General features: G+C 41.7%; 9 protein-coding genes across 19 annotated transcripts; 5 read left to right on the plus strand and 4 right to left on the minus strand.

Annotated features, from left to right (window-relative positions):
• Window positions 1-3,334: 3,334 nt before the first annotated feature.
• pabpc4 (poly(A) binding protein, cytoplasmic 4 (inducible form)) lies at window positions 3,335-10,565 on the plus strand. Its single transcript, XM_068339454.1, has 14 exons — window positions 3,335-3,857; window positions 6,028-6,221; window positions 6,968-7,083; window positions 7,953-8,092; window positions 8,180-8,274; window positions 8,361-8,498; window positions 8,607-8,702; window positions 8,819-9,088; window positions 9,382-9,472; window positions 9,594-9,689; window positions 9,799-9,929; window positions 10,012-10,102; window positions 10,184-10,314; window positions 10,401-10,565. Exons 1-14 carry the CDS (start codon window positions 3,665-3,667, stop codon window positions 10,500-10,502), a joined length of 1,884 nt encoding a protein of 627 aa, XP_068195555.1. The 5' UTR covers window positions 3,335-3,664; the 3' UTR covers window positions 10,503-10,565.
• Window positions 10,566-15,768: 5,203 nt separating this feature from the next.
• Window positions 15,769-19,620, plus strand: ppie (peptidylprolyl isomerase E (cyclophilin E)). Its single transcript, XM_068338570.1, has 10 exons — window positions 15,769-15,911; window positions 16,373-16,471; window positions 16,555-16,598; window positions 17,614-17,640; window positions 17,781-17,862; window positions 17,950-18,053; window positions 18,177-18,300; window positions 18,457-18,642; window positions 18,717-18,859; window positions 19,247-19,620. The coding sequence occupies exons 1-10, from the start codon at window positions 15,881-15,883 to the stop codon at window positions 19,313-19,315; spliced, it is 909 nt and encodes a 302-aa protein (XP_068194671.1). The 5' UTR covers window positions 15,769-15,880; the 3' UTR covers window positions 19,316-19,620.
• A 205-nt stretch (window positions 19,621-19,825) lies between these two features.
• Window positions 19,826-21,916, plus strand: gjb10 (gap junction protein beta 10). The gene is made up of 2 exons (XM_068338728.1): window positions 19,826-20,005; window positions 20,403-21,916. Exon 2 carries the CDS (start codon window positions 20,468-20,470, stop codon window positions 21,257-21,259), a length of 792 nt encoding a protein of 263 aa, XP_068194829.1. The 5' UTR covers window positions 19,826-20,005; window positions 20,403-20,467; the 3' UTR covers window positions 21,260-21,916.
• A 2,760-nt stretch (window positions 21,917-24,676) lies between these two features.
• gjb3 (gap junction protein beta 3) lies at window positions 24,677-27,767 on the plus strand. The gene is made up of 2 exons (XM_068338206.1): window positions 24,677-24,903; window positions 25,543-27,767. Exon 2 carries the CDS (start codon window positions 25,610-25,612, stop codon window positions 26,471-26,473), a length of 864 nt encoding a protein of 287 aa, XP_068194307.1. The 5' UTR covers window positions 24,677-24,903; window positions 25,543-25,609; the 3' UTR covers window positions 26,474-27,767.
• Window positions 27,768-27,914: 147 nt separating this feature from the next.
• On the minus strand, window positions 27,915-32,949 carry hmgcl (3-hydroxy-3-methylglutaryl-CoA lyase). The gene is made up of 9 exons (XM_068338205.1): window positions 32,813-32,949; window positions 32,518-32,601; window positions 32,207-32,314; window positions 32,029-32,124; window positions 31,761-31,909; window positions 31,596-31,659; window positions 31,285-31,473; window positions 30,895-31,020; window positions 27,915-29,130 (listed from the first exon to the last, which is right to left on the minus strand). The coding sequence occupies exons 1-9, from the start codon at window positions 32,906-32,908 to the stop codon at window positions 29,029-29,031; spliced, it is 1,014 nt and encodes a 337-aa protein (XP_068194306.1). The 5' UTR covers window positions 32,909-32,949; the 3' UTR covers window positions 27,915-29,028.
• A 980-nt stretch (window positions 32,950-33,929) lies between these two features.
• Window positions 33,930-37,670, minus strand: zbtb8a (zinc finger and BTB domain containing 8A). Its single transcript, XM_068338202.1, has 4 exons — window positions 37,307-37,670; window positions 35,316-36,187; window positions 34,959-35,128; window positions 33,930-34,759 (listed from the first exon to the last, which is right to left on the minus strand). The coding sequence occupies exons 1-4, from the start codon at window positions 37,369-37,371 to the stop codon at window positions 34,445-34,447; spliced, it is 1,422 nt and encodes a 473-aa protein (XP_068194303.1). The 5' UTR covers window positions 37,372-37,670; the 3' UTR covers window positions 33,930-34,444.
• Window positions 37,671-37,800: 130 nt separating this feature from the next.
• gale (UDP-galactose-4-epimerase) lies at window positions 37,801-41,559 on the minus strand. 2 transcript variants are annotated; one of them, XM_068338204.1, is made up of 11 exons: window positions 41,427-41,559; window positions 40,706-40,834; window positions 40,481-40,593; window positions 39,757-39,870; window positions 39,359-39,535; window positions 39,162-39,275; window positions 39,005-39,071; window positions 38,776-38,861; window positions 38,588-38,665; window positions 38,291-38,405; window positions 37,801-38,168 (listed from the first exon to the last, which is right to left on the minus strand). In XM_068338204.1, the coding sequence occupies exons 2-11, from the start codon at window positions 40,824-40,826 to the stop codon at window positions 38,104-38,106; spliced, it is 1,050 nt and encodes a 349-aa protein (XP_068194305.1). In that variant the 5' UTR covers window positions 40,827-40,834; window positions 41,427-41,559; the 3' UTR covers window positions 37,801-38,103. The 2 variants fall into 2 exon arrangements, with proteins under 2 accessions (XP_068194305.1, XP_068194304.1); XM_068338203.1 differs by having other exon boundaries at window positions 40,481-40,596.
• Window positions 41,560-64,188: 22,629 nt separating this feature from the next.
• insm1b (insulinoma-associated 1b) lies at window positions 64,189-66,755 on the plus strand. Its single transcript, XM_068339112.1, has one exon. It carries the CDS (start codon window positions 64,308-64,310, stop codon window positions 65,748-65,750), a length of 1,443 nt encoding a protein of 480 aa, XP_068195213.1. The 5' UTR covers window positions 64,189-64,307; the 3' UTR covers window positions 65,751-66,755.
• Window positions 66,756-68,510: 1,755 nt separating this feature from the next.
• ralgapa2 (Ral GTPase activating protein catalytic subunit alpha 2) lies at window positions 68,511-187,833 on the minus strand. 10 transcript variants are annotated; one of them, XM_068339640.1, is made up of 42 exons: window positions 187,600-187,833; window positions 165,691-165,801; window positions 165,273-165,322; window positions 146,273-146,330; window positions 144,469-144,512; window positions 144,157-144,337; window positions 143,902-144,017; window positions 143,521-143,659; window positions 143,103-143,311; window positions 141,844-142,089; window positions 141,433-141,615; window positions 140,887-141,021; window positions 140,590-140,738; window positions 140,387-140,498; window positions 139,900-140,137; window positions 138,862-139,041; window positions 134,946-135,068; window positions 134,677-134,762; window positions 134,506-134,596; window positions 134,149-134,322; window positions 133,434-133,622; window positions 125,414-125,607; window positions 125,227-125,325; window positions 124,174-124,329; window positions 118,877-119,005; window positions 117,286-117,414; window positions 116,972-117,030; window positions 112,170-112,278; window positions 110,188-110,298; window positions 109,508-109,576; window positions 109,125-109,262; window positions 106,769-106,946; window positions 104,541-105,375; window positions 103,875-103,946; window positions 102,758-102,881; window positions 102,512-102,667; window positions 99,152-99,310; window positions 94,788-94,915; window positions 76,015-76,133; window positions 73,946-74,005; window positions 73,026-73,068; window positions 70,936-71,075 (listed from the first exon to the last, which is right to left on the minus strand). In XM_068339640.1, the coding sequence occupies exons 1-41, from the start codon at window positions 187,703-187,705 to the stop codon at window positions 73,064-73,066; spliced, it is 5,949 nt and encodes a 1,982-aa protein (XP_068195741.1). In that variant the 5' UTR covers window positions 187,706-187,833; the 3' UTR covers window positions 70,936-71,075; window positions 73,026-73,063. The 10 variants fall into 10 exon arrangements, 5 of the variants coding, with proteins under 5 accessions (XP_068195739.1, XP_068195741.1, XP_068195743.1 ...); XR_011038631.1 differs by lacking the exon at window positions 73,946-74,005 and adding an exon at window positions 71,397-72,025 and having other exon boundaries at window positions 70,951-71,075; XR_011038627.1 differs by adding an exon at window positions 71,397-72,025 and having other exon boundaries at window positions 70,951-71,075; window positions 73,026-74,005.
• Between the last annotated feature and the right edge of the window lie 63,179 nt (window positions 187,834-251,012).

Genomic DNA, 251,012 nt, shown 5'->3' on the forward strand with positions numbered 1-251,012 from the left:
CAACCTGCACATTGAATGAAGGACAGTCACATAAAACAAGCCATCGGAGCACTGAATGATCACCATTCCACAACAGTGTACCGACACACACATTGCGTTCCCTGGTACTTTGCTAATAGGTTGTCATTCCTGGGGAGGTATGTGCTGAGTTTCTGAAGGTACAGGATGTCACAGGTCAGTTCGGACCCTCATAAAACACACACACACACACACACACACACACACACACACACACACACACACACACACACACACACACACACACACACACACACACACACACACACACACACACACACACACACAGGGATGTTTTGAAAGCCCTTAAATGTAGTTCTTGTGCAAAATGCACATAACCATGTTTATTGTTTTATTGTTTAGTCATTTGACCATGTAGGTGTGAAGTGGGTCTTGACTTCAGGAATCTACACACAGTGAAAAGGAATGTCCCAATGTTAAAGTCTGGAAAATGTACTTAAACTACATTTGACCTTACCTGTCAGGGTCTGTCACAAGCCAAAAAAATAATACGAGCAACATACAGATTCTTTTTTCAGTTTTGCTTCTAAATATACAGTTCTTCTTGCCACTGCACCTTATGATGGACACACCTGTACCAGGAGCGTGAGCAGAGTGGGTTGTCCACTTTTCCTTTTGTACAATGGAGATGTGTCTTTGTGTTTTGTTTGGACATTTTATTGCTGCTGAATTGACAACCTTAACAAATCAGCTGGATGCTGCATGTCCCCTAAATATTCCAGGACTTCTGGAACATACAGTGGATGTATTTTTCATTCCAAAGCAATTTTGATTTCCTTCCATATGACACACTCTTTGTCTTGCTGCACATTCAGGCCCTTGGCTCTGCTTCTTTTTAACTGTTGCTTAATGAGGATTTTCTGAAACTGTCCCACAGGTCTAGAATGGCTTGGAGAGGTTTCACCAACACTCTGCTTGAATCTCATTAAAACCTCCTCCTTCCTGGATGCAGAGGATCTGCTGTCCAGCTGAACGACCTTTGTGAACCATCTCACCAGGAGCTGTCTGTCCACTGTAATGTCCACATCAGACCAGCGGGTCCACTTTGGTTCAGAAATCTGTAACTACAGTGAGATCCAGTCAAGGTGTCTGGGTTTAAAACAATAAAGTAATCTTCATATATTGTACATATTTGTTTGAGAGAGTCAAACTATTGTGATACCTGAGTAAACATGTTTCAATGTTTTCTCAGTTTTATTGACTGTGGTGTTTACTAATACATGTATTTCCAAATTACACTTATATGCATGCGTGCACAAAATACATCTGATGTGTTTGTATGCAGGATTTTAAATGAACAAAGTGGTTAACTAATTGAAGTCCCTTGTATTTAAGTCTTGACCTTCTGTCACACATTATTCACATGTGTGACACACTGTTTCTGAATAGTGACGTTGTTTTTCTTTGTCAAACATTCAAGTCACGCCCACCCATGAAAGATTTACTGTATATTTGAAGTGTGTTTCAACGCTCCAGAATGTCGTCATCATGGTCAGGTGATAAAATCAACCCAGAATGACTCCACCACTGAGACACAAAAAAAGGTGTCATTATAGAAGGGTGTGTTTATACAACTGGTTTGGATGAGAGAAGAAAACCAACATACTGTATTGTATACAGACTTCCTTACAAACCTGAATAAGTTGTGTACTGGAAATAGGATGAGGTAGTGATTCAAAAAGATGATTCACAACAAGAACAAACTGGTTGGCAAAAATTTTGGCTGAACTATCCAGTTGAGGGAAGCAGATACGAATGGAACAGCATCGTTTCAGTACATTACGAAACTATCAGCCTTCTGAGGGCAGATGTTATATATAAAGCTTTGTCTCACATGGGAGGATCTTGCTGGAATTCCACATGTGTACCACTGAAGCAGCTAAAAATGTAAAGGCCCGTCAGTCAAGCACCTTCTTGAGGGTAAGTGCCTTGTGAAACTGTAAAAAATATTTGAAGTTTCTTCTAGCTTCATATCAATGATGACATTTCAGGTGGTAAGGCTGCCGCCAGCATTCGCCCTTTAGTCACTGTGAACGGATCTGCTGACAGGAGCTGAACTAAAAGAAACTCCCAGCCCTCCTATTCAGGACTTCACGCAGACTATAATGGTGATCATCTCTATATGTTCATCAGGGAGCTTCATCAGGGATGATGACGATCTAGAGTAACCTTTACTCTTCATCTCATGTGGCAGAGGTGTAGTTAGTAATGGACTGACACTTTGGCTACCGCTACAGGTGCAGGACAATGAACCCAGGCAGAATCTATGGCTGGAGTCTGAAGACATTGAAAAGATTTTTTTTGCAAATAAAGGACGCTGTGTCAAATAACCTTTCTGGGTTGCAGGATCCACGCTCAGATCAGTCACTTTCAAATACAAACACAAACATGAGTAAAGGTGAGTCGAATGCCATTTCGCTGGTAGATGGTTGGGTACATCCTCCACAACTGAAAACAGCAGTGACAGCAGATGACTACAAAATACAAACAAGACTGAGTAGATTTGGAATCTTAAGAGGTTGATGAGATTGAAAATGTCACCACAGTGACTTATCCAAATGATAATGTCTCCACTCCTGGCAGATTCAGCTACGATGTCCCAAGAAAGATCAAATGATGCCAAGGATCCTGCTGTAGACTTGACCTTTCTGAAGGCATAATGGGTCCCAGACCCTGGAGTTACGAGGAGGAAGCTGACCTCCAGGAGGGAAGTGTGATCAGTACAGTTTCAATGAGTGAAATTAAAAGAAAATGACACCAGATACAGAAACAGATTTCTTAGGTTATACAGATTAATGCATTTGAAGATAATATATATTTTATTCTTTAGGAAAAATGGTCACAGCAGAGCGATTAAAACTTCATCAGAATCTATTTTAGATTGTCACTAAATAAACATATAGAGGATTCCAGTCGTTTTTGTTCTTATTCCACATGTCATCAAATTTTGACTTAAGAACCAGCAGGATTTGGCTTGAATCTGAAGATGGCTTCCCTCTTCTACTAAATTTTGAGATCTAAACGGCTTTTCGTGGCGTTTGTGTTGAGGTATTCCCACCCAGATGTCGCTGTGGGGAGCGGGTCTGTGTAGTTGGGGCGGGACAGTGTGCGCTCTCCCTTTTACACCGCATGCTCAGTGTTGATCCTTTCCAAGTGTGACCCTGGTTGGTTACTATTTCCTCCGCACCGCCGCCCACTATAAAGTGCACATGCTGTTCTTCAGCCGGTCTCTTTTCCCGGCCACAAAACAACCGTGAGTGTCTAACTCACTGTTCTTGAAAAACGTAAAAACAATATAAAAAAATATAAAATCCACAAAATCTTAAAAAACAAGAACCGCAATACTTAAAAAAAATAGAAACGAGACAAAAAAAATAGCAAAAATAGGAATTTTAAAAAATACATAAACAAAAAGCCTCGGTTTTTACCTGAAGTTGGCATTTTTAGGAAGAAAAAAAAACTTGGATTATTTATTTTCTTTCGTCAGTTTGACATTTGTCAACAGGCTGGATCAGAGAGCTGTCAGTGAGATCAGTCGCACTTGAAGCGTAGTTTGAACACGGGATTCTGTTCACACCGGCATTTGTGAGGAGAGCTCTGCGTTCACTGGGATTCAGTCCGGGACATGAACACAGCCACTGGGAGCTATCCGATGGCGTCTCTCTATGTCGGCGACCTCCACCCAGACATCACGGAGGCGATGCTCTATGAGAAATTCAGCCCCGCCGGACCGGTGCTGTCCATTCGTGTGTGCAGAGACATGATCACCCGCAGATCCCTGGGATATGCCTACGTCAACTTCTCCCAGCCGGCTGACGGTAAGAAATGCGTGACGCGATTTGACACGAACACTTACGGGTGTACAGTAAATACGCACAATGTCACCATATGCTTTCGATGGCAGTGCTTATGGAGGAGACGCACACGCGTGGATCCGTATGATCTGTGCGCTTTTGGCTGGATTGTGGTTTGAAGTGATGTTGCTGCTGCAGGACAGACACAGCTCCACGGACTGGCTGGAGAACTCACTTGACCCAAATAAAATGTCCCACTTACTGCATGACTGGGACAGTGTCAGGAAAGCCTTCACACATGACCTTGAATTATTCTCCAAAGTTAACAGAAAATGTGTTTAATGCACAGTTTGACTATCAATTTGTATTTTTCTTCATTTTCAGCCCAAAACGACCCACCTGTCCATTTTTAAAAGACCACTGGTTGAAAGCCAGCCTTGTTTTTCTCTGCTGCTGCTGCACCCCCCCTTCAGACTTTTTGAGTATCATCTCCAGAACACAGCAATATCCAAGACCTGATCCTGTTTCTGTATGGATTAACAACTAGTTTTATTTTTAATTATTTGAATCATTTATCGTTACCATTTAATTTTAATCTATTAGTCTCTCATACATGCGGTATATCTACGCAGCTACAAATATTATTATAATGCTCATCCATTTCCTGCTGAGGAGTAACAGCAGGTGTTGTAATCTCACTTGCGAGGCCCGGTGGCGGTGTTTACATTGCCTAGACTTTTTATTTTAACCTCATATCAGTGTTAAACATCGTCACACTTTATGTGAGCCAGTTCCCAAAGGGCTGGAGGAGTAATGGGTTACAAGAGGTTCTCTTCGAGGAAGGCAGTGTCACTCACTTGAGTAAATGTAATAAGAACCTCAGTGAGATGACACCATTTGTTACAGGAGGTGGAGACATGGGGGATGGTAACCGTTGGATATTTACATGCAGTCCTAAAACGTGCCTGAGGGTAATACCTAGCTGCCTGCAAAAAGCTGTGAAAATGTTTGGAGCAGAAAGTTGACTGCTAAGTGCAACAGGTTTCACAGAAGGGAAAGTTAAATCATCATGTCGCAGCGGCACAGGTTAATGCTCCTTGGTGTTGTGCATCTGATCATTCTTGGTGAGCGTGTCCCCTCCCCATCAACAGCACAGAATGCTCTACTCACACTCCAAGCCAGCACATACCTCCCTGGACCCCTTACTAAATATAGAAGGTCTTTTTTAGCGGTCCAAAATCTGCCTGCCTGTAATGAATTGAAGTCCTCACCATGAAAGAAAGGGATGACCACCAAAATTCAGTAACATTTTACACCATCATTTCTAAATAGTGTTGGTATTGACCTCCATGTATTAAACTTGACTATTTAAACACTAAAGATTCTCTTGGGTCCTTGCAGTGTCCACATGTCTAACAGCAATCACACTTTCTCTGAACACACCAGCTACCAAGTACAATTGTAGGCCAAACTGCTGATTCCAGCAGATGCAAAGGCAGCTTTGTTTACCAGACACTTTTAGCTGGAAAGCCTGGCCGGTGTGTGTGTGTGTGTGTGTGTGTGTGTGTGTGTGTGTGTGTGTGTGTGTGTGTGTGTGTGTGTGTGTGTGTGTGTGTGCGTGTGTGCGTGTGCGTGTGCGTGCGTGTCTGTCCATTACTGTGAAGCGAATGAACAAAAGGATGTTTTGGCTCCTGTGCCCACATTGAACATAGGAGCCTGTAAGAGAGTTAAAGCGTTGGGCTTTTAAAAAGTAATCATGTTAAACTGGGCTCAGAGAAGACTATTAACACCAGAAACTTAAGCACATTTGTGTTATCTAAGTGTTTGTCAACCGGTGTTGCAACTCGCCTAAATGGGATGTGGCCTATCAGCATGGGGTGAGTCTCAGGAGGCGGCCATGTGTTCCCAGTTCACCCAGTGCAGCTGGTGCTCACACCTGTCCCAGCTGCTCATGAGCCTCATGGCCTGCTGCAGCACTGTAACACATTACGGGTTCCACACTAACACACACTACTGTGAGTGTCTTACTGCAGTCAGCTTCAAATGCATGTTATTATTGTTTGAAGGTGAAGTCGGTTTGGTGTTGGTGCTGCTAACTGGTGGGTAGAAACATGAGAGATGACAAGTTTTCACCCATTTGAAGCTGTGTAAACAACTACGTTTCCTTCCACCTCTCCTCCCCTCCTCCCTCCAGCTGAGAGAGCCCTGGACACAATGAACTTTGACGTGGTCAAAGGGAAGCCCATCAGAATCATGTGGTCGCAAAGAGACCCCTCCCTCAGGAAATCAGGAGTGGGCAATGTGTTCATCAAGAACCTGGACAAGTCCATTGACAACAAAGCCCTGTACGACACCTTCTCTGCCTTTGGCAACATCCTCTCCTGCAAGGTACAGATGTTATGAACGTGACTGAGGAGAAAACAAAGGATTGTTTATTTTCTAATGTTCATATTCCTAAAATCCAGTCCTATGTGAGGGTCTCATTCACGCTACCAATGAGTATATAATGTTACTGTACTGACACACAGGGATGTAATGAGGAAATTTAAATGATTTCAATTGAACTAATGACCTATAATCCCTTATAGTAAAGAAACAAAAATTCCCTAAATTCTTGGAAACATAAGGAAACATGCAGGTTACATTTGAACTCAGTTTGATCTTTGAACACGGTCAGCCAACTTGCCAAGTTAATTTTATTTGAAGGTGCCAGAAAGCCAATCAAGCCTACTTTGACCACTGCTTGCATTTATTTGCTATCTCATTCCAGCAAAGAAAATAGTCAAAGCACCCCAACAATAAAGTTTGTAAGATTCTCAGTCATCCAGTTTATGGTGGATCTCTGTGTATTGGCTGTTCAGTGGTTACTTATGAAGATACAGCCAGTTGCTGCTTATATTTTTTGGCTTTTGGTTTTGGTGGATTTAACAAACAGAAATAAGCACTTTAATTCTTGCTGTTTCTGGTCTTCATATTAGCTGTGCTGACTGCAGCTTCAAATTTAAGTCACATCTGAGAGTGGTTTTAATCTTGACTCTTAGTGAAGAAGTGAACAAGCCTGTTTCCTAAAGTCTTTCTGCCTGAAAGCGATGCCTCTTCTGCCTTTATATTCAGCCCTGTGTTCCTTTCTCCAGGTGGTGTGTGATGAGAACGGCTCCAAGGGCTACGCCTTTGTCCATTTTGAAACCCAGGATGCCGCTGATCGTGCCATTGAGAAGATGAACGGCATGCTTCTGAATGACCGCAAGGTGTGAGTGTCTGATTTTCTAGGAACTGTGAATAAAGGGGCGTTGAAGGATGTAGCTTGATGTTTAAATGCATTTGAAACGTATGACATTGAAGACCTCATGTAGAAGGGGCTGCGCTTACTGAGCTAAAGGTAATGGCATGTGTAACATATAAACCTGACTTGTGTGTTCTGTACTTGTGCGTTGAATGAACTGACTTTTCATGTTTTTTCCCAGTTGGTGAGTTTGTGTGTAAATTTGACTAATTAGCTCATTTCTCACTATCACCAATATGAAGACTCCTTAACTAATGGATAACTAACTATAAAATCTTAGTTACTCCTGCCCTCTCTACCAGATGCATTCTCTTTGCCTCTTTTGCTTGCTGGTCACCCATCTTGGAGTGTTTGTGTGTGTGTGTGTGTGTGTGTGTGTGTGTCTGATCACACTTGTGTGTTTTAGTGATGGATCGAATGCAGAAATGCAATACTGGATGGTGGAAGGAGAGAGGTCATCATAGCCAGGTATATATGTTGTGTATATCATATTCTAGTGGGCCTAAGATTGTCTTTGTGCTGTGAGACTCTGTTCCTCCACGCGGCTCCGTCCACCTCCTCATCAAGAATTGAGCCAGTTGTCACTGCGTCCTGTAGCATGCTGACACATCAGCCTGCCTCTGGTGATATTAACTGTGAATGATGAAATACTTCGTGAAATGTTTGTGGATGTCGTCTCTTTTGTTTTTTAAGTAATGTACTCTTTCGCTCCCCAAACTTGTGTGATCCGGTCTTCAGTTTCATCCCCGGAAAACCCGGATTAAGAGGTTTTATCTTTCATTTCTGTTAGGACTGCTTTAAAAGAGTGTGTATTGCTGCTCTCTCCCCATTGTCAGGTTTGTGGGTCGTTTCAAATCTCGCAAGGAACGAGAGGCTGAACTTGGTGCCAAAGCTAAGGAGTTTACCAACGTCTACATCAAGAACTTTGGGGATGATATGGATGATGAGAGGCTGAAGGAACTCTTTGACAAATATGGTACAATAGAACTGGATTCATGGGCAGTAAGAAAAGTAATAGCACTGACTTACATTTCTTTATTAATGTGACCTTTTACATCTGCAGGTAAAACACTCAGCGTGAAAGTGATGACTGACCCCACCGGTAAATCTAGAGGCTTTGGGTTTGTCAGTTACGAGAAGCATGAGGACGCTAACAAGGTACTTGTGCCTAACGGAAATGTAGTGAGTCAGTCAGATAGGCCTTCTTGGCAATTCCCCTCTGGTAATAATGATTTCATGCCAAGGCCGTAGAGGACATGAATGGCACAGAACTCAACGGCAAGACTGTGTTTGTGGGTCGGGCTCAGAAGAAGATGGAGCGGCAGGCAGAGCTGAAAAGGAAGTTTGAGTTGCTGAAACAAGAACGAATCAGTCGTTATCAGGTCTGTATGACCTAAGCCTTCCATAGCTTGCATGAATCTTGAATTTTATTCTGTTCCTGTCAAACAAGATGTTCTGTATGTACAGTGACAGTCTGGCCTATCTTTCAGGGTGTTAATCTTTACATTAAGAACCTGGATGACACCATAGATGATGAGAAACTACGTAAGGAGTTCTCTCCATTCGGGTCCATCACAAGTGCAAAGGTGAGAGCCATCAAGCCATCTATGTAAAACATTACTGCTATAGAAAATGTAGTACGGCAACGTGTAGAGGTATTGTGAGCTCAAACCTATTCAGACACTACCCTTCTGTATTGTAGGTGATGCTGGAGGAGGGTCGCTCCAAGGGTTTTGGCTTTGTTTGCTTCTCTTCCCCTGAAGAGGCCACCAAGGCTGTGACCGAAATGAACGGTCGCATCGTGGGCTCCAAACCCCTCTATGTGGCTCTGGCACAGCGCAAAGAGGAGCGCAAAGCCCACCTCACCAACCAGTACATGCAGCGCATTGCCGGCATGAGAGCCATGCCAGCTAATGCCATCATTAATCAGTTCCAGCCCACCAGCGGCTACTTCATGCCAGCCGTGCCACAGGTCTGAGAACTCAGTCTGACAATTTGTGTGTGTGGAAATTGTTGTATCCTATAGTTCAATATAAAAAATAGTATTGCTGCTAATTTTTTTTATTAAGGAGTGAGTAAAACTTTCAGGGTAGTGCTGCTTAGTAATGCTGTTTGGAAGTAAATTATCATAATATTTAAAATGAAGAAAATCATAATTCTTGTCAAACACTCAGAAGTTGTTTATTTCAGTAAAAATGCCACATTTAGATGGTTGTTACTGTTTCAATGGAGTTTGATTGTAATGCACTAACTTGAACCCACCAGGCCCAGAATAGGACCACATACTACGCACCCAATCAGCTGGCGCAGATGCGACCCAACCCCCGCTGGCAACAGCAAGGTGGCAGAGGTCAAGGTGAGCACAATGGCACTACATGATGTTGAATCTCTTTGCTGTGCCTTCAGTTACTTGATATAGTAATATGACCCATCTACAACATTCAACCTTAAAAATTTATATTGTTTGTCACTGCCAGGTGGCTTCCAAGGGATGCCCAGTTCCCTCCGTCAGCCAGGACCCCGATCCAACCTGAGACACATGACACCTAACACTGGCACACAAGGCCCACGAGGTGCGTCCACCAAGAAAAACTGAACAAATCATCACCATCAACTCACTGACTCTCAACCTGGTAGGATTCAACTGGATAATTCTTGGACTTCTTTCCTCTGTTCTGTAAGCATCTGGCCAGACCATGGCGCCTCGCCCCTCGATGGGAGTCCCCGGCCCCCGAACCATGCCTCCTTACAAATATGCAACTGGTGTCCGTAACCCCAACCCCCAGGTGGTGCAACCAATTGCATTGCAGCCGGTATGGGCAAAGGACAAGTCAGATCTTATTGTGGTCCTGTCAGGTCAACATATAGGTAAACTGTGTTGTCTTCTGTGTCCAGGCTCAGCCAGCTGTGCATGTGCAGGGCCAGGAGCCTCTCACCACCTCCATGCTGGCCGCTGCGCCTCCTCAGGAGCAGAAACAGATGCTCGGTAAGCATCATGCTGTAACGAAACAACGGTAGTGATTGTTAGTTTATGTCAGCAACATTTACCCTCCATTTTTCACAACAGGTGAGCGTCTTTTCCCGCTGATTCACTCCATGCACGCCAACCTAGCAGGGAAGATCACCGGAATGCTGCTAGAGATAGACAACTCCGAACTGCTTCACATGTTAGAATCTCATGAATCTCTGCGTTCAAAGGTGTGTAGCTACCGCTGTCTTTGTCACACTGATGGGTCTGTAATCCATAGAATACCCTGTGTCACATATGTTTTATGTTTGGATAGGTGGAAGAAGCTGTTGCCGTGCTACAAGCCCACCAGGCAAAGAAAGATGCCACTCAGAAAGTGGGCGGCATGGCTACTACTGCTGCTACTGCCACATCTTAATGATTGTGTACTGTATTCAACTGGTTCATATGACAAATAAACAGTCAAGCTATTTATATTTGATGATTTGGTCATACATAATTATGATTTGTTGGAGTAATAAGAGTTTTTGTATTCATCCAGGTTACAGAAAAATGAGCAGAAATAGGGGGAGAAACGCTAAACTCCAGACTCTACTCATCTGATCAATTATGCAAATATAGAGAAAAAAGAAAATGTAATTTTAAATAAATAATCCATTTCATGTACCGCCGCTGTAACCGCCGTAGCGGGTCACGTGGAGCTGGAGCCTATCCCAGCTGACATAGGCCGTGAGGCGGGGGACACTCCGGGCACGACGCCAGTGCACCGCGGTAAATAAATAATTGACAAAACATAATTTTTGTATATCTACAACTCTTTTGCATAGAATACCAAAAGCAATGCAGACTAATCTTATATAGAGGCCATTAATAGGGAGAAACATTTTTTATTTAAAGAAACGTGAGATTTTTATCGTTTTCTTGCCTGAAATTATGATTTGAAATGATGGAATCTTCCTTCCTACCTTGGATGTGTGGTATTCTCAATAAAGGGACAGTATACATATTAAGATAATCATGTGTGTATGTGTAATACAACCTTCACAGAATGCAGATAAGGGCAAAATATCCGGCTCACTGAAAATTGAACACAAACAACAGTCCAGAGTATCATAAGTTCTGCCTGAGCTAACTTGGTTGAGTTTAGTTTGTTCCCTGTTAGTATAGATATTTGATACATGAAACAGGGAAAATAAAAACTTAATCTGACTCTTGAAAAATTCTTTTCGAAGGACGGAAAATTTTTCTGGAACCAATCATCAATAAGAAAAATGATTATTGAGTCCTTGCACCGAAACCTTAAGGTCAAATGTGTTTTAAAGACTTTAAACGGTGGAGAGAGGACGGAACAAGCAACCACACTGACAAGAACAAAACATCTCTCACTCTGAAATGATGCATAGAACATTTATTTTGTAAATATTTGTAAGAAAATATTATTTGCTATAAAATTACATTTTGCATGTTTTCCTCAGTTTGCTGATACTGAATAAGACACATGTAATAGTTTGTGGAATTCTGTGATCAAGAGATTTTTGATATCCTGAAATCTGGAAAAAAATTAGCCAATTCCTGGGATAAGCAGTAAGGAAGGATGGAAAGCTGACTGACAGCAGTCAAGGGAAAAAAGTTTGAATTACTTTATTAGAAAATGAAAAACAGGAAAAAGAAGATCAAGTAGAAACCTACGCTCAAGACTACTTTTCTCTCTCTCTCTCTCTCTCTCTCTCTCTCTCTCTCTCTCTCTCTCTCTCTCTCTCTCTCTCTCTCTCTCTCTCTCTCTCTCTCTCTCTCACACACACACAGACACAGTATACTATATACTATATATATACACACTGTATATATATGTACAGGCCCTGGAACATGCACACCCAAGGGGCCTGTAAGCATGCAGATAAATAATAATCTTGACAAGTCCCTTTGTAGTGCTGATGTCTTCCATCAGCCTCATGAAGGGGGCAAAATTAGTCTTCCATCTTCCAATTAATGAGGAAGATGATACAAAACTTGTTGATGAGGACTTCTGCAAAAAGAGGTCTAAAGCATTATTGTGTTTAACTTTCTATTTAATAGATTCACAGAATCAAAGATTACCTTTGTTTTACTTAAATACATTCGATATTATAACTAAAACAAAGGTCTGGGATATTTTCTACCACTTGGTCACACAGAAATAAGTTTAACTTATTCACCAAACACTGAAAATGTACTAACAATTAACTAACCATTAGGTAGCCACAATAGGGCAAGAGGGCACAATCAGTGTCTTATTTACTGCTCCCAAGCCCGGATAATACAGAGGGTTGTGTCAGGAAGGGCATGCGATGTAAAACTTTTGCCAAATCAAACATGTGAATCAAACCTATGATTTCCACACCGAATCGGTCGAGGCTTGGGTTAACAATGACCCCCATCGGTGCTGTTCATCTACAGGGTGCTGGTGGAAATTGGACGACTGTTGGTCGTCCAAAGAAGGAGAGGAGGAAGTGTTCGTAGGAAGAGAGAAGAGGAGCGCCAAGGGACGTTGAATGTTGGAACTATGACCAAGAAAAGTAGAAAGTTGGTCGACATGATGCAGAGGAGGAAGGTAGACATACTGTGGGTCCAGGAGACTAGGTGGAAAGGTAGCAAGGCTAGAAGTTTAGGAGCATGATTCAAGCTGTTCTATCATGGTGTTGATAGGAAGAGAAATGGAGTAGGAGTTATCTTGAAGGAGGAGTTTGTTAGGAATGTCCTGGAGGTAAAAAAGAGTGTCAGATAAAGTGATGAGCTAGAAATCGAAGATGTGATATTCAGTGTTGTTAGTGGGTATGCTCCACAGGTAGGATGAGAGCTGGACGAGCAGGAGAAATTCTGGTTGGACTTTGATGAAGTGATGCAAAACATACCTAGAAGTGAGAGAGTTGCCACTGGTGCAGACTTCAATGGACATGTTGGTGTAAGAAACAGAGGTGATGAGGAGGTGATTGGCAGGTTTGGTATCCAGGAGAGGAATGCAGAAGGACAGATAGAGCTGCATTGTGTTTTTGTAGATCTGGAGAAAGCTTGCGCAGGATGCCCAGAGAGGAACTGTGGTATTGTATGAGGAAGTCTGGAGTGGCAGAGAAGTATTTTAGAGCAGTGCAGGACATGAATGAGGACTGTAAGACAGTGGTGAGGTGTGCTGTAGGTGTGACAGTGGAGTTCAAGATGGAGGTGGGACTGCATTAGGGATCAGCTCTGAGCCCCTTCTTGTTCACTATGGTGATGGACAGGCTGACAGATGAGGTTAGACAGGAATCTCCATGGACTATGATGTTTGCAGATGACATTGTGATCTGCAGTGAGAGCAGGGAACAGGCGGAGGAGAAGCTAGAGAGGTGGAGGTTTGTCCTAGAAAGGAGAGGAATGAAGGTTAGCCACAGTAAGACAGAGTACATGTGTGTGAATGAGAGGGACCCAAGTGGAAGAGTGAGGTTACAGGGAGAAGAGATCAAGATGATGGAGGATTATACTGTAATTACTTAGGGTCAACAGTCCAGAGCAATGGAGAGTGTGGAAAAGAGGTGAAGAAGCGTGTACAGGCAGGATGGAACAGGTGGAGAAAAGTGTCAGGTGTGATGTGTGATAGAAGAGTTTCAGCTAAAATGAAAGGAAAGGTGTACAAAACTGTGGTAAGACCAGCGTTGTTTGGTCTAGAAACAGTGTCACTGAGGAAAAGACAGGAGACAGAGCTGGAGGTAGCAGATATGAAGATGCTGAGGTTCTCTTTGGGAGTGACCAGGAAGGATAGGATCAGGAATGAGTACATCAGAGGGACAGCACATGTTAGAGGTTTTGGAGATAAAGTCAGAGAGGCTAGACTGAGATGGTTTGGACATGTCCAGAGGAGAGAAAGTGAATATATTGGTAGAAGGATGCTGAGTTTTGAACTGCCAGGCAGGAGGCCTAGAGCAGTGGTTCTTAACCTGGGTTCGATCGAACCCTAGGAGATTCGGTGAGTCGGTCTCAGGGGTTCGGCGGGGATTGGGGTCAAGACAAAACACCCGATGCGATGTGTCAGGTGTTTTTGCCGAACATACACAAATCACTGTGTACATTTGACACATCGTGTCAATTTGTGATGACACGTCCCCCTTAGCCATCACTGGCTGCAGGTGATCACGCTACAACAATTAGCCTACCTGTGCTACATGGAATTTTGCGCACTCAGTAGTCAATTTATGTCTGACGTGATGGTACGTCATCTGATTGCTTTCTTAATATTTTAATTCATAGTAACTATGTTGAGCAAAAAAAGAAAGTGATCGGACGAATATGTGCAACGTGAATTTACATGTACTGTATAAGGAAACGAGATGGGAGTCAACGTTCTGCATGATTCGCAATGTCAAGTTGAGCAACTCTAGTCTCGCACTGGCAAAAATAAAGGAACACTTGCTTAAGCTGCATGGAAAACAAAAGAAACACACTTTGCTGTGAAAATGACAAGAGTAGCACTTGCCGAAGTGAAGCCATGCATATCTGAACTGGTCTCTCAATAACAACAGCTGAAGTCACACTGATTTGCAGGTAGGTCATTTAATGTGAGTTCATGCACTGTCTTGGCTTTGTTCTTTGAAAAAGGTGACATTAATGCACAATTCATGAAATACATCAGTAAAACATATAGTTATGTCTTAAATTTGAATTTATTTATTTTTTTTTACAAAAGAAGGGTTCGGTGAGTGAGCATATAAAACTGGCAGGGTTCGGTACCTCCAACAAGATTAAGAACCACTGGGTTAGGGGAAGACCAAAGAGGAGGTTTATGGATGTAGTGAATGATGACATGAAGGTAGTTGGTGTGAGAGAAGAGGATGCAGCAGACAGGGTTAGATGGAGGTAAAGGATTCGCTGTGGCGACCCCTGAAGGGAAAAGCCGAAAGGAAAAGCAGGCGATATACAACCATCGTGTTGCTGTATGCACAAGTGCATTACGTTCTAAACTATGTGACTATTTGTATTAGAAGGGTGTTAACTTTACAAAACTGGAGAAACTGGTCATTCCCTTGAATTGAGTATATGGTATATTTATTTATATATATTTATATATACAGTGTGTGTGTGTGTGTGTGTGTGTGTCTGTGTGTGTGTGTGTGTGTGTGTGTGTGAGAGAGAGAGAGAGAGAGAGAGAGAGAGAGAGAGAGAGAGAGAGAGAGAGAGAGAGAGAGAGAGAGAGAGAGAGAGAGAGAGAGAGAGAGAGAGAGAGAGAGAGACATAGAGAGGGGGGAGCCTTGAAGCGGTTCATGGCACAAAAACGAGAACCAGGATCTTTTTGTATTTTGCCAGGAACGAAAAAATTTATACATTTAAGTATTTTGGAACAGAATAGGTTATTCAAAACAATAGTAACCGGTTAATACCTTTTTTTTGTTCTTTAAAAAATATTGGACTATGTTTCACTTCTTGTCATTCATTCAATGCGTGATGAGAGTGGAGTGAAGTTGAGGCATATCACCAGCATTCAAAGAAAAATCAGCCCTCCCAACCTCTATTATATTCACAACAGGTAAACACTGCAGTCTGTCACTTATAAAAAGTGCTTCATTTAGACATTAACTCATGACTACAAGTCATTTTCAGAGCAGAGTTCCCCGGACTCTGCTCTAGAACTTTGAGGCTTTGAAATGTTGAAACTTTGTTGCATCTATCTGCTGTAGAAGAATTCCTCCAACAGGGGGCGCTACAAAGAGTTGTTCTACACAGGCGGACGTTAGTCTCTCTGGACCAATCAGAAGCCGTCGGTGTTAAAGTTGAAAGGTCAGATCCAATATGGCGGCAAACAAGCGAGTCCTTTATGTTGGTAAGTTGCTTTTCTTTTCCTTAAAAATCTTAAAACTGTTGTTGTTTCAGTGAAGACAGGAATCGTGTCCCGGTCAGCGCTGTAGAAAATATCAACATAGACTCTAATATAATGTATGGAGTGGATTAAACGTAAAGAAACCCCTGGTACGTACAGATTTAGCCGGTTTGAGGAACGCGTCCCCTAAAAAAACGTCTCTCATTCCAAAGTTTCACCAAAAACATTCATGATGTTTTGCTAAATGTGAACCCTGAACTAAACACAAAAACAACAACAAGTCTCAACACAGAATCTCAGCGGGTTCCTCGTGGCTCCTGTGTGAACGTAGCAAACCTGCTCCGCTGTCCTGTGACAGTGTGTCCCCCACTGAACACACAGTCCTGGAGCGGTGTGGTTCTGCTGGTCTCAGTGTGTGTGTGTGTGTGTGTGTGTGTGTGTGTGTGTGTGTGTGTGTGTGTCAGGTGGCCTGGCAGAGGAGGTGGATGAAAAGGTGCTACACGCAGCCTTCATTCCGTTTGGAGACATCACAGACATTCAGATCCCGTTGGACTATGAGACAGGTGGGACTGGCTGCTCTTTGTCCGTGACATTAAACACTCAATGTCTGACTAGCAGTGTGATTTGATTTGTGTTCTATTTTCAGAAAAGCACAGAGGATTTGCCTTCATTGAATTTGAATTGGCTGAGGTACGTGTTTTCGGGTTCAAGTCCCGCTCTGTGCGGAGTTTGCATGTTCTCCCCGTGTCTGTGTGGATTCTCTCCGGATTCTCCAGCTTCCTTCCACTTTCAAAAACATTAATTTAGGTTAATTGGCCGGTCCAAATTGCCTGCAGTGTGTGAGTGTCTGTCTGTCTCTGTGGCGCGCAGTGCACTGGTGTCGTGCCCGGAGTTTCCCCTGCCTCACGCCCTAAGCCAGCTAGGATAGGCCCCAGCTATCGCCACAGCGGATGAAGCATTAGAAAATAGATGGATGAATGTATTAAACACTTTGCAAAGGACTGCACTTACGCTTGCACTGTACGCACACACACACACACACACACACACACACACACTTTAATGTCCCAGTTTTGTATCTTAATTTTAAATAAGGTGTGCAGTTTCATTGTTTGCAGATAAGTTGTACACAACTCAACCGAGCTTTCTAATAGATAGATAGATAGATAGATACTTTATTAATCCCGGAGGAAATTATATATATCCACTGCTCAGGCATTACATAACAAATAATACTGGAGAAACGCCGGGAGAAAAAGGAACACTGACATCACAGGACATACCACAAAACATACACTACACTAACAGACACATGCAGCACTAACAGGACTTGTATAATAAACTATAACTACAATATAAACAGTATAAAATTAAAATATAAACAGTATATATAATACATAATAATATAATATATAATACACTGGACCCTTCTGTTTTGTATGACATAGACATTAATTAAAAGATAGTCTATTAATTAATAACATAAGAGGGGAGCAGAGTGTGTGTTAGGGTGATTCTCATCAGTGCGGCACCAAAGGGAACACAAAGTTTGTGTCAGTCTCTATACTGTTTTATATACAATAAAGTTAATAGTACTGTGGTCTGAAATGTGAATTCAGTATAAACATGGTCATCATGAACAAGTAGACAGATTTCTTGGTAAATGCTTCTTTTCTCATAACCTGTTAATCCACTTTCTCTGCAGGATGCTGCAGCAGCGATTGATAACATGGTGAGTTAATCACTCTATGATACATTAATGTCAGTTTTTATGCCTGTATATGAGACCAATTACACTCAATTTATCTGAAACGTCCCAATACGGAGCATCTGTTTTTAATGTTATTTTTCTTTCATTCTTTTGTCTGCTAGAATGAGTCTGAGCTTTTTGGACGGACTATCAGAGTAAACACTGCCAAGCCAATGAGAATCAAGGAAGGTTCTTCTCGACCAGGTCAGTGATGAAAACTAAGTTTAATAAGCCTTTTCTACGCAGTCTTTGAAATCATTGGTCCTAACCTTCAGTCTTCTTTTCCTTCAGTGTGGTCAGACGACGACTGGCTGAAGAACTTCTCTGGGAGAACCATAGAAGAAGCTGAAAGTGAGGCAGCGGGCGGAGAAGCAACAAAAACTACAACACAGGAGGTGAGAGGTGGTGGTCAGAGTGGCCATTGGAGCAGATTTGCTACCATGTTTTTAAATCTAATCTATGATTACTCTTATTATTTTAATTTTGTTTGAGTGGTGACCTCAAGATTTCTTTGTCAGGGTGAGCCCCCAGCTAAGAAGGGCAGAGTTAATCCCCAAGTCTACATGGATATCAAGATTGGAAACAAGCCAGCAGGAAGATTACGCTTCCTACTTCGGTCTGACATTGTTCCCATGACAGCAGGTGTGTGTGTTGTAAAGCTCACATTCTCAAAGGGTGTAAAACCTTCTTGTCTAATAATTAGAAAAGTTACTAGATTTCTAATGGTTTAAAACAAAACTGCATCATGCTTCATGCCATCATCATCCCCAACACAATGGTCTTTCATATCTTGTACAGAGAATTTCCGCTGCTTGTGCACACATGAGAAGGGGTTTGGCTTCAAGGGCAGCAGCTTTCATCGCATCATCCCTCAGTTTATGTGTCAAGGAGGAGATTTTACCAACCACAACGGCACCGGTGGCAAGTCCATCTACGGCCGCAAGTTTGACGACGAAAACTTTGTCCTCAAACACACTGCTCCAGGTGAGGTTTATAAGAATCTGTGTGGGAATAAACTTGCAGGTCATAAGTTTAACTCCTCCAACCTGGTCTCACAGGGCAGCTCTCCATGGCCAACTCTGGACCAAACACCAATGGCTCTCAGTTCTTCATCACCACTGACAAAACAGACTGGTTGGATGGCAAACACGTGGTGTTTGGAGACCTTGTGGAGGGGATGGATGTGGTCCGTGCGATGGAGGTTGTGAGACTGCAGAATAATTTTTTAGTTTAGAAAACAACAATAAACTAAAAGTCACACTAAGAAAAGAGTTGTAACAGTAAACTTTTGTCATTCCCACAGTGTGTTTAGCTATCTACTTCACTGTTACCAAAAATGACATTACAGCTATGATTAAAGATTTTTAGGGATCCAGGAAAAAAACCAAAACCCTGTAATATTTTTTTTTATTTCATGAAAATAGCTGTTGTTACAACAGCTCATAGAACTGTTGTAATTGGATTTAAAAGTAAGAACTCATACAACTTCAGTTTCTGTGTTAATTTATTTTAATATTAATTTAGCAAAGTCTACAAAACAGTTTGTTGGATTTTTCACATCTGAGTCTTATGAATCTCTTTCTTTCAGGCTCAGGGAACAAAAGATGGCAAACCAAAGCAGAAAGTGATCATCTCTGACTGTGGAGAATATGTGTGAATGAAAAGAAGAGCGAGCTCGTTTGTCTGGAGCCGGTTCATGTTGTCAGATGTCATTTCTCATATCTGTCATGTAAATAGTTAAATAAACATAATTTTTAAGAAACTGCGGCTGGATGTGTCTTTTATAACTTGTCAATATTCGTCATTGATGCTGATTGTTGGTCAGTCCTTTTGATTAGTAGAATAATCCATGAAGATCATACTGTTTCCGTTATTTTATGATGATTTATAAAACAACAGCTTTGTCAATGGTTTTCATTCAAATGATTAGACTCATTATTATTTACTCAAGTTTGAGTTGATTTCATGCTGTATTTACTATAACATTACACCAAAGTAGAATAGTGCTTGTTCTGAATATTGACCATAATCTTAACGGCCACGTGGAGGCAGCTCCTTTGACCAGGTTACAATTTTCCCCGGAATTATCCTAATCTGAGAAATAGAAAACCTGTTGTATAGTCAGCCTTTAGTTCTCATTTGAATGGACAAACTAGTGGAGTGGGGTAGCCACACCTGATCAGGTTGAGTCCTGAGGGGAAAAAAAAGATGGTAACAAACCTTGAACAACTCCACCCACTCTACTCTCGTCGTCTGCTGAGGAATCCGCCGCGATACTCATCGGTGAGGTTTATCCCGAGTCTGTAGCTGCGCGTCGACTCTGATCAGCAGAACGAGCGTTTATACTGTGAGTACATGAATTAATGATTTTTAAGTGAATAATATCCCCGATGTGTTCGTTCTTCGCGGAATCGTTAGGTTTTGAAAGTGGCTGTTTGGGATATGCGCAATTACGCACGAATGTATAAAGTTGAGAGCGTAAGGCGGTGAATGACAGTATAGAGTAAGCGCTGCTAGTAGTTCAGAACAGATTCTGCTCGGATACTGTAATACATGTCTGTGTGCTTCTTTTGTTTTTTTTTGTTTTTGTTTTTTTGTCTTAAACACGTTATAGTAAGTATGTATGTAAGACCTCGCCCCACCATTAGTTTACTAGTTGTCTCTAACGCCTCTCATGAGAGTGACATGAGTGTTCCTTTTGTTCTCGGCTGGTAGATACCTGACTTTTGTCTGTGCCATTACAGTTGCGAGGAGCTTCCTCTGTCTTCCATCAGCAGGAAGAGAAGACAGGCTGTGAACAAACCTCGTCATGAACTGGGCATTCCTCCAGGGCCTCCTCAGCGGGGTGAACAAGTACTCCACGGCGTTCGGCCGCGTATGGCTTTCCATTGTCTTCCTCTTCAGGGTCATGGTGTTTGTGGTGGCGGCTGAGAAGGTATGGGGTGATGAACAAAAGGACTTCAAATGCAACACGGCTCAGCCCGGGTGCCACAACGTCTGCTATGACCACTTCTTCCCCGTCTCCCACGTCCGGCTGTGGGCACTTCAGCTCATCTTTGTGACCTGCCCATCTCTCCTGGTGGTCATGCATGTCGCCTACAGGGAGGACAGAGAGCGTAAAAATCGTCTCAAGTATGGAGAGAACTGTCGCCGTCTCTACCAGAACACCGGCAAGAAGCGAGGAGGCCTGTGGTGGACCTATGTTCTCACTTTGGTCTTCAAAATAGGTGTGGACGCCACCTTTGTCTACCTCCTCTACCACATCTACGAGGGCTATGACTTCCCAGCGCTCATCAAATGCGAGCAGAAGCCCTGTCCCAACATAGTGGACTGTTTCATCTCTCGACCCACTGAGAAACGAATCTTCACCCTTTTCATGGTGGTCACCAGCCTGGTCTGCATCCTCCTCTCTATTTTAGAAATTGCCTACCTGATTGGGAAACGCTGCCGTGAATGTCTCCACTCAGTCCAGCACTCTCGCCATGGCATGACCAACACTATTTCCAGTGGAAGCAACTTGATGGAGTCAAACAGTGTGAAAATTAAAGACAAAAATTCTCCTCAAACACCCGCTCCCTCTTACAGCGTTGCCGTATCTTGAGATATTGAGAATAAAGGCAAACACTTGAGAGACAAGGACATTACAAAGGGAATTTGCTTTGCCTGAATTTACAGGCACTTCCGTAAGTGACTTATCTGCAGACATTTTTCTGCTTTGGCACTGAACTACAAAAGAAGCAGTGATTGTTGGTGCTCTCAGACAGTAAGGAACTCTGGATAATAAGTCTTAAATCTAGAATCTCACTGTTATGGGTTTGGGGGCAGATCATGAACAAAAAAAAGCAGGTTTGTGTGGTGCACTGTCAAATCTGGCCTTGATACCAATTACATGAGTCACCATGGTTTGAAAAGTACTGGTTCTACAAACACGTGTGGTTTCTCTCTGTAAGATTTTCCTTCAGCTCAGTGCCCAGTCTCCAGACATTTACTTCTGCACTGCATCTCTTCCCCTCAGTCACGTGGTCATGTCTGATTTTTTTTTGTCGATACTCTATTTAGTATAATTTATCAAGAGATTTGAATCGCGCTGCTGTACATGTTACTGTTTGAAACTGCTGCCAGCTGAGGAGATCAGTGAAGTTAAATTTCAGTGTTGTAAACACAGTTAATGACATCAGGATGTGCTCATTTCACAACATCGAAGTGCTTTTTGAATGTATGATTGTTAATATTTGTGATTAAAGATCATTTTCATATTTTAAAATGTGTTTCCTCTCCTGTCATTAAAGAAAACAGCTTTTAGAGGTTGGTTCACAGTAGTACTGAAGTACAGAAATGAAGTACAATGTAGAGCAGCCAAGGCCTTGTTGACTCTGCTTGAGTTCTGTGGTTTGACTGAAACCTCAGGCTCTCTTTCCTCCCCAACTTTTTCCACGGGTTCCGTGAGGTCGCTGGTTCTGTGTTGCTAGGAGCAGCAACCTTATTGTTTAGGTTGATTAGTACATTTAGAGGGGGGAGGAGGAGTCTCCCCACTCCATTTGATTCATCCCTGCTGACGTGTATGAGCCACCCAGTGCAGGAATTTGTTAGCCCATTCAGCCTCTGACCAACTATTTCCACTATTTACACTTGTGATAGGAGCAAGAGTAGAAAGTCAGGGTCTCTTAGGGTGTTGAGGCATGTTAGTATTTTGCTAAGGTTTTGAGATGTCTGAAACTTGAGTAAAGCATGCAGGAGTATGAAATACAGTCCAGGCTGCTGAGAGCGATAAAGAATGAGATTATAAAAAGGCAAACAAAGCAAAGTGTCTTTCAACAAACAGTGAAAGGATCACCTGCATGCTCCACTACCAACGGATTTCATTGGTCCCATTAATGTCTATTTTAGTAGACAGTTGTTCCAATGAGTTACATTCACAAGTGAGGCCTGCCAGTTATCAGAGTAACCAGTGCTACATTTCAGGAAAGACATGTTGCTGCTAGAAAGTCATTTTTCTTTTCGTCTGTGTTGGGGAGGCAGAAAGAAAACAAAAACATCTGGAGGGCGAGACTCCACTAAGAGTCAAGAAGTTTTCTGTGGCATTTGTAATGATGTCTTTTCTCTGGGGATCAGCTGAAGTGGTTTAGTCCCTTTTAGAACGTCTAAATCATGTCCCAACAAGTTTTAAGCCCTCAAATATTATATCAAGACTTCGAAACAATAGTAATGACTAAAAACCAGAGTGTGCTGCTTTCCGCAGGTCCAGCCAGACTGGGCGGTTCTCTAAACCCGCCAGCAGTCATTATAACAACCAAACCCTCCCAGCTCATCTGGGATTTTATTTCTCTTCTCTCCGTCTTTGCTTCCTTTTGGTCATTTCCTCCTTTTCATAGTATTCACAGTGATACGTCTTCATTCTGTTGTGCTGTTCTGTCTTGTTGAGACTTGTAAGGAACTGAAGTTGACTCACTGGTGCATTCCAATCCAGGTGTGTCCCAACAGACTGCCTGGACCAGTTCTTCATCTGGATTCAACAAGCAACCCCCAACATCCGTACATCTGCTGTGTTCAGCTGTTCTTAGGTAATAAGTGAATAAATTCAAAACTCAAAGCTTCTTACAGTAGATAGTTTTTCTGAAAAGCCCGTCTGCTGTAACAACACCCTGAGAGTTTTAGCTTATAGCTGCAAGACTTGGAGCTGAAGAGTGTCGTCCAGAGGAGTCAGCTCCGACATCTCTTTACCTGAGCTTGCAAAGAATTTATTATTTGTTAAAATGTATAAAAAAAGACACTGATTAAATTACTGTGTGGACCTATGCTTTACCAGACAACTGAATTACTACCAGTGTTACAGTTTAAAGTACGTCTAAATAATGAATCTTCATTATCATATAGAGATTTAAGGTCAGTCTGTTGGACAGCACCTAAATTGAACTACTAAATAAGAACTCGGAGCGCGTAATCCTCAGAAAATATAGCATCAAAGTAAGTTTCAATTATTAGGATTTGTCGACTTTGTATGAGGTATCCACTGACACTGTGTTTGTGAATGTACTGAGTAATGCTATACAAATAAACCAGCCTTGACTTGAGAACAGTGATGCATGAACACGTCCTTTATACATTTATGCTATGATTTCAATAGCTGACTGCTTGCGAGACCTGGCAGGCACTGGCATGGAGGTGGTGTTTTAATGATAATCATAAAACCATGGGGCATGAGGGGCTGTTTTCACTACAAGACATATCAACAGATAGTAAGGTGACTATGGAAAGTCTGGTTGTGAAATCAGGGGCTTTGTACAGTGGAGACAAAAGCCATGGCATGATCTGACAGGAAGGATGAGCACAGAAGCAGAGTGTACGAGTTACGACAGTGTCACCTGAGTAGAGTGTGGTTTAAAAAGAAACCCAAAGACAATATACTGGTATTTAAGGGTGGTGTGAAAAGTAAAATAGCGTTGGAGATAAATGCCTCTGGAGAAAGGAAACTGAAAACTGTAAAAACAGCTGCAAACATAAATATAACCAGCTGCATTCCATGATTATAAAAGTTGCCCCAAACTCATAAGACTTCAGGAAACAGTAACGGACAAGATACTTACAATCACACAACAAAACAGAATGAATTCCCCCGAGGGTGTGGCTGGTTCTGACATTGTGACATCCTGGGGAGAAGTTAGAACAAGGAGACAATTCCTACTGGAAATCTGGAGGATAAAAAACTTTTTTTTTTTGTTTCTAAATGTTTTGACAACCCTCAAATCATTATCTAACTTAACCCAGCCTTTGTATGTCTGTGGTGTGTATAGCATGGGCAGTGCAGGAACATGTTAAAAACATTCATCTTTGAATCTATTGTGAACTTTAACTTAATTGTCCTCTAGTTGTGGTCCCCGTTTCTGAGTCATGTAGCCTCTGGCTGGACTGCTCATGTGTAAATATACCTCCATGTTCCGTCCAGAGTGGAGGTGGGTTCTATTAAGTTTGATATGATACCTACCAGCGGCGTGTGAGTGGGAGAGAGAGACAAGAGAGGAAGACAGAGGGAGGGAGGGAGAGAGAGACAGACATCTGGTTCAGCTCCAACCTTTCTTCTGTAACCACACCCACAGGCGCAGTTCTCAGCGCGGAGTTTCCTTACCTGTCGGAGTATCCAAAGCCGCGCGTTAAAAAGACTAAAAAGACATTAAAGAAACAATTACTGCTCCGGAATTATATACAGTAGCGTGTCTATTAGTTAATAATGGACTGATGCGTGTTTTGGTAAGTAAAAAATTCACTACAATGAACTTATCATTGGTATAACATAACTTAAACGTCGCGCTTGATCCAGATGGATTGTTTTAGGATGTGTTACTATTTTAGGTTTTATACGGCAGTGACCGAAATTTTAAATATGAATTACTATTAGTAGAAGAAAATAGAAAAAAAACATCTGTATGTGTCTAAAAAAATATTCGCAAATAACGCACCCTGCCTTACGTAGAAGTGTTTTTGCCGTTGACTTACGCTGACAAATGGCCGAAATCTTTTTTTCTAGGAGCGTAGGCACAACATCCGACCTATATTTACTTAGTTAAAATAAATCAAACATCTGTGAAATTACAAGCTGTTTCTGACACGTTTTAAATTGTGATTGTGTAATTAAGGCTGGTTGGACTCCTCTCATGAACAGTGAGACCATAACCACTGCCGATGGCTATCTTTGGTCGGGATGACAAATGACAGCGGTGGGGAATGTTTTCACGTTAAATCAGCTTTGGAAGACAAATTGATTGACTGTTGTGAGGATAGAAGGTCGCTATTTAAAGCACATGGGGTTGAGTGAGACATCACTGAGTGAAAGAACATTTAGCTGACAATGAAAACACGTTCACTCATTCTTCATTCTGCCACATCCAGGTCTGAAGAACAACCACACATAAGACCAGAGTCCCAGAGAAGATTTATTTGATTGCCAGCCAAGGACATGGACTGGAAGACATTTCAAGCCCTCCTCAGTGGGGTGAACAAGTACTCCACAGCGTTCGGGCGAGTTTGGCTGTCTGTGGTCTTTGTGTTTCGGGTGATGGTGTACGTGGTGGCAGCAGAGCGAGTGTGGGGCGATGAGCAGAAGGACTTCGACTGCAACACCAAGCAGCCGGGCTGCGCCAACGTCTGCTACGACCACTTCTTCCCCATCTCCCACATCCGCCTGTGGGCTCTGCAGCTCATTTTCGTCACCTGCCCGTCCTTTATGGTGGTCATGCATGTGTCGTACCGTGATGACCGAGAGCGCAAGTTCCGGGCCAAACACGGTGACAATAGCAAGCTTTACAACAACACGGGGAAGAAACACGGCGGATTGTGGTGGACCTACTTGATCAGTCTCTTCGTCAAGACGGGCATCGAGATCGCCTTCCTCTACATCCTTCACCGAGTCTATGACAGCTTCTACCTTCCGAGGCTGGTCAAGTGTGAGGTGGCGCCCTGCCCCAACCAGGTTGACTGCTACATCGGCCACCCCACTGAGAAGAAGGTCTTCACCTACTTCATGGTGGGAGCTTCGGCACTGTGTGTCATCCTCAATATCTGCGAGATTATCTATCTGATCGCCAAGCGCATTGTGCGAATTGCAAACAAGATGAAGAGGCGTCAACGCAACTTGCCAGTGCGTGAAGAAAGCTATGGTGACGACCTGTTTAACAACTATGACGTATCTCCCATGAGGCAGCCGGTGAAGGATATGCCTCCATCCTTCAAGACTGCATCCAAAACACCATATAAACCACCTGGAATCAAACTCGAAGAGAAGATTCGGGCCTCAGCTCCAAATCTTACCTTAACTTCATGATTGAAAATGAAGCTGAACTTGTGCCGAAGATCAACAGATAGGCAGTGCTTGGGTTGTAACCCAGTGACAAACCTCAGAGAGAACTCAGAACTACGAGCCAAACTACAATGTGTGTCTGGAAGTTGAGTCATCTGTACTGGATTCTTCCTGTGGGCCCCTGAGTCCACTTCCAAGACTCTGTTTGAGCACCAGAACATTAGTTTCCAAGTCAACATCCACAATATTTAAAAGCCACCTACGGTCGAATTGATTTGTTGTTGATATGTGGGGTGTTTTTTGAATACAATAAAAGTCTGTGGGCCTGTTCCACTTCACCCTTAACCTGCACTGGAACATTCCACTGAAAGCTCTGTCTTGTGATTTGAGTTTGGACACGGGAGGGGAAGGAAATGGAACGCTGCTCACAAGAAGGCAGGACACACCTGGCAGAGGTATTCACCCTCCCTGTGGTGTCAGTGCTATGTCAGGGTATTGTTGTCACTGAATGTCAAATGTGCATTTCAGTGGGCTCTCATACAAAGGTCCAGTCTGTGGGATTTAGTGGCATCTAGGGATGTGATTGGAGATTGCAACCTCATCTCACCCCACACCCCACTGCAGCAGACACTAAGCTGCTTAAACCTTCTCTAGAGCCGGTTACAGTTTCTGGGCTTCCATAGAAACATGGCAGCTCAACATGGTGAATTACATATTGTCTGTGCATGAGGTAACATAAATGACATGTACTGTATATATGAATGAAAACTACATTCCATTTCTGCCCTAGAATCCCCCTTTAACCGAGCTGACGTCAGCTTTATTTTCACATTTTCTGTACTGATGACCCAGATCATTTGAGGATGTAAACAGTTGAGGAAACTCCAGTCAGAGTTACGGCTCTGAAATACTTGAAGGTTCACAAACTGGCCATAAAATTAGTGTTTTTACAGCAATTCTTTCTCATCATCATTAATGTCTTTCTTTAACTAAATCCTTGGAGGGCATATGCTTGGTCTCATTGCTGCTCAGCCACGCGTTGTACATAGTTTGCCTGTGTTTTGACGTTCTTGTACACAAACTGGCCTCATCCAAGACCACTGTTGATTTGAATGAGGCAAAAGGAATGCTGCCATTTCCTAAGTAGTTAGAGCTGCAGCACAGTGGAGGTGGAGGACGGGATGGACAACAGACGACTCACTCAGCAGTTACAGTCCCTAATCATCTACCTGGACATCGGATGGAAATGTATATTCTGCACTTGTTCATAATAGTGTATTTTTTATACATTTAATTATATTAAATTTATTGAACATGAGTGTGGTTGGTATTCAAAGTGTTTTGATGCCTCCCTTATTGATTTTCTGGAATATGGTTTCAACTTGCAAAAGGACGTTTCATGCAAAATTTAAAGTAATTTAAAATAATTGTGGGCAAATGGTTTTCTTAGTTACAAATCAATGCTACATATAATACTAAAAAAAACATTTTCGTATGCTAATATCTAATAGGACGTATTATGATTTGGGGGTGTCATACAACAGCTTTTTTCCATTGCTGCCTACTAAAAACATGTACCTCATGTCTGGTGTGACTCTTATAGTTTACTATGTAAATTAGGTGAGTCATAATGACGTGTTGTTATCATGTGTCTAATCCATAAGATGCACATTTACAAGTTTTGTAGAGGCTTGTGGCAAGAATCTCGGTCTGCCAGTCAGACTTGTCCATCTTGTTTTTACAAGGTGTGGCCAAGGAAAGAGTTTTTGTTTATTCTGAATCATGTAGACAACAAATACCAAACCACTAAACCAGACAATGTAAGAGATTGTTGTACACGAGTGGTAATGGCTCCAAATTCTAATTTCATTGTAGAAATAAAATTTGAAATATGGATAAAAATGATATTGATCACACACCCAGCATTCAAGGCTCGATTTTAGTCATGTTTTCATACACTATACATTTTTTAAATCTATGTTTCAGATCCTGTAGATTTATTGCAATTTTACACACTTAAACACCAGTGGCACATACAACATGATTCAAGATTTTTAAAGTCAATGTTTTCTAAACATCGATTTATAAAACTTTCATATAATCCAGAAATAAAAGCTAAAATCTACAGATCATGGAACCATGGTATTTTTCACAAGCCAATGCAATACCCAAGCTCAAAAGGACTGGAAGTTTCCATAGATGCTCCCTGTGCCAATGATTAGAATGAAGACTGTGATACATACAGTAGGATGAAGTCCAAACAACACTTCTGTCTCTGATATAAACAGTGAGTTCATCATCCCTTCTGAAAGTTTTACTGGCTAATTTGTTTTAAAGACGGCCTGTGCTTCCCTTTGGTTTACCCTCGGCCCAGGGAGAACATAAGCACACCATTAAAGAAACGCTCGTTCATAGGTAGGCTCAGCATGATCAGCTTTACCTAAGGCACTGTTCCAGCTAAGCCATCATGTAGTAAAGGTCTGATTAGACCATCATTCCTCAAAGGAAGGGGTCGTACCATCCAAATCTCACAGCAGACTGACCACAGACTCCATGGATGATTACGCTCTGACGACTGACTACAGTTTGCAGGTAGCCTGTGCTACTTTGGAGTTGGTCTTTCTGTTGAGGGTCCGACAGATAAAAGCTCCAGCATCCATCACCTTCGAGAGGTCAACGCCCTGAGAAGAAGATTGAGGGATAGACACACATTTAACAAACAGCAGTCGCTCTGTGAAAGAAACATTAATATATTGGCAGAGCAATGTGGGAGTTCTGGGTTTCTATTTTGTATTCAACCGTTCAAAGGTTCATCTATTGAATTAATATTTTATCTTAAATAATGACATTACACAGAAATTAAAAACAGTATCCTAGACTGAATCTGTCAGATTCAGCATGTTTTTCGTTAAATAACAGTTTAAAACATTTTTCACATCAGTAAAAGTGAGTGATCCAGATAATAATCAGCCATAGTAATGCTAATTCCAGAAAATATGTAGAGCAGTGGTTCTTAACATGGGTTCGATCGAAACCCTAGGGGTTCGGTGAGTTGGTCTCAGGGGTTTGGCGGAGACGGGGGTCAAGCCAAAACTAACGACACGATGTGTCGGGTGTTTTTGCCGAACATATATGATCACTGTGTACGTTTGAAACATCGTGTCAATTTGTGATGACACGCCCCCCTTAGCCATCACTGGCTGCAGGTGATAACGCTACATCGATTAGCCTACGTGTGCTACAGGGGATTTTTGCGCATTCAGTAGTGGATTTATGTCTGACGTGATGGTACGTCATCTGATTGCTTTCTCAGTATTTAATTCATAGTAACTATGTTGAACAAAAAAAGAAAGTGATCGGACGAATATGTGCAACGTGAAATTACATGTACTGTATAACTGAACGTGATGGGAGTCAGCGTTCTGCGTGATTTGCAATGTCAAGTTGAGCAACTCTAGTCTCGCACTGGCAAAAATAAAGGAACACTTCCTTAAGCTGCATGGAAAACAAAAGAAACACACTTTGCTGTGAAAATGACACAAGAGTAGCACTTGCCAAAGTGAAGCCATGCATATCTGAACTGGTGTCTCAATAAGAAGAGCTGAAGTCACACTGATTTGCAGGTAGGTCATTTCATGTGAGTTCATGCACTGTCTTGGTTTTGTTCTTTGAAAAAGGTGACATTAATGAACAATTCATTAAATACACCAGTGAAACATACTTATGTCTTAAATTTGAAATTTTTTATTTTTACTAAAGAAGGGTTCGGTGAGTGAGCATATAAACCTGCAGGGTTCGGTACCTCCAATAAGGTTAAGAACCACTGATGTAGAGCCTTGTAATTTCTTAGCGTATCATTATATTTACTTAACATTCTGGTATCAGATTCCACTCGTGCTAACCATAATCTGACCTTGTATGTTTATTGAAACCCAGTGTCTCTAAACAATGAATGGTATATTCCTTATTCAGTTTCACGACTTTTATCTATTTTGTATTACATGTATAAAATATAACTTATGGAAACTCTAAATTTAAAAATAGAGAAAATTTAACAAAATAAAAGCATAAAAGATCATTTTGTTGAAGATAGAGGTTATTTTAGTTATCACTCTTAATTAAACCCTTTGTTAACTGCACATCAGAGAAGCTACATTCTGACAAAATAAGAAAGGGGACCTACCTGTATGTTTTGAGAAATTTTGTGAAAAATACTGAATAACGTTTGAGAATTTATGTTCTGAAAATTAATTTTTACCATGAAAATAAAAAACAAACAATTAAAAAAAATCAAACAGCAGAAGCGACCTCATTAGTAGGTGAACATAGAGTAGTCTTGGTAGGTGAACATAGAGTAGTCCGTTCAGATATTTAATCATTGAATCAGGCAGATTGTTCTGAAAGGGAGCTAAGAGAGTGGAGGCAAAGACAAAGTGCTTTCTTACTGTCTGAATTCCCAGTCCATGGAGCATATAGACCACGTCTTCAGTAGCAACATTCCCAGAAGCCCCCTGGGCATAGGGACAGCCTCCTAGTCCAGCTACGGACGAGTCCACCACACTGACCCCCATCTGAAAAACAAAGTAAATATTGACATTGAAACCAATAGTTATTCCTGTTCTATAAACAGATCACCCCCACAGACACGATCACAATGGGTCCTGAAATTTTTTACTTGAAGCACTTCTGGACTGAAGCAAATGAGATAAGCTTGTTCAATGTCTGTTAAAAAATATGGACAGATTTATCGTGAAAATAAACCACTGCTCTGTTGCACCACATGCGCTACTCAGACATTACATGATAACATAATAATCACAAAAATGAAGTCAGACCTGTAGAGCTACAAGGATGTTAGCAAGAGCCTGGCCATAGGTATCGTGACAGTGGACTGCCAACGCACTGACGGGAACCTTCCTGCTCACTGCTTCTAGCATTTTCCTCATGCTCCCTGGAGTCCCCATGCCGATGGTGTCCCCGAGAGAGATCTCGTAGCAGCCCATGGAATATAGCTGATTAGCTACCTGCATGACAGGACACAGTCTGAGCTGCTTTCATGACCCACTTTCTGTTTTCTGCTTATGATTTTGCCAAAGGACCATGGACAACTTTTCATATGTAAACATATAGAAAAGTGAAAACTCACTTGTGCAACTTTTTCAGGCGCCACCTCACCTTCATATGGACAACCGAGAACACATGACACATATCTGTGGTGAAAAGAAACAGATGAAAAGTTAAGAAACCAAAAAAAAAAGACAATTGTGCAATCGTGATGATTTGTACATTTGTTTGGAGGATGGTGGCCTACCCTCTAACTTTCACACCGGCCTCTTTAGCGGCTTTCATGACCTCGTTGAAGCGCTGTAAACTCTCATCCACGGAGCAGTTTATGTTCTTCTTGCTGAACTGCTCAGATGCAGCACCAAATATGGCTACCTCTGAAGCGCCAGCCTTCACCTGTATTAAGCAGGAGAAGGCAGCTTGAGCAAAAAGCTGTAGACACACCATCTCCAGTTTGAGTAGTTGGGCGTAGGTTATGTCTACACAGCTGTAGGATTAGGGTTCCTGACACTCACAGCAGCATGGAAGCCCTTCAGGTTGGGGGTGAGGACTGGGTAAGACACGCTGGGGCTCCTGTGGATCCCCTTCATCACCTCCACCTGGTCTGCCATCTAACATTAAGACAATAGTAGGAGAAACTGGCCAACAAGACATTTCCCCTCCTACTGCTTCCAGTGGCGTGAACTAGCTCACCTGTGGAACCCATCTTGGAGAGACAAAACTGGTGGCCTCGATGACGGGCAGCCCTGATGCTGACAACAAGTCGATCAGGTGGATTTTTATCTCTGTTGGTACAACAGTCTGAGAATGAAGCAATAACAAGATCACGAAACCACCGGGAGAAGTTTGTGATTTCACCTGATGAGAAACCACATGAGCAAAGCAGCTGCCAACAACAACACTGATGCTACAAGAATATCTACTCAGAAATGACGTCAAACATAGACTCTTCAAAAGCTAATTAATGAAATAAAACAGAGTTTAATTTCTAATGAATTAGTTACCTTTTCATTCTGAAGACCATCTCTAGGTCCCACCTCCACTATTTTCACCCTTTCTGGGAGAGCCTTGCCTGTCCTGGCGCCGGTCTACGGACATAAACACATCCTGCGTTAATGACGTAGCATTAATGATCCGTCTCCGTCGCCGGCCTGATAACGGGAGCCCCGAAGGGACAAAACCAGGTGACCGTGGAGGAAGCTATCAGCTGTTAGCTGACTAGCGGTGACGTCCGGCACGCCGGCTGAAAGCCCGGTTCCGCCCACCCGAAGCCCAACAAGAAGCAGCAGAATCCCTCACCACTTCTGCTCTGGCCGCGGAGCTAATCGACAGACACTGCCGACCCATCACTGAGCTAAAAACGCTTCTGTTGACAATCCTCATGACTGCCGCCATGTTGGTCCAACCTCCAGAGTGACGTCACTCGCTCGTCATGGTGAATTTCGAATCGTACTATGGTGAACACGTTGCCCGTCCTACTCTACCTCTGATTGGCTAATAGATAATATCATGTTTAATTCAAAGGGTAATCATTGGTTAAGAGTTAGCATGACGGTATAAGCCAATCAGAGACAGAGTGAGGAGGGACATAGTGTCGCCATAGTAAGATCAGTGTATTGGCAGGAATCATGGAGAACTGGACGTTATTTTAAAAAAAAAACCTCAAAGGCGCCATCTATGTGCTGTGATTTGCATTGTTACTTAAATAGAAATCCCTTTATTTGATTCATCAGTCTGAGTTAGAGCCCCATCACCTTAAACATTCACTATTCAACAGGAGACAAAGCCTTCTCATCTCATAGGATGGTGTAGATTCTCATTCATCCATCAAGCTCATCTGAACCGAGTGGACTTCTGCTTAGGGCTTTCAAATGTTTTGCGTTCTGTCCCAGACGTTTCTTCATTTTTAACTCCAGGGTATTACACAGATTCTTCAGTTCTTAGCTGGACAGTTGACTCACACCTCATACATGTTCTTCAGTATCTCATGAACGGTGCTGCCATGTGAGCTCTGAGGAGAAGCAAAGACACAGTAAGATTGTCTGTTTCAACAGTATCAACACAATTTAGAGTGTATTTTATGAGTGTGAATCAGTATTTTCAATGCCAGTTACTTTATTGCAATTTATTTGATTTTATTGGGATTTTTTTATTTTAATTACCTTTATTACTCTTTTCCTTTATGATTTTAAGGAACAGAATTTTATATGTTCTCTAAAAAATTTTTAAATGCAAAAAATATATATACAAATAAATATTGTAGTAAAATTGAGCTGAAAACACAGTACCACTTTGTTTTCTTGCTTTTTTGTATTTCAGTTGTTTTCCTGTCCTGAATAAACTTTTCTTTCATAAGAATGCTTTGATTCTACTAAAAAGGACACGGGGGCCGGTGAAAGACACAAGCACAGAGATGTACAGTATAAAAATATCTTTAATGTGTCAAAAAGTTTAAAAAAATGAACAAATAAATTATAATTGTATTGTATATCATATACATATATCAATGTGCACTGTCACTGTGACACTGTGAGACATTTAGGTATGAAAAGTCTGCTCTTAACTTTACAGCAGTCATTTTGTCCTTGTTACATTGTGTCGCTCAGAAGAGAGCAGAGTCCCACAACATAGAAAAGCTATTCCTCCATGCATATGAAAAAACATTAAATATCTTTGAAAGAGTCAGCATGTAAATATAATGAAGGAAGGAAAACACTGAACATTCATGCTTTGGACATGGCATACAGTTCATGAATCTTAACAAAAACATTCCGTTTTGATCAACAATATCATTGAAAGTAAAGTTCAAGAAATTCTAACCAATTAATACACAAATAATATATTACAACGTAAGCATTATCATCAGTGGATCACATATTTTACGCATTTTCTTGCATGGCTTTAGCAAACCAACACTTTGGTTTTGTGTCACTACAGCTCCTCGTCGCTGTCATCCACTTGTTGGATAATGAGGTCGGCCCCCGAGTCTTCAGCCAAGTCATCTTCATCAGTAATCATCCAGCCCCGCTTGGTTTCCCCCTCCTCCTCCCCGTCTACTCCCAGCAGTAGGGCTGGCTCTTCATTGGTCCCCTCTAGACTGTCTAAGGTCATGTCATCACAACCCACTTCCTGTATGCATGTGTTACATATGCGATAGCGTCGTGTGCCCTCACACACGACATGCCCTGTGTCCTCCGTCACCTGACACTTACACTTCCTGCAAACCAACTTCCTGGCTTGGTGGATCTGTGGCAGAACAGGAAACAAACAAAAAATGCACACAGCATAAATAACAATCTAAACATGTTTGGTATTAGTAGCAAATGTCAACACATGAGAAAATTCAACTTTTACTTTGTTTTGCTGCAAAAGTTGTTAAATCAATAAAGAATAAGAGAAAGTGATATCTGTGTATCTTTCACTTCCTGGTTGTAAGCAAACATACCGTTTCAAAATGGCTACGAAGATGCTCCAGACGGGTGAAGCGTTTATTGCAGGCTTGGCAGGGGTACGGCCTCTCGCCTGTGTGACATCTCAAGTGACGCTTCAGGTCTGCCTTCCTCTTCACCGTGTGTGTGCAGAATGGACATTTGAAACGCATGACAGGATTTGAGTCTGCAAAGAAGAACGTAAAACTGTTCAGAGCTTCTGTTTTCTGATGATTCCCCACATATCCCTGTTTCTGGTCAACTATGAAGGTGAAGTTCAAGCCAGTCTGAATATATTATTGCTTTGTTTAGTTCTTTAAAAAGGTAAAAAAAAACCATTTCCTTTAAGTTTTTTCCCATATAGCCCAACTAACCTTTATTAAAGTGTTCAATAACGCCCACTATGGACGGAAGTGTTGCATACAGCTCCTCTGCCTTCTCAGCCTTTTGTGTTCTTGCCTCTTCAATGTCTAAGTCTTCATGGTTGTTTGACCGGACGCTGTTTGGAGCTTTCCTTTTGGTTCCCCCTTTACCTCGCCGGCGTTCTGTTCCAGGCAAGGTGTACAGAGGGTCCTGAGGGTCCTGCAGGTCCTCCGCCTCTGTGTGGAGTTCATTGGCAGGACTGCGTGGGCTCGTTTTGATGGCTGTGACAATTGCATCCTGGTCCAAGTCCTTCCCCATGAAGCTGGACTGGGATCTGGAGTTGTCTCTGGTCCAGAGCGCTGGCGGCGGACTATCAGAGCAGGGGCCTGGCTGGTGCTGTTCTGAGCTGTCTTCTACACCACTGGCGAAGCTACAGGTTTCAGACAAGTTTAAGCAGCGCTCAGCATCTTCCTCTTTCACACTAATGTCCAAGGATGATTTGATGAAGTTTTTGCAGTAGTTGATGACATTATTCATCTGCAGGTAACTGGCGGCAGACATCACCTCGATTACATTGTGACTGGAGAGGTCCAGCTGGCCGGAGTAGATGAAATCCAGGATGACAGTGAAGGTCTCTGGAGTGAAGACATCAAAGGTGGCATTGACTGAGTCGGACAGCCTGTCGGGCCCCTGGGACAGCAGCATACGAAAGTAGCCGCTGCTGGCGAACAAGACGTTGCGGTGGGCCCTGAAGAGCTGGCCCTCCACCAGCAGGCTGCAGTCACAGAAGAGCTCCTGGTGGCGCTGCTGGTTGAGCTGCTTCAGCAGGTTGCTCTGGTGAGCCACTGTGATGTCAGCAGTGTTGAACCACCTCTGAGGCTGCCTGCAGAAAATAACATGACAGAATGCTGACTGTGAAGGCGCCATGGTTTAAGTCACTCTGCAGGAAAACTAGATAAAATCACAGTGGCCTTGAGACATGATTGAAAAGATTATTATCTTGCTGAATTAACAGCATGTATGAGTCTGACGACTGACCGCAGGATGGTCAGAGTATTCATTGCTCTCACAGTGGGGACAAACCACTGATGGATCCATCAGTGCCCCCCGTCTTTGTTTCCGCACTGGATCGTCTCCAACTCCGCGATGCCCCGCCCTCCAGGACTTCATTCTGCACGATGATTGGCTGAACGAGCCTTCAATCTAAACCTTCCTCTAATGGACTACACCCGACTCCAGATCGGAGAGCATCGGGTGACAAAACCCTGTGCTCGTTCCGACGTGACGCTAAAACGCGCATGAAAATTTGTGAAATTTCAAACACGGCGCACCGATAGGAAGAGTAAATAAATAACAACCCGGCTCTGCCGTCAGGAGAAGGAAACACATCGCGACCCCGTTTGCAGAGTAATTCTCCTTCAGTAGTAACCTACTTACTACCCTCACGTGGATTCTGAATTACACGTTTTCAGTTTTAATTACGTGATTCTCTGCGGACAGGGTCCATAGCGCCCGATCACCACGGCGCGTCGCCCGTCCGATAGACCCCCTAATGTTCCTTATGTCATGCGAAAGCAAGTCTTATTTTTTGCCGATTCACACAATAATCGACCAACGCCACCAGAGTGCTGCAGTCCTGCGAAAGAAAAGCGGGTAGCAGCGCGCCGGAGCGACCCAGTGTGTCCTGGAGCGACGCCCACTTCAGGCTCCATCCAGCACACAATGGAAAAAACAGACACAAGCCTCCGGCAGGGCAGCGTGCTGCAAACTGAGAAGTGAACACGTTCAAATCTGTCACACCGTCGACAATACGCACGGATGCGCCCGTTTTCATTGTCAAGACGACCCCCCACTTCTCGCCGGAGGTCCGGAGCGCAAAGCGAGCAGCGGGGAGGATTTGCCTGCTGCCCAAACAGAGGCGACTCCTTCCCTGGCGTGAGGCGCTGCGACGACCCGCTTACGCCCAGCACCATGAAACCCCCGACAATCCATCGATACTCACTGGTGATTTGATTCACCCGACGCCCGGTAGAGTCTGCTCGCCCCCAAGCCCGCCACCATATCCATTTTTAATTTTTTTTTTTTGCTTTAGGTTTTTTTTTTGTCGTCCGGGTTCCACAGTCAGGCACTTCCTGCTCAGCCCTAAAGACCGAAACCCGGCTGGAGAGACGGGAGCAGTGTGCTGACGTGGGTGTTTATTAACAGGGTGCCCGGAGGTTCGAGGAGCCATTTAAAGCCCTAGTGTCCCGGTTTAACGTGGCATCTGAACAGGACCATAATGAACACCACAACAGTACCAGCTTATAAATGCAGCAATAAACAGCCTCGACTGAACACTTCCTAATTGGAGATTAATTTAATGAATCTGTCCTGGCATCACTTATTTGTTACTGTGTTCAATAGTTACTTTACACTACCTTCATTGTATTTCAATGAGAACTGAGAGAATATTCACCAGTTTGTTTCCAGCATTCAATATTATAATGCAGGCGAGTGTAAATTAGAAAATGAATTTATTCTTTCATTTTTATGGATCACAGGTGAATACATTAATCATGTTAAAATTTTTTGTTAATCTAAAGTAACAATTTACAGGATCCCAAGGCACTGCTATATGTGTCTTTGCATTCAACAGTAAATTTAGAATAAGACAGCCATGAATAATGAAGAAATAGAAAATTAATCATGATAAAACATTCAGCTCCCCTGGAGGTCTCATTATTTGTTTATATGATAAGCAAAAATGAGAGATGATCAGCTTTCAGTGATTTCACAGCGTGACCAAAGGCTGCAGTTGCATCAAGAGACTGTTCCTTTGGAAAATCCAGTGGGGTTCTTGGACTGCCAGCGCCACAGATCCTCACCTGCAGGGTGCAGAAAGAGCCTTAGGCACAATATAGTATAGATAAATATTTCACAAAACAAATATTTTCCATTTTTTAATGAAAAAGGATCAGATGAGATTTCATAGCATGGTGGCCCTTACACATTTTTTCAAGGTCAAATCTGGCTTTCCAGCCCAGTTCCTCCTCAGCCAGTTGAGGGTTAGCGTAGCACGACGCTACGTCTCCTTCTCTACGAGAAGTAATTTTGTATGGAATCTGAGAAGAGGATAACATATGCAAAAGCTCAGAAAAAAGGAGCGTGGTTTACCCCCAAAAATGTGGACTTCAGTGGTTCAGAGAACACACACCTTCATAGTAAAGTTCATCTGTGTTAAAAAATAAAATCTCAGACACTGAACACTTAACTTTGGAGCCAAAAAGCCTCTCCCATCACTCACCTCTTTCCCTGATGCCTTCTCCATGGCTTTCACCATCTGGAGCACAGAGTAGCCTGTTCCCGTGCCTAAGTTGTAAATCTTAAGACAAAATAACGCACACATCAGTCCTATAAATGTATAATGGAACAGAAAATAACTTGCAAGGTATTTTAACAAAATACTTGAGTTTACCCTCCTATCATATGTACCTTGCATCCACATTTGTCCTTTAGCTTCTTCAGAGCAGCTATGTGTCCTTTTGCAAGATCCACTACGTGTATATAATCTCTCACACCTAGCAAGAAAAAGAAAACCTTCTTTCTTCAATTCCATGCTTGAACATTAGCAAAGACTTGTTTTGACAGGCTGTGTGCTACTGAGGGGAAGAACAACAAACCACAATTTGTGTACACTGTAGTTGAAGGTTTTTGCCATTACCTGTCCCATCAGGTGTGTCATAATCGTTCCCAAACACACTGAGGCACTCTCTTCTCCCAATTGCCACCTGGAAGTAAGATAAATTATGCAAAGAAACCATTACATGTTGGAATTACGGCTTTCTGTGTCCTTGCAGAGTATTTGGTAGGCAGTTTACCTGGGCAACATATGGCAGCAGGTTGTTGGGGATACCCTGAGGGTCCTCTCCTATCTCACCAGAGGAGTGAGCTCCGATTGGGTTGAAGTAACGAAGAAGCACTGCATTCCAGTCCTGCTCAAACAACAATCAATGATGAGACATCATTTACACTCCACAGATGAGGCATGTCTACATCTGTGACTCCTTCCTGGTACCTTCTCAGCTTTACAATGGTCCCTGATCATCTCTTCAATGAAGTATTTTGTCTTGCCGTAGGGGTTGGTGCAGCCGCCCACAGGGTGTTTCTCATCAATAGAAAGATATTGAGGGTCGCCGTACACTGTGGCTGAACTGCTGAAGACCACATTATGTACCCTGTGAGCCTGCATCACCTAGAACACATACATATGCAGCAAGCCGCTGGTTAGTTAGTGAATTCACACAAATCTTTGCATTGACTCGGAGTAGGGACAACATGGAAGTGATGCAGTGTTAGAATGAACAAACTCTTAATCAAATGAATGCAAAAGGTCTTTCAATGAGCAAAGATGACAATCGGTACAAAGGGATGATTGAAAAGAAGAGTGTAAATAAATTATTTCTTCAAACTGACCTCAAGCAAGTTCATGGAGGCGGTGAGATTGACCCTGTAGTAACGTAAAGGCTGCTGCACTGACTCTCCAACAGCCTTCAGTCCTGCAAAGTGCATCACTGCACTGAAAGAATGCTGTAGAACAGATGGATGTGTAATCATTCCTGATAGCTGTAAACATTGAAAGACTTTCTACAACCCTGATGTCAAAAGTAGGAATGGTGCGTAAAACATAAAACTTAAAATGGAAAAATTGCTCAACACAATGAAAATACATTTACATTATTTTGCCATTATACCATATGAACCTTGTTGATTTTTCTAAATTTTAGGCCAAAAGGACTTTTTAAACAGTTGGGAGCGGGGACAAAAGAGGCAGAAAACATTGTGGGATGCAAAAAAACCAAACCTGTGGGTTAGTTCATACAGACCAACCCACAAGTAGACGAATTACATGGTGACATAAAAGATGGTTATGTCATTCATTTGCCATTTCACTGATGCGTCATCTGTTTCTATATATAGTTTACACAATATACCGACTGATCTGCAACCTGGTGTAGACCCTTATGCCACATGGTTGCTGTTCAATGCTGTCTGGCTGTAAGATGGCAGTAAGTACATTTATGGTAAAAACAAACAAACAGATGACTCATATGTAAGTGTAAAATGTTGTTGCCTTAATTTGATAGGGTTTCCATTCATGCTAATTTTTAAATTTACCAAAAAACGTCTACCTCATTACCTTTTCGAAGAGTTTTTCCAAACCAGGTTTGTCCAGAAGATCCAGTTCATGAAACTCAATACTGGTGTCCAACAGCTTCTCTATCCTGCGTATGCTTTCAGGCACTCCCCCTTCTCCTCCATTCATACAGGATGTAACAAAAGATATCTCCGTCACTGCACTGAACAAACACACTTGGACAAACATAATGCATCAGCAGTGTGTGTCTCCTGTGTAGCACCATACCTCTAACAGCATTACTGTAGTTATCCACTACGATGGGCTGGTAACCTGCTTCAAGGAGCTCCACCACACAGTGGCTTCCAATGTAGCCCCCTCCACCAGTGACCAGAACCTTCTCTGCCATTCTGTCACCTGTGAAAATAATCAATCTTGTTATTTTATCTTATTTTTACGAGTTGGGATTCCTTATGAGTCGAGCAGAACAGCCTAGATCTGCTCTTGAGAAACCAGTTGTACTTTTGTCTGGAGGACTTCGTACAGATTTATAACCTGCCCATCATGTCCCACGTCAACAAGTTCCAGCCTTTACCTGCTTTACAACATGACAATGAAAATGCCCTGAAGATAAAATGACAGAACACATGGAAAATAGCTTGTTTATCAATTTTCTTGTACGTAGTATAACTAATGTCATCCAATCTAAATTCTGGAAGTTACTCTAGTTTTCCGTTCAGTGTTATTTAATCTTCTGTGTGTCTCATATGAACAAATTGAAAAGGACGACAATAAGAGTTAACAGATGGCCTGTTTGTAACTTTAGCCATTAAAAATATAAACCATTGTAAACATTTTCTGAATACTGTAATATTTTTCAAACACCGAAGGCATCATCGCTGACTGTTCTTAAATAAAGCCAAGCCGGTGAGCAGACGAACTTCCCCGATGAAGTGTTAAAATGAGACGAAGCCGGGAGAGATGGTTGAAACTATTAAAAAAGACTTACTCAAGAGTTCTGATTTTCGTTTTCAGAAATGCCGACAGGACAGACTGAAATGGAGATGGACGGACGATTAATGCCAGTCAGTTCATTATGAAAAGTGTTCCTGTACTACAGACATCTTTCCACTTCCTGAAAAACGTGGAACTCTCAAAGATTGGTTTATGACTTCCTTGTTCTTTCAAAATAAAGTAACTACGTTCCCAAAGTGTCATTGACTTCACTTTATATGAAGCCTTAACCTAAACTGACTAATTATGAACAAACTATACTACATTTTACGATAAACATATCCGATTAATAATATTAATATTGTTATAATTATACGTTAACAATTTATTTTGAAATGTAAAAGACGTTCACACTCGGTATTACAGCTGCCTTCACGGATTCAAAGGCGTCTGCCGGAGTACGTGGGCGCCTCTCATGTAGTGACGTCATACGTCAAACAAACCACTTTGACCGTTCACACAGAGAGGCAATTGTTCGCATCACGTGGGTGCAATCATAGACATATAAATAGAATGTGCCACGTTGCTACAAAATTTTTCTGTAGTCAATGTTAGTTAACCAATGGGCCTTCATATATTTTATTAATATTACCACAAAAATAGAACCCCAAAATCATCAACCAGTAACTGATAATATTTGTGCATTCAGTCAGATCGTACAGACATGGAGTAGATGCATTGAAAAAAAAGTGATCTGTTTTGTAATGAATGATGATCTTATCATTCCAAGCAGATACAATCACAGAATTACCAATTCATTTCAGCAACATAGGACTATGTAGATTATATACAGCACTATATAGAATAGGGTGGTGGACATGATGCTCCATTTTTGTTTTCACGGCAACTATCATGAATAAAAGTTGCTTACTTTTTTGATTTTTTAAAACAAACCCATCTGTAATTCACAAACATTATTTATAAGTGGTTTCATATTTTGCTTGAAACATGAACACTGCCAATAATAACAAGGCAGTCAGAAACTGCAACATCCCGTGACATACCCTGACCTCCTTTCAGGGTAGGTCAGGGTACCCTGAAATCAGTGCCTGACTAGTGCATAGACTAGTGCATATGGAGAAGGCTAGTGTCAGTAAGACCATAGATCAGAGCTAGTGCATAAGTAGATCAAAGCACTAGCTTTGATCTATGGTCTTACTCACACTGGCCTTCTCATTCGTCTTTCTATCTTATCTGGTTCCTGAGTGTACAAAAGTTGAAATTTGACCTTGACCCAGTTTTCTCAAGGTGAAAGTCATCACATCATATTCATCCCCTGTGCCGCCCGAGTAATCTGCTTTTTGTTTCATCTTTCTACCTGCAAAGTTGCAAAGATATTTGGTGGACTAACGGACGGACGGACGAACCAACAAACAAATGAACGGACAAACACTGACAATTACAATACATCACCACTTTGAAGTGGGATGTAATAAAAGCTAATGTTTACTGTAGTACAGGATGTAAGTCTTCATGTGATATGGTCATATGGTTATAACACATTTCATGTTGTATTTAAAACTGATTTTCTCCTTGTGTGATATTGTTCAGAGAACATAAATCTGCTACTAATTTGGGAACCCCATCTACTGAGATGGTCCCTCTTCATTATAGGTACAGAAGTACCATTGGAGCTCATAAATCTAACATAAGGTCCTAATTTATCAAAATTTTACGATTTCACCATGACCAGTTAAATGGTCTTTTGGTGTGATGTAATTTAGTTCTGATATCAGCATTTTCACTCATCCATTCATTTTTCAAGACAATTCCAGTTGTCTTGTCTACAGCACCTTATCTGCCTTGTGGGTCATAGAGGGCCCACACAAAATAGCATAAAAGCAGCACTGAGCAGGTTAAAGAAAATTTTAGTACCGTCAGATTTTTATATTGGTTATAATGTTGTATATACTGTAGATATAATAACCCAAAGTTCATAAAATGTTCTGATACGTGCATCATAGATAGATAGATAGATAGATAGATAGATAGATAGATAGATAGATAGATAGATAGATAGATAGATAGATAGATAGATAGATAGATAGATAGATAGATAGATAGATAGATAGATAGATAGATAGATAGATACTTTATTAATCCCGGAGGAAATTGCACATATCCACTGCTCAAGCATTACATAATGAATAAATATTGGATAAACACCAGGAGAAAAACTGACACTGACACAACAAGACATACACTACGCTAACAGACACATGCAGCACTAACATGACGTATACTAAACTAAAACTGAAATATGAACAGTATAAAATATAATGAAAGTGAAAATAAAATGAGGCTAACATGGTGGGTAAGGTACACCCTTCTTACATTGTAAGGCATGTCACTATCTAATGTCACAACATCACACCTTGGCCCCACTACACTCCAGCACAGGCTGACATCCCATCTCCTTCCCTCCATTCAACTACGTGCTGATCTCGCTGCCTCTCCCCCGCTCCTCCTGAGAGAGTCATTGTACCCCCTGATGGCACGGGGCACGAAGGAGGACCTCAGCCTCTCTGTGGAGGTGCTGTGTGACAGCAGTTTGCCACTGAAGGTGCTTCTCTGCTGGGAGAAGGTGGTGTGAAGGGGGTGGCTGGTGTTATTCATGATAGCCCTGACTTTGCACATGGTCCTGCTCTCCAGAAGCATCTCCACAGAGTCCAGGCTCAGCCTGACCACTGAGCCTGTTCTGCGGATGAGTTAAGATGGTCCATGTCTCTTTTCCTGGCCCCGCCGCTCCAACACAAAATGGTGTATGTCAGCACACTGGAGACTACGGACTGATAGAACATGAGAAGGAGCTCGGGACAGATGCTGAAGGAGGCCAGCCTCCTCAGGATTATTATTAAAATGATGTCATACCAGAGGAAAAATGTATCAATAATATGAAATAAATAAGGAAAATAATGAGTTCGCCCTCATTTTTGACTTATGCACCTGATAAGTTAAAATAAACACAGTATTTTCCACAAATGTAGCCACAAGAGGACACAAACCAGTGTCTTATTGTGCCGGTCCCAAGCCCGGATAAATACAGAGGGTTGCGACAAGAAGGGCATCCGGCGTAAAACTTTTGCCAATCAAAGATACGAATCAAACCTATGACTTCCATACCTGATCGGTTGAGGTCCGGTTTAACAACGACCGCCATCGGCGCTGTTGACCTACAGGCCGCCGGTGGAAATTGGACGACTGTTGGTTGAAGAAGGAGAGGAGGAAAGTGTGTTCGTAGGAAGAGAGAGAACAGGAACACCAACAGTACAGGACTGAGAGTAGGGACGTTGAATGTTGGAATTATGACAGGAAAAGGTAGGGAGTTAGTTGACATGATGCAGAGGAGGAAGGTAGACATACTGTGTGTCCAGGAGACCAGGTGGAAAGGTAGCAAGGCTGGAAGTTTAGGAGCAGGGTTCAAGTTGTTCTATCATGGTGTAGATGGGAGGAGAAATGGAGTAGGAGTTATCTTGAAGGAGGAGTTTGTTAGCAATGTCCTGGAGGTAAAAAGAGTGTCGGATAGAGTGATGAGTCTGAAGCTAGAAATCAAAGGTGTGATGTTCAATGTTGTTAGTTGGTATGCTCCACAGGTAGGATGTGAGCTGGAGGAGAAGGAGAAATTCTGGTTGGACTTTGATGAAGTCACGCAGAGCATACCAAGAAGTGAGAGAGTTGTCATTGGTGCAGACTTCAATGGACATGTTGGTGCAGGAAACAGAGGTGATGAGGAGGTGATGGGCAGGTTTGGTATCCAGGAGAGGAACACAGAAGGACAGATGGTACTTGACTTTGCAAAAAGAATGGAAATGGCTATAGTAAATACTTTCTTCCAGAAGAAGCAGGACCATAGGGTGACCTATAAGAGTGGTGGTAGGAGCACACAGGTAGACTACATCTTGTGTAGACGGTGTAACCTGAAGGAGATCAGTGACTGCAAAGTAGTGGTAGGTGAGAGTGTAGCCAAACAGCATAGGATGGTGGTGTGTAGGATGACTCTGGTGGTGAGGAAGATGAAGAGGGCAAAGGCAGAGCAGAAGACGAAATGGTGGAAGCTAAAAAAGGAAGAGTGTTGCATTACTTTTAGGAAGGAGTTAAGACAGGCTCTGGGAGGCCAGGAGGTGCCTCCAGATGACTGGACAACTACAGCTAATGTGATCAGGGAGACAGGTAAGAGAGTACTTGGTGTCTCATCTGGAATGAAAGTGGATAAGGAGACTTGGTGGTGGAATGAGGAGGTACAGGAGTGTATTCAGAGAAAAAGGTTAGCTAAGAGGAAGTGGGACACTGAGAGGACTGAGGAGAGTAGACAGGAGTACAGAAAGATGCAGGGTAAGGTGAAGGTAGAGGTAGCAAAGGCCAAACAAGAAGCTTATGATGACTTGTATGCTATGTTGGACATTAAGTAGGGAGAGACTGATCTATACCGGTTGGCAAGACAGAGAGATAGAGATGGGAAAGACTTGCAGCAGGTTAGGGTGATTAAGGATAGGGACGGAAGTCTATTGACAGGTGCCAGTAGTGTGATGGGAAGATGGAAAGAGTACTTTGAAGAGGTGATGAACGTGGAAAATGAGAGAGAACAAAGACTAGAAGAGGTGACTGTTTTGGACCAGGACGTAGCAAAGATTAGTCAGGATGAAGTGAGGAGGGCATTGAAGAGGATGAAGAGTGGAAAGGCAGTCGGTCCTGGTGATATACCTGTAGAGGTTTGGAAGTGTCTAGGAGAGGTGGCAGTAGAGTTTCTGACTGGGTTGTTCAACAGGATCTTAGATAGTGAGAAGATGCCTGAGGAATGGAGGAGAAGTGTGCTGGTGCCCATTTTTAAGAACAAGGGAGATGTGCAGAGTTGTAGTAACTACAGAGGAATAAAGCTGATGAGCCATACAATGAAGTTATGGGTAAGAGTAGTGGAAGCTAGACTAAGGGCAGAAGGGAACATTTGTGAGCAGCAGTATGGTTTCATGCCAAAAAAGAGTACTACATATGCAGTATTTGCTTTGAGGATGATAGAGAAGTACAGAGAAGGCCAGAGGGAGCTGCATTGTGCTTTTGTAGATCTGGTGAAAGCTTATGGCAGGGTGCCCAGAGAGGAACTGTGGTATTGTATGAGGAAGTCTGGAGTGGCAGAGAAGTATGTTAGAGCAGTGCAGGACATGTATGAGGACTGTAAGACAGTGGTGAGGTGTGCTGTAGGTGTGACAGAGGAGTTCAAGGTGGAGGTGGGACTGCATCAGGGATCAGCTCTGAGCCCCTTCTTGTTTGCTATGGTGATGGACAGGCTGACAGACGAGGTTAGACAGGAATCTCCATGGACTATGATGTTTACAGATGACATTGTGATCTGCAGTGAGAGCAGGGAACAGGTGGAGGAGAAGCTAGAAAGGTGGAGGTTTGTCCTGGAAAGGAGAGGAATGAAAGTTAGCCGCAGTAAGACAGAGTACAGGTGTGTGAATGAGAGGGACCCAAGTGGAAGAGTGAGGTTACAGGGAGAAGAGATCAAGAAGGTGGAGGATTTTAAGTACTTAGGGTCAACAGTCCAGAGCAATGGAGAGTGTGGAAAAGAGGTTAAGAAGCGTGTACAGGCAGGATGGAACGGGTGGAGGAAAGTGTCAGGTGTGATGTGTGATAGAAGAGTTTCAGCTAAAATGATAGGAAAGGTGTACAAAACTGTGGTGAGACCAGCGATGTTGTTTGGTCTAGAGACAGTGTCACTGAGGAAAAGACAGGAGGCAGAGCTGGAGGTAGCAGAGATGAAGATGCTGAGGTTCTCTCTGGGAGTGACCAGGAAGGATAGGATCAGGAATGAGTACATCAGAGGGACAGCACATGTTAGAGGTTTTGGAGACAAAGTCAGAGAGGCCAGACTGAGATGGTTTGGACATGTCCAGAGGAGAGATAGTGAATATATTGGTTGAAGGATGCTGAGTTTTGAACTGCCAGGCAGGTTAAGAAGCGTAGGAGGCCTAGAGGAAGACCAAAGAGGAGGTTTATGGATGTAGTGACAGAGGACATGAAGGTAGTTGGTGTGAGAGAAGAGGATGCAAAGGACAGTGTTAGATGGAGGCAATTGATTTGCTGTGGCGACCCCTGAGGGGAAAAGCCACAAGCTCATCAGCTTTATTCCTCTGTAGTTGCCACAACTCTACACATCTCCCTTGTTCTTAAAAATGGGCACCAGCACACTTCTCCTCCATTCCTCAGACATCTTTTCACTATCTAAGATCCTGTTGAAGAATCCAGTCAGAAACTCTACTGCCACCTCTCCTAGACACTTCCAAACCTCTACAGGTATATCATCAGGACCGACTGCCTTTCCACTCTTCATCCTCTTCAATGCCCTCCTCACTTCATCCTGACTAATCTTTGCTACAGAATATCATCCCAATATAACCATATAATATTATACATTTATAATTAAAATGAATTCAATCTTGTTGCCAGGCAATTAAAAAAAATTTTATACAAATTTTGTTGTGAATTTTGTACACTTGATTGTTCTTACATACCATGTGCTAAAATAGTCAACAAGAACATAAAACTATAGATAGCATATAAAAGCAAACTTTATTATCCTAATAAACAAAATTGAGATTCATTAAGAATTAAATTAAGAATAGCACAAAAAGAATTGATAAAACCAAAAACACAGCATTTTAGAGATGCAAAGGAGCAGAGGAGAAAAGTGTGAGTGCACGAAAAGGTAATGTTAAGGTAAATGTTCATGTAACAAGATAATTGTTAAAGTTTCTTTTGAAAATATTTGGTGAGCTGACTTCTCTGATATCCATAGTCAATGTTCATAACCTCCAATAAACCAGCAGCAGATGTTCAGTGTGTCCGGAAGGCAGAACCAGTGACTCAGCAGCACAACTTGGTGATCGCACATAGACAACCAAAAGCTTCGCATACAAGGAGGAACAATTTTAGATTTAAGGAGGATAAAACTAGACTAATACTGGAGGTACAGTGCCTTGCGAAAGTACTGGCCCCCCACAAGAACTTTTTGACATTTTGCCACATTTCAGGCTTCAAATTTAAAGATAACAAACTGAAAATATTTTTCATGAATCAACATGTGAGACACAATCGTGAAGTGGAACCAAATTTATGCAACATTTTCTACTGTGTTTACAAATAAAAAACTGAAAAGTAAGATGTATTGGCCCCGTTCTCTCAGCTCAGCTAACGGACTCCAGAAGTTCTCTGATGACATCTGAATGATCCAATGTTGACCTAAATGACAACAATGACAGATTGCCCCTGTGTGTCATTTGGTCTCACATTTGTACATCGTACTTTTCAGTTTTTTATTTGTAAAGACAATATAAAATGTTGAATAAATTTGGTTCCACTTCATGATTGTGTCTCACATATTCTCAGTTTGTTATCTTTAAGTTTGAAGCCTGAAATGTGGCAAAACGTCAAAAAGTTTTGGGGGTCAATACCAAAATATTCTAAATATTCTAAAGTCTCTATGGTTCTTCTTATTGTTTCTTTGTTCTTTTGGAAGGAGCAGTAAATAGTACCCAACAGTAATCTAATTATTCAGCATATTTTTGGTTTATAATGGTCCAACTCTAGCTTTATATTGAATATGACAAAAATCATTCATTTTGTCAGCTTGATAACATGAAACGAGCTCAGATCTGGGTGTAATTTGTAAACTCAGATTTAATCCACGGAATTAAATTCCCCAGATGATTAAACTCTATGTCTTTCTCAGTTGTTGACCCAGTTAGTAGGATTTCATTTTTACTTTAAGAACTTTTTACATTTATTCGGACTGTGCTGGATATACAGTTAAGCATCATCTACAGTACATAACTATTCAAACACATTGTGCTTTAGAATGATGCCACCAAGTGGCAGAATATGTTATAATGGCTCGAGGCGACTCCCTTGTGTGACTCCATAACAGCTATTAGGTTTCTCAGCCACATGATCTCAATTTCTGTCCTTAAACTGTCTCCCATTGATAGAAGCTTAGAACCAGTTTAAGTTGAAACAACCTAATGATAAAAAAAAAAGACGGTGTCCTGACAAATCATGTCAAACCTGGCACATATTCTCCTCAAACTTGATCTGAGGTTATCTTGCTCAGAAGAATTTCATTTGAATTGAAGATCTTTTCAAACACTTTATCATTGAGTTTAAGGTTGAACATCGGCCTTTAGCTCGTTAGTGCATTACCATCATGGTTGGGATTCCTTAAAAGAGTTCTGAGGATAGGTATCTAAAAAGTTTTAAGGATGTGTATCTAAAAAGTAAGATCCTGTACGGAAATCTATTTTCTTGTTTTTAATTGTAAAAGATTTGTGTTTGATCATTTCATATATCAGCAGTGCATATATATCTGTGGTAAGATTAAAATGAATATGAATTACTGTATATGAAAGACACACACACACACACACACACACACACACACACACACACACACACACACACACACACACACACACACACACACACACACACACACACACACACACACACACACACACACACACACACACACACACACACACAAAGTTAAACTGCAGAACTGGAAGGACAGAAAGATGAGATAGAGATGGATTCTTTCGACATGAAGAGAGATAAGAGAAGTTTGCTGACGTCATTCACTGCAAATTCTGTCTTTTTGTTCAAGAGGACTTGGAACTGAAAAAGAAATCTCAAGGGGAATACCAAAATGGCAAAATAATGCAGCAGGGGCAAAAAGTAATAATAAGCACAAATACCAGGCTAACCATTTAGAAGAGAACAGAGGAGACGGAAACATTCTAAAACTCAGTGGAGGAACAACATGTAACTATGTGACTGATGGATAACCAGGGCTTCTGCTTCCTTAAAAAGGGTTCAGTTTGTAACAAATCATAATTTTCGAATTATTATGTTAGGAAGACATTTTTTGTTTCTGACTATATATTGATGCTGGAAAAACCAAGGTTTTAACTCGGCTTTTCAAGCATCTTTGTATGTGCATGAACATGTATAAATAAAGCTCCATAAACATTGGTTTCCTACCCCAGCAGCATGGGTCACTGCATCCTGCAGTCAGCCCCTCTGGTCTGCAGGACTTGTGTGGATGCTGCAAACAATGTGCTAATGTAAGGGTCAGCGTTGTGTAACCAAATGGTGCTCAGATGTTCTACAGCTGCTGTGAGAGCGTCTGGTTTTCCAAAGGAAAATGCCAAAGTTTGGAGATGGGCCTTTTCCAGTGTGCATCAGGAAATGAGCCCATTACTGTTTTCCAGTTGGGAGAAGCTACCAGTCACTGTGAGAAGAGAACCCCACACCTCTATTTGCCAGAATTTTTATTCCACCTGTTATCTGTCCAGTAGAGTTGACATATTTCAGTAGCATTTCAATGCAAGGATAATGTTGCGTTTAGGTGTCCTAGGACTGAACCTCTGGGTTATTCTTCTTTTTTTCCCATTAATGCCATAGAAGCCTGTCCAGGTACATCAGGGATGACACTGTATTTGACGAGGACTGCCCCCTTTCTTCTAGAGTGGGAAACGATCCTCAAGTTATTGTCTAGGTTTGGTAGGATGTTAATTATTAGCCATTAAGGACAGATTTATCGGCAGCATAGGTTTTTCTTAAAATGTTTGCTTTTGCATCTTTAAGAGGACCATTACCACAATTTACCATGTGGATAACCATGTTTCCAATGACAAGCATGTTCCTCTATTTGACATATGTAGTTCATAAGTAAACTTCAATCTTTGAATGGATGTGTGATATCTTCAGTGGGAAAGGGCCACTGTTTTTTTAATCTTTCCATGCTGTGATGAGAATCACACTGAACCATGAAATATGCTGACAAACTTTCACATCACTACCTAGGACATTTTCATGTTTTGCAGTTGAAGAAGCACTCTTCTATGTACCACAAGTCTTTGGGACAAACATCTGCATCAGCTCAGATTACATACGGTAATCTTTTCACTCAATTAAAACAGCTGCCAAGTCATGTTTTCTGTTTGTTCATTTGTTTAAAAATGATTTATATTTCCATATCAAATTTTTTAAATCTGGTTTCCAGCTGCCAAATGCTCTCAAGGCCACGCAGAGGAAGAACCGGAGACTTTTAATAATTTGAAGAAGCTGCAAGAATCTGGGAGAACAAGGAGACCAATTGAAGATGTATCTTTGAACTAATACAAAGCTATATTTCGGAAATATATTTGAAATTACATTTCATCATATTTATGTATCTTTAGTTACATTTAAATGAAACACCCCACATTGTCTTACCTTATTTAAGATGAATATAATAAATGTCTTAATTGCTATTCAGAATCTCCTAGAGTTGTGTAATTACAATGCTGATTAAATCTAATTTTTGAAATAAAAAAATAACCACAACTCCTTACACATTGGTATATTCCTCCAAAGAAAATTTGGAAAAAAGCAAGGAGGGTAACTCATCTTTAAAACATTTCATCTGACATACCTGAAAGAAATTTCAATCAAGAACATAAAAATCACCCCCCCCCCCAAAAGAAAGCTTCAGTCATGACCTCCTGCTTCCACCTCTTCACACAGAAAGCACAGAATACAGTAAGATCTGTTCACTCAGATAACAGAGTGGAAGGAGCGAGAGGGTGTGTGACTGTCCGCAGGGACGCCGTCTGATTCTCTTCATCTCTCTCCACCTGAGTGCCAGTTAATCCTCCCCTCATCCCCCGACTCCCAGCTGGACCAGCATCTTGTGAAAGGCAGGCTGCATTAACAGTGAGGGACTATCCCCCACTGTCTGTTAGTCAAAGCTGATTGGAGATTACAGGCCTGTGGTGAAAACACAGCCCTCCATCTCATCTCAAATCACTCTCCACCTCTCCTTTCCTTTATCTCTTCATTTCTTTATCTTCCTAATCCCAACTCTCTTCCTTTTCAATGTCATCAACTTTTGCCTGCTGCTACATTTTCCAGCTTTTGACAGCTGAATGACCAGAAAGATGAAGAGGAGGAAGAGAGAGGAAGGAAAAAAAAAAAAAAGGTTCTCCTCCCAATTGGAGCCAGAATGATGTCATGGGGGCATTTGTCCTCCTGGTCTGGAGGCTTCCCTTCCCCTGCTAATTACCTTGTACAAACTCAAATCTGATATGGCGGATATGAGGCCCAAATATAATTATTGTGGGCTAACAAAGAGATATTGAGATTCGGGGAATGAGAGAGAGACTGCAAGCGAGATAGAAGGAAAGACACACGCACAGCCATCCATGCGCACACGCTTGCATACCCACCCACACAAACTCAACCACTTGTCCTTCCCCTCCATTCCCTCAGATAGGCTAATGTTATTACTGGGGTAATTATCCCCATTAGTGCCAGCAGCTGTAGAGAGCCCATTACTTGTTGTTCAAACTCTATCCCAAACCTTTCTGTCTTCACATCCCTCTTTTATTCCACAGATCTCATTTTGGAGACCTTACCATGCTAAATGGAGGCTGTTGTAAAAATAGGGCCCCATCAAATACCTAATGAGCCAGAGTTGTGCCTGGTTTCTAACTTAGTAGAGTCAATTTTGTGGATGAGGGATGTTGCAGCTCCACAGAAAGCTACATTATGGGAATGAACCTCGTGCAAAATTTGGGAAATAATTAGAAAGTGGATCAAATAGAATGTATTTGAGCATGTACAACTTTCCATAATCATCTGTGATTGGACTGTGGTGGGCATACTACATAAGAGTTGTGATTTTGATGAAAATTACCAGCAACAATTTTCCTCCTATTCCTTAAATTGCTACTTCCAGGTTCCGAGGTTAAAAGAGTGAACACAAGATGGCACTGTTTAGTCAAAAAAACCCAGTGCTTTTACTCAGACAGCCAGACCTTTGGAGACAGCTCTCTCCCCTCTCTCATGTTCTTTACATCCCAGCCATTCCTCATCAAACAAAATGAGTTGTAATTTTTCTGCCTCCTTGGATGCAATGACGCTTTCCCTCTGGGATGGCGGCGAAGATGTGAGAACAATCGTGCTTGTAAAGCTGAAGGTGCTCCCAGTGTATTTGTGTAATCTTTATACAAAAGCCCCCTGAAATGAGCCCCTTCACGCTTTTTAACATCGTGCTCTGCCTGCATCTTTACACACAAATTATTAAACTGAGTGCAGAAGCAGGCAGCTTTACACACAGCATCCCAACCGCTCTCTGAGATTGCTTTTGTTTTATTATCAGGGGCTGGTGTGGACAGTAGGTAACCTGTACACTGCTAAGCCTCGCATCAGGCACTAAATGTCATGCATAGTCTGTTTTTATTGGCTGATATAGCCGGTGGTGCCCTTCTCCTTTTCCTGGAAGCTATTGTTATAGAGCTGGTTGTTAATGCTGCTGACCAGATGGGCTCCTTAACCCTGCAGCTCTAACTGAGGGTGTTTACCATGCACTGGGCTGTGGATAACAGGTGAGACTGCTGCTGGCGTGTCAACCAATCAGAGAGCAGCAGATGTCTGGCCTCTGCTTGTAAACCTTTATGTGGCATTTGGGGCAGTAGGTTGATAATGACACCAAATCAGAGTGAATTCTGGTGTATGCTTTGACAGAGGGCTGTTATTTGAAATGGTTCTGCAATATATAGGGTAAGGGTCTCTGCTATCCCCCAAGACCTTTACCCTATATTTTTTTTATAGGTACAGTATCTAGTCAAGTTTAATCATCTTTTCCTCAGAGGAAAAGCTGTTCAGCTAATTATTTTTCCCCTCATAAAGTTCAGACATTTTTTTTCCAGAGATGTTCCCTTGTCCCTTGTGTGACAAAATGTTTCCACAATTATCGAAGCAAACACTGAACATTCCTTCCTGGACACAGCTCATCTTAAATTACTGCAATTTTCACAGCAGCAGCAGAGGTGTGGTCGAGCTTTCAAGGCTTTGAATCAATCTGCCTTAATGGATGTCCAAGACTGCAGCATGCATGTATGGATTAGTTTGACTGGAGCACCTGTCCCTGCTCTGTCAACATCAGATCCGGTTACTGGCTACACATTCACCTGGCTGACATAACTTCCAGTTATATGCAATATTCTGGCCTTTGTTTGCTGCTGCCCTCGTAATTCTGGTGTTTCACCTTGAATTATGGACAGAAGATTTTAGAATTTATAGGTTAAGTGTTTTAATTATACGTCCAAGTATAAACACTGGATAAAGCCTGTTTTGTAAAGAGAAAAACCATTATAGCTTCATATTTCCAAAAACAATTCCACCATCTGGCCCAACATTCTAATTCATGTAGATTATGGAGTTAAGCTGCCAGAGTGACCCAGTGGAGTGAGGATGGGCTTAACCTTATGGGAAGACTTCTCTCTCCAAACTTTACTCCAGATATTAAATGTTTAAAAATGCATTATTGTGTAAGCATTAACCATTTTCTTCCCAGTTGTATATTGTTTATTATGCATATCCGGAGTCTTTACTAAACAAGAGACGGAAATTTAGAGCAGCCAACAGTATGTCAAGCATATCTTCTTCACATTAGACAGGGATTCGTTCCCCACTCAGGGTGGACATCTCTCCTGATGTTCTGAGTACAGTATGGAGGGAATCCCATCAGATTCACGACAGGTTAATTAAAAACAATGAGGGTGATCTTTGAAAGTATCCCGCTACCTCCATGGTCTGATCAGGTCTAACCATTAACTGATGTTCAATCACACTCTGTTTGTGCGTAAACCTCTAATTCAAGACTCCGTCTGAGGTCTTTTGACCAATCACATTTCACTCAGTAGTATGTGATCATCTCCTCCAGTAGTAAACTCATTCTGTGTGGCCTCATGCTGTCATCTCCGTTATCTGTGATGATGATACAATTGGTTAGCAACCATTATGCTAGTGAAAAAGCTGAATGGGTGATGGATGGGGTAAGCGATAGACTCAGGCGATTGGTTGGGGTGACCCTCATCTTCTGTCTTGTGAACCATGATAACACCCCCAAAGTTTGCACCCAAAGCCCAGATCCACCCTCGTTACCCCCACCAGCTGCCTCTGACCTTCCGTCATAGTCCTGCCTCTGCTTGCCATGTGTTGAGAGTCAAAGGGTTCCCACCTATTGCTCACCAGAATGGAACCCCACAATTTCCTGTCCCTCACACAATCAATCGCTGGACTGACAGAGATGGATAGGGACGTCCACGACCCTGTACCTTTCAGGGGGGGGGGGGGCTCCAAAGGGCCGCTGTCACTGACAGATAATAGAGGAGGTTCTTTGGAGGAACGAGCAGGTCAAGTCTGCCACACTTGGTAGGAAGTTATCACAATGCAATGGAGTGAAATTCTTTTCTGTGCAACAACAGACACAATGTCTAACAGCATGTCTACCGGGTGGACGCGTGGTAGAAAAAGGTTTTAATTTAAATCCATCTAAATGTAATTCGGCACACATCAGATATGTTCTTATGGGGCGAAATTGAAACATCTTACAGGGTATAAAATAATGTAGGCTTTGTTGCTCATCAGCAGTTTATAAATGTCTTTTTACATACACAAACAATATAATCAGATATTTGTACAGAATATAGAATATTTACAGCTTTTGTTGCCATTTGTGACTATAGAAAGAGGATATGCAGCTATTCAATGTCCAATAATAAAATTTGTTAACCCAAGAGGATATTTCTTTAAAATAATTAATTCATCTAAGGTACACACTCAAATACGTTAATGAACATTGCGTCAGCTAGAGGCCCTTTAACTGTTAGGATGATCTTGCAATGTTGACAGTAGACTGAAAGCTTTTACGGTTACCTCACATTAAACTTTCGGGTAACCAAAGAATATAACACCGAGAGTGAAGTCATGCAGCTCCTGGAAAATTCCTCATTTATAATTTTATAAGAGTTTTATATTTAGATTGGCTCATGAAAGCTACTGACAAAGCTGGGATTAATATGGGTGATGTTGTTAAATATTTGTTAATTAAATAAATTCCAAGGTGTAGTTAGGAGACCTTGTTTGATCTGATTAAAAACTTAATTTTAAATATGAAGCTTTGCGATGATACATAAATAAAAATTGCATCTGTCATTCTACCTGGGATTCATGCACGCTGTCCTTTGTTTGATTGTTTTCTATCAATAACCTCGCTCTCTTCTACTACCGGGCTGCTCTCCCCTTTTTCCTCTCTCCAAATCATACAGTCTTGACATTCTGCCTCACATCGTTGTGTATTTGAGGAGCTGTCGTCTAGTTGTTCCTGATTGATTGCATCATTCACATGAGCATTGACAACAAATATCATTCAGACATGTGAAAGTCTCTGCAATGTCATAACACGATGATTGGGAGTGGAAGATCTTATTCTGTATTCACTGCCAAGGACTCAACGAGGATCATTCACATGTAGATGTGTCCTTCTGGAAGTGCCTCGGCTATACAATTTCCATTTAGATAAGGTGTATACACAAATAAAGAAAGGACATTGGGTTCTTCATCTGATTAACTAATCATAGTCTTTGTAATTCCACTCGGGGACCTGGAAGGGCAGTCCTGGGCTGTGCATCCTGATTAGCCTATGCATGATTGCTGCTGCTGTGGCACAAATCAGTTCAAGTAACTAAACTCTATATACTACACAGGGGCTGTGATTTAACAGGCAATTAAGACATAGAGGGTTTCTGTCTTTTTAATCCCTTTTCCCATTGTCTAAATAGATAGCTACAGTATAGTCCCTGATCAACAATAACAGAACACCGCAAGAATCGGAGTGAGAGGCGATTAGAGCCTTTAAAGCTCCCTGGAGTGTAGATGCAGGTTGTTTGTGATTAGCTCGAATTTAAACAGACATTCTTTTCTTATTGCCTCTCGCTGGAGCAGAGAATTCATTATCTGATGCTTAAGCTGAGAGGGAAAAGGCGCTCACAGCCTCAGGGCAGATCTAATATCTCCGAGAAAGGAATAATCCACATTTGTGACACAAAACAGGCCTCGTTCGCATTCGCCGCATGTTGACAAACCAAACAAAACACTCACAACTCAAGCCTTGTAGCGCTTTAACCCTCTTTCCACTTCTACAGTAACCCTCTTCATGCTGTGTAGTAGTGTGGTAGTGTCTGCGTTTCATCTGAAGGCTGGTTAAAAACTCTACAGCTCTTCTCCATGACTGATCTCTTTTGATAGAGCTCATTATGCAAACTGCTCCCAACTCCCACTGCATAATTAGTGCTTAATTAATTTGAGTGAAATCTTTCATCTGTCTGTGTCCGGCCAGCTCCTTCCTTCCATTTACAACATGATATTAATTTCAGGGGGGGGGGGTGGTAGTGCAGCTGATGAAAAGGCTGATATAATTAATCAAGTACTGTATCTTTTTCCTTCATTTTTTGCAGGAATAATAAGTGTGATGAGCAGAGTCTGATTAACCCTATTATGCACCCTAATTAGGGTGATCATTTAAAAATCAAGGAAGCAGTGCAATTACAAGAGAATGCAAATTATGCCATCCAATGAAGAGTGTGCAAATGCTAGGAATTCTTAATTTGGAAAATGTGGCATTTTAAAGTCAAAGGTCAACAGAATGTTTCCCTCTTATTACACGTATGTTAAGGATGTACTTATATACTTGAGTACCATGTGTTTTTTTTCCTCAGAAATCTCAATAAAAGAAGCATAAAATTATAGCATGAAGACTTATGAAGACAAATGCATTTGTTTTATTATGAAATAAACTTATTTGCCTTTTGTGAGGAGTGTTTAGTTAGAGAAACCAGTCAATTAGCTTAGCTAAGAAACAGAAGGAAACAGGTTGTCTTCCTCTGGTTAAAAGAATTTTCCCAACAGTAACTTCAATGATGATTAATAATTGTAGCACAAACAAGTTTTGGTGTTATGCTTTTATGTGTTAAGCAGGCCATTAATTGTTTCACCTTACATCAAATGTTATTTTTAGGGATTCTACTGGAGGTAGTTTTCCTGGGATACAGGAACTGTTTCCAGTCTCTGTGCTATACTTAGTCAAGCTACCATACCGACAGGTTAGCAACTTGCAACCAATTTTCTTCACCACTCATCCATAGAACCAAATACATGTACTTCCCCACTGGATAAATGAGGTTGTGGTGTTTTTAAAAATACAAATTTTGAACTACAAAATGTTCACCACTGCGTTAAAACAAACTCATCTGAGAGCACAACAAGCTGTGAATCCTTGTTTTGTTGGTTCGTTCAGATGCAGAGACACAACTTTTTTATTTCCCAGGGGTCCTGTGTGTTGCATACAGACAGAGGCAGCTGCCACTGTACACTGAAGAACAGGGGTTCAGCACCCTGGACAGCGACCAGACTTCTCCACAGGTACTCCCTCAGATCTCGCAGTTTATATTTAAAGTGGGTATTAGTTCAAGAAACGGGGCAGTTATGTAGTTAATAGACATTTCTACATGTGTGAATAAATGAGATCAGCTGACTGATCGTTTAAGATGATAAGAAAGGTGATCAATATGCTCTTTTTGTCAACTGATGAAGTATATGGTCCATTAAGTCTACCAGTCCATTGTTCATGCTTTTAGATGATACAGATGCTGTCTACACTTTCATCAAGATAATGGTGACCTCATATATGGAGTCTATGAGCAATGGGCCCAATTTCTTTATTTTTTTCCAGCAGAGTCATTATCAGAATCATTACAAAGCTTCAGTCAGCCAATGAGCAGCAGAGAGGGGAACTTTTCTGTTGACTTCTTGCACAAGAAATGCTGACTGCAAAGACCGATTAGTCAGATGACATGTTTGTGTCTGCATTGTGTGTGTGTGTGTGTGTGTGTGTGTCTTCTCTACTTCCTTCTATCTGTAGGCTGTGTGCATGTGTGTTTCTACATGAACGTACCTCAATTTGCTCCTCTTCAGCCCCATATTGCAGCTGTGCCTCAGAGGGCTCTTGTGAAGTAATTGAATGAGCCAGGGCAAGGGGAAACCTGTGGCAGAGAATGTGGTGCCCGCTGGCCTTATTATCTGTAATACGGCAACCGCTCAGCCTGAACTCTCTCATCCGCTCATGAATACAGAAATGAATGTGGCAGAAGAGTGAGGACAGAATGTAGAGGAGAGAAACGCGCCAGAGCTGTTTTTAATCAGCTCCCAGATAGAACAATCCCTTCATCCACCTCAACAGCTCAGAGGTGAATTAGTATTTAACATTCCAGGGCATGCTTTCTGACCAGGGACACCACACCAAATAACCAATGGACTGTGAAGATTATTGAGAGACACTCTGATGTTTTTGATGAGTAAATTAGAGCTTAACACACCCCTGAGACTGCAGCAAGTGATATGCCTGATATGCAGGAAAGCGTCCTTTTAATAAGAGGCTCTTTACAGGGAAAAGAAAAGCTCATATTGTCCCTTTAAAGCCTTTGTTCTTATGTCTGTGCACATACAACATAACACAAAATTTTCAATTGCTGAAAACTTATCCTTTTTTTGCTAAAGAGGATTAAAAATTTCATGAGATGCTGTTAAGGATTTGTATCTTGCAAAACAATTGTGCTGGCTGGACTTGCGGAGCATTTGCACAAATAACATGAAATTCCAGATGCATTCGTGTTCATCCTCAATGAGTCATCAGCATCACTGTCAAAAGTACAGATGACTTCAGGGATATTCCAGGTTGACACCATGGTCCATTAGTTGTAAGATCAGTTCTATACCACTTTACAGGCCTTCTCTCCTGGGTCTCGTGAGTATCTTTCTAAAGTACACTTTAAAGTCTAGACTGTGACCTCTGTGTTGCTCTCATGACCATCCAAGCAATTTTACCATTGATCTTCTGGATACTACAGCCTTTTCCCCCTGTAAACTCACTACAAACCTTTCACTATTGTTAACTATTGTTACCAGAACTGCCCCACTGCTATTTCACAGTGATATGCTGACTCTAGTGAGATTGCCTACAAATGGTTTCCAGGTCCTTCAAGAGAAACCTGTCATCGAGAATCAATAGTGCACAACCTGAACAGTACACAACTGACTTTGGGAAAATCAGTGTTTCCATTGCTGTCCCCTCTGAGAACACGAGATGTAACTTGTTCATTCAAATTCCAAAATATGTTGTCAGGACAGATTTTATAACTAAAACCTTTTTTCACTATGGAGATGACAGGGAAATGTGTTCAATTACTCAGACAAGGGATCCATATACTGCAAACGACAGTTATCCTAAAAAAGTGGCCACCAAACAGCTTTAAAGACAGATCAAACACAATTTTCAGTGTTGACAGCAAATTGAATCTACAACAAAATCTTAAGTTTAAACCTGTTTTATTACTATTTATTATCTCACACCACCAAGTTTTCCATGAGTCCTATAAATTGGCCATTCTACTGTAATGCATATATTTACTATAAACGCACTGGTCCAGATCAGACTTAGATTTATGATAGGTTTTATGCTGGTGTCATGATGTTAAATAATTACTGTGCATCATCCATAAAGTTAGAAAAAGAAAAGTCTTGTCTTTATTCTTGGATTGCACTTAAAAATCCTTTACAATTATGTAATCCAGACTATGACCTGCATAAACATCAAAAATGTGTGGTTTATTTAAAAAGAAGTATATTAAAATGTAGCCAGAACATTTAGATTTGCTGAAAACATAGCCCTGAGGTTTCTAGTAACCTATTATACAAAAAAAGCAAAGAAATACATGAGTGTATGCATATAAACTTTGAAATGAAAGCATATACTCAGCAAACGGACACGTTAATGAACAAAACCAAACACTTCATAGTGATAGTGGAGAACTGACATTCTCTCTGCAGAGAAAGTTTGAACTAGTTTTGGACCACCTCGTGTAGAACTATATTTAAAAAGCAATCACTTCATTAAACTCTGCCACTTTTGTTCCACTGTGTCATTGTTCTGTTTTTGGCGGCTGCCTGCTCCTTGTTTGGAGGACAAAGGCTAGAGCTCAGGGTGTTCTGTGTCCACAAGCAGCCTGATTAGATCTGGGTCCCTCGCTGGCTCTCTCCATGGTGCTGAAAGAGCCTTCTATCAGATTACAACCAGTCAGAATAGGACCTCAGATAATCCATTACAATAATTGATTGACAATGCATTTAAGGTGGCCGTGTAGTGAACACCAATTACAGTCATGTCCCATTGCACTTTTAAATTGGCTTGGGTTGGCAAAGCACATGGAGATAGTCAGTCATCTTTGAAATCCTGGGTTTTCTACATCTGTGTTGAGAATAAAGATAATGTAATCTGTGTGAAAGCACAAAAACAGATCCACGGCCCACTGTAATCTGGTCAGTGTTTCACAGAAACTGTGGGAGATGCCTGCAAAGAATTCTGTGAATACGCAGATTAAACTTTCAGTCCATTGTCAGAATGAATTTTTCTTCCTGTAGGTGGTGCAGTGAAGTAAGAATGAAGCTTTCAAGCCAGAAACCTCCATCAGATCTCTCTATTTATACTCAACTATCAGGCCTTCAACACTAAAGGCATTATTTTCAAGCAAGTATTAGCATAAAGCTGGATATAGAGCCAAAAAACATGATTCAACGTCACATAAATAATTTAAAACATTAGTTATTCATGCAGCTTCGACTTTTATCACATAATCTCAGTAATTACACTGGCAGCATCGCCTATAGGCAGGAGGAGCAACATTTAAAATGCTTTAGCATGCGATAAGGTTCAGGAGGGTGTAGCTGAGCTGATGCAGCTGTATGCTAATGAGGCGCCAGCGCTTCCCTTCCGCCAGGGCCGCACGCGCCACTGATCAAACACGCGCATGCGCGGTCAGCCGGGACCGGCACGCCGGCCCACGCGCCCCACTGAAATCACCACGGGGAAAGAGGAACTCGTTAAGATGCCATCAAAGCTTGTTCTCCCAACAAACCACGACTAATACTAGTAGATGCAGGTTGGAAGAACACAACAGAGGCCAGGAGGCAAGACAAGACAACACGAAACTAGAGTCAAAAGTTTAAAGAGCGAAAATAATCAAATGATAAACCCGCGAAAACAACAGTAAAAAGGTGTCGTGAAGAAAACTTCAAAAAACAGAGTGTGAAAATCACTTTCGGTGGAAAATTTTAAATACAAACTTTAAAACGGTGAAAAGTCTGCTTTCTGCGTTTAGAATAAATGAAATCTATATCTGTCTTTTCAGTTGTAGAAAAGGTGACATTTAACCTAAATAACGGTGTGCGCACAGGCAGGTGAGAAGGCACGACACACAGAGGCCCATTGAAGGGAAGGCGCAGGCCTTCCCTTCAATCAGCTCCGATTGTGTAATTATTTGACTTGGTCATACTGCAGCTTTATGCAAATGAGGGGAACAATGAACGACGATGGAGATTAATTCCTCCCTGGTCTGCAGACTGAAAGGAGAAAGAATGCACTCTCTGCCAAGTGGCGCACTGCAGCCTACATACAGTCATTAAAAGAAAAGACAAGACAAAATATGGTAAACAATGAAGCGTATGCAGAAAACACGGGGAAGTTACAGAAAATAGTCCACAAAGTTTTTTGTTTTTGTGTTTGTGGCGGACCGGGTCCTGCTGAATGAGACTGTTAAAAAGTGAGTTAAATTCTAATAAATGATTATTGTAGCTCGTAACAAATCATAAAAGAGCTCACATTTAAATCAATTTCACTCCTTTTACCTTTAAAAATAGAATGCACCAATCAAGAAACCCCCCCCCCCCACCACGAACACAGAACGTGTTTGTACAAACGATAGTTCCAGCAACGAGAGCAGCTTCAATTTTAGCTTTGAATATCTCCACGGCATTTTGCAACACAAGCCTCGGCTGCGGCCTTCTTTGTCTGGAGCGCTGATTCCGCTCAGCAGGACTCTAGCTGTGGGCCAGATTGGTCGTGAGTCCCGTTTCACAGTTAAGAGGTCAATTTGCCTTTCAAACGGGAAAAAAAGACTGGGATATCCAAGCACGGGCAGACGTGGCTATTGTGCACAAAGACCAGAGGGCCTTCTTATTACTTATGTATGCAGCGAGATGTCTGATTTATATGTGGAGTTAAACTACCGAGACAGACACGTGCCCTAAAATAAAGAAGCACTCTCTACATTCTGTTTATTTAAGACATAATAAAATGAAAGGTCATAAAAACTGTCGTATTTTGTTTGTTGGAAGTCCCGTGACGTGCGCTTAAAGGTCGTGCGTAAATTTTTTTTTTAATACCCTAAATTCAAAAACGGGCTGATAAAATAAACAAACAACTGGCGCCTGAGCCACAAAATAATTATTGTGCAAAAAAAAAAAAAAAACTCGCTAATTATCTTACAGTTGGGTTTTAGGTGAATTCCCTCTTTACGCAACGTCACAGCAGAAAGACATACAAGAGCTTTTGGTTTGTGTTTAAACAACCTCGTCTCATCCCGGTCTTAATTCTAAACTGTGAGGATTGTGGTGCTGACGGACATTTCCTTTTGGCAGCTCCGGGACCCCCAGAGGAGAACCACAAAGCAGTGGCACGTGTGCAGTTGTGTAGGGGCCCACCAGACCGTAAAAATAGGAGGGTCCCGACGTGTGCCTCTGTCGGGGAGGGGCTGAGCGCACACATTAATGTAATAAACCGCCTGTACATCTGCTAAGCTATCTGCACATCCTCCAACGAAATCCACCAAACTCAGACTCAAAGCCCTCCCATAATCAAATCCACTGGGATGCTGGTTTCATCCGATTGGTCGGGGATGCTGCAACAGGGGGGGCGAGAACAATAGCACCATTCCGGCATAAAAGAGTGGAGCTATGCCTTGGAGACGAAAACATTTCAGCAACAGAAGGATCGATATACTGGGGAGATAAAGTCCCACAAGCTCAGTGTTGCCATATTTTTAACAAACCTGGATACTCGAGACTTCATCCACCTCCCTGAAGTGCCTTTCCGCTGTTACTCGCCAAGATGCCCAAAGGATTCCTGGTAAAAAGAAACAAGAAATCTGCACATGTTTCCTACAGGACACGGCCAGACGAAGATGACCTCCAGGAGCCCCCCACCCCAGCTGCCTTGCCGTTTCAGGCGGACCCTTCCCCTCCAATGTCCGTGGCGTCCAGTCCGGACCGCACCGCAGCATCACCGGATTTCACAGCGGCTGAGGCGTCGGTGCCAAGATTGGAGAAACCGGCACAGTTCGGCAACCCGGAGGCGGTGTGCCAAGTCCTCTACAGCCCCACCCGGCCCATCAGCAAGGAGCACGACAGGGAATATTTTGAGCGAAGTTTCAATCTGGGCTCGCCTATTTCTGCCGAGTCATTCCCGACACCTGCCTCCCTCTCCGGCCTCGATCATCTCATTTACGCCCCAGTCGACCTGAAAATCGGCACCAGCAACAGCAGCCGCAGCGGCATCACCAGCAGCCTCCCGGCGCCGAGTAACCGCGTCGTTACCAAAAGACCCGCAACGGACGCCACGGATCGCAAATCTAAAGCCGCCTCCAAGAAACCCAAAGCCATTAGAAAACTCAACTTTGAAGACGAGGTGACGACTTCCCCAGTCCTGGGTCTCAAAATCAAAGAGGGGCCGGTGGAGATGAAGCCGAGGGCGCAAACCTCCGGAGGAAGCAAGCCTTTGGGGGAGTTCGTGTGCCAGCTGTGTAAGGAGGCGTACGCGGATCCGTTCTCTCTGGCGCAGCACAAGTGCTCCCGCATCGTCAGGGTCGAGTACCGGTGCCCCGAATGCGACAAGATGTTCAGCTGCCCCGCCAATCTCGCCTCTCACCGCCGCTGGCACAAACCCCGGGGCACCGGCGTATCCACGATGTCTCCGTTACAGGGCATCAAACACGAGATGGCAAAATTACCACCGTTAGGAGTCAAGTCAGGCTCCGACGAAGCCAAAGACGCGAGTGACAGAGACACCCCGAGTCCGGGTCTGTCCGAGTCCGGCTCCGAAGACGGTTCCTACGACTGCCAGTACTGCGGGAAGAGGTTTAAGCGACAGGCATACCTAAGAAAACACATCATGGGACACCAGGCCCTGCAAAGAAAAGTGGATGAGCCCGGGTTTCAAACCAGCGATCGTGCACCAGAGCAGGTTTCGGTCTCTTCTTCTTCCTCCTCCTCCTCATCCTCGTCATCATCCTCAGAGGAAGCATCAAACCAAAGCCCTCTCAATCTGAGCCCGGTGGACTGTCTGCTGTGCCCGGTGTGTGGGGAGAGCTTCACCAGCAGGGCCGGTCAGGAGCGACACCTCCGCCTCATGCACTCCTCCCAGATTTACCCGTGCAAGTACTGCCCCGCCACTCTGTACAGCTCGCCCGGGCTCACCCGGCACATAAACAAGTGCCACCCCTCGGAGAACAGGCAGGTCATCCTGCTCCAGATGCCGGTGCGCCCCGCCTGCTAGAGACAAAACTCGTGCCTTTCTTTCACGAAGGAGAATAAAACGAGAGAAACAAGAAAGTGGCTTTGGTGTTTTTAAAAAAAAACAAACAAGTTTGTGATGCTCACTGCCATAACTTTAGGCCAATGAAAGGCAGATGGGTTTAATGTCTAAGTGGTGTTTAATGAGGTGTCTATTCCATGCCAATCAGTGATCGTTGACCGCTTCTCTCTATATTTTAACTACATATTTTGAGATTTTATTTCTCAAATTAGAGTATCAAGGGGAAAAAAAAGAATACAAAACGTTAGTTTGACTGTTAAAGGGTATTTTTCTAGAACAGCACATGAGTTCAATGATAGCTTCTAGACCTAAGAAATGTCTTAAGATTCTCAGAAATCCTTTTCCCCATCAGAGCCTTCTTAATTCACCGACCGTGATTGCTCCATGACTGCAGCTTTACGCTAGTTTGTGACTTATTAACTTCGTATTGGTGGGAAAAAAGAGTGACTTAAGCATTCCCTGTTTAGTAGAGCCACAAATGCCTTTAGTAGCTATACAAATAGTGCGACATAGTATACATCCAAATCCTGCTGTATAACTGCCTTAAAATGTCAACATGGACTGTTTTAATTTTGAATACTGGCACATATTTTATTATTATTATTATTATTGTTATCATTATTATTATTATTATTATTATTGAAGATTGTTGCAATATTTTCCATCATATGCTTATTTATTTATTTATTCTAATTATTTTATGTAACTTATTGTTGTGTTTGTTGTGATTTCCCCCTGTGAATCGGTCTGGCAGTTTACATGTCGTATAGCCAAATGTTTTCTGTTTTATTTTGTTTTGTTGTTGTTGCTTTCTTTGTCAAAATTTACAAGATGAGTTGTGATAATTGTCGTGGGTCGGGTTTTAATCTCCAATCTCCACAGCTCTTGTAAAAAGAAAAAAAGAAAAAAAGAAAAAAAGAAAAACGTAAAGCTCTTACCTTAGATGCAATCTTTTTTAAGGACAAGTTATTTTTCTTAAATGTTGGCTTTTATAGCGCTTTGATTGTATGTGTAATATCGTTGTTGTCTATCGAAATAAAAAATATTTTCAAAAGGACACGTCTTCAGGTGGTTTCACTTTTTAAGACACGATTTAAAAAAACAACAACTATACGGTAAAGGCGTGTACAAGACAAAATCATCGTTTTTTCCTTTTCCTGAAAATCTAATAATATTATTTAAGTTCTAAAATAAGTTGATAATAGACTTAAAATAATTTGAACCATTTTGTTCACTTTACAGAACTCTGAACCTGACAGAAATTTGTTCCTGAAGCATATTTTCATGTAAAAAGACAAATTATGAAAAATGTAGATTTAAAATACTTTGGTATGATTTGTATCAGTTTGATTTTGTAGTGTCATTCCCAGTGTGCTCATTTTTATTATTTTACCAATATGAAAATATTCAGTTTTCAAGTTTATTTATTTAACCTGTGGACAACATAACAAACTCTCTATACCTCAATCATTTTTAAATTTATTAGCTGCTGTTTTTATCCTGCTTTTATTGTACTGTCAGGTGGTTTACAGGTGTGGAGCCGCGGACCTGTGGAGCTCAAAAAGAGTTGGAGTTCACTCCAGGAACCTGTGTCTATGCACCATCCCCTCACCTCCACCGGGTCGCACTCCGTGTTTGTTAGGAGTCTACGTCCTGAACAGCTAAAAGAAACCTCTGAAGGCCTCTTGGTCAAACCTTTGCCTTCGATTCATCAGCCTGATTCACTGTAAATCATCACTGCAGTGGCTCAATAGATGCTGCCATAGAGAAGCACTTAAGGGCCTATTGTAAATTTCCCTCTTTAGACCATGTCAGAATGAGACAGGGGGACAAATAGGTGGCGGAGCACAGCTCACCTCTGCAGCAGTAAAACATCTCTCTGCTTCAGGAGACTCATGCAGCTCGATTTTGGTTGGTTTTGTGTTGATTTAGATTTTCCTATTTGACCTGTAAAGCACAATGTCAGCTGTAATTTAGCAGGCAGCCTCCAACTGTGTCAACCCAGTCTTACAAACACATGCTTTCAGCGTGGAGCTAACCTCAGAACATTATGAAACTCACTTAATCAGCCTTACACTGAGATTAACAATCTTCTTTTAAGATTGTCACAGCTCATTAATCTCTGCACCTGTCCTTACTGCCCCTTAAGGCCTCAGTGACAATGCATCAAGATATCTGAAGCGTGAAAATAGATCACATCCAACGGTGTTAACACATAAAATAATACAATCTGGTGGTAATCACACAATGTCAGCCTCAGAGGGGCCGGGACAAGCAGCCCCTGTCTGCTCTGTTGTAAACAGAGCCAATGAGGACAGCGATGAGTCGGGTGAAAATGAGGTAGCATTAGGCTCCTTTCTCACCTTTTCTTGCACACACCGTTTTAGGGATCCAATTACGGTCAAGTGCTTTTCTTGCGTCTTTATGTGACCCAGGCAAGGCAGGGCACCCGTAGGTGCTGCAACCATTGCACCTGCAACTCCTGGCGAGGTTCATTTATGCTGGCCTCTCCCAAGTGGGGCTGAGCAGCAGGGGAGACAGATGGGAGGAGGGTCAGGTTACTCCTGCTGCTGCTGCTAACACTGCAGGGCCAGGGTCAGAAAGCCCATGGTAACAGCACCATCATGTCAGCACACACATACACACACGGGAGTACTACACAAAATCTGAGCTGACGCCACTGGCTGATATGTAGAGAAAGGAAAAAACAACAACGCTACATAGAATTTCAAGTTGATTTAATGAAATGTTTCATTTTTCACATTTCTAATAAAGATAGCAGGACTTCGATCGTTAAAAACAGGTTGATATGTTGACAAGTAATGTCGAAATCTTCAAGCTTTTTTCCCTCTTTCTCTTATACAAAGATTATATTACAGGCATTAATATATTTATATCCTGAGGGCAACGAAGCCCTCAAATTTGACACAATGTACAAAGATTTCTAAAACGAGAAGAAAAGCAATTCCAACTTAGCACTAGCTCATTTTCTTCTTGTAAATAAGACATGATCCTTATCTTGGTCCAAACTAACATCTAACTAAGCCATCAACAGACATCATCTAGAGTCTACAATCTTCAGATCAGCATCCTGGGCAGTTCCTTCAAGTGGCTTTGGGGGAAATAAAAACCCAAGATGTGATCCAGGCCTGTAAATCTATACATTCTTCAAGAACATAATAAACAAAAGCACAAAAACAGATCCATAAATCCTCTCACTGCTGAGTTAAAAGAAAAAAAAAAGACAGGAGAGCGAGGGGAAAGTAAGGCAGAACAGCGCAACAGATGGGGATAATGTTGCAGGTTGGGTGGAGCCCTCAGAGGGCCTAAGTGTAGAGTGTGTGTGTATGTGTGTGGGGTGTTTATAGGCTACCATGACGACACAAGCAGGCAGGTTGGAGACGGCCTACCTTGCTGCTGCTAGAGATGCTGTTAGAGTGCAGCTCTGGCATGCCACCTTCCAAATAACAACCCCCCAGTCTCTCCTGTATAACCTCAGGAGACAACATGAAGCAAAGGATCATGGGAAAGAGGATGAGTCTGTGCTTTAGATTTCATTCACAGATAAAGATGGAGAAGTACAAAACCTATACTAAAGAGTAAAAAGAGAACTAGAGAACTCCACTGTTTTAAATTCTTTTGTTTTTTAGGTGGGGAACACAGTGACGTGACCTTTAAGGGGTGGGAGTGAGTGGTTGGATGGGGGGGCACTTTGTTTCAGACCAGCAATGAGGACACGTGATTCAGGTGTGTCCCACATGAAGAAAAGACTAAAATCTGATTGTGAGCATGATGGAGGGGGAACAGCATCTTAGAGGACGCACACACGCACACACGCACACACACACACACACACACACACACACACACACACACACACACACACACACGCGGAGTTACGATTCACCTGAGGCTCTGGTGGGATTTTCACAAAATAGCATATGAACACAGAATACAACATAACAGCAAAAACACAAATAGTCCTTCTATGTACAATTAATAAGCCCAGCCATAAAACTTAAAGCAGTTTACAACAAAGAACCAGGAGAAACATTCGACATAAGTTAATCAGAGTGCAAAAAAAAAAAGAAAGTTGGGTAGGAACGTTGGAATGTCGATGCCTTAGCTTCACCGGACAAGGAAACTGATGGCAGAGGAAAGAGACAGGAGGAACTTATTCAATTACCGGACATGAGCCTATGTTAACGACATCAGAATGCAATTACAGACGCAGTCTTTTCTCATTCCAGCAGAGTTGCATAAATCAAATCACGACAAAATCCATCGGAATTCATTTAAAAAGGAAAAATAGAGTGATTAAGAAAAAACCCAAACAAATTTGTATTCAGCACAAGTTAGAAAGATGTCATCGATTGTCCGCTCCAGGTTCCAAACCATTAACCAGCCCCTGACTGCTGAGCTGCAGGGACAGCGTGGCCTGTCTGTGTGGGCAGGTGTTCCACGTGCCGTCTTCTCGTTGCACAGAGATACGTCTCCAGCCGGGTCCAAACTCAAGAGGCTACTTGTTGACCGAAACGTGCTGACAGGTGCAGCAGGAGGCAAAAAGGTAGACACATGTACAATCACATCAATCTCTTGTGCAGTTCTAGCATGATGACATGAACAGCTGTTTCAATAAGCACTTTGTCACACTAAGTGTTCCACTGGACGCAGAAACAGGCAATAATAGTCTCCCATTCCCTTACTATAGTAAGAACATGAGTCTCTAGTGCATCAGGTCTGTGCCAGAAGCTGAGAAAACAGTGATGTTTCTGTCACAGGCTACTTTAAGACTCATCACACAAGTCTGATTTTTAAAGTGAACCCACCAGTAAGAACATAAATAGCTTAAATCATGTGTCAATCTTGATTAAATATTCAAACATTATGACAAATGGAAATGTGTCAACAAAATCAGTGGGTGCTTTTTAAATAAAAAAACAAATGCATTAAGCTCCAGTTGCATGTATATACGGTAATTATACAGATTGAAAGAAAAAAAAAAACACACCAAAAAACAAACCCCAAAAAAAGAACTAATGCTTTGCAGTCACAGCTGTGTGTGTGTGTTTGAGGTTCTTTAAGAAACAATCATAGACTACTCTTGGGTGGACGGGTGATGGAGTTGAAGAGTTCAGTTGGAGGATTTGCTTATAGCGCTGGCGGATCGGCGGAGTTTTCCAGAAACTCGGTTCTTCGTGGCACGGGGAATTGTGGGAGACACCTGGTCTACAGAGTCGGCTGCTGGGGTGGTGTTTCCAGGTTCAGTGCTGCTGCTGAAAGAGCCTGGGGGTGGGGAGAGATGGAGGGACAGTTTGTACCCAGACTGATGCAGGTAGGGCTCAGAAGGCTGCGTGTGATAGCCAATCCCAGCATGCGTCGTCATGCACATGGCTGCTCCCATAACAAAAGATTAAGCAGTTCAATGATTTCCACCAAACCATCAAAAAATTTGAGCTCCTCCTACCCCTTGATTCATTAAACATTTTGAGACAGTAAATAAAACATTTAAGAGATAACATGCTTCTTTCACATGCTGTAGATAAGGACAACTTGTTGCAAAAGCAGCTGTCTATCTTCCCTACGTTTTTTTTCTCAAATGCTTACGGGATAAAAAGGAGCGGTAACCTTTATAGCCACAGGCGGAAAAAAAGTATTCTCTTCACAGTGTGACAACAGAAAGCCTTGAATGAGAATAAAATTACACATTATGCTCTTGTTGTGAACATGCAGAGCTTTCCTGTTGTCAAATGTCGGCACCTTTCAAATATAAAATAAAGAAATCAGTGATTATGGGATGGTAAATAGTAATAAGGACACCTCAGCATCAAATGCTGCTGAGGACAATCGAGTGTTGTAGATGTTGGTGAAACTTCCTCAGCGTGCCCTTGACCAAACCCCTGACTGCAGGCCCCCGCAACACGCCTCTGCCCCATGCCTCGAGTTTAAACAACTTTTCTTCTTTGTCAAGATGGCATCTGGTTGCCTATTTTTTTCCCCCTCTATCCTTTTATTTCCTGCCATTTTTCGGAGGCATCTCAAGTTGCAGCAGCTAAAAGGAATGGCAGATGGCTGGAGTAACAGACACTCAGCAGCACAGTGGACACCAGCAGCATCCAGGGTTGCAGCTCGCTGGGAGACGAGGGCCGGGCTGCGGATGAAACATGGGAAGGGGGGGGGTGCATTGTGATGGTCCATAGGGGAGGTGAGGGGCTTCCGCACATGAATTCACAAATCTGCATATGAATAGAAAAAAGGGAGGGGCTTAGCTAAAAAGATGGTCGGGGCTTATGGACAGAACAAATCCGGCATTCCCGTATTCTTCCAGTCATTCCAATAGTAAATAATGGTTGTTTTTTTTTTAAACTAAACTCCAGCTGTAAGGACAGACAGACAGGAGCACGGCCTCCACTTGATGACATTAACATTCACTTTGTGAATTTGCTGTAACAAAAAGACGATATAATGACTGTGGTTACTTCAGATATTAAATTATGTTTGCAGCTGCGTGGCCTTATGAAAGATTTATTTTCCTACAAATTACAGAATGTAAAAATCTATCTATATCCAGAAAAGACTTTTACATCATCATCATCATTATTATATCTCAGCATAGCCACTCCTTACTCAAACAAAACTCTGTTTCGGTGAGCTTGATTTTAGATGGAAAGAAGAGGGCGAGAGAACGAAAACAAAGGAAGTCTTTAAATGGCCCTGCTATCCCATTGGTCCCTTCTGCAAGCAGTTCAAACAAGGCTTTAGATGACAAAGACGTCTTCCAGTGCGGCAGGTGTTAGTCTCAGAGTCTGCCCCAGGCAAACAGGCACACTCCAACAGGAGGAAATTGGGGGGGGGGGGAGTTGAGGGAAAAAAGGACAGAAAGAAAAGGGAAAATTGTTTGCTGATGGTAGAGATAAAGGCGCTCCGCATGCAGAAGCGACGGCCAGAAGTGTAGCCGTATTGTTCATGCTGTTACTTAGTCAGGTGCTAATTGTCCCCACCGTGCATCACTTTCAATTACCAGCTTGGCCCAAACAGTAAGACACACCCCAAATAAACAGCCTGTCTTCTCTGTCCCCTTCTCTTTGTCAGAGCACTAAGTAAATAGAGCGTGGTTAGTACTGAATAAAGAAAAAAAAAAAGAGGTGGGGGGGGTGGCAGCCAAGAAGAGTGAACGAGCGAACGGTAGGTAGTCCGCTGGACGGAGACAGGCTTCTGGGCTGACTCGGGGCTTACCTTCGCCATCTACAGTATTTGGACCTTAAAGATAATTTTTAATCTAAAAGGGAAAAACAAAGTAGAGCATTGTGTGAGAGAGAGGTTGACACACAGACACACACCAGACCACACTACTGTAGAAAACACAGCTAATGAAAAGTTAGTGACGTAGAGGGACATTCAGACAGCATGTGAGGCGTCACACTGCTGAGGATTTAGAAGACAGATGAGGTTCATCAACGAGTCATTCAGAAGAAATCTGTAGTCTGATGGTACCTAATAAACCTGTACAGCTCACAAATAACATCATTTTGAAATAGAAATCATGAATTGCGGTTTATAAGGCGACATCAGACAGACAGACTATATACCACCTCTGTTACAGTCAGGGTTTAGGGTGAGGAAGGAGAAGATGTCGGGAGGCATCTCTGTCACAAGAGCTCCAAAGTCGTTTTCATTCAGCAGAGAGAAGTCTCTGCTCCTTATTAGAACAAGGGTTAGAGGACAAACGCAAAATGATAACACTGAACAGAGCAGGTGTCACAAAGCAAGGGCAGAACACGATGGCAAGTGGATCACAGATGGAGTAGCTCGTGCAGCATGGCTGGGCTGAAATTGCAGGATGAGAAGGATGAGGGGTTGCATTCACGATCATGGAGGGCGGGGCTGTGGAGGACGCCGACGAACCAGACGGGTTAAAAGACTGGTGGTGATGGACAGGAGAAGGTCGAGGGTTAACACTGAAACATTGTAGCAGTGCTTCATTTAACAGGACGCCCTCTTCAGCTCAACAACTGATTTGGTTTTACAGCAGGGCCGAGTCAAACCCAACCCTCAGTGATTCGATGGTGGGTTCAGGGCGATCCAAGTGAACAAACGGGTGGATGCTGGTGGAATGGGTGTCATGCCTAGTGTGGAGGAAGCAGGCAGAGTCTTACAGTCCAGTCTGGCCCAGGGGTAATCCATGTCCCAAACCATCCCGGGCCAACGCCTGCACGCTGTCATGGAACATGGATGACATGTTAGTGGCAGCAATGGGACTCAGAGCATTATGGAGCGGATGCTACCACACGCTACAGGTACAGGGGGGCGGAATGTTCCACAAAGGTGACAATGAGCAGCAGTGTCAGCCAGCCATCATGCATCGAACCTGTATGCTTAATGGATGAAAATCTACAATCATACAGGGTGCATTAAAGTACATATTAAATATACATAAATATGACAGTGTGATTTAGCTCAGACAAACCTCCAGATTCTAAATATAGCAGAGAAAGATACCTGACAACACAATTCGAGTGGCTGCTGGACGTTTTTAAGTCAAGAAATAAACTAAATGATGTCTAGAAATATTAACACTGAATTAACACTGAACGATTATTTAAGTCAATAGTAAATGATTATGGGTTGCAGCCTAACAAATGGGAACTACTGTCTTTGCTGGTTGTTGGTTTTCATAATGTTCTCTAAAATGACTGTTTGAATATGTTTCTTTGGGGCCACATGGAAAACCCTAAGAGGCATTTTAAAGATTTAAGATGATTTGTTTTAACATGTAAAAGAAGTGATAATGTGATAACAGCCTTACCCAGTCAGTGTGTTTTCAAATGAACACTTTAGGTTTCCCAATCTTAATGCCTTAATCTATTCTGCTTTGGTAAAATATAGTTTAGTTTATTTAAATATGTAATTATATTCTTAAATTTATTCTGTTCCTCCTCACAGATCCTCCTCACAGAAACTTGCAATGGCTCACACACACACACACACACACACACACACACACACACACACACACACACACACACACACACACACACACACACACACACACACACACACACAGAATGAGTTTCTGCCACACTGAGGTCGACACACCATCCTCAGACTTCTGGACTGCTCAGGCCTCTCTTGTTGGCCACAGACCATCCTATGGAACACGATTCTCCTACCAGGCTAACCTTTATGCTTTTACTCTGACCTGCCACTCACCACAGAGGAACTGTGGTTAAAATCTTCTGCAACATGAAATACATTTCCCTCATCTCTTCTTGCCAGCTCTTCCTGCCTCTGCATCTATGATTCTGTGTCCTTCCACCTTGCCCTGCAGCTGAGTTGGTGCTGGGGATCAGAGTAAAGGTCAGTCTGGGGAGATTTTTATCACTCTTGCCTGCCATCACTCTGAATGTTACACCTGCCTACCGAGAATATGAACCACACTGTCCACAAAATTCAGAAGTTTCATTTTCACATGCCGACATACAAGGTAAAAATATTACACTTTAAAGCCATCCTTAAAACTAATAAGCACGGACAGATTTGAAAATGACTAGATGGTTTGGTGTTCTGAACACTTTCCTTGTCAAAACAGTCTGAATGTCTGTTGGGATTCAACAGAGTGGAAAAGTGTAATCCTGTATTGATTTCAGTGCTGTTACCAATCGATCTGAGCTGGTACAAGTAGGAAGAACAAGATAAGACACATTTTCCATTCCATTCATCATGGACTGATAAGACTGCTGTGCTGACACCCATGAGCTGCTGACTGTCAGTCGGATCTGTGATGTGTTTGTGAAACAATGGAACTGCTCATTTAACAAGGCAGCTTACAGTCAAGGGACACTAATTGCATGGAAAGATGCAGTTTTAAATAAGAAGAGGTGAACAAACTATTGTGAGTGAGAATTGAGGATGAGGAGAAAGCAGAGTCTTTGAAGTCAGTTGGATGGCGTGACGAGGCCGGGCCGTTGTTTGATATTCATCAGTGAGTGTAGGCGTGGAAGAAAAGTGGAGAGAATGAGGGGGTGGCGAATATGATAGGGTGAACAGGTGTGGAGGAAGAGGAGGAGGAAAACAGGCCAACAGAAAAGGTGGAAAGGAGATAAGGAAGAGAGAAAGGTGAGAGGAGGATGGTCATATGAGGAGGTAACAGTGGGATTATGGGATGAATTTGGGCTTAAAAGAGACATGAAAAACATGAATTTGAACAATGTGGTTCATTCCTCACCTGTTCCACCCACTGGATAACCAGAAGGGGAGAAGACCTGTGATGCAAAGTCCTCAAAGGTCATGACTTCTCTGTGGTTCTGAACAATGGCCTCCAGGTAGAGCGCTCGCTCCTCATAGCTGGTGAGCTCTTGTCAAGGAACAAAACACAATGGCAGGCTGGAGACGCAAACAAGGCAGCAAGGTGGAGTTAGCCTTAGTCAGTAGTAAACAGTTCATTAACCTAATGCTCACACAATCAGAACATCTCTGCCGTAAGCATGCATCTGTTTATAGCACAATTTATCAACAAGGAGGGAAAGAAAGGAAGCTTTACTGAGCAGAGCAGCTTCACCATCAGCAGCTCAGCCAGAAGCAAAGATGGAGCTATCAGCCATGTCACACATTCCTAAATGAGAAAGCAGTCTCCAAAATAATCATAAAAAAATCGAAATAATACATGACTACTGGCATTATGGTCTAAAAAATCTCCTGTCCCCCTCTCTCTCCTCTAATATAACTCCTGTTGCAGGCAGCGTGTCTGGGATTACCCTCCCCGATGTGCTGCCTGCCACTTCTCCATGCTATTGGGGGAAAATTGGAACCATTTGAAATTCAGAGTGACAAGCAGGGAGTGGAGCATGAGGTGCTAGCATGTAGGGTGGATAGCTGGATTTGAAATGAGAACGCTCCAATTATTAAATAAATAATTGGGTCAGCAAAATGACTTCTGGATGGGATTGGGAAACGCTGATGACCGATCCTGATATCATTATGATAAACATGTCCAAGTATATCTGGAGATGAGCAGTGGTAAAATATGGTTTCAGTAGAAAGCTATCTCTGATGGCTTAATGAGAAAAGCACTTTTTTTTTTTGATTCAACAGTGGTTGTATGTTTGACAGTGATTCTTATTATTCTCACAGCAGTCTGTTGAAGCCATCCTCATTGACAAACAGCACCAAACAAATTGCTCTACAAACAAATGCTTTCTCGCTCTCTCACACTCACACACACACACACTAACACACACTAACACACACACACACACACACACACACACACACACACACCTCTTGCTGCTCTACACAGGGGTGCCCTCCCTCTCATCTCATTACGGTTGCCAGGGTGGAGTGGCACTGGGCTGCTGCTGACGCCAATGCTGAAGCAGGCTGCACGGAGATAGGCTGGAGGGGGCTGAGAGCCTCTGGTCTGGGTTATATAGATAGGACCAGACAGTGACTGGGCAGCGGGCCTGTTGTGGGCACATGCCGCCACAGCAGGGGCCGAGGCAACCATGACCAATGGTTTTGAGAGAACCATGTCAAAGTGGGGGCGACGGGCACCTGAGCCTTCAGACACTAGAGAGCTCCACAGCGAGCTGTTCCCATAGACATTCATAGATGGACAGAGGGTGGGATAAGACAAAGGACAGAGGACAATAGGGGGCACAATGGGCTTGAATACTTATGTGAAAGGCAATAATATTCAGTTCCACGCACCTCATGGCCCATACAGTTTCAATCTTCTAAATCTAATGTACTCTATTCATATATTAAAATGGTTAAAATAAATCTGAACTCATACAAAAATGAAAAAACAACTACACAATGACTTTTTTTTTGTAGTTTTGTATCAGTGCATATACTGTAATCTGGATGCTAAATACAAAAAAACAAAAATCCATGAATGAAACATTTGCATTTTTCCTACCTAAAGTGAGCAAAAGTGAACTGAAAGGAAGTTAATGGGTAGATTTAAAGATCACAAATATACTGGAGCTTTTTCTGGAGCTTTATATAGAAGTATGGTACTCCAGGAGTAGCACTCCTTTCTGTCACTTGCTAAAAACAGTTTCAGAAAACAAAGGGCATCCCAGTCAGCAGTGCTATGGTAACTTGGGCCACAGCTCTGTGAGGTCTGTGATACTGATGCAGAGTCCGACCTGCTAGCTCCGCAGTGCGTTCGTTAGATGATCAGGGCATACCTAGGCTTTTATGGAGGACGGAGAGAGATGAAGGATGTCTGCACAAAAACCAAATGTCCTCTGAAAGGTAATAAAACAAAACAAAAAATACTTTTTAAAAAAAAAAGGTATTGATGAACAGAAATGAGAGAAGTGGATGAATGAAAACAAGGAAAGACAAGGAGACAGAATGAGAACTTGGGCACAGCGTGGGTCAACAGAGCCATATGGCTGTCCATTATCAAACATGCAGATGACTGGAAGCTTGTTATTGAGATTCCTAAAGCAAATATTGACTCCAGCTGGAGCCCACGCTCCCTCGGACTCTGGCACACACTTCCCCTCCACTTCTTCCTTCCACTGATCTCTATTAAGATTAGACAAATGGATGATACAGGGTGAGATGAAAAAAACCCAACAACTTCCAAAGACAAAAATGAAGCAAGTGAAGTTATCAAGAGGCAAGAGAACTATGATGGGCTAAGTAAGAAAGCAGCGAGGGAGGGAGACTGGTAAAAGGTATTTCAGAGACGAGTGGTAGCAAATCAGCTCACTTAAGTAAATGTATGATGCTATCTGTGGATGAGAAATTACTGCACAGAAAGCAGACCTGATGCATGCTGAAGGGTAATCTCACCTCTCTTGCACTTCATGCTTCTGTTTGTCTCTAATTACTAAGCCATGGGCACATCTTGTTCTACTGTGTATGTACAGACTACTGCCTCCATGGAGTAACTTAATCAAGGGATATGTCCAGAACGGTGACGCAATACTATGCCTATGTCACGGATACCAAACCCCGGACCTATTTTTATGGAAAATGAACTGCATCTCTTTGTAAGCTTGATGTTTGTGAAAAAAGTCCCGAGTATTCTAGTGTTATAAGAAGAAAATGTTGTAAAAGCCTTTTCAACCGAACTGCATTGCAGCATACAATGCCGCTCTCATTCAACGTTATAAAAACTCCCATAAAGCCAGGGATGAAGTGTATAAAAGGAAAATGTAGACAGGTCGCTATTTCCACAGATGGACTGCAACTTAAGTCACCCATGACATAACTGTCATTTACAGCTCAACTGAGTGGACAAGCAATACGTGCTGGGGTGTGTGAGTGTTGGGCTACTTTGGGAATTTCCAAGAATACCCTATTTTCCGAGTAATCGTATTCCAATTTGGAATTTTTGCAATACAACATGCACGGAGTGTGACATATTGTAACGAGGAGAAAAATTCCAATATCTCAGCTAATGTAAGAAAAAATGACAGAACACTGATATCTAGAAACACAATACTGCAGTTATTGAGTTATGAGTAGTGTGGTGGGGGTTTCAGTTGAGTTAGCACTAAAAACAAAAGGTGAAAACCCAATCCATTATCTACATTTGCACTTTTGGAAAAATACATTTTTGTGGATAAAGATCCTTACCCATCTTGCCCTTTCTATTATAGGACAACAGCAATAACTGAAGATCGTCATGCGGTAGCTGACCATAGTGTAGGTTTCCAAAAACCTACACAGAACACAAATCCGTGGTTTGGTCATGCAAACATTAAAAAACACTCAAGACAACCGCTTTGTCAAACCTGTGAAAGCATATGTGCATGTGTAAGGGTCAGCCTGCGTGTACATGCATATGTATCTGTGCATGCATGTATACATATACATCTGTGGGTCTGTGCATGCATGTATACATATGCATACATCCATTCCAGATGGCAGGGGGTGGAGAGCAGATCTGGTTGGGGTCAAGCATCTTTGTAGATCAAAGCCAAGGTCAGGGCAGCTGCAGTGGCCAATGTTCAAGGTGAATGGAGGCCTCAGATGGCTGTTCATTAGCAGGCTGCTACATCCCTGCTGGACCCCGTCCGCCAACATCCACCACCTCTCATCAGCATCATCCTCTCTTCCATACTCTGTCCACTGGGACTGGTCCTGAAACTGCCTGTCCACTGGGATCATTCCAGTGCCTTGTGTGACCCCACCCGACACATGGAGACACACACACACACATGCTCTCACACACGCACACACACTGCCAAAAGAGCCTCTTTTGACCTCTGAATCTGGAGAGCAGCATCCTGAACATACACTCTCCCTCTGTCTTTGTATTTCTGAGTCCCTGCTAACAAAAGGTCTCAAACACCTCCGGTCTCTGACTGACACACACATCATACTGATATCTTTTTTTTAATATTAACCTTTGAACATAAGGCAACCAGGAGTGACACTTACTGTATGTATTGAGGCTTTAAAACAATCCTTTTTCTCATATTACCAGAAACATCCATCCAACCATTTTCTTTCAAAGCTTTATCTGCTGTCGCGGGTCAAGGGGAGCTGGAGCCTATCCCAGCTGGCTATTGCATGAGGCGGGGGACCTCTGGGCACGACGCCAGTGCATCACGGAGCCACACAGAGACACAACCACGCATGCTCACGTACTATGGACAAGAACATGCAAACTCTGCAGAGCGGGACCCGAACCCGGAACCATCTTGCTGTGTGGCAACAGCTCTACCCACTGTGCCGCCACACCAGAAACATGATTTGTAAAATGTAGTAACATAATTTGTTAATATTCATGTTAACAAATACTAACAGTTTCTTCCCTGTGTTTCACTGGAGCACTGCAACATTTATTAATTGCAGAATTCCACCAACTGTCATTAAAGAGAAAAGACCAAACCATCAGCAGGCTATGTCAATATTTTTTTTGCCTGCGATACATAAAGAAAACTGAACTGTAAAGTTCAGTTGATTGATAATTTGGGGCGATGGGTTCTACTATCTCTACAAGTATGACACCCTCCATCTTTACAGCCTTGATTTGCATAAGGAAAAAAACAAAAGAGACGATTATAGTTTTGTTGGCTGTATAAACATGCATTGAGTCCTAGATCTAACAGTTTTATTGGAACTATGATAACAATGATTTTAAATGAGGTGTCTGTCAGAAGGAATGATATTTTGGAGGACACAAGATGTTGAAAGACCCTGATTTCTTCGGTAATGATAGTGCTCCTTTATTCAGAGACAAGTGAGCATTGAAGATACACTTTAAGAAGACATGGATGAAAGGACGTGCACTTTTCAAATTTAAAGTCAAAATCTGCATATGATAAACTTTTTTTGTAGTTTTAGTTGAAAGATTCTGAACAATTTGAATGTTTTTAGTACTGCCATGTGGCAGACCAGAGCAGCACAAATGAACAGTAATCAAGTCTGAAAAAAAAATGCTGCAAAGTCATGTCTTTGCCTTCTTCATAGACAGAATTTACTTGAGTAAAAACAACAGCTTTTTATTTCTTCAGTGAGCTGAAAACATGAGTGGATAGGATCAAACACAATTTGTGTGTCACAATTTTCTGCCATCAAAAATTGTGAATTCACACAGGGAGTTACTGTTTCTAAATAAAAATGTAGTCCATGTCAAGGGGAGCTGGCCCCTACTTCAATGATTTAATTAAATTTTTTAATTTAAATTCAACACTTCAATAATTGGTAATAAATTTTCAGTTAGACTCAAATCTGTATTGTTAGATCAAGGGTTGATGTAGAAGGAATTAGAGGACCAAGAATATAGCCCAGAGGTAATCCATATTTTAGATCAATAAATCCTGATGTATTTCCAGCGTGTGATTTGTCAAACAAACAAACAAACAAAATGGGGGGTGGGGTGTATTCATGAAAAAAACTTAAATATGCTTCAGGACCATCGATAAGGCTCGAACTTGGTAGGAGGATTCAGCTTAATACTAATGGTCTGTAAAACGTAGCATTAACACCCCATAGATTGAAGATTTCATGTCATGTCAGACTGAGGCCCCGTCCACACGATGAAGGATTTTTAAAAAAACGCAACTTTTTTGTTGCATTTACGCCTTCCATCCACACGACAACGCAGATATCCGGAACGAAAACGTAATTTTTTTAAAACGCTGGCTGAGGTGGAATTTTTTACAAACGCTGGGTCTGCGTTGTCTTCTGGACGGCGTATCCCCGGGAATTTTTAAAAACGCTGACGTCTTGCCTGCGATGAAAACCGCTGCAACGCCATATTTATGGGCCCATGTGTTGTGACAACAAAACACGGAGGATTCCTATTGGATAAAATTTGACTCAATCCTGCCACCACATGGTCTGGCATGCTTATAGCCGTCTTCGAAAACGCACTGGTGCGTTTACGTGTGGACGGAGATTTTTTTAAAAACGCTGTCGTTTGGACGTGAATCGTTTGATGAGTTTTTAAAAAGTTGCGTTTAAAAAAAAATCAGTCATCGTGTGGACGGGGCTTAGTGAAGTTTGCTCTGATGTAAGACTTCATGTGTTCTTTTCTTCTTTACTGTTGGAGGTGTCATCTGCAGCTTTTTGTCCTTTTATCCACATGTCTGAACTTCTGAGGAGGAAACGAACCCACAATAAATTTATTTCACCAACATTGGGAAAGACGCCCATTTGGGTCAGTGTCTGGTTGAAAGTTAGAGCAGCAATGTAGACATTTGACCACCTGTAAGATAACTCTGTCATAAACTGAAAGTTATTATATATTTTTTTAATTGTTAACGGCGTTGTATTTGGTTTCTTTGTGTTTACGATATTGACACAATTTTCAAAAGCGTTACGTTACTGCAGTAAATTTGGCGAGGACCACAAATAACTGCGCTATGGACAAAGAGATGGATCTCCCAAACAAGTAAGAGCTCCAGATGACTAGAAATGTTAAGCAATACAACCCCATTGTGGTAGTTGGTGAGGGAAAGTTGATTAAGCCTAACAAGAACTTTCAACAAACTAAAATAATGAACATTCATATTTACATATTCCTCAGAGGAACATTCTTTACTTGAAGAATACCAAATTACAGCTGCAAAAAAGGAGCTTAGCCATGCAAGAATTACTCCTGCAACTTGGGCCTCGAAAGCAGCAGCCAAGGTTAATCCAGTTTGTAGAAGTGCTGCTGGTTAAAAGGGCTCTTGTGGTGAAGAGGGACAGTTGAGAGATGAGGTAGAGGCCGCCTCTAGGTACTTGACCCCCTCCTCTCTTAGCCCCACATCTGCCGATTAACCTGGGCCAATCAGCTTGACCTTGGTGACGAGAGGAACTCAGGAGTAGCTCGCAACACCATTGACTCTCAGCAGTCACATAATTGGCCTGTTCAGAGGAAGGTGTGTGAGTGTGTGTGTTGGGTGAGGGGCTAAATTGGGGTACCAGTGTACCCAAGGTAAAAAAGCATAAGCAGTCTTTATTTTTTTTGGTGAAAGCCACAGTGCATTACTTCCTCATACTGAATGTGCAATACCAGAAAACCCCATTCATCCACGGTTGAGTATGCTGCTCACATGGTTTAGCAAAACAAAAAAATAAATTATAGTGATACTTGAAAAGTATTGTGGAAACAAGGTCAAAAAACAATTTTTAGAAGACTTGCAACAGGGAATCCCAGAGCTATCTCCAGGAGACACTGGTATGGATAAAGGATTTAACTGTATATGGATGACCATCCATTTCAGGTAGATATAAGGGCAAGAAAAATGGCAGAGATTTTACACAAGCAACAGAGAACATGATTGATGGAGCTACAAAATCATGCAACAGAACTATGGATAAATAAAAGAAAATGACAATGGGGAGAAAAAGGGAAGGAAAGAAAGAGGGATAAATCTGAGCAGGTGTTGATTGGAGAGAGGCCAGGCAGAGAGTGCCAGCGGTACCTGTTGTCAAAGCGAGGGCTGAGGTGTGAAGCTTGTCTTTGCAGAGGCCGATCTAGGTGTGAGGTGATTATGGGAAAGCAGGGAAGAAGACAGAGACATTTAGAAAGAAAGTCACTGAAAGACAGAGAGAGTGAATGTGGCAATAAAGCTGTCTGAGGAAGTAAAGGTGTAGTGGGAAGGAATAACAGACTGTGATTGATTAAGTGGGAGCATGAATGACAGGGAGTAGCCAGCAGGGTAACCACGTAGTGTTTGTTTCATTCCCTTTTTACATGGCAGCTACTCAAACCTTGGTGTCTCATTAAACAGCTATTTGCTTTCAATATATAGCAGGACAGAAAATGCCTGAATGTGTCACAGGTGCATTATGATGAGTGGAGGTGTTTGTGTCGATTCTCTGAGCGCATAGACATACACTTCATCATAAACTCTAGAGGAATAGCTAGTTTCTGAGAGTTATAACAAGTAACCTAATTAGGAGCGGGCCTAGGAAACCTGAGCTTGGGAGCCTCAAAGGAGTTGAGTCAAACTGTAAGCCCAGGTTAATGACACCTCCAGAGGGGTGCGTTTCCCACAGTAAGAGCTTTCGAAGATCCAACCTCCACACCTCTCTGCCGTCCATCTGGCATAGAAACAGCAGGATGGGAAGTTATGGCTGTGACATCATTCCTAACCTGTGACATCATCACTGCCCATCAGTGATTTCACACAGGTTTACAGCAGCTACAGACAAAAACTGATTTCTGCGAACTGGCATGACCAGGTTATTTATGAGCTGACTGGAGGGGGTTGCCACCCATTTTCTAAACTCTCTGGCAGCTCACTAGTCCACTGGGGGACACTAAAATCGATTTCTGCTCCACAACAAATCAAAAGAATAGCTCCTACACCAAAGTCAATGTTGACCTCTAAACTATCTAAAGACTGACTGATTGCTGAAGGTTTAAAGAAAAAAACTTGACAAAAACAACAAGATGCCCTATCAACACACAGAAACAGGTAAGAGGAAGATACTCACTTATATCGTAATTTGTGTAACTTGGGTTTGTCCAACACAGACCTGACAGCCATCAAAGCTGTCAGGTCTTGTACATTCGCATGAGCCGAGTCTGTGACCAATCTCCTTTTCAAAGGACTCTGGTCTCTATTGATGAGTCCTATCGCAGCAGCCTTAGATGTGAAACACAATGGATCAACATGATTAATCAAACACAGGCCCATTATAGCCGGACAGTCACACAGGCCTCTACCGTGCATTAACAAAAAGTCATAATAAGATGAGAAAAAGGCTCATGGGATGAAGATAAACAGATACAGTTCTGGGTGAGAGTTCTATCTAAAGGTCCCCTTTGTCAGTGATGATGGCCAGAGTGCCTCAGCCCTCTGGAAACATTATTAGGTTAGGACAAAGGTGTGCATCTTATGAGCTATCTGAGGTGCATACGCAACATGTTTTTTTCCTTCACATCCTGATATTTGAATTGTTCGGAATGGAGCAAAGGGAAAAAAAGAAACATCTATCTGATCTCAATTTGAACTTTTAATAATAAAATGTCAAAGATGAAATTGAACAGGCCAGAATGGACTTAGACTTTCATTGAAACCCATCCGATTGCATGTGAGGCATTTCATCTCCTCTTCCTTCCATATTTTAAGAAGACATTTATAGCGAAATAATTATCATGTGACTTTAGAGTCCAAGTCAACAGTAAAACAGCAAACTTCAGTTGTGTTTTGGCCCTTCGTTTCCATGACAATGGTATTTAGATTATCTTTTAACACACCACTGTATAAATGTGAACGGGCAAAATGCAACCCCTCTGAAAATAATGACGACACAGCCCTGCTGTGCCACAATCAAGGTCCCTGAGCAATCTATAATTTACTTGACACAATAAAATCAATCTGACACTTAAATTACACAAGGAGTGTGCCAACTCTGGGTCATGCCAAATGACTTTGATTTTAATCATACAATAACTCTGTTCAGAAAAGCACTGATGAAATATTAAAACAGAATTAACACAGGCTTCTGCAATTTTGATGATGCTTGTGACATGTGCAACAAACTAACTGTGATGCGTCAATGCCAAGCACCTCCATTTCCTTCCCCCCACAGAGACACGTTGAAGTCTCTTGTTCTTCCACTGGCCCCTCAATGTAAGGTTCATCGGGCCAATTAGAATGCCTAGCATTATGCAAAATGCCAGGCATTTAGTGGGAATAATAATGATCAGCACCAGGTTATATACGACAGGTTGAATGTGGAGTGCAAAAGGGGTTAGTTACCCTGGGGGCAAGAATGAGTTAATCTGCATTCATATTTTATATTGGACATATTTCAGTTAAAGATGCAGACTTTGGCTGTAAGTTTGTTCATGTAAATAAAATTACACGCAGTAGTGTCAAAGAATTTTTATGACGAATGCATTGTAAAAAAAAAGAAAGGATTTGAAGTGAAAGGTATTTCTGTTACAATGCAATGCAAACATCACCTGTACTGTCAGTAGTCAGTATTTAGGTTGAAGTGTACAAACTATACTCTACAACATGCAGGTCTCACTGGTGAAGGAAGATGCACACACACACACACACACACACACACACACACACACACACACACACACACACACACACACACACACACACACACACACAAAACTGGCAAAAAAGAAAATGGACTTCTGTGTTGGCAACAGCTTTTTCCTAATCCTCGGCCCTGGGCTATATTGTGCAGTCAAGCAGGCTATTACATGGCAACAATTAGGGGGGCTGGAGCCCAACACCTGGTCGTCTCCCATTCTGGCCCTTCAGTGGCAGCTGACTGTACAGTCTCACAGCCAGGTGGCCCTCCTTCAATGACATTAGCTAGTCACTCTAGGGTTAATCAGGAGCCTGCCATCATCCAGTGGGCATACATACAGCCCCATTCAGATGGGAAGCTTTTATTGGGGGAAAGGGACGATGGAGACAATGATGCTATGAAAACTTGTTCAACTGAAGACCTCAGACAGCGAGCTCAGACAATCAAAATGAATTTGGGGAAGGGGTTAGGGGCTCTTCGATTCTGCCTAAGTTCAGGACGCAGCTTTGATAGGCTCAAGCGAAGGTAGCGCTACATCAACTGTGCATACTGCAGATAATAATGGACCTTTTCACGGGTGGACAAAAACAGATGGAGGAGCAGGGAAGTGCTATACATCCATGCAGGCGGGTGATAATGTGTGTGTGAGTGTGTGTGTGTGTGGGGTGTAGTGGGGAGGTGGGGTTGTCAAAGTCGGCAGATACAAAAACAAGTGGGTGTATCTAGAGCAACCCGGCAATATCTGCGTTCACAAAGCCCCACTCTGAAACCCACTGGCCAGGAGATCTGAGGGTAAATAAGACTCATTAGAATAACAAAAGCTATAGATTTGTACCCGAATCACCTAGTCTCATCAATAGTAATTAGAGGCTATACATAACTAATGAAGATGTGTACACTACATTAAGCAAAACGAAAGAGAGCTGTTGTGTATCTAAGCATAGTTTTGGATAATTGGACGTCAGCAATACAAAACTGTTCTTACAATTTAATCACACAAATAAGAATAATGATTAAAATATAAAGATACAAGGTTAAGGAGGAAATTGATTTTGGATATAATAATTATACAACCACCCCTGAAATAAAGAGACTGTAAAGCCATGAGACGAATCTGCAAATGAACAAAACAGAAATTCTTCTATCTGTATGGATTGCAACATTGACTCGTACAACATACAGTATGTTTAGTTGCATATTCTGCCTGTGTTTTCGACCAACAACAGTGTCACTTTGCTTGATGTCAAACTTAACAATAATGCAGCCTGTTGCAGTAGTGAGACATAGCAAGATTAGGATAATATTCCTCAGTGCTTCACTGAGTCACAACCAACACTTGACACTGAAGCGCGGACTGTTATTGTGAACACATCAAAGGCTGCTTTCTGTACAAAGAGGCAGACATTGCACAGCAATGCATACTTAGCTGTTTTATTTTTGTTATTGCTTTGTTTGCCTTGCCATGTCTATTAATGCAGAAAATTCCATTTTGTAGAAAAATGCAAATGCTGCCAGGCACAAGGACATCCTTTAAAAGACAACAATGGCTGCAGGACAGGAGAGGAGCAGACACTGCTTTTGAAACATGTTAAGAGGCATTATTGTGCAACTTATAAATAATCAACTAATTCCTTCTTAAAACAGCCAATTAAGTCTGTGACATTAAAAGCTATGCAACCTGATTTAAAAAAAAGAAAGAGCAATCTTGCCTCAACAAAAAAGAGAATAGAAAATCCAATGGCCATTTAGGGACAAAGAAACCCAATAATGTCACAGGGTGTCTGCACAAGAGTCCCAAAAATCCAGGGCCACATCAGAGACCACCAGATTCCAGTGGAGTGACATTTTACTGACATTTCCCAGCAGCATTCAACACAGGGCTGTCTCAAGATGGCATCACAAATATCTATGGATATGCTTGCATGTGACACAGGCGTTAAGGGATGCGGGTTCTTTCAGGGGACGGCCTCAGCTATGGGGGCCGGTGATGAGGAGCATGGGCCCTGGGAGATTGAATGGTAATCACTGGAGCACAGATAATGGATGATTGAAGGCTCTTTCTACGCCGCTGTTGGATTTCAATATCAGAGAGGCCCTAGAATTGGGATTCTTATCAGGGGCGGTGTGTCAAACAAAGGAAAGCTGAGCATGAAATATGGGGTCCAACTCAGGCACACGACCATGGCGATTAGCAAAGGGATAAAAAAGGCCGCACAAACAAAAGACAGCAGCTTTGGCAGGACAAAAGGGCTGTCCACTGCCTTGTAACGAGAGACACGGAAGGAAGACGGGACATAAAGGGAGGGGAAAAGTAGAAAAGGAGGACAGGACAAGACTTTTACTGAGACGGCTGGAGGATGAATAGTGACAGAACTAACTCTTGCTGTTCCTGATTCCCAGTTTTTGATAAGGAAAAATAGACCAGCAGGGATGAGATGCAGTATAACTCGGCTTTAAGCATTCAAACAGATCCAAGCAAACACACATGATCATTTAAGCACTGCACTCGCACACAAAAACGCACTCGGTGGCACGAGGCTTCACATCTCTGCCAAGTTCGTCACGAAAAAACAATACAAACAAAAAAACAAAATTATTTCCATTTATCCTCGGATTCCAAGTGCCATAGCTTGCCAGGAAAGCTCATTAACCCTCCCTTCAAGAACCCAGAGACAAAAGAGGGGAAAACAAAACACAACTAATCAATGAGAATGCACCCATTTTGGAGGGGGGTCGGGGTGGAGGACAAGAACATGCATCCATTTGGATAACCTGAGAGGGCTAACAGCTTTTGCTTTAGTGTTGCGCTGGCTGGCTGTGGGGCGGAGAAAGAAAGTTCATTAATTAAACAGGGCTAGGGGGAACAGATGGAATGGCTAGCTGGATGCTTATCACTTAAAGCAGACAGGCAGGTTTTCACACCCGTGCTAGAGGCAGCAGCACCACACATCAATCACAATGAACATGTCTCCTTAACGGCGATGCAGCCGGTATTAGTCCACTGCTAGTATTGGGGTCAGCAGATTTTTTTGCTGATGGGCATAGAGAAGATCAATCAACAAGAACATCATAATCACTATTTCTTGTTTTGTTGATAAATAACAAGGATATCTGTGCTGTATTTGGAGTGATAACACCCAAACAATCAGTCTGTACTTCACATATGACATTAAAAAATAGGTTCTGTTGGTGTGAATATAAGCTCAACATGTTGTAATTTCTACAAATGATGCTTTTCATTTTAGAATATCAAATATCACATTAAAAAGTGCAGAAAGCTTTTATATCCAAATTGCCTCTCAAAGATATTATTTTTAAAAACAACAAAAAAAATACATCTATATTTCAGAAACATGGAATAGTGAATGTTTGTTTCACAATTCACTGTTGCAGTGGAATTTAAAAATATCTAAACATTGTACAGATAAGTCACAAAATGGATCAAATTGTGATGGTCTTTTGTGATTCTAACTGGCACCTCAAAGCCTGAGCTGGAGCTGGGAAAGAAGATCACTCCATCAACAAGCACATCATCTTGCTGGCTTTCACATTGCTGCTCATAAACATACAGATGTCAGAATAGAACATCTGACCGACTGACATGAGGAGGGGCAAGAGAGGTTCAAGTTTAAAAGTACACAGAGCTCTGCAGGCTTTGGGTTACACTTGTTTATGTAGAGTCAAATGAATTGTCAGACTGCTTTATTATTGACTGGAATCTCTCTTTATGATATAAGAAGCATTTTTTAAAGTAAAATTAAAGGTAGCTTCTTGGTTACAAACACACCAACATGCACAATAGTTTGATAGCAGTGGTGCGTGTCACTACGGCAGCCGGGTCCCCGCTGTTGGCAGTCTGCTTCCACGCCTGCTCTACCTGTGTTTAAAAAGGGCTGGCCCCATGAAGCCCAGGCCTCAGAATGCAGGCTGGGCTGTGCTGGGGTAGGCAGGGATTGGCTGGGCCCCCAGGGCTTTCAGGGTGTTGGTGCCATGCAGCGAACGCCTTTTGTTAGAGGCTGGGTGGCAAGGGGAGGAGGAACCGATGTGGGGTGGGGAGGAGGGTAATGGAGGAAAAAAAATTTGTAATGCTATGAGTCATTCTGCATTAGCAGCAGGGGAGAAAGACTGGATGGGGGACGGGGGGGGGGTGGATGAGGGAAGGCTAAGAGAGAGAGAATACTTTTGCATGTTGTATGAAGCTAGACGCCATATGCCATCCGAGCCAGGCTGCCTCCTGAGTCAGGGCTCTGGGTTTGACAGGCCTGTGCTCGCCCCCTCCTAACACCCAACGCTACCCCCTTTTCCCCTAACTAACACTTCAGCGTTGGGCCAGGCAATTGCTTTGGTTGTGCTTGAACTGTGTGTGTGTGTGTGTGTGTGTGTGTGTGTGTGTGTGTGAGGGATGGGGGTACTCAGTGATCTGAACACATTGGACATTGTCGTGAGTCTCTGCAGGAACAGCTGGTCAGCTGGAGAGAAGGGTGGGGATAAAGAGGGGGACGAGATGGGAGGCAGTGCGCTACACTGATAATGGGATTAGGTTAAAACATTCAGTGGGGGAGAGACCCCTCCTCTCTCTGTAGTCCCCCCCGAATACTGCATAAACTCTCAACCGCTCTGTCAAAGCCAATGCCGTAACTGCCTGAAACACGGTGACTTCAAACTCAGAACGGCCCCAATTTAAGCACCCAACTTCCTATCCACCCAACGACAACCACCCGCCCCCAACTAAGTTTGCATCCAGTCATGAAATGACACATCTTGGCACTTAATGCACACTGAGCAACAAAAGACACTCCTTAAAACCTTCCTTTGAGGCCTTCAGCGATGTATTTTTGTTGCTCAGCCTTGTTTTCCCTAAACAGGAAGTTAGCTAGTTATTCTCACATCAGCTCAGACCACTACATAAACCCAGCATACAATAAGTAGCTTGGCGTCTTACTGTGCCCAGTCAAGCACTGTGTTCAACAGCGATACAGACTGCTGAGTATTATCTATGAAGCTGCAGACAGTTATGGCACAACAGCTGGCAAATTAGACCTATCAACGATGCTAAATAATTCATGTGAGACAACACTAACATGGCAGATCCCATTCGTGGCATCCTGTCATGCATACAGGCGCACTTTCATCTGTGCTAGGTGAGGAATCTTACAGTGTACAAAAGGCTGTACTGGCCTGTGGACAAAGACCAAGTGAGAGTGGGACAATAACTTGCTCAGAAGGGGTGTGAGAAGATGTCAATGTCAATTCATTGACTATAATCATTATTATAGTGTGTAGGGTGGGGGCAGAAACACCAAACAAAAGGATATCATATCCATCATGTTTTCAGTTCACAACCACTGAAATGTAGATTTTGGCTTTTAGTGGATGGGGGGGGGACTAAAGTTATTTGTCTATGAGTTTTTGAAGAAACATGACAGACTTCAGCAGTTTTCTGGCTTCCACTGAAAGGACAAAGCCCTCCCACTCCTCTCTCATTCTGTTCCTGCTCAGACACAAATACACACTATCACACACACACACACCCTACCTAAAAGCCTGGCTCGCATGACTGGCGATGGGCAGAAACAGATTATGGTTATTGATCGCTGCTTGGAGATGGATCTGTGTGTGTGTATGTGTGTGTGTGTCAGAACAGAGGATGGGGACTGAGGGCAGTGCGGAAAAGCTATTGATCCTGTCCAGTAGGGAGGCCATGTCTCTGAATCAAGGTCAGTTCCGCACAGTCTCACCTATTAGAAACTTGCAATGGCTCACACACACACACACACACACACACACACACACACACACACACACACACACACACACACACACACACACACACACACACACACAGACACAGACACACAGACACACACACACACACACACACCCCTAACAATACCCCCATTACAGAAAATGATGGGCAGCTCATCAAACTCAAGAGCTTGTTGAAGACAGAAATTAATCCCGGCTTGTGGGTGAAGGCATTATTCTACAGCGACAGTATGAAGGATCTTCATCATGCAGTAAATGGCAGCAGACAGCAAAGCCATCCAGTGAAAGGCCGGGTTGGGGTGACACAAACAAACTTATTGCCTCCTAGTCAATACGTGCATGTACGATATGCAATATTCTACTTTATTTCTGAAGATTCAATAAAAATAACGGTGTTTTAATAAAAAAATAAATCGCTTTATTTTGTGGTCACAATGACTTCAAATTCAGCCTTGAATGCTGCAGTAGTTACAAACCATCCACTCTACAAACAAAGCCAGACCAGCTGCATTTTCCATCCGGACTATAAATAATAGATGATACAACAGGAATTGTCTGTGAGAGGGTTGTGATATGATGTCTTTGGGGCCATGGTCATGTCTTGACAGATGAAGCTGACACAAATTCTAACAGACAAACAGAGCTGGATGCTGAACAAGTAAAGAAATGCAAGAGCATAGATGGAAGAAAAAGAGGGAATGAGAGAAAAACATCAAGGAGGTAGTATCTGCCTGGAAAGCACTTGCAGCATTTCAGTGCCGGTATATTTTCTGAAAATGTTGCTGGTGGTCATTTTTTAATATCAAATCTTATTAGCTTGAGAGATCCTGTGAGCATTGCAGCAGACCGCTGGTGTCCTCTTGAGCCTTGTGACAGTGGGAGAGAGGGGGCCACAGCACCATACTCGGCTTTTATCTGGACACACAGGGGTCATATAGCTTCCCTTTGAAGAAATATTCAACTAATTACCTTGGAGAGTGGCCTAAGGCAGAAAGCGGACTGTGGATTCTTAAGGCATTGTGCTGGGGTAAACTAAGGATGAGGATTTTCATCTTGTGCAAATACACATATCCCAGATGAAAAAGACTGTCATTGTTCCAACCTGTGAAAGATAAAGAGCCACATAACCTGGGAAGATGGAAGAATGAGGAGTGGAGAGGGAAACACACACAAGGCTTGTATGACAGCAAATCCAATGATGAAAGCATATAGGGAGCAATTCCACCTGCCATTCACGATCGTGTTTCATTTCATAACACCGTCAGGCACAACATTCTGTGACTTCAATTCTTTTAAAACATAAATACTCATTTTTGGTGCTTACTTCACAGACCCTGTAGCTAGGCAGACCAACAGCAGAAAAAACAGACATACAGAGTCTCCTACTGGCAGTGTGCTCTGCCTGGCACCTTCATCCATCTCCTCTGGTGGAGTGCATGAGCCCTGGCAACGTATCAGTGCCAGAACTCCAGAGGCAGCGCTTATCTGCTCTCATAGATCATGCCTTTGTGATGTCCGCTCCTCTGCTATGGAATGCCAGGTAAGGTTTTTGAGGGCCCGGCACTGGCCCAGTACTACCCCCCCCCCCCACAGACACACACACACACTCCCTAGAGGTAGGCAGGCCTGTAGCGGCCCCCCCTCTGGCACAGAGAGTCACACTGGGCTAATTCACTTGGCGTCGGGTAACAGACATCTGTCACTCAGGATGCCCCTGGGGACACACAGACAGCGCCTGATATATGGGTGGGGGGCAACGGGATGTGATGCACTGTGAAAGGCTTACAGGCAGACACATACTTACACACACCTAACTGTACACAACACACACACATACTGTATGTTATGGCATAAATAAAGACCAAGAGCTACAGCCACAGATTATGATTTTAAAAAAGTAATTTAAAAACAACCCTTTGAAGCGTCAGTGTTTTAAAAACAATAGATACTTGTTTGCCATACATATGAAACCTCCTTGGGGGAGGTTTCTATGGCAACCGCCAGAGGGACAGCGTGGTTCTGGTGAGGCGGTGCTGTACATGCTGTCCGAGGAGGAGCAGGGCGTTGAGGGATATCAGGTTTCCCCTCCAGGGGCCGTCCCGATCCCCCCACCTCCCATCCACAACTCTGTGCTGCTGGCATTCACATGCTAATTCATCTCCATTGGTAATTACACTCCCTTTAAACCAACTGACAACTACAGCTGGAGTCAGGCTCTTAACGGCACACTGTTGGATGGATGGGTGGAGGGCACAGAGCAACCGCATACTTGTTTATACACTTGTATGCATTTCTTGATGTTGCTCTAATTTCAGTTCTCCTTGTGCTTGATTAAAAAAAAAAAAGTAATAGATGATGAAACATTATCTGTTTGTACTGAAACATCATCACGCAACCACCCATGAGGCTCCAGGCTGTGAAACAGCCCCAGTCTGATAGCTGTATGTAAATCAGACAGCCCATAAGGATCAGTGTCAGCGCTCAGCTGTGTGCGTTGGCTGTCATGACAAGCACGCCACATGTCTCACTGAGTTTACTCAAATGGGTCACTGGTGGTGCTAAGAGTTTAAGCTCATGGGTGGTAAACAGTGCATCTAATGATATCATTCTAAAAATTCTCAGAATGTATATTCATGACCTTAATGGTTTCAGCTATATGGGTAAACTCTGGATAATTTTTTTTAATTGGTGTTTTCCATAATGAACCACCGTTATATGGGATAGTGAACAGGAAATGAAGCAGAAGGCATACGGAGTCAAGGATACAAGCTTTGGTAGAGAGTCAGCCGGGATTTGACAGCTCTGCTGGCATTGATACAGGTGGCCCGCACCAAGCTTGGCAGCAGCATACCAGTGATGATGGCGCCATTAAACAGAGGCCCGAAGAAGGGAACCTGGGAAAAAAAAGAGAAAAACACAGAAAGGACACAAGTCACCAAACCTTCGAAATTAATCCAAGTTAATTGGTCAATGTCCGGTCATTGAATGTTTAAATGCCCCCCTAATCGAGAAAGGTTGATTAAAAGCTTTTTTGTTCTTTCTCTCTTATTTTTTTTAACCGTTTTGCCATCTGTTTAGGGCAAGGGTTAAAGTTGAAATTAGATTTTTTTTTTTTACTTAACTTTGCATGACAACCAATGTGAATCATTGTAAGGTAAATGAAATTAAAATAACAATAAAAACAATGGCATCATATTGAGCTACCAAACAAATACAAAGGAGCAATATGCATTTTAGCGCCAGCGCGTGACTGTGTGCTACACACGTCTGTTCATGCATATTGGAAGGGGGCCCTTAATCACTGAAGCTCAATGGTCATTGACCTGGAAGTTGACGTGAATGTCAAAGTCTCTCCAAAAGGTCCTGCTGTCTTCAGTTTGGGGTTTCAGCTGACATGAGCAACAGTCAATTTATGCAAAAATTGGACTTGAACCAAGAATGTAAAAAAAGACACGATAACTGAAGAATGTGCCATAAAACTGTGGCATACGACATACAGTAACACCACAGAATAGAGTACTTAGCATTACAGATTTTGCGGAGGTGAAAGCAGCTTAAGATGAGTATTTGGGTGCAAAGATTGGGGGTGGGGGAGTTAGATGTGCTGTAGCAGCCGCTATACTACTAAGGCCCCGTCCACACAATGACGGATTTTTTTGAAAATGCAACTTTTTAAAAACGCATTGAAAACTATTCGCGTTCACATGACAGCGTTTTCAAAAAAATCTCTGTCCACACATAAACGCACCAGTGCGTTTTCGAAGACGGCTATAAGCACGCCAAACCATGTGGTGGCAGTATTGAGTCAAATTTTATCCAATAGGAATCCTCCGTGTTTTGTTGTCACAACACACGGGCCCATAAATATGACGTTGCAGAGGTTTTTGTCGCAGACAAGACGTCAACGTTTTTAAAAAGTTGCGGATACACCATCCACACGACAACGCAGACCCAGCGTTTTTAAAAAAATCCACCTTGGCCAGCGTTTTCAAAAAGTTGTGTTTTCGTTCCGGATATCTGCGTTTTCGTGTGGACGGAAGGCGTAAACGCAACAAAAAAGTTGCGTTTTCAAAAAGTTCCGGCATCGTGTGGATGGGGCCTAACTCTGCTATGGTTGTAGAAACACTCTGCTGAGCTGAAGCAGGAATGTGTTTTATTTGTTCATTTGTGAACCATCTGCAGCTAGTGAAGTCTTTAACTACTGTGTACTACTGCATAAATAGTCGTATGCCTCTGAAAATAAAACGTTCAACTGTTTATTTGTCCAACAAAAATAACCTAATGAATGCTGTTTGCTAAGAGCACAATTCAGATGATTTCCACAGAGATAAAAACACTGTAAATTATTGATATTGACATTTGTACTGCTTTTCACTACTGCTACACACACACACACACACACACACACACACACACACACACACACACACACACACACACACACACACACACACACGGGAACCTTTGGAAATTCCACAATAAAACAATAATATCAGAATGTTTGTTTTCTTTTTTTCGTCGCTGTCACAAGAAAACAACCCACAGTGTCCGTTGAAGTCGTAACTGCTCCGTGTGTGTGGGACGGGCGAATGCGAAGATGAAAGCCGCTTCGGCGTTATGGTCCAGCCATCCGGATAGATGCTGGCTTTGTGAATTTGGTCCTGGTGAATAAATCATTGGGGTCCACCCCACAACAACGTGAGGTCTGTCACAATTAAAGAATATAAACCGCTATGTTTGACGAAGCCAAAATGTCTCCATAAGTGAGAGACATGGACAAATGTGAAGACTGGAGCTAACTTGGCTAGTGGCCCGAACTTCCAGGTAGATGCCAGAAGCGTGACAGCATGAGGTTTTCAAGTGAGCTTATTCAAAATATAGGTGGGGAGATATATTGTTACCTATATATTAGCAATAGTGAAAAGCAGTACAAATTCTCATAACAATAATTTACAGTATTTTCATCTGTGGAAATCATCTGAATTGTGCTCTTAGCAAACAGTATTCATTAGGTTATTTATATATATATATATTAGGGCTGTCACTTAGATTAATTCATTACGCTGCAAATTAACGCGCTATAGAAATTAACGCTATTAATCGCATGTGGCAAGTCAATGCGCAAGCATTTTAAATTTGGCCCATTGAGGGACCCATAGGCTGCAGCGGCACGTCACTTCCTACCTGCGCCACTAGTCAAAAGTAGAGTGACTTACAACAGAGATTGACGCGACACAGGAGAGCGAGGCAAGCCCACTCGGACCTTTGGGCGGAAAGTAGTTTATTTATAAAAAGAACAATGACGGGACTATCAACAAAAACGCAGTGATTCTGCGCTGCCAATCTGCGCTATAGACGCCTCTGTCAGTCTGCCCCAGGGCAGCTGTGGCTACACACGTAGCTTACCATCACCAAGTATGAATGAGGAGTGAATGAATAATGGATCCGATGTAAAGCGTCTTTGAGTGTCCAGAAAGCGCTATATAAATCTAATCCATTATTATTATTATTATTATTTTTATTATTATTATTTGTATCTTTTGTAAAAGAGAATTTTCATATCACCGAAGCAGCTCCAGCCTAAAGTATCATTTAAATGCAAAACATGTCAAGGACAGAGTTGAACTTTAGCTTACCCTTTTAAAGGAAAAGTCCGTTGGCATCTTGCTATTTAGTTTCCTTATTAAGAGGCATGATATACTATTCATTTTGAATTGCTGTATTGAGTCAGCTTTAGTATTCATTTTGATTGAGAGTCTGCTTATGTGCCTATTTGAGACTCAACCTTATTTTATTTCTCAATTTTATTTACTTTATTTAACTGTATTCGTATTGCATTTTAGGGAAATGCACCTGGCCTAATTGGTTTGCTGATGTGCTTGGCCTTTTTTCATTTGAATTTCATTCATAAAGCACACTTAACCAATAAAAATGTGGATTTCAAATCTTCTCTTCTTTGTGCATTCTATTGATTAGTCACGCACTACAATTTTGTAATGTCCTAGAATTCAAATTCTTTATTTGGGGGCCTGCCTTCAGTCAACCATTCTGGGTGCGTCCCATCCCTTAGCAGCTGGTTCATCTGTGCTGCTAGACGCTCATGGAGTGCTGTCAGCTCTCTCAGCTTCTCTCACTTCTAGGTATGCTCTGCATCACTTCACCAAAGTTCAACCAGAATTTCTCCTGCTCGTCCAGCTCACATCCTACCTGTGGAGCATACCCACTAACAACATTGAACATCACACCTTTGATTTCTAGCTTCAGACTGATCACTCTATCTGACAATCTTTTTCCCTCCAGGACATTCCTAACAAACTCCTCTTTCAAGATAACTCCTACTCCATTTCTCTTTCTATATACTCAACGCTAGAACAACTTGAACCCTGCTCCTAAACGTCTAACCTTGCTACCTTTCCATCTGGTCTCATGGACACACAGTATGTCTACCCTCCTCTGCATCATGCAGACCAACTCTCTACCTTTTCCTGTCATAGTACCAACATTCAACGTCCCTACTTTCAGTCCTATACTCTTGACATTCCTCTTCTCTCTCTTCCTACAAACACACTTTCGTCCTATCCTCATTCGACCAACAGTATTCCAATTTCCACCGGCACCCTGTACGTGAACAGCCCCAGTGGCGGTCGTTGTTAACCCGGGCGTCAACCGATCCGGTGTGGAAGTCATAGATTTTATTTGCATGTTTGATTTGGCAAAAGTTTTTAAAAAATAGGAAGTTTAAAAAAATGTGAAGTCATGCATTGAGTGTTGAGCAGTAAAAATGATACGAGCTAAGAATGGATGGAAGTCATCGTAAGTGAACATACCCACAGTGCGGTTAATAATGCACCGCTTGAGAGGGGGCAACTAAAAGCCTTCAGAGAAAAACCACAATAGGAGAAAAGACCGATAAAAAAGAAAAAACCCTGAGTGAATATGAAGCATGAAAAAGACTTAACTCATGAGCAGCCTGGAAATTAATGCAGTGCTGCTCATGTTTAATGCCAGGAAAATGAAACAATTCGATAGCAAAAAGCAGCAAAAAATTCTAAAGAGAAATATAACTAATTTCCCATTGTTTTCACATGGACATAGTCGAGTCTTAACATCCCCAGAAAATATTGCTTTACCTGTGGCTTCTTCATGATCTGGATGAAATACATGTGATTCTTCATTGGGTAGATGATGATAAGCACATCTCCAAAATCAGTTGGGATGATGCCACGTCTGTAGTCTCTGGTGTGTTCCGACCACACTATGTGCACCTCATCATTTCCCAGGTGACGCAGCTATCCAACAAACAAAATCAGTTTAATCAATCAGCTGGTGAGGGCAGGTAATGTTCTTTCTCTTTCTGCCGTTTACATGCATTTATGTTTTCCAGTTAAGGAAGACATACAATAATGTTACATACAACATAAATAGCAGTATTACTTTTGTGATAATACAAACAAACACTTCTAATGGTTACAACACAAGCACACAGTACAGGTTTGGTTTTGGGTACCCCTGAGCTCTGAACACATAAAAGAAAATGCAGGATGTAAACGCTATATGCTTCTTGATGGGAACATAGAGGGGCCATTTGGTGTCAAGGAAGTGTTGTCAGCATTTATTATCAATTTTTACCAGTTAATAGTATGTGATTCACATACTATTGCTTTTAAATTAAAGTTAATTTTGTTAACTACTTTTGATTTTTTCTTTGTTTTAGTCCTTTGTCCAATGGTCTTTTAAGTGAATAAAATACTGAGTCAAAATTATCCTATTTTATTCAGGTTTTAGTTGATCAGAAGTCCGGGGATTAGCTTATTTGAAGCAAGAAGGTGTTGGCATTTTAGTCTTTTCCATCAGGTTATTATTAACATTTCAGTGAATGCATTCGTGCTAAAATACATTTGCAAATTTATGTTGAAGCCCATTGGAAAATTTGAGAATGAATTGGGAGTATTTCAGCCCCAACACCTTCACTAGCTAAACCTGCAACACTCCAGTTCCATCAATCACAAGAAAAATGCTGGTGGGAACCACTTGCTAGTAGCCTTTGCCTACAGAAATACTTGATTCCAGTATGCGCTGTTGAGCATCCTAAAGACATAACAACCTGACTACTTACAAGTACAATCACAAACTCTGTTTTCCAAATAATGGTTTAAGTAAGGGTCTGAGAACTTGTTTTGACTCTTTTTATAGCCTTTTCATTATGAATTCAAAATGCAAACACAAAATTGAGCATTTCAAAAACAAACAATTCAGATCCTATTAACTTCCTACATCAAAGATTAAATTGCTTTCCATTTCCATTCTATTCACAAAGACAAATGAACTGGTCCGAGCAAAAAGACACACTTAAAAGACAGGAAATTGTATGTGGAGAGTTTAAAACAGGTACTAAAAAATAAAATGGACTGACACTGCTACCTCATATTTTCTGATGCAAGCTGGCGGTCCACTGAGTTTTTTTTCCCGGGGTATAATAGACAATGAAAAGTGAGCCTCTACTCAGAAGACAACATCTGCCAATGTACTGTGGGTCTAATGAGCCATTAAGAAACATGCCCTCATCACCAAAAATGCAATTAGCACATTCTATTATCAGCCCTTAATTATGGTAATATGTTAATCTTAAACAAATCCACGGCATGCTGATTACTGAAGCTCGTCGGTCCAGTTTGTCTGTTCAAGGATCAGCAGGTACCAACCAGGTCAGTTACTAGGACAATTTCTGAGAAAATGTTGAATATGCATTTGTGGTAGACAATCAACACTGGGATGTTAATTTGGATTAAGATATTAGCATTTGGACAAGCTTAATCACTAGTTCAATGAGGATGCTTATGCTGTAGTCAATCAGTGTCTGCACCAATCTATTTATTTCCTTGTTAATCACATCCAAATGTTTGAGACTTCTTTAATAAAATATAATTTGAGTCAAAGAATCTTGTTCAATTAACTCTCTTTGACCTCCCACCCAGAAAATGAGCTTCACACACAGGGAAAGAGCAGAACAGGACCTCAGAACACGAGAGGCTCCTTAAACGTACGACCTGCAGCAACCGAGTTAAGCTGTGGTGCCTGGAGGGTGAATGTGATAGCCAAGGCACACGTCAATCTCTTTCTTTCACAGAAACACACACACACACACACACACACACACACACACACACACACACACACACACACACACACACACACACACACACACACACACACACACACACACACACACACACACACACACACACACACACACTCTCTCTCTACAGTGCCTGACCCCAACCCTGCAGGTCATTTCTCTAACCGCATTACTGGAGCCAGCTGCTACTGCTGCAGCCTGCACTACTCTAAAACCCACAATTGGATTGAGGAATTCATGGTTTTCCCTCTTTTCTTTTTTGGTTTAGACCCCCCTCCTCCATTATCTTCAAACAGGCAATCTGCCCAGTGAGACCTCCCCAAGCCATCATAGTATATGCTTCTGCGGTTGCAGGCAACAGAGTGGGTGAATGCAAGACTAAAAGTTTTATTTTCAAATAGCCATTGAAGCATGTTTCCCATTTCAAGTCTCATCCTGTTGTCAAGCACACATGCTCGCATGAGCTTAACAAATTTCTATTTGACCCGTGGCTAATGCAGAGATCTGTGCGAGGTGACCATTAGTAATCAGAAAAGTTAGACAAAATGATTGGAAATCTCTCTGGGCATGTCCATCCCTCCAGCGCCTCACTCTGGCCAACCACAGCCAAGAATCTTTCGTCCGTCTAATTTTATAAGTCACTAAGCACACGTTCAAAATAGGTTAAGATGAGCAGGGGGTTATTTGTGAAACTGAGAAGGGACAAATCTGTTGAGGACTGGAGGGGGGTTGGATATGCGGAGAGCCTGATGAATTTCCCATCTCAGTGGGGTACTTCATGAGAAGATTGGCAGCATGGGCAGGGGCCTCGCGGCTCATTTCTTCATGCTAACTGCTACTGGTGCACTACAACTCAGAATCCCACTGCAGAAACCAATCGATCGCTCCTGTGGCGGCAGCAGGAATTGGATAAAAGGATCCTGCCGGCATCCGGCAGGCGCCTGCCCTAGCAGGGAGAGCTAATGGCTGAATCCAGGCCCTGGTCACAGCACACAGGCAGGGGGCAGGGGCTAGCAGAATCATACTCATTACTGCCACGGCACATGCCCTCTCTTCAGTCGCGCGCCTGCAACTCTCTACTCCTCAGGCCTGCCTGGTTGGGGTCACTAATCAATGCCTGCACTCCAAAGTCACATTTCTTGATCACAGTTTAATATAGAGCTGAAGGCTACAACAACACACGGCTATGTAGCCATTTCATTTCACCAAATGAGCAAAGTAGTACGTTGTCTTTTCTCTCTTTTTCTCTTGGACAAACTCTGAAGTTGAGGTGCACAATTAAAAAAGAATATGATCCAAATATCAGATACAGGCAAGCATGGACTAATTGGATAACAGGACTTGACATTTTTACCTTTTTGGTGAGGCAGTCTTCAGAATCAGATGGCATACGAGTAGAGACATGGAAAATGGCTTCCACCGTGGAGGTAGCATAGTAAGGAGCCGTTGTACCTGTGCTGCCATTTCTCTGGAGGCCACCCATAAAGCCACAGTGTGTGGCCAGGTCCACCTGAAGTATGGATGTACAAGTTAGTGTCTGAAATTTGTATGTGCAAATTAAAACTTGATCTATTGATATAGGGAGTACGGTTATCTGTACCTCCCATCCCAGTCCAGACACAAAGTCCTCATAAGCTTGGCTGCCTGTGCTGCTGGACAAGATGGAGCACTTGTCCTCTTGGCCCTCTCCAATGTAGAACACAGCAATCTTATGTGTCTCTCGACTACAAAGCAAGATATGACACATGCACAATTAAAGGAACAACGATAGTGTTCAATTATGAAAGCACATCTGAACTTGAAAAGATTCTCAATATTTTAGTCACTAGATAAATTGTATTGAAATGTGAATGTCAGGTCTGAAATCACTGCATCTTGCTAATGAAGGTGAATTGAACGTGTATGTGTAATTGGGTTAAATTAAATCAGGAGAGCAGAATGTCAAAAAAAACAACACCAAGACAAGTTGGTCTGCAATTTTTTCCTCCATTATCTCTCAGGCCTAAAATAATTAAAGAAAGAATGGCTGCAAAGTCCCCCTTTACTTGCTTGTTGCCATGGCAGTACAATGCAGTGGGGGAGGTTTAGGGCACTTTGCAAGCTTGTACACAGGTTGCCCAACCAAGTTGAGCAATCTGGGGGAAAGAAGCTCAGTACTGATGGAATCCTTTAATAAGCTGATGTCATTAGCATTCTATTCAGTACTTATTGATTGAGCAGAGAGAAAAAGAGAAAGAAATTGACATCAACAGTAAAAGTTGGAGATGTTGAAATCTATGATGCTCATGGGATGACAAACACTAGAATAGCATGGCAGAGGAAAATGAAGGATGGGGAAATACAATGCTACGTTTAGCAAATATATGATAATGTTAATACTTTTGTTGAGCCAAGTTTATCAAAAGGCTCCAAAGGCAGTTTGTCGACAATCCTAGGGTGCTAAATTAAAAATGTTTCAGTGTTGTCTGTTTAGGTTTTCAGTCATCCAGGTCATGGTTATCCAAAAGCTGTTGAGTCGATCTACTGAACGTTAAGTTCTTGAAGACGTTTCGTCTCTCATTCAAGAGACTTCTTCAGTTGGAGAAGAAAAGAGAACTTTCTTAACGTCCAGTGGATCGACTCAACAGCCTTTGGATTTCAGTGTTGTATTTCATACAATCCCAGTTTATAGAGATAACACTACATAGAATTCAAGCTTATTTTTTAATAGGAATTACCACTGCCTGGAATCCAAGTTCTTCAGTTCCCTCAGAAGTTTGGAGTTTTTCTTCAACAAGTGGAAACTCTTCCTGTTTGACAAAATGGTTGTTAGTAGACATATTTTCAACTGCAACATGAAATTACAATAAAAAATGGCGACAATAAACAAATAGCAAACTGAAGTACACTGCCAAAACATTGTTTTCAAGCCAAGTTTTGTTTTGTAGTGAAGCTCAACAAAGGCAAAAAAGGCGCAGGTGCAAACACCAATCTCCTGTTAGATGTGCACATGTTGCACCATCACCATTAAGAGGTGTAAGCTTTTAATTTACAGGGAAACAAAGATGTGGCTCTGCAAGGTAGACTTAAGTGAAAACAGCTGGGTACTTTTACCCTGTGGAGAGGAGATTAAGACACTCCAGACTCCAGTGTGCTTTTAAGTCGCTCGCTCTCTCTTTCAATATGAGTCACAAGCGAAGTTACTTTCGAATTACAGAAAGTAACTTGATTTCGAAAAGTATTATTGGATGGCAGTGTTTTTTTGTTAATGTTTCATGTAATACAGACAGTTGTATGTGGTATGGAGTGGAAATCAAGTGACGCCTTTATGACTTCATTTTCCTCCATTTCTCTGCAGCTTTCTTTAAAATCATGACAACCAGACCAATGATGGTAGACCTCACCTGCGATCCCAAGAGTTCATGCCGAGGTCATTAAGCAACAGCCTGCAGAAGTAGAATGGAGCTTTGGGTTCTTGTTGAGAAGGTTCCTTCTGGCAGGTAGCCTGAAAGCTTACGTCAGCATCCCACCTCTTGACTTGCTCCTCCTCTTGCTGGGTCTGACGCAGAATGGCCTCCAGGATGGTGCTCTCTTGTTCTAGGTTCATGCCATGGGGAGACGGGGCTGGCTGGTTGAGCCTGAGTTGTGGCTGTGGCAAGCACTCTGGACTGCATTGGCCAAGATCCTCCAGAAGCTTATCGAGAACATCTACGTCTTCTTCCTCACAACAGTCAGAGAGGGAGTCCGAGACTGAGGAATGTTTTTTGTCCGGTCCCATAGTAGAAAGGTCATGCTTATTTCTGCGCTGAGTGAAAGTAGTGGCCGTAGGAAGAGGGTGATCAACTGTGTGAAAACCCCCCGTATCAACAGAGTCGTCCTGGGCAGTACAGTAGAGGATTTTTCCATCCCACGAGTATTTGCCCGAAATGTCCCGCACAATAATACGCACTTGGGAGGAAGGTTGAGGCAGCTGTCCAACAGTCAGGGTTTCAGAAGGAATCTGTAGGTAGGACACCAAAGTGCTATCGTTGAAGACAAACAGCTGCAGGTTGGGGCTTTTGAAAACCTCAGAGGACAGCTCGGACGACTCCACATAAGGGTTGTCATGGTTTTCGCTCACGAGGCTGTGGAGGAGGGCGGGGCCACCGCTCAGTGGATGATGGCCCAGATGGTTCACCAAGTGAGTCATGATCATCCTTGCTGTCAAGGGAATCAGCTCCATGTTCCTTCGACGCTTTTCTGGTGAAACATTGAGGTGGGGGGGACGGGACGTAAAAACACTGAGAAGATCCCACGAGGAAAACTCGTTTAAGCAGCTGTAACAGCACTGTCATCCTGGCTAAAGTTACCAATATTTTTAAGGTAAATACGAGACAGTTTTTCCAATGTATCCATAGCAGAGCCATACTTTACAAAAGCCAACATTTGCGTGTGGATGTGCTATCATGTCGGTTACCTCTTTTATACAGAGCCAAATCTCATTTCTGACTACTAACATGGGTGTTTTATTCATATCTCACAATAGCTTGGCCAGCGCACCTCTAGGTAGGTAGCATCTAATCATGAGAGACAACACTGAAAGGCCCATTGAGTCTTCTTACAATGGACAAGTGTTGAGACTGGCTGAGTGCTAATGAGAAGTGCTATCTTTAAAGGCTGCTTAACAGGACTACTTAGTGAATTGCATTTATGTAAATGCACAGGTTTTTACTCCCAAGTGAAAGGCACGTCATGCTTTATTCTGCAGTGATGTGGGACAAACAAGGAGATGCACTCTTGCATTGTGACAGTGCTATCAATACCATCATCCTTCATCAAAGTGGAGAAAGCTCTTTAGAAAGCAGGCCAAGCTGCATTCGAGATGCACTGGCCCTTTGATGTGACTTGATCAATATGAGGTGGGGGCATGAATATAGTAGACTCTTTGGTTTGCCCTTTTGATAGTGTTTTGTTATTTCGACTAAGACTGTCTAGCTGGAAACCAAAAAGCAGCGGTATGGTGAAAATTTCAAGCAAAAGCGGCTATTCAAATTTCTTATATTGCCTTAGCAGACATATGCACTGTCTACTTGGGCTATAAAGACTTTTCTGAAGTTGAGGACACGAGGGAGACAGAGGAATACATTGCCTAATGGAATCACAAGGTCACAAAAAGAGGAAAATAAACCACAATTTTATCTAAACCCCATAATGGGTCCTCTCTCTGGGGCTGAGTACTAATGTGAACATTCCAGTTGCTGTGATGGTTGATTTCCTTTTTCCTACTTTTAATAAGATACTGACATTTAATGGAGAGGCTCCAAATGGATGGGCAACTCAGAGTTTGATTTTCCCATTTATATTATTCTTTCACGTTTTTGATGGAGGACTAGAATATGTCTCTGTGGTTTGAGAGAAATACCGTAAGGACTAAACAAGGTTTCCTGATCAGGCATAATTTGAAGATAATGTTAGCTATCACTGACATTTCTTTATTTCTTATGCCTATCCATACAAACATACACTACATGCACATATATTACACACCCACATAACCCAGCATCACTATTTTGTCTGCCAACTAATTGCAGCCTCATGTGCAGCAGTTTGTAAAAGGCTATGAGAGGACAGAAGAATAGTTTCACATTCTTACCCTCAGCCACGGTAAGAAGGTTACCAAAATCAGTGGTGTTCATCTGAGAGAGTGTTGGCTCACAGCTCTTCACCTGACCCAACATCAGGTCATAGTCAGTCCACAAGTCTGAGAGGCTGAGGAGGTAATGGCTCTGTTGGGTGTGCAGGTTTGAGGTGGACACACAGCAGTGCAGCACCTGTGGAAGAGCAGGAAATGACAAAGGTTAATTGATTAGAGCAATTTGAAACAGGGAGTAGTTTTCCTACAATAGCAGTGACAGGCATTTTGAAGCTGAATGTGTCAGTTGGAGGTAGTGGTGTCTCATGAGAAGATACACAGTGACACTTAAAAAAAGGCCTGTCCTATACTGACATGATCCAGGAGCATGTGAAAGAGGAATATATGTCCATTTACATCATAATGCAATCGGGAGGGGAGAGAAAAGAGGGTCTTTATTGCAACTAATCCATTTCTCTTGTGATGTGTGAGTGTATCGATCTACATAACAGATGGCAGGGCATCAGTTGGCAGGGCTAGATAAGGCGCACTGGGGCAGTTGATTACAGCCATTGGACAGGTTTACACTGTTTGATTTAATTAAGACTTTATCCTTCTGCTCAGCTCCCACTACAAACACGCACAACCAACCATACACACAAACAAACACAAAGAATTCTGTATACTGTATAATGTCAGTGTAGGTTAGCTGCTACATATGAGTGTGTAAAACATATGCCTAATGTATTTAAATGAAGGGCCTCTCATTCAAAGTGGAACAACTTGGGAAAAGCCATGCAAGGGCTAATCCCATTCAGAACGCAGATACGCTCAAACTTGGCTGAGACATGGAGAGGCAGGCCGGTCCTGCCATGTGAAACAGTATTGTGTTGGACAACAGGGATGATTCTACTGAGCAGCTCTCTAGGTGCACTGAGGGGTTTTAGGCTGGATGGTGAAAAGATCCGAACCCAACAGCTGCTACGCCAAAGCTCAAAAGAGGTTTCACTGTAGAGAGGTGGAGAGGCGGAGTGGGAGGGGGAAAACCCACAGCTGTGCTTGACAACTAAGTGGCTGCACTTCACATAGCAACAGTTCCTGGAAGGTAACGCACAACGAAACAAGCGTACCGCAGGGAGGGGGGCACGAATTGTATGAATCCATGGGTGTACCTATTTACACACATAAATCAATTAATAAAAATACAAACACAAACAAAGGTGTGCAAATGCACAATCGTACCTGTCCTAAAGCTCTGACATGAGGACACTTTATTTTCCTTCTTACACATATACACGCACACTTCAAACAAACACCATACACACAGAGGGTAGGTGCAGATGGCTGCTCAAGCAGGTGGAGAGAACAGATGGAGAAGCTCAAACAGAATTTCTGTTAACCATGTTCTAGTGCGATGTTACTTTTTGTAACAATCTGTATGCTGCTGGTCACCAAATATAACTTTTTTCACTTCTCAATCTTTGAATGGACAGCGGAGTGTGTCCATAATTTCTGTCTGAGGGTTGGAGCTTTTTTTAAAAATGTATTCATTTATTTTTTATCTAAAACTATAATTAACTGAAAGGGGAGCATGACTCATGATTCTATTCTTTGCTCCGTAAGGGGAAAATTAGAATCCAGTGCATCTGTGTGTATGTATAGATTTCAGTTGTGATATTTCATTAATACGGTCACACCCAGTGAAACCCAGAGGAGCTGTCTTTTGTGTGCCGATAGACAACCAATCACGCCTAATTGTCTTTGCATTCATAGCAGCTGCAGTTTCTCTCATATTAAGACATATTCCATTCAGATTTTTCAGGACAAGCATTTATAGGCTGAGGTTATCAAGTGGACAAAGTCTTGTTTGAATAATTGGACCATTTCTTATGAGGGGTGACATCCTTACAAAGATCTGCCGTTGACCGCATCTGCCCAGATAGGAGGGAATGAATAATACCTCATTCATTTGTGCCAGAAGCTTGGCCCTCATCCTCAGGGTCAGGCCATAAATAAACGTTTAGAAGGAAAAATGCAGTGATATAGACAGACAACTCAAAATTTTACCTATTTTTAAAAAATGCATTGTGAACAACAACGCGAATAGTTAGTGTTTCTTGCATATACACTAAGTATCAGATGCAAACACAAGTTATGGTGGTTACTGCCAATTTGTTGAGCCAACATAATGCTAAATGAGGCATCGTCATGAGGTCACAGTGGAGGTGAGTCTAATTAAGGGGGCAAGTCCATTTGGTGGGGTGGGGGTTTAGGATTAAGCTATTGTGTCGCCAAGGGGAGACCGCATTTTTTCAAACAGGCATTTAGCTGCAAATTTGAGATTTTCTACCTCCCACCTGCTAGGGAGCCTACCCACCCTGTAGATGTAGTCTAGCAGCGGGGCCTTATGGGATGTGCGGTCCTCCAGCAAAGGTATGGTGATGGGTTCCAGCAGCAAACTCAAGGGAACAGCCATGCACCAATCCAACAGGCAGAGCAGCAGTGACACCATCAGCTGACGTGGCAACAACAGAGAAACAAGCTCCTTTAGTTCAATGAACAAACATTAAAACAATGAAAATGTAATATTGCATCTGTAAGAAACAACAGGTGATAGACAAGAACTGCAAAGACAGGAAATATAGATGAGGCAGAACAGCACGGAAGATGGAAACATTCCTCTGCAACTGCACCATTCCAACATGATAAGAGAGCCTTTAGATCTCAGCCATTACACATCCTCCCTTTTCCAACATGTACCTTTTTGTCTGCTTCTACCGTTGAGTGCTCTGTGCTCGGCAACAAAAAGGCTATTGTTGCCACAAAGATCTGTGTTGGGACAAAACAAGAGGAATGATAATTGGATGACACACTCCTATTCATCAGCTGAGTCAGAGCTGTGTGGCAAAATGAATGCAGGGTACACATAAGCATGAGGAATGACTCGCGTAAGAATTACATTTTAAAAGGTAATGTGACATGAAAGGAAAATCTTATCCTAATCATCATATGGTCTCGCCCCTTACGGCTACTGAAAAAACACTGATTCCAATCCCATTGGGATGTTAATTTCAGTAGCATCTTTAGACACTGGCTTTCATTTTGCATGGGTCAGTTTTAAATTGTGTTTTTAGATTGTGTTTTTAGATGTGGCAGTAAACTGGTATTTACTGCCACACATTTTCTAAATTTACAACATCATATCAGTTTTTAATGGATTCTTGCTGATTTCAAAAGGCAAGGGCATTACTTGCTAACTTTTACCTTTACATATTATGATTACTGTACGCAGTAAAAAAAAAAAAGCCACTCAGTTGGTGACTGGTCGAATGTTTGTTATCATTGATTCATACACACTGCATCGCTTTCTTTAAATTCTTTAAATTTTACTCTAAATCCCACCTTTTTTGAGGAAAAAAAAATTTGTGAAATTGTGTTACCTCAATGATTTTTTTCGGCAGAGTGGACTCCAACCTCTGGAGATGATCCCAGTGGGAAATGAGTAGTTGAAACACATCACAGGCTGCTTGAGCCACTGCTTTGTTCCCAAACTGAACAAAAAACAAACAAACAAGAGAACAAAACAACAACAGATCAATGACGCAAAGGATTTTCCCCCTTTAAATAAGCAACGATCACAAAATGGTTGATGTATTTTCCTGTTACACGGTACAATGTGATCTTATGCAATTTTCATATTATTATTTTTTTGCTTATTTCCATGTAGCCAAATTGACCACACATTTTCAGTCTAAAAATATGTAGAGAAAAGAATCATTAGCAAAAATTTAAAATATAGTCTGTTCTTTTTTTGGTTTTACATATTGTATTAAATTTTGATGATTACTGCTTATTTTATTTTTCATGTCATTACTATAATCGTCCTTTCTGCTTATTCTCCAGTTTATTTTTATAATTTATTCCTGTTTTTTTCATGTAAACTCAGTGTGACGCAATCTGAAGAACATATCATTTTTTGAAAAAAGCTATACAAATCAAGTTACTATATCTATAGTCATAAAAAATAATACAGTAACATTTTAAAGCACTTCAAATCTGTCAGTACAGATACAAATGATCCAAACAAACAAAAAACAACAAACAAAAACCTTTTAAGTCACCCCAGTTGCTTAAAGATAAGCTATTAGGATAGAAATTGAAGATAACAGTGAGAGGTTTGGCTCACAAAGCCTCGATGGCCTCAAATTAGACATAAAAAAGGAAGTACGATAATGAAAGCATGATAATATAATCTTTACAGATGGGACATAACATTTGAATTATTGACATGCTACGTACAAAATATGGCCATTACTTTACAAATGTGTCTGAACTGTGTGTTAGCATCTCTAATTTTCCAGTTTTTAAAGTTAGTGTAAATAAACTGATCTTCCAGGAACACTTCCTGTTAAGGGAGACCGGTAATCCTACAGTTTCTCTTGCTGCATGAATGTCATCTAAATACAGAAATTTAAAATGGCAAAGTGAAAGTTCAGATGCATACTCACTGTGACAAAATTCTGAGCAATTTTCCTTAAATTTAGCTTTTCACTTTAGTGTGTATAATCAGCATAATTTCATTTCCACTCCAAACTGTGGCTCATTTTCTCCAGACTCATTGGAGAGAATTGAGCTGTTGACAATTTTCTTTCAAATGTGGATTTCTTCAGTGATTTGAAATTCTTTGTGGAGAAATAGAATTTCCCATTTCTTCCATCTGAATGCCTCTCAACATGTAACAAGAGGAGACATTGTAGGGAGTGCAGAAATGGACAAACACAAAAAGGGGCCCTGGGAGTTCAGCACCTGCTTTTAGAAAAGAGACTCTCAGTGCCCCTCTTCCCCCCTACCCCCCATCCAGCATATACCCTCTATTTTGGGGCTGGCTGAGTCTGTGTCAAGTTGTACAGGGGAGTGATTACTGCTCCATTAGGGAGGGAGGGAGCGGGGGGGGGGGGGCTCCAGCAGGAAACTGGGAGATGTGGCTGCTTAAATTGGCCCACATCTACGGAGATCCAGCAGCCTGGAAATTACGCCACCATCCCAAACCCTTTTCCATGGAAGTAAAGAAATAAAAACCAGCACCAACTGTTTCGCTGCATCTCTTCACTCAGGAAAACAGGGCTCTTCCAAAATATATATGAGTCATCACTGGACAAGTTTCATTTTCACCTACACTCACTATGTTGAAATTGATTTGTAGTCATTTTATATGATCAACGATATTTTCCTTGGAGATCAACACTATGGGGCTAGTGGGAGAAAACAGCAACAAAAAAAATGGTGAAAATTCCAGCTGTCAACAAAGTGTAGTAATATTTTGAAATAAAACACTTGGAATTTAGAAAGATTGTGATCTTTGTGGACATTATTTTACATATTGTAAAATGATGAGGCTTACTTGCCTATGAGGGCCACTGACCTTTAGTGTTACTCCCAGAACACTGATGGCATCTTTAACCTGGGTATGGATGTTCTTTTGTGTCAGTTCTTCACACACCCACAAACCCAGACTGCACACAGCAATACATCTGAATAACAGGAATTATTACACTTACAAAAAGAATAACTAGTCTCAATGCATTATGTATATATACGCACTAAAATACACACACATAAATACAGTATTTGCAGATATACACATATGCATGCGTACACACACACACACACACACACACACACACACACACACACACACACACACACACACACACACACACACACACACACACACACACACACCTTGGCTTAAGTCAATTAGTTCCAGAGGAGGCAACGTAAGTCCAGAAACGACCTAAGTACAATTAACCATTCCCACTTCTGTAATGTTTTTTTTTAATGAATGCATTTTCAATGATATATGGTTAACATTAATCTGTTTCAAACTAGCAAATATATTTTTTTAATACAGAAAAAACATCCTGTCTGTAGCCTATTGTTCCACTTTGCGGGTTAAGGGGGTTACGGAACCCCCTTAACCCAGCTGAATATGGGCTAATATGATATTATACGTTTATATTCTTTTTATTATATCAATTGTAGTCATTTCTTCCACTTGATGCAGCCTATCCCAGCATATTTATGGGCAAGACAGGGACATGCTCCGGACGTACCACCGGTGCATCGTGGAGCCTATTTTGTGTATATTAACATGATATTATTTGCTTTTAATGGTTTACTAGTCATTTTACAATTCCAATATTTGTGGGGACAGATGTGAAGTCAAGTAAAATGATGCAAACTTGATTTTTACCTCTACTTACGAACGTCTCTTCATATGAAATTTTCAAGTTACAAAACGCCTCAACTGGAAAATCTTGCTTCTTGTTACGAAAGAAATTTCAGGATACGAAAAGTAGAATACAGTATGGGCTGCTACTCGCAGCTCCCAAAGTTCCCTGAAGGCAACATTCTTATAACTGCTCTGCCACTGGCTATTACCTAGCATTTTCCTAGCATCCCATTGGCTAAGAGGGACCTCTATGTGTAGCTACATAGGTGTCTAGCAGCGTCCTCATCATTTGGCCCTGGACCCATGCGGTGTTCTGGTAGTTTTACGTAAATATATGAACTTTTAGAGTATTCACTATGGACCCCAAGAAAGTGATGGAGAAAAGAAGAAAAGAAAAGAAGAAGAAAAGAGTTTTTTTTGTCCATCCAAACAAAACAACAGATAATAGAAAAGCATGAAAAAAGGATGCGTAATGCATCTACAATCGCCACATTATTAAAACAAAAGGAAGCCATAAAACACCGGGAGTTTAAGGTATCGCGTCGGTGGTTCGAGAAGTTCAAAAGGAGGACTGGGATTCACTCTGTTGTTTGGCATGGTGAGGCAAGTAGCGCATGAACCAAAGAGGGCAAAAAACGATAAGGACAGCAGTTCAAAGGTAAATAACCATCATTTTTATTCTTTCCTCTATTCTGTTTTTTACATTATGCACAACTCTCATTTATTGTGTAATAATCTAATTGTAACATGTATTTGTTACATGTTTTGATGCATTTTTATGCTTTATAAAACATTTATGTCTGAATTTTGGGGGGCTTGGAACAGATTAGGGCATTTGCATGGAAAAAGTGTCTCTACTTACGAAATTTCTTCCAGAACCAATTAATTTCGTAAGTAGAGGTACCACTGTATTTCTTTTTAAATACAATGTATAATAGAGAAGGACATAACTCAAAACGCTGTAAGCCAAGGTATCCCTATATCTACAAAATACATAAATGTACAATATTCACATTTATGCTGTACATATACCAATATACAGTTATATGTATGCACTATATATATAGCGGTGTGAAAGTGTTTGCCCCCTAATTGATTTATTTTTTGCATGTTTGTCACACTTAAATGTTTTAGATCGGGTGTATCAAACTCATTTTCACAAAGGGCTACATAAGCGTAATTGCTGTAATCAAAGGGCCAGATGTAACTTATAAATGTAACTCAATGTAACTCAAAGTAATTTAAAATAAATGTAACTACTCTGAATTTATTATTTAATTTGCAAACATTACAGTTACACAGACCAAATATTTTTGCTTGTTGCTCTGTTATATCAACTGCTTTTGTCAGGTTATGAAACCCACATAACTCCATCAATCATACATTTGGCCCCCGGGCCTTGAATTTGACATGTTTTAGATGATCAAACAAATTTAAATATATTAGACAAAAGAAGTTAACACAAAAATGTGTTTTTTAAATGAAGGTTTTTATCTTGAAACGAGTACGAAGTCCAACCTTAAATTGCCTGAGTAGAAAAATGATTCCACCCCCCCATAACACCTGAGTTAAATTTCCATAGCCACACCCAGGCCTGATTCTCAATCAAGAAAACGCTTCACTAGGACCTGTCTGACAAAGTGAACTAGACCCAAAGATCATCAAAAGCTACACAACATGCTGAGATCTAAAGAAATTCAGGAACAAATGAGAAAGAAAGTAATTGAGATCTATCAGTTTGAAAAAGGTTTTAAAGCCATCTGTAAAGATTTGGAACTCCAGCAAATCACAGTGACAGCTATTACCCACAAATGGCGGAAACATGGAACAGTGGTGAACCTTCCCAGGGGTGGCTGGGCAACTAAGATTAAGAGTCATCCAAGAGGTCACAAAAAACTCCACAACAACATCCAAAGAACTGCAGGCCTCACGTGACTCAGTTAAGACCAGTGTTCATGACTCCACCATAAGAACACTGGGAAAATAATGGCCACTCATGGCAGAGGTCCAAAGTGAAAACCACTGTTGAACAAAGAGAATATTAAGGCTCCTTTCAATTTTGCCAGAAAACACCTTGATGATCTCCGAGACCTTTGGGAAAATACTTTGTGGTCTTACGATATAAAAGTTAAAATTTTAGAAGATATTTGTCCCATTAAATCCAGTGAAAAAGTAATGCTGCATTTCAGACAAATAAAACATCATACCCACAGTACAATATGATGGTGGTAGCATGATGGTCAGGAGCTGCTACGCTGCTTCAGGAGCTGGAAAACTTGCTGTGAATGGAACTATGAATTCTGCTGTTTACCAAATAGCCCTGAAGGCCATCCATCTGTTTGTGACTTCAAGCTGAAATGAAATGACTCTGTAAAGATGAGTGGGCCAAAATAACCCTAACCCTCCACAGCACTGTTGTGACTAATTGAAAGTTATCACAAATGCATATTGCACACCATAACAGACTATCTTCTATTGGCATCACCCACACTCCATTAGCCTGGTTTTCATCTTACCTTTCTCAGTTCATTCAACTCAAGTCCGTTAAATCGTGCCCCACCCTCGTCACTTCAGGCATGCCCCAGGGTTCACCTGGGGCCCCTCTTTTCATCACATACCTCCTTCCCCTTGGCAATATTTTTCATAAATTCAACATTTCATTTCCACTGTTATGCTAATGACACCCAACTCTACCTCACCACTAAACAGTCGTCCACTCTTCTGGCCAACTCCGTTACTGATTGCATCTCTGAAATAAAAATCTGGTTCACCCTAAACTTCCTTAAATTAAACAACAATAAAACCAAGGTCCTCCTCATTGGTACCAAAGCCACCATTTCCAAAACGGACAGCTTTTCTCGTATCATCGATGATTCCACCATCTCACCTTCTCCCCAGGTTAAGAGTCTGGGTGTCATTCTTGACAGCACTTTATCCTTCCTTTCACACATCCGCAACATTACCAGGTCTGCCTACTTCCACCCACGCAATATCAATAATCTCCGCCCCTGCCCTCACTCCCCACACTACTGCCATTCTTGTCCATAGTCTTGTCACCTCTCAACTCGACGATTGCAATTCTCTGCTATTTGGGCTCCCTCACAAATCCCTTCATAAACTACAACTGGTCCAGAATTCAGCTGCCCGCATCGTAACTCGAACGCCCTCCATTCACCACATCACTCCTGTCCTTCAACAGCTTCACTGGCTTCCGGTCCAGTTCCGAATCAATTTTAAAATTCTCCTCCTCACCTTCAAGGCCATCCACAACCTCGCCCCTCCATATCTCTCTGACCTTCTTCATGTTACCACTCCCTCTGGCTCCCTCAGATCCTCCTCCTCCTTGCACCTGTCTGTCCCTTCAGCCCATCTCACTACCATGGGGTGAAGAGCATCCAGCCGCTCTGCTACCCGTCTCTGGAACTCGCTACCAGCCCAACTTAGAAATATCGATTCACACCCCCATTTCAAATCACAACTAACCATAATGCATTTGAATAATGCACAAATTGCAGTTCTTGCTGCTAAGAGTAACCCAAACAGTTACTGGGTTTAGGGGGCAATCACTTTTTCACACAGGACCATATAGGTTTTGATTTTTTCTACCTTAATAATAAAGACCTTTATTTAAAAAATGTATTTTGTGTGGACTTATGTTAAATTTAAATTTAACTAATTTAAATTTACTTATAAGATTTTCAACATTTAATTACGACAAACATGCAAAAAAATAAGAAAACAGGAAGGGGTGAAACACACACACACCCACACCCACACCCACACGACAAACAAAATTGCATTGTGTAAAAATGTGCAAAGATAATCAAGATTCTTTCTATTGTAAGTGTTCAGGAAAACAGCTAATTACAGATAATTACTTAATCCAATAGGTTTTAGACTCACAATGAATACATATTAAACAACTTTCAAATAAGCAGGTGATAAAATTCCATCTCAAAAATACACATTAATACCAGTGTTTCCAATCATACCTGGCCCCTTCACAATGTTCCTTTGTTGCCGTCTCCAGCAGGATGTTGACCAGATAATCCTTAACAAGAAGACATCATGTAGGCCAACTGCTCAATCTTGATCAAATTCATTCACTTCATATATTAGTATTTGTTAAGTGTTTGCATCATTTGATGCGTCAAACTGTCATGCCATTCAAGGGAAATGTATAAAATGATTCATATGGCACACAGCAGGTGACTAATCCAGAATACACTCAGCATACAACGCAAATGTGACGCATGTGTCACATCATACCATAACTGTCCATAATAAGTACACATTAGTCATTTACCTTGATATCCTCATTGCCAACAACAATGTCATCAGATCCAAGCACGCACTGCAGTACAGGTATCTGGATGTAAAGGTTGGGAAAACACACCAGGGAGCCGAGGATTGTCTGAGCCTCCATCCTTGGAGCCTGAAAAAACAACATGCTATCATTAATTCTCTGAGGCTACATGTAAACAACCCAGTTCCAGGAACGATGGACATGTCTATCCGGGGAAAAAGGATTGGAGGAATCCAGCATTTAATTTAACTGGGTGTTTATTACATCCCGCTTCAAAGCGGAGATGTATTGTAATTGTCAGTGTGTGTTTGTCCGTTCCTTCGTTCGTATGTCCACCAAATATCTTCGCAACCGTTGCAGATAGAAAGATGAAACAAAAAGCATATTACTCAGGCGTCAAAGGGTTGAAAATAGGATGATGACGTTGACCTTGAAAAAACTCGGTCAAAGTCAAATTTAAACTTTTGTACACTCAGGAATCAGATAAGATAGAAAGACGAGGGAGAAGGCCAGTGTGAGTAAGACCATAGGTTTGATCTACGTATGCACCAACTTTGATCTATGGTCAAAGCTAGTGCATAGCTTTGACCTACCCTGAAAGGTCAAAGCTATGCACTTGTCAGGTACTACTTTCAGGGTACCCTGACCTACCCTGCACGAGATGTTGCAGTCTCTGACTGCCTTGATCATGATGTTACTGTTAGACATCTCCCTAAGCAGGTATTCTCGGATCAAATAGCTTTAAGTGGATGCAGCTTAATATCAGACGGCGCATCTTCTGGCACCTTTGGAGCAAACAATAACCTGAAAACAGATCTTAAATACATATAGGAAGAAAAACCTTTAATAACCAAAACATTAAGGAAGCACATGTCAAGTGTCCCTTCAAACTATTCTTGATAGATACTCTAGAAGCAGGACAGTGTCAACACTAACTGTCCTATGTCTGTGCAAGAGGAAGTGGCTGCTGCTGATGTTTGGTTAGAAGTTTCATATTTAAATTCAGTTTGATTCATAGGAAATCAACACAGCAAAATATGATACTAACATCATATGTGCTTCAAAAGATTAAGAAAACTTTAATTTTGACTTGCAGTTGCACATTAGCTTTCAACAAAAGAAGTTTTTTCATTTTTGAAGAATGCCCTCTTGATTTTCTTCTAAAGACCACTGAGAAGAAGGAATGTCAGTCATTTGTGTTATTTTGTCCCTCAGACTTTTATTTTTCTGGGTCAAATTCAAGCCAATTACTACAAAGACAAATAGCTACGTTATTAGTCATGAGCAACTCAAGGTGACAATGGCTCAGCATCAACAGGTGTGCAGAGGAATTTAGTTTGACCTTTTTTTCAGTTTCTTTTGTTCCACAAAAACATTTTTTAAAAATTGATTGCATTGTTGAATTTGAATAAACAGCACGAATAAAACATCAAGACATTATGTTGTTGGCAACTTGTACAACAATGATGATGCTTCTTCACAATTTAATCAAAAAACATTCTTTTGTTGGTGTTACATGTTATGTGTGAGCAATGTTTAACCTTTTCCTAACATTTTTCCAGTTGGCTAGACATAATGAAGCCGTTTGTACCTCGGAGGAGACAGAGCTGAGGACGCAGGCAGCAGCAGTGATGAAATCTCCGACAAGCAATGTGAAGCCTGGCAGGCCGAGGAAGAAGAAACGAGGAGAGCAGGAACGAATGATGGTGTTCAGAACATCCTGATGACATGCACACACAGACACACAAAACATGTGTGTTAATAGGTGTCAAACAGCATTTTCCACATTTCTATTAGTGCCATTAGCCATTAACAACTGACCATCTGAGCCGTTCTACTACAGAACGTTCACAGCTGGGGTTTTGTATTTGGTATGAGTGCAAGTTGTCATTAGTATAAGTGGGGGGGGGGTGTAGAAATATTCCATCACTACTCAAAAGTATGAGAGACATGCTAAGGAAAAAAGCTTTTTCCTTCAACAGAAAGGCAAAGCATTGAAATGTTAATAAGAGTGACTTAATCAACAATATATGTCATTAAAGAACAAAAAAACAGACTAGGACAGGAGGAAAGAAGAGAAATAGGCAGCAGATGGATTGTTCAGTAGTGGGAGAACAAAAGATCTCAACTTTTCTTCAGTTATGACACATGCACTCACCAACAGCACACAAACAAAAAAACCTGTAATTAAAACCAAAGACAAGGTGCTGTTATGCCGAAGCAGAGGCAGCTTAGTGGCAGATGGGTGCTCTTTCAACAGTGACATATGCACTTCAGAGGGCTTTGCACAAACTGCTCAAGTATGTACAGAGTAATGTCATGCTACAAAAGACCATAAAGAGATGTTAACAGGTTTGCTATTTTTAGATGGTGAGGCCATTTCATTTTGGGAATATTCTTGGAAAAATACACTGGCATGAAAACGCATGATCTAGGTAAGGCATACTGATTGTTTTCTCTCTTATCTGAGACAAGCGTGTCAGCTTGTGTACAAAGGCAAGGTCCAGCCTAGAAACACCTGCCTTCTTGGCCATAAACTGTGTAAATCAGACAGTTCAAACATTAGCCTGTTCTAGCTGAAGGGAGGGTCACCTTAACAATCACTCACACACACACACACACACACACACACACACACACACACACACACACACACACACACACACACACACACACACACACACACACACACACACACACACACACACACACACACACACACACACACACACACACACACACACACACACACACACACACACACACACACAGACACACAGAATTTCTCTCTCTAGAAAAATATTAATCGCCTGAAGCTTTGGTAAACAAAGAATGCAGGTGAACAAAAGGGGGATAGAATAAACATGTGGAGCCAATAAAGAGAAAGTCAAAACAACACGACTGCACTGTATGAGGAAAATTGGTAGGAAGAGCTTTTAGATTGAGGACCCATTTTACCCTCATTTTGTTGGTAATTGACCTTTGAGACATAATGTGTAGTGCAGTCAGACATAATTAGCATGCAACAAACTGTTGTTTGATTGCCTGAAATAAGCAATTTGAAGAAACTCACAAATGTAGAATCCAAAGTGTTTTCTATTGTATGTGTAAGTACAGGGAACCTGATTTGAGGTATGCACACAGAAATTACAATTCAGCCCCGCATGTGGTTCTGTACTGGCAGTAGGATGGCTCCTGCACCAACAAAAGGTGCATTAACGTAACTCTGAATAGAACCAGCTCAGGCTTTTTCATTTTGCACCATCTTTGGGAAAGCACACACTGTCCACCTGCTGCCCCACCCCTCACAGGTTTACTGGTGCTGCGTCATTAGGTGAAACATCAGAAAATGTATCACTGACTGAACACAGCTCCAGTTTAATATGACCTGGAATTCTGCTTCAAATCACACGCCCCCAACACCATTATGGATCTTCTTCTCCTTTCGGCTTTTCCCTTCAGGGGTTGCCACAGCGAATCCGTTGCCTCCATATAACCCTGTCTTCTGCATCCCCTTCTCTCACACCACCTACCTTCATGTCTTCTTTCACGACATCCATAAACATCTTTGGTCTTCCTCTAGACCTCCTGCCTGGCAGTTCAAAACTCAGCATCCTTCAACCAATATATTCACTATCTCTCCTCTGGACAAGTCCAAACCATCTCAGTCTGGCCTCATTGACTTTGTCTCCAAAACCTCTAACATGTGATGTACTCATTCCTGATCCTATCCATCCTGGTCAGTCCCAAAGAGAACCTCGGCATTTTCATCTCTGCTACCTCCAGCTCTGTCTCCTGTCTTTTCCTCAGTGACACTGTCTTAAGACCAAACAACATCACTGGTCTCACCACAGTTTTGTACACCTTTCCTTTCATTTTAGCTGAAACTCTTCTATCACACCTGAAATGTTTTTCCATCCGCTCTATCCAGCCTGTACATGCTTCTCCACCTCTTTTCTACACTCTCCATTGCTCTGGACTATTCACACCAAGTACTTAAAATCATCCACCTTCTTGATCTCTTCTCTTTCTCCCTGTAACCCTACTCTTCCACTTGGGTCCCTCTCATTCACACACACATTCACACACATGTACTCTGTCTTACTCTACTAACCTTCATTCCTCTTCTTTCCAGGACAAACCTCCCCCTTTCTAGCTTTGCCTCCACCTGTTCCCTGCTCTCACTGTTTGTCGTCTGTCAGCCTTACCATCACCATAGCAAACAAGAAGGGGCTCAGAGCTGATACCTGATGCAGTCCCACCTCCACCTTGAACTCCTCTGTCAAAACCTACAGCACACCTCACCACTGTCTTACAGTCCTCATACATGTCCTGCACCGCTCTAACATACTTCTCTGCCTCTCCAGACTTCCTCATACAATACCACAGTTCCTTTCTGGGCACCCTGTCATAAGCTTTCTCCAGATCTACAAAAACGCAATGCAGCCCACTCTGGCCTTCTCTGTACTTCTCTATCAACATCCTCAAAGCAAATACTGCATATGTAGTACTCTTTTTTGGTATGAAACCATACTGCTGCTCACAAATGCTCACTTCTGCCCTCAGCCTAGCTTCAGCTACTCATCAGCATTATTTTTCTGTAGTTGCCACAATTCTGCACATGTCTTGTTCTTAACAGTACATTTCTCCTCCATTCCTCAGGCATCTTCTCACTAGTGCCTTTCCATTCTTCATCCTCTTCAGTGCCCTCCTCACTTCCTGTGCCCTCCTCACTTCATCCTGACTAATCTTTGCTCCTTCAGCTCACATCCTACCTGTGCAGCATACCCACTAACAGCGCTGAATATCACACCTTCGATTTCTAGCTCACCACTCTATCTGACACTCTTTTTACCTCCAGGACATTCGTGAGAAACTCCTCCTTCAAGATAACTCCTACTCCATTTCTCTTCCTATCTACACCATTATAGAACAACTTGAACCCTGCTCCTAAACTTCTAACCTTGCTACCTTTCCACCTGGTCTCCTGGACACACAGTATGTCTGCCTTCCTCCTCTGCATCACGTCAACCAACTCTCTACCTTTTCCTGTCATAGCACCAACATTCAACGTCCCTACTCTCAGTCCCATACTCTTGGCATTCCTCGTCTCTCTTCCTACGAACACACTTTCCTCCTCTCCTTCGACCAACAGTAGTCCAATTTCCACCAACACCATTATGGATACCTGTGGTTTAGTCTTCCCAAGCAGTTGGGAAAGAATGTGATCCACCTGCAGGACAGTGACGTGAGGTTTGATCAGCCACCTGGTTCATGGATTGGGGAGGTCAAATGCCACATTTTTATCTGGCAGTACACAATTGTACAATGCCACTAGATTTGCAATATGCATGAAGTTGTTTTGATCTGAAAGCAGAGGTTTATATTTGGTGTTCTTTCACTTACGTAAATTGAGTCGGAACAAAAAAAAATTGTCCCCTAGTGCACAAGCCAGCCGGCCTCTGAGATAGATCATTGTTGTAGTGCTACGGTCGAGCCCTTGTGAGAGCATTGACCAGGAAATGATAGTCAGGACAATAGCCCTGACCTTGACACTCTGTCAGTTGGAAGGAGACTCCCTCCAAGGAGTTGTCATTTTATTTAAGCTTAGCTGAACTGAATGACAGGACTCCCCTTGTTGTCTAAAATGTGGTTGTTTAAGGCTTATATTATTATTTGATAAACCAATAACTACAAAAAAATACATAACCTGCAAGGTATAGAATGTGCACAACTTGCATGCAAAACAAAACAACATAAACGTCCTATTGAACAACATACTACTTATATCCACTGTTGAAAAGATTGTATTTTATAATGTGTTTTTCATGTTGTTTTTTTTAGGTGGGATGGGGGATGCCAGTGAGGGCAGAGAGGAAGGAGGGGGAGTAAGGGCCACTTTCTTATGTTAAGCAGGCGTGCGGCTGTCCTCTATTGTGTGGAGTGAGGACTCTTTTCTCTGGCCAATTTGAGCATGCTTCAGTGGCCAGCCCAGCTCTGGCCCCTTGACGCATTATACAGAGCTACAACAAAAGCAGGAGAATGTTGCCTTGCCCCCCCCACCCCCCATTGCTCTACTCTACATTACGTTCCACAGACTCCCCTCCCGCTCCTTCACACACTTGCAAACATACACAGGCAGTCAGGCAGGCCAGCCCCACTCTGGGCCCCCGGCCGGCGTGTCAGTCTAACGGAGCGCGACAGACGTCAATCCTTAATTAATCACGTATACGCGGCAGGGGCTCAAAACATTATTTAACGACATGGAAAACATTCTAATAAGCTTGTCGCACCGCCAAGGAGCAATACAAACCCTGCCAGGAGGGCATCCATATACACACACACTTGCATCCAAATCCCCCACCCACACGCGCTTTTATCCCTGTCCTTTGTTTTGGGGGGGACTCCATTCATCTTCACTCAGCTTCGTCTGGAAAGGAATGGAGTGAGGCCAAATTTAAATAAGAGGAAGGGTGAAGCTAAAGAAGGCGGAAGATGCCAAAGCACCGAAGCATTCTTCATCACCACTGGTTGGCATGCCGTCTGCAGAATTACAGAAAGAAAGCCAGCTTCGCCAACCTTAGGTTGGCAGTGCACCTACGTGATCTTTACTCACTCCTGTCAGTTACTGGAAAAAGACCTGGACACTGGACACATAGGAGGTGTGAATGATGAGCCAAGTGTTAATCTGTCTTCCATAAGAAGTAACAGGTGGATGGAATCAACAAGAAAAACAAATTAAATGGGAAATTAATAAAAATAATCTATCGCTTTTCCGTTTCAAGCAGGACCACTGAATGTATGGAACATGACACTGACTGATGCACCCCCTAGTGATGAAAAGGGAAAATTGGAAGCCGTACTGTAGGCGCCTCCTGTTGGGTGTACCTGGTCATTGCTGGTGATGCCCTTGTGCATTATGTGGTAGAGGTGCACTAAGAAATCACTGTTGGGGAGTACATCCTGGTGCCGGGTCATCATCTCACAGATCAGCTTGTAAGCCTGCAGCTTTCCAGCTTTGTACTCAGAGGGCAGCATGGTGGCCTGTGAAGCGGTTCAGAATGAGAAATTACAATTTAAAAAGATTTTTTTAAATAAGATTTTGTTTTATTCAATTTCTATGTATATTCTGTAAATATAAAGTTCAGAACTCTCTATTAGTACCTAGATTTATTTATCTATTAGTAGATGTTTTGATATACAGTGTGAGGGAGGTTGTGACACCCGAATTTCATTGCCAGAAATTGCCCTATGTGATAAAATCTTGACTGGTTGAATGATAGATAGATTAATAATTGGCACCAGGATAAGAAAAGGCAAACCCATCTTCCAATGTGCTTGTCATCTGTCACAATACAGTACATTAAGCAAGTTATAAGGAATGTCTATGCATTTACTTGCAATAAAGTGTTAATGTGTGTGTTTTTATTTTCTCGTACATTAACATTTTGTTTATAAAGGCTCTTCTCTTTAAAAATGATTACAGACTGTAACAGATGAGCTGGCTGGGATTTACATCAGAACTAATAAGTGGAATCATATCAAACCTGTTTTAGCCTCATTGTTAAGCTTGTCCTAACTTTATCTCAGCTGACTGATAATTGTGTCGTGTTTTTCTTGAAATTTAAGTTTAACGCTGTTAAACATTTCTATTATTTATCACACAACTGGCCATTTTGTTAATTTTTCTCTGCTTTGTATTGATAAATGTTTCACAAACAAAATTCATTACTATGTGATACAAAGTAAAATGGCTCAAAAAAGTCTAGTACTTTTACAACATGCCAGTTCAAATATCAACACAAATGTGCCCACAGTGTTGTGTGCATGCTGGAAACCCACTAATCCTCAAAGCATCTTTTTTGCACATTAGTAACACTAATGAAATGAAAACTATACATTGTGATTCATGTTTAGTAATGATGTCTGCTGTATCAATACCCTAAAGAGCCAGGAGGCCAGCATTCGTATAGGTGGGATGAAGGCAGGTTGGGGAGGAGAAGACTGGTTGTCTACACTGATCCCAAGATTGTCCCGGATCTGGAAGCACATGTTCACTTTGAGTCAATAATAACATCTCTGTCTCTCACACACAGACAAGCTGATGTTTACTGCCTCTCCACCTTACCTTGGCGAGTTTGTGCCAGAGTTCATAAAGATAGGTAAAGACCTTGGCGTGGATTTTGGGACAGCGGATATTGTTAACGTCTCCTAGGATACCCAAAATCCTCCTCCACAGAACGAAGGCTGAATCCGCATGCCAACCAGTCAGGGTCCCACCCGCAATGATGCTTACATCATCGGCCAGGCATTCACTACTATCTGCATGTTCATAAAAAGAATAAGAGGTGGATTGCATAAGAAAATTAAATACTTGGTAACATCAACAAGTAGTTTTTTGGTACCCAACACAAAATGAACCTGATTTTAATTCATAGAATATAAAGGAATTGGTCAACAACAGCCAAACCTTTTCTGGAAGCACTTTTAATTTTGAGAATAGTCACACATATCACAATTAACCTTAATTAAGGCCTCTTTCCATTGCTTTTGGCAGTTGGTGACCAAATACAACTTTCTCATTTCCCCAAATGAATAAAAGCACCGAGTTTGTTCTACTGGGATTAGAGTGCTCAAACTCTTTTGGGAAACATACACTGCAGTGACGTGCGGTGAGGTTCATGTCTGGTGAGGCACTGACTTCATCATAATCAGATGAAGAGGTTTACAAACATACTAACCCACAGTGTAGCTTATTCACCATTTAATAAGCAATGGTGAATGTTATTTTAAAGTCTCATAGCAGTTTTACTTACACATACAAACTGTAACACACAAGCACATTTAATGAAAAAACTTATGTTTAACTACACTTTTTTTATATGTTATGTTTACTTATAAATGAAGTCCATGCCCAGCTCCTTCTGAACAAAAGCATCAAAAAAATTTTGAGTTGAGATATATAATCCTCCATTTTTAAAGTAAGGCAAGACAAGCAGAAAACAAATGAATGGCTGCACTTGACTCGCTGACTATAGACTGTAGTTTGCTGTCACTTGCTCTATGGCCAAGGAACAAGAATCCTCGGCCGAATCCCTGAGGTCACCAGCACCCCTACCATGAAGCAGGAGAACTGCACGCCTCACTTCCTGCCTTTTCCCAGCGGTTTCAGGACCGCTCAAATCAATAAAGACGTTACACACATGCAGTTGTTGACAAAAAAACACTGCACATTATATAAATTAGCTAAATTATGGGAATTTAGTTCATTGACCAAACGTGTTTGAACATTTTAATAGCGACATACAGAGAGATAGTATTACGCCCTCAATTGTACAGCATGCCAGCACAGCTAGTCGAGCCATTGTGCAATCCATGGTAAGGCTCGGCTGGCTGATGCCTCACCACAGGTATCTTTTCAGTATTTCAGCGGTAAATGTGAAAATTCAGCGATTTTGAGTAAAAATAATGAAAAATTGGTGACATTAAACAGAAAATAACTATATAATATATAATCACTGGATAAAATCTACCTAACTATATATTTAGAATAAGCTCGCTTCAAAAAGTCTAACGCCGTCACCAATTCCACCCACTACCTGTCAATCAAGTGCCCAACCAATCATGCCAGAAGGAATCACAAGAACAATACGGTGTACAACATCTGCTATGTTAGGAGAAAAAATAACTATACATGGACTTCCAGTTAAAATAAAATTTAGAGTGTCATAAATGTTGCAACAATTTTCATGTTTTTGAGCATAGTCCAAACAGCAGGAACGACACAGAAAATGGCAACGAATTCTGAATGAAACTAGCTGGCTAGCACGAACAGTATGTCCAGCTATGGTTTCTGTTTGGAAGCATACTTAGTGCTCTCCCGTCACTCACTCTGTTAGCCACTACACTTTCACTTACTGTACTGTCACCCACTGTACGCGCCATTGAGACTGTGTCTGTCCCTTGACCGTTTAAAGTTAATTCATGTAAAATTAAGTCATTTCAAGTCCAGAGGAAAGCAACTGGACATCCAAATTTAATAAAAATCAAAACCAAGACTTCAACAGCTCCGGAGTACAAAACAATAAAATGTGGTCTCCTGAATATTAGATCTCTGTCTTCAAAAGCTGTTTTAATCAATGACATTATATCAGATTATATTGATTTATTCTGTTTAATGGAAACCTGGCTAAGTGAGGATGAGTATTTTTACTCCTCCTAGTCACCTAAATTATCAGATCTCTTGAGTCTCAGGAAGAGGTGGAGGAGTTAGATAGATAGATATACTTTATTTATCCCAAACTGGGAAATTTAGGAAAGTTGTATCTATTTTTAATTCCTCGCTAGAATTGAGCCCTAAACCAAAAATGATCTTCAATTTATTTGTAAGTCTTAGTCTGAGCCGATCAAACCCAATCCAGAAACTACTTCAACCTCTATTATTTGTCATAATTTTATCGTCCTCTTGGTCCATACAGTGACTTTCTATCTGAATTTGCCGATTTCTTAACTAGTTTGTTTTAAAACTGATAAGGCCATTATTGTTGGTAATTTCAATATTCACATGGACGACTGTAATGATAGCCTCAGTAGCACATTTATGTCATTACTAGACTCCATAGGCTTTAATCAGTGTGTACAGGAATCTACCCACCATTTCAAGCATATTCTGGACTTAGTGCTGATTTATGGGATTGAAATTGAAGAGTTAGTCGTCTTTCCACAAAATCCCATCCTTTCTGACCACTGCCTGATAACTTTTGACATTCGGCTATTGTGTAATTCCCATCCTGCAAAAACATTTTGTACTAGAAATTTATCAGATCATGCTATTTCTAAATTCAGGGAAGAAATCCCAAGTACGCTTAATTTAATCCCACAACTGAACTTCCCAGCGGGTCATTTTCCAAACTAAGTTAATGTTAGTCCATCTCAAATTGATGAGTTTGTTGACATTACTACACACACTCTGCGAAAAACCTTAGATTTAATTGCTCCACTAAAAAATAGGACTATAAAACAGGGGATGCGAGCTCCCTGATTTAATTCTAATACCCACCAATTAAAGCAACAATCCTGAAAACTTGAGAGGAAATGGCGTAGTACTAAACTAGGAGAACACCGCTCTGCATGGCAAGATAGTTTACATAAATAAAAGGAGGCACTTCGTTCTGCTACAGCAGCATATTATTCATCATTAATCGAGGACAACAGAAATAATCACAGATTCTTGTTCAGTACTGTATCCAGACTGACAAAGAACCACATTGCTTTTTGGCCTAGTATTCCATCAAGTCCCCACAGCAATGATTTTATGAATTTCTTCCAATAATAAGATCCTGCTCATCAGAGACAAAATTAATGGCGTCCTGTCCTACACAAACTCTGGTCCTTTAGGTCCCTTAGATCCGGAAAACACACAGCTGACTCCTGAACTCTTTGGTTCTATGGATGTCTTTTCTCCAATTCCAACTAAACTCATCAAAGAAGCCTTACCTTTACTTAGCAACCACTTCCTGAATATAATTAACCTGTATTATCAAATGGATATGTACCACGGTCCTTTAAAGTAGCTGTAATCAAGCCACTTCTTAAAAAACCTAACCTGGACCGTGCTGTTCTAAATAATTATCGACCCATCTCAAATCTCCCGTTTTTAGCTAAGATCTTGGAGAAAATAGTCGCTAATCAATTATGTGATTTCCTTAAATCCAACAGTTTATTCGAGAATTTCCAGTCAGGTTTTTGGGAACATCATAGTACAGAAAAAGCACGACCTTCTAACTGCTTCAGACAGAGGACTTGTTTCTATATTGGTTCTCTTGGACCTCAGTGCGGCTTTTGACACAATTGACCACAATATTCTTCTGGCACGACTGGACAAAACAATTGGTATTAAGGGATCAGCATTGAGGTGGTTAAGTCCTACTTTACTGACCGTTCCCAGTTTGTTAACGTTAATAACGACTCCTCCCAGTCAACTAGTTAGCTATGGAGTTCCTCAAGGCTCAGTTCTTAGTCCAATACTGTTTATCTTATACATGCTTCCTCTAGGTAATTTGATAAGGAAACACTCCATCAACTTCCATTGTAATGCCGATGATACGCAATTGTATCTCTCGATTAAACCTGATGAAGTCAATCAGTTGTGCAAATTACAGGTGTGCATCAAAGATATTAAAGATTGGATGACCAATAACTTTTTGCACCTCAATTCTGATAAAACTGAGGTCATTGTGCTCGTTCCAAAAGCCGTTAGGGATGTAGTGCCAAGTGATGTAATAGCCTTGGATGGCATCACATTTGAGGCCAAAACCACTGCGAGGAACCTAGGTGTCATCTTTGATCAGGATCTCTCGTTTAACAAACACATAAAGCAGGTTTCTAGGACGGCCTTTTTCCATCTCTGAAACATTGCTAAAATCAGGCATATTTTAAAACGAAATGATGCAGAGAAATTAATCTATGCTTTCATCACTTCCAGACTTGATTACTGTAACGCACTTTTTTCAGGCTGCCCCAAAAAGTCGCTGAAGACTCTTCAACTAAATCAGAATATTGCTGCCCATGTTCTGACCAGGACCAGTACCAGAGACCATATTGTGAAAGCTAGGATAGATTTTAAAATACTCCTCCTCACTTACAAAGCCCTTCATGGCCAGACACCGACCTATCTGAATGAACTTTTAGTTCCATACAATCCATCTAGAGCATTACGCTCTCAACATACTAGTGGTTCCTAGAATATACAAAAGTAGGACAGGGGTTAGAGCCTTTACCCATCAAGCCCCTCTATTGTGGAACCACGTCCCTTCCTCAGTTCGGGAGGCAGACACCCTCTCACTATTTAAGACTAGACGTAAAACATTTATTTTTCAAAAATTTTACAATTATGGCAACTTATGCTGCTATGTTTTTTTCTTAGAGACCTACACTGCTGGAGACTCAACATCCAGACTTACTGAGTTCCTCTCTCCACTTCCTTCTCTCTGACCATCTCTTGTTACTCCTCCTCCTCTCCAATCTCACTCTCTAAGTCTCCAATCACACCTCACTAACTCAACTTCTTCCCTGGAGTCTCTGTACTATATGTCCTTTTAGGTTTTCTCAGGTTCACCCCTCATCCACCCATCTGCTGTGGACCTGCTCATCCCATCCCACCAGTATCACCTCTAACCTAATCATCGATTGGGGTCCGGCTTCCTTTTTTCCTCCGCGCCACCATACTGTTCCACCCCTCATCCGCCCATCCGCTGTGGACCATCTTCTGTGGACCTGCACCTCCAAGCCCACCAGTACCACCCCTCATCTATCCATCGGCTGGGGTACTGCTTCCTTTCTTCTTCCGTGCCGCCATACATTCATCTATGCAGCTTTAATTGTGTCTTGAATTTACCAATGGGAAACATTTATTGAAGACCCCAATAGTCTAACCATATGAACACTGACTCTATCTGGCTTATCTGCCACTCTCTCTCTGTCTCTCTTTCTCTTACCCTGTTCTTATCTTCCTTTTATTTATTTTCCACCCAACCGGTCAAGGCTGATGGCCGCCCAAAAGAGTCTGGGTCCTGCCCAGAGTTACTTCCTCATCGAGGGAGTTTTTGCCCGCCACTGTCGCTTATGCTTGCTCTGGAGGGTTCAGTTAGGTTTCTCTGTCTATTAAAGCGCTTTGAAATGTCTGTTGCCATGATTAAGCACTACATAAATAAAACTTGATTGATTGAATGGGTTTCCTGCTCTCCAAGTGGGGACTGAGGTCCTTCCACAAGTGAAGGAGTTTAAGTATCTTGGGGTCCTGTTCACGAGTGAGGGAACAATGGAACGTGAGATTGGACGGAGAATTGGGGCAGCAGGAGTGGTATTGCAGTCGCTTTACCGCACTGTTGTCACAAAGAGGGAGCTAAACCGAGAGGCAAAGCTCTCTATCTACCGTTCAATCTTCGTTCCTACCCTCACCTATGGTCATGAGCGATGGGTCATGACTGAAAGAACGAGACCGCAGATACAAGCAACTGAAATAGGCTTTCTCAGGCGGATAGCTGGTGTCTCCCTTAGAGATAAGGTGAGAAACACTGCTGTTCGCGAGGGGCTCAGAGTAGAGCCACTGCTCCTTCGCGTAAAGTCAGTTGAGGTGGTTTGGGCATCTGGTGCGGATGCCTCCGAGACGCCTCCCTAGGGAGGTGTTTCTGGCACGTCCAGCTGGGAGGAGACCTCGGGGCAGACCCAGGACCAGGTGGAGGGATTATATCTCAACACTGGCCTAGGAACACCTTAGGATCTCCCAGTCAGAGCTGGTGGATGTGGCTGGGGAAAGGGAAGTTTGGGGCTCCATGTTGAAGCTGCTGCCCCTGTGACCCGACTACGGATAAGCGGTGGAAGATGGATGGATGGATGGATGGATGATTGAATGGGAAATCGATGTAGTATCCAAAATGCTCCTTGAGCATCTGACAAAAAGGATCTGTAAGTAACTATACAGTTCTTTTCATGTAGTCAGCTAAAAGAACTATCTTCTTCTTTTCCTTTCGGATTTTCCCTTCAGGGGTCACCACAGCTAACAGAACTATCACTTCTCTAAAATTTTCTTTCCAATTGCTCTTTTCAAGGGTGCCTTTTCCTTTAACATTCGCTCCTTTCCCTATCTCACGATTAGTTAGCTTTCTTTCTCCATTTAGCCTGCTAACATTCATCTATGGCTCCGCACTGCCCACCCAGCGCAATCCATGATTTGCCAACACAAAGTCGTTACGTCACCACGTTGATTCTTGACTAAATTAGGTGCGCTTGGTTTATAATACCAATACATTTTGTTTTGTTTTTGTTTGGTATGAAGTCTGATATTATTGTTTTATTGTGAAATTTCCACGGGTTCCCACAATTAACCATTTATTCTTTCCATTTTCCATTTTTTTATTTTATAATAGCAGGTGAGGCAATGCTTCACCTGTACGCACGTGCTGATACGCCAAATTAATTCAGGTAGAATTGTGGGAAGATAGTGTCACCTAGTGGGCAGCTGAAGAACCACCAGGGGTAGATGGCACTTAAAGACAGCTCATCCATGACACAATGATACATATATTTCCACTAATTTAATGAGCTATCTATATATCTAACTTGTTAAAGTGTGAGTTAAGTTTAGGAGATGTTAGTTGTAGAGATTTTTTTTTTCTTGAAATTAATTAAGTGGAGGAGGCGCAGCGGATAGTGATGTCACCGCACAAGCAAGGTGGTTCCGGATTCCTCTGTGTGGAGTTTATATGTTCTCCCCGTGTGTGTGGGTTCTCTCCGGGTTCTCCGGCTTTCTCCCACCTCCAAAAAACATGGGCTTTAGGCAAATTGGCTAGTTTTAAATTGCCCTTAGATGTGAGTGTGTGCGAGCATGTTTGTCTGTCAGCATGTCGCTCCGTGGTGCACTGGCGTTGCACCGGAGTGTACCCTGCCTCACACCCCAGTCAGCTGGGATAGGCTTCAGCAACACTGCAACAGCGGAAAAAGCGGGAGTAGAAAATGAATGAATTAATTAATTAAGTGGCACTTCAATGTGTTTCCAAATCACAATACTGTATTTGAAAAACTTAAGAGTCAAGTTTTACAGATATTACGAGGGCTGAGTCAAGTTAATCCAGTTAATCTTTCTTTCTATTTTTGTTCTTTCTACTACTAATTTATCTTTTTGGGGGAAAACTATTTTTCTGTCACAATGTTCAGGGGATGAAGCTTCTGAATATATGGATGTGGTGTATATTTACTTTATATACAGCATCTGTGACACACAGCCTAATTACCGAGAAAGATAAATAGCACAACAAGGCAAAAGGAGGAAAATTGTTTGGGATTTTGGGGTGACCTGTCCCTTTAAGCAAAAGATGGAGATGGATAGCATAGTGTGGCATAGGGATGCAAGGATGACAATATCTGAGCAAAATGTCATACGTAAAATGATATGTAAGCAAAATTTACTTTAAGGAACAAGCAAAAAAGTGATTGTACATATCAAACTGAGTAATTAAAAAGACTGTGCATCTGGGAGACTGACAAAAACACAGCTCGGAGTTGTGTAAGGAAAAGAAGTCAAGGAAGGGGGAAGAGTGATGTGAAAGAACACAATGGTTAAATGATGAGTAGCAGCTGGGGAGCAGTACCCAAGTGGTGTGGCATGTGTAAGACAGACTGATGCATGGTGTCATCCAGGGGGCAGTCCTGCGGGCACTCTGTGTGCACCAGCAAGGCCGGTGAGGTGGGCAGGTTCTGGGGGTAGTGGTGGTTGTGGTAGTGGTAGTGGTAGTGGTAGGACGGGGGTGCAGAGTGGGGAGGGAAGGCACACTCAGGACCTAAAAAAAAACAAGGGGAAAGGGATCAAACTGGTTTTAAGGAAGGTGAGCAGGAATCAAAGGAGAGTGATAACTTCATGCTGACAACACAATTCACACACGAGGGTGGGAGGGGCAAAAGGGTGACAATTTATCAATCAAGAACTGATCACCACAGGTCAAACAACACACAAAACAAGATGTCAGCAGCAATAAAAGATTAAACATTTTTGCCGGGAAAAGACAGCAGACATGCAGACCAAATTTTCTTACTGGGTCACACCCAGTATGACTAATTCATCCAAAGGAAAATCCAGAACTCTAAATGAGACATCTCATTTATTGAACCTCTAGAGCTGCTTAACTGTGTCAACATCTTTTCCCCTCTTTGTTGAACATTCACATACAATATGATTGCTCTGTGGGTTTTTTCCATACACTGTCACCAATGAAAAGTTTTTTAACTGAAAAAGGCATTAACATCTACAATAAATACATTGTCATTTATTTTAAGGTCCCGAGGTTTTGCTGTTGCTGGTTCCAGTACCTGCCAAAGCCTCGTTGTGGCTGAGCAGCAGACTCCCCTGGCTCTGGGGGTCGGTGGTCACGTCCATGTGGGCTGACTGCGTGGACTGAGTGTCACCCTCCTCATCTAAAGCCTGGCAGGCAACCTCAACTTCATTGAGGTAACCATTGGATGTTTCACTGCTTATACTCTCACCTATGAGAGGGTGAGTGAGGCAGACGTTTAGGACAGAGCAGAGAATAAAGAAACCAGCACTGAAAGCACATCTATTAATCAAAGGGAAGAGCGTTCTTGGTTCTTTTTTCTGATTCTACTTCAGTTCTACAGAAATGGAGTGATTTGCATTTCAAAGAAAGAATCTGTGATGGAACGGCTCACTTTTCTCTCTGGGCTTGGTTCTTGTATGGCTTGTGTGCCCCTCAGTACTGGACTCTGTCTCAGGTGGGCTGCTGCTCCGTCGGATAAGAATCTAGGAATACAGAAAGAACCATCGGAAGTATTATTTCATTGTTTTTACTCAATATAGTCAGACAAGATGAATGTCCTCACCACTGGTGGCTCATTGCTCTCTCCCCTGCCCTCAGATGTTCTGCCATCAGAGCCACAGGAGATGGGGGAACACTCCCTCTTCTGCGCTGAGGTCGACAAATGATATCATACACAGCCAGAAAAGTAAGTATCTAGAAAAACTTAATTCTCATTAGTACATTCATATCCTTGTGATAAAGTCTGTTGCTTCTTTTTTACATCCAGCCAAGGTAAAAAGACGATCAGAAGGTTTCAAGGTCAAAACAGACTTAATAAAATCTATTCCATACCTGGCATTGTGTCAGACAGGGGTTGGGTGATGTCCGAGGTGCTGCTGCTTCGCGGCAGAGGGCCGTCCCCTCCTCCCAAGTCATCCTCTCCCCCACATTCTGACAGCTGACATTCCTCCACGTCTGAGACAGAGGAGAGGACACGGTTAGACAAGAGTCGTCTGTATAGGTTCTCAGTTATCCAGGTCATGGTTATCCAAAGCTAATTAAGTCATTCCACTGGACTTTAAGAAAGTTCTTGAAGATGTTTCATCTCTCATCCAAGAGACTTCCTCAGTTCTTTTGGATGAGAGACAAAACGTCTTCATAGGAAAAACCATAAGGACCTCCCTAAACCATCAAATGTCAACGCACCACGACATGTATTACTTTTAGGGATCTGAAGACAAAGTAAATTTGAAAATGTGACACAATTATGTCAACAATGGAGAGAAATTAGGACATGCAACATGCAGTGGGAATGAACATACAGGCCCGAAACACCCCCCCCCCCACGTCTGCTTGTACAACATGTTCACATGTCGATGGTGTGTCCTGTTTCTTCAGGGGAAGGAGGGGTACAGGACATCATTGTCTCCAAAAAAGTGTTTTCAGATTTAGGCTTACATCATTGATTGAAGATAGTGGAAGGATATCCCACAATGCTTTGCATTCAGAAGCATTAAATAAAAGATGGCTATCCTTTAAAGTAAAAGTAATCCATAAATGTTCTGTATTTTGTGTCCATGGAAAATGCTAAATCATCATTGGAATGTCTGATTAATGATCAAATAGATGTAAATGATTGCGATTGGCTAATTTAACTTGCACTTAATAAAAATAGCTATCTATATGTTATTATCCAAACTATTCTCATTGCATTTTAGGGTAATAAACATGAATTTTTCATGCATTTCTTCTTATTTTTGCCTATTCTTTTATTCTGTCCTATGAATGAGGTCAGATTTGTCACTATTTGATAATGGCAGCAGCAACAGGCTTGCATAGATCAATATTACTATATAAAAAGCCAAGCCAGAGTAAAACAGGCATCTAATCTGATAAAAAGCAGAAAAGATGTCTGCTGCCAAACTGCACCAGACAAATGTATTAGTTTGAGAACATATAAATGTCTGTGATAATTATCCTAGTCAAAATTACAAAATCTACTGATGACATGATGAATGGCGTCCCATTTCCTAGCTAAACATGTCAGCCACTGCCCCATGAAACTTGGTTTAGAGAGGAAAATCAAAAAGTTATGGGCTCTTGAAAATTAGGGGTTAGGGTTACAAAGACGAACTTGGTTTGAGTCACACTTATGTTAAACAGCTGCCAAAGAAAATGTAACATTCTTCTGTAAGCACAAGACAAATGCTCTGATGAGAACCATAAACTGGTGGCACATGAGAGACATGACATACGAATGAACAGGCAGAATGGAGGTCACACAATCATGCAGCTCTCAGAAGGCACTTTACCTGAAAGTCTGTGAGAACAAGCAGAGCTACCAGAGGAAATACCAGGCAAGAAAGAGCTCACAGTGTGGAGCAGCATAGGAACGCTTTTAGTAGCGGGCAAAGCCTCGTACAGATGAACACAGTTGCTGATGGACTGGCTTCGCTTAGCTTCCACAAGAGTAAAAGCAAGAGGGGGGAAAAAAGAGACAGTGGAAAGAGAGAAGATGTAAAGGGAAGAACACAGGATTAACAGTCAAGTAGAGGGCTGCAAAAGTACTTCACAGAAACATCATTGGTCAGGAAAGCAGGGAAATCATGTGTCTGTTCTGAGGATTTCAATATCCGATAGAGGTCAATGAAACTGTCAAAAGGTTTGTTAAAGGTATTGATGACCGTGATGTGCCGGTAGATGCTGAGAACACCTTTGCACACCTCGACCTGGTTATCTAGGAGTTTGGGTACATCCTGGCATGGCTCCAACAGGAACACATTGGATCGTCATGTGGGAGGGGCATCACGTAAAGTCTGACTGCTACTTGGTGACTGCATTGATACTGGAAATTTTAGTTTTGAAAGTAAAAATGTTGAATTCAGTGATAATTCAAACTTGTTAAATGTCATATTATGTAATCCGTCTTAACACTTACACATCTTTGAAAGATATTTGACAATTTCCTACACACAGTTATTGTCAACATTTTTAAAAATTCTTCTTCTTTTCCTTTCGGCTTTTCCCTTCAGGGGTCGCCGCAGCGAATCAATTGCCTCCATCTAGCCCTGTCCTTTGAATCCTCTTCTCTCACACCAACTACCTTCATGTCTTCCCTCATTACATCCATAAACCTCCTCTTTGGTCTTCCTCTAGGCCTCCTGACTGGCAGTTCAAAACTCAGCATCCTTCTACCAATATATTCACTATCTCTCCTCTGGACATGTCCAAACCGTCTAAGTCTGGCCTCTCTGACTTTATCTCCAAAACCTCTAACATGTGCTGTCCCTCTGATGTACTCATTCCTGGTCACTCCCAGAGAGAACCTCAGCATCTTCATCTCTGCTACCTCCAGCTCTGCCTCCTGTCTTTTCCTCAGTGACACTGTCTCTAGACCAAACAACATCGCTGGTCTCACCACAGTTTTGTACACCTTTCCTTTCATTTTAGCTGAAACTCTTCTATCACACATCACACCTGACACTTTTCTCCACCCGTTCCATCCTGCTGTAGTTGTAAAAACGTAACTGCTAAAAATTCCAGCCATTGTGGAGTTAGAGCTACTTAAACAGTTGAAGACGGTTACTAATAAACTATTAGTTAATATTTACACACACACAAGTCCAGTCTGTTGACAGCTGTCAGTGGTGGTGTATCTGAACAGCCCTCCAGAATGAATCTCAAAGCCAGCAGTGAAAGAGTACTGCTTCATTCTCTGCTTTCCACACACTTGAATTATGCTTTTCAGCAAGACATGCATCATCTTTGCTCCTGCCAGCCAATTCTCCCCATCTATGCATATTAATTAGCATTAATTACACCCTTAATGAAACTATCAAATGATGCCGAGGGCCTTCTCTCGCTCTCTCTTGAGGAGGAGGAGGAGGAAGGACGTCTGTCGAACCTTTGAAGATCAATGAAGGAGAAATCCAATTAGGGCGAATAAAGGCAGGAAATTTGAAGTACTATAGTAGCATTTAATGTCCCCCTTTGCACACCCACAAAATACAAATAAAAGCTAACCGAGTAGGTGCATTAACATATACATGTTTTGTGTGTTTGTGTCAACACAAATGTGTACACCCCTCCAAGATTTCTTCCACAAATAAATCTCTGAGCTCAACAAGGTTTCCATCTTGGTGGTGACTAGAGGGGTGGAAACTACAAAATGTCTTCTATCCTCCACATTAAGATTCTGTCTAGACAAAATGAAGACCAGCAGTACGGGTGCGGAAGCCTTTTACACCTCTACTGCCTTCCAGCGTGACGTAAAATTAACCTGTCACACCGCTATCAGATAAGGGCTGTTTGCTGTGTCTGAATTGTTCTAACGGTGATAATGTCCAAAGGTGGCCTTTGAAAAGCTGCTGGGGTGGGCTGGAGGGGTATTTGCTTTGTATGCCTGCAATTGAGCTGAGATGGCAACATGTTGACGTTGGCCACTGACATGCGAGGCAAACAAAGGGGGCCATCTGCCGGCCTCTTTGTCTTTGGTGTCGGCCCTTTCATGGACACCTGGGCTAGCGTACACATGACCTGTCTGAAGGCTTTCACAAGCAGTCAGTAAGTCTGATAAACCCTGCAGTCTGAAGCTGTGGTCCAGGAGCTTATCGGTTCTGTGCTGTTGGCCCACACAAAGCCGACAGATTAACACTGTAAGTATAATCAACGTACAGACATGTAAAAGCTCTTGTGAAAGCCCCCCCTTCGCATTTTGTTTGCCTGCTCTGTGTCACACAGCAACAATGCTCACATTATGGATACTCACCAGAGGCCTTCTGTCGGACATTGTTTCGGGCTTTCTCCACACAAGGAGCTCCTGATGTGGTTGCAGAGCGAATCCTCATGGGCTCCTGAACCCCCGACCCGCCCTGCTCCCCTTGATTCCTCCAGCTCAGAGAGAAGGAACGTGCTACAGCTGCTGCCTTCTGGGAGTCCTGGACAACTCCTGATTCAAAGGGGGAAAAAATATGAATTTTTAATTTTAACTATTAAGTTTAGGGTTTAGCATTCATAAATTCCGTTATCTTTTATCCAGATACAAATAAAGTTTAATATTCCACTCTACATGTCCAACCCAAGTTCCACGAAAATCCATCCAGCTCCTTTTGTGTAATTCTGCTAATAATTGAACAAACGGGTCGGCAAACATAAGCAGTGACAACACAACCTTCTTTGTGATTGCAACAAAACAAACATGAACAAAAAAACATTACTATCAGCCCAGAATATCATAATTGGCGCAACCCTAGAAGTTGCACATTGTGCACTTGCATCCATCACACACACTGACGGTATTAACACAAATCAGTTTGCAGAGTCTCCCTGTACAGCTCTTACTGTCCTCAATCAGAATTTTTCACATCTGGCAGCCATTTGTGGTGGGATAATAGAAACTCTGGAAGGTGGCAGGACACAATGACGGGTGGATGTTGTAAAGACAGTATTATTCAGATTACAAAGGCACAAAACAAATCCATGTAACAACTGGAAAAACATTCCACTTTTCTCTTTAAAATCGCTGACTGAAGCAATGAATCATCTGATGTCATTTGCAGTTGACCCTGGGGAACCCTAAAAACACACCCTGTAAAAAGCGTTTGCTCATCTGTATCCATTTTTATCATTATTGTGACAGAAAAAGAAGTGACTGATCAATAGGAAGGAGTTTTGAATGTTAAATTAAGGAAACAATCTTGTGTGTAAAATAAGCTAAACTAACTTTAAATCTTTCATTATCTAAATTCTGGCCATCCCATCTCACATTCTTCTGTTTCTCCCCATGCCCCCCAACCCCCACCCTCACCACGTCCTCGCTGCTTCTTCTCCTTCTGCTCGCTGAGTTTGTCCAGAGGCAGGTTGGCCATGTCCAGACCATAAACGGTGCGGGCCAGCACAGCCGTCAGTGAGTCCATGATGCTGGCCCACTCTGTCACCAGCTCCTCCCAGCAGGTAAGAGACGACAACACTGCCAGCAGCTCGTCCCACAGCTCCCGGGAGATAAATACGCACAGGTTGGCGCGCACCCACGCCACAATGATGGTCTGAATGCAAGATGAGGCAAGCAAAGATAATGAATCACTGACAAGAACTGCTACAGCTTCAAGTCCCATAACATAACAGGACGTTGGCTGAATATATTTGTTGTCTAAAATCTTACACACACAGGAACAATCATGGTGGAATAATGCAAATAACATGCAATAGACATGAACCTTCAGTCCTTCATCTTTTCTGATATGAATTCATACCCGGATAAAGTAGTCATGTTACACTGACAACTGTGGACGTACCCTAAAGAGCACTGAGGCTAAACTTTCAGCAAAGCTGTCTTTTCTTTGGTTTTCCAGAGGTCTCTTCATAACTGCCTCTGTGATCCTCAGCAGCACCTGTAGCAGCTGCTCCCTGCAGCAAACAGATGGCGAATCACAAAAGTGTAAACAACTCGCTAAAAAAATAAAATAAAAATGTGGCAACATCTGGAGATTTCACTGACCATGTCTGCGTACTCATTGTGTGCTCCATGATCATGTGCCGGTAGATGCTGAGAACACCTTTGCACACCTCGACCTGGTTATCTAGGAGTTTGGGTACATCCTGGCATGGCTCCAACAGGAACACATTGGATGAGTTGGTCAGGAACACCTACACATGGGACACAGCAGGTTTTAGCAAACATTCAGAAAAAGCACGACAACAGTGGTTATAGACAAGTAGACATAAGTTCTGCTCATTGTGGGTACCAATGCTGTCATCTCAGGATACAAACACAACTCAGGGCACAGGTACAGACCTGTAGTGTGGGCTGGATACCAGCCTTGATGGCCCTGTTCTGCTCCTCTGTAAGAAACCCCCGGCTGATGGCGCTACTGAAGGAATAAGTCCTCCCCCAGCTGGATGTCCGTCTGTGGCCCTGGCTCTGTAAAGTCTGGCAGGAGACAAAGCAGGCACGACAATTAATCAGCACATAGAAGCCTCGAAATTACTGCACTCATAGGAGTGCTGCAGATGTGTGTGTGCTGTTTAGATTATGGCATGATTTATAGGTAGGAATAAGTCAGTATGTCACATCATTTTCATCAAAGTTAAAAAAGTATGAACAGATAAATTTAAGATACAGTTTCTTAATAAATGACCATGTAAAATAATTCAAATATATGAAATAAATAGCTAGGCTACAATGCAAATCCTTTTGGATCCCTTGACAATTTCACACAAAGTCTTAGCTGCATGTTTAGCTTGTCTGGTGTTTAGCTGATGATAGGCTAATAATGACACTTGTATATTGCATATGCTCAGTTAATCTGATTTCTTCAGCTCTTTGATTCAGAGGTTTCACCTGTGCAAGGATGTTGTTTGTCTCTGTGGTGAGAATTCGTTCAGCGCTTTCATCTACTTCATCTGTCTCAGTAATTGCTTCAGGCTCCATCATGAAGCCTGGCTTCTCTTGCAGGATCCACTTCCTGTACACTTTGATGACTTTCCGTGTTGCCGATGCCTCGCAGGAAGGCAGCAAGAAGGCCTTCAGAGAGAGAACATGGACTTAAAACATTACATTATAAATACATTATTATACATTACAACATAACGGTTGCACTTTTATTTGAAAAGCTCCCATTAGTAAGACAATATTCCACCAATAAACATTCATAAAATTACCAGCAGAGGGCGACACAGTACATGGTATCACTTCAAGCCTGTAAAGTATTAGAATCAGAAGTGAATTTACTTCCAGGTGACCTCAATTTACCTGATGGAAAACCTCGTTGACAAAGTTAACATTGTCTCTGGTGGAGAGCAGGATGCCTTGCACCATGTCATAGACATGGCGGTGCTCCTCCTCAATGCTACACAAACTGGAATCACTGGGTCGTCGATCTGACAGCGTACTGCTGTTGGAATGGCTCTTCTCAGACTCGCCCGGTGGCCCGTTCACATCTCCATCTGATGGCTTATCCTTGTCCTTCTCCTGGCTGCTACTGCCTGCAGTGACAGTCTGAACACCACAGCCAAACACACAGAAATCCGTGTCTAAGTGCACTGCAGAGCTGCCTCTGAACTGAAAAACAACTGGTTCCTGTGGTCTCACACAAACAAATGATTCTGCTTCATAGTAATTTGGGTTTTATGAAAGTTTTCTGAAAAATGGGTGACAGTATTGTTATTATGAAATGATTGTAACCTACATGTAATAATAATAACTATTTTGTATTTCATTCCTCTTTCAATGAATACAGTGCGCCTCTTTACTCACGGTTAATGCGTTCCAGGAACCACACACATAACAAATTCCACAATAGAGCGACAAACGATTTATCTTATTATTTACGGTAATTTAAACGTTTATGATCCTCTTCATACTGATATTAAACCACCTTCTATCAGTGTTACCTTTTCCAAAACTCTTGATAGACCATTTAAAGCACTTTTGTGTCTCATGGACGTACTCTGTGTTCCAAGACTCACGGACTTCCAGATGCCGTCAGCCAATAGTGTCACATGACTACCTACTAAAAATCAACGATGAGGTGAAATCGCGAATGTTAATGCGCGAATACGTACTGTGCAGTCTTTAAACAACTGTATTGTATATAAGTAACCTAAAGAATTCCACACACTTGTATACAATAATGAATTTGTTTGTTTTGAATTTGTTGATCAGCAATTTAATTTATTTAGTTTCTCAAGCAGAATTACATTCAACCTAAAACATATTTTTGAATGCAATTATATCTAGTAAGTATTAATTATTATATTTAACCGGCCACAAGTTCCATAGCATATTTTTCCATACTATGTCTATTAAAAAGCACAAACACTGTTACACTGTGAAAAATGAGAGGATGAAAAGAGTACGGCAGAATTTTAGAAGATTAAATAATGACGTGTCAGTGAATTTTTTTGCACAAATGTTGTGTTGGTATGGCCAGCTGTCTTTATAAAGACATGTGATCAGAGGATTTGTTGTAGAAATAAATGAAAAATCAACTGAATGTCCCCTATGCTCACCTGGATGAGTTTAGGAATGACCTCATTGCCGTTCCTGGTGCTCTGCACCGCAGCAGCACTGCTGACATACTTCTTCTCCAGGAAGAAGGTGACCAGCCAGGTGATGAAGGCCACACGGGGTGACAGGTACTGGTCCCTGGTGCAGAAGGTGCTCTCATTGTTCCGTGTCACTGGCACATAGAGGGGTTTTGGTCTGTGGTGGGGGAGATCTATGGTGAAAGAGAGAAGGTTAAAAAAAAACAGAAAAAGGCAAAGACATTTGCTTGTTAAATGTTTGTTTCTTCCCCTTTTATGGCATGGCAGCACAAAACAAACATTCTGCATGTATCAATCTAGCCATCTATACCTTTGCAGGACTAGCACTTTAATTTAAAGAGTCAAATTAAGTTTACAGTGTATGTACTGTGTGTCATCTTACCTAATAAAGGCTTGTAGAGGTTTGTCAGCTTGGTGAAAGAGGGGAAAAGATGTGGCAGGTAGTACTTCTTGAAAAGACTGAAGAGAAACCTGAAGCCTGTGTCCTGGTTCTCTTTGTTCTTCCATTCTAAGCTGGATGCCTGGCAGAAGGAGGACAAAGGCAGACAGGGTCAGGCTGCAGGGAGAAAAGGAAGTTCTAGCATCTCTCAGACAAAAAGTTCATAGAGGGGAAGAGTGATAAACTCCAAATTTGCACACTTGACTGATATAGTGTTTAGTTTTTTGTAGTTCTAAAAGGATTTCCAAACTTTTGCTGTGGGAACATTCCCTCAGCAATGCATGTTATGCTTATGTTTACTGTGAATAATTACGTAGTTATCACCTGGATGACCATGTACTTGAGCAGGGTTTCAAGGATGTAACAGGTCTGGTCGTCAGCAGCCTTTTCTCCTACAACAGCTGGAACAAGTGGGGTAATCTCCTCAGGCACCACCTTGGCTGTTTAGACACAAACACTTTAAATTAAGTGTTTTAAACTAGATTAGGAACCCAGGCAATCTGATCATTTAAATATCTTTTAGAATTACATCAGTGACTATGCTTATCACTACATTTAGTTTCTCAGATTCACATTCACCATCGGGGGGGTTGGAGAAGGGGTTGTAAATGATGGTGTCAAGGGTGCAGGGTCCTCTGGAGGACGGCACAGCAGGGAATCCTGGGACCAGACAGGCAAAGATAAGGAACTGCTCCTCAGCACAGTTGTCCCTCAGAGCCTGCAGCCACAGCAGGAAGAGGCGGATCCCCTCGCAGCGGATCTAGAGGGGAGAATGTTGGGACACGTCATGAATGCACAACAGAGGTAAACTCCAGCAACTGAGATAAAAGCGACACGTAGAATCCATTTAACGTAACCTATTTTGTAGTCTGATCATGTCCGGATGTTTACCTTAAATGAATTTCCAGTGTGTAGAAGCTTCTTTAAAATAGAACCTGGAAGAAAGCCGCAAAAGCAGAGACAGATGGTTAAACATGTTTGGAACTCTATATCATGAGCTAAGACCCCCCCCCCCACCCAAAAAAAAAAATAGCATAAAGAAGAGGGAAGTAGGTATTCTTGTCTCTACAGAGGTAAGTTGACCTTGATGGATGGTTGCGACAAACTAGCAGGGAGAAAAGAAGGGCTTCTGATTTTCCTGATGAAAATTAAGATCAGCTGGCAGCGAGAGGCATTCATGAAGGCGATCTAGTTCCACTATAATCACATGAGACACATTCACATTCCTCTGATTGCTAAATACCTTGGGTGGAAGAGGTGTGTTTGTCTGCGCGTGTGGGCGCACACGTGTGCATGTGTCCATGTGTGTCTTCAGACATACTTGACAGCCTGAATAGCACTGCTCTTAAACATCTTTTCGTGCCTTCTTATTTAAGATTTCACTTATAAATTCTGGTTTTGTTGGGGTAAAAGTTGAGCTTCTGCAGGTGTGTTCAAATTTTGATCACACTCACAAACATTTCACTGGCAGCCATGAGTTCTCACACTCCATCTTTCTAGTATATTAACATAGTTCATGCTGACAGTGAACATATTCTTCAGATGGGTACATATACTGTCTCAAAAATTATTATTATTATTTCTATTATTATTATTATTATTATTATTATTAAAAGATTATTATTATTATATATTCGCAGTGTCAATCACGCACTCACAAGAAAATATCAGTATCAAGTAGCTGGCTGGTCCAAAATCAGCAGTCAGCTGTTTAGCTTTCTTGTGCCAGTGCTAATGAAGAGACTGGGTTAGGAAATCATTCGTTATTGGGTTCCAGCTGGAGATATGAGAAGTGAGCAGCCAGAGGATGGAAAAAAGTTTTATTCTGTTCCTTCTGTAATGTCTGTGTCAAATGGGCATTAGCTGAGAGTACTCAGCTTGAAAGAACATTATATTTAACTCATCAATGCTATTCCCGACCAACTCTACAATTTGAAATGAATCTGCAGCAAAGGTCTAGACGTGAACTGTTGCTGCCAGTGGAGGATAATTTGTGATTTCATGGCCATGTAATAATATATATCATAACATGAGATATTTTCTGAATTCAGTAAATAAATACTTCTTAAAAACTGATGACTGTGAAATTTTCCGAACAAACTTTTAGGGTTTCCTGTCTGTGCCCAATTTTTCAGACACAAACCACACTAAAGTGATAGAAGGTGAGAGTTCCTAATTTTCCTCGGCTGGTTGGAGTCTTTCTCCTTTTGGGAACCACTTGACTATTTCTTTTATGTAAATTTCCATGGCTACTTCTGAGCGGAGCAGCAGAATGCAAACCATCGTCTAAATGATGCTAAATGGTGTAAAGAGTGATACGATTAAATAATTGATAAGAGTGTAATATAAAACAATAGACATTCTTTCCATTATCGTTCAGCGCTGGCTGACATACAACAGTTATAATTGGGGTTATCGCTTCTTGCAAGGATTCTCCTTTTCTGTGCATGTGGGACTGAAATCATGCCAGCATAATTAAATTACTTATTTGCATTTCAAATAAAGTGCTCATTTGCATTTACATCCCTTCTAAGACTTCTAATCATTTTCTGTTTATTACGGAGGGTTTCAGGCATAGCTTAAGTGTTTTTTAGAGGTGACAGAAACATTGGGAGAGACAGACACACAGAATGACCTCTGAGGGGTGATGGAGAGACAAAGCGTAGCATTCAAGTTAAATAATCAACACTCATACCTATACTGTGAAACTGCCATCGGTTGTAGATTTTCTCAGGCAGATGCTGTAGAATTTTCTGATTAAAAAAAAGGTTAAAACATGATTAATAGTTGTTACATTTCAGGAATAACAACAGTACAACGGTTGCATCAGTTTATGTAGAAAGGCCATTGAACTAAAGGAAAATCTGGTTTTCCAATTTGCCTTTATAGATTAAATGAACCACTCAACACAATATTACTAATTTAATACAAAACTGACTAACATACACAAAAAAAAACTCTTATGTGATAGTAAATGAGATTTGTGCTCGAGCCAGTTGGTCTGATAACAGAAAACATTCGAGGTTGTCAACTTGTTTCTTGGAACATCTGTTGATTGCCGTCTATTGTCATTAATAGATCCTAAAATAAAAAGGAAAAACAATAATTGACTTTGCTTTAAATAAATCAGTATACCCCTCATGTGGAACAGTGTGTCAGCATGACAAATAAAGATTCTGATTCTGAATGTCATGTCTGTTCCCTTTACCTTTACTTGGCCAAGCATGCCTGTTGATCTGAGTGACACAGGATAGCATGGAGAAATGTCATCACCTGCCCGTAATGGTATTACGGGTCAATTAGTGCACTCTAACATTTCAGCAGTCTGTCATTATTCCTGAATGCAGCAACAAGTTAACTGGTTCACGCTGCAAGGATTAAAAAAGGCTTGGAAACCAGCAGATTTGAGTATACGCATTCACACCTAGTTAATAGTCAGAGCACTGATGGCCTAATAGCTCACTTCTCCTCATTCCTAATCACTGACCCAATGAGACTTCATAATTGCAATTTGAGGTCAAGTCTCTCCTCTACTGCCTTAAGTATGCTGTTCTGACCCACTACACTGGGAAAGCAACTCAGATCGACATGATAAAAAGCTCATCTACCCTGTAGAATACATCAACAGGTAGCTAAAAGGAATCAAAGAATGGCAAAAACATGCAAGAACACAATGCATATTTATGTAGGTCCACAGCAGCCACAGACAATTCAAAAAACACTTAAGGAGGCCATGAGACATTTAAATGTAGAGGAAAATAAGACTGCCACGATTTTTTCTTTGTTAACATGACAAGAAGCCTTATGCAGATAAAATGATGCAATCAGAAACTGAAGTTGATAACTGTGAGCACACAAATGTCATGTGCCTTATCAAAAGAAATGTCATTTTAACAATAAGATTTAACAATAAAATATAACAATAAACGTGCTATTCACATAACATGGGTGAATATCTTTCCACTAAATGATCCCAATGTACTGTAAAATATAGATACTATCAGAGCAGGACTGCTCTGAAATGTTGCATGTGGTGACATCATCTTTGCCTGCGTTACGCAGAGCTGTGCTGGTCCAGAATTCTTTTCATGAGCATTTCAGTTTGTCAACAACTTCTTTGTTCTCCATCATCCTCCATAACTTTCCCTTCTTGTCCTCTAGGAGTAAATCCTTAACATTATCAGTCACAGAGGAGACACTGAAAGACATAAATCACTTAAGGGGTGATGGATGACAGTCTGCTCTGTTCAATTTCTCTCTGATCCACAGACGTGATGGTATGCTCGTATAGGACTGTGGCTGCACCTTGCCATTGATCCTGCATGGGATTATTATATCTCTGTTCAGGCCTCTTTTATGCCATCTCCTTGGGGCAGCAGATGCATTATGCTAGGCGATAACACAGCAGGATAGCCTGCTAAAGCTTTTTCCATGTGCATGTGTGTGTGTGTGTGTGTGCGTGTGCGTGCGTGAGCAGATACAATAATTTGGCCTTTCTCCCTCCTAACAGAGCACAGGGATGGGTGAGGGGGATGGAGATGGAGAAGCTAGCTCCGAAAGACTCCCTGCAGAGCTGGAATGCTGCAACAATGAGGAATTTACTGGCTGACATGAGGCGAATGCAGAGCCTGCTGGACTGAGGGTCGGTGGAGTTACTCTAATCTGCAGCTATACTCCAGCATAAAGATGTGGGCATTACTGTGGTACAACTATAGCCTTAACACATTTACATGATCCGTACTTAGGCTTCCAGTTGCAGGCCTGGAGCATGACACAGAATATACTTCCCCTGAGGTGGTCCACAAGGGCTTTTTAATGGTGATAACAGACATACAGTGCTTCAATGAGAAATGAATTGTTCAAAGATGATTTCATTGTCTGAGGACAATGACATTTCCTGAGAGAAGAAAAGACACTAGAAAAAAAGTTTTACCTACTAGCTAGTAGATCTAGGGGAAAGGGTTTATGATTATATTATCTTAGCAGTACAGCATGTTAATGGTTTGACCTACAAAGAAAACAAGACATTCGGCTGTAAAATCCTTTGTAGATGTCATGTCAGTTACACAACTTGCTTTGTTTAAAATGCTGTTATTGTAGATAAAATTAATCTGCTGATTAACATACAAACAAATTACTGAGCATGCTGTCATTAGGTGATTTACATTTAAAATACATGTCACATAGCTCCAAATATAATCCAATTTAAAGCCTGAAACAAGTGTTTTTTGTTGTATTTTATAGTCATATACTGAATTCACTTCGGGCGGCACGGTGGTGCAGTGGGTAGCGCTGTCGCCTCAACACGGTGGGTCCGGGTTCGACCCGCTCTGTGCGGAGTTTGCATGCTCTCCCCGTGTCTCCATGGGTTCTCTCCGGGTTCCCCGGCTTCCTCCCACCTCCAAAAGCATGTGCTTCAGGTTGATTGGCCCGTCCCAAATTGCCCATAGGAGTGAGTGTGTGCATGCATGGTTGTCCGTCTTTGTGTGTGGCTGCGCGGTGCACTGGCTTCGTGCCTGGAGTGTCCCCCGCCTCATGCCCTATGCTGCTGAGATAGGCTCCAGCTCCCTGTGACCCGCTACGGCGGGTGAAGCGGCAGAAGATCAATGAATGAATGAGTGCACTTCATTATGACTGCGATAAAGAGGTGTCTCATCTGGGATATACCCCACCTCTCGCCCACAGCCAGCTGGGATAGGCTCCAGCATAACCTCTGACCAGCATGGATGATTTCGATACTTTGTCCTTCAAGAAGAAGATGATGAAGAATGAATAAATGAAAAGATTGAGATGAATTATTGTGAATCTTAATTCTTCATTGCAGCCAGTAGGTGGCAGCAGCACAGTGCAATAAAACTCCAGCAGCAGGTCACTCATAAGTCATTCTCCCCTGTGCTCAATTTGTCTCCGAACTGGAGCAGACTCTCTCTAGGATCATCTTATTTTCATGACGTTTAAATACACAGGACCAGTAAAAAGTTTGGACAACCCTCCTTCACTTGTATAAAAACATGTGCCCCAACTTTTGTCGGATATTTTTGGACAAGAAAACAAACCCATTAAAAAATCCATTCCATTGCATGTGAAATAAGTAGTTGTCAATATCTAGAACTTAATGGAAGTTCAGCTTAAATGCTAAACATAAACACACATTAAAACATAGCCTCAGACAACCGCATTGCTTGACTCAGTCTGTTCCATCTGCAGAGAGAGATACGCTTCAACTATCTCTGGGGATTGTGGGGGTCGTGACAATAAGGCACTGTTTTTTCAGAACTCCTGAGCTGAGTGGCACTGGCATTTTTTAGTACGGAAATATATAAAGTACAATTTATTTCCAACCTAAGATTTTCATCTAAAGGAATATGATGCAATGACACCCCTGAGAATGAGACAACGGGTGTTCATGACACATAGAGATGTGTTATTAATTAGTCAATTACTGACTTAATATTTAAACTGAACTTAAAAGTAGCTTTTTGGTGCCGTATTTATAAGATCACGATACAATACATACATACTTTATATGACTTCCAAGGGAATCTAATATTTTATATTCTATTTATATAATATAACTGCTTTGTCTTTATTTGTGAAAGCTAAGGTTTTGGCTCAGTTATATGCAAATTAATTTATCTGCAGGAACACAACATGTTTAAAAATATTTATTCCTTTTTTTTTGTCTGCATGTGTTCTCATTGTTTGACCCCATAAAAGGGGGTCAACTTTTTAAGAGATCAATGCTTGTTTTAGTTTTGCAGCAAAATCTTTTATATATTTTAATGCACGCATGTGACCATCACCAGTCCCCTCTGGGATCTAAGTTGTCATTCTTTATTAGGATTTCCTATTGTGAGCCAGAGAGGGAAGTGCTGCACCTCTTAGTTGAGGGGGAAGCAAAAGAAGACAGGGAGAGAAAAAACACAAACAAGGTAGTGGATAGGCAGGCAGTGCTGTTGGAGTGAAAGAGATTTGACCTGTTTTATTATATTTCACAACTGATACCTTAATACCAATGTTATAAAATATCAGAGTAGGCCACCAGAGGAAAACAGTGTAGAAGGAAGATAGTGGGCATGAGATTGTGATGTCTGAAGGGAGACCCATCACATTCTAACAAAACCCAATGGTTCTCAACAATTGGACTTGACAGAAGCTGGTAAGCCCTGAACCAACATGCATGTGTTATGGAAACCGATGCCCAGAGAGGCTACCAGAACCCAGCAAGGCCAGGCTAGCTGAGTGCCCCCAACCCCAGTAGCCAGGAGCATCCAGAAGCCAAAGAGCCACCCGGGGCGCCGAGAGCCACGTAGACCCAGAGACCAAGAGGAGGCAGTGGCTGTGGCCACCCAGGACAGGCCCAAGAGGCACGGGGTTATTCTTATGGCATTGTCCATGCCGGTCATGTCGTTATTTTTGCAAAGTTTTTGGTGGTTTTCGGAGGATAGTTGTGCTGCCACTTTGACCAGGACAACCCTCTGATTACAATCTCAATCCATATTTCTAGTTAAATGGTTCAAATAAGTAAAATGTCACTGCCTGGAAATAAATGAAAACTGCTTTTTGCCACGACTGAGCTTAATTGAATTTACAATATAAATGTTAATAACAATAACAATAACAACAATAATGTTACCCCAGAAGAAAAAGCCATATAACTCACTGTCAGATTGAGAAACAGGGCCTTTCCACGGAGGATTAGGACGGAAATGTGGCTCAAAATGCTGAATCAGGTCCACATGACAGACTAAAAGGTCACACTGAGGTCACATCCTGGAGAGAAACTGGGTATGCACATGCTTTCCTCTGAGTGTCGTTGGTCCCAGGGTCATCCCTTAACCTGTCCCACAACCTCAGTGGCTCCATAATCAAACTGCAGTCGGACAACTACAGTCATACAGGAGTGTAAACAAACCAAGTCCCTTGAGGCCACAGAAGCTCGATCTGGTCTTGTGACAGCATAAAACAGTCTTCTGTTACTAACGCTGGTCTTGTAGCAGCGGAATTATAGCTAAAGACTTTTGGCATCATTACCATCTGGCAACAAACCTTTGTGTCACAACACATCTAAAAAATTTTTAAATTTAACTGAGTACCAGGATGACAGAATTTGACAGAATACAGCTGGAATCTACTATAATACAGATATGACAAAGACTTTTGCACTAAATCTTAAGAAACACACAAACTGTCTATGTAGATCATTGTGCTTTGGATGTTTCTCCTGTAAAGCTCACTAAAACGAAATGAAGCTCCACCTGGTGCCATTGCCTGCTGGGGGAACTACAGATGCAGATCTTCTTCATTCACTTCGCTGATGAACACCTTAGTCAGTGAAGCATGAATGATCTGGATTAAAACCAAAATCTGGTACATTGTTCTTTAGGCAATACCGTACATCACCAAAATCTGTTCATTTTCAGCTATTTCAAACAAATGCCGGCAAAAGCCATAATCTCCTTGCTGGGCTTGCACCAGGAGCTAGTATGACTAAGCCACTGTGGCTCAGTGTAAACAAATTGAGTAAGCCACAAAAAGCCACATTCTGTGTCCAAGACAGCAGCTTGCTATAATAGCAAGTAAAACTTTCAAGTAAACATTGAGTAATATTTTGTATGACTGTATTTTCACATAGTGAATGCAAGTTTTCAATTGTTGGGGGGTGTAAAACCACACTTGTCGTGGAGTATGTGTGTGGGGGGGATACCCGGTCCGGGGGGCCTCCCCCGGGAAATTTTTTAGAAAGTGGGGTTGCTTTCCTGCATTCTGGTGCATGCTGAGGGCAAAATCTTCTGTTCAGTTTACCTACAAAAACACACTGAAGTCAATAGTTCAAACTTAACTATCTTTTAATTTTTTTAATTCAATCCTACTTTATGCAGGTATAAATGTGAGATTCAACAATTGAAAACTTGCATTCACTATGTGAAGATACAATCATACAAAATATTACTCAATGTTTGCTTGTTAAGTTTTACTTGCTATTATAGCAAGCGAGGTGAATACACATTTACATGCATCGCTGGTTATTTCTTTCGGTCATAGGGATCAAAGGTCTAAGACTACAAAAAAGTATTGATAATATCTTTCATTTACCTTCTGATCGGTCTGTCACCACTCCTACCCTCTCTCAGCATTCACCATTTTTGATTAATTAGTATTTTTACACAAATTCTACTGTATGACACTGGATTATTAATTTCTTTAGATCGATCGTCCTCGCCTTGTCGTACACCAATTTGCGGGTTTAGCTTGTAAAAAAAGAATCTTTTTGTTTTTCATTGGACGAGAGGAGGTTATGACCCGAGTGTATATTTAATGATCGGGAGCGTTCGGGTCACTTCGGCTAAATTCCGTCGGCATGCGGAAATAGCGGAGCTAGTGAGCGGAGCTAGTGAGCGGCGCTAGCGAGCGGCGCTAGCGAGCGGCGCTAGCGAGCGGCGCTAGTGGAAATAGCGGCGCTAGCCAAAATAGTGGCTCTAAAGAGCGAAAAGTTGTAAGTTTTAGCCTTTCTTCCATAAAAATAAGAACGCCACTGTGGCTAGACAGTCTGAAAATCTCGTAGCCAATCTGGAATTTACTTCGCCTATGGCGAAGTGGCGAATGGCTAGCGTGAGCCCAGCCTTGGTGGAGCTCGTAAAGCTCTCAAAATCTCTAACTGTTCACCACATTTATAGAAATCAGATTCATTTCCATCATGAAGTCTCTGAGGCTGCATTTAGACTGCAGGCATATTGGATTTCTTGCCTTATCTGATATTTAGGGTTGACTATTCACACTGTTTTTAGCAACTGTCCAAATGCGATCTGGCTCTGTTCAGACTGGGCAACATTATCGGCCGATGTGACAGATTGCCGTAACAACAACGTCGGGGCGGAGGCCTCGTTCAGTGCATGTAATGTGTGAGGTCATATAATTGAAATGGTGGCAAACATGAAGTTTTGTTACCTTAGTGTATTGGAGGTATCATTGACTGGTAGAGGTGGAGAAAATCTCACACACAACAACATTGTCAACTTCTTCCACCTTTTACCAATCCCTAATGCGCGACACTCTCGTCTTGCTCTCACCTCGCGGATATGACGTCATGGTCCACTATATCCGATCGAAGACACATCTGTCCATATCCGACACGAAACTACCTCCCCAATGTGATTTCAGTCCGTCACGCAAATATCGGACATCATGCGGATATCACTGTTTAGACATGCGATATAAATCTGGTAAAAATCGAATATAGGCGACCTGTCTGAACAAGGCCCGAGTCGCACTCATACCACTGCGGGGTATCATTGAAAGTCTGTGGTGCAAGTACAACTCTCTTAAACATTACATAATCTATGTACAAAGTACATCAAAATAGAGAGAGAGGATGATGTCTGTGTTAATATGATATCACAAAGGCATTATTTGCACCACTGATGTGAGCAAAAGCATAAATACAGTGGAGGAAGTAAGTATTCGATTCCCCACTGATTTCAAAAGTTTGCACACACAAATAACTAAACAGTCTATGATTTTTGGTCGCTTTATTGTAACAGCAAAAGATAGACGAAAATCTAGAAAATGCTGTAATATTTTTTAAAAATTGCATTTCATAGAGGGAAATATTCGATCCCCAACTAATCATGAGCAATGTTGGCTCCAGTCCTGTGACATATTCATAATTCCAGTTGTTAACTGCATGAGAGACATTCATTCATTGTCTACCGATTGCTCAGCTTGGCGGGTTACAGTTGCTGGAGTTTAACCCAGATAACTTGCGGGCAAAAGATGGGGGACACTCTGAGCATGATGCCAGAACACTGCAGAACCACATGAAAGACAAACAACCAGTCCTGCAGACACTCACGGTCAATTTGGAGTGATCAATTCACCTAAGGTGCATGTTTTTTTGTGGGAGGTGGAAAGAAGCCGAAGGACCCGGAGAGAACCCACACAGACACGGAGAGAAAATAAAAAATCTGCAGAGCGGGACTGTATAAGAGATGCCTGTCCCAAATTGTCACCTGTGTAAAAAGCCATCTGCCCAGACACAGTGACATCTCCACCATGGTCATGACCAAAGAGCTGTCTGAAGATGTCAGGGACAAAATTGTTGACCTACACAAGGCTGGCAAAGGCTACAAAACCTTAGGTAAGAAGCTGAGAAGGTGAAACTATTGGTGCAATTATTCTGAATTGGAAGAAGTACAACAAAACTGTCAATCGCCCTAGGGTGGGGCCCCATGCAAGATATCAGGTTGTGGGTCTCAATGATCATGAAAAAAGTTAGACCAGCCTAGAACTCCATGGGAGGAGCTGGTCAATGATCATAAGGCAGCTGAGACCACAGTCACCAATAAAACTATTGTAATACACTGAGAATCAAATAAAGATAGTTAATAAAGATAGAAATAAAGATAGTTAAGTTTGAACTATTGACTTTAGTGTGTTTTTGTAGGTAAACTGAAGAGAAGATTTTGCCCTCAGCATGCACCAGAATGCAGGAAAACAACCCCACTTTCTAAAAAATTTCCCAGGGGAGGTTTAAAATCCTGCAATGCACGCAAGGCACCTCTGCTCAAGAATGCTCACATCCAAACCCATCTCAAGTTTGCAAATGAACATATTTATGACTTCAAGAGAGACTGGGAGATGGTGTTGTGGTCAGAGAAGACCAAAATCGAGCTTTTTGGCCACAACTCTCCTCGCATTTGGAGAAAGAGAAATGCTGAATGTAAGCCCAAGAACACCATCCCCATCAGCCAGCATGGTGGTGGAAGCATTCTCTTTGCCTCATCGACGGAAAGTTTCGGTGAAGAGAATCGTGTGTGATAACCTTTTTGCCTCTTCCAGGACAGAGAAAATGTGTCATGGATGGGTTTTCCAGCATGGCAATGACCCATACCATACAGCCAAGAAAGCAAAGGAGTGGCTCCATAAGAAGCACATCAAGGTCATGGAATGGCCAAGCCAGTCTCCTGACCTTAATCCTATAGAAAATCTACGGAGAGAGCTGGAGCTTTGAGTTTACAAACGCCAACAACAAATAAACAAAGTCAATGAGTCTGCTGCAGAATTGAAACCAAACGTTGTGCCATTGTATTTTTCTTGCTGTGCTGACAATAGTAGCCTCTTTGCTGTCTGTGGATGCAAAAAAGTCTGACCGGGGCCGTACTGCGCTTACCCAAAGGAGCTTTGTCATCATCATTTTCAAACAGTTACTTTTTCCTTGTTTACACAACACTAATTCAGTGGCATTTTGAAAAATTTCCACTCTGGAGCCCGTTCACAAAAGATTGCAGTTTCAGTCCATGAAAATGCAGTTCTCGGATCAACACACGGCCAACTGCAACAAAAAGTTTCCATTTTTGATTGAAATGGGTCCCAAACATAATGTTTCGTAATCTAAAATTACAAATAATTTGTGGATTTTAGTGTCTACAGTACACAACAAGATTTTGAAATTTGTAAGTAATCTGTATACAAAACGAACAAGGCTAATAACATATCAGCTGGACATGATCTTCAGGACCTCGGATGATATAACAAACTTGATTCTGTTGTGACATCACTGCATGGAATCAGGAAGCCGCTCCTGTGAACATGGGTCTTGCAGTTGGACGAGGAAAAATTTGGACAAAAAAATTTGGGAATTTAATTACTGAAATCTTGGATGCAGAGTCCTCCAAGATGAGGGGCACATTTAAAAAAAAAAAAAAAAAGCATCTGTGAAGTATGCGGGTGAAGAAGGAAATTTTTAGCCCATCCAGATTAATATGGGACGTCTCTTCTGTAGTCTGAACAGTCACACACCACATGAAAACTGATTTTTGTGGGACAGCTTGAAATCACACTCGGGAGGTAGTTTCATATTGCATTTGGACAGATGCGTGTCAGTCTCCAAACACACCTAACCGTTCTGACTGTCCGTGACATCGCGCCGCAGGAGCCAATGTGCACTATGGCGAGTGGAGGACACCTCCGCCCTGATGTCGTTGCTGCGGCAACCTGTCAAATCAGCTAATAATGTGGCCCAGTCTGAACAGAGCAAGATCACATTTGGACACTTGCTTAAAACAGTGTGAACAGTCAGCCCTAAAAATCGGATTTTAAAGGCTTGTAATCCAATTCGCCTGCAGTCTGAAAGCAGCCTAAGTGCACACCGCATAAATAACCTGCCATTTGTGTGCTAGGAGACAATTAATAATAAATGAGATATACAGTGTTTAGAGGAACAAGTGTTGCCAGGTAGACAACACTTTTTTCAGGGACGACAATGCCAAACCACATTCTGCATGTATTTCTACTATATCACTCTGTTGTAAAAGAACCCTGGTGCTAAAGTGGCCTTCTTTCATGTCTGACTTCTCATTTATTGATAATGTTTGGCATTGTAAAACAAAATATGATAAAGGGGACCCTGAACTCTTTTGCAGCTGAAATCCTACATAAGGAAGGAGTCTGAAAATCCCTCTTTCAAAATTACAGCAATTATTCTCCTCAGTTCCCAAACACTAAGTGTGTAAAAAAAAAAAGTGAAGCAACACAATAGTAAACACGACCTCAAACAATGGCAAATTCAAGTAATACAAAAGGAGATACTTTTTAAAACAACAACAACACTCCCCTGTTTCAACCTTGTGCCATTGTCAACTGTGTTGTCTTTGTGCTATTTTCAATTACATACATATTGTAATGATGTTTTGTAATGACAAAACAGTTTTTATTCACATTTTGCACAGTGTGGCAACATTTTGGAAGCAGGCTGTAATTGCATTACCTGCAGCAATCCTTCAGCAGCAGAGACAATAAGTACCGTATTTTCCGCACTATAAGGCGCACCTAAAAGCCTAAAATTTTCTCATAAACCCATAGTGCGCCTTATAATCCGGTGTGACTTATATATGGATTAATATTCATATTAATATTGGTTAAAACATCATCGCTGAAAAAAAGCCGGTAGTCTGGCCGCCAGTCATGTCGCACTCCGCCACCAGAGGAGCACCTTCACAAGGCACTCAGGCCAACGACCCCTAACAACGGTAGTCAAGGGGCGTCACCGAAGTCCCATGAATGCAATCATGACTGCCTGAGCAGCGCAGCTCAATCTAGTGGACGGATTGCGCAACTACAGTCGCTACAGTTTATCAAATAAATTTTATTTATTTTTTATTGTGTGAACTTTATAATCCGGTGCGCCTTATATATGAAATAAATTATAAAACAAACAAATTATTGAGGGTGTGCCTTATAGTCCAGTGCGCCTTATAGTGCGGAAAATACTGTACATCCCTGATGACTGCCATTAATCCTTAAGGGACAGTAGACTAATTTTATTAATGATTAAAATCTTCCAACACACTGATGAACATTAAATCCCATGTTGTTAATATAGGCATAATGGTATTTAAATTCCAATCACTTGCCACATCTTGACTACACACACTAGTCCCTACTGAAAATGTTTTGCAACTTCTAAAATCCAGTTAAGAACAAAAAATATTTTTAGGTGTGTCTCAGTAGAAGGGAATTAATATCCGTGCAATGCAGTATTTACACAAAAGGTAAATTAAACTGACCCTCTATAAAAAAAACAAAAAAACAGTACTATTAGATGTGCAGTGAACGTAAGCCACAAATGGTAACATAAAGAATGTTGTTCAAGAGGACAACTATGAGGACTACAATTCAGCTATATTTTCCCAAACGCTAATGTAAAAGACGAGGAGAAAATTTTCTAGTACAAAAATGGTACCTTGTTGGTATGCAAATAATGGGAGATAGAGCAACAGGCAACTTCCTTCTGTAGTGGGAAGATGCCTTGGACACATCGGCAGTGCTCAGGAGGTAAACTGGCACATCCCACTGCCAGTTCACACTAACTTTTTGTTATAGTTGAAAATAGTTGAAAACTAATTTAATAATTTATGTCTCTGATACTTGTGTATAGTACTGTAGTGGAAATCCGGGTCAGCCTTGGTGTCACCCGAAGTTATACCAGACGGGCTCTGGTATACTGGTGGATACCCGGCGGCAACAAAGCTCTGATGTCAGTCACTCAGTCAGTCATCTTCAGATTAAAACCACTGTATCCACCGCAGCAGGTCACGGGGAGCCGGAGCCCATCTTGGCGGCATAGGGCGTGAGGCGGGGGACAATCCGGGCACGACGCCAGTGCACCGCAGAGCCAAGCTCTGATGTATGGATGCATTTTTTTTAAAAATAAAAGGGAAAGTGTGCAATGCAATATCTGCAAGACAGAACTTGCCTAACACGGCAGCACAACTGGGATGTACAAGCTCTTGGAAAGGAAGCATGCTGTGGTTTGTGTCAATGATGAAGAGGAAGTGTTGTCTTGTAAGCTAACTGGCTAGTTAGCTGCAAATATTAGCATAAACAGAAAGCTAACTTACTACTTAGTCATATAGCTGTAAACATAAAATTAGCAATGACGATTTGAATCATTAGCTGCCCTTAGCACACAAATTTCATGCGTGTCTATAACATTAACAATATTAATAACACCTTGATTACACGTGCCTACCTCATTGTTGCTATGTTTGATGTCAAACACAAATTGAGGGGGAAAAAACGTGAAATAATATATTTTTGTGTTGTTGAGGCAAGTGCTTTTTCCTTATTTTACTCAGCTGTTTGCTCTTTATGCTACACAGTAAAACAATTGTTTGTTGCTACAAGCATATTTCATAAAAGGTTAAATGAACTATCACCTTAATTGTCTTTGTTTTTAGTAAGCATATCCTTTAAACACTTCATGATGAAAACTAATGATGCTTGTATAAGAGCAGCTTCATGCTGGTGGTATAAGGTGTATGTTTTAACATTCATCTTACATATGATCGATTATAAAATTAATCATTTGTGGCAGCACTACAGCAGACACAAAAAAAAATCCCTGAAGGGATTCCAAAGCTGTTAAAATTAATCCACTGGACTTCAAGAAAGTTTCGCCTCTTATCTAAGAAGCCTCTTGGCTTCTTGGGCGTTTCGCCTCTCGTCCTAGAGGTCTCTTGAAGAGAGGCAAAAGGTTTTCAAGAAACTTTCTTAAAGTCCTGTGGATTGATTGAAACAGCTTTGGTGATAGCTGTTGATCTTGATGAGGGGGGGTTTCAGCAGAGTTCAGGGGGAGGGACAAAAGATTATTCCCTCTAGATATCCATTACTCAAACAGGCCCAGCATCAGTCATGACACACCCAGTCAATAACACACAAATAAGGAGGTATATACCTCACCATGACAGCATTGTAATCCTCACATCTGCTATTAAACCAGACAGGTGAATGGAGAAGGACTTACATTAAGTGTTGTGCAGGAGGGGGTGTGTGCGTGTGTGTGTGGGTGGGGGGTGGTACTGACAATGATCTTGGAGAGATGAGGAAACAATAACTTTTTATAAATTGTTGAACTGAAAAAGCTGGTTGGCAATGCTGCCATCTGTGTTAAGTACAAAAATGGCATTATCCTTCAACAGTCCTTTTTCCATAACAATCTGAAATGCACGCACGCACACACATTTTGATTGTTTAGTGTTATTTGTGTTTTTCTTGTGTGTATGTGTATGTGCTATGATGGGGTCCCCCATGGCATTGTCTTTACTTGAGACACACTGAGGCTGGTCTCGCCACCCAGCTCCACGGTGGAGATGTTGCTGCTGGCTATGAGAGATCAGAGGCCTGTACCATAAAGCTGGATTACGGCTTAGCGAGATAACTTCAGGCTTAACCCTGGCTTTTTGGTGCCATAAAAGTGGCTGACTTTCTATCGGGCTACACTGTCGCGGTAACCTATGCTGAACACCTAACCTGCTCCGGGGCAGGATAAGTTCAGGATAAGAGCTAAGCAGGTATAACAGCCCCACCTACTGACCAATCAGTTCTCTTGGAAAATGGGCTGTCCGTTTTATGAGAACCCGGTGGATCTTAATGCACAGCTTGTGCGAAGAGCGCTCAGGTGCGAGAGAATATTTAGAAATCGCTGTAATCCTTTCAAATTGCCGGAACAATCACTATACGAAAGGTACAGGTTTTGGGGAGAGGGGTCACATCACATCTGTCAGCTGCTGGAGCCTTAAACCAGTAATGTAACGCACCGCAACCACGCGATGACAGTCCTGCAGACAGTGCGCATTGCACTGAGATTTTTTGCCACAGTTAATATATTTCTTAGTGATGTTTGTAATTATGATGTCCTTAAATCCCTCGTTGGATGGGTTACAAGCAAGCCACAGATAAAATGCAATTAACCAATTATTTGTTTAAGTAAATCATGGATTGATTCATTCATTCATAGGTACTTTTATGGATTCTGTTGGCGATGCCGAAAACCTCGGGAAGAACACAGTATGTAGAGCCATTCATAAAGTCGCAGGGGCTACAATAACATGCCATAACGAAAAATGTCATACACACATACATTTATGAAACACACAAATGTTACTGTAGTCAGATATACAAGTGCAGTCATAGTGGGGAAGTAATATTATAATGGCACTAACTTCCGCATTGACACAGTCGGCAATTTTTTGCCAGCGATCCTCATGCCGTTTGGCAGCTGCAACTGTGTTGGTTTTTGCCTGGATTATTGATTTGTATTGCTCGTATTTTTTAATTATTATTGTTTGCTCCTCCATTGTGAAATATGCGGCTCAGGCCGGTTTGCTGCATGTTTGAGATTGGTCGCATGCAGCAACCTTCGCCCTTTTTATGTGAGTGCACACAGATCTAGAGTGGACAAGCCTGAATTGAATTAGTGAGTTGATAGCCGGCTTTATGGTACCGAAAATCCGGGGGGCAGATGTCTCGGTAAGTGAAGCCAGATAAGTGAGAGGAAGCCCGGCTAGGTTAATCAAGCTTTATGGTACAGGCCCCTGAGGCCTGTACCATAAAGCGGATAGCTGGCTTTATGGTATAAGTAAGTGGCTGCGGTGCGTTACATTACTGGTTTAAGGCTCCAGCAGCTGACAGATGTGATGTAACCCCTCTCCCCAAAACCTGTACCTTTTGTACAGTGATTGTTCAGGCAATTCGAACAGATTACAGCGATCTCTAAATATTCTCTCGCGCCTGAGCGCTCTTCGCACAAGCTGTGCACCAAGATCCACCGGGTTCTCATAAAAAGGACAGCCCATTTTCTAAGAGAACTGATTGGTCAGTAGGTGGGGCTGTTATATCTGCTTAGCTCTTATCCTGAACTTATCCTACGCCGGAGCAGGTTAGGTGTTCAGCATAGGTTACCGCGAAACGTAGCCCGATAGAAAGTCAGCCACCTTTATGGTACCGAAAAGCCAGAGTTTAGCCTGAAGTTATCTCGCTAAGCCTTAATCAAGCTTTATGGTACAGGCCTAAGGTGGAATGTTTTACTAACAAACATGCTCAGTTCTTGAGAGGACAAGTCGTCTTGTACCTGGATTCTCCCAACAAGACACTGGAAATTTTCTTTCAGGGTGAATCATAAAAATATATCCTACGGTGTTTCGAATGTGGGTATGTGGGGCACAAACAGGTCAGATGTCCTCAACACAAGCCAGTTAATGTACCTGCTGTTAATGGTGGCAGCCTGAGTGGTTCAACAGCTGGACCAACATAGAGCGAGGCTGTTAAAGCCCACTTGGCTCCAGTGAAGGTGCACCAATGTCCGTCAGCTGAGACCGCAGTTTCAGAACCAGAACTTGCTGTGGATGACTTGACCGCTGGTCAGCAATCAACAGTGCACTCCAATGACAAGTCATTGGGAGGAAAATCCCATTATGGGGCCAACGGCACAAGGCACCAAGAGTTCCTATAGTAAAAAACAGTCATACGAAAGCTGTGTGAAGGTTTTGAACCTTCAGACTTTTGATAGAGTCAGGGAATCAAGGTAGACTGTTGTGTTCGGCTCTAGCTTTTCCCCTAATGGCAGCTGCTTGATCTATTCTGAAACAGAAACTGGGGGGGCTCTTTGGTCTTCTGACGAGATTGGTGGATGGGTTCGGAGAGGTGATCTCCATTCCCCTTATTTTTTGAACCAAATATATACAAAATTATATGACATTGATTTCAATAAATTTATCTTTGCTACTGCAAAATTCAGGAGAGGATTCTTCTGACCCTCCTCATATTTTCAGTGTTGGTTGCTGCTTGGCTGAGTGTCGAGTAGGCTTTTGACAAGCTCACAAACACCTCTAGTTTTAAGGCAGTGTGGTCTTGTACTCATGGGGTTGCATTTTTAATTTTAAATGTGATGGAAGTCTGAACGTGTAAGTATAATAATGTCAATTCTTGCACTGATAAGAATCTATGCCATAATTTAATGTTTTATAAATCTGTGTGACAAGCCGATATACAGCACAATATCTTGTGTTGTGATATTGGTTATTCATAATAGTTCTTATTTCAGTAAGGAATGTTAGGATACATTTCTTAATCATCTGCATTTGTCAAGACCCTGTGCTACAAAATATAACCTCTGGGATGACACAATAAATATTAGAAGTGCTTTTATGTGAGCAGAAACTCGTGAATTGATATCACATTGATTTCATATGGTCCAACATGCCTGATCTAGCATGATGTGGAGAGCAGCAGAACCCAAGATCAAAGCCAGCCTGTATCTGTCCTGTACACAGCACTCAAAGCAAGCTTATCTCTTTACTACACGGGTAAAAGCACACATCATCACAGGCAGGGGCTAAAACAGGACAAATGAGAGTTAAGCTGCTTTCAATGTTAGCTTCTCCTGGAAAGATGAATCCATAAATATGTAGAAGGCATACATCTAGGCTTTATTTACAGGTTAGATGACTGCCAACTCAAACGAGCATCACAAGACCAACAATATAAAATAATTTCTAAAACGTATAACAAATTAAAGAACAAGGCATCTATGATAATATGAAATACAAATTGTGCAAGACTTTTTAAATGTGGGTGAACGTGCGGAACACGTAAATTTGCCTTTGTGACTTTTGTGTCATAGTTGATATTTAACCTGTGATAGAAAATAGGTAAAAGTAGAAAGCAGCAGCATAAATTCTATTTCTAAATAGCAATATAAAACATATAAAAAGTATTAACCCTTGGCTAGTCCTCCACTTATGACTATAACACCAATATGTTATGAGGCGGGAGTTGGTAAAGAATCTGAAAAAAATATCACCTTACATTTATTTACATGTAATCGTCTAGAAAAATACAGATGGGTCATCAGTGGAGTGCCAGTGTCCAGAATTGCATAGTGAATTTATTTTCAAATGTCAGAAAAAGGGCCTAAATTTCTTCATCTGGATGTGATCATTACATCACACCATAGGAACTATGGAGAACGCCAACAGCAGTCATTTGATGACAAAAGCAAAACAATCATAGATTTGATTTCCACTGTACTTTTTGTATTGCAAATTTCCTAGTTCAGGATCAATGATGTATATCCGTCTATATCTATTTCTGTGGACACTCAAAGCGCTCAGAGTGATTCCATTATTCATTCAATTCTCTTGCCCCAGGACACAACGACAGATGACTGAGGGAGCATGATTCAAACCACAGACGATCTTGCTCTACCACCTGAGCCACTGCTGCCCCCAAATCAGCATTACTGTGTGTTTCTCAGTGTGACAGAACTACAAAAGGAATCCATGTTACAATGAGCAATCCAAAGCTAAAGACAGAAAAGATGCACGATATTAACTGTTTCTGCTAATATCAACACCTACTAGCATCCCATTGTCAGTATCTCTAAGATAAGGTATAGTTTCATATTTCTTGCACCAAAAGAAGAAAGTGAAACAATATGTTTGGCTTTTTAGGCCACACAGCATGACTCTACATTAGAGGTTCAAACCTCCCTGCACACCTTTTGTTTGATTAATTTGACTTTATATTAATGTGTATTTATTTTCTATAATTTGATTACTTGAGAAAATATATATTCCCCAGTCATATAAATTATTAGTCTGACATATACTGTGTATATGTAAACAAAATTGTCTGGCATGATAAATCAGTGATAAACAAATTGGTCAGTGGTCCTGAATGCAGTTACACCTACATCCTGCTTAAAGACACGTTAAACATAATGCAAGGGACACTCCCTGACAGGGGTCCCAAGTGAGCAGAAAAACGAGGACAAGATATGCTTCACACAGAGGAACAGACAGACTGATCCACATTTGTCTAATCTGCAGCCCTGCCCTGAACAAATGTAACAGGAGAGCTGTCTGTTTGTATTGGAAACTGGAGCTGCCTTTGCACTCAGAGGGGAAAACAAGGTAAGGGACTTTAACCTGCAAGTGCAACAAAAAGACAGTCAGAAAAGCAGAGAGCTGGATATAGAGGCAAGGTGCTGTGCACACAGGCACATACAGACACGCCTCATCTGATTTGCATGGGTGTACAGATGTTAAAAAAATGTATCACACACACACACACACACACACACACAACACACCACACACACACACACACACACACACACACACACACACACACACACACATACACACTTTTTAACAGATTGTGAGAATGTGTTATTCCTTCAAAATCTCCAAAGGAAATTACATACAGGCTACTTAAAGAAAATTCATAAAGACGACAGGCTTTCAACATGGGACCATGCAAATTACGTTCCCACCACAGTGTTGGGTAGTAAACAGACTGAGGCTGATGAAGCTTTCACTGGAAAGGTAGACAACACCACAGAAAAAAGGACTTACTTCAAAAATAAAGAGGATAGAGTCCAGCTCCTCCCTTTGAGATTTATTCCCTGAAACAGAATCAAGCAGTTGGATTTAACCACATAACCAGGAGCTACACTGCATTAGCTTCATCAATAATGTACAGATATACAGGCCATTTTGCTAACACTTATTCAAAACAGCTTGTGTTACCATGAGAGCATACTCCCAGTGAGAATGAATCCCCAAACACCCAGTAATGCTGGAGTCAAGCACAACACATCAGTATACTGGACATATACAAAAAATACTTCTCTGTGGATTGATACTCATTGCCTTTGTAAATGTAGGGCTGAGGGAAATAAACCAATAACACTTACAGAGTAGGAATATGATTCATTATTGAACCAATGTGGGTGTTGGTAAATTAGTGTGCAATTAAAATGTATGCACTCACCTTTCAGTTTTAAGTTGCTTTCCAGTGTAATGAAATTTTCATAGAAGATAAAATAAATCTGAGAACAGTTGCTCTCGAAGAATGCCTTCAGTTCACCCTTGTCAATGTTATCTGTGGAAGGGAAGAACATGCAAACAATGACATATTGAATTAACATGAGACAGATAAGACATATTTCCAGGATTTTTCTTTGCCCTTTTAGCTAAATTAAATACATGCACACCAGCAAAGATACATTGGTGTTGCAGCCAGTAGGACAATTCAAATTTTCTTATCGCAGCTTGAAAGAGTATGGTGACTATCTCTGATCTGGATTACGGCCAGCCTGAGGTGCATCAAGGGCCACATGGGCTCAAGCCCATAACAATTATAGGTTGTACAAGTGTAATATCACAAAGAAAAACACTGACAAAGTCAGAAATTCTTCATCAAAAAGGACCCCTGCCATCATCCATAAATACGGAACTGTGGTAATGAGCTAGGTCTGGTCCGAGTAACCAAATATCGGCCCAGAGGAGTCCAGGCATATTACCAGCAATTAAGGTTCACCTTCTGTTCTCCCTCTACCACATGGCAAATTAGCAAAAGTCACAGAGGCAGTCATGGGGCCTGCCAGATTTAAGAGGTAAAGAAGACTCAGAAGATATTACACCAAAATTAAAGAAAAGACACTGAAGATGCATGATGCGAAGATCAAAAGAAAGAGTCAACTGCCTTTAATTTTTAGCCAAAGCAAGCAATTGTCTGAAGATCCCAGTACACAAGAAGGTCTCTGAAAAGTTAAAAGGTCTAGTGTGAATACAAAAGTTTGCAGGTATGCCTTCAAAGTGAATGTCTGTACTAATTTGTTCTAAAACTCAACCAAAAAAATAAATAAATGTAAAAATTATATATATATATATATATATATATATATATATATATATATATTTAGACCCTGTAGAGCGGGTCGTCCTATGATTTAAGATCGGCGGTTCGATTCCCGCTTCCGCCCCCCCAAAAATACCCGGAGTTGAGCTGACAGTGGGAGGTGTCAGCTAATCTCCGGAGCACTGCCGAGGCACCCTTGAGCTAAAGTAAGAGTAAAACATATACTATTTTGCCACCATTAGAAAGCATTGCTTGGGTTTTTCTGCATTGGCAGCAACAGCTAACCTAACTGGCTGTTTTTTGTTTGTTTTTTGTCGGTATGTGTACACTTTTAGGATGATAAACTGCCCTGCTGCAGGAAACACTCCTGTGTGAAAGTCCCGTGGGCAATACTGTAGATGTGCAGTGAACTATGGAGAATGGGCTGGGGCTTTCAACAAGACAAACACATCTAAAAGATAAAAAAGTCTTATTACTACTTTACCTGTCGGACATAAAATATCCCTGACCTCAGCATTTAGCCTGTTCTCAGGTATGTGCTGGAGCCTTCCATCTTCCATATCATACTTGCATATGCAGAATGTTTGACCAGAGTTGGCTTCAAACTACAGGTGATGTCACAAACCATGTTTGCCAGCCGGCCTCTTAAAATATAACTTTTTTTGGGGGGGGGGGGGGGTGAATTTTTTTATCCTTTACTACAGTTTCACCAAGCTCCCTCAGGTCACAGACAAAGATCTTTTTGGCTGAGTTTTATATGATCAATTTTTAGGGCTGAGTGTGGCAATGGCTCAGTTGGTAGATAATCAAGAAATAAAGTAGAATTGTACAAATCCAATTTTCTTGGGTGCACAGTGTTTCGTTTTGCGTGCGTCATTGTGTCTTTAACGCGCATTTTTTGTGACAGCGTGCGTTCCTGGGACGCAAGCTTTAAATGCACCTCCATTCAACAAAAATATTCACAATTTTTCTATTTCTCCACTTAAATTTCCAACCCGGAAATTGCTATTATGTTTTGATCTAGTTTCTCATCACAAGAGTCACCTGTGGAATTCTGCTTTACTAAAATTTACCCAACAGCAACACGACGTCTGCTCGTTTTACATGCTGCAGTGAGAGTGAGGAGCTACACTCTACAGAGCCAGCATAAGTTGTTGCTTATGCTTGGAGAGTCTTTTTGGTTTTCTCTCTCTATTAAACTCTTTTAAATGTCTGGTGATGTGATTAAGCACTATGCGAATACTGTAAAAGTAGATTGATTATCACCATTCCTCCAAAAAAGATGCAAAAGTTGGAGAAAAAGCAAGTGACAATGAGTGCTTTCTTGCATAAAAAATTATCAAAAGTTAATGAAGAAAAGGACAGATATTACTGACATACAGTATATTACTGAAATTTGTGTGGAGAGGGCCCTGTCGGCTTGGTGCAGTGTCCACAGAAGTCTACAGTACAGTATATGAATTAAAGGCAAAGAAAACTATAGAGTGAAAAGCAAAAGTAGAAAAAAAACTGCATTACTGTATTCTTTCTTTATTTCTATAAATGTTTATAATGACTACCAGGCTTTAACATTTTGATAAAATATCTAATTTTACTCGTTTTACTTTTACATTTATGCTATTAATAATAACATTCAAATTAAGTTTGGTTTTTATATTGTACTATTTGCAAAACTCAATCCTTGCCTGTTCTTCTGATGTATATTCTGTTATTACTTTTAGGATGCATAAAAAGTCATGTTGGGATGCACAAATCTTTTCTTGAAGCGGATCCCAGGGATGATCTTCTTTCTTTAGATAAAATGAACTCTGGGTGTAAAAAGGGAGGGGACCAATTTCATATGTCATACAGAACGTCAAAAGCTTCACCAACCGTCCTGCTTACCATCTGCTCAAAGCCCGAATCAGCACTGAAGCATGACGGAACGTGATGGGTGAAAAGAATAATGCATCTGAAGATGACAATCCTTGTAACCCCCACAAGACACTGGAGAATAGATGCATCAGTATATGACATTTCCTCCATTCATTTGTGTCCACCTGGACTAGCATATGTTTTTTTAGACTTTTAACATCGAGAAGATGAGTAAACTTCAGAATCACTTTAAAATCATTCAAGTAAGTCTTCTCCTTTCGGCTTTTCCCTTCAGGGGTCGCCACAGCGACTCAGTTGCCTCCATCTAACCTTGTCTTCTGCATCGTCTTCTCTCACACCAACTACCTTCTTGTCCTCTTTCACTACATCCATAAACTTCCTCTTTGGTATTCCTCTAGGCCTCCTGCCTGGCAGTTCAAATCTCAGCATCCTTCTACCAATATGTTCACTATCTGTCCTCTGGTTATATCCCAACCATCTCAGTCTAGCCTCTCTGACTTTATCTCCAAAACCTCTAACATGTGCTGTCCATCTGATGTACTCAATCCTGATCCTATCCATCCTGGTCACTCCCAAAGAGAACCTCAGCATCTTCATCTGTCTCCTGTCTTTCCCTCAGTGACACTGTCTCTAGACCAAACAACATCGCTGGTCTCACCACAGCTTTTTACATCTTTCCTTTCATTTTAGCTGAAACTCTTCTATCACACATCACATTTGACAGTTTTATCCACCTGCCTGTACATGCTTCATCACCTCTTTTCCACACTCCCCATTGCTCTGGACTGATGACCCTAAGCACTTAAAATTCTCCACCTTCTTGATGTCTTCTCCCTGTAGCCTCACTCTTCCACTTGGGTCCCTCTCATTCACACACATGTACTCTGTCTTACTGCGGCTAACCTTCAATCCTCTCCTTTCCAGGACAAACGTCCACCTCTCTAGCTTCGCATCCACCTGTTCCCTGCTCTCGCTACAGATCACAATGTCATCTGCAAACATCATAGTCCATGGAGATTCCCGGCTAACCTCGTCAGTCAGCTTGTCCATCACCATAGCGAACAAGAAAGGGCTCAGAGCTGATCCCTGATGCAGACTCACCTCCCCCTTGAACTCCTCTGTCACATCCACAGCACACCTCACCACTGTCTTACGGTCCTCATACATGTCCTGCGCCGCTCTAACATACGTCTCTGCTACTCCAGATATCCTCATACAATACCACAGTTCCTCTCTGGGCACCCTGTCATAAGCTTTCTCCAGATATACAAAAGCACAATGCAGCTCCCTCTGGCCTTCTCTGTACTTCTCTATCAACATCCTCAAAGCAAATACTGCATCTGTAGTACAGTATTTTCCGCACTATAAGGCGCACTGGACTATAAGGCGCACATTCAATAATTTGCTTGTTTCATAACTTATTTCATATATAAGGCGCACCGAATTATAAGGCGCACACAATAAAAAATAAATAAAATTTGATAAACTGCAGCGACTGTAGTTGCTCAATCCGTCCACTAGATAGAGCCGCGCTGCTCAGGCAGTCATGATTGCATTCATGACTTCCTGACTACCTTTGAATGGCCCTTATTGTTATGTTAATAAGCCATTCTGAGCCTCATCAAGGAAACCTGATCACTTGATCACTTTGCCATCTTAGAAAGAAGTCAACACGCATGTTAAAAAACCTGACATTAAAAACTGGTTAAATTCATTACGAGTGCAGTCAGTGCAAACAGAGTGGATTATTTCCTGATCTGAAGTTCGAAGCAGATATTTAAGCTCAGACGTTCGTCTTCGTTTATTAATTAAATATTGTTTCGATCGATCTGTAGTCCAGTCGGAGGTGAGGTGTAGCTATTTGCTGCTGTGTGTCCTAAACACACAGCAGCGTAGGCCCGAGTGCCTTGTGAGGGTCCTCCTCTGGTGGCGGAGAGCGGCATGACTGGCGGCCACACTGCCGGCTTTTTTTCAGCGATCATGTATTTAACCAATATTAATATGAATATTAATCCATTTATAAGATGCACCGGATTATAAGGCGCACCGCGGGTTTTATGAGAAAATTTTAGGCTTTTAGGTGCGCCTCATAGTGCAGAAAATACGGTACTCTTTTTTGGCATGAAACCATACCATGCTCACTTCTGCCCTTGGTCTAGCTTCAGCTACTCTTTCCCATAACTTCATTGTATGGCTCATCAGCTTTATTCCTCTGTATTTGCCACAACTCTGCACATCTCACTTGTTCTTAAAAATGGGCACCAGCACACTCCTCCATTCATCAGGCATCTTCTCACTATGTAAGATCCTGATGAACAACCCAGTCAGAAACTCCACTGCCAACTCTCCTAGACACTAGACATGACCTGGACCTCGTGCCTTTCCACTCTTCATCCTCATCCCTTCTCACTTCATTCTGACTAATCTTTGCTACTTCCTGGTCCACAACAGCCACTTCTTCTAGTCTTCTAGTCTAGTCTAGTCTTTTCTTCTATTCTCTCTCATTTTTCTCGTTCATCAGCTCTTCAAAGTACTCTTTCCATCTTCCCACTACACTACTGGCACCTGTCAATACACTTCCATCCCTATCCTTAACTACCCTAACCTGCTGCATGTCCTTCTCATCTCTCTCTGTCTTGCTAACCTGTATAGATCAGTCACTCCATCCTTACTTTCCAACCTAGCATACGAGTCATCATAAGCCCCTTGTTTGGCCTTTGCTACCTCTACCTTCACCTTACGCTGCATCTCCCTGAACTCCTCTCTACTCTCCGCAGTCCTCTCAATGTCCCACTACTTCTTAGCTAACCTCTCTCTGTATACACTCCTGTACCTCCTCATTCCACCACCAAGTCTCCTTATCTGCTTTCCTTCCAGATGACATGCTAAGTACTCTCCTACCTGTCTCCCTGATCACATTAGCCGTAGTTGTCCAGTTATGTGTGTGATTGTTCCGGTGGTGGTTGGAGAGGCCGTTGGAGCAGATTGGCAGCCACTACTCTGTCAGTCTGCCCCAGGGCAGCTGTGGCTACACACATAGTCTACCATCACCAAGTATGAATGAGGAGTGAATGAATAATGGATCCAATGTAAAGCGTCTTTGAGTGTCCAAAAAAGTGCTATACAGGTAGTCGTCGACTTACGACCACGACTAGGACCGACAGATCGGTCGTAACTCGACTTGGTCGTAAATCGACTCTTAAGTAAAAATTAAATCCAGCAGCGCTGGTTCTTGGCTGTGGGTCGTCCGGATCGTCAGCTGGGGCAGCGTGTGGGTTGGTGGGAGCGGGAGACGATCTTTTCATAATCATTGTGAGCTTTGTCTGAATTGTTCGTTTCTTTTTCTCCTCATAAATTTCACGATATGGACGGAAAGCGTCGTTTGCCATCCGTTCAATCCTTGCAAATGTTTCTATGTTCTATGTCCATTTCTTCAAAGTGTGCACGGAGTTTATTTAACAGGGAAAAGCCTTCTGACAAGCCTTTGGTGGTGAACATTTTTTCTGTTTCCTCCTCTTCTTTCTCTGCTTCTCTTCTCTCTTCTTCTTCCACTCTTTCTTCTTCCAGCGCGATCAGTTCTTCATACAGCGCGATCATTCGTGAGTTCTCCAAGGAGAGGTTTTTAGCCAGTTTCACTATTTTCTCCCGAATCTGATCAAGTTCTTCGTCACTTTCAAATCCAGCAGAAGAGTTCACGTAACGCTTGACAGTTTTTCCATATGCCATTCATACATTTCTCCGTCACAGCCTCCTAAGCAGCCCAGCCCATCAGTAGTGGGCTGGGCTATTGATCTCACGGTGTGACTGAACAGCGTGTGTGCGCCGTGGGGACTGAAGAGAGCGCGGGAGCCTCAGAGCGTGAGTACTGTGGCTGGAGGGAATGCCCGCGTTACCCGGACATTGTGGTCGTGAAGTCGATCGGTCGTAAGTTGTATAGGTCGTAAGTCGACGACTACCTGTATAAATCTAATCCATTATTGTTATTATTATTATTATTATTATTTGGACGCACCTCCTGACGCACCTCCTGACCACCCAGTCTTAACTCCTTCTTAAAAGTCATAGAACATTTTTCCTTTTTTAGCTTCCATCATTTCGTCCTCTGCACTGCCTTTGCCCTCTTCATCTTCTTCACCTCCAGAGTCATCCTACACACCACTGTCCTATGCTGTTTGGCTACACTTTTGCCTACCACTATTTTGCAGTCACTTCTCTCCTTCAGATTACATTGTCTACACAAGATGTAGTCTACCTGTGTGCTCCTACATCCGTTTTTATGGGTCACCCTATATCCCTGCCTCTTCTGGAAGAACAAACTCACTATAGCCATTTCCATCCTTTTTGCCAAGTCAACCACCATCTGTCCTTCTGCGTTCCTCTCCTGGATACCAAACCTGCCCATCACCTCCTCATCACCTCTGTTTCCTGCACCAACATGTCCAATGAAGTCTGCACCAATGACAACTCTCTCACTTCTTGGTATGCTCTGCGTGACTTCATCAAAGAACCAACCAGAATTTCTCCTTCTCCAGCTCACATCCTACCTGTGGAGCATACTAACAACATTGAACATCACACCTTTGATTTTTAGCTTCAGACTCATCCCTCTGACACTCTTTTTACCTTCAAGACATTCCTAACAAACTCGTCCTTCAAGATAACTCCTATTCCATTTGTCTACACCATGGTAGAACATCTTCAACCCTGTTCCTAAACTTCTTACCTTGCTATCTTTCCACCTGGTCTCCTGGACACACAGTATGTCTACCTTCCTCCTCCGCATCATGCCAACCAGCTCTGTTGGTTGTACCTTTTCTTGTCATAAAATCATTCAAGTAAGTATTCATGGTTAATTTATATGAGCAAGTCGGTAAAGAAAGAATGTAAAGTTTTAGAAGACAAAATGGCCAAACTTCAAGGTCGTATAAACAATAAAAATTTCAAAGTTTATAACACACACGCACACGCACACGCACACACACACACACACACACACACAACTTAAAAACAGTCAGATGTATCTTCGTATCTCAGGAAACTGCTGTAGTTGGTAAAGACAAAACAAAACAGCCTATTTTTCTGTTATTAGCTACAAAAACAACAAAAAATGATGTTGCTAATATCCCAGGAAGTGAAGATCCAGTGGACCATCCTTATTTGTCTCCAGAATAACCGGAAAAACTCTGTCATGTGTGTGCTAAATGTACCTATACTCCAAGGTGTGCAATGATACAATCAAAAGCAGGATTAATTTCATAAACTGACAATTGAAAATCTGACCAAATAAGTTAGTGAAAATGTAATGGTAAGACGTGTGAAATAAATTTGGTCAAACTTGGTGTCTCTTCAAAGCCAGCTATTTCTCATAATGACTAGCCAGAGAGTTCTAAACTACACGATAGCATCAGTGCCAGTGTGATGGTGGAAAAGGATGATGATGCTGCACTGTTTGTGAGGATGTAAATTAAGATTCCTTTAACTCAGAGCCAGGCACTTTACAGAGGATATCTACAATATGGAAATGTCTGGACACCATTTACAAAGGACGTCAACTAAGACAGTGATCATTTCAAAGTGAACAATATAGCAGGGAAAGCAGACACAAAATAATATGACAAAGTAGAGCCCAAACATGTAGGAGAAAAGATGACAGCAATCAAATAAAGTTTAGAATGATATAATATTGGAAATCATCTACTTGAGCCATGATTTAAGGAAGTATGACCATTAACATACAGTACAATAATCTGGAACCCTATTGGTCTATTTTGGCATGAATTGGTATTCTTTCTATACATCTTCTTGACTAGCTGTAGAAGTAATGATCAGGCTGAGTCCAACCTCTGAGCAAATGTTCTCTTGATTGTTTTATTCCTTGGTTGTTTAAATCTGGTTTGTAAAGGAACTGTTATCTTGAAAGGATGAATTTGTGCAGTGGTTATCACTGTTTAGTGCAATACTGTATTCAGCAACAGTCTCCACTCAGTGGGTTTCTCTGATGTCTAAGGTAACAGCATGCACACAGAAAAGAACCAATCTTATAGTCAAGACCCTAGAGATGCAGGGAGTGACACTGTATACTCTTGACCGAACAAGAAAACTGTGTCCTTCAATTGACACTTTTGAGTTTACAAGACTCGCATGTCATCAATGCCAAAATTATGCTGGATGAACAGCAGCTTTAGAGAGCCATGATCACTACTTTAATAGTAGGAAGGGAATTTGAGTCTACAGCTGGATGGGATAATAACTCAAGTGTTGTTCGCAGAACTCCTTTGTCTGAGTAAGATAAAGCTAAAACCAACCTTTGGTGGTTTGATGCACACATAATACCTCTTTTTTGTAGAAGGGAGACTTCGAATGGACTAAAGGAATAGAGGAGGGATAGAAGGGATGTTAAACTTTGCCAAGATTCAAGAACAAAACAAACCAACAAACCAGGGATCAGTAATAGCTCTGAACAGTTTAAATTACTAGAAATCTGTATTTTGCAACTGAAGCTAGATACTCAGGCTGAGGACCAGGTGCCAAAAAACAACGAAAACAACAACAAACAAACAAAAAACAAAAATTGACTACTGTGCAAGGGGATCATTATGCCGTCTTTGTAAAAACTGTATTAACAATGACAAGAATGGCTGATAGTGATAACTTAATGATGCAGAACACTGTAATCTTCCCAAGTAGAATATAGACCAGCCATGGAAGGTTTTGGTTTGATGTCACTATACTCCTTTGTTATACATTTCCTGTTTGCTGTCAGGGAAGGGCAGATGTTCCAACCCCATGTGACTTAACCAGCTGGAAAATACGGAGCAGCCAGAGTAGAGGACCAAAATATAATATTGACGAGGACATGAGAACATCTTCTCAATATATTTGATAGAGATAAACTTTCTAAAGTCAGAGTCATTTTGGGAAACTGGATGTTTTACAAATAAATGTTAGTGAAAATTTTGTATTTTCTGCCTCTGTGTTGGAATAATATACTTCAGCAGATACCTTCCTTTGCAGCAATCACTGCGAAGGAAGGTCTCCTTGTATGTATGTGTAAGCCAAGGGTCACGTGGGGTGTTGAACATTTGACTTTCAGGAAGTATTGGATAATCCTATGTCTTGCTTTTGGTGCAATACACTTTCTCACAAGACAGCCATGGAAAGGACACCGTCAATAGTCTCAGCAAAGAAGCATAATTTTTAACTTGGATAATTAATGTATGTTTCCATTGCTTGCTATTCTAATGAATTGGCGCGAAAAGCACTTGCCCAGCCAGCATTAAGAGCATGCAAATAGCAGTGTGCACACAGAGCTTGCTAGCCGAACAGGTGAAGGTCATTTCTTCAGCTGAATCCTACAGCATATTGACACAATTGAAACCAAATGCCTGGCTCCTGTGTCCAACACTCCATGTTCAAAAGTAATAGACATACAACACATGCAATATGTACTCACATTTAATGTTCAAGGGCTGTGCTAAACCATATTTAACCCCGTGGGCATTTTACAATCTATGTCTTTTATATCACGTGAAGCACAATCATTAATATGCCATGTCATACTCATATTCGTCCAATCAGGCCTTTGATCATTCATTTGCATTAGGTCTCGGCCAGGCAACACTGCAGGTGCACTAGATCCTTGCCAGAGAGGAGATGAGGAGAGAAAAGCTTTCCTTTGGCAGGCTGCTCTGATCAGACACAGAGGACTCTTTAAGGGCCCCACTTAAAGATGCTTGGGGGGCACCATCAACATGTAGTATAAGAAATACAGGGGAGGTAGCTAATGTGAATGGATGTGAATGATGAATGTGCGATAAGATGGCCCTTCTTTCCCTAAATGCTTATCTACAAACAAGGGACCATGAGAAAGAGACTGCGTACAATCCATCATATGCAAGATTAGAGAGGTGTATTGTTTTGGACACCAAAGGCCCACAAATAGACTTATAATCTGGATTAGTTCCAAATTATATATTTCTTCTGTTTCAATCAAAGTACGTTATTGCAGAATTACATGGGAATCTCATTAAATTTTGTTTGTCAGCAAGAGTATTAAAAACTCAATTATTTTCCGTGGATGTAAAGATCAGAAATGTTATGGATGATAATATTACTATCAGAACTAGCTTACAAGCCTCGCAAGCAATTAAAAAATTTGAAGACCAGATACAAAAACAGGTGGGGAACAATTATGGAAGACAGGAAATCCAAAGGCCTGGAAATCCCACCCCCACTTCAGCAACTACAGCACAATTTGGACTGGAAATTCTATCTGACATATCTGCCACTCTCTGTCACTCTCTCTTTTCCTTGCCCTGTCTCTATGCCCAGTGTATTTCTTTCCACCCAACTGGTTAAGGCGGAGTCTGGGTCCTGACCGGAGTATCTTCCTCAATGAGAGAGTTTTTCCCCATTGTTGCAGACAAAGACTGATCCATCCGAAAGTCTGCAATCAGGTCCTTTCTAAACTCCCAAAAAGAATGTCTCAGCAGATTAACCCAGGTGATGTGTCTCATGCTAATGATCCTCATACATATACAAAGGCTCGGGGAAGCTCACAATTTGAACGACCCCCCTTTGACACCCCCATCAACCATGTTGAGGAGCCAGACGGGTTTCAACTACGGTCGTTGAAATGTGCATAGCACTGACCACACCCCACGGAGTTAATAAGACCAGCCACCTTCAGAAGTGATGAAGCCTCTTGGATGAGAGGTGAAACATTTTCAAGAAACTTTCTTAAAGTCCAGTGGATTGATTTAACAGCTTTGGATAACCACAACCTGGATAACTGAGAACCTACGCAGACACTGTCGCTTATGCTTGCTCTGGATTCTGTTGGGTTTCACTGTGACAAACCTATTTGGGATAGGACAGGATGGCAGCGCGTGCACATACAGCTGCTCCTCTCTCTCCCACTAGAGCGGTTCTTTTGTGTTTTTTTACTGCATGTGGGTCTGAGAGGACTGTAATTTCGTCTATGCTCTATCTTCTTCTTTTCCTTTCGGGTTTTCACTTCAGGAGTCGCCACAGCGAATCAATTGCCTCCTTCGTCTGTGTAGTAGTGACAGGGGAATTGCGAATCTGGGAGATCTGTCTGATAATGCAATAATACTCACTTTTGATCTTGTTAGAGAGAAATATGGTCTCCTGGGAATCACTTCTTTTGGTATTGAAATTAACTTTATTCAGAAAAAAACAAGTATATGTTCGATTGTCAAAAGAAGCAATTAACCAATCCATGTCTGGGCTATGAGGCTCTTAGTGAGGCACATGTGGAATAACATGTGCCGTAAGTAATCTGAAGCAAATAACTTTTTTGAAGTTTGGGCACCCTTTCTTAGATATATTGGTAGTATGTTGACTGGTGTTGTGTTAATGGGGTTGCAGGCCTGCAATGGTTTACATTGGCAGAACATGATTTTGGGGTCATTAAGTGAGATGTTGGCTTGATCTTCATTTGTTGGTGTTCCTACTGCTACCTCATATTTCTTTCAGATTTTAAGAAACCAGAACCTCCGTATACTGTGTGTCATGATTTTAGAGATCTTAGCTAAATATTGATTATATACTTTTTTGGGTGGCCTCTGTTTTGTTGTTTTTGTTTTTTTACTTTCCTTTGTATGTATTGATGTTCTTGCATAAAATATGAAAATGAATATATATATCGTAAAAAAATGAAAATAACAAAAAGTAAAGCAAAAAAAGTAATTTTGTGAAAACTGCGCCAAAGAGCAACACTTTTAATCTTGGGGAACAGCTGAATTGTATGTGGACATAACTTTTTTTCACTTCCAATGAGTACTATGTAGTTAGGAGTTGGCTCCTATTCCCTGGCTTGAGGAAGCAGCAGTGAGTGACTGAGAATAATGCTTTATGAAGAGAGAAGAGCATTAACAGCAACAAAGCAGCAAATAACAGAAAGTAAGGTAGTCTCTGGTAGTTTAACGGAAGTTAGATTAATAAGCACATATAAACATGTCAACAAGCCCCAAAGTCCCACAGAAAGGTACCACATTCTGCAGTTTGAGTAAAGACATAAGTGTGTTGAAACCTGCAGAGGATAGCAAATCTGTCATGTGATTTCAGAGTGTAATGACAAGCTGTATGAGCCTTGCACACTGATAACACACAGCTACTTCCAATGCTGTAAATGTGATCCAAGATGTGCCAGTCTGGAGACATCAATAAACTTTCAGCAATAACTGGGGCCACACTGAGGTTACTTATCAGGGGATCCATTGGACTAATCTCTGTTTCAGTATTGAGCAGCAACTCAGCTTCAATGTACTGGTTTAACTCATGAAGCTGTCAGAATACTGAAAATGTGGATTTAATGTGAGCCAGGTAAAACTGACCTATTCTATGCTGCCTTGGTTATTTATATAAATAAATGGTTTGGTGGGGCAATTTATCATACTCTCCTAACAATATACTCACATGAAATGATTAAGATACTGTCAAGTTAAAGTACTCGAGCAAGTACGCAGCTCTCAGTTAAAGAGGCACTGTGTGAGTTACGATTTATGTAAGGTAAGCTAGTGTGTAACAACAACCTTATAATGGTAATGGGAAGCTCAGCATTAATACTGCATAAGTGTTGTCTGACTTCTGACTCAAGGTTCAATACAAACTGAAGTCACATTACAATTAATTTAAAAATGTAACCATTATCAAAAGGATATTTAGAGCATTTACACACAATGTCATTATGATGCCAATGTGTCAATTACCAAGTGAATGCCTCTCTCAATTTTCAGTCAGTGTCCAACTGTGCAGACTGAGGTTAACAGTACTATACAGTGTGGCAGATTTAAGATTTTTTTTAGATAAAAAGTACTTTAGTATACTGTAGCTATTGTTTTAAGATGATAAAAAGCACCTTTAACAACAGAACTGACCTGTTTTTAAATTTAGACAGCTGTCAAGGAGGGCACCTAGGTTTCTGACCTTGTTCTGCAAATGTGATGACCAAGGACCAAGGGCTTTGCTCATGTTTTTGAGGGGTGGGGGACCAAATAACAGGCTGATCTGAAACATCATCTGGATCCAGATCTTTTTTAAAGGGTTGGTTGGCATTTAAGGAGGAGACAATTACAAGATTCTTACCTCTAAATGAATAATGCCAAGAAAATTGGGATAATAATTACATGACACATACAATGAAGTTTTGGGAAAGAGTAGTTGTAGGTAGACTAAGGGCAGAAGTGAGCATTTGTGAGCAGCAGTATGGTTTCATGCCAAAAAAAAGAGTATTACAGATACAGTGTTTGCTGTGAGGATGTTGATAGAGAAGTACAGAGAAGTCCAGACAGAGCTGCATTGTGTTTTTGTAGACTTGGAGAAAGCTTATGACAGGGTGCCCAGAGAGGAACTGTGGTATTGTATGTGGAAGTCTGGAGTGACAGAAAAGTATGTTAGAGAGGTGCAGGACATGTATGAGGACTGTAAGACAGTGGTGAGGTGTGTTGTAGGTGTGACAGAGGAGTTCAAGGTGGAGGTGGGACTGCATCAGGGATCAGCTCTGAGCCCTTTCTTGTTCGCTATGGTGATGGACAGGCTGACAGACGAGGTTAGACAGGAATCTCCATGGACTATGATGTTTGCAGATGACCTTGCGATCTGTAGTGAGAGCAGGGAACACGTCGAAGCGAAGCTAGGGAGGTAGAGGTTTGTCCTGGAAAGGAGAGGATTGAAGGTTAGCCGCAGTAAGACAGAGTACATGTGTGTGGATGAGAGGGACCCAAGTGGAAGAGTGAGGTTATATGGAGAAAAAGAAGACAGGAGATGGAGCTGGAGGTATCAGACATGAAGATCCAGAGGTTCTCTTTGGGAGTGACCAGGATGGATAGGATCAGGAATGAGTACATCAGAGGGACAGCACATGTTAGACGTTTTGGAGATAAAATTAGAGAGGCCAGACTAAGATGGTTTGGACATGTCCAAAGGGGAGATGGTGAATATATTGGTAGAAAGATGCTGAGTTTTGAACTGCCAGGCAGGAGGCCTAGAGGAAGATCCAAGAAGAGGTTTATGGATGTAGTGAAAGAGGACATGAAGGTAGTTGGTGTGAGAGAAGAGGACTCAGAAGACAGGGTTAGATGGCGCAACTGATTCGTTGTGGCGATCCCTGAAGGGAAAAGCTGAAAGAAGAAGAATTACCTGAAATCTTTACTAGAAAAGTCTACTTTTCACAAAGTATGATGTGTTTAGAAACAAAATTCAGTACATAGTGAAGTCTAGCATTTATTAATAACAGAAACAGAAATCATGATTTTTGTTACAAAAATAATTTGTCCCACTAAATCTGACACACTGCAGTCTGTTAAAACAAATACATGAAAACTAATAAGTAAAGTTACAATCAGTGAATACTGTGCAAAATTTTTGTCTTGTAAAAAATGATCAGATTAGACAGACCAGAACAGCTGCATAAAAATTTCTGTACATCCTCTCTGAGATCAAACTTCTATAACAAACAATATCACCGTAAACTTGACTACTATAAAAGCAGGACAAATGAATAGTATCTGGACAAACTGGTCGTTCATGTGATGTGCAAATTATTCAATAAGCCACCAGAGAAGACAGAACACTGGTGATTCCTATATCTGGCTCTCAGCAGCTAAATAGGAAAAAATGAAGCTTTTATTCAGCAACCTGTGATTTCAAATTTGAAAATTTTGTTCTTAGAAAATTGTCAAAACACATGAGGACAATGCAAAAGAACAAAAGCAGGACCAGGAAGATTGCCAAAACTTTCTGCCAAAACCATAACAGGCTGGAGGTTAAATAAATGTTGATTTTTGATAATTATACATGTTGACATTTGTGGGCGTGAGTTAAAAACACTGGTTACGTGGGCAAAAGCAAAATATTAATTAAACCGGTTTATAGGCTAAAGTCTAAAATTAACACACAACTTTTTGTCCTAGCTATGTTACCAATGACCCTTGGCTTGTGATAAGAGCTGCTTGATATCTCAGTGTAGTTATACAGGCAGGGACAGAACATTGCCTCTGTATCTAACAGGAAAACAAGGCATGTGTTAAGTGTTTTCCTTCCAATTACGGTGATTTAATGACGTCAGAAATGTTAGGCAGTTTGCCTTTGATTCAGCACACCTCAAATAACTCATCTCAAAAAGAGCTTGATTACAGACTACAGTACAGTCATACCTCTACTTACGAATGTCTCTACTTACGAAATTTCTCAGCAGGAAAATATTACCTCTACTTACGAAAGAAATTTTGACTCACGTAATGTAAAAACACAGTATTGGCTGATACTTGAATAAAAACACAGTATCGGCTGATACTTGAATCTCCCACAGGTTCCTGAACGCAACATGCTCATAGCAGCTCTGCCATTGGCTATTACCTATTACGTATCTTCCTGGCATCCCATTGGCTAAGAGGGATGTCACTCCACCTCTGTGTTGAGCTATAAAGGTGTTTATGGAGTGTCTCGGCATTCGGCACTCAACCCGTGAGGTGTTCTGATAGTTTTGCGCAAATATAATAACTTTTTGAGTACGTATTCGCTATGGACCCCAAGAAAGTGACGGAGAAAAGAGGAAAAGAAAATACAAAGGGTTTTTTTGTCCATACAAACAAAGCAAGAGTTCATAGAAAAGCATGAAAAAGGGATGCGTTTGGTTGATCTCGCCAAAGAATATGGCCAAAAAATCAACAAAAGACACGTTATTAAAACAAAAGGAAGTTTAAGGAGTTTAAGGCATTGCGTGGGTGGTTGGAGAAGTTCAAAAGGAGGACTGGAATTCACTCTGTTGTTCGGCATCATGAGATAGGAGCGCATGAACCAAAGAGGGCAAAAAACAATAAGGACAGCAGTTAAAAGGTAAATGACCGTCATTATTATTCTTTACTCTATTCTTTGTTTTTTACGTTATGCACAACTGTCTTTTATTGTGTAATAATCTAATTGTGACGTGTATTTGTTACATGTCTTGGTGCATTTTTTTGGTTTATAAAATATTTATGTCGGAATTTTTGTGGGCTTGGAACGAATTAGGGCATTTGCATGGAAAACACGTCTCTACTTACGTAATTTTCTACTCACAAAATTTCTTCCGGAACCAATTAATTTTTTAAGTAGAGGTACCATTGTACTGACATATGCAACTCTGAACTTGGTATCACATTTAGTCAAGCAAAGAGAATTACTACAATAGTCAGCTAGATTTTTTGCAATACAAGATAATAATCATGTGACTTTATATAATTTCACTGCTAGAAAACGTGACCGTAATAAAAGAAGCTGAAGAAGTTCAAGTTTTGCCGTTTTCTCAACAAACATGAGCCCGAACGTGATTCCAAGCAATCACAAGACAACCACAGAGCAGATCTATCAGTGTATGTTAAGTTAATTTTGACTTACTTCAGATGCCATGTAGTGAGACCCTCAGCATGTGTGCAATTCTGTGATGCTACTGTTACATTTATGATAGCAGTAGCAGTAAACATTTATTTGATGTTTTATGGAACTTCAGTGTTATGGTAAATAAACCAAGTTCTGAAGATTACAGTGACATCTTGTCATTCACGCAAACACCTGACAATCAGTTTAAAAGCACTGCCCAAAGTGCACTATTTAGAAGGGAGTTGTCCTCCACGTTAAACAAGCAACAATTTATGAAAATAAAACGTGTTTTGAAAGCAAACCAATACTGTTAGTAATTACTGTACTCAGTATTAAGAAATACTCATATGCAGTTACTAACACTCTATCAGTCTGGCAAAGTGGTATACGTGCATCTCTCATAAAATCCATCCTTTGTTTACTATGGGGGTGATATGGAGCCGCACTTGGAAAATTATACTCGGAGGACAATACCAAGTGTGAAGAGTGAGGGATAAAAGTTGATAAGTGGCTGAAGTTATTCACAAGTCTAAGCTGAGTGTTTTACAAATGGGGAGAAGTTAAGTGAGCTCAGTGTTTATAATTCAGTCTAACTGAGGACCATCTCGAGAGCCTTTCCAGTCTTGTGTTCATTGTTTCCTCTGGTGCCTCACCTTGTAATTTCCTCTTATAAGAGCAGCACTTTCAGGCAACCCACACTCCAGCAACACTCACATGGACCATGCACACTGCCAACACTACATCTCATTTATTTTTTAAGACTTCCAATGAAGACCACCTGAATAGCAGGTTATAGGGGCATTCATGTTTTTTTTTCCGCTACACTCCAAAATACAGACAATTCTTTCTGACAAATTCTATAAGTAATTTCCCAGAAATTTGGAATCTTACAAAAAGATTACTAATGATGCAACATGAACTTTGCTGCATGATAAAGCATTACATTTATCTCATTACCAAAAATGACTTATAAAGACCAGGGCTTGAAATTAACTTTTTTTCTTTGTAACACTGGTGCTCCCAAATTTAGCAGTTAGTAGCACCAGCAAAGACTTTAGGAGCACCTACCCAAAAGCAAGGCAGTGACGGAGCGATAGAGACCGCTCCGTCCATCTCCGTTCCACGCTCCTCTCTCTCCCTCGCCCAGGAGAGCAGCCGCAGAGGCAGCACTGCTGCCTCACAGCAAGAAGGTCAGACGTTCAAACCCCATCATTTCCAACATGGCCTTTCTGTGAAGAGTTTGCATGTTCTCTCCGTGTCTGAAAGGGTTTCCTCCAGGTTCTCCGGTTTACCCCCATTATCAGCAAAAACATGCATCTAGGTAATATTAGGTCATGTTGGACCGTAGTGGCAGCGCGCCCAGGGTGCAGCAGCTCTGGACCAACACTCCATCTGGCCTTTGAAATTTCGTTGTACCGTCTGTGTACTGTATGTGTATAATGACAATAAAGAAAGTTTGAGTTGAGTTGTTTGACTTTTGACTTTGCTTATCGCTGTGGGATTTTCGCGAGTCCAAAGTTTTAGCCTTTTTTTCCTAAAAATAAGAGCGCCACTGTGGCTACACAGGCAAAAAACCTTGTCGCCACTGTGGAATTTACTCCGCAGATCGATCGATCGATCGATCGATAGATAGATAGATAGATAGATAGATAGATAGATAGATAGATAGATAGATAGATAGATAGATAGATAGATAGATAGATAGATAGATAGATAGATAGATAGATAGATAGATAGATAGATAGATAGATAGATAGATAGATAGATAGATAGATAGAGTATTAATCCCGGAGGAAATTGTATGATTACACATGGCGAAGTGGCGAGTGGCTAACGCAAGCCCAGCAAAACAAAATGTACTGAACACATACAAACATCACTTATGATACTCCAAGGACTATAATGGTACATTAGGCAGAATTACTGTTGTTGATTGTTAAGATATGTATAGGTGACTTCGTGATATCATGTATTATTAAATTTAAATTTACACATCTACACAGACAAACACACCTTATTGTTATCACCAACAACACTTGGCCACATTCATTGTTGTTCACATGCAATTCACTAACATATTCAAAAGAAGTGCATTTACACCACTTGATGAGAACACATAGAAACAAACAATAGCCACTTGAGTTATACTTCACTCTGTTCTACTCGGGTTTTCAACTGGTGTCATTAAACCAGAGGGTTCATGTTAAAGCACTCATTGTGGCAAAGCAAATTTGAGCAAGACACTGAATAACTAGCTCAAACAGCACTGATCTAGAGTTGACCTGACACTGTGACCTTCTTGTAGAGGGAGTACGAGAAAAATTAAATATCAGGATTATTGGAAATTTGTCCAGACAAATACTTCTTTGCCTTATTTTAACCTGTTTTTATTTTTGACCATCAACAAGAGTAGGGTTAAGATCAAATATAAAAATCATCTGGGCAGGAATGGTTCACAGGGAAACCCTTCTTTGCCTCCACTGAGAGAAATAGTGAGTGATCAGGTGATTTGCTGGCCTCCTTTAATTAACAACCTCAGCCAAATCCAGCCAGGCATAACCAACAAATTAACATGCAGCAGCTTTCACACTCTATCCCACAGATCTGCTCAGTGAGCAGAAAACTAATACAGGAACACTCTGAAAATAGCCTGGACCACAGATTGTCCTTTCAACTCTAATAATGCTAATGCTATGACTAATTTCAACAAGTTACCTTAAAAGATTATTGGTTGTGGCACTATAAATGCAGAGCAAGAATGAGAGAGACATTTTTTATAAAACATAAAAAACATTTTAGCTGCCATTAACAGAACTTTTGTGTAAGAATTATAGGATACGTAAATGTGAAAAACTAAAATCCTGCTGATGCTTAAATGAAAGCAAGATAAAAAGTTAAACTTCAATTTGAAAACCCCAGGAAACGTAGGCTTACAAATAACACAAGAATTACCATCAAAGAATTGTATAATCTAGTTTAATGTTCCAGATTCCCAATATAACTAATATTTCATAAATCATCATTACCATTGTCTTCTACATTAGAACACAATGGCAATTATAATGAATATCACAGTGAAAATAGGTCAGCTGTATTGTCCTCTGTTCTGTTCTCCAAAGCACCTCGTCTCTCATCAATACTTCCTGTCCACACAGGAACCAGCAGCACCAGGAGGAAATTCTTCCGTATAACTGAAAGTGTGGTGAAATCAGGGATGTAGGGGACATCAACATGCAAGCTTACTATCAGCTGCTGGACAAACAGACCAGCCTTATCTTGTACTGCACATAAGGGAAAGAGAAACAGGCAACCTGCTAACCTCAGCAATGACCCCACTTTTTGTGTTTGTACTAGTCTTGACATTGAATGTATAAGAAAAATGTAGCAAAAGAAGAAAAAGAAGTCAATCCAACAGGAAACATACCATCACGCAACTATAAACAAAAATGCATGGATCAAGCAAATTATTCAGGTAATTTGTTTCCAGACTTCTTGTCCTTCTTGTCCACTGATTTTAACCACTGCTGCAGGACGGTCACTGAGTGACTACGAATTTGAATATGTTGATTAGTAAAAACACTGTCTAAATTGACTGAAGTAGAACATTTACAGAATGTCAACTTATCTATGCCGACTAGTACATCAACAAATTTGGTATACAACTGCAGGTTCAAGTGAATTACCAATAATAACTAAATGGCTACAGAGCAGTACCTGAATATGAATGTTTATTTTGACTGAGGATGTGGAGAGAGAGCAGATCATGAAGGATATTGTGCTGAAAATAAATATTAAGAACAAAATGAATATGCACCTATATAATCTACTATGTCTGCATGCCTGTTTGTCTGCTATGCAAGCAAAGGCTCAGGGTGTGTGTAGTTATAAATTTGTTTTAAATCAATGACAATGTGGTTAAGTCATACCGCTCTTCAAAATATGTTTTGCAAACTGGAAGATCTACTATACAGTCAAAATCAGACAACATTAACAAACTTGATCAGATAATAAAGGTGGACTGGGAACAGGTTCTATTACATGCATATAATAAAAGTGATGAACAAAACCAGGCTACTAAAGAAGAAAGTAATGTGCCTTTTAAGTAAACAAAACCCATAGGACCAACTCCTTAAGTTCTCTGACTAACAAAAATACTGCACTCCCTTTTCCAACAAAACTAGTCTCCACCAGTACAACACATTTATATTTTAATTATTTTTAAATTCAGTATCTTGAGACTACAATAGTTGGAAGCTGTATAACCAGGAAAACAGCTAGAAGAAAGCTCTATTCTTCAGTCTAAAGTATCCTAACGACAGGTTTCATCTGCTAGTGTGTTTGTGCAATTCAATCTTCAACGAGATAAAAATTTAAAAGCAGCCCAAAACACAGACAACCAACAACAACCGCGGTTGTCTCAGTCCGCCCGGACAGGATAGCATGGGTTAGCATCGCAGGCTAACATTTGTTAGCTGCAAGTGGAGCTAGGTCTCATTAGCTGCATCAATGCATTGTCACAGTGACTTGTCTGATATCATAATATAGAAAAAAAAACAATAAAAACATACAATGAATTGCAAATCATTCGAACTGTAAAGGTAATGCTCGCTTGCATGTGTTTATATAAACGTTAGCTGTCGGCTGTCTTGCACTAGTCGCCGCAGTGACAGCCTGCTAACCTGACGCCGTGTTTGACATTAACGCTGAGGCGCTAGCTTGCCTGACATGTTAGCGTAAAGCATCGGCGATGCAGCATCTGAACCCCGGTGAGATTTCACTCACCTAAAAGTGTCCGGAGGTGTTTGAGCCGGGTCAATACATCCTTCTTTGGGTCCAGAACTTTCTGTGTAGATTTCTTGACGTCTCCATGCCCCCTTCGAGTGAACATTCCGCTGTAAAATGCAACCGTGGAAGCTGAAATCACCTGTGTTTCACCATACACCGAGGCTCCAGTGTGACTGTCACTCTCCTCTATGCCTGTTCGGTAAACATTCAGCCAACGGCCACTGCCGTCCTGCTATTAGTGGGTGTGTAAACACGGAAGCGCTGCCTCGCAGAGAGGAGTGGTCACGCCACGCGAAACCTCCTCCTTGTTTCTAATCGTTCCATCTCTCACTTGTCCCACTGTTTGCACTTCATGCGTCTAATTAAATTATTCACCAAGCAATATATCTCGGGTTGTGTTTCTTTTTAACACCCTGCAGTGCAACAATGACATTTTTTATATGCATGCCTCAGAGTATTATTTAATTAAAAAGAGAAAATGACAAGTTGGAATGTACTGTCCTAATGTACAATTCCTAACTAAATCCGACTGTTCTACGATGGAACAGGTCAGCGCCTTGCTGACTAATAGCTATCAGGCGCCCTCTGGTGGTCTCAGTAGTTCACTACTGCAGTGGGTAGGACACCAGTCTCATGATTGTCTTCATCAACAACAAAACATCACAAGGCAGTCAGAGACTGCGATCCCGCGAAATCATGATATTTTTTTGCCTCTGGCTTCCTGAAAATGTTGCTTTTTGTTTTGTGATTATATCTCATCAGGTTTCCGAGATGTGTACCTAAAAAGGTGTAAAAGGGAAATTTGACCTTGACCTTTTTTTATTTAACCTTTATTTAACCAGGCAAACAATTAAGAAAAGGTTTTTATTTACAAATACCTAGTTTTTTGAGGTAAATGTTGTGATCTAATTTTCATCCCCTTACCTCCCTGAATATAAAAGCCTTTTATTTCATCTTTCCATCTTATCCGGTTCCTGAGATATGTGCAAAAAATGTATAAAAGTTGAAATTTGACCTTGACCTAGTTTTCTCAAGGTCAAGGTCATCATTTCATTTTCATCCTCTTTGCCGCCCAAGTAATGTGCTTTTCCTTTCATCTTTCCATCTGCAATGGTTGTGAGGATATTTGGTGGATGGACGGACGGAGGGACGGACAAAAAAACACTGACAATTACAATACATCACTGCTTTGCGGGATGTAAACATTCAAATTTCGCCCTTTTTAGTATGTTTCTGATTGAATGAATAACACTTCAAGTTATTTTAATGCACTGCTTTTATAATAATTTATCTGCGGATTATACCCGTCATAATTTTTAATTGATACAACAACAGGGAAAATACAATAAATGAAATGAAAATCACAGTTTCCGTACGTAAACTCTCGTACTAAAACTATCCACAATCATAAATGGTGGGGGACGTTGATATAATATGAGATAACAAAAAATAATAGCTGACTGGAAATTGTAGTGCCTTGTAGCTGTAGAGAGTTAATATTCTATCAACTCCCTCATTTTAGGTTAATGGTCAGTTAAACTCCTCTCCAAGGAACCATCACCTTATCGTGGTGAAGAGGTTTGTGTGCTCTAAGGATCCTGGGAGCGATGTTGTTGGGAGTCTTGTACTCCTGGTAGGGTCACCCAAGGCAAACAGGTCTCAGGTGAAGGGTCAGACAAAGAATGGTTCAGAAGACCCCATGAAAACCTGAAAAGGGAAAAATGTGATCCTTCCCGGAAGAAGCCCGGGACCCACGTCTGGAGGCAGGCCTTGACGGGGAGCCCGTCAGCGAGGGCATGCTGACTGGGTCTGCCACGGGGCCTGGCCGGACTCAGTCAAAAAAGGCAACGTGGATTTTTCCCATCCTTGTGGACCCACCACCCGCAGGTCGGATCAATGGGGTCGGGTGCACTGCCATAAGGGTGGCAGTGATGACAGGGGGTCACAACGGACCAGACCCAGGCGGCAGAAGCTGGCTTTGGGGACATGAAATGTCACCTCAAAGGGAAGGAGCCGAAGCTTGTGTTGGGGGTGTCGCGTTACCAGTTGGATGTGGTGGGGCTTACCTCCATTCACAGCCTTGGTTCTGGAACCAAACTCCTGGATAGGGCTTGGACCTTGTTTTACTCTGGAGTTGCGTCAGGCGTGAGGCTTAGGGCAGGTGTAGGGATACTCACAAGCCCCGGGCTGATTGCCGCTGTGTTTGAGTTTTCCCTGGTAGACGAGAGGGTTGCCTCCCTACACCTTAAGGCTGTGGAAGGGAAAACTGACTGTTGTTTGTGCATATGCAATAGCAGCTCCGAGTAATCGGCCTTCTTGGGGTCCCTAAGTGAAGTCCTTCACGGGATCTCTGTAGGGGACTCCATTGTTCTTTTGGGGGACTTCAATGCACACGTTGGCAATGATGGAGACACCTGGAAGGGCATGATTGGGAGGAATGGCCTTCCTGATCTAAACCAAAGGGGTGTTATGTTGTTGGACTTCTGTGCTAGTCACGGATTGTTCATAACTAACACCATGTTCGAACACAAGGATGCTCATAAGTGTACCTGGTACCAGAGCACCATGGGTCGGAGGTCAGTGATCAAACGTGTGATCATATCATCTGACCTTCGACTGTGTGTTTTGGACACTCGTGTGAAGAGAGGGTCAGAGCTGTCAACTGATCACCACCTGGTGGTGTGTTGAGTCTGTTGGCAGGGGAAATCTTTGGATAGACCTGGTAAGCCCAAACGAGCAGTGTGGGTGAACTGGAAACATCTGGAGGAGGACTCTGTCCACGAAGCCTTCAATTCACACTTCCGAAGGAGCTTCTCGTGCATTCCTGTGGGGACTGGGGACATCAAACCTGAATGATCGATGTTCAAAGCTTCCATTGCTGAAGCTGCAGCTGAGAGCTGTGGTCTCAAAGGTCTTGGGTGGACCCTGGTGGTCAGGGAAGTCATCCGACTGAAGAAGGAGGCTTTCAGGGGCATGTTGTCCCTGGAAACTCCTGAGGCAGTTGCAGGGTACCGACAGGTGAGACGGACTGCAGCCTCGGTTGTGATGACGGCAAAACAGAGGGTGTGGGAGGAATTCGGAGAGGCCATGGAGAAGAACTTTCGGACAGCACCAAAGTTGTTCTGGAGGACTGTCCGACACCTCAGGAGGAGAAAGCAGGGGACCATCCAAGCTGTATATGGCAAGGATGGAACACTGTTGACCTCGAATGAGGAGGTTGTCGGTTGGTGGAAGGAACACTTTGAGGAACTCCTGAATCCAACTATCCCAACTGACCCATCCATTGTTGCGGAGGCAGAGCTGAAGGATGATGGGGGATTCAAATCCATCTGTCTGGGCGAAGTCACTGAGGTAAGTAAACAACTTAAAAGTGGCAAAGCCCCGGGTGTTGATTAGATTCGCCTGGAAATGCTGAAGGCTCTGGGTGTTGAGAGTGCTGGCATGGCTGACACACCTCTTTAACATTGCGTCTGGGACAGTGCCGAAGGAGTAGCAGACTGGGGTGGTGGTTCCTCTTTTCAAAAATGGGGACCAGAGGGTGTGTGCTAACTGCAAGGGCATCACACTCCCCGGGAAAGTTTACTCCATGGTGCCGGAAAGGAGGGTCCGGCCAATTGTCGAACGTCAGATTTTGTCCTGGTCATGGAACAACGGACCAGCTCTTTACTCTCGCAGGGATCCTACAGGGGGCTTGGGAGTATGCTCATCCAGTCTACATGTGTATTGTTGACTTGGAGAAGGTGTACGATTGGGTCCCCATGGACTTACTGTGGGAGGTACTGCGGGAGTATAGGGTGAGGGGGCCTCTCCTTAGGGCCATCCAATCCCTGTACGCCCAAAGTGAGAGCTGCGTTCGGGTTCTCGGCAGTAAGTCAGACTTGTTCCAAGCGGCTGTTGGCCTTCCCCAGGGCTGCGCTTTATCATCAATTCTGTTCGTGATTTTCATGGAGAGGATATCTTATTTACAAGGGGTTAAACATGACCGGACAGTTACAACAGTGATTTTGATGTCATGCAGTTAATGGAATAAAAACACTCTTAAATTTACATATTTACTTTCATTTCTGTCAAGAGTTTAAACAGGGAACATGTGTCTGCTGTAATTTTAATTAATGCGTTCTACACATGCTGGAAGCAAGTGTGAAATACCTGTATTCACTTTCTTGTTTCAGATGTTATATAAATGCCAGTGACTTAACTCTGCTTTACTCACTCCAGGAACCTGGTTGTATCATTGTTAAAGCCCATTAAAAACACTGCTTGTCTTTTACTAATTCTCACAGATACATGCAGTGGTACAGTGGGACTATAACTGAACCAGGGAACCTAACATCCAGATGAAAGAGACCTGTATTTTTTGATATTCACACCGTGTCTTACTTAGAAAAAGAAAAAAGGTATAACAGCTTCACTGTTCATTCAAGCTTCTGCCTCTTGACACTTTAAACAGGAGGTTTGATGAATGAATATAAGAATGCATGGGAATCTTTAAATAGAGGAGCTCTCGTGCAGCTTAAGTAAACATAGGGTTATGCCAAATTGAACAGAGTTCAGTGTGCTCACGACTTTAATGGGTTTCCAAAATAATTTGTTCTACATGGTTGTGCAGACAGTTAATTCCATCTTGGAAATGAAAAAGTGTTTACGTACCAAGATTAATTTTAAGTTTGAAGAAATTGGATGCATCCGTTAATCAACCCCAATAAACCGGCACTCGGAGCAATCTCACACTTTCCCTTGTCTGAACCTATCTGTCTTATTTTGGAGGCAATTAATTTTGAGGCTGAGCTGGGAAAATGACTTTACTTTCACATTTTAGACAAATGCTCTGAAGGCAGAGCTTAGACTGTGCAGTCAAGATGAAGTTCAAGTTTGTGACTGGGAAATATTATCATACTATATTTGATAATGAATACTAATAGAATGAAACAGACATATATTTATAAGCAAGCCACTGCTCTCTCTATCAAATTTGCTCAGACTTAATATTAAAAGATGAAGTCTACAAATATAAAGAATATACTTAATGTTTTTTCTCTACATATTATACAAAAAAAAAAGGCCGTTGTTCGAGGGTGACCTTTTTGAACAGTAGATGGCGCCTAAACCACTTATGAAAGAAAACGCACCCCATCACTACTTATTTTTGGTTTCTGTTGGTTTTCATGAAGAAAAGGTTGATATGATCCTGGCATGAGCTGCAGAAATAGATATACTATTGGATAAAATAAATTGAAATTAAAAAAATGATACCATTTGGATGGTAATGGGATGAATTTGAAACTATTTAAAATGCATGTAAATTCATATAAATTCATTTAAATTAATTCTTAATTAGTTTTGAAAATTTTGAATTACTAAGAGTAAAATATAGATACCAACAGCAGACTGTGAAGCATGCTATCATCTTCCTAGAATCGAGACAGTGTTTAATTCATTCTTCACCCGCGTGAAAAGAGAGTACCGACAATGACGTGGGAGTATCCGTCTCTTTTTTAAAGGTTTTCCACAATGGATGTCTTGAAAGACAGAGGAGGGAACAGAGGCCATAGATGAGGAGTAAAAAGAAGAGTAAAATCAGCCTTTGCCCTGCAGTTTGGTATGACACTCATTATCTGAAGTGGGCCATTCTGAGAAAGGAGGAGGTTGCCTGTCACAACAGATGTTGATTACACAACAACATAGTAGTTTGGAATGATGCGTGAATAAAACGCAAGCTTCCAGACACAGGGTTATTGTTGGTGCTTTGTCACCAGTGTTAATTGATTGTAATCACCGTTCCGTCTTGGCAAACCTCCCCTGTTTGTGAGATGTAGGTTATTGCTCATTATCTAAGATGGCATGGACTAATGATAATCTATCCACAATAACAACAGGGCTGAATGCTTCCTGTCCTGTCTAATCCTGCACCTGGAAGTATTTTGGATCCATCAGATTTCTGAAATAATGTGGCTACGACGATTCAAGTTAATAGTCTGCCATAGAGTCCATCACTGCTTTCTCAGCGATAGTTCAGTGGCAAATCAGACAATTACAAAGCAAGCTGTAGCATTATTTTTGAAAGATCATTTATTTCCAACTGGGCTGAATAAACCATTTTAAATTTTTTTTTGAATCTAGGCCCTGATAGACAATTGCCACAGCTTTTCAGAGAGGTGAAGGCCTCACTGTGACCAAATGGTGGCACTGTATCCTCACAAATGAGCACCTACCTAGGCACAGCCAGGCTGTCGGACTGATTCCATTCCAAGGTTTGAAAAGCACTTGTCTGCTCTAAATTGTTCTTATAAAGAGCTTGGAAATACTTGACTTTTTCTCCTTATGTGGTTATGGATTTCCTTTTTGTACAATTAAGTGCCATTAAAAGCTAATGTATCCTGTTAAACCATATTAAGGTGTTGGGGTGGACAGTGGTACAGTTATCCCTCTGCATATAGTGAATAGGATTTTTAGCATTTTTTAAAATCTATATTGGACCATTCAGAAACTTTGGGATGAAAAGGATCAAAAGGGAGATGTCCACGGGGCTGTAGATTCTGAGGCTGCGAGACCACCCACAGCTACAAAGAAATGAAGTGATGAAACAAAACCAATCTGTGTTTGGCTGGCTCACAGATCTATGTAGTATTTAACAAGAAAACCTTCAGAGTTTATTTTTTCCTACATAATTTCCTTACTATGCTATTCATGATACAAAAATATTTTATGTGAAGAGCAATTACAAATCACAAAGATAAAATAACATTTATATATGCACCAAATTAATCAAATATAATTTGAACGTAGAGAAAATATTCTAAGATCTAATTTGTTAACAACAGGTTGAACAAATTGGTCGCAAATATATGTCTGTAATTTGAGACGACAGCTCCCATTGGGGGTTGTCATGGTGCCCTTAACCACCAAGGTCATCTCACAATTACATTCAAAGCGCAATAATTATAACTGTGCAGCTAATTTCTTTTGTATCATTAAATGCTCAAAATGCGTCTGTTTTTCTCGATGGAAAAACCCACTCAACAAAACTGTGTTGAATTTTCCTTCACGTCTTAATTTTCAAACTCTACAATCATGAAGCTCTGTGCATGGATATAAATAATTTTCTGATTCTAGTGTTTGTAATGCACACTGTGGTTTGGAGCACATCTCCACAGAGGTTAATGAGGGGGCACTCTGAAGTAATTAAAACAAGAGCATTATAAGGCAGCAGTTTCACATAAGGTACTCAGAGCAACATACTCCATACTTAATTAAAACTCTTTGCTGACAGCATTTTGTATCTTCTTAGGTAATCTGCTGTGAAATTAATAAGGATGGAGAATTAAATGACTAATGTCGCAAAGTAAAGCAATTTTTTTTCTGTCGTATGCATGACAGGGGTCTCTATCTGGAATGTGTGATCCTTATTGCAGTGAAAAAAATACTTCCTCAAGTTCGCACTGTAATCTGATTCCAATTTCACTTGTGGGTGCGACATCGTCACGACAAGCTGGGGGACGTTTAATTGAAATGTCCATGCTTTTAATTGGATTCTGTTAAGATGTGAAATTATCTCCTGAATTACAGTCTTGCACCTTTAAATGCTGATACAGAACGGTTTCCAACAGTGATTAGTTAAGTAGTCAAAATAATGCCTCCATTCAGCAGCACATCAGTGTGCAGAGGCAAAAGAACATTCTTAAATTTAAAGGCAAACTGTTCGACCTGGGACCTTGCCTTTCAAAGACAGACATTTATCTAGTGAAATGAATTGTTTTGTTAACAGGGTAGTGCTTGAGAGACAATGCAATACTCAAGCTTCTTGTTGCAGTACCAGACATGAGATTCGATCTCTCAGCTAACTATTCTGAGGAGATTTATTTATCAACCTCTAGCATTCTATCGGCATACAAAGCTTGTAGTCATAATACTGTATTAAGATATTTACATACCCTCATCAAGAACACAATTTCTTTCACATCTCTGCTGCAAGGCAAGTTAACCAGACATTCATGATATCATGGTTAAGCTAAAAGTGTTGGCATCAGACTCTGACATTTTCAGGTAACGTGTGGGTGGAGGGCAGTGAAGCTTCCTTCACCTCCTTGAGAGTCATGCTCTTCCAACCTTCTACTCTAAGAAGTGAGAATTCTCCCATTCTGGGGCCCTGTGACTCCCTGCTGTGGCTGTGCAAAACATCGCTGCCTCCTCCACCTACATCTATGACCCCTTCTGATAAGCTTGGAGTTCATCCCTTTCACTGATTAGTTTCCTGGCAGATTGAATGCCCATGTACAGATCTGTGTCACCCAAGCCAGCTATACCTGTGTGTGGTTGGATCAGCAAGTGGCTGGCACACTGTCCAAGTGTGATACTGAAACCATTATTTATACAGAACATTTCTCTGTGTGCTCAGCAAAACTATGTTTCTCACCCAGAGGAAAATGTACATCCTGGAGCATAAACTACATATTGGTTATTTCATGGCAGAAATATAGATGATAACCACATTATGTCGTAGATGTAGAATAATTAACAAAAACAAAACAAAAAAAACAAGAGTGATTCAGTGATTCGTATTCGGTACGAGTACAAATCTTGAAAATAATGTGAGGTCATTAGGAAGTTCTTTGCCAAAATCCTGTCTGTTCAGTACACTGTGTGTGTGTGTGTGTGTGTGTGTGTGTGTGTGTGTGTGTGTGTGTGTGTGTGTGTGTGTGTGTGTGTGTGTGTGTGTGTGTGTGTGTGTGTGTGTGTGTGTGTGTGTGTATTCACACGTGTTTGTTTGTTTACATTGCCACCACACCACTGGCCCAAGCTGGAGCCACAGGAGTGTGAAATAACAAGCACAAGAGGGATTTCATGCCTTTACACAGCCAAAAAAAGTATGTTTTTGTCAGACAGTTCAGTCTATTTCCATCCCAGACAAACTTTGTTTACTTCCCACACATTGCAGCCTATCATTTAAAAAAAAAAGGGAGAAAATCCCATACAATTAAACTGCTATGTTACATATGGATTCCCACGGGGGTAAAGTGTCCAGGTTTACTTATACTACAACTCTGGCCTGTTTTATCGCTGTTATCAATGGTACACGGTGCATCATTAGAAAAAGACAAACAGCCCAGTTTCCTTTTTGGAGACGGACGAGCCGACAGAAAATCAATGCTCGCTTTCCCATGAGCACCTAATTAGCTGGACACTTGTGCACTGTTGAAACACGGGCAGGATCTCTTTGTCTGCTGAGTCGATCAGGTAAAAATGCATGAATGACACCATCAGAGCTGATAAAGTGGCAAAGAGGTGATGAACAAACACGTAAGTGACTGCTGCGGTCTTGCATGTCTCACTATATATATATCTCTATGTGTGGGTTGTGTGCGTGTGTGTGTATACCGTATATATGTGTGTATGTATATATATATATATATATAGGACAGAGTGTGTAAATTTGTTCATAACAACACATATATATATATACACACACACACACACACACACACACACATATACATATACATACATACATACATACACACACACACGTATATATATATATATATATGTGTGTGTGTGTGTGTGTGTGTGTGTGTATATATATATATGTGTTGTTATGAACAAATTTACACACTCTGTCCTTGTTTTGCTATAATACAAGTACAGAATATAATTTTAACTTGAGTGCCATACAAAGCAGAATTTAAATGGTCTCTCTGGAAATTTTCAACCTTCATTCAATACAAATGGAAGAGTGAGTAAAAAAAAAACCCTAAAATGTCCTATCTTTTTCTATAACTCGTTAGAGTGACACTTGCAAAATTCCACTATGGACAAGGTGGCAGTACAAACGCAGATAGACGAAGGGGAATAAAAGGGTCTTCTCATGACAAACTTTCTGGAAATGTCAGCCTTTCATGTTTTTGAGAAGACCTATTTCATATCTATTACAGCAGGCATTCTGTGTCCGATATTTCAGATTTCAGTCCTCCCTGCACTGCAAATCCTCTGCCAATCTTCCCCCTTAAGAATCTCTGCCAGCCTCGATGCATTATTCCCTCTACCTCCTCTCTCCCCTTTTTGATGTGACAGAACAAACTGCGACCTATTAGGATTAAGGCTTTGAAAAGATCTTTGAAGCCGCTCAAGGTTCCTTTAAACTGGGGAATGACAATATGAGCTGTGTGGCAGCAGATGCTGAATGGAGTGATTGCTAGCTGGTCCTCCTCACCGAGGTCTGCTGTCACGCAACATGCAGGCATAAAACAGTCACGCATGCGCATGCATCTTTGAATACATATACATAAAACAACTTGCAGCATTTATCCTGTACCCAATGCCCTGTGTTTGTCTTTAACAGTACACGTTTTGTTTTCACAAATGCAGATTTAATTCAGCAATTGCTGTGTTTTGCTGTGAATTGTCAGAGCCAAGTTTGGCTCTGAGCCTGCACTGTATCTGAACTGCTGCCCGGGATGAAAACAAACATGACAATACCTTGCCTTTTTCACTTTAATGATCTGTTTCTATTTTGAATGCAGTCATATCAAAAGCATTATTGGAAGGCAGGATGCAGATATGTGAAGGACAGGGATATATGGATACGGACTGCTGGAAGCAGGCATGAAAGGGAGAAGTTGAATTACATTTGTGTACGCTAACAATGTCTATACGATTTTTGTGTCTACTTTAAACACAATGAAATGCTGTAGGGAAAGGTTTATTTGAAAATTAAAGGAGTTCAAGGCATCTACATTTTTAGTTTGAAGATTCTTAAAGGCACATAGAAATTTTCATGTTTCTCTTTCTTGTGATGGCTGAATGCTGATGGCTCATCTGATGATGGGGGGATGATGGAATGCTGCGCTGATGTAAAGGAGTGCAAATTAAGTAAAACTGACACCCTGAATGCTACCTCCACACTTTACTTCAGTCACGCAGACAAGGCAGAGTGCAAATAACATCCCTGTGCATCTTCCACAATCAGAATAGAATTTAGCCTCCTTTAATCTAATCACTCCTCTGAATATCCCTTATCATACCTGCCTCACCCCCTGAGGTACCCAAGGACAGATGCGATATCAAATATTCAAACTGGATGATTCCTGGAGAGATTTATCATGGCAAAATTCACAGGCGATCCTATTTAGATATTCACCGTCTGATTTTTTTTATTTTTTTTATTTCCAGCGTCTGGGTTTAAACATGCCCTGGTGTGGCATGTCACACAGAGACAGTCACTACAGATAGCTGGTCTGTGGAGAAATCAAACCATGGGACATACAGGGTAAAGGCTTCTCACTACACAGTCAAGTTTTCAGGGACCTGCCACCATAGAGCACATATTGATCTGCCGTTGCATCTTATCTTTGTGACTCTATATTAAAATGCTTAACATTTTCTCTCTCTCTCTCTCTCTCTCTTCTCTCTCTCGCTCTCTCTCTCTCTCTCTCTCTCTTTCTCTCTCTCTCTCTCGCTCTCTCTCTCTCTCTCTCTCTCTCTCTCTTTCTCTCTCCCTCTCTCTCTCCCTCTCTCTCTCTCTCTCTCTCTCTCTCTCTCTCTCTCTCTCTCTCTCTCTCTCTCTCTCTCTCTCTCTCTCTCTCAGGCTGAGGCCTTTCTATATCCCTGAGTGGAGGAGCTCAAATCTCCCCGTGAAGTAATGGGAGCATCAGTGGCAGAAAATCGTGCAGTTTTCACCGCGGTTTAAGGGCAAGCTCAGAAATTAACAACCACAAAATGCTCCTCATTTCTGAAGCAGCTTGAATAATAATCAGCTCAGATCCTTGATCTTTGTCTTTTGATGCTTGTAGATTATTTTCATTAACAGAATATTTTCTGAAAGATTTTTAAACACCCTTCCACTCTTTCTTCTTCTTTTGTTATCACGATCCAAACACTTGGCTGCTGTAACTACACGTATTCCTTTTGTGGTAAATGGCTCGGAATCAGATCCTCTTCTTTAATGTCCTTTCCGAATGAAGCCGTGACAAAAAACAGTCAGGAATAAAGGGTAGAAAGCCTGGGCAGACAGACGGATGAACCCCAGGCTGCAGAGCTTTGACTTTGGCCAAACAAACGTTTGTTTTTCAGAGTGTTTTTTTATAGTAGGATGGATTAAGGCGGATGAGGACCAAAGCTCCCCACCACCACCCCTGCCCATTCGTGGTCTTGTCAAATGGTGCATTCAGAAGAGGGGTCGCACCTGTTGGGGCAGCCCGAAGGAGCAGGACCAGGATGATATTGAACAGAGCTTTGTGGGTATCAGAGTCAAAACAAAGCTGTCAGCCAGGGTTCATTCATCTTTGATGTTCATTGATGAGGAAACCGGTGGGCCTCAACAGGGCATTGTTTCCTCTAAGTGGTGCCCATTGATAGCCAGAAAGCCACGTTTGTTTTTAGTCTCTGATGGGTGGAGCTCATTTTAAAAGGCTTAATGGTGCATTTAATCAGTCCAAATCGCTGTGCTTTGGAGCCTCCTTGCACCATTGGCTCGGGCCTATCTTTCTGCTTCCTAACTGGCCCTTAAACAATAATAAATAGCTAATCATGTGTGAATGGCCAGCACCGGTGGGCATGCATGTATCATCCGCCCTCAGGCTCTTTTGATTGCCTGCTGTGACAAATCAAGATTCAGAATGAGGGCATTTGACTGCCACTGTGCCCTCATGCTCACTGGCCCATTGTCCACCTCTCTACTCTCCATTATGTTTAAAAAAAAAAGGATAGCCTTCATAAAGTGCATTTCTCACTATTGTTCAACTAATCATATCCTCTCCAACAATTTCAGGATGTGACAAGATAAGATAGTGAGGGGGAGGGCATCTACAGAGGAAACCGAAATCAATCTGTAGCGCTTCCATTTTGTATATTGCCTTGAAAAGAAAACATTAATTTTCCATGTTATCTACCTCGAATCCTATTAGAATCAGGTTAATTTAATGGCACCGATTTCAAAACGTTATCTTTTTGTCCTATCAGCTCATGTCTTTGAGTGCTCTCTGTTTGTAAGATGTAAATGTTCAAATTTAATATGATGCCAGATAGTGTATCCGACTGATGAACGATCTTGAATATCATTTGCAGAGTTGTGAATGCAGGAACACCATATTAATTAAATCAAATTTACTTCTAATAAGCTTACATTGGTCCACATTTGATGAAGTAAATCTACTGTAGTGCAGATGAAAGTCTTTCTATCAAATGGGATAAAAAAAATTGTTTACCAATCAGCTCTTAGCCTGATTTTATATGCCCTGTTTTTATTTGTCTTGCTATTCATGTGTCTCCATTCTTTCTCAGTATAAAGTATAAATTTCTCACTTGATAACGTGTGTGCTCTTGAAAGATACAAAACTGTATATTTTCTGTCTAGTAAATAACATGAATAGTCTTATTAATAGTCTTGTTGATAAAATTGTTAGCAAGTTTTAAAAGTTTCCCTTCTTATGAGGAATGCATGCTCATAATTTACCACCAAAGATCCTGAATTCATGAATATGAATGTTTATTCCTCAAGAGCTGGTCCCCATTGTTGTGGAGAAATCAAGGACTCTTGCGTTATTTCACCACAGAGATGTATCAAGGATGCACAGACACATCTTACCTTAAATAAGGGTCTGTGTTTACACCTTCAAAGCGGTGGAAGGAGAAGCTCTCTTGGAGTTTCTTTCCCTCTCCGTCCTGATTGTTTGCCAGCCTGATTCGTTTGGATTCTTAAATGACAGGCTCATAGATTCCGAGACTTTGTTTACGTGGGCTGTGTATTGGCTGGCTGTCTCCTTAAGCGTGAGGAGATATGCAAGAGCAATCAACTATTTCTATGTTTTGTATAAATGATGGTGGATGGGAGAGAAAGTTTGAAATTTTCACTCCTCATTTGCGGTTCAATTGCCAGAGTGTGTATTGCCTGTTTTTCTGGAAAGAAAATAGATGGCTTTGTCACTCAGTATGCATAAACTGGTGGTATGCTTGCTGTACGCTGTCAACGGAAATGATACCAATTCTATTTGTCTTATGAGAAAGACATTGTTACAAAGTCTGAATAGCAGTTTTCAAGAAAGGGATTGTTTGACCATTCTAAAGTTATTTTTATCAGACTTTATGTGACATATCTCCACGAACATTTCCAAATGTTAGGCTGCTGTCAGAATGTGATATGTTAAGAGGAAAAAAACTTGACTTTTTTGTAAACACATACTACTATAGTTGACAGCCACAGTTTGACATGACATCCTTTTATTTCGGCGTGGTGTGTCGAATTCAGAAAAAAACAAACCTTGCAGGTAATTATGAGCTACTCAAATAATACATTGCAGAGAACACAATTTGTCTCTTTATCCAAAATGACAGACTGTCATACATGCAGCCCATAGCCATCTTCCTCCCAGACTCATATCATTCAGCACTTGAGACAAACATATATTTCTACGGAGGCGCAAGAGAATAGCATCCTCCGTTTAGCACTGAGGAGGTGTGTCCCCTTCTATCTTCACAAGAGAGGGAGAGAGAAAGGAGGGGGGTACCCTTACTCTTTTGTTCACTCTTCTCTCTAACTGGTAGTGTTTGACTTCCCCCAGTCAGGAGTGGGTAATTCTGGAGCCCTGTGTGAGGTTGTTAGATCACTGAGGCCCAAGACAGCACCATTCTTTGCAGACCCTTGACAGCAAATATGTGGTAATGATATTGTCTCCTGCTGGGTAATAACACACAATTCAGACTGCCACATACTGCAGTCGGCAGGGAAAAAATGGAAGGGAGAGAAAAAAGAATTACACTGAAGTACCGCAGGAAAATGACCGGAGAAATGTCTTCAACCTGAAGTGCTATGTTGAAAAAAAAAAATCACTCCTACAAGACAGTGCAGTGGGAACAACTATCCACCAAGAAGGGTGGTACAGAACAGTAGTTGCCCCCTGCCATAGAAGCTGGGAAGTGAAGGGGGAATTGGTCATCATTTTGTAATAATAACCACATTTTTGCTTATGCATTTTCAGCAAGTGTAAGTATTGAACAAACGCCCTGGCTTTAAATGGCTAAAGTCCTTTGTGGCCATATAACGGCATGGATAGTGTTTGGTCTAAACAGCGGTCCCTACTATGGAGACTTTCCATTGTTAACCAGACCACACTAGCTGCCTCAACCTTGACCTTTGTGTTGCTCCACTTGGTACTCGGCTTGTAACTGTCAACACCATCCATCACAGGCCAATCAGGGGCTGGAATGGAGGCCGGTCCCCCTGCTGTACTGTGAAATTGTGGCATGTGATCCTTAATGTGCGTGAAGTTGACAAGGCATTGACACAATGCATCAAGCTTCCGGGGGGGCGCCTCTGTGCTAGTCTATTAGCCTCCCGCTGTGCCCCTAGCTGCCTGAGAGTATTCAGGGGATAAGTTGGAGTAACAATGTTATGTCTGCCTGCCTCCAGCTGTCAGTCAAACCCCTGACCATTCAAAGAGGATGTGAAGTCTAATACACAACGCTGTTCAAAAGTGTAAAAGACGCTGTAACACATGTGAAGGATACGTGGAGAATATTCAGCTCCAAAAGAACTCTCTTCTCAAATCTTCTCAATAATCTTCTCTGGTCTCCTTTGCGGGTGTCCGTGATCTTAGATACAGACATCCCCTCTCCGAGGAGATGCAGAGAGACATAGTGAAAGAGAGACAGTCTCTCATTCCTGATTCATACATTTCACTGTCCAAGCCGTAATGTGCATTGGGCTAAAATAAATGAGAGCACCGTGTAAAAAGGAAGCCTTGATACTGTACCACTGGGTGCAAAAGGGAGACACATTGAAATGGAAGAATTCATCTTTTCTATCAGCCCCTCTGCTCGTGAGTTGAACTTGGTATTCAAATGGGTTCAGTCTCAGCCGCTCAGATTTGCATAACACAGACAGATGAACTCAAGTGATTGAATTGGGCTAGGTGAAGTGAAAAAGCAGAAAAGAAAATGAATTTCCAAGCAAATTAGGACACGAAGGGAATGGCAAAGAGTACATTATTTATTTTTTACACTGAAATAATTACAGAATTAACCTTTCCTTCCAATGTGACATCCCTATAAAACCCTCTTAGTCACAATGAATTTGATGTGTTGGACTCTCTTTAAAAAAAAACTTGACTCTTTGGCGAATAAAACAGTGGTAGCTATTATCTCCACAGAGGCTATTTCCTCTCACTGCCAAACCTGTGTGTGTCATCCCATTGGTCCAAGACGGTCAGCAAATCTGCTTCTGTCAGCTGAGCTTAACTCTGGTGTCATATTTTGTTGTCCATTAGCGGCATAACACTAATGCTTGTGTGACTGGCAGTAGCCACTTTGGAGTCACAACACTACAGGAGGGGAAAAAGTAATTTCATGGTTCAGCCTGTGGTTAATGTGTTGCTGTAATCTTTGGAGTCTTTTTGTTTAAGTTTCACAGAAGAAAAGGTTGGACTATTGTAAACTCAGGTAAATTAATGAATGGACTAAAAAGATGGAAGGTGGGAAGCTATCTGATGGGAACAGGCTGTGGTGAAAGTTCGAGTCTGTTGTGTGTGTTTGTTCAGTTCTTTCTAGGGGAAGGAGGCATTCACTTTGTTGGTGCTCGTGTTGAGCTCAGCTGGTGTGTATACATTTACCTGGCTGTGCTGTATGTCAGGATGGGAGCACTTTACTGAGTGTACCCTTACTGTGTGTTTACGTGCTGTGCTCACAGGCAGGTAAGCTTAATTGCTGCAAGGTGCATTAGCACTCAGCCACATCTCTCTCTCTCTCCCCCCGTGTCTTTGTTTTTCCTCTCAGTCAGTTTGCGGGCCAGAAGACAATCAGACCAGAAGGGTCATTTTCTGCAAGAGCTTTCCCCCCTCCATCTCCCCAGCCTCACCGCTGACGGGCTCATGCTCAACAGGAACCCTAAATTAACACTTGACGTCGGCAGGACTCAGCCCTGATGAAGCCGAAGAGAGACAAAATGTCAGAAAACAAACACTCTATCATTTTTGCTTCATTTCCTTCACCGCTGTAGAAACACACTCATCTGGAGGGCTGGGGGTGGGGTGGGGGGGTGTTCCCTTCTCTAGTCGTTGCTGTGGATCAGCCCTGGTGCCTATGGCAAGAGGTTGAGAGCAAATAAGAACGGAGGGATGCTGAGTAGGAGCTCCGGTTATTGTTATTGCGGAGTAACTGGAGAGAGACATTACTTGTTGGACACCTGTTGGGTTTAAGTCAGTCATTAAGTCCAATCATTCTCTTTATTCTCAGGCATGATTGTGAAGTCAAAGTGCACTCCATGAATACATTTGCCTTTTTTTTAATAAGAATTAATTTCTTCCCTTTTCTGTTGTATTCATCTCCATTCTGCTGTTGCAGTGTAAATAATTTGTGTTCCTGAGAACATCAACCGCACCTCTTGTATTTATTCCTCACTGTAGGTGTACTCAACACTAGGACTCAACACTGTAAAGTAGCATGATACTATTTGAAGCCTACTTCAAACACAGTGCCCCCAGCGAGTTACGATAACACCAGTGTCTATTTTATTATTTGCTTTATCTTTTGTTCGTCAGAGTTTGTTTACATGAGAGGGATTGGAGGTTTGTGATCTGAGCAAATTGCAGCAGAAAGTACTTCAGATGGGAATGACTGTAATTAGCATGCTCTTAAATGTGGAATGCTCTCCTAATGTTTTTGTTTACGTGGGGCAGCTGATCTGTGACACGGTGCGGGGGCAGCCCATAGGCAGGTTAAAATCGCATGTCAAGCCAGAGATCATCATTATGAGCTTACAATTGGTCAGTGCTGAGGGATAATCAATGCAGCACCAGGCCAACAACCTGTAACTAGTATATGCTGCAAATTTTGTGTATAATTTTGTATTTATGATTGTGTTTTCCAGATTGGATAATTTAGAAATACAAGTGCATTTAGTTGCTGCATGGTCATGTTTGGGTTTTGGCACATATTTTTGGAGTTTATCGAACTGCCTTCCCTTAATCTCTGGCTCCACAGTGAACCATATGTTCCACAACACTCATCAGGGGTCGATTTAGAATGTGCTGGTGTGCCCAGCTATTCAGTCAGTGTTTATAATGTAATTCACCGGAGTATAATATTCAGGTAAATTAAAATTTAGATTTAATTCAGTCCTGGTTGTCAGATGCATCTGTATTTTGCATCATGGAACAATTGAGATCTTATCATGGATTAAAGTGGGGGATGTTACACCTAATTTAAAATATGCACATCTACAAACGCATGCAGAGCTTAAGCATTCGCCATGATATTGAGCTAAAAAAAAAAAAGTATGGAGCTGGGTGAGATATAATTCATCACACTGGTGAGGAAATTAAGGGCAAAGATGCACCGTAAAGAGTTCTTGAGAAGGCAGGGGGATTCAGTTAAAGAAAAAAAGATTTCAAAAGAGCAAAAAGCAAAGAGGAAGTTGGTAAACATCACAAAGTGGGTGCCATGGTTGTCAGGTGACAGTGGAACAAAGTTGTGCTTGTTTAAAATGGAAATCTTCCCAGACTCTCCCTCCTGCCCACCCTCTCTTTCTCCCTCCACCCTCCCAGGGCCCATTGCGAAAGCTAAGCTCCGGCATCTGAAGTGGCAACACTTGAGATGGTGAAAGTGACAACATCTTAACATAAGCTGAGGGGCTAAAGTGAAAGTCAGCGCGAACCCAGAAACAACCTCTTTCCACCCACATCCTTCACCCCTAGTCTGTCATCCCTCTTACACCCCCACCCCCCACCCCCAGCTCCATGCCAGAGCCAAACATTAATCGTGTTGTGGTTATTTGAACATTCAAATATTGTCTACAATTGAAAAATTAACAGTAGAGAGCATGAATGACACCCATGAATAAAAAAAAGTGGCAGTAAAAGACAAAATACTAACAACAGAGGAAAAATCTCCCTTCTCATCTCTAAGTTTCACTGTCATTTTCTGTTCTTCCTTCCACTTCCAGTCACAGGTGCTTCCAAACAGAACTGGAGACATGTAATCCGCCCAAATCCAGCCTCTTCCGAGGAGTGTAAAACCAGGAATGTTCTGTGGGGGTCACTGGATTAGACAGAATTCATGGTGGTAGCTTGGCTTGAGAGGCCGAATTAACCGAATCAGGAAAAAAGGGAGAGGAGACTGAACTGGTTTTGTATTAAAATGAGCTTACCAGGTGGTCTCCCTCCCAAAAGTGGACGCAGTGTGTCAAGTAATCTGAAAAGCCCCTGGGTGTTTGTTGCTCATTGGCCAGAGGCCTGGTAAAAAGAGAGAGTGAGGGACTGAGAGAAAGCGAAAGAAAGAAGGGGGGCTTGCTAGGGAGGTGGCACTGATGTGGCCATTGAGGCCTCAGTGAAATGTCTGTCAGGCTTGGTTTACCACAACCACAGCAGTGATTAGGCCTCTTTTGATGACGGGTTTAGTTTTCTGTCCATTGGCAAGAAAGTGAGAATAGACAAGAGGGGAGGGGTAGGGGAGCAGGGTTGGATTGCATTGGGAGACTCTGGGGGTGGGCGTTTATGCACTGTTGCAGGAAAATGGGAGGGGTGGAGATGGGAGGGGGGTGTATATTAATGTCTTGCACCAGGGAGCTCCTACGTAATTTCCCAGTGGGTCGTGGGGTCAGGTTTGTATTTAGTTAGCGGTAATGATCTCGTTAGGGATCTGAATGGACCACCGTCTAAGCCCATTGAGGACAGCGAGTGTGCCTCCCCATCCCCCACCTCTGCTTGCCTTGTGTGGGCTTACACAGCCCGTGAACTGTGATTAATGGACTTCCAGAGCTTAATAACTTGCAAAACAGTATTAAACAAGGGAGGCCCTGGGACAATCGGAGAGGCTACCCAGGCGGAGTAGGAGGTGGCTGAAAACAGTGCCCGGCAACAATTGCAATGCATGGAATTAATTGAGATGGGCCACTCACAATGCTACAGCTGGCTAGTGGCAGGGAGCCAGGCCTGGGAGAAAGCTTCACTGGTGCTTCCAGGTGGCCCAGAGCAGGCCAGTCCTTTTCAGTTTTGTAAGTGTTAAAAAATAGAAGGGGAGAAAGGCTACATTTGTGATGGGGAGACAGTGAGAGGAAGCCATTGAGCACGGACAAGAAAGAGATTAAAGAGCACAGAGAGTGATAAGCAGATAATAGGGGGACACATTCAATGGAACAAGTAATCCTTGACATGCAAGCACAAATATGAGGCCTTTTGTCTCTTTTTCCTAATTCAAGGCAGAATGCGTAAAGTGGCAAAGCAAGAATAGTGATCCACATTAACACAGTACACAGAGACAGATAAAACACACTCATCTGCCCAAGTGCACGCACATACACAAACACAAACACACACATTTCAGCTGTAGGTACCACCCCTCACCACACCTCCCACATCTCCTGGAAACCTTATACTCTTTTTTTCCCACCCTTGTGCCCTCTTGTCTGGAAACAAATGATCCCAGCGCCGAGTCATGAGTACTGATGTGTTCAGACCACCCTCCACTCTATCATACGGCTGCAGCTCGTCCTTCCTCCAAGGCATCGGTGTGCATTTTATGCCAGAATAATATATGCCAAATCTGTGAATGCAAGCAATGGGGACCACTTGTGAAAGGGAGGGGAAATAATTTTTTAATGGACATGAAAAATGCAGGGATTGTGAAGATGAATCTCTTGAAAGGATGGAAACTAAGGCCCCGTCCACATGATAATGGATTTTTTAAAAACGCAACTTTTTTGTTGCGTTTACGCCTTCCGTCCAACGGAGATATCTGGAACGAAAACGCAACTTTTTAAAAATGCTGGCCAAGGTGAATTTTTAAAAAAACGCTGAGTCTGCGTTGTCGTGTTTGACGGCGGATCCCAGGGACTTTTTAAAAACGCTGATGTCTTGCCTGCGACGAAAACCGCTGTGACGTCATATTTATGGGCCCGTGTGTTGTGACAACAAAACACGGCGGATTCCTATTGGATAAAATTTGACTCAATACTGCCACCACATGGTTTGGCATGCTTATAGCTGTCTTCGAAAACGCACTGGTATGTGGACGGAGATTTTTTTAAAAACGCTGTGGTGTGGACGCGAATCGTTTTCGATGCGTTTTTAAAAAGTTGCGTTTTTGAAAAAATCCGTCATCGTGTGGACGGGGCCTAATTTAAAAATGTTCTTGCAAACACATTAAAAAGTTTACTTCATTTGTAAACCTGTCTGGAAAACAATTTGTATAAATGAAAATGTTTGAAAATTTGAAAATAAATAGCCGTAATTACAGCAATAGAGGGAAATTTAATGTTGGCATGATTTTAGCATTTAGTGCAAAAAATAGATATTAGAATGAAACAGAAAAATTGCACAGTGTTTGTTCAATTATCTGTAATTCTGAAACAATCCAAGAAGTGTTTGATTGAAAAATTCAACATGTGAGATAAGTGTTTTTTAACCCTTCTTTTTGTCCTTTAATCACCTCAAATATGTTTGGCATAATCAACAAGGAAAAAACACACACGCTGACACCATGTGAAAATAAATAAACAATAAATATAATTATCTGCTTGAGTGATAAGGACCTAAAATGTCCACATTAAGTATAAAAAAGAAAAATGTAGTTTCATCCTAAATGATTATAGAAACGGAAACATAAATCATAACATGTAGAGGAAGCCTTGCTGTTCCTGCTGTTTGACACATTCTATATCGTGTTTGGTGTGATGCAACCAATCTGTTTTCTTACATATAAAAGACAGGTGTGACAAAAAGTTAAGGTCTAACAAGTCTGCAAAAAAATTACCCAAAGCCTTTACTTAATCAATGGCTGAGAGTTTATAGTTCACAACAGTCCAATGCTGCTTCCAGGCTGGGTGAAATATGAATATGAAACAGGAAGTGACTTACAAATGTCCATGAATTAACAGCAAAAAATAATATTAATCAAATATTAGAAAGTAATAAATATAAATTTCAAGATTATTCAATTTGATCAGGCTTCATTGTTTAACACCTAAACTAAGTTACTCAAAGTAATACCATTTAACCAGTACATATACAGTACTGTATATACTGTACTGTGGGAATACATACTGTTGCATTATTTGTCTACCTCCCTGTCTTAGCTCACAGCTGTCGCCTGTACTCTCCTTTCCCACTCATACTCCTGTGCATCAGGGTGTGGGTGCAGTGGGGGCAGTGGGGGCCTTGGCCCTCATAACCCCGAGAAGGGATATACTGCTGTGCTAAGCCTCTGGCTCCCAGCTCCCTCCCCACCTTCTCATATCATGAATAATGGAAGAGAGAAATACATTTATCTTTTAATAGCCACGGCCCCCTGGCTGACTTCGCTCAGACTGGTCCAAACTGCTCTAACTGAGGCTGAGGTTTCCAAACACTCCCCCAACATGGCGTACCACCCCGCCCTTGATTGTCTCTGGTCCTTTTGAAGGTGCCGCCTCTTAGTGTCCTGGAGATGGGTAATCAGGGATGATTTTTGGAGGGCTCAAGGCATCTTTTGAAGTAGTACTGCCCAAGTTCGACCAAGATGTATCAGTTTCACTGGATGTCATGTATGAATTGTTGTAATGTTATTAGACATATTCATGTCGGAGTTTGAATTGAATAAAAAACCTAGATGAAGAGAAGATCTTGGTGGTACTTCAACCGTTGTAGCACTATTGTGTAACAAGCCGCACTGAGGTAGAAATATTGCTTTTTTAAAAATATTGTTTTGATGCTGGAATAAGGGATCTATTATTAATCAAACTGCTATAAGTTATAGGGTTAAAATAAATGAATATGAAAAGAAATTAATAAAAAAACATCAGATGGTATTATTGAGATGCTGTACAGTTCACCCAATAATTTATGAAAACATTAAATATTTCTCTGAAACTTTTGCCCCTATGAATGCATAACATTTCAGATATTAAATGTAATGTGCACCCTAAATAAATAATATGAATTTATAAATATTATTTTACAGCTTTACAGTGAGTTTACACAGACATAGATTGATACTTAAAAAAAATCTACTAGTTTCCATAATCTATATTAAATATAAATAAGCTAAATGAAAAATGGAATGAGATATTTGTGTGAAATATAGATCATGAGCCCATTTCTGTTGTCACACTTTTGCTAACCATGATTTTAAATCAGCCAGGTTCTTAATGCACTGCGTATCGTTGCACCATAATGTGGGAATAACACTGTCTTTCTCTATTTAACTAGGATCAGGAGGATTTCGGTCCAGCCGTCTCAATCTCATTCCGTACGCATCTGTATGTGAGGACTCCGCGGAAAGCAAGAGTAACTGGATACCTTAACCCTCTATTTGTCTGCGCTGATTTAAGCCCTCGCTGTGACACCTGCAATAAAACAAACATTAGAGGGACTGAAACAGCCTGCAGTGGCTTTAGCAGTGATTTGATGCAAAATTTGTTCATCTAGGGTGGTAGTTTGTAAAACTATTATTCACGCAATAATCAGTTATGTTTGCTTTAGTGCACAGTGAGTGTTAAACAGATTTTCCTTCCTGAAGGAATCATTTAACAGCAGAGATTTTTTTTTTTTTTACCAATGACGCATTTCACTAAAACTTTAGCTTGAATTTCTGTAATAAAGACATGTTTTGACAATTGTTTAATTTAAATAAATGCATCTAAATACAAATTTATTTATCTGCCTTTAACATAATTTGCATTAAGTGTTGGTGTATCCTCAGTGTCAAAAAAACATTATTTATAATTCTCAGTCTTCATTGTCAAAATTAACAGTAACATTTTAAAGTTGTTTTATTAATGTATATGTTGTTGCCAAATATATATATATATATATATATATATATATATATATATATATATATATATATATATATATATATGTATATATATATATATATATATATTCTAAAACAATGAAACTGCGTTTCCTCATGGCCTATAAACAACTGTATTTATTTACATGTTTAGAAACTGAGAATTGTTTTGTGTAATATACATATTTTATTTATTTTAGACATATTTTAAGTCAGATATTTTATATGACCAATTTGGGATTACATGATCTCTGTGCTGAAAAATCCAGGGAACAAAACACACTCCAGAAATACTGGAGCTGGCATCGCTTTTTAAGCCAACAATAACAAGTTCAAAAACATATTTCCTCCAAATGTGCCCTCTCCTCATCCACACACACAAACACACACACACACACACACACACACACACACACACACACACACACACACACACACACACACACACACACACACACACACACACAGTAGCACAAATCTTTTTTCCGTGTCCACACACACAATCCATGCAGCACCAAACCCCTCTTACCCACCACTCCCCTGCCCCCAAAACCTTCAAGCTGCCCTGGGCTTGTGTAGTCATGCGTCAGTTGCCCAGCGTTCGGGATGAGGCCTTGCTAGCCATGGTAGCTGGGTCTTAGCCAGCAACTCCTCAGCTTTCCACTCTGCTCTGTGGAAAGCAGAGAAGCTGAAAGCACCATTTATCATCACTTGTGTGGGCAGCATCACCACGGCAACGCTCAGGCTGGCAAATGCCACTGCTGTGAATACTAATGAGGCTCTTGGCAGGCCTATGTTGGCGTCGATGGGGCCAGGGTTGTACTGTGTGTGTGTGTGTGTGTGTGTGTGTGTGTGTGTGTGTGTGTGTGTGTGTGTGTGTGTGTGTCTGTGTCTGTGTGTGTGTGTGTGTGTGTGTGTGTGTGTGTGTGTGTGGGTGTGTGGGTGTGTGCGTGTGCATGTGCATGTGTGTGTGTATGAGCAAACGGGTGCTGGGCTCTAGGAGGGCTACAGCGGAGGTAAACAGTTCAAAGGAAATCAATTAAGTGTTTCCACAGTGTTTGGCAGGCGCTCTAATCTTCAGCACCACATTTTAAAATAAGGGCGGAATCTGCCTTTAATACCTCCTCTGCTTTCTGTATGACAATAAACAAACAAGCAACAATAAATAGCCAAACACAGCCGAGCTTAACTAAGTCCTCCAGTTTCTACTTTGAGAAAACACAAGTGAAGTCATTATTCCAGACTTCTGTCGCTTTCTTAAGCGTTCTATAGGTCTGCTGTTACTCAAGAACACTGCAGCAGTAAATTAAATGACAACTATTTTCTCCAGGTTTGATATTTGATGGCTATAAAGTTTATTTGAGAGGAAATCTCAAATGATCCCTGCGTTGAGCTGTTGTTGAGTTAGACTTGATTTAGAATTCTTGCTATTGACACCAGCTGTAGTGGGGCCTACACATCATCACCTGTCTAAGATGCTGTCTCCCCCCACCCCCATTTCTCTGTGACTCTTATGTTAGAGCGATGCTGTGAATAAATTGGGCTTAAGCATGCCTGGTCGACTCTTTATTGATTCAGGGACTTTGATTGAGCATGGATCTAATCAATTCTTCAGTGGTAGTGAGACGCCGGAGAAAAATTAGTCTTCGGCAAACCCTTCAAACGACTTGCCAGTAATTTGCCTCTTTACTAGCACTTGTTTTCTGGGAACGAGGTGCGTTTTGGGCTTTCTCTCTCTATTAGCGGGGTTGTGCTCCTGGGATTTTCATGGGTTGCTAAGCTTATGTGGGAATACAGAATATGTGTGTGTGTTGGTTTTTTGTGTACAAATGTGTCTATGTGTAAGTGACTGGGCACACTATGCTAGCTCATCCTTACAGAGTGACATATTAGTGCTAATTGGGAAGGGCAGTTCAAACAAGTACAGAGGAGTGGTTGTCACACAAGCGTGACAGGAGTGTAGAGAGGAAGGCAGTGCCGGGTGCTTATCCCAGCTTCAGCCCTCTCTTTTCCCCCAAAGCCAGCCCTCCCTGTTTCCCCTCTATCCCAGACCCCCCTCCTGGTTGTCCCCGGCCCCCGGCCTGGCCCCCCAGAGTGCCCACAGAGTGAGCTCTTTGTCTGGACATGGCCATTAGCAGTCAGTGGACTTCAGAAATGTGAACGGGACAAGGCAGTGGACAGAGGCACAGACAGATACATGGCTGTCTGAGACACTTAGGAAGTCAACAGCTGACGGAAGGGCCACCACAAAGGAGGAGCTGCTGAAGCATGGGGAGCGTGATCTGCATATAATATGGACCTCCATCCATTCGCTCGTGCACGCGGAAACAGCTACATAAACCCAGGCAGACTCATTACCCACGTAAACAAGCTCGATATGCTCCAAACACACAAGTCTGCACAGAGATGTGAAAATGTTACATCAGAGCCTCCATTAGCTTCAGCAGAAGATGCACACACACCACAATATAATGGACAGGCATCCCATCTGACCCGGACCCTCGAGTTAATGATGAATCAATTGGTGGTGTGCACACATTAAGACCTCCTCCTGGAAAATGCCCCATACTTCTACTTAGCACAGTTTTTGCTAAAAGATGCTAATTCTAATGATTATTTAGTACCATAATGGCTTCAATTATATTCTGCAGAAACTCCTAAAAGGTATAAGCACCAATTAGTAAGTGGTCATTATCTTAAGCATTTTTTACAGGGAGAGTGAAGTAATAGGCAACCATTCAGTAACCCCTGCTCAGAAAAATGACTGCGTAGTGTCTCAGTAATTAGCAGAGCCTGTTTGCCTTTAGTCTTGAAAGTGGGTCGTATATTCTCTAACGTGCATTACTGCTTATTGCCTGCAGTCACATTTTGCTATTATACAGACAGCCTTGCTATTAATGGGTAGCATGACGACAGCTCTGTATTTTAATTATTCTCTATTTGGTGATGACAAGGGAGGCACTTTCAACAAATTCTCTAGAAATGCGTATCACTTTCATACACCTGTGTAGTTGATGCATGGCACATTTTCCCAGCTATTTCATAAATGACTGCAAAACATAAAACCAAATATTGGCATGAAAATGGCAACAAAGTGTGCAAATTTCCATAAAACATGCATTTAATGCGCAGCTGAAAGGGGGTGGTTTCATGGCAATAATAATGGAAAATTCTGGAATAAATAAAAAGCGCTGTGTTGAATTGGTATGTAATGGTGACGCTTCGGCTCTGTGCAGTCTATGTGTGTGTGTGTGTGTGTGTGTGTGTGTGCTTTCTCAAAGCGACGCCAGTGAGGATCACAAGAGCCGTATCAAAGCCCTCGGCCACCATGTGAAATGTCTTCTCGCAGCAGGAGGATGTGGGATTGTTGTCGGCATCCCAACTCTCTTTGAATGTCAGCCTCACTAACAGAGCAGTTGGCCTACATGGCACTGCTGACAACACAGCTACACTTTCAACTTTTATTCTTTAATTTTTCCCCCTCTCTTTTTGCTAAGGCACAGCGCCTCTCAATGGCAAAGAAGATGACAAACACGAACGAGCCTGAAACATCCCTCTGGAATACACATTGTATGTGAAGGTAGGCATGTGTTGAGGGGAACATGTGCATTATTTAAAGTGATATATGCCGGAGGGGTTTTTGTTGTCCACAGTGACGCACACAGGACTTGGGGAACGTGTTGCCCAATACGCTGCTGAGTATCCTCACAGCTGAACACAACAGCTTTGCACATAAATTAAGCAGACCCCAACACACTGGGCCTGCCTAATAGATGTTTAACTAAACCCCTTCGTTTCAAACAGTTTGACCTCAGTTCGCTAAAACACAATGAGAGAACTCCCCGAGGATTAGGGTCTGACCTTGCAGGGAATGGAGGGAATGGCCCACACTAGCTATAAAGGAGCCTGCCATTGTGCTGTCCAGGCATGGGGGAGGACAGTGTGAGGGAGATACATGCCAGTGGGTGGAGATAGCCTTGTTGTAACGACATCTTGATGGAGCATCTTTCCCACCCACCGGAGCAGCACTGGCTCTGTATGTATTTTAATGAGGCTTTGTGTCTGCCCACATATAGCCCCTCCACTGACAGGGAACGTGTTAGCAACATGTTCACCCTTTGTCACAGCACCCAATCACATAATCGACTGGTCAGCTAGATTTATTCTCTCAACTTTATGTGAGTGTGTGTGTGTGTCCATATGTGCGGGGATGTAAATAGTAAGAGTGACCTTTTACAGACAACGCACCGCATAGTTGGCATGGGTTGTGATGTTTCTGGGGTGAGCTATAAAGCCCACAGAGCTTTTTGTGAGTGACTTTACAGGTCCCTGTGTGTGTTTCTTTGCACAGATGTAGTAGAGCCCAAACAGAATATTTCGAGCTTTCTCAAATGCATAATTTACAAGGATAAGTGTGACGGAAGCAGGATGCAAATGCTTATCCTGAAGGGAGATTTGGCTTTCATTTTGAAAGATCAAATAATTTCTACAATTGAAATGTTGTCTTTTCATTGACAGGGTATTGAACTGTTGCATCGCTTTTGGGGTGGTGATGGGAGGGGGTGTAATTTTATTTCCTCAAGCAGGAATGTGATGCGGCTGAAGGATGCAATTGTGTGCCAGGATCCAATTCAGATTTTATATTCTTAGTTACTGACCTTGATCAGGGAGCTGCAGGGTCAGAGCTTCTCCAGTCTCTATTGTAGGCTTGAATGGAATGTTAATGAATTGGTGCACTGAATATTAAAATGCAGACCCACTTTTACCAACCAGTCAGACTGCCGTGGCATGTTGAGTGTTTTGGTAGCTGGACATTCGGAGTCTGCCTCACAGACTCTGGCACTGATTGGAGAAAGGGTGAGTGGGAATACCGAAGCCATTCCAACCATTTACAACAGGGAAATTCTTTTTCTCCCTCCCTGATTGAAGAATACAACCAGGTCTTTGCTGCCAGGAGAGGGATTGACTGAAAGAAGAAACAGAGTTAGGGGTTGAACGTAAAAGGATGATTTGTAGGCTTGGGGTGAAAGGCTTTCTCTGGCATACAGTTGGATGCTGTGTGATCCTGAGTTTCTGTCTGGAACAGCACAATTGTCCATTTGGGATGTCCACAGCGCCCCACTCCTCCTCGCTGGCCCCGGAAGTGCTTCATTTTGTTCAGAGAACAGCTGCATGGGGCTGTTTGTCTGCCCCTGCCTTTTGATAGGCCTGGCATGCTCGAGAGGGGAGCACTGATTATTTCAAACAGAACCTGGCAGGATTGTTTGTTGCGGGAGAGGAAGGACAAAGTCAACAAAGAGAACCAGGAGCCAATAGCGGCTCTGGAAACATTCAGGGACAGTTCCGAAACAAGTATCAACACGATGCCTCAAAGCCAACGTGAAATATTAAAAATGGGGACTGAATACTTGTCTCTCTAGTGCGATCTCAATCAATGGCTTTTGTAGTCAAGTATCAACCCCACTGAGCTAAATGGGTTTCATAACCTAGCAGCCGCCCAAGTACGGATCACATGTCGAGAATTATGAATATTAATTATTACATAAGGGGAGACAGTGCGGTGGTGATGATGGAGGGCCGCACAACTAAGCGAGTTGCCTTCTTCTCAACATATACTTGAAGCCTTTATGTATACAGTTTAGATTCATATTTAAATTGGAATGTCAAATAGAATATACGTGACTGATAGAAAGCGGCAAGAAAAATGGATATTTCCTTATGCATTATTTATCAAGGACATTTATCAGTATATTTACCCACAAATAGAAATCTACATGGGCAAAGAAAAGAGAGAGAATGACAAACATGTAAATACAGAAGGCATGTTAAGAATCTGGGATAACTCAAAACAAACCACCAACAAATACAACATGTACACACATGAATGAGTTCAATAAATCTTATTACCTGTTATTGCTATTTACCTGTCAAAGCAAGCACCACATTTAATGCCACCTTACTCACACGTTGAGCCGAGTTTCACCTTGCATTTGGTAGCTAAATGGAAAAAAAAGGGGTTATCATTTTTGAGTTTTACTGAATAGAGCAGATCCCAGAATTAATTTAGCCATGCCTATTTTTCTTTCACGGCCCTGCACGAGTCCCTCTATACAAGGATGAGTGAGTTGTGGCCTTGTGCTAGCCTCCATCTCCCTGAAAGAGGGAAGGGAGAAAAGGCAGCAAATAAACAAAACCACGTCTTGGAGTTGCTTTTCCTTGCCTCTCCATCCTACTCATTTTGAAGCATTTGTGCAAAGAATGTCAAAAATTCAGAGTGTCTTCTTTTTATACACCTTTCTGTCAAGTATTTCTTTTTCCCTCAGGTTCAGATAGAAACCAATGTCTGATGACACATCTGAGGTACTCTAAAACGACCTGCAGAGAAAGGGAGATCAGGAAAAGAAACAGGAAGGATATGAGTGTGCTTGTAAGTGTGTCTGCAAGTTTTTTTCCATGCCTAACCACGTGTGTGTGTGTGTGTGTGTGTGTGTGTGTGTGTGTGTGTGTGTGTGTGTGTGTGTGTGTGTGTGCGGGCGTGTGCGCACGCGTGTGTGTGTGTGTGCATGTGTGCATGCTGATACACACCATCTGAAGATGGTGCAGATGTCCATTCTGTGGCTGGTCTCACACACTGTTAAACATGCCTCAAAAAGAAGGGATTTTCCCTCTTTGTTTCAAATTTCACAGGCCGTCCAAATGGGCACAGACATGCTTCCAAAATAAATAAATAAATGGATGCATCAGCAGCCAACATCTGCAGATTATGATTAGCATTTGGAAATTGCGTCCGTGAATGAGATTTGGATGACAGTCTTCTTTTATGCTTGCGACTCCTATTTTGGGGAACTAGATGGTACTGCTTTGTCCTTAAATTGGCTACAATTTGGAGGGAGAAAGAAATCCTCCTCTCTCTTCCTCTCTGTCTGTTATGATGTGTCTTCTGAACAAGAAAGAGACACTATTAATTGTGTTGAATATGAATGACTGTATTTGGTTAAGCAGTTTCAAAGGAAATTGGCCCAAAGGAACTCCTTTTCCTCTTCTTCCCCCTACTGCCTGTCTGTTTTTTTTTCTTTCTTTATCAAGATTTTTTTCTTCCTTCTCTAATTTTACACTGAGTGAGCTGGCGACTTTAGTGCGGCTGTATTATCTTATGTATTCAGCTCCTCTCCCTCTCCCGATGAGGCGAGGCTTAATTGGGCTCCGGCTTTAAAGTCTGTAGAGCTCTCCACTTGCTCATAGAAACACATTCAGGGGCTGCTCATTCACTTCGAGTATGTGTTAGATGTACAAATATTATTTACTTTTATACTCCAAATCAAAAGGCACACACTTCCTGCCTCTCTACACATAGTCCATTCAGGAGAATTCACAGTTCAATTCCCTTCAGGGTATTTTTTTTCTTCCTCCTTCGTCAACTGCATTCCAGTAATACGCTGCTTCACAACAATAATATTATTTAAAAGACCTGTTTCATTACATTGTAGAGGTATTGTTGATAAGAAAACATTAATAACCCTTTTAAAGACCAGTAATTATCAGACTGCCTTGCGGTGGCAAAGAAACTAGAGAAGCTAGTAAATTTAAATTTTAACAAGAGAATTATGTTTTTTTAACCTCTACTCAGCTGAAAACAATTTAATATAACTGATATGAGATGGAAAGTAGTATTTTAATTCATTGTTGTAAGTCATAATTTGATATGTGTCTAATGTCTAATTTTAAGTAATGCATGTAAAGAAAGAATCTTTAAAGCCAGTAAAAGAGCATCCACTTTGTGTTATCTCCTTGTCTCCAGGTCTAAGAATTAAGCAAAATACCACACACAAAATTTAAAAATGAAAGCAGTAAAAGTGAAAAAGATTTCACCTAAAGTAAAAGGAGCATCTTTGTACGCACGCCCACCTCCATTCTTTAGAACTAAACAACCAGAGCAATTAACTGCACCATTAGAGCCTGGAGCAGGAACAAGATCCGAAGCAGGAAGGAAGAGAGAGGAAGTCAGAGAGAGAATGGAAGTTCTTCTTTTTAAAGGAGATGTTGTGCTGTTATGTGAAGTGTACAGGCGTTGCATCCTGTTGACGCCCGGAGCGTTTTAGCCGAAAGCTGATGAACTACATGTGGACATGTTCGTACATCCCTTAGACCTGGGCGTACATGCAAACTCCTCCTCATTAATTTTTGTCACTGGCTCTGGTGCCAGGCACAGAAATAAATGAGACCGCTATCAGCTGCTGCCTTGATAAGCTGCCTTATCTCATTAGGTTCCACATCAAAGTTAATCAGAGATGGGAATAGTAATTGGCCAACTAGACAATGCCACAGATCATGAGGCTTTTGTAGTGTATGTCATCTCCAAAACATCAGCAGGCTGGGGCTGGAAGATAGGGTGCATCTGTTGGAGAGAGTAAGAAAGAGTGTGCGTGGGGGGAGGGAGTAGGAGGATGGGCCTGGGAGTGAGTGTGCATGATGAAGAGCAGGGGTTGAGAGAGAGAGAGAGAGAGGGAATGAGAGGGGAAAGGAGTAATGGCAGAGGCATAACAAGCAAGCTGCTCAGAATTAATGAGCTTACTCAATAAGAAAAGAATAACCAATCAGTGTGTGTTGGGCAAATATAATTTGGGAATAATTGCTTGATTGCTTTTCTATAGTAGGCTGATTTGACCACACACAAGAACTGAGAATTAAGATGTCAAGACAAGAATTAATTTGGCAAGCGAGGGCACACAAATGTTCCTCTCGCTCCCCGCTCAGGCGGCTTGGGAGGCAGCAGAACTGTGAGTTAGAGCGCGCTAATGATGAAAACACAGTGGTAGATTGCGTATTCATTTCCCTGTCTCTATTTTACATAAAGAGAGCCATGGCTAATGTCACAGATGTTGGGATATCATAGAAAAAAAAACTGTGCGTATGCTAACACATTAAATTGGCTTTTTTGCATATTCCACTCTATAGTTGATAGATAGTTGCGGCTGATTGTTCGGTTTTGGTCCTCATTGATTTCAGTGTGTGTTTTGTTTTGGAGGGGTAACTGTCTGGGGATAGTAATTGGTGCATTTTGACGCCTCCCACCCCCAAACAGTGCTTATTTCTGAAGTCTTCTCTCCTCTCTCGATTGCCAATTCGTGAATGCTTAGAGTGTGTCTTTCATTACTCGCTACCTGCTTTGAGAAATCAGTCTCGACCTCACTTACACACACTTGTGGGAGAGGCAATGAGGAAATGTTTTTGTCCTTTAACAAAGTGCTGGTGGTCAGAGTAACACATTAGAGAATAAGACAGGAATACAGTGAGAAGAGCTGCAGAACTACACCCACCCTAGGATCCTAATGGCCAGCTGCACCCTGCTAATGACATACAAACTGACAAGTATGTGCAAACACACACATGCACAGCCCTGATGATCCATGCCCATTACAGGACACTGTATGTCTACCAATGTACACATGGTAGGAGCTTATTAATAGTAATCATGAGGCATGATGCAGGATAGAATCCAAAATTAGCAGCACATTTGGACAGGATTCAGTCAGCCCCCATTTCTATTTAGATTTAAATAAGAAATATATCCCAACCTGACCACATGCATATGAATCGCCACATATATTTGCTCCCACATGTGTCTGCTACTTAGTTCCAATTAGGCTGAAAACACTGCTGCTGTGACGGAGGCTGCTCACACCATCTCAGTTATCACTTCTCTGCAGGTTCCACGGCTAAGGCTATTCATTTTCGAATGTGTGTGTGTGTGTGTGTGTGTGTGTGTGTGTGTGTGTGTGTGTGTGTGTGTGTGTGTGTGTGTGTGTGTGTGTGTGTGTGTGTGTGTGTGTGTGTGTGTGTAAGTGTGTGTGTGTGTGTGTGTCAGTGTGTCAGGGTGTGCATGTCTGTGTGTGCATTGACATTATTTGAGCAGTGAGGTAAGTAAAGGGAATAAATAATCAGGCAGAGGTCCTGTCATGATGATGTTATTGCCGTCCTGGGTTTGCCTGCGGCATTATGAGGACAGGCACGCTGCCATATCCCTCACTGTCATATGCGCACGCACACACAAACACGCACTCACACACATATATGTGCCTGTGTCCGGGAGATCCAGGGCACATGCTCTAGGTAAATTTGTCTTGATCTGCAATGCACCTAATTGAGTCAGAGGCAACATCTCTATTCCCACATCAAGGAATTTGAAAATGTTAGATTATTTTGCTTGGGGATTAAACCAAATTTTTGTGTGTTACGCATTAACTTATTAGGCTGCTTCATCTGCATTGCAAATGTCCTGGTGCAGACAGCTGTCACTACCCTGGAAAAAAAAACCTGATCATGCAATCCTTGAATGAGTGATCCCTGCACCGATTAGTGGCAGTGAACTTCGCTGAGCCCAAGTGATAAGGCTGCAAAATTCCCAAGTTGCCAATAGCTCTGAAAATTATCAGACTGTAGGCAAAGGAGAAATTGTGCCTTCCGGCTCAGGGGCTTCAATCCAGGGTTTGCCCAGATTGACATTATTTAAAGCTATGGAAATAGGCTCTGGCTATCTGGAGGATTGCAGGAATAAGAAAATTTCGAGCAACATTTATGAATACGCTGACAGGAGGGGACACAGGCAATATATATATGGAGTATATATATAGACACACTGTGTACATTCTCAAAAAAGCAATTTTAGGGTAATTTCAGGTTTTTATGATCTAATCTAGGTAAATAAATAAACAGATATGTGTGGAGGGAAAACTCATGTGGCTGTAATATTCTTAAAGGACCTCAGCAATCTTCACTGAGAAGCTACTTTCACAGAAATCACTGCGTACTCTATGTTCGGACCTAGTGTATTGTTTTCCAGCCTGATGCAGCAGAATTGGAGGCGAGAGCCGTTCAGTCACTTCCTGTTGTTAAACCAGTATGCACTGGTTGAATGAGGTATGTGGAGATTGTATTATATTTGCTTCCATCCATCCAGATGCATGTTCTTATTGGGATGGGGGGCATTTTATAACATCACCAGAGTGATGCCTCCATAGTGGACGAATACACACACACTGCTGGCTCATCAGCCCTTTTTAGCATGCACAATCACTATTGAATTTTGAATGTGGCCATTTTGCATAGCTTAATATAAGTGTGCGCACTGATTGACAAAAGCATTTACTGTATGTGTGGCAAAAGGTTAGCATGTGTGTTGTGTGCATGAACACACATGTTCATCTGTCTTCAAATTTGAATACATGCGTGAATGGATGAGTGTGCTATCGTTGCTTCGTATCAAAATGTGTGCCGAGTGCAGGACGCTGCCCCTGAGTGCCTATTCAAATGATCACAACCATCCATCGCTGGCCGGCCTCACATGGAGGGTGACGCTGTAGTAGTCATGCACATACTCCACCCAGGATGCATTTGTGGTGTAATGAGAAGCAGAATATTAATCCTGTCCGGCTGTTTATTGTGTGTTGTTTTTTTATAATTATCTGTGTTCAATATGCAAATAAGGCATATGCATATGGGCACAGTCTCAGGGCTGTGTGAATGTGCTACTGGACACTTCAGCAAGCCTAATGGATACAACTTCATTGGTTATTGTCATTATCATGAATGTTCAAGAGCAATGTGACCTCACATTATCACAATAGATCCCCTACTATTCTCATCCACTATATAATTATGCATGGACGCTAGACACAATGTGCTATACCCACACTATCCACATTTTCACAGCTGAATTGATTTTTATTATAGCTAACGGGCTGTTCTTGTTTGAATATAACTTTTGATGACAGATCAGACTAGATATTGTAGTTTAAATTAGTTAAAAATTCAAAAATATGAGCCAGAACCTCAAAATAAAGATTTTTGCCTTTACTAACACTCTTTTTGCACAAATTTCAGACATCACTGTGAACCCAGTGGCTATAGCCCAAAGATGGGGAGTCATGGAGCACAAAGGCTAATCAATGTCAGGGTGGAAACAGAGAATCCCCTGGCCCACCCTATTTGACTTAACTGCTCCGTTTGTGCTCCTACTGATCCTGTGGTCTTTGTGTACATTGTAATGAGTGCTGACATAATCCTGCGGATTTTCCTGGAGGCCAAACCTTTGGCACCCCCATCATGCTTGGGGTTTCCCAGAATGTCCCCCGAACCCCATGAGACACTTACATTTAGGGATGGTTTGAAGCTCTCTGTGATTGAGGTAGTAACCTATTTTAATCCTATTAACAACAGCCAACAAAAGCTAAATCTGCTGCAGGACAGGCAAGGTTGGGGCTAGGAGGCTTGACAGGGGATAGAAAGTCTGGTCTGGGAGTGGAGAGACATGTTGTGGATGTGTAAAAATAAATTAAAATAAAAATCTAGTAAACTGAAAACCTTGCACTTAAGTTTCCTTCTTTTCCCAGGAATAGAGATGGCGAAGCAGGACACAAAGGAAAAGAAGAACACAAGGAAGAGACACAGAAACATTTGGAACAAAAAGCCCCATTGTGTCAAGTCAGCCTCAAAGAGGTGGACCACCAGTAGCCACTGTCAAATATACACAAGGTTAACTCATTCAGCAAACATCCATCTTGCAGCTTGAAGTTATTGGCAGGGTGGAGTGATAAATGTATAGCAAAGTGCAGCACAGGAAGTGAGTCCAGTGCCTTGTGGGTGTTGCTACCTCATGGGTCGAGGAACAAAAACCGGGGAGACTCTCAATGCACTTTTGTTTTGGGTGCATCATGGGGCAGAGGGGCCAAGTATGCTGGTGGTCCTTGCCCTAGCCCCATCAGAGAGGGAAGGGTTTTACACGTCTAGTTTGGCAGCTTAAACCTCCCCATTGTACGAAATAAGAGGGGAGTGACAAGACCCATGCAGACAGAGAGTGTTCTTTAGCCAAACAGGGCAGGATATGACTCTTTTAGGGGCAAAGGGTTGAAAGAACAATAATTCGGGTGAAGAATGAAACACTATGAGGAGGGAACACTGATACCACAATCCCTCACTAGGTGTCTTTCGTCATCCCGCATCTCCATCACGTCTACATACACTCCCCTGTTCTTGCCCTCAATCTCTGCTCAGCTCTCAAGCTCCTCTTTCTCATCACCATGTCAATTTGTCATAATGGCGCCTGATCTGACAGTAAAAGCTATATATATGATTATAATTGTCAGTGTGGGTGATGAGGTGTGATATGCCATTAGAGCAGTGCGGAGCAGTCTTTGACGTGGATCATTAGATACAGGAGCCTTTAAGAGAGAGGACCATGAACCAAAACTCCACGGGGAATAGTGAGCACCCATGTTCATAAGTCCAACATGATTATTTAGACACCGCAGCTTATAAAACCCTGCTCCTGCGCCCCGTTCCCCATGGAGTATCTGTACCGTGGTGAGGGACGAGTGCATAATCAGCGAAGTGAGCCACAGGATTGGCTGACTGGTAGAGACAGACAACCCCTGTGAGTCTCCTGTGAGATTTGCCCTTCTCTCCTCCAAAGATGAAGCCCTTAAAGTATCCTAAGATCCTTCACTCACAGGCCATGCTCGCACTACCCTGGTTTACATTTATGTATGGGTCTGACCTTTCCTATAATGAGTTCACATCATAACCATTGACCTAAAACAGTTTTGCAAATGCTCTCCGTGGCTTAGGCGCCGTCGGGAACCCCCCCCCCCCAAACAAACAAGAAAGGTAGAAGAGAAACAGACACAGTACCAGGGAGTGTGACTTACACTGTATTTGTATAAAATACAATTTCATGCGTGCTTGCCAGGGGCTACTTAGAGCTCATATCTGCTCTGTGATGGCAAAAAGGATGTGTGATAAAGATCCTGACACTATTCTGTGAGGTTTACATGCAGAAAGGGAACTAAATAAAATGGCAAAAAAATAGTTCTCTTTATATATACTGTATGTGTGTGTGTGTGTGTGTGTGTGTGTGTGTGTGTGTGTGTATATACACGTACAGTATGTATATATAATGTATATATATATACAGTATATGTATATACATATACTGTATATATAAATGTAAATGGATGGATGGAAGCAAATATAATACAATCTGTGTGTATGTGTGTGTGTGTGTGTGTGTGTGTGTGTGTGTGTGTGTGTGTGTGTGTGTGTGTGTGTGTGTGTGTGTGTGTGTGTGTGTGTGTATGTCTGTGTCTGTATGTGTGTGTCTGTGTGTGTGTGAGACAGAAACAGTGAGAGGGGGGGTAGGGTTAGGGGGCAGGGGGGAGACAGAATAAATAGCTTCTGGGTTCCACAATAGCAGAGACCACAGTTAACACTGAACCATGGGCAGTTAGCTTGGAGGAATTGCTTGGTTATATTAGATATGACCTCCTGGCTACAGGTATATGATAAGCACTTATCTGTTTGCACTGATGGAGAACATGCATTCAGAGGCTTCTTTCCTCCCAGCTGGAGTAGTTCTTCCATCTACTGTATACATCCTCCAATGGGTGCACACATACACAAATACACACAGACTCAAAAATACAAGCACAAATGTTTACATTCCAGAAATAATATCTCCACACAATGGAAAGAAAAGCAGCAAAATAAGTAGCTGCCCACCCTGCTCCTCACCCCGGCTCATCCTTCTCATAATTAGCTCTCTTGTGCCGTTGTGCACAGCACACAGCAACCACAAACCAAGTGCTTCATGGGAGGAGGTATTTATCAACATTTCCATTTACTGTGTACAAAAAGGACATAAGCGGCGCATTCTCGTCAGTTCATGGACAAACTCTTGTAATTCAGTGAGGAAGCGAGCAGGTTTTCACTATGCACCGCTAGACAAGCGTATCACAAATAGAGCCAGGCAGGCAGATAGGGGCTCATAACAAGAGATCATCAGTAATTTTCAAAAGTACTGAGTTCCGGCACGAACGGCGTTCAGCGGGTCAGAAAGTGTACTTGACAGGAAATATGCATACTGAGTGGATCCTACTCCCCTGCTTTTCATTTGCATTGTGTATTGATTTTTTTGGTACCATTTAATACAATATTATGTGTGGGTCTACGGTGGCTTTTAGGTGTCTTTGGAGTGGACCCGTTCCACTGGAGGCTTAATGATAATTGTAGCTAGTAGAGGCAAGCTCAGGCAGATTTTATTGCAGGGCCATCATGGCGCTCTCGCCCACCTCTACTTCCATTCCCATACCCCCTCCTTATGTTACGCACGCAAGCATGCACACATGCTCACACACGCACGCATGTACACACACACAAACACACACACACATGCACACACACAAGCTCACACACATGCACACACACACACACACACACACACACACACACACACACACACACACACACACACACACACACACACACACACACACACACACACACACACACACACACACACACACACACACACACACACACACACACAAATGCAGACACCAACCAGTAGAGAAAGGAAGACTATCAAGAGAGGAAAAAAAATAATGGTAATGATTTTTCAAGCAATCACCAGCCCCCTTTTGCATATTTATCATGAATAATGACAATTTTACTGTTTGAGGAAGGTGCTCAGAACCTTTGGGCTACCTTTATTCTTGAACCAGTAATCTTTACTGGTATGCTTACTAGGTCAGTACTATATATATATACACAAAATATGACCAGGAGCTGTCAGCTGCTGCAATGCAAATGACCTTCCTACTCCTCCCAGGAGGCTCTCCGTAATGTCATTATTGTAATACAATTGGCCACAATGTGTCTTCCTTTGAGAGAAAATAGTCAAATATGTAACTCCCTAATAACATGATACTTATCACCGGGCTGGCTTATAAAACTGTTAAACCATGACACCAAAACACACAAATCATATTAAGGTCCCAGTCACGCTCCCTCACACATACACCCACAGTGAGGTGAGAGATTATTAAGCTGTCACAGACAGCGGGTGTGATAAGAGACTATTTGGTCTACAAATTAGGCATAATTAAGGTGACATGTTGCCAAACAGAGCCGCAGATATCTTCATCTGGCCCAAATATGACAGCACCCAAATCCTGTGCCTGGAGTTGCAGGGATAAATTGTACCAGGGATGAACTCAGGTGTTGAGGAGCAGATAGCGATGCCGTATGCTTCAGCTGCTCAATGTCTTGCTAGCTTAAAGGAAGCCCGCCGTAGATGAATACCCAGGGAGGAGGCTGTTGGTGTTGATGACAGTCATCTTTTTTTTAAGGGCTTAATGCTCATCCCTTGTTTATATCTACAGCCACCAACAGACATGCACAAACATTAATGAGATTAAGAGGAAGCGCTGTGCAATATTTATTAGGCTAGACAAACACTTCTGGGCTTTAGTGTGCTGAGAACGGGGCTCTCTCCAGGCGCCAGCGTTGGCACAGGCTGCCCAGTCAGGAGACGCAGATGTGTTGAATTGCTGCGAGGATCTGCCTGCAGTCCACCCTCAAGATTGCTGCTCCACCTCCACACAACTTCACACTTGATATGCATGTGTGCGTGTGTGGGTGTGTGTTAGGGAGGAGGGTGTGTGTACCTACACTACCCAATGAACCCCCCCCCCCTTCCCCTGATTCCCACTGCTCTTCATTTCCACAACTTATTGCCTCTCTAATTTTTATTTTTGCCGTGGCTGCTCTTATAACTTAAAAATGCAAATTTGTGGATAGTTGTGATCGTTGATGAGGACCTCTTTGTATTACACATTAACCTCCATTAGATGGGATTACAGGGACAGAGGCACACTGGCATTTGGTCAGCGTCATAGTGACAGCACTTGCTGCTGGAATGCCCAGCCGTTACAGACAGTTTTATCACTGGGCTTTCTCTCCGTTGAGTGTGAACTAATAAGCCTAGAAATTACAATTGCCTCCCTGCTAAACCCCTGATAGGCAGAAGAAATGATATCGGTGCCCTGCTAATCTTCTTGGTTTGCTGCTGGCATCAGCCTATTGAGGCAACAGTCATACTCACGTCTGATGAGATGAATTTAATCTCTCTGTCAATAATGACAATAGAGGCCATTTTAATGTTATGGATGATATTTGTCAAGCTTCTGTCTTAGTCTTATTTTCAATGCTTCTCTTCCTCTAACAAACTCTATTTTAGACATCCTGTCAGGCCATCAGAGTATTGGACATTAGCTAAAGCAGACACAGATACTCTGCTTTTTATTAGAAACCAAATAAATTGTAATAGCTGTGCAGATTTTTGAATTTAAATGGATGCTGCATTAAATGTTCCTCAGAGTAATAGGATGTTAAAGGTGCTGCCAGAGTTGCGCAGATGCAACCAGCCTCCTGCCAAGAAAATATTTTAATGTCTCTGCTGCTAGCTATTACCCAATGCTAATGGGTCATTCAGTGCTCCACAACATCCTTCAACTCGTTATAATCCCAAATACATTTGACAATGCTCAGCATTCTCGCAAACATTAACACATTTCATTACGTGGGATGTATATCATCAAAAAGACATGCGAGTTTCCCCCAGCTGTCAGCACTTTTCCCTGGGGACAAGAAAAAAAGAGAAATTTATGTTGAATACAATGCTTTGATCACAGAAAGCAGCAAGGACACCTTTCAAAGAATAATACAAACTATGTCATGACATTACCTAAAATCAAATAACCATTGTTATAATGCATCAAGGTCACATGACAGCCATAGCAGTGACCTGTTTTGTGCAGAAAGAAATATGGGGGGGGGGGGGTTCATGAGTGGAGATATTTTTGACTCCATTTAGAGATGCGCAGTAACACACTATTTTGCATGTTAACTATTCCCTTTGCAGTGTCTCCATAAATTGCAAAAAAAAGCACCATAATTATTTTTAATTCTAAGCTCAAAAGTGAACATTTTTTGCATTGCCTGAAAAGAGAAAAAAAACCTAAATCATGCAAACGATGTATTTATTTACAGTGGTTAATATTATCATTCAAACCGACTGGAATTCCTTTGGGTATGTTCCATTATTTCATATCTTCAAATTACAAGATTAAATAGAATTAAAAATCTGCAGTGAACCACAGAAAAATATTATAGGAGACTTTTGCACATTCCTCGCTACAGCACGATGAAATGCATATTTGTATTTTGCGGTTCAAGGATCCTTTAAATGATACACCTGATTCAGGGGGAAATGAAAAATGAAGATATTTCAATATTTTATGTTGAAATAAATGTTATATTTTCTACCTGAAAGGCATTTTTTATTTAACCTTTTGGAGTTTATTTCCCTTAGTACAGACAGAGAATCAGTGTCGAACAATAAAAAAATCACAAATATCAGAAATGAAGTTCCTGGTGGACACTAGACATGATGTGATTTTATTATGACAATATTCTTGTGTCAAACAATATTTTAAATATTTGAAAAATAACAATAGCAGTAATAAAAAAAGTCTGACAATTCATGGTACATTAGGAGATAAAGTAATACTGTACCTCTACAGACAAAGATGCACATCTGCACAGAGCACTTCTGAGCCTGAATGTGTTTTACTGTGTTCAACTATCACAGCACATGCACGCACTCACACACACACTCACAAACACACACACACACACACACACACACACACACACACACACACACACACACACACACACACACACACACACACACACACACACACACCAGGGCGGGAGATCGATTGTCGTCATAGAAACTCTGTCATTAGATAAATGACTGCTTCCCGAGCTGTCAGATTAACTTTGACAGAACAATCAACACTATGTTATTTATGCTTGGCTGACAAAGAATCGTTTTGGCTTGGCGAGAACTGAACAATCCCACTGTGTCCCTAGTTGTCCTATTCAGGAAAGTATGCCATTACAAGGGTTGAGTTATGGAACATTGGACTTCCTTTACTGTCTGTTTATAGGCCAACATTTGAATCGTTCTCCTATGTCATGGAAATGAGGCTTTAGTTATTCATTGGCAACTTGTTGAAATGGACTTCCTGTTAAGATGGAAGCCCTAAAGTCACACACTAAGAAGTTTTAAATTAGGCAAATAAAAAAAATTGCTAGATGCCATCATGTGCACAAAATACCCCCCAGATATCTTTCTGTTCATTCCGTATGATTTATTTCAGCAGGAGAAACGCAACAGATGTACAATAAAATACAGTAGATATACAGACAATGTTTGAAGAACAGTGGGAGGACAGTAATTATTATAATTTGGTGCGTTGGCACAACTACATCATGCCAAGCAGATAGTAAGTACTCAACAATTGTTACAGTGCACTGGATAAAGTTTTCAGTGAATATCTTTTATGTGGTAAAACAACATGAAAGATGCTTTAATGAGTTTACACCATTAGCCACGGTCAAATTCCAGCAATTGTGAACCACTGCTAATATGGCCTACCTAAATCCTGATGCGTGGGAACAGAATAACACCACACCGTCTGCTTTGTTTCCATCCTCAGTGTTTTTCCAAACTGATTGCCTCTCTGCTTTATGCTCTAATTTGAAATGCGTTTGGCTTTCCAGGAGGAGGGCACTGTTGTTTCCTGCGCTGAGTTGTTAATGAGCATTGTTAAGAACATCATTATTTTTTAAGTATCATTTGGGTGTTCACAGTGGGTGATCTCGACAATAATCTGTTTTCTTCTTTCATATCCAGAGTGACAGCAGTGGGTGCCTCTTTAATACCCAGAAAATCATTAGCGCTGAGAATCTTCAGTGTGTGTGAGAGAGAGAGAGAATGAGGGAGAAAGGCAGAGAAATTGTTATGAAGACATATTAACTACGGGTAATTTGGTTGTTCTTCAGCTTGAATTTCCCTTCGCTCTGCTAGTTGGTTTTATTTGCATTGATGTCTTCTCAGAAGTAGTTTGCTTCTTGAACAAAGGGGCTGGCGTATGTTAAGTGCTTTTGAAATCACGAGCATTCCAGCCAACAGGGTTGGGCCTGATGAAAGGGTGTGAAATACAATGTGGAAATCGATTTTGCAATCTTCTCATTTGGCCTCAGTGAAGCAGACTTTTATGTCGGAGCGGCAGACACCGGGGTGCTGTGTTCATGCACATTTAACACACTTCATGCAACCGCGGGCTGAGAACAAGCGGCCTGGCTTAAAGCCTGATAAATTCATGCAAATTACAGCTATGCTATGGACAGAATACATTAAATCTCTTTAGTGTTGATGTGATGTTTTGTGGCAAAAACGGGTGCTGCTGCACTGTCAGTGTGAAGGGAAGGCCACCGCAGCATAAGAATAAGCCACTTGTAAGATACAAAGGTCAAATACTTGATTTTCATTTCCTCAACAACAGACACAATCGTATTACAGTTACACTAATGTGAATGCTTTCATTCAAATAGAATGATGGGTGGAAAAAAGGGCAAGTCCCAGGAAGTCAGGGGTCTTTAGATAGTGTGTGCATGTCATTATGCTCATCGCAATCTGTCAATGCCGCACCAAATGAGCATCATCAGCTTTGTACAATTTCCAGAAAAACTGCTTTTTGTTTTTACAAATAGCTGCGTTGTTGCCATGACTCAAGTCATCCATCCACTGGAACAACCATCCATCCCCAGTGTACATGTCTATTGAATGTAAATGACAGCTCAATGTCTATACTGTCACAAAAGGGCCACAGAAAACAGGGGGCTAGAGGAACAACAGTGTGAGAGCTCCTCTGTGAAGCGCTGGCAGTACCATCTGTGATTGGTAAACAGGAAACTCACACAATGAAATTATAAGGCTCTCTCCCTCCTCTCTTTTGTGATTAATGGAAGTGATATCCGTCAAGCCGTTTGGCCATATTTAACACTGCCGCAGCAGTTTGTAGCTGTTGTATCTTTTCCAGTGCAGAAAGATCACAAGACAGAAAGCCACCAGAGACAGAACGAGCAGCTCAATCAAATTCTTTAAGCACCTTAACTGAGAGCTTGATCAATACAAACATATTAGTACACCAAATGAGGAGGCTGTTGGACACAGCATCAACCAAAACAAGTTGAATATTAACGTCACATTGCTTTGCTTTGCCCTGTGAGACGAGAGTTCTTATTGGCTGGGTGGGATCAGTGAGACTCCAGGTCAGGCATTGATCTAGGGGGAGTCAGTTAAAGGAGCACCTTCTTAATAGGGCTGTGATGTGAAGCCATAACAGCATTATCTTGGCTTTTGCTCGAGGTGGCCAGATCGCTTTTGTGACATGAGCCAAGCAAATAAATTGCCAAATGAGGGCAAACAAAAGCGCCAGCAATATCCCAGGGCACCTATTATGCAAGGGGCAGGGAAAATTATGCCCTCAACAAATTGCTAATGATGAGCCAGTGATGTCTTGTTCAGCGACATTGTTTTCCCTCAGATCCCTTTGTGTCTGTGTCGTGTTCTCCGTTTAACGAGATACACAAAAAAGCCACCGAGCGGCTCTGCGATATTTTTTCTTTTTTATGTGTATTCTCTTTTTCCTCTGCTCCCTTTCCCTTCTACCTCCTCCTTCCCTCTGTCTCTCCTTTGCAGCTAACTTGTGTCTCTCTCTGTTTTTCCTTCCCCTCACATCCACTGCCACTAAGAGGGCCTGATTTGTTGCATGAGAACATGCTAGAGTGGGCCTGCTCAGCAGGGAAGGGCCTTTTGATGCAGACCCCCTGGGATCCATCCACTGAACTAGCAGTACGTATCACAGATGTGACAGCTTTCATCTAACAGTTAACTTTCCTAATTAAAGTCCCAAGTCTTACTACACACCAGCCAGATATTTGTGAGAAAGCCAGTTCTGGGGGCAGATCTCATCAAAGATCCATGATTGGGAGGGTGGGTGTTATTTTATTTATTTTTTTTGGAAGGAAAATGGAAAATTGCTTGTGCCCTATGTGGGCTGTGGGCTCACCCAGGTGTGGGGGACCGTGAATGCCAAATGGAAAGGCCTCATCTCATTTAAAGAGCCACTGCCCCTGAATGCGGATGTGAAATTATGAATCGGGAAGAAAAAAATGGTTAAAAAAATTCATAATTAGTGAGGCAAGTCCAAGCACAAGCAATGGAAATTAGTCCTGGTGCAATGAATTAGCCTGTGCATATATTACATGTGATGAAAACCCTTGGGGCCACGTATTAGCAGTTTTGGCTGTGCACTTCTGCTTATTTAAATAAAGCAGTCGCCCTTTCGTTACGGGACAAATGACAGATATTTCTCTTCAAAACCTTGATTTTTTTTTTAAACTCGACCCAACAATGTCAACTGAGAATGTTTCTTTCTTTCCCATGGCACCAATAGGATGTTGCACCCTATAGCCTCAATTCTCTGCACAGTCTACCATCCTTCATGCATTCATAATCACTGGATATTTTGTGTTCTATTTTACATTGATTAGAGTTACCCATGTCTCCCTAGCTATTTTCCCTGGCTCTGATAAACAAATGTGAAATTAGAACCCATGAGCTGGGAAGAAAATTTGCATCAAAATAATACAGTGTGCAGCTAACAAACCAAAATCAGACAGTGACAACAAAAGCTGGCAAATTGCAAATTAACAGTCATGATGTAAGTGGTATTTGTCATTAAGCCTCAGCAGCCATTGTGACAGTGGGGGGTTGGTATTGGCGGAATATGTGAGCGTGATTGTGTGCTGGTGGTGGTGGCGAGGTGTTAGCCGCTGGTTGTGATGAGTCTTATCCAGAACGATTATTCATAGTTGTACTTCTGCTTGAATTAAACCAGTGAAGAGTGCTGGATCCAGTTAAAGCCAAATACTTGAATGGCTAGTGAACTCTCACCTTCGCGCGTATTCATTTAGCTCACAAATGAAAGCCAAGTACAGTTAGTGGAAAGCCATAATGGCTCTTTCTTCTTGTAGAGTGTGGCCATTACATACTAATTTCTTCTGGAGGCTCTTCAGGAATTCAAACACTTGGCTGGAGCCGCTGGAGTCTTGTGCTGAGATGAACAGACCCAACAATGCCAGCACACAAGGTGTTTGTGCCGGTCACACTCAAGTTCACTGACCGCAGTTGTGCTAAATTGGAAGGGCGACAGCTTGTTGTTGTTTTTGGATAAGTGGCTGTCTATTTTGTGCAGTGGAATGTTTTTTAATGATTCCCTTTTTTGATTTTCAATATGTGTTCATGCCAAGTTTGTCAAGCCTTATTCTCGGTTATTAAAAAGCAATATTGAAGAAATGTCAAAATAATAAACACATTGTGCCAGCTTTGAAGAAATGCTTGATATTTCCATTCACTTAAAAAAAAAAAGTTGTTGAAATCGGAACATCCTCTTTAACAGCAGCATTAGAAAGCAATAGTAATAGGGTATCATTCGCTACTTTCCACCCTGAATTTCTCCTAACATTCACTCCGGTTCATGTCAAAATGCTCTGCACATTGACCGGAGCCTTTTTTCGTATTTATGAAGCAAGTCATCATCGATGATTTGCAGTGGTTGTAGTCATCCATTATCAACCAGCCCACATTGTTGAGTGGTATTTTTGCACCAGATTACCCGCTGCACATCAGTAACACCCAGGAGGCAATGATTTAATTATGCAATTAGGATGGTGGATGATTAAATGGCTAAATTAATAGAGGAAGATTGGGAATTGGCTAGAGTTGACAATATTTAACTAGCTCACTATTTTTTTGAGGATCTTTTAATAATTAGTCTTTAGCTCTTTTGTTCAGTGTAATGCATTGGTGTGATGAGAGTGATGATGGCAAGGCAGCTATTGAAAGATTTACCCAATGCCCAACAATGGTTGTATTCATTTGGCTGTTATGAATTTCAAGTGATGCATTTTTAAATATGGCTTTTCTGTAATAATGGCTAATATTTCTGGCTTTGACTTGTTAACCAGCTGATGACTTCACCCTGTGAATCAATAAATATAATTATTCATCATCTCCACTAACATGAGCAGCTTTGTCTCGCATGTAGGATCCACTGTTTCTTGGGAAAGAGCAAGATTTCACACTTCATGCCTGCTTTGGAGTCATTAGATTTCAGTGTTCCCAGCATTCCTCCTGTGGTTTGAGACTGGATATTCAGACAGGATTTTTCTCAGGTCGGGGCTTTTGTTGTATTTACTGGATTAGTTCAGCTCTGAGCTCTCACACGGCACAGAGTACACTTGTCCATTTGATTGACGGCCCGCGGGGACAGAGTGTGCAAGTTATTTACTGCTCGTTTGTTTGCTCCACCACCAAGATACACGGAAGATATCGCATTGTGAGATAAAGTCAATGGCGAGTTACACAGGCTTTTGTCAATCACAAATAGTCGCAGCAAAGGCACAATCATTGGTGCATATCGTCTCCTGAGTCGAACAGTGCTTGCTGTGAGTGCATATTGTTTGCAGCACTTGACAATACAACATGAACCCTCACATTCTAGTGTCAAGTTCACTAGCTCTCAAAAGTGTGACATTGTCTTCTGTGCATAGAAAGACGACCCTGTAATGTACGATGTTACTAAACATAATTACCACCGGTGTTGAGCAATTTATTTTATTTTGTCTCTGACACTGTGAACTTCACTATTGCTTTTTTCTTACTCTCTTGTTTTTTAACAGCTGTCTGAAGTGTTTCTTTAACAGTTCACGTTCACACAATCTGAAAAGGAATATTGCGGTCAAAGCCAGTAGAGGTGTTTAGAGTAGTGTAACGCCTGTTACATTTTAAAAGCTGTGTACAGTTTGAACTTTCAGCTCTTCTGGGTAAATCCTTTTCATGGATCAATTTAACTAATAAACCATTCCATCAATTTACGGCGATATCTGCTATTGTGTCTCGTCAATCAAACTGTCACCGCAGTTAAACATTTGTCAAATATTTCAATGTCTTGCTCAGAGCACGAATGCAATACAGTAGATATAATTACACTATTTTAATCATGCAGGTGCCATATTCAAATGGACAAATGACTAAATGTGCAATTTTCCATTTGTTCACACAGAGTTGCTCTAATAGAGGCTTTAAAGCTGGATATAATTATTTGCTTTTCATTTTGTATGGATACATTATCTGCCTATTTTTAGCCTTCTCCCGGCTGAATGGCAGCCAGGTACGTATGTAGTTCTACCAATCCTTGTTTAATAAAAGACATTGCACTTTATAAATACAGTATATACACGTACTTTTAATGATCATCAGTGGGGCCATATTGTGCATGCTGCTGTAATTCTAGAAGTCACTGTCTATTAATATAAGCTATGGTTATTAAGTGTTTGTTCCATGAAGATTTAATTCAAGATTTTTTATTCAATTGTCTTATACAATTAAATATTTTCAAATATATTTTAAATATTTTCATGTATTTTTTAACATTTCTAACATTTCCTATCATTTCTAAATGTGTATTATTTATATTTCGCAATTCTTTAATTTAAATGACTGTTTGGAAATCTAGTTGAAAGTGATTGAAGGATTTACCACAAAGGTGCATTGATGTGCAATCTTGTCAGTCCTGTGCTTGTGTGAAATCTATTCCTATTTCTTGCTCCCCCTCGGGTTCATCTAGTCTGAATACTCCATAATACTCTATAATACTTCATATTACACAATTATCCTGGACTCCTCCAATGACAATACATTAGAATTCTGAATTTTTCTAAAAAAAATTATATATATATATATATATATATATATATATATATATATATATATATATATATATATATATATATATATATATATATATATATATATATATATATATATATATATATATATATATATATATATTCCAGACTGACAAACAGCTGCTGGCTCACAAAGTGGACATAGTGGTGATGGACAAAGAGCAGAAGAGAGCAGTGGTGATAGATGTGGCGATTCCAGGTGACGCCAACATCAGGAAGAAGGAACACGAAAAGATTGAGAAATATCAAGGGTTGAAAGAACAGCTGGAACAGATGTGGAAGGTCAAGGTTAATGTGGTCCCCATGGTAGTAGGAGCACTTGGGGCAGTGACCCCCAAACTGGAAGAGTGGCTCCAGCAGATTCCTGGAACAACATCTGAAGCCTCAGTCCAGAAGAGCGCAGTCCTAGGAACAGCTAAGGTACTGCGCAGAACCCTCAGACTCCCAGACCTCTGGTAGAGGACCCGAGCTTGAGGATGACACACAGTTACCACCACCCACAGGGGTGAGAGGGACATTTTTATATATATACAGTGTGTGTGTGTGTGTGTATATATATATATATATATATATATATATATATATATATATATATATATATATATATATATATATATACACACACACATACACACACGCACCTCTGAGTATACTTGCTCATGCCTGTTTAACAGCTTTGTTAGCACACCTTGCCATAACAGAGCACATATGTTGCTGTGTACTGGTGCCCATCAGTTTATGCACCACCAGATAATAAATAAATACATACACACACACAGTGTGTGTGTGTATATATATATATATATATATATATATATATATATATATATATATATATATATATATGTGCTATGTTAGGAGAGGGAATAACTAAACAAGGACTTCCCAGTTAACATAATTTTAGAGTGTCATAACTGTTCCAACAATTTTCATGTTTTTGAGCAGAGAGTCCAAACATCAGGAACGACACAGAAAACGGCAACGATTTCTGAGTGAAACAAGCTGGCTAACACGAACAGTCTGTCCAGCTATGGTTTCCAATTGGAATGGGACAATCAAAGCAGTATCCAAAATGCTCATACAAGTAACTACATACAGTTCTGTTCAAATATTCTTGTAATAATAATAATAATAATAATAATAATAATAATAATAATAAGAAGAAGAAGAAGAAGAAGAAGAAGAAGAAGAAGAAGATTTTTTTTTTTTGATTTTTGCAAAAACACTTTAATCTCATTCAAACATTTTGCAGTTTTACATCAGATGAAAGCATTTAAGTGCCTCAGAACATCTTTTCCAAACAAACTTCAATCACATTTAGAACATTTAGAACATTTAGAACATTTAGAACATTTTACAAATTTTCATTAGATGAAATTTCAAAAACACTAAACACTCAAAAACATTAAACACCAAGAAACAAAGGGAAATACAATATAAGAATTAGTGCATTATAACAGGAAGTTTGCAAAAGTGAGGTGGTCATCAACTAAAGTGCATAGGACATTTTTGTAACACCAGATGTTCCTAAAGTTATTCAGGTCTTTTGTCAATTTATAGAAACCAAATTCTAGTTTTAAGCGACATCTGATGTTACAGCAGAAAACAGTAGCTGCTTCTTGAGCGGTATCGTTTTCAATTTTCCTCTTCCTGGTTACATGAATTGCAAGTTTTGCCTCCCCAGAAATAAAATTTAAAAGCTGCCACTTTCTCTGATTCGATCTATTGTACCCAGCACCGTAGATGAATTTCCTGATACTAAAGTTTTCATTGAACAAGTTAAAAACATTCGTTAGAAGAGTGAAGAGCACTGCAAGTCTCCCACACTCACTGAAAGTATGGAAGACTGTCTCCTGAAGAGGACAGAAGGGACATTGGCTGGATACCGCAGGGGCAAAAACAGAGACAAAAGCATTGGAACCGACGGCACCATGCAAAATCCTCCACTGGAGGTCGGCTGTTTTTTTCTTGAGGGGAGGTTTGTACAGAAGTCTCCACTGCGGGTCAGGTCCATTTCCCGTCATCTTGTTGGCCCAGGTAGTAGGTGCTCTGTTACACAGGTTTTTCTTGTTGATCACTTTTACACAAGAAGAAGAAGAAGAAGAAGAAGAAGAAGAAGAATAAGAATGCGTGGGTTCTCTCCGGGTTCTCCGGCTTTCTGCCATCTCCAAAAGCATGCGCTTCAGGTTGATTCGCCGATCCCAAATTGCCTGAAACAGTGAGTGTATGGGTGCATGGTTGTCTGTCTTTCTGTGTGGCTCCGCGGCGCACCGGCGTTGTGCCTGGAGTGTCCCCTGCCTCACACCCTATGCCAGCTAGGATAGGCTCCAGCTCCCCGTGACCCACTACGGCGGATACAGCGGAAGAAAATGGATGGATGGATGGATAGATGGATGATAATAATAATAATAATAATAATAATAATAATAATAATAATAATAATAATAATAATAATAATAATAATAATAATAATAATAATAATAATAATAATAAATCATTTTTACTGATGGTTAAAAAAGGAGTTACATTAATATTAAAATTCTATCATTTACATTAAAATTCTATCATCTAACTACAAACATTATGAACAAAGGATACACTTATAGCCACTTCCCCGTGTTGCTGCCCCTGTCAACAGCTTGTCTGTCAGTCTGCCATGTTGTGATTGAGACATCAGCCTAATCCATGTTTACACTGTCCTGCAAGTGTCACGCCTAGCCGTTAACCACACAGAATTAGGCTGTGTTTGACACCTCCTGCAACCCTCCACTTGAACCCATCATCGACTTCAGTCTCAAAAAGCAGTTTCAGTGCTCCGTCAGTGGTTACTGCTCTGTCGAGGGCCGAGGAAGCAAAAATGAAGCGGGAAACTATGAGGGGATCGTGGGGTTGGTGGGTGGGAGTGGGGGTGGATGGAGAAACGATGGATGGCTGTTGGTAAGTGCCACTCCTTGAATATCCTCTCTGGCTCCCTTCCCACTCTGCCTCTCTCTCTCTGTCCTTCATTCTACTCGTGTTTCTCCTTCTCCAATCTCTCTCCCTCAGTCTCTCTATCTTCCTCTGCTTCCTCCTCTCTGTTGCTTACTCAGAGAAGCTGCCAGTGTTTACTTCTCCTTATCCAGGTTTCTAATCCGCCGCCAGTGAAAGAGAGGGAGAGGGAAAGGCAGAACCATTAGAGAGGAGTTTATCAGAGTCGCTCAATCTGTTATCACTCTTGTCCCTCTGTCCCTCCTGCTAGCCGCCACCTCCCTCCTTTGTCACAGAGCTACTGATTGCAGCCGCTACTGCCTGTCAAGACACACACACACACACACACACAAACACACATACACACACACACACACACACACACACACACACACACACACACACACATACACACACACACACACACACACACACACACACACACACAAACACACACACATCCCACCTCTGAGTATACTTGCTCATGCCTGTTTAACAGCTTTGTTAGCACACCTTGCCATAACAGAGCACATATGTTGCTGTGTACTGGTGCCCATCAGTTTATGCACCACCAGAAAATAAATACGAAATAAAAATGTCCTCTTCATCATCATCAAGTGTCTGCTCTTAATTAACTTCCTGTACCTGATCGAAAAGGTTCTGAGAACTGACAAGCGACATGGAACATTTCACGACAGGAGCCGCGGTCCCAGAGGACACTTTGAGGTATATGAAGAACGGGGCTCCAAAATGTGCCATTGCTGTTTTGTTGGCAGGAGGGCAACCGGGACTCAGAGGGGAGGGCTGGAGTTTACCTAAAGGATAAATGTCAGAGGATCAGCTAAATTAGATCCTCTCTGTATTAAGACATCAACTGCTGCTGAAGTGTTGTGTATGTGTGTGTGTGTATGTGTGTGTGTGTGTGTGTGTGTGTGTGTGTGTGTGTGTGCGCACACACACGAAGACCCCTGCTCACTGTGCTTGCCAAGCTAACACAAAGCCTAAAATGGAAGCAGTGCAGACCAACCAGTGAGAATAGACACTACTTCTTGTTTACATCACACAACAAATGATTGTACTGGTGGATTAAATAATGCCATTTTAAATGACGATGATAGATCACTTGTATGAAGCCGTTAGCGAGTAACAAACACCATAAGCAGGAGCAGAAAACATTTCACCTACTGATATTTCAGGCAGTTAGCCATGAGACTCTCTACTTTCAGTGATATAAAGTGCATCAGAGCTCCTTGACCACTATAGCTGGAGGCTCCTCAAGCTTATCTTTAATTACCATTCAGGTTATACAGGATGGCACAGTGTAAGTAGTGCTGTGGCCCGAGAATTTGCTACCCCAGGCCCAACTACCTCCACTGTGAGTGATGCTGCTGGAAGCCTCGACACTCATTTCACTGACTGCTACCGCCGCTCCTGTCATAGCCTTCCTGCAACACAGCCTGAGAAACATGCTGGCTATCAATTTTATGTGAAAACACAGACGGGAAATGAATGCATTTGGACGGTTTCTGTGGGTAATTTGCTGTGAAAACATTACCGCCGGCTTTATTAGAATTTGTGTTTTTCAAATTTTGATGTCTCCATCTTGGTTTATGGCGGAGCAGAGCGTGGTGTAAGGCAACAACAACAACAGGAAAATGGCTGGTGCAGAGTGACATTTCTGCCACTTCGTCCATGTTCCATCATTTAGAAGTAATGGCTGTGACCACTGTCTCTATGTTTACATAGCAGAGGGCTCCCAGCACCCAGCCTGTGACAAATTATAAAATCCAGGCCTCTGTGGCCAGGATGCATTTCATTAAACTTTAACTTCTCTTATCTGCAGCGACAGAGGACAGAATAATAAAGGCTGACAGGTATCTAAAGATGTATGTTTGGACTAGAGGACAGGGACAGCATGAGGGCCTTAGCCAGCTTTGTCACTAAAGCGGGGACATATGTTGTGGGTTGTAAAATCTGAACGCAGATGTTGCTGTTTTACTGAAGCTGCGAGAGGTTGTACAAGCTGACGGCACTTCGCACATATGTCCACCATGAATAGCTGCCCGTTTCACTAACAATGCTTCCTGCTGCATGGCAACTAAATATACAGGTGCTATTTGCCATGAAACAAGGTGAAAACATAATACTCACCAAACACCTCTAATGCCTTTACTTTTTTTGCAATAAAATAGTAGCTGTTGATTGATATGAAGATGGTTCTGTGACCGCGGTGAATAAACGATTACAAAAAAATACTTGAGGTATGCTGTCATTCATTAGTAGTTGGAACAATATGCCTCAGCCTTGCTTATCTCTGGTTGTTTTCCCCCACACACATTGAGGCCTCTCTGAAATCCTCTCTACACAAAAACACCCCTCAAAAAGAAACTTGGATGTCAGGCACAAGTTGGATGAGGTTTATATCTCAAAAGGACAATGTGGCAAGGCCAACAATAAACCCTGTTAAGATCTTCTAAGAGAAGCAGTTGATTGATTCCATAGACCTTGTTCATCAAGGCCACCAGGTTTGAACCAAAGATATTTGAAATGTGAGGAAGAAAGAGGTAGTTACTGCAACAAAAAGCTGCCGAAGCGGCCTTTGTAAGTATCTGAAAAGACCTATCTACAGCTAGCTTGGCTCTCCCGTTGAGCAGACGAAAGACTACCATGTAAATAAAAGCCAAGGGTGAGCTCACAACTTTGCCTGCATGAATAAAAATGCCCACAATAACATTACAGATGCATACCCAAATAAAGCCAGACATTCATTTCCTTGTAATACTCAGTTGGCACTCTTTTTTCAGTAATGCAGAGGTATATGAATATATTGTGCAGTTTAATTTCAAGTACAAAAAAAAATAAAGTCAAAGCCCATCTACAATTCTGTTCATTGAGTTTGGTGTTTTTATTGCGTGACACCAGTGATCACCCAGTAACATTTTGTCTCTTTCATGACTAGGTTCACACATTTAAGTGCTGCCAATTTGTAGTTTATCTTACACTGTAAATGAAAGGTTGTTTTTCACAGCTCTACTTGTGTGTGTTGCTAGAAAGCCGCACACATGCAGAGATAAGGTCAGATATGGCCTTCCCTGTGGGTGGTGGTGGTGATGGTGGAGGGCATCAGCCAGCCTGAGGAGTGGACTAGGTGTCTGAGATAGCCTCTTCCTGGAGGCGAGTAGGTCTGGAGTGCTGCTGCTCTCTCCCCCCAGCAGCCATGTCCTATTGGAGTGAGCCCCTTCACCAAAGCTTTGTCTGAGAGGAGAGTAGCCGAAAGGGCCCTCTGACACACAGGACAAGACCCTTCAGTTTAGCAGCACCACCTCCACAGTCTCCTTACCAACTTTAGCTACACATGCACATTCTGCATGAGCCCCCAAACAAGTGCCGATGTTGTTTTATCTGCTGTATGCTTTGTGTGGTTTTAAAGCTAAGCTCAAAGACAAACATTCAGCGCTGGAGGCGAGAGCAGAATGCCATCTGCCCCATTCTATCAGGTTTCTGCTGTCCATTTCCAACAAAAAAAGCTCTGCATTTACTGCAAACCAGGGGAGAGAAAAGAAGCAAGTCTCTGGAGTAAGTTTTAAATAGTTGTTTATCTGCAGTGTTTCTCCTTCCAGGGAAACAGAGATGTAATCAATAATGAGCAACCTTGAAAATGGCTGTAAACAGATGGCCCATTGAAAAGATGCTTTCACCTTCTGTACTTCCTCCCTATATTTATGTAATTTACAGTCACGAAAAGAAGCTGTCTCTGTTGCAGATCCTCTGGCTGCATCTGTTCCTGAAAAAAAGAAGATTGGAAATCTCCCAGTCAATACCAAAACACAATTGTCTTTCATGTCATCATAAATAATAACCCACCTTTACTTGTCTGTTAGCAGACAGTTTCCCAAGTCTCCACAGATAGCTCTCACAATGTGTCACATGGCGTGACAAAGCCCACAATGTTACATATCTACACTAACAGAATGAACTCTGAGAGGGTGACGGAAGAGAGAAGAATGAAGAAGGGAGCAGTGGGGGAAGAGTGTTAAAGAGGAATGGAGTATAATGCGTTGTGGTTTTGTTCAGGTAACTGTTGGCTCAAATGCGGCTGTGACACATTTGAAATTGGCCCTGGCCTACTGACAAAGACTGACAGCGGTGCTGCAAGCACTAGCCAATCCATACTCTCCAGACACCTGCTCGGATTGGAGAATCCTCAGATATTGACCTTCAATTCAGCCGGCATTCAGAGTCGATGAAAAGAGATAAGCACTCTAATCTGTCCGTCATCTTCACAGTCCCATTTATTGACTAACTGACACAGACTTTAGCTCTGGCTGCACGCTGTTGCCGCACGCCGATGCGATACATAAACCTAATAGATGTTTATTTGAAAGAGGCTAATATGAAAATTGCTGCTAAAGACACATGAATCAATTTTCAAAAGCAAACATAATTGGATATTCTGGGACACTTATTAAGCATGAATGGGCCCAGGTCTTCTTGTCTGTCTATTCTTGTATGTTATTATACTCCAATTCCCTCTGTCAATCGTAGTCATTTAACAGATTGCCTGCCATGGAGAAACAGTTTTAAATTCCCTATGGAGTATGTGTGTAAATAAATGTGGACACATATGACCACATGCCTTTATATGCACCGATTACACTAAGGTAGGTGTTTTCTCGTATTCCGTACATGTGCACAACAGTAGGCTGGCTGTTAGAGGCACTTGACAACAAGTAGAGGAGTAGGAGGATGTGCTTACCGAGGGCCTTACTGGAGAAAAGGGATGCCCACATATCGTCTGTGTCACAGATCTTCCATGAGGACGACTGCATGGACAGAGACACACACTCACATACACTGAAAAAAAAGCGAACATGGAGATTACTGAAAAGATTCACTCATACTTGCCTGTGCATGGTCACGCACCCCGTATCAGTGAACCATCAGGTCATTTTCAGATTCATATTTACATGTATATGAGAGCAGCACATCTCAGAATACAGATTTATTTAAATTCATACAGGATCCAAAAATACCCACCTCCGGAGAGCCGGGAGAGAGAGAGAGAATGAGGCCAATATATTTATTTGAGTGACATTGTCTAAATTGAAGTTTGACACTCTTCACCACTCTAACCTTTATGCAAATGTGAAAACATCTATATGTGATGGACAGAATTCAATTAACTGAGATGACAGAAAATAATCTAGTGAACTGAATACATCATGCAGTTGAAAGTAACATAATCATCCTGGTAGGAAAGGGTTTGGGGTAGGGGTGGGTGTGCAGGGGGGTCAGTGGGAGAGAGACAGAGGGAGAGAGGAGAGAGAAGAGAGGGTGGAAGAATTGGAGGGAGGGCACAAAGGAAGTAGAAGATAGAGCCCATTTCTCTGCTGTCTTATCGAATGGCACAAGCTCTATTTCTCCAAAGCGGAGTCTCCAGTCCACTAAACTCTTGATCTCAAATGAGAGACCCTGGAACACTGTTGCTAAGCAATTAGGGGGCGGGGGGGGGGGGTTTGAGCAGCTGATTCCAGCCGCTCAGTGTCCGTCATTACAATTTTTCCTCACCTCATAGACTCCTATACTGATGAACAGCAGCCAGCGCCCAGTGGCCACACAAGAAAACGGGCGCCTCTGGCAAGGCTGCAAATTACACCGCCACACACCATCGCCCTTATTTTACCTGACACACAGTGAGACGCCTGCGAACAGCTGTTGCTGCATGAACTGTGAGTGTGTGTGTGTGTGTGTGTGTGTGTGTGTGTGTGTGTGTGTGTGTGTGTGTGTGTGTGTGTGTGTGTGTGTGTGTGTGTGTGTGTGTGTGTGTGTGTGTGTGTGTGTGTGTGTGTGTGTGTGTGTGTGAGGTAGAGAGAATTCTACAGCAAATAAAAATCTTCCTTAACTCTTGATCGTTCTGTTAAATTCCAGATTTTAACACAAATCATGACACGTTTAAAAAGACTAAATTAACCTCATCCAAGTGTAACATTAGCATAGATGGCTTGCATACATATCCATATTCGCCCACAATTGCTCCATATAATGTGAATCAGTGCAGGGTAGCGCTGATGGACTGGGAGGAGCCACGGGAGCGCCCGCCGCTTCACAGCCGCTCTGAATGCACCAGTGGGTCTGTTGGCCAGATGGGGGCACCCTTAACTAAGAGATGAGGAGCCCTGCTGCAGTAATGCAGCAGCTCGACTAGGTAGAACAAGGAGGTGTGAGGACTGTGGCTTGTTAATGTGGATAGAACAGTTCAAAAGTTGAAATACTACAGTTATAAAATGACAACGCTGAGCCAAAATACACTTTCACTTAACTTGCACACCCCCCCCCCCTGCATGTTGCTCATGATGCTCATGACATCAACACAGGGTTGAGTGTGTGGACAATTATCACAGAGGATATAAGTAATTTCAAATGGGCTATAAGACCTGTGTTCATGTGCTTTCTGACCACTGTGTGACAACAGTGCACCTGAAGCTGCTGGAGAAGTCTACTGTGTGGAGTGTTAACACTAGGTGGCTCCGTGCTCTGCTGGCTGTCATGAAGAGCCACTCAGTCAGATCGTCTTGTGTTTACATAAGACGATCTGAATGAAGCATCTGTCTTCATCTGCCATTAGATCTAAAATTAAATGAAAAAGATGTGGTCTTAAATAAAAGAAAAATCCATGTCAAATAACGTATTTCAGTATTAGTGAGATATCCAGTGCAATGCAGCAGAGAACAGGCTTGATCTTAATGAATGAAGTTTACCTCACTGATTCATCTTGATTCACACATCTCAGCTAAATTATATTAGAATGCTGATTTAATCCTTTTTGGTTGCATGTAGTTGAAAAGCAGCGGTGCAGAGCTGAAACTGTGCTTGTAATGGATGGTTAAGTGACTCCTCACCAGATCTCTTACATATAATATAAGTTCCATTAGCCCCGAAATGGCTACTGTATGGAATTTAATTAAATATAGCCTTTGAAAGAAACCCACAGCAAGCAATTTAGAGTGTGGTTACATTTGAAGCTTGTGTGAGGTTACTCGTGCTTTTAACTACGGCACCCACCGCATAGACTGTTAATTAACATATTTAGTATGAAGTAGGTTTGCCATGCACTAATCATTCTCTAATTCACTAAGAACTGCAGCCTTTCAAACACTGGACAGTAATCAACATGCCAGGCCTAAACATTACATAATCTGTAATTATGTTTCACTGAAGAAAAGGAAGAAATATATATATAAATAAATATGCATGAATTAACCAAGTCTATTGAGGTGATTGGTTAATGAATGTCTTTGTGCACTGTGAAGTCTGGGTCTACAGTGAAATATGCTTTGTGACCTACAATAGACACATTCACAGGAATGTTGGAGGCAGAGTCAGAACACAGAGCGGGCATTCTCAAGTGTTCTTAAGTTTAGATACTGACAACCAATTTCAAGCACGGTGGTTTTTCTGCTTTTGGACATCTTTCTTTACAGGATACTTGCAACTGTACTAATAGTGACTCTGAAAGAAATATCTGCTTATTCTCCACCAATGATATGGAAGCAAGTCCATCTCGCCCTTTGTGGTGCAAGGGGTGGGCCTGTCCCAGAGGGCCCAGTGCAGTATGGGTATTGTTTTGACTCCTCAGGTATAATGAGGGAGCTGCGGCTCTGCTGCTGAGAGGGAGAGTGGCAGCACTCCAGCCCTGACCCCCTCCTAATCCTGGGAAACCCATCCTGGGCTGACAAATGCCTCACTTGCAGCTTTAGGATTGAGAGGAGAAACAAATCGACTGCAAAAGGACTCTATGTACCTGTCCCCATCGACAGGTTAAACACTGGACTCGCTCTTTACTGCTCTGTCATTCGTTTAGCTTTTTAAGAGCATCTCCTGTACCCACGTTAGATAAGATTGATGCCTGAGATATGAAAACCGGAGAATAAATTACATCTTTGATAAAGCATTTCAGTTTAGGACAAAAATCCTGAAATGTATTTCATTGTAAAATTTACAGTAAAACATTTCACATTACAGTATTTTGAATTACATTTTCTTTGCCAGAGGCAGCAGTGAAACAAACTGAATGTTGTGCCATGATGGTAATTATCGGATGTCTTCCTCGTCACCAGGGGATAAAGCCTGGACCAAACCTGCTGTGCTTCAACAGTTGCATTATTACTTGTGCGAAAGTAGTTACTTTAAGTTTGGTTGCATCACACTTGTGAGGATCAGGCACACACATATTCTGCTTGAAAGAGGAGCAATAACTAGAAAACATGGTGGGGGTTCAGATATTTTTTTTTTCAACATCATATTACTTCCATGCCAGAGGCCTGTGGTTCAGACACATGCACATTAAGAGAAGATCACACAGCAGGCAGGCAGACCTCTGCTGTAATGGCTGTCAGGTGACTTTCTTTATGTCTTCGGCGGCAGCATATCACAGCAGGGGACATTGCTGATTGCTGACCACGCACACAACGTTCCCTGTGAACCGATCGCTTTATGACTGCCTCTGCTTTGATGCAACATCTAATTGGCCGAGATGAACTGTTCACTGTGGCCCTGGCTCCACTGTACGATAGTCCACACAGTCACTGTCTGCATTTAATTAGATCCCCTCTGCCTCTTCTGTGTGTATACAGTGTGTGTGTGTTTTTTGTGTGTGTGTGTGTGTGTGTGTGTGTGTGTGTGTGTGTGTGTGTGTGTGTGTGTGTGTGTGTGTGTGTGTGTGTGTGTGTGTTGATATGTACATCTGCTCCGATGCTTGCAGCATCTCTTGTGTATTTGGGTGGATTTATCCATACAAGTTCAGCATTTCAAAAAAAATCACGTGTTGTAAGTAATCCATGATTTTGAATAATGAAAGAAAGCTGGGCTTATCATTGACGTAATGAGGTGCAATGCAGAATAAAGACAGAGAGGTTTGGGGGTTATATTTCCTGGTGGTTTGTTGTCTCCCATCTTAACGTAGCACAAGGTACCAGTGACTGGCTTGGACAGTGACAGGGTGCGGTCAAGCAGAAGAAAGAGTGAAGGGTGTTTTAGTGGTTTGTTTTCACAGGCCCTTCACTTCTCAGCATTTGGCGATTGGTCTGAAGCCCGTTGTCGCCACGGAGGGGCTGTGTGTGAGTGGTGCTTTGTTTAACTTCCTCTCAGTGCTGGAGAAACCAGCAGGGCCTGGTAATGAGTCTGCAAACAGGACTCACAAGGAAGAGAACCGCACTCCTCCTTACTAATTGCAGCGACTGATGGTAAGGTATCCCTTGGTATTCTGGTAAGATGTTTGGAACCAGAGTTAAAATCGACATTTATAACCAGACGTTTGTTGTAAGATAAAAGATCATGATACTTTAAGTTGCAAAACTATAACTCATATAAAACAACAATAGAGGCTAGCTAATGCATAAATCACTCACATTAACAGTGACATGAAAGTTGTGTTAGCACTTACATACCAAAAGACATTTTCATATTAGCAATGGAGGGTAATTTTAGAAGCTATACTGCTTTGTTTATTTGCATAAAATTGAAGAAATACCTCAAAGTATTATGTTTTTCAGCCCGTGCTGAACTCACCAGCGCACAATGACTGATTATGGTAAATTACTATCCCTGTACAAGCTGCCGAGAATCCGCTCTCTGGCTGTATGCAACCCTGAAGCAGGGGAAGAGAAATTGTTCCACCCAAGTACCATAAAAACAGATTGGATGCTCGGCACTGTGAATTAGCTGCACAGGAAGCCCCCTAAACCCCTTGTTTTATTCATGAGCATGAAGGCTATCGGACTATAAGAAACCCCTGTGGTTGCACCCGCTACATCAAGGTTGCATGTCGCGTCCGTGGAAGGTTGCTTTTTCTTTTCTCAACAAGCCACATTAAAAAGCATAAGAGATTAACTGCTACTATCATTTGAAAGTATATAAACAAACACGTTACCCTAATGCAGTAGAATAGATCAGTCCAGCAGCCATGTTGAATGATTCTAATGAGCAAACCCTAATTCAAGTCATAAATGCTGCTTCATATGGCCACAAGTTACATTTTGGTGTTCCATGCTTTGTTTGGACAAGCAGGGGGAGAGTTTGTGTAGGAGGGGGTGTGGAGGAACTTATCAAGCTGTTGAGGAAATACATTGTTGTTGGTAATCCTTTGAAAATCGAAATAAGGAGAGGCTCCTAAAGGACAGAGATGCAGTGGACACGCAAAGGGCAGTGCTCCACTGGAGTATTGCTACGCCTGAGAACTCTGTGGATGCAATACAGTCGATAGAGAGCATTTGCAGAAAATCTGAAGAGGACATATCTGCCAAAAATCCAGTGTACAGGACTAATTGAGCCTTTTATTTGATTGATCTCCAATGCCATCTATTTGCTGTTACAATTAGCTGCTATTTCTGCTTCATGCATCTTTGGAAAATGTTCAGCTCTTTGAAGTTCAGGTCCTACCATGTGAACTGCAAATGAATGGATACAAAGAAACAGCACTGAGAAGCTGAATTTCAATATATATATTTATTCCCTCTTTTGCAGAATTGAATCACATCTTAACAAGTATGAAATTTCCATTTCTGTAATAAGAATGGAAAAAACATAAATGACTTACTTTACCAATGAGGGAGGAATTAGCTTGTTTACTACTCATTATTCTAGTAAACAAGCGATAATGTAGATGTTTCTTCTACGACAAGAATGACCCAGTAGTGTGGATTATTAATTGCTTTTCCTTTTTGTGACTACCCTTGAGAGATATTGATGAAATATATCTTTCTCAATGTCGAGCCACAATATATTCACAATTCAGAGCCATGTGTCCTTGTTTATTTGGTTTGTCTGGGTGCCAGCATTTCCTAATTGTCCTCTCTGAATTTAGCAACTCGGTCTCTCGTTATTAGGGTGGAACTGAGTCCTAATGAGTGGAATTGTTATCTGAAAGATGGCCCCCTTTTTTCCCTGCTGTGAAAGCACATTAGATCCAGACAGCTCATTTCCATTCCCCCTGTCATCTCTCTAGAAATGACGTGCAGTGCTTGAAACTGTTTATTTCCAAATTCAGACCTCCTCCGCGGCAGCCATCGGCTTCAATTACCAGTTTTTCCTGAGCGGAGCCATCAGGCAGCCTGACACTGAGGTCCAACCTA

Source organism: Antennarius striatus, chromosome 17 (genome assembly GCF_040054535.1).
Source record: "Antennarius striatus isolate MH-2024 chromosome 17, ASM4005453v1, whole genome shotgun sequence".
NCBI classification, from domain to species: domain Eukaryota; kingdom Metazoa; phylum Chordata; class Actinopteri; order Lophiiformes; family Antennariidae; genus Antennarius; species Antennarius striatus.

Coding starts and splice junctions, on each gene's coding strand:
- pabpc4 (XM_068339454.1), top strand. CDS start 3,665: ATGAACACAGCCACTGGGAGCTATCCGATGGCGTCTCTCTATGTCGGC. Junction 7,084..7,952: donor CTTCTGAATGACCGCAAGGT/GTGAGTGTCTGA, acceptor CCCCATTGTCAG/GTTTGTGGGTCGTTTCAAAT. Junction 8,093..8,179: donor GGAACTCTTTGACAAATATG/GTACAATAGAAC, acceptor TTACATCTGCAG/GTAAAACACTCAGCGTGAAA.
- ppie (XM_068338570.1), top strand. CDS start 15,881: ATGGCGGCAAACAAGCGAGTCCTTTATGTTG. Junction 18,054..18,176: donor CAAAAACTACAACACAGGAG/GTGAGAGGTGGT, acceptor TTTCTTTGTCAG/GGTGAGCCCCCAGCTAAGAA. Junction 18,643..18,716: donor CCTCAAACACACTGCTCCAG/GTGAGGTTTATA, acceptor CTGGTCTCACAG/GGCAGCTCTCCATGGCCAAC.
- gjb10 (XM_068338728.1), top strand. CDS start 20,468: ATGAACTGGGCATTCCTCCAGGGCCTCCTCAGCGGGGTGAACAAGTAC.
- gjb3 (XM_068338206.1), top strand. CDS start 25,610: ATGGACTGGAAGACATTTCAAGCCCTCCTCAGTGGGGTGAACAAGTAC.
- hmgcl (XM_068338205.1), bottom strand. CDS start 32,908: ATGGCGGCAGTCATGAGGATTGTCAACAGAAGCGTTTTTAGCTCAGTG. Junction 31,910..32,028: donor TGAAGGGCTTCCATGCTGCT/GTGAGTGTCAGG, acceptor TGCTTAATACAG/GTGAAGGCTGGCGCTTCAGA. Junction 29,131..30,894: donor ATGGACTGGGAATTCAGACA/GTAAGAAAGCAC, acceptor TCTTCTTCTCAG/GGCGTTGACCTCTCGAAGGT.
- zbtb8a (XM_068338202.1), bottom strand. CDS start 37,371: ATGGATATGGTGGCGGGCTTGGGGGCGAGCAGACTCTACCGGGCGTCG. Junction 35,129..35,315: donor TATTGAACACTTTAATAAAG/GTTAGTTGGGCT, acceptor TCTTCTTTGCAG/ACTCAAATCCTGTCATGCGT. Junction 34,760..34,958: donor TTCGTAGCCATTTTGAAACG/GTATGTTTGCTT, acceptor GTTCTGCCACAG/ATCCACCAAGCCAGGAAGTT.
- gale (XM_068338203.1), bottom strand. CDS start 40,826: ATGGCAGAGAAGGTTCTGGTCACTGGTGGAGGGGGCTACATTGGAAGC. Junction 39,871..40,480: donor TGGAAAAACTCTTCGAAAAG/GTAATGAGGTAG, acceptor TCTGTTCTACAG/CATTCTTTCAGTGCAGTGAT. Junction 38,666..38,775: donor AGGACAAATGTGGATGCAAG/GTACATATGATA, acceptor TTTTGTCTTAAG/ATTTACAACTTAGGCACGGG.
- insm1b (XM_068339112.1), top strand. CDS start 64,308: ATGCCCAAAGGATTCCTGGTAAAAAGAAACAAGAAATCTGCACATGTT.
- ralgapa2 (XM_068339638.1), bottom strand. CDS start 187,705: ATGTTCACTCGAAGGGGGCATGGAGACGTCAAGAAATCTACACAGAAA. Junction 134,763..134,945: donor CCTGTCTGACACAATGCCAG/GTATGGAATAGA, acceptor TGTCGACCTCAG/CGCAGAAGAGGGAGTGTTCC. Junction 106,947..109,124: donor TGCTAGACTACATCTACAGG/GTGGGTAGGCTC, acceptor GCTCTTCCACAG/GTGCTGCACTGCTGTGTGTC.